This window comes from Corvus cornix, chromosome 1 (genome assembly GCF_000738735.6).
Source record: "Corvus cornix cornix isolate S_Up_H32 chromosome 1, ASM73873v5, whole genome shotgun sequence".
NCBI classification, from domain to species: domain Eukaryota; kingdom Metazoa; phylum Chordata; class Aves; order Passeriformes; family Corvidae; genus Corvus; species Corvus cornix.
The window spans coordinates 88,338,332-88,626,689 of NC_046332.1; the positions used below are offsets into that span (position 1 = coordinate 88,338,332).

The window sequence follows — 288,358 nt, forward strand, 5'->3', positions numbered from 1 at the left end:
GTTTTAATGTGGAAAGGATTGCTATTGTTACCAGCAAAATTATTTTCTGTATTCCTGAAGGAATATTACAGATTTTGAATTAAGTTATTTGTATTGTCTATGTTTTAATAATTAATTGTTATTGCATTTAGAAATTCAATCTGCCTAAAGACAAAGGGTTTCTTAGATTGAGAGAGGATCTTGTTCTGACTGATTGTGGGTCCCTAGAGGGCAGTCCTGGGCCACCTACTCTGAGGTAGCTGATGCCTGGGATACCCTTGGGCTAAATTATGGGGAAAGAAAGGCAATCAGTTAGCCTTCTTTGTACAGGCAGCAACAATTTAAACTTTATGATAGACTGGATGGTCTGTAGCAGCAACTTCAACATTTCTGAACAACGTGTGGCAACAGCAATTTTTGAACAGCCTGTGGATTAAGCTTTTCTGGACAACATGTGGCAACAAAGAATTAAACTTTTAAGAAGTGGAAGAAAGGAAGAAGGAAAGATAGTGAAATAGAGAAAAAAGATCTGGGTCACCACCCAGAGTTCCAGTGCTGTCTCTGGTCCGGTTCCTGCAGGTGGTGGGTGCAGGGATGATGGGTGTACACCCTGCCCCTCTCTGTTTTGCTGTTTATAAACCAGTCCTTGCCCATGTGCATTTTATTATTCTTGAAATTTCAGAAGGAGGTTTGGGGGAGTCTCATGGTTTCAAATCCCCTCCCCTGACAGATGCAAGAGCACTGCTGTCTCAAACTTGTTTTTAGAAATAGTTACCCAAGATAAGCAAGTTGATCCCAGAAAAGCACTATCCTGCCGCCACAAGACCCTCTTTTTTTAACTGCACCTGATCTAGTTGGCATGGAAACATTCCTTTTCTCTTCTGCCAAATGTTTGAAACATTAACTTTTTCAGGTTTTCAGTTTCTCACACTGATATGACTGAAAATGGAGTGGAAGGAATTTCTTAATGAAAATTACATATAGTTGCTTGGGAAAACGATATAACATTACATAAAAGTTATTAGTCAGTCTTCAGTCTTTGTGTAAAAAAGTGATACAATTCCATGGATTTTCTATAATTTCTTTATCTAAATCCAAATGTTTGATGTGATGATTCTCTGTATTCATGAGGAGATGAATTGAAACACCCAAGAAAATGGTTTTTTTCAATTATAGCAATCCTTTCTAAAATACCAAGTTTTAATAGAATTACTAACACTTTGTTAATAGTTTTGTGTGTTTAGAAGCACATTCACTTTCAAATTCAGAGCCCAGGAACCCAGATATTACCCAGCTGCTCTTTAGCTGATGCTTGTTGCAAACATGTAACTATGGGCCCGATCCCGAGTTCACAAATAGTCTATGAACTGTCGGTCCAGTCGCGTTCAGAAGAGACAGCTGGATTCATCAATAACACAATTTATTGACTGCAACATCTATGGTTCTTTTGGATTGCCAGTGATAAATGCATTGACTGCAGAATAGCTGTATATAGCACTAACAATATGATTGCAATCACAAGCTTAATGTCCCTGGTCAACACTCAGCATAGCTGAGGACACAAGACTTACCAAAAGATATCCCTTCTGGGGAGGGCAAGGAGGACAAACCTGTCAACCCATCCCTGCAATTTCATGTCAAATTCTCATCCCCCCACTTAGATATGAAATTGGGGTACATTTTATACCTTATTAACCAGTATTTTTCAAAGTGCTGTGAGCGGGGCTGCAGTCAAACCTTACATTCTCTGTTGTCGCATTGTACAGAATATTTCTCCACAGGAGGTGTACTTGGTTTGTACAAAATATCCCTGGGTATCAGGTAGAAGAATGAGGCCCTGTGACTTCTACTCACTCCACATGCCTCCCCAATGACATGGCAACACAAATCACAAGATCTCCATCTGGTTTCCATGATTACACTGTGGGTCCTCTGACATACTGAGCTTTGCATTATCCAACAGTACTCTTGCCACCAGTTACTCTTTCCTAGTCAAGTGATGGTGGTTAGGAGTGGAAAATGAAAATCTGAGGTGAAAATCACTATCCTGGAACTTATATCAACATTTAAAAGTTCTCGGATGGCAAGCGTGGTGAGTAGTAAGCAGGTTGCAGTACGTGGTGGTTCATAAGGCTATGAATGTGGGCAGTTTGGATGCCCTCCTAGTACTGCACATCACCTTCGTTGCCTCAGGGGTGGAAGGAAAGCAAATTCAGGCAGGTAAGTTTTGTGGGGATGAGCAGTAGTGTAAATAAAACTTCTGTGAGCTGTTTGTGACTCCAGTATTACAGGATGTGTGAATTCTTCAGTGCAGTTGAGTCTAGCAGCACAGCACAGCTGTATCCTGACCCACACTGGGATGTCAGGTGGATTCAAACCTCTTCTTTGGCTTTCCATGGAAGAAAACCCAGTCTGCAGCCAGGAGGGGGTCATGAGCATGCACTGTAGCAGAGCCCCAGCATGCAAATGGTCAGTGCTTTGAGAGGGTGAAATATTAAGAGAAGATCCAGTGCAAACCCTTGACTGACACTGAGTTAAAGTTGCCAGCCTTCATTTCCCATTCCACAAAGACCTGTTCTGTCAGAAGCTGCTACTTCGTTTCTCAGTCCATCTTTTCAACTCTTGCTTTATTCACCCAGGAGCCCTCGATGTTGTTCCTTCCCTGAGCAATCTCTGTTCTGCCTAGATTACCAGTGTAAATATAAATATTGTTACAGTTTCAGTGTTATGGATTTTTTCCAACAAACCTCTGCTATGACTACAAACTTTGAACAATTAATAACAGAAACCAGCTGTTTGTAAATGTCTTCCTTAATGTTACAGGAATGTTTTCAGTTGGATTATTTACATGCAACTGAAAAAGGCACCAGGAGTTACAGAAGCCTTGAAGCCGTATCAGTACCATGTTGCTCCTAAGAACAGATAATTATTCAAACATTGAAGGGTGATGGTATTGGTGCTTGCTTGTTTCTGGCTTAAAAAGGAAATAATGGAAAGTTAGTAGCTGGATTGAGATGGTAAACTAATCAGCAGATGAGGTACTAACCGGTCAAAAGGCTACTTGTCTTTTTTACCTTTTTCAGTAATGGAATAATTTGAACGTTCGTCTACTACACAGGTAAGGTATTTCACAAGAAAACTTTATCTTAATATCAAATAATACTGTTCAGGTGTTTCTAGTCACAACAATGCTTCCTCCTTTTCTGCCCTTGTCCATAATAATTTTGTTAGATCTCTTAGGGATTTTTTTTGTTCAATGCTATATTCAAACTTAACAGCCAAAACAAATAGGATGATATTTTTTAAATAGTTATACCAGGCACAAATAACAACAAATCATCTGCAGACCTGCCTTTTTTTCTTTTTTTCTGTTCATTAGCAAAACAGAATGTCACTCTATTATCTGCTGCTGAAATTTCTAGCCTAGTGCTGTCTCCCACTTATTTTGGTAGATATTTTTAGGCTAGTGGTTTTTTCTCAGATAACATTTTGTATTTGCATCTTCAGGAGGCAAATGATCTTATTTTTCCAAGAAATCATATTATTGAAATTAAACTTCGTAACTACAGTGGACCGTAAGGGGGAAATGCCAGAGAGGAGACATGTCTGATGGGGAGAATGCAAAAAGATTTCTGTTAGAGGAAATTTAGTAGATGCTGGCATCTGGTAGAAACTTGTTTTAATGACCTACAAGTCCTTACGAAGATGGTCGAGTAATTTCTTGACTGGTTTTAAATAATAAAAAAACCCACTACAAGTGGAGATTTGACTGTCTCCGAATTGCCCAAAGAAGTCCTTTCAGGAAGTTAGAGACCTACATTTCTCCATTCTGCATTTGCTTGAAAGTTGCAGTGATTGGTGCAATACTTTCACTATGTCTTGCTTTTCCTTTTCTCGTTTAGCTCAAAGTTCCTGTGGTTAGTTGGTTGTAGGACTCCTTGCATTTTTAACTGTTGCAAGATGGCATTGGACCCTATCATCTGCCTGCAGAAAGGGGCTATGCTTGTGTAACTGCACAGATAAAGTGCAGTATGCAATCCTAGGACTGCTAAGAACATTTTAACACAGTAATTGTGAAGACTTGCAGGAGACAACATCACGGAGGATTTTGTTAGGTAATTTCCATGTAATCTTTTTACCATCTAAACTGTAAGGCAACACACTGCCTTCCAGTTTTTAGAGGACTTCATCTCAAACCTGATAGGCACAATTTTCTGACAGTGAGTGTCACATGTATTTGATTATGAATGCATTTTTTTTCCTTGTCTGTGACCAAAACTTGGCTGTAGATACCTGTGCAATGTGTATATGTAGCACCTAGAAGGCCCGAGCTTGGAAAACACAGGACAACAATGGGCTTCCTCTGCCCTTTGGCTAGTTCATTCCTATCTCAGGTATCCAGTTATATTGATCTCTCTGTGAGTTGCTGTGCTTCATCCTAACAAAGGAGTGTATACTGGATGTATTGTTTACAGGCAGAAGTTGTAGTCTGTCTTCAATTTAACCTAGACAAGCCAAATTAACTTAAAACTTTCCTGAAATGTAAGCATCTCATTTTCCCTACTATGCCCATAGTTCAGTGAAGTCTCTTGGGATTTGTGAATATATTAACAGGACAGTGCACAATATTTCAGCTGAAGGTGGGCCAGTACCTTGAAGATTGTTGTCAAGGTCCTAAACAGAAGATGTGTGGGCATGCAGAAGTTACTGATCCATGGGAGAGCTGATGCAAGTGGGTGCAGGCCTGAGCTGTGCTGGATGTACCACGTGCTGCAGGCACAGCTGGAGCCAGCTCACCTGTGTGGAGAAGCTTTAGGCAGCTCCCACTTGACACCTGGCAACAGTTCCACCCGCATGTCTCAGCTTGACTCGAAGAGAAACAGCCTGTTTTCATACACCATCTTTTTGTGTGGCAGTAAAGATGATGAACAGAATTTTCTACTTCTGAGGACACCTTGTAAAAACCCTAAAGCCCTCAGTGCTGGCAAATGTCCCCACAGATGGGATTTGCATGGTGTGGCAAGCCCTGATTAGAGGTCTGTCTGAGACAGCACAGCTCTGGGTTCCCAGCATCAGAAGAGACATAAGGTTATCTGTGCTATCTCCTTTTACCTTCTCAGGTTATCTCAAATAACCCAGATTTAAATCAATATCCCATGGAGTCTGAGTACCTTTCTCACTGGAATCTATAGTGAAGACTTGCATCAGTGCACTGCAGGTGCCTTTGTTACTTCTCAGTTCACCTGATTTAAGGCAGCATTTGCTCTTCCCTTTTTTTTTTATTTAAAAGATATACTTGTGAGTCATAGGAATCTTGACCCACAATTCTCCTTAGTCTGTGATTCTGGATGGCAAATAATTATTTTTGTGTTTACAATTAAAGAAAATAAAATGGTATAATTTCTGAGTGCAGGACAAGTAAATGGGTAAAAATCACTATGAGCCAAGCTGCAGGGTCACATATTTCAAACTATTGTGCCATTGGTAAATTACATAGGAAAACTTCAATTTTTTTTGTACAAGGGCTAATGAAAACATCAATATGAAGGCCATGGCTAATCCCCTGGCAAGTTCTCTCCATGGCAGTAACTACTGCCACACCTTGGCTTCTTCCTTTCCAAGCATCTGCTGTCATCTTTTGCTAGATGGCTTCCCAGTTAGCCCTGCAGCTCTGGCTTTGCAGTGTAGCTCAACTTTCTCTGCTCACCATGACAACTGGTTACCACAATGAAGGCAGTAAGGATATTGAAACAAAACAACAGACTAACATGATGCAACCAAACACTGCAACGTTACTTTCATATTTTCAATTTCCAGTTTTCCTCCCCTACCTTAACCTTTCTAAATCAAAATTTTTGATTACAGTGTTTTTGAATACTTCTTCCTCAATAGAAGATTCTTCTGTTCTCAAATCATGTAATACATACATGTTTTATGTGGCTTTAACTGTATTTAAATAATTACCTGCTATTACATTTCTTAATATTTTTTATTCTTGTAGCTTTAAAAGATTTGTACATACAATGATAATCTTAATGTCTTCATCAAAGTTACCCTGTGCAACGAAACTTAAAGTAGAAATGGTATAAAAACATACATAAAGTGCTTTAAAACTCTGTTTAATTTGCCCTGCTCAGTTTCAGATGAGAAAGCTATATGATGAATACCTACTGCTGCCAAACCCAAAAAATATGATTGTGGCTAAAAACCACAGTTTTGCCCTAAATATACTTCTGTCTGTCTTAGAGACGTGGTATGACTATAGTCTCTTCTCATGGAGAAGGGATGATTTACCAGGCACAGGTAAAACATGAGATTACTGAATTATATAATTGCCTTAAAAACCCCTAACAACTCTGTTTGCTTGCCATTGGCACTTTTCCAAAAAAAATCAGGGCAAGTATTGTTCTGATTTTTGCAGTTCAAGTCAGTTGGTGTGGAAGACCTGGTGACCACACAAGGCAAGTTTGAAAAGACATAATTTCAGACTAACTGCTGTCAGTCACTGCTGATAGGTTGCCCAGCTAGCTGGAGTTTATGTTCAAGTTTTGCCTCATCTGAAAGGAACTCATTTGATGGGCTCCAGGGTTATTTTGTGACACAAGTGCTCTCTTGATCCAAACAAATAAACTAATGCAGCCACATGCCCCAAGGAGATGATATACGTGAAAAAGGAAAGTTGTCAATTCTGTAAATCGAGAAAGACAAGTGATCTTGAAAGCTGGTTCAAAACTACTGGATGATGTAGGAAAATAAGAGGTTTGTGGTAATGAAAGACAATGTTCTAAATTCATCCCAGGCAACTTCCATCCCATCCCTCCCTAAGAGAAGGCTCTCTGATTTTCTTCTAAGCATAACTCAAAAGGATTGAATTATTTATTGCAGACACTGTGCTCCCTTCATTGGCTATATAACGTTTATCAAATAAAGAAGGCAGGTGCCACCACCTGATGGAAAAAGGACTTCTCAGTGATACCTTATTTAGCATACACACTTTGTAGAAATGCTATACACCAAATGCTATCCTCAAGTCCAGTCTCTTAATTTGCACAGAAATCGCCTTATCTGAACTTTTCCTCAGCTGCAGAAAGATAAGGTACACCATGATCATCGCTCTGCTGCAATCAATTTTAAAAGATGGCACTGATGAACTTTATTAGAGCTCTCCTTGCATGAATTATGACTGCTTATTCTGTTTTAGAGATTTATGAGGCAAAATACTGCTGAATGTTCTCATAGATTAAAAAAAAAGTAAATTTCACTGCATAGATGCATAGATCTGATAAGGAGGATGTTTGGATAATGTTTTGCTTAGCATCATCTTCGGTGAATTTGCTAATTCTTGGTCTGCTTTGAACTGTCTCTGGTGACCATACCAAATGTTCATGCAGACTAGTATTAATGTCCACTTTCCTCAGACAGCCCACTTCGCAGACTAGTATTAATGTCCACTTTCCTCAGACAACCCACTTCTTTGTTTTCTTCTGCAATTTTTGTCTTGTGGGTTCCATGGTCTATGAATTTTTGCTGTTTCATGAAATGCAGCCGTTTCATTTCAGCTTTACTACACTTTTTTTTTTTCTGAATTCTGGTTCACATTCAATGAATAGTTGAATGATTGAATAGCTCTAATTTTATCTGCTTATTTTTATAATATTTTAACAAAGTGTTTTATACCAGAAACATTTTTACTAGAGATATTTTTTCCCTATTAGTAGTATTACAATAAATATAGGAGAAAAAACCCATCACAACTGCATACAGCAGAACCTCTACCACGTGTAACTCAAAAAGAATTCTTAAAAAATCTTTATTTTTTAAAAATCAGCGCTTCTAGAGCAATGAAGTAGACACCTCTCTTGCCTTTATGATAATCAGATTCAGCTCACAGATTTTTTTGGCGATGCAAAATACAGAAACTAAAAATCTTGTAAAATCTTGCATAATCTTGCATTGTTTGACCTAATACTAGGAGTTAATGAGAAACATTTCCAAAATTAAATACGGATATAAGTGGTGACCAAAGAGAGACAAGCTGACTACATAAATCCTGCTGTGTTTGCCAAATCAGGAATGAATTAATTTTCTGTGTACCTCCCAACAGTTTTGTGCCTGGAAGTGTTGCAATGTGCCTCCAGATAGCACTACATACCTTGTTTTGATGGAAGACAGTATATGCAGGCATAGCAGGGCGTAATCTTTCATCTTTACTTATCTGCAGCTACCAAGCAGTGGGCAGCATGTTTGAACGTGTTTCCATTTGGTAAATATAATAGTACCAGAACATGCAATGAAAGAAGTACCAGAAGCAGAATGAAAAAACAGACAGGGACAGGACATGCCTGGATTATTCTCCACAGTTTTTGCAGAATACTTGCAATTTGCTTAGAAAATGTTATGATTTTTTATTTCATATTTTATATTTTTATATTTATAATTTGTATTTTTAACCATAATGAGAACATCTACCTTGATAGTTCTAAAGGGCATGATTGCTACCTGCTTTGTGAGGAACGTTAGAGCTTTCCTCTGCCTTAATATCTAGTTTAGTAGTTAGTCAACAAGTAAGTGGCAGTACAGCATTAAAACTGCCCATATTTGATTATGTGTTTAACAAAATAGTTTGAGGAACTTCTGCTTTGAGAAACTCTGGCTCCAGCTGTGGTGTGAGAGTGAAGCAGAGAACTAAGAATCACTAGAATCTAGAGAACATACTGTTCCCAGAACAGCCACGAATTAAGTAATCTCTATAAAATGTCAGGACTGCTTAGCAAGATTTGTAGATAAAAGCTTAGTGACTAAATGAGACTAAACCTGTACGTTCAAGCTTCCAAATATCTCAGTGACAGTCTGGTTAACTCAAACCAAGCAGACAAAGCAGCCTACTGAAGAAGCAAATAAATCGGCTGATGTCCCCGAGATGGTGCTGCCAACAGCGTCCGCAGAGTCTTGAAGGGCTCCTTCTCTTCCAGTGGCACAGTCTCTTCAACTAGGGTGGTTTGCAGCTGTTCGTACTTAAAAACAAGCAAGCAAGCAAACAAACAAACCTCAGTCACCTCCGATCTCGCAGTCTTTACTTGGAGGGTGAGCCCAGCCCGCAGCAGCGAGGGGCTGGGATGGCTGGCTGAGCTCAGTCTTTTTTCGACAGTGACTTTTGCTCAAACGCTTTGTTTTTCGGAACCTGCGTTTAATCAGCACCTCTTACCTGCGCCGGGGCGGGGCGGGGACGGGGGATGGCCCTGCCCTGCCCCGGGGCCACCTCACCGTCCTGGGACACCCAGGTTTGCAGGCGGCAGGCGAGGGAAGGAGAGGCGTCGCTGGGAGGAGCCGTCCGTGCCGGGGCAGCGGCGCCGCCGTCCCGCGGCTGCCGGGGCTGTCGGGGAGGCGGCAGCGGGGCTCCCCCGCCCCCGCGGAGCAGGTAGGCAGCACCGGGCATTCCCCGGGCCCTGGCCCGGCCCCGGCACTCGGCGTGCAGCGGCGGGGGCAGCCGAGAGCCGGGGTGTCCGGGGCGGCAGCGGGTACGGGCGGCGGGGGCCGGGCAGGTGCGGAGCGCTGCTCTCCCTGGGCCCGGTGACAGGCGGACGGCGTCAGCCAGGCGGCACAATCCGGGAGGAGATCCGTAGGGCTGCGCCGATGGTCGCGCTTGCTCCGACGCCCCTCTTCTGGGGCTGGGAGGTGGCTCGGACCGAGGTAGTGTCTGCTGGGGAAACTCGGGCCTGGAGACAGTTAAGGAGTAGGAGTGAAACCTCTTATAAAAGGTCAGCCCTGTCCGTGGCTCGGTTCCTGACAGAAAGCCAGCGAGCCCCTGTTCTTCGCAGCTGCCCCTCGGCACTGAGCCTGGCGGGTCACCCTGCCCGGGCCGGCGGTCCCTGCACCGCCCAGGAGCCACAGCCCCTTCCAAGGGAATCATTCCAGGAATACGTCGCAATTTAAATGAAGAGTGTTGGAAAATGATTTCTGCCGTGCCCGCTGAGGGATGCCAGCGTTTCACAGAAACACGGCTATCGTGAGAGTCGCAGTACTGTCACTACAACCCGACGGGGCTAACCCGGCTCTTCCACACTGACTAGGTATGTCCAGCGAAGGAATATATGTATTTGTTGTCATCATTTTTTTCTAGATCAAAAGTGAGGCACTTGATTAATCTCTCTAGAAGAGGCATGGCATACCTTGCAGTTAATAGAAGCATTTATGGGAATATGAATATATGTATATATTTATGCATTTTTTATGATTTGAAATGTTCCTAGGCTTATGTACCAGAAATAGTGTGATCCTCTGATTTCCTGTTGGTTCTCTCAGTTCTCAGGACTGTTGCATGTTTGAATAAGTTTGTGCTTTTGAATAAGAGATTCAAAGAAACCTGCCACAAGTTTGCCAAAATCAGTGAAACCTGTGATCCTTTGAAGTGCCGAGGAGGCTTTTTTTTTTTGTTGAGTAGATCAGCTTTGAAAGGACTAAAAAGCAGATGAAAAGGTGTTTATGCCGATTTAATGAGAAATTTTCATGAAAATTATGCCTACATGCCATCACGGATGCTGTAATTGTAATTTAGATGCGTGTATCATTGAAGACCTCTTTCAGACAGTTGATGGGTTTTTTTAGGGGAGTTGTTTGTAATAATTTTTTTTTAACTGCAATTGATAAAAATATTTCCTTTCAGGGTGAAACTTTATGGACATGGCTTCGCATACCTGGAATTTTTTTTCCCCTCTGGAAAATCTGGGCAAAGATCACTAGAGCTGGTCTGTCCTGAATGATAAAGCTCCACAGGTCGATTGAGTGCTCAAGATGTGGACAGAATGGCTGGGAAAAGGGAGAAATTTAGCTGTTTATCATGGCAGAATGTGGTAGGAAAAACATTTGCAATTGATTCTGCAGTCATATGTATGTTATGTTAATCATTATTTATGTGAATGCATGCACAGAGAAGAGCCTAATTTTGCTATCGTGTCTACCTTCCATAGAAATGTAAATTTTTCATTGTGAGAAGTGAGAGACGAGGAAGTGTCCTCAAAGTAGTCTGTGTGTATGGTTTTACACAAGGCTGTATATATGTTTGCAAGTCTTCTATGTTGACAAAAGAGCAAATTATAAATTTAAATAGAAAGCAAAAACATTGAAATTCTAGCAGGATCCTGGAAGACTTTCTTTTAGGATGTGTTAAAATACTACTTCTGCATCTGCTGAATCTATTGGTGGGACAAAAAACTTCTTGAGAGAGCTTGTGTGAGACAGAACACTAGAGCAAGGTAGTGTTTTAATGTGAAAAAACAGTGATTCAGAGAAGTCATAAAGAAAATACCTGCTCATAAGTGGAGTCTATTCAATCCTGTTTTATCTTTAAATTATTTCCATTACAATATTTCCATCGTTTTTAAAATTAAAAATTATATATTTTTAGGATTTACCATGCATCACAACTAACGGAAAAATATTACTGTATCCCACAGCCGTAGGGAGGAGGAGAGAGATCCAACAGGCAGGAATTGTGCAGCAAGATTGATTTATTTAATTATTTTACAAACTCTTTTATAGACTTTTTTCTTCATAGTCTAATTGGGCAAAGGATCAGCCACCCCCTGGGTGGATTGGCTAAAAATCCTAAACATCCATTGTCAAAATATTTTTCTACTGTACCATAAACATAGTTCTACAAGGTCGCAGGTGTTCATAGTTTATAGAACTTCTGCTAATCTCCTCGTGAGAGAGAAAAGTATCCCACGGGCTTAGAAAGAAGCAAGAAAATTCTTGCTAGCAGCAATATTGTATCCACAGAAAAAGTTGTAGCTTTTGTACAAACACGCATAACCTACCTCCAGAGATTTTAATGTTTTGTGTATTTCTATGCTCAAGATTCTTTCATGGACTCATCCCATCTTAGAGCTAGGCAAGAAAATACCTGCCTGGTAATTTAAATAGAAATTTGCAAGGAGGAAAGAGAAAGGGAAGAAGGGAAGCAGGCTGTGCAAGAAGCAGTGTGGATGACTCAATGCATGGCACGCTTCTGAGTCAGTCTGGTGGAGCAAGACACGACAGCTGGAAGTGTCATCTTTGACTCTAGTAGAAAATGGTGATCAGCTAAATGTATGTCACAACAGGGTGGGAGTTCTCCTGCTCATCCTTCAGCTGGAATGGTTGCACTTGTCCTCTCACTGTGCTGTAAAACACTGTGGTAGGCTGAATAGAAAAGAAAAACCAGTAAGGCAGGTCAGATTAAGGATCAACTTGTCCGAGACATGCCACTAATAGATCCTTCTCCAAACACATTAGGGATCAGAGGACTACTAAAGAGTCCTGACAGTCATTCTCAAGTATATAAGTAAGCATGTAAAGGATAAATGCCTAGATTTTAGGTGAAGAAACATCACTGCTAGAGTCCCAAACAACTCTTCTGCTCAGCGTGTATTTTGATGATAGAGACAGAGGGAATCTGTTTCAGTGGCAGAATTTGCCAATGATACAAAGCTATTCAGGCTAGAATATGGAGGTGTAAATTGCAAAGAATGGCAGAAAGATGTTATGATAGTAAATGACTGGGTAATAATGGCAGAAGAAGATTGTTGTGGAGAAATGTAAAGAAAATTTAAAATGAAAACATATGGCCAAAATCTTAACAACATGTGCTCAACAGCTGACTGAGTTTGCCTCATTCTTGGCACTCAATGATGAGATCTTGAAACTTTACTAGGCTCATGGGAATATCAGGTCAATACTCAGTAGTACTCAAAGAACAAAGATATGGTTAGAAATCACTAGGGGAAAATTCCATAAAAACCCAGTAACTGTCTTAGTTTATAAATCCATAGTGCCTTATGTTTTTAAGACTGTATGCTACAGCCTGTCCTCCCCATCTCAGACAGGCTGTAGCATAACTGGATGCAGTACAGAAGTGGGTAGCAAAAAATGTCAGAATTATGAAATCAGATTCCATCCAAGGGAGGGTTAGACAATCTAAGACTGTAGCTTGGGAAAGGAAGGGGCAGGAAGGAGTGTGCTAGAGATGTAAAAAAATCAAGTGCTTGACAAGCTGAAGTAGGAAATGTTCACTCATTTTTTTTCTTCTGGTGTAATAATTAGGAGCTGTCAGGTAAAACAAGCAGGTAACAGGCTCAAAACAAGTCAAAGGCAATTCCTATATTTCATGGGTCCTCTATTAACTATGTAATTCCTGTATTAATTGTGTAATATGTTAATTGTGTAATGCAAATGTTTACTTTAAATTGTGGAAATTCATATTGGGAATCACTATTTGAAAGTTCTCTTTCCATTTCTGCAGGGAAACACGACAGCAAAAACACTGTTTTCATGTAACATTGCAACAGCATTTCTGTCTTTAATTATTGCAAGTAAGTTTATTGGTGGCTATGGAAAATTTTGTTCTGGAACTGGTTTTTTTTTTCCACACAAGTAGTACTAACTTTCTGTGAATATGGCAGTAATAGTAAAATGTACATGCATGCCAATGAGTTTTTTTACATAGTCCCAAGAGCAGGAACCTCTCTTATAAAACATAATACGTGGTATTTTATGTACTAATGTATCACAGAATCACTTAGGTTGGAAAGGAACTCTTGGCATTATCTAGTCTAAGCTCATAGGGTGAGGCTTTTGAATATCTCTGCAGATGGAGACTGCACAACTTCTTTGGGCATCTTGTTCCAGTGTTTGATCGTCCTTACAGTAAAAAATAGTCTTTTCTTGTGTTCAGATAGAATGTTTTATGCTTTGGTTTGTGCTCATTGCCTCTTGTCCTGTCAGTGGGTAAAGCTGGCAAAGTCTGTCTATTTGTTCTTCGTTCCCTCCCATCAGGTATTTACACACATTGATAAGATCCACCCACACACTCCTCAGACTTTCTCTTTTCTAGGCTGAGCAGTTCCTGCTCTTTCATCCTCTAATGAAGTGAGAGGTGCTTTACTCCTTTAATCATTTTTGTGGCCATGTGCTGGACTCTCTCCAGTAAATTCAAATCTGGCAGGTCCTAATGCATCCCAGGACCCTGTTAGCCTTTTTTTGCCATGAGGGAGCATTGGTGGCTCATTATGCTACCCTTTAACCCCATAGTGAATATGTGCCAGTTGAACTCTGCAGTTCTGGTGTCTCCATCTCAGAAATATGGTATCAGAAGAGGTGGAGTGACAGTGTTGTCTGATACAGGATGGCTTCCATATGGGAAGTCTCTAAATGAAGGAGGACTCTGAGTTAGAGACAGAAGCAAGATGGGATGACAGTCTATAAAAATGTAAATACTGCAGAAGAGGCAGATGAGAGGAATTTTACCATTCCTTAAAACAAGAAATGCATGATACTCAGAGAATTTATAAAATCCAGCGAATGTTTTTTCATGCAGAAGGTAAGAGGAAAGAAAGGGGCCGAAATCAAAGTAGTATAGTATTTGTTGTGACCTCTCTTCTGCACATTTGGCACTGGTTGCTATCAGAGACAGGATATTGGGCTAAACAGACACTTGCATGACTGCCTGTGGCAGTTCTTATATAATAACAAAGCAAGGAAGTTTAGATAAATATATTACTGACTTGGGAATGTGACCATGGTATCCAGAGTTGGTGCCTTTTTAGTCATACTACAGGGAAAAAAAAAAAAAGCCCAAACGGAACTCTTGGTGTTGCTCTTTCCTGCATGAGTCTGTGTCAGGAGTAAAGAAAATGAGCTCATTGGTGATTGTAATGACTCCTCTCTAAATGTTCATAAAATAAAGGGTGAGTTGAAATTCCCACAGCAAACTTAATATTTGTACAACACAATCTTTAACTTCAGTGTTCTCTTAGGATGTTTAGGTATCAAAAGCATAGTGTGTCTTAAAGGATTACTCTGACCACAGTTAAGTGAAGTTAAAAAATAAAGACATTAAATGTGAAATTTGTGTGCATGTGTGTGTTTGTGTACATGCCCATGAAACAGAAACACAAGTACTTTAGTAGTTTGCATCTGAAAAAAAACATGCAAGTGACAAGTCTGCTGCAAACAAAGACAATCTACTGAGTGTAAAGATTGCATTCAAAAAACAGCATTTCATTTTAGTGGCATAACTATATCTGTGTGCCACTGAGTAGTACTCTCTCAGCTGTAAAGATAAGGGATTAAAATTGTATTTTTAGTAGCTGACTTGAGAATGGAGGTGAAAACTCCAATGAATTTTATAAATATAATCAGGAAATGAGTTTAGTATATTCGTGTGGGGTGTTTGAGTTTTTCTTTAATGTTTATCTCTTTCCTTTAGAGAAATGTGAAGCCTATGATGTGATGTTGAGGCAAAGTCTTGTGCTTGATGGGCAGCCTCTTGCTATTAAATGTTCACTGGAAAAGAGCTTGAAAAGTGGAGACTACAACTTAACATGGTATAAAGTTGGAAACCAGACAGCTGTGCCTAGAGACAAACTGTCTAGAATTCATCAGGAGAAGAATTTAATTTGGTTTCTTCCTGCAATGTTAGAAGATTCTGGAGATTATGAATGTGTCATAAGGTGAAAATTAAAAAAAAAATTATTTTTACAGAAATGAGTTGCAAAGTGAGTAACTTTTAGAAAGCAAATAAAATTTTGAGGGTAAGAGAAATACTAATGAAGAAGAGGGAGTGCATCTACAAAAACTAACTTAGTTTGGGGAAATTAAGACTAGTTTTGGGGTTTTTTTCCTTGTAGGCAAAAGTAAATCTGTTAAAGAAACTGTAAACCCTTTTTCTTCTCTTCTCCAAAAAGAATGCCATACATTTTTGACCTGCAAAATATGCGAAATAGGTTAATTTAATTATGTTCTATGAATTGCAGAAATTTGACAAGCTGCAAGAAAATGTGTACAAAAGTAACAGTTTTCAAGAGGATTGATGGTTTATGCTTAAATGAAAAATTTGCTGTAGAGGAGGTGATATTCACATCATCATCTGCAAAGGTTGTGTGTCCGCACTTGGATTATTTCAGGAATGAGAAGATTATTCAGCCTGTTCGTTGGTATAAGGTGAGAACATGGTGTTTTGTACTGTCTTATAGCTGGCCATTATTTAAAATAAAAATCACTGATCTTTGAGAAGTGGACCAGAAGAACTAAAGATTTTCTGTAAATTGGAGAAAAATGCTTTTAAAACAAATTAGAAGAGGATTAGGACTTTCTCTCTTTTAAAGGTTTTTTTGATTATCAGGGCAGAAATTCAGCTGAGATGTAGGAGTGATGATGAACCACGTACCTCCCAGGTGACATCTGTTTACCTGCCAGGGAAAACCTACCTTGTGTGGAAACAGATTTACTATGGCACATCTATTAGGTGCTCAATACCGTTCTACTAAATTATTCTGTTTAGTGTTCACTCTCTCTTAAAGGCTCTTTCTGTCACAAGAATGTAGTGCCTTCTGCCAAATTCCTGCATCAGGCCCATGCAGTCCGTATCGTACCAGTAGTACTGAGGTTCCTTAAAAAATGAAGTCTAATTATTGGGTGATTCTTCATTGATGAATACTTTTGCAAATACTGACAACCCACATTTTACTTTCTTTTTTCTCTAATATTGAAAGTTGTTTTCCAAAGGGAATGAAGCTGGATATCTTTAAATTAAAATCTCAGCTGAAGTGAAGAGTGCATTTCTTTATATTCCACTGCCCTCACTCTTCGTCAGCCTCTGCAGGCCATCCATCCTTATGCTGTGGTCCATTGAAACTTCAGATTGTATTAAAGAGAGAAAAACCATGGAAATATACAGTGATATGAATTAACATAGTTCTCTACGTGCTTTTAGGACTGCCAGCTGCTGGAAGGAAAAAGGTTTGCCCTCTCAAACCGTGACCTTATAATTTTTAATGTGACTGTACATGATCGAGGAAACTATACGTGTGAAACAGCATATACCTACAATGGGAAACAATATAACATTTCACGAGACATCAGTCTGATTGTAGAAGGTGAGTAAATAATTTCACTGTGTGCTCTTAACAACTCCAAACTTTTGTCGCTAATTTCTAAAGACTAAAGTGGAAAGACCTAATCTGTGGATTGGAATGCCTAGGGCTACTGTTTTTCACCTAAATGTAAAGGAAATAAATGCTGACTGAGGGTATTTATATTCTGTCTGTTGTTGAAGATCTGTTCCCTTTTTCAAAGTTGCAGTATTGTCAAAGATCTGCTATCCAGACCAGTTGCCTAAGTCCCTGAACAGATGCCCTGTAAGGCTTGGTGGCACAATACTTTCTACTGTGCCCTCTATCCTGCCCATTTTATTTTCTCTTTCACATCATCCTCCTAATGCAAGAGCCTTGCCTGTTTTTTCTGTGTGCATATATATGCATACATATGTATGTATATAGGTGTGTGTGTATGAATATATATGAGCATGTATCATTCATATATATAATGTCATATGTATATGATATGGATAAACAAAATTGAGGAACATAAGGTTGGATCAAATGAAATGATCATTCTGGTCTCAAAATTTGTCCCTAGAACTTCTCTGTTAATGAAATTTCAGCTTCTACCTCTCAGTAGAGACAAAATCATACCACTCCTTTGCTGCAAGTGACTGGAGGTAGCTCAGTGGTTTTTGAAGACTCCAGCTGAACAAGTTTATACTAATTCAAGGTCCAAATAATAATGCGGACCCATTTTTCAGAAGGAAAAGGGAAGAATACATTCAGGATAATCCTGTATACTTTGCTAGGGGGCTCAAATGAGATGCTTTATGATTTATATGTTTGCTTGGAGGGTGTCGTATATGTACTCTTAATTGTAAACATCTAAAAGTAGTCACTGGTATTATAGTTCCTTATAGATAGCACTGTGGGAAGAACTTCAAGGTACTTTAACTAGAGTATAGAAATGAAATTTCCCCTTATGAATAGCAGAAGTCTAAAACAGATGAACTGTACTCTAAAAGTACTTGGCTGCAGTTTGTATCTGTGGGACGCTTGGTGACAGGCTATCCAGACTGTAGACAGTTAATACTCTAGATACTCATACCCTTCTCAGCAGCTGTGTATGCAATATTACAGAGTTTTTATGCCATGGAACAGCCAGACCACCACAAGTGTGTGGAGATTTGTGGCATTACATTTTGGAAGAGATGGAGTGAAGGATAGTTTAGCTTCAAGTCAGAAATAATAACTACCTGAGATGTGATACTTTCAGTATTGAGTGATATTTTGTTATAAAATGGCTGACAACCTTGTCTTTAGTAAGGGGGTGTTTTTAGGTTGTACTTGGGTTATAGAACATAGAACAGACTTAACTGCCCCCGGTTTTCTGAAAAGCACTTTCTTTCTTTTGTTTAGTGACCCCACCAAAAAAGCCTCCAGAAATATTTTACCCAAGAAACAACTCCATTGAAGTGGAACTCGGTAAGTAGTTTTATCTGTCAGAAAATATGAATTTGTATCCTAGTGAAAATGTATACTCAAGGAGTGTCCTATTCTGTGCTTTCTTGGCTTTATTTTCAGAAAAAACTAGTTCAGTGACCAGCTCAGTTTCCCTATGTTGTTCTCCCAAAGGAGGAATGAGGGGTGAGAGGGAAAGAAATGATGCATGTTGCTTACAAAGGCCTAAAGAAATTTCTCAGATGCAAGGAAAGCTGTAGGGAACCCAAGTGATTATTTGTCACATCTGTTGCTTTTCATCACTGTGAAAGAGATTCTAAGAACAGGTCCATCTCAAATCTGCAGGCAAAGTGATGCCCCAGGGGAAGCATCTTCTTCCTGGATTCAGCTTCTTCCATCCTACCATTCTCTTTCTGGAGCTGCAGATCACTGAGAATATAGACCCTGTGTTAGAGTAACTTTTCTGAAGGGGTTTAGTACCATCCTTAGCTGGTGTGTGTGTGAATCTGTGGACAGAACTGTATAGACTTTAACTAGGTTATGGAAATTAACTCTTTACTTTGTAACACAATTTTATAGGCTCACAGGTTACTGTGGATTGCAATACAACAGGTGCTGATGGGTATGAGGTGTACTGGACAGGCAACGGTGTGTATATTGATGTATTTTATATGAGCAGAATTTTTGCAAGTCCCTATGAGTAAGTATATTTTCAGATAAGAAAATACTGTGTTGGCAACCAAAGTCGAACTTCCTCCCTCTGACATTAAGACATTTAGCAGCATTCCTCCCTTGATTTAAATAGCATTCTGCTTAAAAACTCCTAATGATTGCCTTCTCCGACTTGCTTCCTGCTTTGAAATAGAAACTTGAAGCATAGTAGGCACATGGGCTTCACATGGGATTGTGCTTTTCTTGCTCATTGTAAAAAATCTGTCTTAATTTCCAGTGTTGGGAAAAGGTGTTTTGTTACAGTCCCATAATTGTAATACAGTCTCTTTTGAGCAGGCTCTGGCCTGGCAGAGACCTCTTTTGGTCGGATCAGGCGTGTTCAGGTGCATGATCTTCAGACTGTCTCTTTCTTCTGTGTTCCACATCCGCCTCTCTGAAAGGTTGCAAGAGGACAAATCTGTGCTATACAGGAAAAATTGAGATTTCTAGGTTTAAGAGCATTAATTTAGAGAAATTTAACTGAGATCAGCTGAAGAGCTAATGGAAGACTTAATTGAGGGCATTTGTACTGAAGCTTAGGGGTCAGAAGAGAAAAGGGAGACAGATTTCTGGTGACGAGCTGGGTTTTGGGGGACTTGGACTGAGTAAAGTATATGAAGGGCAAGTGAGAAACAAGGCCATGGTGAAAAGCAGGTTAAATGGAATTAGAAGAAGAGAAATTATACCTGACTGGAAAAACAAACCCAAATTGGAGCAAGAGGGAATCTGAAATTTTCTTAGACATTACAGGCTTTGATCTAAAAATTTCAGGTTTTATTGCCAGCCCTTATGGTGGCGCTGTGAATAAAAAAAAGTGATAATTTTTGTAAATTCTGGAGCACTATCTGTTACCAAAAAATCAATTAAGGAAAGAGAATAATGTCCTCCAAGTAAGAATACAGTTGCAAGAAATAAGTTTTCATCATAAAAAAAGGGAGAAATAAAATGTTGAATTATTTGGGTGCTCACCAAGAGAAAACACTATACGAAAGTATTATATTATACATCATAAAGAATTGTAATGCCATAAACTATTGGGCCGTAATGCAGAGATACATGGTCACTGAATTGATATTGTAAAAGCAATGTTACTTTTTGTACTTCCTAGCACTTACAGGGTCATCTTTGCAACCATTAGTCATTTGCACTGGTGATGTTGGTTCATTCATTCCCTGTTACAGTGTTCAAATTACTGCAACTCTTTGCTTAGAAAGTGATTCATGTGGGCCTATGTATGCCCTTTGTGATATGTTTCAAGCTTTTATTTTGTGTTTTAAGTGGTAACTAGACTATGCTTTCAGGAAAGAATAGTGCTTGACAAAGTAGACTAGTTAGTTATTTTTGCATTTGAGGTCTGCTGTTAACAAGGTAATGGTGTCCCTTATTTTGCTGGTGGTTAAAAAGTTTAGTTCTCACACTAGTCACATGTCATGGTACACAGCTAACTGAATGTGCTGTATGAGCTTTTTTTCATCCTTGAACAATGCGTGGGGGATAATCTGTGTCTCTTAATGGTGCAGCCTGAGACAACCAGCTGTTATGAGTCTGTTCTGACCCATGGGGGTGAAGCACGCTCTAAACTCCACTCCCTGTGGCTGGAATCACGTTGTGAATTGGTGTTGTCTGCCACATGTCACCAGTTTTGATGTCCTCCCTGTCCCAGAGCTGCTGAACACAAGATGATGCCTTGTCCAGGGCCTCTTTCAGTGTTGTATTCTGTTGTGAAGTATCTCTTTCCATCTACTCTCACAGAGATTGGGAAGTCCATAACAAGAGTTTATTTAGGTTTGTAAGGCATATTTTTGAACTTCAAAATATAGAAACACAGGGGAAACACAGCTGCAGATAAGATAACATCTTGATATCTTGATGCTTTCTAAAGCATATGCTAAATGTCAGTACGAGGAGAGGTCTGACTGTTTGTGTTTCTTTCATATTATGTAATTTTTCATCTGTTGTGAAGTGCTGTTGACATTTGCAGAAGGAAATAACCATTGTTGTGCTGCAGATGTCAGAGATGAAGCCATTCCAGAAAGGGCTGTGGTTTTATGGTTTTATTTGTCACCTTTTGGACAGGGGAGAAACTTCTTACGATGGGCGCCCCATGCATTCTGTGAAGCTAATAATTTCAGAAGTGAGCAGTGAAGATTATGAGCAGCCATTTGTCTGTCAAGCTTCAAATGCCTTTGGGCAAGTTGCATCCTATATTATAATAAAACACAAAGGTAAGAAATACTGTTATTTTTGAGGCCTGTGACTATCTTTACTTCCCCAGAAGGTGTTTTGATACCAAATTGTGGTGTATCAAGTTAAAAGAGAACAGAGGTGTTACAATTTGCAGTACGCATGTACCTGTGCGTAGGGAAGGAATCACTATAATATTGTATTTATCACTATTTTAAAAAAAGGTAAATAGAATGAAAAGTGTAATATTCAAATTTGTATTGAATTTATGTGAAAGATCAGATTTGGACAAATTCAACATTTAAAAAAAAAATTTCTTCTATTTTTGTGCAGTTCCCGATATACAAAGATGGCTGACTGGAGGGCTTGTGTCTTTGTTAATTTTAACATTTATTACTTTAATAATCTACAAGATGTTCAAGATTGATTTGATGCTTTGGTACCGTAATTCTGTCTGTGCCCTTACAAGTAAGGAAGGTATGTGAGTGTGACCAAGTAAGTAAGTGTAATTAGCTTATTGATTTTTTTCACCTGCTATTACTTCTGAGAAATAATTATTTAGTACAATGTACATGGAACTTCCATAAGGAATTTTCAGATATGCACAAAGAAATTTTGTGCAGGATTTTTTTTCAGTCATATAGGTAAAATAGATAATTATGCTTGAGGTAATAAAAACTGTGTAATATTGAAGACAATCATAGTGAGATAGGTGAAAAACAACTATAGGTTATTCCAAAATGAGCATGTTGCTTTTTGCGTTTCTGTAGTTTCTTTACATGCAGATTTATGGTCACTCTGATGATGAACAATAGGTGTCAGCAGAGCTACATCCTGTAAACTGGATGTTTAAAGATGTGTATTAAGTATTTATTTTGAAAATCAGACTCATTTGTCAGAGATTAATTTTGTTGGTTTTTTTTCATTTTGCAGTTTCTCTCTGTTACCTTCACTTTCCTTCTAAATCCTGTCAGTTATGATGTTGACATATCAAAGAGAAAATATACTGCTAATTCCATGTTCTGGGATTCTTCTAATGTGTTGTAGTTCAATGTACTGTAGACAAATATATTGGGCAGGTGTGAAAAATTTGAAATAAGTGCAACATCATAGATATATTTCATACCAGTTCTCAGAACTAGACTGTCTGAAGTTCCCCATGTCTTGAAAGTGAATGGATTACATACATTAAGATAGTTAATGTTTACTCATGGCTGTCCTAAAAGTTTTCATGGAAAAGTAGTTTCAACTCCTGGTCAAAAGTTCAGTTGTACTATATTACCGTATTAGAGTTCTAATTATAAGGAAAAAAAAAAATCAAAGTTTTTAACTTGTTGAGTTAAATCTGACTTTGGCTTGGTTCTTTCAGTCCTGCTTGCTATGCAGCCTTAACTCTCAAAACCTCAGAAGCCTTCTGGCCTTTTCCTCCACCCGAGAAAAGCCCCTACAGGACTATTACGAGAAAGAATTGCCTTTTTTCCACCTTCTCTTGTGGTTAGTCAGAAGTGGAGATAACTACTGTTGAGTTTCTTTCAGGAGAACTGGTGAAGACAGTCCTGTAAGAGGGTATTTCTTAAATGTCCTGGCACCTCTGGGGTTGGGAGCTCCTTCCTGCAGGTCCCAGGTCCTGCATCCAGTTCACATGGGGACTCCTCCATCCCCATGATGGGACCTTTCCCATCAGATTCTGTCAGATTCTGTGGCTGATCATCTTTATTTTGATTCGTAGAGCATTTTACTTCTGTGAAGTTTTTCTGTCAGATGGGTGAAATCATCCCACATTGCTATTTCTAAACAGTCCAAAATGAAACTTTGCAATGAAGGCATTTTTCTGAGTTTTAGTTTTTTAATAGAAATGTTTATGTTTGTTTTAGATGGTAAAATCTATGATGCATATGTCCTGTACACAAAAAGCAGCGAAGGCAGAAGTGTCTGTTGTCTGGAAACCTTTGTTCGTAGAATACTCCCAGATGTTTTAGAAAAACAGTGTGGATATAACCTTTTCATATTAGGAAGGGATGATTTACCAGGAGAAGGTATGCTTTAATTTGCAGAGTAAACAGGTTGCCTTTTGACACATTGTTCTCAGGTTATAAGTTTATCTATGCAATTTAAAACCACATTTTTGGAAAAGAAAGCTGTATTTGTTTAGTTTTAATGGATAATTTACTCAATGCAAATTTTTTTCTTTTTCTTTTTTTTTCTTACTGAAAATTCTGTTCTGGTGTTGTGATGGTCTGTGCTTTCTTCTTAGTGATGAATGAATGAAGACTTAATAGCATTAATAATGTTGTTGAGTTTTTTTGAATGATATCTTCTGCTGAGGGCAGGAGGAACCAATTTTTTAGTAAGTTTTATGTCATGTAATCGATCACGAATCATGTATCATGAATGGCAGTGTGAAGATCTTGAAGCAGCCACTGCTCTGATCTAGCCACAGCTTCACGTGTGCAATTTTAAAATTAAGAACTATTTTCCACAATTGTAAAGTTTCTTTGCAAACTTTGATTGTTCCTTCATCACTTACAGCTGTGGTCAGTGTTGCTGATGAAACCCTTAAGCAAAGCAGAAGACTGATGATTATTTTGGGATCAGAAACATCTAGCTGCTGCCTGTTAGAAGACACCTCTGAGCAACAACTAGCTATGTATAATGCTCTCATCCGTGATGGGATTCAAGTGATTCTTATAGAAATGGGTGAAATACAGGACTACACAATCATGCCAGAATCAATCAGATACATTAAGCAAAAGCATGGAGCTATCCAATGGAAAGGGGACTTCTCAGAGAAATCTTGTTCAGCAAATACAAGATTCTGGAAAAATGTGCGCTATCAAATGCCATCCAGGAAAAAGGTACCTTATTCTGAAGTGTATTTGTTGCCCCTAACTTCAAACAGTTCTGCAGCAAAAGGAAATTAAGAAGCACTTATTTAAATAATAATGAGAAAGTAGTTCTGAATTGGGATGTTTCTTTCACAGTCTTTATATTACAAAGTAAATGTTTTCTTTGAGGAGTAAAAACTTCTCATCCCTTCCATAAATTACACCCTAATAAAAACATCTGTGCAACTTTATTTCTGTTATGGATTTTGGATAGTGACACAATTTGTTGTGTTAGTCTCCATCAGATATTAGAAGTAAACATGGCGATGTTTTAGGCTATTAACTAGTTGTGGTCCACATAAATGTTGTATGAAGAAACAGCTATGAAGTCCCTTCTTTAAAAATTAAAAATGCAGTTGATAAATTAAAAGTCTATTTCTGTCATCAGCATTTTCCTAGTTATTCTGTTCCATTTCTTGTTGCCTTTCCATAATTGTCTGACTTCCTTATTGCTGCAAGAATCTGCACTGTGCAAGTTTTTCTCCCAACCTTACCCTTGCTTCTTGAAGGGGTTGGGGAAAATACATGACATAGCAGGTGTATTTAAAACTCACAACACCGAATGTGTTTCTGCTGAACAGTTGGTACCAAATGTGTTCAGCAAATGGAAGGGAATGAAATCCGTGGATTTTTAGACATTTGTTGAACAATTCTGTGATATCTGGTATATGTTTTCTTTTTAAACTTAGTCTCTTGTAATGCTTAGGAAACGAAAATAGTTCAGATTTCTTGAGAATGGGAAGCTTTCTAGACTGTGCTGCTACTCTGGAAACCAGATGTTCTCATGCTGTGTCTCAACTTTGCTAACTGCATGCACAGAAACTCACTGAGAGTCTATCAAAGGACTGTGCTTGGGCTGGGTATACTGGAGAGTGGAAAGTGGCCAGTTCTGAAACATGACCAGATGCTAATGGCAAGAAATTATATCATGTCTACATGTGAAAAAAGAAGTTAGAGGCATGTGGCTATATCAAACTGCTTGGGAGTATCTTGGTATTTCTGGACCCCAATCTACTTTCTGTGTGCATCACTGTGAGAAAATGACATGCTGCTTCCTTTTCAAGGTGGTCTGATGCAGCAGGAGTTTTCATGCTCCAGCTTTGAAGAACATTATCTGAATGCAGATAAGAATTTTGTTTGCTTTTTAAAAATTGTTTTCTGAAGTCAAGTAGGTTCTTACATCATGTTTATTGCCAGGATAGCATCTGTCACTGAATTCCTTTCAGCTGAGTCCCAGAGGTATGTATATCTAGAATATTCTTCATTGGGCTGTATTGATGGGAGAGAAAGCAAAATCTAGGAGTGGGAATATATAATCAAAGGGAAAGATTTCCAATAGCATTTCATGGTACTTTTTTCTTTGTAAAGGGGTAGTAAATACTCCTTACTTCTCATTCTCCTGGCTGTGGGGTTCACAACTGTGTAGTTTTCCAGAGCCTTCACTGACTAGAGGCTTGTTCTGAGGTGTCACCAGGAAAACTGGGAACAGGATAGATCCATCAGATGAAACACTATTGTCCTAGTAAGGGTTGAATCAGTCTTCTTTGGAAATGTGTAATATTTAGGCTGGAACTTTTAAAAATAAATTTAGGGACTTAGAGAATTCAGATAATCATAATTTTCAAGTGTTTAGACTTAGCAGGCTCAAAAAAAGTATTTAAAATTAGTTTCCTTCTTTTTTTAGATTTGTGTTTAAAAACAGGACCCTCTTATTTTCAAGGTAGAAGGAGAAAAATAATAAGGAAAAGATGTTGAAACTGTGGTAGTTCTTTTCAGCTTACTTATTTCATATGCTTTGAAATAAAAAAACTAAACAAACTAATGACTAGGATTTGCAGTACTACATAAAAGTAAATTGATTTGCAATTTGTGCTGGTATTTTTCTTTTTTTCTTTCTGTGAATGTGCTGTTATGATTTCTGGCTGCTTTTTTTCATAGTTCTTTTCAGAGGTTGGCCACAGTATTTAAGATAAGAATTTTCCCATTTCTCCACTAAATGAGACTCCTAAAGACTCTTAAGAGAAGACAGATGATTGTGAGTCACCATTGATTTACCTGATACTTTCTTTCAAACAACCACATTTAGTATGGTTATGTAGACATTTTGAGTCCTTGTGTGAAAGTGAGTGTGAGAGAAAGGTTTTGGTTATCATGGTTGATTGTTAGCTAGCTACTTCAATGTAGCACGACATGAGATGGCTTATCCTTTTATCAGGGGGCTTAATTTTGAAGCTGAATTTTGTCTCTATTTTCTCTCCTTGGAAACTGTTTTTTTTGCAAGTCACATAGGAAAACACACTATTTTTTTTTGGTGGTACAATAAAAGAAATCCCATAGACAGATGTGCTGGTTGCTCTTTATTAAAAAAAACCCAATAAATCCCAACAACTCCACAAATGATTAGTTGGCTAGAGGTTTGCTCCTGAAAACTTGGCAGCTTCAGAAGGAAAAGGCAAATGCAGTGTAATCAATGGAAGAGTATTTGTTCACCACTTTGTAGTAGATATATTTCAGTTTGTTTATGCCGACAGAGAGCAAAGTCTAAATGGTATGTGGCATAAGATACACTGAAAGCATTCTCTGCACCGTTTTTAGTTTTACAGCCATAACTACATATTCATTCTGTTGGCTTGCTCCTGTCAATTTATTTGGTACTCCAGATTGCACTGTCCTTTCTTTGCCTTGTGATTAACTTGTTTCATATTTGCTAATTCCACTGCATCTTTCCATCCATACTGTGAGGCTGGTGCTTTCTGGGATACTTTTCCTCTGTCATGATTTTTTCATGATCATGTCCTGCTTTCTTACCTCTGTGGTAACTCGTGCTGAGATGTGGCCTGTTTCACGTTCTAATGTACACATCTGTTGTGGTTTAACCCGAGCCAGCAGCCAAGCCCCACACAGCCACACGCTTACTCCCCCACCAGTGGGATCGGGGAGAGAATCAGAAGGGTAAAAGCTAAAAAACTTGTGGGTTGAAATAAAGACAGTTTAATAGGTAAAGAAAAAGCCACACACACAAGCAGAGAAAAACAAAGAATTAATTAATTAATTGTTTCCCATGGGCAGGCAGGTGTTCAGCCATCTCCCAGGAGAGCAGGGCCCCATCATATGCAGTGGTTACTTGGGAAGACAAACACCATCACTCCAAACATCCCCTTCTTCCTTCTTCCCCCCCACTTTATACACTGACCATGATGTCATATGACCTGGAATATCCCTTTGGTTGGCTTGGGTCACCTGTCCCAGCTGTGTCTCCTCCCAGCTCCCCATGCACATCATCTATGACCGTATTAATTAATGGATAGCGGTTTATGTGATCGGGAGGAAGATGTGCTCTGAGCTCAGAACAAGTTGTTAGGACATAGTAGAGTTGATGCAATAGCCCCAAAGAGGACAGCCCTGACTAGCTTTGCTTTTTTGTTTTTTTCTTTTATCTCTATATTGCATCTTAGGAAGTAGAACAGTGCATGAACAATTTTACATTTTCCCTGTATCTTGGTGGCTTGAACTTCTGCTTGAGGGGTAAGCCCATTCTGCCTCTTGTTCAGACACTACGGTAGCTCAGTGACTCTACTTCCTTTCATAGCTGCAGTTAGCTTGAAGCAGGCAGCATACAGTTAATATTTATGGCATCTCAGCTAAGGAGAGACCTTTTTTCCTAGAAGTACCAAGGATGTATTATGTTGTAGAGCTTCAGAATACATGTAAGTAAAAACAGTGGCTAGCAGCTTTCCTTCAGGGTATTTCCAGGTCTCAGGTTTACTCAGAGATGCTACAACTCATGAACACAGGAGCAATAGCATTTCCTCCTCTCATCTTTACAGTCATTATTCTCAAGAGTAAGGGCAAAGCATGCCACTTGATGTGCATGTTTATTCTCTTTTAATTTAGGATAATATTAACCAGTGCTTGATGCATTTGTTGAGACAAACTGAACATTAGTCTTTAAAAGTGAGCTAGAAAGTAGTAGTAGTAGAAACATTTGCTTCCTCAGCCCACTCTGAGATTGCTTCCCATGTTGAAATCAATTGAAAACAAGGAGTCTGATTTCCGCTGTGCATCAGGGGGCACAGTTAAAATGTACAGCTTATGTGGCCCCTCTGACAGACCACCTGGGTCCCTGTGGCATTACAGCTGAAGCTAGAGCTCTGCTTGGCCCTGACAGTGTTTATCAGAGGTTCCTATTTCACCCTGAAGAAAGATAAAAAGGTCACCAGGTCGTTAAGGTGATTTTTTTTCTCCAAAAAGGTTGATTTTGAATTACTGCTCCAAATCAGGTGACTTAGATGTGTAAATATTTCTGGTTCATTTCTGTTGCCAGATCATTTGATCTTGCCCTAGTTTTTTTTTTGTTTTTTTTTGTTTGTTTTTTTTTTTTTTTTTCCTGGAGCACAGCAGTGGCTGTAGTAGGAGGGGAATTTTGAACACTGTCTCATAATTATTTTTCTTTCTTTTTGATTAAATACTTTCCCTGATGGGCTTTAATTCTGCTAGCAATTATTAAAATCCATGCTCTTTCTTTCCCTTATCTCACTGGCTACATGCATCAGGGGAGTGCTTCCTTTTCCTGCATTGCCTATGGTAACACACCCCAGTGCTGCTTCATCTTGCCTTGAGATTTGCTCTTTTGCACATTCTTTCTCTGTTTAACTAATGTCCCCTGGAAGATGTGAAGAGAACAAGTCCTTAAGAAGGCATTTTCTTTCTTTCTTTGAACACATTGTTTCTAATATCCACATGGTTTGTTTGTTTGTTTGTTTGTTTTCTGGTGTTTTTTCTTTCCTAATATGCATAGCATAACTATTTCTTCTGTGCCATGGAATTGGGGGACTTGGACAAGCATTGAATTTGGAAAGAAATTCAAGCTATCTACTCTTATCCAACCTCTCACTCCTATGGAAGCACACTAAGACTGTACCAGCTGGATCTGTACTTTCTAGGTAAGGTGTGAAACAACTACATAATTTCAAGTGGAGCATAGCAGAAATGGCAGGACAAATGCATCTTTAGGACCCTGAGGTCAGCTCAGTTGGTCAGAGCATGGCACTAATAAAGCCAAGGTTGCATGTTTTATCCCCATATGGGCCATTCACTTTAGAGCTGGACTTGATGATCCTTGTGGGTCTCTTTCAACTCTGAATATTCCATGATTCTGTTTAAAAACACTACTGAGAGGTAAGGGAGTTTATAAATTCTTTTTCTTCTGAAATGGCAACTAAGCAGAGTATTTGGGAGTTACAAAAAATAACATTCATCTGTCTCTTTAAAACAGAAAAAACACTTGGCAGTTAACTCCCCCACATATTGCCTACAGGAGCAAACAGGGAAAAAGCTAAAGAGCTGTCTGGACAGGGACACTCACAGTGGGAAAGAACTAATGTGCCATATGTCCCCCTTCCATCTGTGTATGCTCTCTTCTGGGTCGTGACATCTGGTTCTGCTTGATATCTGGCTCTGATTCCTGTATTTTTAAAGTAAACGGGACTTAATTCTCCTCAGAGACTGAAGAGAATAGACCACATGCTGACTTTTAAAAGAAAAGCCAAGTTTTTCATAAAAATATGTCTCCTCATCCTAGATCTGAATGGCTTGGTACACGTATGCATTTAAATGAGCCAAGGATGTGCCAGCACCGTCTGCTGTCACTTTTACAAAACTGCTAGCTTTGGCATATTTGACATTTTCAGAGGGTTGAGCCATAAAGTTAGTTGGGTACCTAAATTAGATGATGAATTGGCTTATTATTAAGGAAAGGATCACATCCAAGAGAGCAGACAGCTGAGGATGGGAAAAGAGTGGGTGTTCCAGGGTGAGGGGTGGTGAGGGATTAATAACATCTGCCATAGAAGCTGGCTGTGGGGAGCCTGAAACCCCTGGAGCTGTGAGCCACACCGGCTTGTGCCGTGCAATGCCTCCACCTAGTGATGCCTGAGACTGAAGCTCTCCCCTTCTGGAAAAAGCCCCACTGTTTATATAAAATCATAAGGAGATTCTGCTGCTAATAATGCCAAGCCACAGCATTAAAGAAAAATAAGCACACCAAGAGGGAGTAAAAAAAAAAGAAGATACTTTGACAACTGCCGTTCTGAATTATACTGTAATTATTATTTTTAGTGCTTTTCCTGTCCTTTTTAAGGAATTTAGTGGAAAATGAGATTTGTGGCCTTTGAGTCTGGCCTTAGAGCTGATTGGACAATGGGGAGTAGTAGAGCTCTGTAGAGCTGTGTTTCTTTTACAGCCTCCAGCGTATGTCAATTAGATCTAATTGAGCAACACTTACTGTTAGTTATTCCAAGAAGAAGACTATGATTGGAGACCATCTGGGGTCTGCATTCCAGCAGATCTGCTGTGCATAATGGCTGGAGGATCATTGCCTGCCATATGCTACCCAGGCAGCTGAGAGTTCTACAATTTACTTGACGTAGTGATGTATGAGGATTTAGTAATTTAATTTAGTGATCTAGTCCCCTGAGCTGGGGACAAGTGGATCCAATGGTCACATGATGAGAAAATCTTGGAGTCTTGGATGCTGAATTGTTTATAGGAACCCAAATGGACAGTAGGCCCCTGGAATCCTTGAAGAAGAATTGCCTCAAGGCTGCCATCAGAGAGGAGCAGTCAGTGCGTAATGAAGATCATCTGAAATGGAACATCACAGCATTCTCTGGAGCAGAAAGCACTGGCTGCCTGAAGTGACCAATCCCCAGTTTCTTTGCCTTGGACTGTGTACTCAGATTCCAAGGGACCTTGCAAACTCTTTTTTCCCTAATGATGTTTAGGGATTTTTTTTTAACCCCCTAGTTAATAATCTACAGCCACAGGGTTTGTAAGTTGAAGAGAATTTGCAAAATGGAAGTGATTGGGAGGTTTCAAAGTCTATCTAGGACCTTTGTCTGTTAAAGTATTATTATTGTTGTTGTTGTTAATTTTGACATTAGTAATAAGTGCAGCCAAATCAAAAATCCTGCCATGGTTATGGCTCAGGCAAAATGATTCTGAGTACCAGAACTAATGGTGAAGATGAGACTGCAGAAAGTGATAAAGCAATTAGCACAAGAAGGCTGGGGCAGTGTGATTCATAATTCAATAGCTCTCAATAGTACTTGATTTTGTAGTGAGCACTCAGATGGTAATTCTTAAAGCTTTGTAGTAGCATACGCCTTAAGGTACATGAAGGTCCCCTGATGACTGAAGGGTCCCAGAGCCACCCATATGCTCCATGTGTAGACCCTCAAAAATGCAGTACTGCCAAGACTGACGTTTTCTGCCCCAGCTGTGGGAGTCACTGGTATCCTGGGGTAGGCTAAGAGTTATGGAAGAGAAGGCCTTAGTGGGTTTGGTGAGGCTTCAGGAATCTGTGAGTCAGGCCATGCATTTGTTTCTCTTCTTCATTCTATCTCTCTTCCTTGAAACCTACCAGAAAACATGGCCTCTAGCTGGCCTCATACTCAGCATCACACAGCTGTGTCTCAAAAAACAACCACCTTACTCATATGTATGCACTTGTAAATTACAACAGCCCCTAGCTGGAATTGGACTAGAGCACTTGGTGGCTATTTCCACTTCTAGAGTAGGTGGGTAGTATGAGATGGTCTTCCATAGGAAAGGAAATGAGAATTGTTGGCCACATCATAATGGGAGTTAAATCAAAGTATGCACTTTGCTAAAGAAAACATGTCATTTTGGAAAATAGCCATATGACTTCTTTCGAAGCTAAATACCATGTCAACTAAGTAAGATGCTAATTGGAAAAAAAAAATAAAATTCTTGTCATGCTTTGAAAAATTTGACCTGGACCTGGAAGCATTATGAAGTCTTTGTGGCCTGGCCTGGTGAAGAAGGGAGGAGATGAGGAGGAATCAAGACAGCAGCACTATACATAATTACTGATTAAGATCATATGTTGAACTTTGAGCTACTTGTGGGACACGTGAAGCAGGAAAGTGCCATTTTATCTTTGTACCTACCCCTCTCTAACCACAAATGTACTTAATATGGATGTATTCATTACTCTTGGCTTTTTTCTTTGACGATAACTCAAATCAGCCTGATGATCTTTAGATTTCCTGAGTGGGGCCACCTCCTGGATCACCATGTTCCTTTTACAAGCCCCAGTGTCGTGGAAATTCCCTTGCCTTACATGCAGAGTGGAATTTTTTTCTTCGGCTAAAAGCTCCTGGTTTGGTGTCAGCAAAGTATATTCAAGCAGTGAGTACAGAGCCCTTTTGAGGTGAGCCGTGGCAGAAGTTATTTATGACCTACACTGAAGAGCTGCACCTGTATTTCATAAAGGAGTGCAGGATATACCCACCTGCAGGTGATCATAAAAGCCTCAGCAAGGAAACCAAGGCTCAGCTGCTGCGAGTCCCCGCGTTCCTCCAGCTGGGGGTTTGTAAGGGCTGGAGGGAGATGTGACAGCTGCAATAGCTCCAGCTGACCTATTCCCTGGGCCAAGAGCTGTCTCATGGCCAAAGGATGAAGCTTGCTTGCAAGGGCTGATGGGGAAGACAGAGGAACAACAAACACTGGAGAGAAGTATGAGAAACGCTCTGCAGAGTCAGGCCAGCAGCTAACCCAGTGTCTCGATTTTGAAAGACAGGTGTCTGCTAAGGAAGGCAAAAGCCTCCCTTGAAGTGGCAGATGTAACCCCTTTCCCTCCAAGTTATTATAATTTTGAAATCAAGGGCCTTTAGGCAAAGATGTGGGAAAATAGGAATAACAGTTCTTTACTATTATATATATAACCAGTCAAACAAACAACAGTAACTATGGCAGTAACAGGAAACAATCACAAACCCAGTCCCAGCCTTCTCGGCTGTCAGGCCCTTTCCCCTCGGGTGCAGTTCCGCTCGCAGCCGGCAGGGGCGCTGGCGGCTCCCGGTGAGCAGGGCAGGTGCGATGGTTCCCCCGCGGCTGCAGGGGGCGCTCCGGAGCGAGCTCGGGGAGCACGCGGCACCGGTGCCCTGGGATCCCGGGAAGGGATGGAACAAAGGCTTCACAAACCGCTGGGCAGCTGGCCCTGGTGTCTGGCTGGACTCTTGGGAACAGCAGGCTGGAGCAGCAGGCTGGAGTGGCAGGGACGAGCGCAAATCCTGGAGGCCAGACGAGATGTATCCAGATGGGAGAACCCCCCGGAGGTGGGGCAGGCAGGGCAAGCACGGCTACAACGTAGCGAAGGCTCAAAGCAGCAGCGGGGCAGGGCAGCCACAGCCCAGCCTCCAGCAGGGCAGGGAAAGCGGCTTTGGGATCCCGGCGTTGTTCCCAGCAGAAAGAAAAACGGCCGAAAAAAAAGAACCAGCAGCTCCTTTCTCTGCAGCTTCTCTCTCCGAACACTGAGAGCGAACTGACCCACACCCAGGTGAAACAAAGGAGTAGCCAGGCCCACCCCACCCCCAATGGGCAGCTCTTTTGTCTTTCTTAAGTACAGCCATTTGTCCCCTAGCAACATGCATATGGGAAAAAATTCCTTTAACAGGAAAAAAAAACTAGGACTAAACTAAAACCCCAACACTCAGCCAGGCATTCTGTCTCCCAACAGTGGTGAAAGCAGTTGCTGAAAATCAGACTGTTATCTCAACAGCTGCCCCAAGCTGCTGGGCTGGCTCTCATATCTTGAACTCCACTGAAACCCAGGGATCAGGATAGCATTCTGGTATCTGAACCCTGAAGTTTCTTTACAATTTTGCTTATTCTTCCCCTCTGTAGCACTAACAGAACACCACGTGAAATCTGCAGGGTTTTGTGTAGCTTTTTTGGCCTGTGTTGCTCCAGTCTTTCATGGCCTTTCGCTACTGCCTGTAGCAATAGGTATTGAATGAAATTGCATATTTATATGAGATGCTTTTATCATGCTTACCCAGCAAATATTTAGACTTGGGCATGCTGTTGACTTTCTTTCTGGAGAGTGAAAAAGAGGTTTTTGTGCTTCCTGCAATGTCTATTGCTATTGGTGGGAAAGAAGGTCCCTGGGGTGAAGTATCAGAACCTAAACACTGTTCTGTTAGCCTTGAAAACCACACAGAGCAGAGTTTGTTTCCATTCAGACATAATAATGAATTGGTTTCTTGTTATTGCATAACACAATTAACCACATCCCCAGAAAAACAGTAGAGCTGTCTTTCCTTATTAAGGTTACTTGCAACCTTGGGGGTTATTAAAACAGTCAGCTTTCCCTTGAAAACATAATTCTTCGTTGTTTCTTGGTTGGCAAACACTCATGCAACAGGAGTTACAAGACCATGCAGGCATCATGCTGGTGTGGTCATCCAGTGCAGCCAGACATCAGGAAATTGTAACACTATTTTGCTATTGTTCTGGTATGGTTTGACAGGTGCTTATTCCCCACCCTCACTAGTTTGGACTGTCCTTCTGCCTCTGTCTGCCACACCCACTCAAGACTGTCCTGTTGGGGTCCCTTCCCCCCTGCTATGTGGTCCTAGGAGAGGGGCCCTGGGCGGGGAGACACGGGGATTCCCAGCCCCTGGTCAGCCTCGTTCCCCATTGGTTGTTTTGTGTTCCCCTGTGCAGGCGACAACCCTCGGGTCCCACAATTGCCACAGTTTCCTCGGCATCCTCAGCCATGCGGCTGGAGAAATAAACATCTCTGAAAATATCTACCAAGAATCGGTCCATATATATTCTTTTCCATGGGCCTCGTTGTCTGATACACATGTTGCAACAATCCCCATTGCAACATTTGGTCAGAGAATGCGAGCAGAATGATCCCTTGGAGGACAGTGACTGTGATTTGTGAGTAAACTCCGGATTTCTCTTCTTGTTTTTGTTTTGCTATTCCATCTCTATGGAGGAACTGTGGAAAAACGCGTGGCTCTCCAAGCTGCATATGGACATTTATCTTAAACTTGAAAAGATTCTTGAACAACAATTTGTAAATTTTAGCTTAATTTAGGCTCAAAAGGAACTGAAACACTTCCTGGCATGGTTGTTTAAAAACTTCTTCTATGTTTCTTGGGACTTGATTCTTACCAAAGACTTTTGGAAGACTGTTTGGACCCAGTTAATTTCTGAGTCAAAATATATGCTGATGGAAGAATATTTTTGTGAATATTATTTGATTACCGAGACTATTGAACAATATCAGCTGTGTCCTGGCGAAGGGAAGCGTGCCTCAGGGACTGTGCTACCCAGGCCACATGGACCGAGCTCTCTGTGAGCAGCAGCGAGGCAGTTCCCGCGGGTGGAGCGATGTGAGCCGCAGTGTCGGCAGCGTAGCGAGGCGCGGTGGGAGTGGCACGACCTGGTGGTGCCCTCCTGGCCCCGCGCAGCGCGTGGTGGAGCGAGCCCTGTGAACGCCCAACTGAGAGGGGCGGCGCGCGGGCGGCGGCTAGTGGCGGTGGCGGTGGAGCGGAGTCGCGCCCAGCCGAAACGCGTGCTGGAGCAGGGCGTGGGGAGGCTGTCACTCGGGGGCCTGGCTGAGATGGGGGTGCAGCACCAGGCAGCGGCAGCGCAGCTGAGAGCAGAGGCAACAGAGGCGGCGGCGTGCGGGGAGCTGAGCGGCACGGCCTGGCCTGGCCCGCGTGGCCCCGAATACGACCCTGGGAAGCCGAAACCCCGCGGCAAGAGCACGCAGGCACAAGCAGCTCTGGTGGCCCTGGCAGCCCTGGCAGCCCCGGCAGTTTCAACACGGGAGTGAGCGAAAGCAAAAACACAGCAAGACAGAAAACAGCAGCTACTCGGAAAAAGGAAAAGATCATTGTAGCTAAGGTTTTAGGAATAGTAAAATGGTATAATGTTAAACAAAATTATGGTTTAATAACAAGATGTGACAACCAGGAAGACATATTCATTCATAGAACTGCTATTAAAAAGAATAACCCTGAAAAATATATCCTATGCTTAGGAAATGGAGAAATAGTAGAGTTTAAAATAATCCAAGGAAAGGTTTACAAGCAGCAGATGTCACTGGGCCTGGTGGTGCTTCTGTGAAAGGCAGTATATATGCTGCAAATCATAGTCATGTCAACCAATATCCCCATTATAAGCCCTCCTTACAGTCTCCCTTTCCTAATCCCACCTTTCCCTTTTACCCTATGTCCTATTACCCCCAGTGTATACCCAATCCGTTTTTCCACCCATGGTTTCCCTCACAAAACCATGCCTTTACCAATTGTTTCCCCAAAAATCCCTTTCCAGTGCCGAGTGGGGGATGACAAGGGAGAGAGAAAGAAATTAACTATTTTTGTTTAGTGTTCCAACAGGTACATATGGAAAAAACCCTCTCCTGCCTCAGTTTCCCCGCAAAGCATGCTCAGAGAGTCCTGTCTCCCTTCTGTCAGCCTTAAGATGTTCCAGAGAAAAATTCCATTTGGACATTTAAAGACTCAGGAGGGTGGCTTGTTTTGTTTTGAAACTCTTCTTGTTATCTCATGTTTATCCAGTTGTTTTCAATGTTAAGTTTTAAATCTCTTTTGTTAAAAATAAACAGGTGAAATGATGGGGTCCCTTCCCCCCTGCCATGTGGTCCTGGGAGAGGGGCCCTGGGGGGGAGACACGGGGTTTCCCAGCCCCTGGTCAGCCTCATTCCCCGTTGGTTGTTTTGTGTTCTCCTGTGCAGGCGACGACCCTCGGGTCCCACAATTGCCACAGTTTCCTCGGCATCCTTAGCCATGCGGCTGGAGAAATAAACATCTCTGAAAATATCTACCAAGAATCTGCCTATATATTCTTTTCCATGGGCCTCGTTGTCTGATACACATGTTGCAACAATCCCCATTGCAACGCTGTCCCTTCTATTGTGCCAGCACAGCTGCGTGTCCAAGAAACCTGCCCAAGAACCAAAACAGCTGAAAAATTACTGTGCTTTTGTTGCTCCTCTTGGCCAGTTAGTTCTCAGGCAGATCTGCTTTCTGAACTCTCTGCCATCTAAAAGCACACAGTATTTTTTTTTCCGGCACAGGAAAGTCGGGGAAGGCAAGGATGGGTGTTTAGGATGGCATGGGATGCACTGTTCCTAAACCACAGGCTTGGCCGGGCTGAGCAGCTGTTTGATGGTCTGTGTTCTTGTAGCTACACATTCCCAGCACTCAAGTGTGATCCTTTGGAGACCCTTCTGTAGATTGCAATACCACGCCAGGAACATGCTGAGATAACATCTCTCTTCTCTGGCCACACGTTTGGGTTTTAAGGATTTTTCTCTGTGCATTGCATCTGATAGAGTTTCAGTTGCTCTGGTCAAGGGGTTGTACAAAAAAAAGGTTGTATCCCACAGAAAGCAGCATAGTCTGACACAGCAGCTTCTCAGGGAGGGTATTTTATGCAACCAACACAACTTTTTTTATGATTATTTTCTCATTCCTTTCTAATGCTTCAGCACTCAGTTCTGGCTATCCAGGACATTAGCAGAAAAATATGATGGATCTTTAGGAAAGAGATGACAACACTGTGTAACTCCTTGACAGAGGACACTGCACAAGTAGGAAGTCCACATGGTTCCTGCAGGGACCAGCCTTTGAATGGGAAAAAACACACAAAACCTAACAGGACATTCCTGGTGCTGAGAGCATTTGAAGGCTAGAACAGTACTGAGGTGGGGTTATAGTGTATTTTGGATATGATTTTACTCTTTGTTTTTTGTAAGAGTCCTTACCTCAGAAGAAGTACTGAGTTAGATGGTCTGAAGCAGCACAGCTGTTTTCATATTCCTATGGGTTTGAACTATAAAAACAATACAAGGATGGAGCTATTCCATCGAAGTTTGCTGCCACCATTCTTTCTCTTTCTCTTTTTTTTTTTTTTTTTTTTTTGTGTCATTTATTGATAGCTTAATTTATAAGTGGCAAGTCTTGGAAGGAATAATCTTGTCTGAATTGTAGACTCATCAAAATTCAGCATTGTCTACTTTTGTCTATCACTGCCTGTTTCTTTGTGTCAACAACATTTGTTGTCATTGTCCATTATGTTGCCCCAATAAACTCCACAGTTGCTTTTTATCCTCCTGTAAATTTGACATTTTGCCATGATTTCAGTAATTCCAACTAGATATTTGTTGTTTCAAGATCTAGTATTTCCGTTGTTTATTGCAGTAAATTTATTTGTCTTTTCAAGATTTAATGGACCATCTGAAGAGACTCAGTGAAAATCACCTGAAACATTTTTGCAAGCACAAGTTCTATTTTTGTCATCACTATTCTATTGTCTTAGTCTTTGGAACATAAATATTTATTTTGTCTTCATGCAGGTGATACTTTTACTGCTTCCCATTGGGCATTACATCTAGACTTAAACTTCTGGGTTCTTCATCCATCTCATTAATTTACCCAGAATTTCAGTCAGTAGAAGTTAACTCCTTCTTTCCAGACATTGTTTGACTCAAATGATCAAACCAGAAGAAATAGGAGGTAGAATATTTTTAATAAGAAGATTAACTCAAAGACTTCAGTATCTCCCACCTTTTTTTTTTAAGATTATATAATGTAGCAATTGCTTTCTAGATATGTTTTCTTCATTGGTTTGTGAGCCAGAGGGTTGCTGTTCTACTTAGGACTACATTTAAACTGTGTCTTTCCAGTCTAGCATACGAATTCATAGAAAAAGGATGCTTTTGCTAGTGATGTAGAGAGAGATTAAATCAATTTTCTGTTTTTATTTTTATGATAGACTGCCATTTCTGCTGAGCTCTTAAAACTCAAACTGTGGCTATCCAAAGGTCAGATCTGACACCTGAGGTTTTGCTGGGGCAGAGAACCAGCTTGACAGAAACTTTAAGCTGATTTACCAGTATTGATAATCTTTGTGATAACACAGCAGGAAGAGAGTCTGTGGAAAGATTGTCCACACATGCACTCTCCTTCAGAAAATTTCTGGTTGTCTGAAAAAACTAGTATAAATTAATTTGCATGAACATAGTATTGCTTCTGTGATATCCTGCAGTTAGAAGAGTCAGTGCCTATGGACAATGTCTTTGCATGAATTTAGGCACACTCACAACCCCCAAAGGGAAAGGGATGGTCCAGTCAGCTTAATGGCAGAAGGTGAGGACCTTTAAGACATTCAGAAAGAGTTCTACTTTCTAGTTTGGCTAATCTTGATTAATCCTTACTGTTGAATTTAGAGGTAACTAATGGGAAATGCTTAATTCCACCCCCAGTCATGATGTAAGCTGGCCATCTGTCTTCTGAGAATAGGGGTTAACAGAGCAGAAACAGCTCTGATAATACAAAAACATGAATGCATGCTGCGCCCCCACTCAGTTCTTCATTCTCATCCTGGCCTTGTGGTTAGAGCAGTCATTATGAAACTGGTGACCTCTCTTGCCCTGAAGAAGAATGTGCTCCCTCAGCTTCTCCTAGGACACTTTCTGCTTCTTCTGAGGTACCTGGGCCAACTCGTACCAGTTTTGCTTGTTGAAAGTAAATGTGTGAGAGCCCAACACACTTAAAAGGAGTCAGAGCCTCAGAATATAAATTTCTTGTTAATGTCCATCCCCTAAATGGCTAGAGCCAAATTCACTCTTGGCCATTCTCTGTTTTCCTCATGACTTATAATCTCCAACAAGTAGCATCCCAGTTTGAGGATACAGGATGGAGTGTTCTTCCTGAGTTGTAGAAGCCCTTACAGACCTTAGAAGTTGGGTCCTCTGGTTAACTATTATGACTGAAAGCCTTGTCTGGGCATTGTGGATTCTCAGTCTGAGCTGTAAATCACTTTACTTTTATGAATCTTGTTACTGTCTGGCTGTGCAGTGTCTGACCCAATCAACTCCCTGTCACTCATCTATCCTGTCACATCCACAGCAGTGTGGGATTGTCTGCACTGAGGCTGCTGAGGCAGTATGGACCACCCTCAGCTTGGCCTAGCCTATGATGAATGTGTTACCTAGTGTGCAACTCCGTAATGTCACCTGAAGATGTCAGAAAATTTATTTAAGATACAAGAACCTCAAGATCCTCACTGAGCTAATCAGTGCTCTGGACATAGGGTGTGGCCCTCACCTGAGCAATTATCTGAATGAAACATTCAGGTTTGGCGGCACTTGCTTGGGAGTCCAGTACACAGTGCACACACTCTGTGGAATCAAGAGTATGTGAGGGCCTACATGCTGTGATTTGTCTGTCTTTGCAGGATGAATATTCACTGAAATCATATGCATTTTTTATATTTCTTTCATAATTTCTATTACTTACTTCTGCATTAGGGATGTTTATATAACCCTGAGAGATACCAACATGTCCACATTAGGTAAAAAAAGAAAGTTTACTTGAATTTTCCTTCTTTTAGACTTACTTGTTTCAGCTGCTCTTTTGTAAAGATGAAGGAGGTGAAAAACGGTTTATCTTTCACCCTGAGGTATAGTTTCCACAGCAGCAGAGGGACCCAGAAGTGCCCAAATCCACTCCTTTTGCATTCATGTTTGTTCCCCAAATTCTCCACTTTAATGCAAACAGAGTCTGCAGTTGAGATGTCAACTCTGTGTAATGTGTCTGCAGTCTAGACCTTGCCTCTGTGAAACAATGCTCCCTTCATATGTCACTGGCAATTTGAGCACAAAGCAGGTTTCATTTCCTTTTGCACTTGCATGGTGCTGAGTGACCAGTCAGCAAAACCCAGAAGGGGAAATGACGATCAGTGGCGCAATGCCTGTGATGGAAGACCTGTGATGGAATGCCTGTGATGGAATGCCTAGAGATGATGGCTCATCTGATTTCTGATGGCTCTAGAGAAGTGCTGCTGAGCAGGACCTAATGTCCCACAGGTGAGTGAACTGAGGTTTCAACAGAGCTTGTGTGGTGCTGTGGTACTTAAGTGGCTAGTAAGAAACACCAAGGAAGAGACTGCCAGAAAATCTCTTCCCCAAAAAGCCTTTGACACAGCACTAAAGCTGGAATTTTGAATGGGAAACCATCTGTTGGTACAAAATATTAGGTTTCTTTTCTTAGAAATGCAAAATCTTTCCACTTTACATTTATTCTCAGTGCTCAAAATCCATCAGTTTAATTGTCCCCTCTCTGGAGAAGCATTTTTCCTTATATCTTCATTACTACATGTTTCTGAGCCACAAAGAATGGAAATTTGTGGTTGTGAGCTTTTTTTCCCCCTAGAAGGTTTTTCTGCTCCAAAGTAAGAACAAAGGGGAGGAAAGGAGCAAACCCTTTCCAAAAGCACAACTTGAGACCTTACAGGAACAGATCTCCAGACTCTGCGGGAACTCCTGGTTTCATGGAAAAAAAATTATCTTTTGGCTCTTAGGAGAATTATTAAACACAGTACTTGTGAGATGAAATGAAATAACTGACAAAACAAACAAAAAAAGTAAGTTCAAGTGAGAGTTACCTAGACTTTTGCATTTCTTCTGTTTCTCCATTAATGTAAGAAAATAAAAACTATCAGACTAGCTTGCACATGCCATCCACAGATCTTTATCCTACTGATAACCAAAAGCACAAGCCATCAATAATGGGTGAAGGAGAGGATGGTAAACTGCCAGTTTCAACCACGGGGGTGGACATCCTCAGTTTAAAGCAGCTTTTCCAACAGCATCTTAAATGGTGATCAGTGTGCCTCTCCTTATTGAGTCATGCCTCTTGAAACCAATTGTGCATTTACTTTACTAACAACTTCACATGGCAATTAGTTTTGGGTTTTACTTAGGTGAAAGAGTAGTGTTTTCTTCTTTAACCATATGTCTGATCATTTCCCTGTTTCTTTTTTTGTGAGAGGTACTGAAAAATAGTTTCCAGTGTAATTTTTCCTAGTGCAGAAAGTCCTCTCCTTTCTCAGCTGCAGAGTGACAGACAATGGTTTTGGTTTATTCTTGCAGCAAAAGCCCTCTTTACCTCTGGTATCCTCACTGCTCTTTTCAGTAACTTCTTTTCATACTACAGTATCCTTTTTGTCAGTGGAGTTGAGAATCACACCCAGTGCTCAAGATAAACATGTATTGCATCAGTATAATAACACTTCCTGTTTTGTTCTCTGTTCTTTTGCTAGTAACTCTTCACAAACTCTTTGCCCTCCCGGCAGCTTCTGAACATCAGGCTTTTTTCAGAGAAAATTCAAAATTACCTCAAGGTGTCCTTTCCATGTAGTGAAAGATGATCACTTTGTATGTGTTGGTAGGATTATTTCTCTGAGAATAGGGCTTTGTGTAGCTCAGTGGCTAAAGAAACAAAATAAAGCTAGAGGACACCTGATCTCATGGCATTTCCCATGAAAATTTATCTACTGTCCCAAAGCAATCATTCTGGTACAGAACTGACTGGCATTTGAGTTTCACAGGATCTAGGAAACTTCCAGTGTTTGGGCCCCATCCTGGAGCCTCAGTCCTGGACTAGTGTGTCTGGAAGTCACAGGTAGATAATACGGCTGTCAGGTTCTGGCTGTGAGGTTGAGATGTGGTGGAGGAGGACCGAAAGAGGCACTTGCTCGTGTCTCACAGTGCAGAGCACACTCTTCACTGCTGATGCGGGAGGTCTCAGACAAGCTTGTTTCTGCAGGCTGTCAGCTGCAGAGGATAAGTTCAGGAAGTTTGGCCTGTGGTCATGGGTTCTGAGAGCAATCAGGCAGGAGTGCTTGAAACCTTCAGCTCTTTGAAAACACTGAGGTCCTCAGAAGCTGCTAGCAGCCTGCAAGCCCTGATGCTGGCTATGGAGACAAGGTGGAACAGAGAAGCTTCCAACTGACATTTTTGGATATAAAACAGACAAGAACTGACCTCCATGTCTGGCTGAATGCACACTGGGGACTTGTATTTCTAGGGTAAACATCGATTAGCTGTGGGCTAACCTCTTTATAGAGGAGGCAGGAGCTTGGGCTCCATTACCTCAGAGGGCTCATTACCTCAGAGCCTCACAGAAGTCATGGACCCAAAATATGAAGAATAAATGACTTTAAAAAATGTTTGTCTTATGTTGAGTGACTCCATCATTCAGCATTGTTTATCCTGTATGACTGTGGATTGCCTATATTATAATGCTTACATCCTATGAGGAAGCAAATGGGGTAGAGTTTCTACTGTGTCTTTCCTGCAATGTCTGCTTCTTAGTGACACCTTGCAGGCCAAATTTTTGTATACAAGGACTCACAGATCTGCGAATTAGCCCTGGTGAAGACCTGCCTGTGTTTGCAACAGGCCATAGTTACATACAGGTTCTTTTCCATTGTCGTGGTTTGACACCAGCCCAGTGCCAGGCACCCATGACAGCTGCTCGCTCACCCTCCCCTGCCACAGCTGGGCAGAGGAGGGAAAAGGAAAAAAAATTAACAAATGCTTTATGAGTGAGATAAGGACCGAGAGAAACGCTTCAAGGGCAAAACAGGCTCAACTTAAGTTGTGAATTTATTACTAACAGACTCAGAGGAGGATAATGAAGTAAAATAAGCCCTTAGAACACTTTCCACCCCCTAACCCTTCCTTCCTTCCCACCGACAGCGCAGGGAGACAGGGCATGGGGGGTTGGTCAGTCCATCACCAAGATTTCCTTCCGCTGCTCCGGGAGAGGAGTCCTTCCCCTGTGAGGCTGTGGGGTCCTTCCCATGGGAGACAGATGTCCATGAACTTCCCCAGCATGGGCCCACCCTCACAAGCAGCAGCCACACTGCCCCTGCTGCAACATGAGCCCCTCCCACGGGCCCACAGCCCTCCCCAACTGCTGCGCCGGGGCTCTCCCTTTCCACGGGGTGCAGCCCTCCAAGGACAGGCTGCTCCAGCCTGGAAGCAGGGGACCCTCTCTCTCCACCGGGTCCCTCACTGGATCACAGCCTCCTCCAGGCATCCACCTGCTCTGGCGTGGGCACCTCCCCCATGGGCTGCAGGTGGATCTCTGCATCCCCCATGGATTCCCATGGGCTGCAGGGTGACAACCTGCTTCACCATGGTCTGCACCATGGCCTGCAGAGGAATCTTGGCTCTGGCGCCTGGAGCACCTCCTCCCCCTCCTTCTTCACTGACCTTGGTGTTGCCATGTTGTTTTCCCTCAGGTGTCCTCACCTCCTCCTCTTCTCTGACTAGAATCCAAAATCTCGTGACTTTGTTTTGATTTTCTTCTTAACTATGTCATCACAGAGACACCACCAACCTCTCTCATTGGCCCAGTTTTGGCCAGCAGCATGTCCATCTTCAGAGCCATCAGCCATTGGCCCTTCTGGACATGGTGGGAAGCTTCCAGCTGCTTCCTCACAGGAGCCATCTCTGTGCCTAAGACCAGGCCATGCCAAACCAATACATCTATGTAGAATCCCACAGAAATTAGGATTTTGGCCTCGGGGACAATGGAAAAGTGAGCAGTTGATACACGAAGACCAAGTTATGCAGTGGTAGTAGGCATGGGGACTATGGATAAAAATAAATAGCTAATTTTATATTGATGGGAAAAGAAGATTGGCTCCTGGAACAGCTGATCTCCCAAGAAGACTTGCAAGAAATCATGTGGAAAGCTGAAGGAAGGCTTTTGATAAAGAAAGGATTCTTGGTTAGTGAGGGAAGGAAAACAGATTTTGTTGAGTTTCTATTTTCATGGTGGGGAAACAAGCCTGAAATCTGAGGTAACAGGTGCTAAAAGGCACTCTGCATGCCATTTGGTATCTCTACAGTCTACAGAGGTAGGCAATGGTCTGTATTCCCAGAGTTTCTTGAAGCTGGCCAAACTGGGAACATCCAGTACAATAAACAGCCCGTTTTCTGACACAGTCTATCCTAACTTCCATGTGACTAGCTGCTGAGAGCCAGGCCCAGAGAAAGTTTTCAAGTTCATAGCCCTCCCTGTTTTGACAGGTGCTCTAAGGCCTAAGAATTAAGTGCTCTAAGGATTTCTGAACTCTAGCAGAGGAGTCCTTGGGGTTTGGATGCCTGGCTGCTTCAATTCTAAAAAAACTAACAAATACATTGATTTTTTTTTATTATATAAAAAAATAATGGGTGATGTTTCATTTTCATGAGAAGTCTTGTTTTTCTTTCCAAAATACTTTAAACTTTCAGGGAATGCAAGCTCCAAGTTGCAACCAGATCTGATAATAAAGACAATTAGATAATTATGAAGAAAAAAAGCTCTTCTAAAACCCCACTGCATAACCTAGAGAAAAAAAATACATTTTCCTAAATAGTGGTATCATAAAAAAATTATAACTAAGGCTCTGCTTTTGCATGCCGTCAGTATGCCATGACCCTCTTCTATCGGTAAGATATTAAATTCCAGTAATTCATATACATTAAGGAACAGACAAGACTACTTAGTAAGAAGTCATTATAAACAATATCATTTGTCAACAAATTATCTTCAGTAACTTTCCAGAGAATCCAAATTAATTTTAGTTGTGTAAATTAATAAGAATCGTGTCTTATGCATCTGAGTTATGATTTCCAGAATGCCATGTATGACTTCGTAAGAAATTGTGTAGAAAAAAACCTCCTTGTTCTCAGGGAAGAGGTCAGATAGGAACAACAATGATGTGCTAAATAATTGTTTCCACAGTAATGAAAAATGGAGTCGGTGCTGTGTGGGAGGAGGCCAGCTTCCCAAGCACTCCGAGTGGAGTGTTGGCCATAAGGACCTGAGACTTCTGGAATTAGCCTATGATGCTGCACCAAGAAATGGCCTCTTTAACTTAAAATTTGGAAGATTTGACTTGTGCACATCTTGTTTCTGCCCTGAAGTTATTTGGACACAAGAGTGATGGTTAGTTCAGTGTTTCTTTTGTGTGCAAACTTAGGATAGGTTTCTTGCCCAAAGATAACTGCCTGTTCAGACTCATCCTCACCTCTGTAAGGCATTCTGGCATCTAAGGACAGGACCATCTATGGGAATGGAAGATTCTGGAGACTCAGCAAAGTGTTTTAATTTCTGTAAGAGCAACAGATGCACTGCACAGATCCTCTCTCTGGTGGGCTTTGTGGTCTCCCCATGGGGATCCTGCTGGTGGCCTGGTGACATTCAGACATTCAGAACAACTGCTGTTATTTTCATTCTGGATGGCTGTATCCAGAACCTGCAAGATGGCAGTGCAGCTGCTTTCCTTTTGGGGTAAGGCATGGAGCAGTGAAATGTAGAACTTCTTTAGAAAGGGAAACTGTTTTTAAGACACAAAGGCTTTGTTAGTGATGTTATGATTTTTGTTTGAATATTGTCCTTGGCCTGACAAGCATAATTATCAGAGTTTCATATTTTATAAACTGCTGGTGGTCAAATAACATACCAAGTATCAATGTGCAACCCAAAGGAAATACTTGCCATTGACATAAAAAAGTGCAGATGTGATTCTGGCTACTTTAGCCAATTGCTTCCTTCAAGATAGTGACCTCTTATTTAACATCCTCTGGATTTTAATACGCTATCTGGCAACTACCGTGGATTTGAAAACCTTATAAGACATTTAATATTTCTGACTTGGTGGGATGAAGGACAGAGATGAATATGGTAAAAATATTGATGGCTTTGTAAAACTTAAATTCTTATTAATCCTTTGTTGTCCACATGCTTGTCCTCACTTACTGTTGTGTGGGAGCCTGCCATGCCGGTTCACCTTGCCTGGCCACCAGGGCCCCACCAAGCTGCTCTATTACCCCTCTCAATAGGACAGGGGGAGGAAATACTACAAAAAGTTCATGGGTTGAGAAAAGGACAGGCAGATGACTTACCAATTACCTTCAAAGGCAAATCAGACCTAATTTGGGGAAATTATTTTAATTTATTGCCAATTATTAACAGAGTAGGATAGTAAGAAAAAACCCCAAACTAATCCTGCTACCTCCCAACCCCTCCCTTCTTCCCAGGCTCAACTTCATTCCCAAGTCTCTTACCTCCTCGTCCCAAGTGACACAGGGGGATGGAGAACAGGGATTGCAGTCAGTTACTAAAATTTTGTTTCTGTAGCTTCTTCCTTCTCACACTACTGCAAAGGGGGTGTCCCTCTTTCAGGAGACACTTCTTCACAAAATTCTCTGATGTGGATCTCCCCATGGGCTAGATTTCTTCACAAACAGCTCCAGTGTGGGTCTTTTCATGGGCTGCAGCCCTTAGGAACAGACTGCTCCAGTGTGTGTCACCTTCCAGAAAGCCTGCTCCTACAGGGGCTCCCCTGTGGTCGCACTTCCTGCCAGGAACCTGGTCCAGCATGAACTCTCCACGGGCTACATCTTCCTTCAAGGCACATCCACCTGTTCCAGTGTGGCATCCTCCATGGGCTGCAGGAGGACAAACTGTGTCACCATGATTTTCTCCATGATCTGCAAGGGAATCTTTGCTCCAGCACCAGGAGCACCTCCTCCCCCTCCTTGGTCACTACAGGGTTGTCTCAGCCCTCTCACAGTTGCTGTGGAGCAGTTTTTACCCTTTCTTAAATATGTTCCCACAGAGTACTTGAGAATGTTGCTGATGAGCTCAGCTGTGGTCGGCATGGGTCTCTTGGAGCTGGCTGGGGCTGGCTCTGCTCAACATGGGGGCAGCTCCTGGTGTCTTCTCACAGAAGTCACCTCTGTACCCTCCCAAGCTTTGCCAAACCAAATAAACTCTGGTTAGGAATGTATCCACCAGCAGCCTCTTGTTGGGGTAACAATCTCAAACTTCTCAATGAAAGGAACCATCAGAACTATCTGGGGACCAGCCCTTTCGTCACCCAGAATGTGGGTAGTACTAGGACTGCATGATCAATGGTAGAGGCCAGGGGAAACTTTTACCCTGGGAGAAGTCCGTCTCTATTAGAATATTATAAACCTTGAAAAATCTTTCTAATTTCCATTTTACACAAAGCATGAGGAGCCTTTGCTAGCCATGAGAAGGGCACCATGACATTGGGGAACAGGAAGAACACTACAACCGCAGTAGGGTGGATACCCATCAGCTAAAAAACATTAGACCTGACACAGGTGAGGGCACATCCAACAGCAGCTTCTCCTGCCATCCCACCATTTGCCAATTCCACCAGAGTTCCCTGGGTTGGCCTCAATAAATGTAGATGGTGAAACCTTTCCTGTCAGGGTCACTTGTGTCCGAATATTTCTGTACTGCGTCCATTGACAGTCTGTAAGGAGGATGCAAAAATTGTACCCAGCAAATATTTCCTGGCTAACAAAATTAGGTAGTAGGCAAGCAGGGCTAATGTGCTACTAGGCTAAGCACTGCTTATTGGAGTAAAGTGAACTCTGATGGTGCTGAATTTCTGTTTCCCTATCTCTGCTTTTTATCTTTGGACTTTATCTTTTTTCATGTCATCATTTTTTCTCTTGCATGCTTGAACTCTTAAGATGTCAGTAACTTCATGCAATCTGGGTTTTCACTTTTTGTATCTTGTGTGGCTTTAGCTTGCATATTTTTCACAGCCTAGGAGTAATTTTGCCAACACAATTGAGTTAAGTTCATACACTCATGCTGTGCCAAAACTAGTCTTTGAATCACCAATGGCTGAATCTCTGGATCATTGACTTCTAGCGCTAGTAAGGACCTGTGGAGCCATCAACATTCATTCATGATACCAGTACTAAATTTTTTCTTAAACACTGAGTGGCAGCTGCACTAAGTTACCAGCAAATTTCCAGTGCTTCACTACCTTACCTTTTAAAAGGTTTTTCTGCAGTCTTGCTTATCTATCCCCTGCTTCAGTTCAAACCCATTACCTCTTGATCTCTTTGCTTTGAGAACAGAAGACTCCCTTGCTTGCTGTAGTGCTATGCATACAGGCTGCCAAGGGAGAAATTAACTCCTCAAAAAAATCTCTTGACGTATTTCTGTAAGCTCATTTTTCTCTGTACTTATCAGTAGGACTCTGTTTTGGAAGATGGGCCCAAAGTTACAAGGCATTCAGCACTGATTTTAGTTTCTTATGAAAGCTGCAGAATAGCTTTTGCTCATCTGGCACTATCTTCTTTAGCCAGGAGCTCAGTTTTCCACCTGCACCATGATCTGGGAACAACCTGGGCATGGGAAACAGACTCCAGGATTAAGGGCTCTTCTGAGGTATGAGCACCTCTGATCTAAGTTTCAGTGGAGTTTATGATAGAATAACCTTTTATGTGTCCAGGCAATTGAAGTTAGCTTTACCTCAATATATTTAACCTTTCCCTAGATGAACCTGACATATTGCGGTTAGAGGATATTGAACACACCACTGAATGCAGATGGTTACTCCAGAATTTTCACCGCAGTCTCTCACATCAGGAAACGAGGAAGACCTTGATTCTGATGAAACCTCACAATCTTGAGCAGGGAGTAATTTGTGAGCTTTTGAAGGGGTCTGAACTGTTTGACCAAAACATTGTGGGATTTCATTGTTGCAGGTTGTTTGGCTTAGTTTTTTTAGTTCTTTTGCATTTTCTTTGTCATATGGGAAGTGCAACCCCCAGACCACTTCGAAGGAAGTGCTGCACCAAGAACTGGGGAGACCATGGGTGTGACATAGGTAAGATTTTGCATACTGGCATATAATTGCTACATCTTTTTGAATTGGAGTTGTTGCATGCTGACAGTAGAGTCCCAGGAATACTGGAAGGGACAAATGGTATTCACAACTCTGCCAGGGAAGGAAAATAAAAGTTTGAATGACCATAGAATAAATCTTTCCCTCAGAGACTTAATTTAGCTGTTGGTGCAGATAACTGTTTTTTCAGCACCTTCTTTGATCAGCTTAGCTTCAGTGAAGCACTTTCCTTCACTGAAAACTGTTCCTGATTCTCCAGAGACTTTTCAAGCTGTTCTCAGGGAGCTGCTGCTTGATTAGGCCAGGCAAAGCTGTTACTTGTTTTCAAGCAAAATCTGTTTCAAAGTGCCTTCTGCCATCTGAGTATCTCTGTCCGCCCCAGCCAGAATATTTATTGCACCATAATTGTGCTAAAAAGGAACAATTTGCAATGAAAGGAAAACCTATACAAGTGGTAAAAGATTGTTTTGGAACTATGAGATGAATTGGAACTATGAGATACTATCTCTGATAGGTACTTAAAGTAAATTGCTACAGTAATTTGCGTGTTCTGCTCTATTCAGTGGGAGGTGCCTCAGAATGAAGCTGTGTATCTTACTGCTACAGATATGAACTGTCCAAGCCAGATAAAAAGAGCTCACAGTAATATCTGGTACAAACCAAGCAGAGAAATCGCTGCAAAAGACCCATCCACAGAGAACGAGCCACTCCTCTGCTTTTTGAATTTTCCGGATGGTAGGTCAAATTTTTATATTGTCATTTAACCAGAAATAATTGAAGTATTTGATAAGAAAGTTTATTTCAGTTCACTTATGTGCTTCTTTATCTCAAGAAATAATATTAGATTGAAAGAGTGGTTATGCTTCTATGATACACAAACAGTGTTGGGACTAACACAAAAATTTACCTTCTAGTGAAGTGTATTTAGAAATGGATTTTGCCATCAGTTTCCTGGCATATGGTTTTACTAATTAGTCAAAGACACAGAAAACCTTTACTGTGCAATTTATTTTTCAGAGTTTAGCATATTTATGTATTTTTTTGCTTCAAAATATTTTTTAAGAATAATGTGTATATCACTTCTAGAATTTCAATGATTTAATACTGAACTTCCTAAATTTTACACCTACATCTGTAACTAGTGTAATTGTTAACTCTTGTGAATGTTAGTTCACAAGGGATAAGTTCAGTTTTACTGTTGCAATTTTAATAGGATGTTTTCAGTCAGAATGGATTTTTTTGTTTGCTAGAAGAATGAAAATCACTTTCAAAATGTGTATAGGTTGTATATATTAGTAAAGAAATCTCACAAAACTGCTCTTTCATGGTATGTTTACATTGTAAAGTCTTAAGATTTTAGGTAGAAAAATCTTAAGATTTTTCTTTAGGTATTTCCAAGTTTTGTTAGCATGCAAGATAATGTTTGTCACTTATATAAACAATGTTATAAACATTTTGTTGGCAAATACATTTTTTGGAAAGAAAATCAGAAATATGTTACTAACACAGTTGCCTTTGGAGAAGCAATGAGTTAACCCCCACAGACTGCTGCTTCTGAAACATACATAGTGGGTTCCCCCTTCCCTCACCTTCCTTTGACACTGGACAATTAGGAACTGCATTTTGACATACTAGGGTAGTTATCCCAAATTTTGGATCTAGTGTTTTTTCAGCACCACACTAAAGTTTTCATTTACAGAGCTTAGGTTTACACTCGTACCATGTAGTCATTCTAAGCTATAGGAAGAAGCTGTAAGGCACTATAGAACCAGCCCTTCTCTTGCTATTTTCTGTCTAGAACTGCAACTTCTGCTTCAGTTCATATTGAGGTAATTCAGTGTTTGCTGCTGACTTCAGAAAATGAAAACAGAATCACTTTGCTTTTTAAATTGCATGAGCTCTTTTGATTTTCAGGGAATATTCTGCTTTAATTAGAGCCCTGCATATTGTACATATTCACACACACAGCCTCCAAACTCTACTTGAACTGCAGCCAGTACACAGCAACTTAAAAATGGAGAGAAAATCAACAGAGCGATCATCAAACTTGTTGGGGAGCATCTCAGCTCAAATATTTTACATTCTTTTGGTGCGGGCTGGCAGCCCAGTATGTGTAAGGTCTCTCAAAGACATATTTTTTCAGTAAACAGAAGGCTAGCTGCAACAACTGGCAAGTATGGGGATAGGAAATGATGAGTTTCTTACTCCTGAATCCTTCTGGTGCTTGTTAGAAAAGTTGGTGAAACCAAGTAACTGGCTGTCTCCCTTCCTGGACAAAGTTCTATCTCAAAAATAGTGAAAGCACGTCTTCTTGCAACTTTCTGGTAAACACAGCCTTCCATTTCTAGGGCTGCAATAGCACTGGCAATAAGGGATTTGCCAGTGTCTCCAACAGTGGTATTACTTGTGGCTATTAATAATAAACACACACAAATAAAATATCAAATGAGGAAATAACTAATTTCAGAAAGACTCCAAACTTAGTCTATGAAATGATTTTTCTTTAAAAATCAATCAGTTTATTTTTTGTCATCTTGCTGAGGTATCACTCACTTAAACAAAATAGCTCTAAAAATAGAAGGGCAGTTAATATAACTGCTGGCATACCTTGTTGGAGGCAAATAAGTTCCTGGAACAAACCCAAACAGTTGGTGGGAAAAGGATTCTAGTAGAGAAGGAATACTCTGGATATTTTTGCTCCCTGATAGTGTTAGAAATAAATTCTAGGAATAAGCCTCATACTCGAAATGGTGAACAAAGATGAATGCTTTTCTGTGCTGATGCTGTGAATTTCATTGTGTGCTGTTTTGTGACTATCTTCCTCTCCTAAAAGGTCTGTCCAGTCCCAGGTCACTCACTAACCTTTTCTGGGCCACCTTGTTCATTCCTTCCAGGGCAAAACTCCTGATGTTAGTGTTGAAAAGTACCCTTTCAAAATCTGTTCACCTGGCCTAAGGTTTCTGTAAAATTAAAGAATAGATTTGTGCTTGTATGTGGTGCTTTTCTCCAGCAATAATGAAAGCAAGTAGCTCCTCACACATAATATTTCTTGGAGCTCCTGACTGGTCACTCGCTTCCTGCAAAAGGCATGGCATCGGTTTTACTGTGACATTAATGCTGAGATGCTGCTTTTTTTGGTCTAAACCTCATCTTTCTTGTGATTCATGAATATCCTTGCACAATACCTACAATTAAATTCTCACGCTTTTGTCTTCCAACACTAAGTTTTGTTATTGTTTTTTCAGAGTTTAAGTATAATCCCCTGAATATTATTAAACCTTCTAAAAGAAGAAACTTCCTATATTAGTATAAAGCCGATGATATTTCTGAAAGCTCAAAACTGAGTTTGCTCTGCATTTCAGACTTGGCAAAAACATAGGACTTGATAAGGCTTTTCAACGTTTATTTAGTCTGAAAGCTTTTGGCACTGAAATAAAAATTCCTTGCAGTAAGTGTGATGACAGTATTTACACTGCTTGCCTGTTTTTCACTACTCCCCTTGTGCTCACTATCTGCAAGATAAAATGTAGTTCCCTTCTACTGCCTGTAGTACCCTGTGACTGCTGCTTACTCAGACACGACAATAGAACCCACTGCTCTGTGATCTGCAGTGAAGAACTGCATTCAAGGCTTTTTGTTGGTAAGTAGAATGCTTACAGCTATGTAGTATAGCTGGATTGCACGCCTGCTGTCTCCTGAGATATGCCTGGGTTAGGTCAACTTAATGCCCACGATCAAATGGTCAGCTTTTTTAATAAAGGGGTTTGCTGGAGAGGTCTTGGGCCACACCATGAGGTGTAAATTACAGCTGGTGCATATCAGTTACACACAAATGGAAACATCAGTGAGATGCAGGATCTGCCCTACTGCTGTTATATGAGTACAAGATATGCTCCTTTACCTACCTTTCCAGTCCATCTCTTCAGCTCCCCTTCAGTTTAGCATTGTTTACAACACTCATCTGGTTTTGCTCTTACTGCTAAATTCTTACCTAGAGAAGCTGTCACTAAAGATAACTCCCTGTTCACAAAAAGACAAAAAAGTATAATGCACCTAAGCAATTGATAGAATGTAACCTTAATTCAAAAACATTATAATATTTTCATGTATTTTATATGTATTTTTATATTTTTAATATTCAAAAATATTTTTAAACCCAGGATCTGTTCTTTTCTAAGTTGTGGTATAGTTTTTCTGTGCTTGACTGTGAAGAGAATACCAAAAAAAAGCAAGCAAGCTAAAAGAGTCTTCTGCCTGAGGAGCACCACAGCAGAGTAATTCCCCGACTCTCACTAAACTGTCATAACTGTAGTTTCAGTGATGATAGAACAAATAACATCACCTCAAACTGTAAAACCACTGCTATGTACACACACACACACACTGTACAGAGCAGCTCACATGATGCACTTTATCACTGTATGATATAATTTTCTGTTCAATTTTCTGATGTACATTGATACAGCATTACTGATGCAGTCAGAGTATATTCTATGACATCAATGTTTTTCTTCTTAGTTTAGAAATATGATGGGCCATATAGATTTGATCATCCTATCTACCTTCCTCTCGGTTTCCATGACATCTGAAACATGTAAGTCACGTTTTAAAAATATTTTCTGGTAAGGTTTGTTCTGTAGAAATGCGTAGGCTGTTTCCAAATTGGTGGTTTTATTTTTAAGCCTAAAATTAGTGAGTTCATCTCAAGCCAGAAATCAGACCTTAAAAACTAGCTTTTGATGTGTTTTCTCTGCATATTAAAATGCACCAAGCACTATCCATTTCTATGACAGCAGGTCTAGGTTCTACTTCTGCCACTTGGTACCTCTGCAAGCAGAAAGAAAAGGGTCTTCTTGAAAGAATTTGAGAGTAGGTGGTGCTCCAGGTCCCAGCTGGGCACAAATTCCACGAGCATGCTTCAATTACACTGAACAGTGCACATGCATATGTACCCTGCTGAATCAGGGGTGTAAATGGCTGCTGTGCTCCATAGAAATGCTCTTTAATGTCCCAAATTTGGGGGTGAAAAATGCAGTGCAAAAATAATGTTTCCCCTGCACACAGGGTATGTTCAGAACAGTAAACTCTTTCTGGTGGGACAGCTCTACTGTCTCAGCTATATAATGCTGACCAGTGACACAGTGTTTCACAGCACTCATGTACTTCTCTAGCTGAGATGCTGTTTTGTCTAAAAAATTCTGTAAGATACGATCTCTAAATATTTCTCCATATTGTCAATTTTACCATATGAATGCTTGAATGCTAAGATTCAAGCAAATTAGATTTATTAAGATGCCATATTCTGCTGAAGAATTTGAAGATGATTTTCACTGATATCATTGAGTTTAGATGAGGCCTTTCTTTTTCTATGTCTTCCCTCTCCACACTATTTTTCCCCAAAGAAAGCTGTATTTCCAGTGTGTTCCACCTTTGGTGGGGCAATGCTGCCTTTTCTGACTCCCCTGATATGTCCCACTGTCTTTGCAAGGCTTGTGGGTGGGAAAACTGTTAAAATGATGGGGTTGGGGTTACTCAAACCTCATGTGGCTAATTTAGGTGCCCAAATTAGTAAGTGAGATGATGCTTAATATCAATGGAGATGGATCACTTTAGAAAGAACCAGAGCAGAAATGTTCATGTAGAGAGACTCACCTGATTTGTGCACCTACATGTCTAAAGCCAGCTGGTGGCAACTCTACCATAGATCGTCATTTTTGATAGATACTGTCTATTTTGGTTCACTGTTTGGTTATCTAATCTCATTTTGATGCTCCTTTATCTACTGCAGTTCCTCTGCCAATCTCCATCTTTGTCCCGTCACCATCCTTGCTCATACTCTCATCTTTCTTTTCTCAGAATGCAATTTAACTTTCAGATTAGTGTTCATTTTCTGAAGCCAGTACAATATTCAGGTACCTGAGCACTTAAATATTTGTTAAAATTGCTTGATTCTAGTTTCTCTGGACCAATTTCAGTATTCAAAAGTAGAAGTATACTCAGTTAAAAAAAAATTAAAAAATTTATTGTCTCACTCCCAAATTTTCTTGTCTGTGAGAATATGTAGTTTATTTTTCTAAGCTTCTTATTTGTCTCTTAATTATTTCTGGCATCTTTTCACCTTCCCATCTTCTTATCAGATTCTTCCTTTCAGGTTGTTACATTGTTTTCATTTTTTCCCACCCCATTTCCATGAACTTCAGAGAGAAGATGTTCCTTTGTGGTTTTATTTTATTCTTTTTTTTTCCCCCCTCAGGATCTAATCTACAGACTTCCTCCTATGTTTTTTTTTTCCCAAGAAAAGAAAAATCAATTTTCTTTTTCTGCATTAAAAAGGCAGAACAAAAGCACTTATCTATTGTATAAATAAGTATTCATTATACAGAAGTAAGGAAAGATAACTACATTAAAGCCAGTATTTTTCTTTGTGTTTTAATTCGTGTTTTGAATAAAAACATCATTTTAGACAAATATTTACATAATAAGCTCATTGTAAGAAATCATTATTTTTTCAATTAAATTCTCTTGCTTTTTAGTGTTTGTCTGCTTAGAATCTAGGGATTTGTTTGCTTGTCTGATTGTTTGTGCCCCCCACATTGATTACTGTTTTTGGAAAAAAAATGGCTCCATAACTCAAGGTAAACAAAATTTTTATTGAAAAACAATCTAGTGAAAATAAGCTTGCTATGTATCATCTCTGAAAGCCCAAGGAAGGTGGAGGCACATGACTGGCTTACTGATCCAGGAGTGCCAAGTTCTCTGTCTCAGTGGACAGATTTATCTGAGATGTTAATCTTTTGTTCATTTGCAGTTGATTCTATGGAAGGTGAGGCTTTAGTTATAAAATGTCCCAAATGGAGTTCGTCTATGAAAGTCACCTGGTATCACCTGGATACTAACAAAATAATTCCTGCAGAAGAGGAGGGATCACGAGTGTTTTCCATAGAACGATTTCTTTGGTTTCTGCCAACTTCGAGAGAGGATTCTGGAAACTACACTTGTGTAACACATTTGTAAGTGCTGCATGGAAAGTGGAAGGTGTAAGACTGGCAAGAATATATATTTTAATAATATATTTTAAATATTATTTGTGGAAAAGATGCCTTTTTTCATAAGTTTTCACCCTGCGACTGCTATTTCTTATGGCACATCATTAAAATTAATCTGTAACTGAATACTATAATCATTCATATGTTTATAAAATGACTCGCATTTATTATAAATATTAATATATTCCATATAAAAATGCAATCACTGACATACCTTATCCCATTTTTAAAGTTCAAGTAATCGTACAAAATCATACAACATGAGTGTGCAAGTGCATTCATACAAGCCAGGAGAATGTTTCCCAAGTCAGATTCGTTACCCAAATGACACTGGAAGAGGAAAAATTGTTTGTCCTACCATTGATAACTATAAGAATGCTACTATCATCCAGTGGTACAAGGTAAATAAAACCCTGATAGTACCAGTGTAGGCCAGAATACTGTGAAAATCTCTTTGCAACCAAATAAATTTTTCTTTTCCAGGACTGCAAACCTCTTCAAGAACAGAGATACTTCGAGAAAGAAAAATATATTTATATTGAGAACCCAAGAAAGGAGGATGATGGTTACTATACTTGTCAATTTATTTATACCCATAAAGGAAATGTATTTAATGTATCAGCAACAAGAATTTTCATAAGTGAGGGTAAGACAGTAATTCTGCATCTTGCTAAGATAAAAAGACTAATGTCAACTCAGAGCAGAGGAAACTCCTTTTGTACATTAAGGAAAAAAGGAGTTTTGTTTGGTTTGTTTTATCATCTTACTTAAGGTTTAGATCAGCTTTATTAGATGAATTTTGTGGATGGCCATCCAAATAGAGCAAGATGGGGTAAAGTCAGACCTGGTCACATTCAGTTTTTTGTTTAAAAGATCCTAATGACTCTTGTTCTGGTTCTGTGGTTGGCAGAGTTCTTTGGTAGCACATTTCTGAAGTGAAGGATCTCCTCAGAGAGATGCTACAATGCTCTGCTTTCTGTTTTGTTGAGGGCAGCACAACTTGTAGCTAGGGAGGATTATCTGGTGGTCACTAGGTAAGTCATGTGTTGATGGCCTACAACTTAATGCCTCTTGGTCCATCTCAACTATCTAACATTTATTTGATAGTAGGACTGAAAACACTTTTAGATTTGTCTTGAATGAGACAAAATGAACAAGATATATATAGCCCAGTGATTACTATGTCTCTGTAATTTTGAGCATGGCCAATATGACTAAGGTGTGTGGACTTTGGGCTGCCTCTGGGATGCAGTCTCCTCAGGGAGGCTTTGTATTTGGATGGTGGTCTGGGGAAGGGCACCCAGTGATTGGCAGTATCAGATTGCATCAACTTGCAAAACTTCAAAATGCATCTTCAGTTCTGCAATCAGATCAGTAAAAAAAAATCAGAAAGACCTTTTCTTGGGCGGTGGTGGAGGGCTTGAGTTTGGCTTGCGTGGTTGTTTTGTTGTTGTTCAGTTAGTTAGTTAGTTAGTTAGTTTGGTTTTAAGAAGTAATGTTAGTTTACAGACTGAATATCAGGCTTTTTTGCTCTGGGGAGGCACACAACCTATGGGCAGAATGCAGATTTGGAGTGTTGACTGCTGTTTTTGCTGCTGTGTCCAGATGTCAGTAGCAGAGTTTGCTCTGATTATTCTGAGCTGGACAGAAGAGAGATTTGAGCAGAGGCCTAGTTCAGTAGCTGGGAAATGTGTCTTTCCTCCTTTTCTACCTATTGCTCTACATGATCATGCTCCATGTGATACTGTTCTGGCTAACAATTTTTGTTTAAATGTACTTCCATCAAAGCTTCTCTGACTGGTCTGGAATATTGTTCATCCTGGGTTGCAACAAAAATTTCTGGTTATTATTTGGCCCAAAGACATTCAAGTTTACAAAAGCCTTTGTTACATCCTGGCAGATCTTGAGCTTGAAGTTTATCTAACTTTCTTTGGAAGTCCTTGCAGAAAGAAGAGATTGCAACATAACATGTGAAATCTGGTCTGGGTCTGGCATGTCTGCTCCAGGTTTTGCTAAATTCAAAGTACTTAATGACAACTTTGAGTTTTTATCAGACCTTAAAATTAGTATACTGATGAGTGGAGCTGTTATGTTTTGTTAATACTAGAGAACTATGATATACATTCCTGTTGCCTTGCAGATCCACACTGATTCAGAGGACTTTCTGCCTCTGAATGCTGGCAGCTAAGAACTTGGCATAGTCAGATAGCCAGGAGGTTACTGGCTCTCTCCTGACTTCTATTTTTATCATATCCAGTCAGTCTGGGAAGCAGGAACTGAAATGGGTTCCTGCAGATTTTTTAGGGAAATATGGGTTTCACAGAGATGCCTTGAGATGGAGAAGCTTAATGAGGAAAAGGTTAGTAAGCAATGTGTTTGGAGTTAGGACACTGCATAAAAGTACATATTAGCTATTTCATATAATGGATGTGAGTAATTTCTCAAATGTCTCTTAAAAAAACCGCCAAAACAGCTGAGAAAACACACAAGCCTATAGAAGCATTTGCTCCCCCCCCGCCTCAGCAGCTAAAACAGTACTTCAAAGACTGTTTTTTTTCCTTACTTTCTATGTACACAGGTAAAAATTAAATAAATGGGGAGAAAATACTGAAAATATTAACATGTACATACTCCCCAGAAATATTTGGTTGTAGGAATAAAGCCAGATGATCCCTATAGGTATGTGAAACACTGTTAGTTTGCAATTCTGTCTTGTGTACAGATTACAAACCTCATCTTACAAAACGCATTTTCACAACTTTCTAATATGTGCTTTTTTCCTCTTAAATTTCTAAAGCAAAATACTCACCTCTACCACCTCAAATCATATTTCCAAAGAATGAAGATGTAATAGAAGCAGAGCTTGGTGAGTACAAATTTTAATTTGTTTTTAAATTAACATTTTGTAATGGTTTAGCCAACATGGGTATCTTCAAGAAGATGTAATGATGGAACTTTCCACACAGGTTTGCCTCATAATATTTACCAGATTTAACTCACTCCAGGCCCAGGGATGTGAATTTAGATATAACTGATGGGTTGTTTAGGTATTAAGTGAAGTTTAAGGAGATTTAAATAACCTGTTCTACTCTCACTGGGATAGACTAGGATTATTCACAGAGTGAATCATTACATCTCAGCTGAAAGGTGACAGCTTCCATCCACTTCAAAGAAGGCTGTAGCTAAATCCCTCGAAAATACTTGATGGTACTCCTAAGAGGGAAGGATGGATGGTTCTTGTGACTAGAGCTACTCCTTGTTACTTTCAGTCCCCATGTGGAGCAGTGGCTGTGTCTCTTGAGGAATGAAGGAGAGCAAGGAACTGGTTGCTGGCCTTGAGGCTGAGGAGCACTGCCTGTCCCATATCCGTGCTGGCTAGCAGCAATCAGACCAGACTGCTTGGAAGATACTGGGAGGGCTGGACAGGACCAAGCAGTGAACTTAGGTGTAGACAGTTGGACAGCCCATGATGTAGAGCTTGCTCCTGGCTCCCTTCTGTTTAGGGCTGTAGATGTTCTCAGAGATTCAGATTCATTCTGGGTGACTTGCACCATCAGGACAAGGTGTTTCCGGTAGGAGTGAGAGTTGTCTGGGGTTTTTCTGTAGTCAGTGGAGAAAGGTGGAACTCTCCAGCAAGAGACTGAACCCATGTGAAATCTAAATAGATAATCCAGGATGCCTGTCTCCCAGGGCAAGTGGGATGAAGCTGGGCCAGTGACATAAAGGATTTTAACTACCACTCCACTGTTTCTGTCCTACACCAAGACTGCTCTGGTAGCAGATACTACAGGGGTCCACAGCCCTCTCTGTGCCATGTGCTGGGGCTCAGAGGCTTGCCGTGTTGACTGACATTCCCATTCATTTTTTCCTCTTTCCCCCAGTTGTTCTGTCACTCAGAAATGAGATCGTCTCTGCTCCAGGACAAGCTTTCTCTAGTAAGATGGTCAGTGCCTAGTGCTCTGTGAGCTCTGCCTGTCACTCTGGCACTGCTTACATGGAGAAAATTCACTTTATTTAAAACCCACTTGCTGTACTGGTTCTATTGTCTCCTGTTTGCAAAACTGAAGGGATTTCTCCATGGTCCCTAATACCAATTCATGATCTAACCATAAGATTTGATATTATCTAAGACTTGCTTAGATGCAGACTTACGTGGAAACAATTTAACATGTTTTAATTTTACCTTCTTTCAGTGCGATGGTGACCCTTACTTTGGAATAAATATTTCCTAATGGGAAATATTTGATAAGTAATTTCCTGCTTTAGTTTTGCTTGGACTGGTTTACTTTACTTTTGTCCAGCTTGAATAAAATCCAAGATAAGGCAGCACTAAAAGTCTTATGCAAGATAATAGATATTGAAATTTAATTAGGTTATTTCTCTGTACATTTGTCAACCAGCATATTTTTTCTATGTTCCTCAATAGCTGATTACATGTGTCAAGCATCACAAGTAGAGGGTACGTTGCCTTCATAATAATAAATATAAATAATTACTTTTGTAATCCTTGGTGTGTTATTAGATCTGTTGTTGAAAAATTCATTTTACTATTTCTTTTTGTCTCTTCTATGTACCATTCTGTCAGCAGTAGTTCAGAAAAAATATGTCAAAATTGTATGACAAAACTCACAGGTTGTATGAAGATTTGTAGAAAAAGATGTTATGAGGAAAATAAAATCATGTTTTTCATCAAGGAATGTTTATATCTCTGTATCTTGATTAGGTGCTGTTTTGTCTCTGAAATGTCAGGCCCGCCTGGGGATTAAGAAACAGCCACTGGCTGCTGTCAGATGGGATGTGAATAACATCCCAGTGAAAAGCCTTGTTTTTTATAGATTTCATGAAGAAACTCATTTGTAAGTGCATATAACACAGATTAATTTTTCTTCTAAGCAAACTGTGCCTAGCCATTAAAACCAATGGTACCAGCTCTTTCTCTTTCTGTTAGTTTTGAAGGACGTGAGCAAGAATACTATGAAGAGACTACTTTGAATATAACTGAAGTAAAAAAAGAGGATCTGCAGTCAAATTTCACATGTATAGCATTGAACACAATGTACAACACAAGAGTCACGGTGACATTACGACTCAAAGTGCAATCTGCGGGTAGGACTTTTTCATTTTGATCCTTTACACTTTGCACTCAGTTTGAAATATGTTGGTGAGTTTATTTTATTATTTGTTTCAGACAGTAAAAAAGTTTCAGTTCATAAGAAGCAAAACCAGCCTGCTTCTTCCCTACATGTTCAAGCCAGTTGCAAAATTCTTGTGGCTGAGTCCTTGGGGTAAATTCTGTTGGGGAGAAAGGGGGACGTTATTCAAAGAGTATCAGTGAAAGATTAAATACCCATGACTGTATCAGCCCTGTGATAAGACTATCTTGTTTCTAGGATATTTGTCCACTGCGACAAATCAAATATTTTTTCTGGTGTAAAACCATGACAGAAAATAGGCAAACTTTAAAAACAAGTGTTTCAGCTGCTGGTTTGCCAGTTTGTTTGCCTTTCTTACTATACTGCATCCACTGTTGTGCCTTTTTTTTGACTGAATGTTGTGTGACTTACCTCTTCAAAATCTCTCTTTATCTGCTATGAGTGCTGCTGTGTTCACTTGGTGCCACGCAGATATGCGAGTAGCACTTCAAAGGCATTTCCTTGGTTTTGTTTTAAATTCCTGGTTCTAATAGTACTTGAAAGAGAAGGAAAATCCAGGGCAGTAAATGATAGGGACAGGGATAATCTTTGCTCATATGGGAATTTTCTTTTCTAATAGGGATAGCCAGATCCCTAAGCATTATTGCCAACACTCCTGAATCGGAAAATGCTATTTTGCCTGTGAAGGCAAAAGAAGAAGCTGTGATCAATGGTTTCCTTTTTCATCCCTTCAGATATGCTGAACCACCAGGAATCGTGGAATCATAGAATGGTTTGGGTTGGAAGGGACCTTAAAGATCATTTAGTCACAAACCCCTTGCCAAGGGCAGGGGCACCTTTCACTACACCAGGTTGCTCAGAGCTCCATCCAACCTAGCCTCAAACACTGCCAGGGATGGGGCATCCACAGCTTCTGGACAATCTGTTCCATTGCCTCACCATCCTCACAGTAAAGAATCTCTTCCTAATATCTAATCTAAAACTACTCTCTTTTCTAGAGGACTTTGAAAAGAAATGTCAAGGCCTTTAATAGGGATTGGTTTTCTATAAGAGAGTGGTGGGAAGAGTAAAATGAAGTGTACTGTGATCACAGGATGTGCACACATCCATGTCCTGCCATATTCTCGACTGCTCATGATGTTCTACAGGATCACGACTTCAAAGCCTAGACATATTTCCTTCCTGTAGCCTGGACTGGAAGGGACATAGGTGAATTGTAACAGCAGAATAGCACCCAGCAGGAAGGTGGCAGGAAGTGTTTTGGTTGGATAGGCAAGTTTGAGTGCAGCTTCACTCAGGAAGCTGGAAGCACACCACCTCTGCACTGAAGTACCTGAGTGTGGGAGTGTACTTGCAACGAGAGGGAAGGAAACTGAGTAACAGTGTCTGCTCACTAGTTCAACAATACAAGTCCCTGACTGGCCCTGTATTACAGACTAGATGAAGGAGACCATATAGCATATTCTGTATTCATCCTATGAATCATTGAATCTGATTTCTGTTATAGTCAAATCTTATTTTGTTTTTTATTCATAGGTCTTCAGTAAATGTTCATGAAAGCTCTTGACTGTGACCCTGCTTTCATTGCTGCCCTTTTTGTATGGATATCTGTGCCCTTGTCCTTGTTGCTGCTGTTGACAAGATGTCTGCGTCTGCTCCTCAGCACTGTTGGTGTCAGCAATGCTATGTCCAGAAGTGGCTGTGCTCTACTTTAGTTTTCTTCACTCACTCCTCACACAGCTGAGCAATATTTATACTAAAGCAATGCCACTTGTCTCTGAGAATAATAAAAATGCTATAGGATTTTCTTGTGCCTCTCATCTTGTAAATGTGTAATGAAGATGTGCACACTCCTTCTTTTTTGTGTTTTGTGTGTTTGTTTTTAATAGGAAAAATTATTTTTTCCATATTTTTTTTCCAAATATGGATTGCTCCTTAGTGTTTCCCTCAGTACAACTTGTGTCTGCTAGTTACTATCTCATTAATGTTTTTTTTACAGTCATTCAAAGCAGAGATAAAGTTCAGCCCAAAGCATCAGCTCTATTCTTTGTCAAAGATGTTTAATGCTAAAGCTAAGCTTTTGGCTCATATTTGGTAGACTGATGTGGACAGGAACCCTAGACCCAGATCTCTGCCTTCAATCTCTGGAAGTGCATCCAGCTTAGAAGCCAGAGAATACAGAAAAAACTGCTGCTCTTCTGGAATTTGTCAGGAAGTTGCTTTCTGACATGTTTTCTCCGGCCTTTCCAATATTATTCTTTGTGAGCTGTTAGTTCTGTATTCCCATTGCTCTTGAATATAAATAGAAGATGGCTTACTCATGAACTCAGCTGCTAAATGATGCAGTAAAGTCAGATGAAACAACAGGATCTATTCAACCTTGTTCAGGGGCTTGTGGCACTTGCCCCCATTGTGCCGAATGCTCACGAGCGAATTAAATTAGCGAATGTTAGGCTAATTTATTCCAGAGAAATGAGAGGTTAAGCCAGCATTACTGGGAATCAAACCTGCTCGTCCAGGAAGCACCTCTGTGGGGCTCTTGTCTGACATGTTACAAACTGCATAGGCATGTCACTTCTTTTCCAGCCTTGGTCTAATCAGTGTAACCCCAAATAGAAACAGTGTTTTTTAAGTTCGTAATTGCAGAAGTTGGTGTTGGAACAGGTTTCCTCTCTAGATGTTTATAGACACTTCATGCAATACACCAGTAATTGTAATGTTACGATGAGCACACTGTCGACAAATGCATCAGTAAGAAACAACCTCAAACTCTGATGCTTGAGTCATACCCACTGGGTAGTGGAAGGGGTTTCCTTATTTTGTGTGCGTGTGTGTGTATTGACCAGGAAAACGGATCAAATAATAAAATTTGAAGGGGTCCACAAGGATGAAGTTCCTTTGTAGGCATCATGTGACAGTGGTAAAAATATGGCCAAACTTTGCTTCAGAAGGAACTGGTTGTTTTCTTGCCCAACCTTATTGGAAGGTGTTTCCCCCGGTCTAGTTCTGGTGAGGTAAGCTTCATCACAAAGTTTTTTTATTTCTTTCTCCCTTTAAATGCCAAAGAAATAAATGTAAAGAATGTGAAAATCATGTTAAATTTACCTTTCATCCTACCAGAGGAAAGGGAAAATGTACTTGTAAACTCCTCATTTATATACCTTTTCTGCAGAATTTCTCAGGCACACTTTCCACTAGACCAAATTTCTCAGCACCCCATCCAAGCTATTCTGGAACATTTACAGGAATGGGGCATCCACAGTTTCTCTGGGCAATCTGTTCCAGTGTTTTACCACTCTCAGTGTAAAAAATGTCATCCATATATCTAGACTTAATCTATCCTTGATAAGTCTTCATCTCTGAGGTAAAGGTGGTCAGATTCTAAAGCTCTTCCATGAGCTGGAACTAAGCTCTTAAAACTAGTGGAACTAATTCCATGAAACTGGAACTAAGGTGGGTGGCTCCTTTCTTTCCCAATTTTTCTTACTCATCATTGCTATTATATGCTCCTTGACCCTCTTGAAAGGAAAAAGCATGAGAGAACATCATCTGACTTCAGCATAGTTTATTTTATTTTTGTGACCAGGACATGTTCTGTTTTCTTGCTTGTCTAGTGTCATCTTAGATCTTATCTTTCAGATTTCATTACTTGCACATGCTTTTTGTACCCTGTTTGTGCAATCATGCCAGAAGCCTCCACTTGTCCTTTTGTAGACACATGATTTCCATGCGTAGGCTTAGATGTCTTACAAAATGGTTGTGTTATTACCAGTTTTAAAAAGTTACAAAATACTTAAACATCATTGTCAGCTGTAGTTGTTAGTGTAAGTAGGTCTGGATTCAATGAAGTGAATACTAATTATATACTGTATAATATGCTTCTAGTTTAGAGGTCTATGTGTTGGCTGTGCCAGCTGCGGAAGGGAAAAGCTTTGTCATCTCTGTTTTGAGCTCCCGAAAGCTGTAATAGAAATAAAAATACGAGGCTAAAGCTTCAGCACACAGGTTAACTTCTCTGTTGCTAACAACATATTCCTCTACTTTGCAGAGGTTCTTCCTACTGTCCTCCTGATTGTAGGATCTCTAGTTCTGCTAGGTGCAATAGCAATCTCAGTTATACTTTACCAGTCTCTCCGAGCTGATATTGTCCTGTTGTATCGGGAGATATTCCAGCCCGACTCAGTCAAGGATGGTAAGTAATATTTGAGAAAGAAAGTTTAAAAAAAGTAAAATGACAAATTATAGAGAAAGTAATTTATTTGATAGCTGCTTACTAACTCAGGGCTCCTGAGCCTGATTCCTCTCTTTCTTATGCCTTTAGTAAGGAGAAGTCATACATAGCTCTGCAGTTGCTTTACATTCCCTTGCTTCCTGGTTTCTGTAGTGCTGAATTGCATAAAAGAGGGATTCAGTCCTAGTTTTGTAGTTTTTTAAATGAAAAGATTTGCCATAAAATATTGAGCATTGAAAATCTGATTTACCGTGCTATTAACTGTACTTGCTATGTGCTTTCTAAAGCAAAGGAACAAACCTGCTGGCTGACATGTTAAAGGCACATGTTAGAGCAATACAGTTTTTATAGGCCAAAAAGAAAAATACCAATAGTGTGGAAGATATTTCTGGAGGAATACATCCCTCCTAACTTTATTGATGGAATTCAGACATCTAAATTTAATTGCGATCAAGGTGCACACATGCAATTTTTCTTCATAGGCATGAAACCTGGAGATCTGTGGCTGGGTTGAGCTGTCTAACTGTAAGCAGTTGGTGCTGCCTTATGGCTTAAGTGAGACCTGAACCCCTCTTCAGGGGGCAGCTGAAGGGCAGGCAGTGCCTAATGACATGATGAGGTACATATTTTTAAGGGACCAAATCCAGCTAAATGGACAATATTTAAATCTGAAGCTGGCTCTTACCACACATGTCTGCCTGGTAGATATCTGCAGCTGATCTAGTTACTTCTCTTTAAAGAGGAAAGAAGTATGCTTTTTAGGGCAGTTTCCATTTAAGTATATTTTAGGATGAAATGAATCAGACTCTGGAAATGGACATTTCATTATTATTGCAGAATCACAAAATCACAGATTCACAGAATCAGTGAGGACCTCTGAGATAATCGAGTCCAACCTATGACCAAACATCATCATGTCAGCTAGACCATGGCACTCAGTGCCACAACCATCCTTTCCTTAAACACCTCCAGGGATGGTGACTCCAACACCACCCTGGGCAGCCCCTTCCAATGCCTAATCATCTGTTCTATGAAGAAATTCTTTCTAATGTCCGACCTAAACCTCCCCTGGTACAGTTTGGCATTATGTCCTTTTGTCCTGTCGCTGGTTGTGACCAACAGGCAGAGTTTTACCTATCGGTCACAGCTGGTTGCCTGGGAGAAGAGGCGGACCCCCACCTGGCTACAGCCGCCTTTCAGGTGGTTATGGAGAGCAATAAGGTCAGCCCTGAGCCTCCTCCAGACTAGATAACCCCAGCTCCCTCAGCTGCTCCTCACAGGATCTTTTGTTAGGATGGTTTGAGCAACAACCTCAGCCCCAAAAGAAAGGATATGGCTATCTCCCCTGGAAAGAAAGAAACATTTGGGATTAGAATAAAAATGCTGTAATGGAAAACTTAATTGAGAGACCTGAAGCAAAGAATGAAATAAATATTTAACTTTGTGCTTTGTTCTGACTCTAAGATTTTTTCCTAAGTAATGGGGTTTTCACTCAGGAGTATGATATGTTGTGGGAATGATGAATCATTTCTTCATGACGGAAGAATTTAAATGGAATATCTTGTCCTGAGAGACAAAGCCTGTTAATAGCATATTGTATCAGTGAAATAACAAATGCTGAGCTTCATCGCTGTATCATGCTAATACACATAAATCAACTGAAATCTTACTCCATATTCTTTGGGATACAGCCTTCACAATACAAAGGTCAGGTTCTCCAAAGCTACAAACACACAGGACAAAACAATTGAGCATGGAAAACACCAAATATACACAGTCTTTAGTTTTCAAACATGTACTGGATGATATACATTATTCAGATTGGCCAGAACTTCTTCTTAGATCTCTATCAGTAATTAATATTTTTATTTCTCTCCTACTTTTTGCAATAGACAGCTCTAATTCATATTAGCACAACACTCCTTCTTCTTGTTTTGCTTTACAGATGGGAAGATATATGATGCGTATGTTATCTACCCCAAAAACCACACCAGTGAAGCTAATTTTGTGGAATATTTTGTTTACCAAATCATGCCAGATATTCTAGAAGATAAATGTGGATATAAACTGTGTATTTATGGGAGAGATATATGTCCTGGAGAAGGTACGTTTCAGATCTGATAATACACTGAATTACTTGCCAAGCTTGACCAAATTGTGATTCTAATCCCTTTTAGGTATATAAGAGGTCACTTTACATCCCTGACCTTGATGCTCATCTCCTCAGCAGCCATCTGTCTGCTCTTTCAGGCTAGGTGATACAAGGCAAAGCAAACTACAAGGAAGGGGCACAGACTTCTTATCATCTTGGCATGTGCAGGAAATATGACCCTGAGTGTGACTCTTCTAAATATACAGTTACTCTTTGGAAAGTCTAACTCTGCACAGCCATTATTTGGGCAAAGCCACAACCAAACTGTGCATGAGTTGGCTTAGCTGTCTACAAGACAAGGAAGAGGAGAAACCCACAAACTGCATTGAGGAAATATGTTTGCTGCTATCACCTGGGAGTTCTCAACCTTTTGTGAGGGCATTAGAGTCGCAGGAAGTTCAGCTTCTTTTCACTGACATGTTCTATTTTCCCTTCACACAATTCCCAGCATTAGATCAGGAGAGAATTGGTATGCTTTATACCTGCTTTCTTGTCTTTCAGGATGAAATCATGTTATTTAATCTGGGCTAATTTCCATATAGACACCCTTCACATTATTGCATATGATTGCTGTAATCTAGGTGCTATCTGCTTTCCTCCAGAGCTGATTTGTCTGTTTATCTTGTGCTCTTGTTCTTCTGTAGACCACATCTTTTCTCTCTGTCAGTGAGCAGGCATGAAGTCTAAGCTGGTGCATTTTCTGTTTACCATTTCTTGAAATCATCTGCATTGGGCCAGGTGTCATTCATCTGACCTGAGCTGAGATCTTTGATGCCCTTCTGTTCTGGAAAGTTGTGAAAGGGCTGCCTGGCCTTGGGAAAAATTAAGGTAAAGAAAAGTTGCAAAAATTGTTGAGCCAGAGCATTCCCAGATCCAGCACAAGGAACTAACTGTAGCTCACAAAACTGTCAATGGCAAAAACTTACACCACTTGTAGTGGTCTGGCATGCCCCAGCAAAGGAGAAGAGGGTACATATGGAGCTGGCTGATGCATGTGCAAATCAGTTGGTTTGTTAAATAATTGTTGCATAGAATTTCCTCAGCTGGGCCACCACTTCTTTTCTTTTGGCCCAGCATCACATGTTCCCACCAAAACAACTCCAGCTTTCAGCATACAGACCATCAGAACCTCTTATAACTGGGATGAGTGTTTCACTGGACAGGCATTCATTTACAGTCTACCTCCCATAGACATCCCAGCAGGTCACTGAGAAAAGCAGCTCCCAGAGGCTTGATGTGGAGATTTCCAAGCTGGCCCAGAAGTTTCTTCCATAGCACACTGGCTCTTGAGCTTCCGACGTTCAGCACCTCCAATATCACAGTGACAGTGGCATTTATCAGCTGTCCCTAATATGGGAGTGGGTAATTCAAACACCTTCAGCTGTGCTGACACACAGATGCCCTGCAGTTCTTGATCTACCCCTGCAGGGTGAAGACCAACATAATGCACAGATTAGCATATAAATTAGCACACGATAACTCAGGACAATTAACTGTAATTAACTCTAACCCCACCTGTAAATAAGCCTCTTAGAAGCAAGTCACCCAAAAGTCTCCTAATGACTAGTTTTCGTAAGTATTGTAAGGTCATCTCTAAGGCATTAAACTTGGCACAACATGATTCCTTACATGGAGGCTGTTGATCAAACACAAATTTGATACAGTCAGATCTACTGAACTTGACCTAGGTCACTGGACTAGAAATTCCTAACAATACTTAAAAGCAGTGAAAATAATAATTTTTCAGCCAAAGAAAACATTTGAAATGAAAGCTGTATGTTTTGGGCTTTTTGCTTTTTTCTCCCGCTGCCCCATCTCCTTTGGTTGGTTGGTGTTTTTTTGTCTTTTGGAGCGGTTTAGGGGATAAAGTCTTTTTCTAATAAATAAACTGTACCAGACTGAAGTGAGATAGAAGTTATTTCTGGTTACAAAGCAATGAAAATGGAGTTTCCAATCACAAAGGAATTTAAAAAGAAATAACACATTGTACGTTGCTAGATGCAGCCAGTGCAATTGAGAAGAGGATGCAGAAGAGCAGACGGCTGATCATCCTGCTAACACACCAGCTGATTCATTCAAAAGAAGATGCTTATGATCAACACATTGCTTTATACAATGCCCTCATTCAAAATGACACAAAGGTGATCCTTCTGGAAATGGAGACAATTGGGACTTATGGGAATCTTCAGGAATCTCTTAGGTTTATTATTAAGCAGCAAGGTACCATCAAATGGAAAGAGGAGCACACAGTGCACCCCCAGTCCCCCAGTTCTAAGTTCTGGAAACAGGTGAGGTACCATATGCCACTGACACGCAGGTCCTCACACTCGGCTAACACCAGGTGAACAGTCTTGGAAAACAGTGCTGAACTATTAGGATGGACTACAAGCCCACAACTGTTTTTCCTTTCAGAAGGTATGTGATTCTACGGTCTGGAAGTCTGGCTGTGTTTATTGAACTTCTTTTTCAGTCCTTCAATTGAGTAATGGTAAGGCAAATTGATGGAAGAGGTCTAGGAAACTGAGGGAAAATTTTATAGTATGGTGTGAGAGTTCTGTAAAGAAAAAATTCTAGATTTTGGGGAGAACATGTCACAGGAAACCAAATGTACCTATACTATTTCTATATATAGTTATATATAACAGAAAGTTATGATTGTGAATAACTGAATGCCTTGCAGGTTTACTTCACCTTTATAATGCAGTTGATAAAATATAAATGCCTTCTGTATTATTTGACTAGAAAGTATAATGTGTATTTTGCAACTAGAAAGTATAATGCTATGCTTTTGTTAACTTTTTTCCCTGACACTTATTCCTTTTTGATTCAATAGTGATACTCACAAGATGAAATTTTATTTTTTCTTAGTATGGATGTCTCACTAAAGGCTCTTTTGAGACTGATATGAATACAGCATTAAAATATGCAGTTTTAAGGGAAATAAATGCACTGATAGATGTAGGTATTTTATATGCATTTTAAAATATTTTATATATCTATTAAATTGAGTCTCTCACAAAGGGGAGATTTTAAATCTTTCAGGTACAATAACCATGCTGTTACTCTAATTATTATCTCCAGATAGAAATAACATATTAAAATTTAGGATTTTGGTACACTGATAGCACTCCTTTAAGCTACTGAAAAAATTGTAGTGCTTTTTTATAACAAGAAATATCCACCTTTTTTCCATGCTTTGGCCTCATGTGTAGTTATACTTTCTTCTGATAGGAAATAACCTTAGATGTAAAGGTCAGAGCCAAATCTCCTTCTGGTTCAGGGTAGTATGAACAAGATGTATTCTAGTACAGGTATCCCTGCAAACTTTAATCTTTTTAGCTTTTCAAACCCAGGAAATTCTTACTGTCAGAGAAGGCTTAGTTTTCAGCTTTAGACTTGCTACAGAACGGACTTAAAAAGTGAAAATTAGATGCAGAACACTTATTGTTACCCAGTCCAGGATTACAGAACAGGCAAGTTCTTTTCTTTTGCTGTAAGTTCTTATTGAATATTGATCTTCAGACTTATGGAGAGCTATTTGGAATAGAAAAAATGTGCATAAAATATATGTATAGATATTTTTCAGCATTCAATTAAAAGATCTATGGCAACCTAGACAGTTTTTCACTAATGAGTTGTATTTTCAAGTGTTCATTCACTCATCACTCACTTCACCACAACTATAAAGCATTTAATGTTGCATTTTGTTATTGCCTCATTAGATTTTGTGCAGTGTTGGGTCCTGTTCCTAAACATACCTCTGGATAAACCTTACTGTCTCTGGGGAGGCTCCACAAAATGGATTCATGCCAGTGTGAGACTTGGTTTATTCCTACAGTACCATTTCTTCTCACAGAGAGAATACTAACACTAAGGCATAGTAAAAACAGGAAAGCCTGTTGCTATAAACTATGAAGATTTTTCACATAAGCTTCTGAGCAAGACAGAATATTCACCTCCAAGATTATCACAGGATAAGTTTTTAATATGGTTTGAGTCCTGGGCATGTAATGAACAAGAAAGGATGACAAGTGAGAATCTGGGAAACGAGAAGCCTGGGATGAATTTTAAGCTGGAAAGGGATGAGGAGAAGGTACAGTGAGGAAGTGCATGGGATCAGCAATGAGCCAAATCACTCTGAAACATACTGATGTGTCATTAACTTCTGTAGTCAGTGTAGTCATTGTGGTGAAAAACAAACTCACTCCATGGCTCTTGTGGTGATGCTACTTTTTTTCAAGTTTTGTGGTCAGCCCAGAAAAAAAAAGAGGAAAATTGTAGGAACCCAGAGTGCAGAGAATATTTCTCTGCCTGTTTTGAAGGGTTTTTACCCCCCTGAACAATACTGTTTTGACCTTCGTCCATGGAAAAAATTGCCAACTATCAGGCAAGAACTAGAAAATACAATGGTGTGAATTAGTACTATGTAAGATTGTCGCAAGGTGAAAAATTTAGATGTTTTGGGCTTCTCTTTGTAGTAAATAGATAAGAGCAAAAAACATCAAAATGGAGGATTGTTGTTGTTCTCCAAACCTGCTTCTTCTTCTTCTACTACTCCATATTCTGCAGTAAAACTAATTTGGGATGATTGGACAAAGAATTCCACAGTTCCTGGCTGTGTTACTGAACAATTGGTAGGAAAGTGAAAATAATGTACGTTTTTAGTAACCATTGGTTAAATTATCTTTAAAAGGCTGTGTAAATCTTGATAATTAGGCTTTCTGCTGCATTCTCTGCTCTGTGCTGTGTCTGGGTCATGCTAGTGACTCTGTGTCTCTGATAAGACTTAATAAACAACTATCTAGCAGCAGTGAAGGCTGAAAGTCTCCATTTGTTTCTCGAACTAACTCCTGGCAAGGACTTTAAAAACTCTCCCCCATCAGGAGAGATTTCATTTATGCCACAGGCTGTGGCAGAAAATAATTCTTATTGTGGTTGCCAGCAGTGAACAAAATGGCCTTGACAGAAAGAAAAGGAGCAAATTCTGAGAGTGACAAAGAATATTTACAGGACCAGGGGGTGAGTATGTGACCATAACAATGACTAAAAAATGTTGCAGTTGTCACAGTTTCTTTTGTTATTCCTTGGTGTTTAGTAAAGAAATATGAGATATACATTAAAATGGATGTCTTTCTACAGATGTTATCATATTTGTAATGTTAGAGAGAAAGCACAAAAAGTACTGTGGAATACTTTTACAGCATCTTTACAGTGTCAGCACCACTGAGGCCACATCAGGAGTCCTGTGTTCAGTTCTGAGCTCCTCAACAGGACATGGACATTCTGCAGTGAGTACAACAAAGGGCCTTGAGTTTGGTGAAGGAATTGGAACATCTTTTCTATGAAGAGAAGCAGAGAGAGCTGGGACTCTTTAGCCTGGTGAAGTCCCTCATCTGAAGGGAGGATACAAAGAAGGGGGAGTCAGGCTCTTTTCAGTGATGGCCATTGACAGGACAAGAGGCAATGGGTGAAAACTTAAAAAAGGGAGGTTCCCTCTGAACATCAGAAAGGGTTTTTTTTATGGTGAGGGTGGCCCAGTACTGGCACAGATTGCCCAGGGAAGTTGTGGAGTCTCCAGCCTTGGAGATACTAAAAAATCTCCAGGGTTAGATTCTGGCCAATCTTGGGCAGGGGGGTTGACGAGATAACTTCCAGAGGTGCCTTCAACTCTCAATCATTCTATGATATGCAACTTACACAGAACTTAGATTTTCAAAAACACTTTTTTGATTAAAATTGGCTATTTTTACACTAAGAAGTCTGCCTTCACAGAATAACAGAATGACAGTCTGCTCTGTGCAAAACAAAACAAAAACAAAACAAACAAACAAAAAAGTCTTCTTCCAACATAGAAATAAATAAACATAGAAATAATAACATAGGAATAAATATAGAAATCTTATAGAAGATTCAGTTTGGATGCTTTAAGCTTAAACTAAACAGCACCAAGGCAATTTTGTTGCTTAATTATATTGTCCACAAAGAGTTTTAATGTTCTTCAGTTTCTGCCCTGTGCTTCTCTGGTTTTGGCACCCCAAGGTGGAGAGCAGATTTGCTTTAACTTCTTTAATAGAGCAGAGTCATCCTGCCCTCTCCTGGGTGAATAGGGACCCAGAGATTCTGACCAGCTAGAAATCCTATAGGTTTGAGATTTTATGCTCCTACAGCTCACATGGTTGTGAAGCCCAAGAGACTGACCACTTAAAGGAAGTTTTTAGAAATTTTTGGAAGTTTTCGTAGCAAGCTATTACTTGTAGTATATGCAACATTAATTTCTTACTTTTCATTGGACAAAGCCTGTTTGAAAGATGATGTGTAAAATTGATAGTATATTCAATTGAATGTACAACTGTATGTTCCTGATTCTTTCAAGGGTTGGAAAACTACAGCTGTTGTTTTAGATACATATCATGCATGTCCAGCTGTGTTTTGGACGGTGGGAGGACACTGGATGCTGCATATCTTATATTGAGCAAGGTCTTTGACACAGTCTCTGTTAGATAGACAAATCCACAAAAGTGAGCAGAAAAACAGTGGGACTAAAGTCCCTGTGGGACCAACGCGTTGTGACCAGCGTACAAACCTCAGCTCACAGCAAATCACTAGAGACATCCCTCAGGGAGTGATACCAGTACCAGGACTGTTTAACATCCTTATTGATGACCTTGACAATGGGACAGACTGCACAACCAGTGGATTTTTAGACAGAAAATCAAACTGTGGGGGGATACTTGACCCACTGAAGCACAGGGCTGCTGTTTTGGACAGCAACAGGCTGAAGAAATGGACTGATGAGAAACTCACGAAGTTCAGTCCAAGGCATGTGCAAAGTGCTGCATCTGAGATGGAATAAACCCATTCAGCAACGCAGCCTGGAGGTCAACCTAACACAAAATAACTTTGTGGAAATAGACTGGATGTCCTGGTTGACACTAAAGTGGACATGATTCAGCAGTGTGTCCCTGTGACTAAGGCGACCAACTGCGCCCTGCACCTTACTAATGAGAATGTAGCTGTGGAAAGTGGTTATTCCCTAGAATGCAGCATTTGTGAAGTCATCTCTGGGGCACTATGTAAAGTTTTGGGCTCCCCAGTACAAGTGAGGTACTGACATATTGAAGTCCAGGGGAAGACCACCAAGAGCAAAGATCATACAGGGAGAGGACAAGAGGCCCTGTTTCCATCTACAAGAATCTAATGAAAAGACAGAGAGAATGGATGGAGCCAGACTCTTCTCAAAGGAGCACAGAGATAGGACAAAAAAGTAACTGGCAGTAATTAGAACATGAGAAATTTGTATTATGTATTAGGAAAAACAATTTCACCATCTGCATGGTCCAAAGCTGGAACATGTACCCAGAGAAGGTGTGGAATCCCCACCCTTGTAAGTGTTCGTGTCTCAGTTGTATGCACCCTGAAGAGGGGCTGGACCTGAGGACTCCCAGAGGTCCCTTCAAACCTGAATTACCCTGTGATGCTGTGATATGGAGGAAAGTTTGAAAGTGTCCAACTTTAGTATTTTAATATTTATGAGAAACATATGAGGCTCTAACAGACACATTTTCAGTTTGTAACCTGCTTTTTTGATATCAGGGGAAGATAATGCTGAAAAACTATTGAATATAATTTAACCTCTGCTAAGAATTAATATAACTTGTATATAGAGATAATAGGAGTAGTTTAAGAAGGACTACTGCCAGCTAACAGCAAACAGGTTTAAACCATGGTTACAGGAGTTGGATGTGTTGCAATTTCTGACGGAAATAGTTTCAGTTTTTCATTTAGCACCTTGGTATAGTTTATGTTGGATGGAAAGGAAGTGAAAAACTGTGAAGTAACAGGTCTTCCCTGATTGATCAGGTTGTCAGAGCTTCCTTCAACAATCTGTTTTCCAATATTAGTGCAAACTTTCATGTTCATCATGGCATTTTCAAAATTAAAATCTAAGCTGTAGCTATTTTTAGTCAAGTTACGTATCTATTACCAGACTAAAGTTTCTCTATTAAAATTGTATTAGTCAGAGAACTAAAAAGTGTGAAGTTTATTCTCCTTTCACATATATTCATGTATCACAGAGCTAGCTATGACAGTTGAAAGGACCAATTGAACACAGCTCTTTCTGCAATGCAGATTAAAGTTCAAAAAACTTGTGAGTGTTTCAAAAGAGTATGAAAGCACATGAGAGAAAATGAGAGAAAAGCTCATGGAAAATATTGCTGTAAAAGACTAAGTCAAAAAAAAGAAGTTTCAAAACTGTCACTATGAAGACTTACTCTGTGAAAGTAAAAAGCTGATGACATGTTACTTTATGATTTTGTTTGCTGCTAAATAGTTTCCAGACTGTCTTATAAAATCATTATCATCTTTATGTTATCTACTTTCTTTTTGGTTTTAAAATCAGGTACTAAGTCATAGAACCAAAAGCACTGTAAAATACCTTCTACACATTTTTAAAGTAGTTATAGTTAGTTGTATCCTTAGCTTACTTTCCTGAAATTGTGCTGATTTATGTTATCCAAAGGTCTGATGGTTGTTATATACATGTTGTTTCAATCTGTGATGAGGAAAAAAATTAGATGAGACAGTAAAACACTCCAGGGTTTCTTTGCTTCACCTCTGCAATGAAAATATGCAAGACAGCCAGCTCTGTGTAATCCCTCCCTCCTTTTTAGTGTAACCTGTTTATGTCTAACGTGATCCCTCTTGTTGCAATTGAAACCTTTTGCATTAGGAGTTGTCCTGGGTAAAAAACCCAAAAGATAGCTGTCACCAAGCAAATTTCTGAAGATGAAAAGGGTGATATGAAAATAAAAGAATTCCTGAGGGAATGACTTTTTCCCACTGTTACCAAACTAACTTTGTTTAGAAGTATAGTGAATTATTGAACAGTACTTAGCAGATAAACTGTCCATGTAATTAACAAAGGCAAGCATTCATTTACGCAGGAACAGGACTCAAACAGGAAATATGCCTGTCAGAAGCCCCTGGTGGAACCACAGTTCCAATGTATCAACGTTTGGCTAACAAGCCAACTCAACTAACGGCATGATGGCTTATTTAGAAGTGAATACATACACTCACTTTGCGGTAATGGAACTACAAAATGTTTCATGTCTTGAAAGTTTTCCTTATTCTCCCTATGAAGGGGATGGTAGCACAGAAAAAAATAGCACTCAAATGGGGACATTTCTCATAAAACCAATATAGAATCATGTCTTTTGCCTTGTCTATTTTCCTCCACACCATATTTTGTAATTTTTTTTTGTGGGATGTAATTTTTTTTCTTTTTTTCTGTGTGTGTGTCTTTTGAGGTCTTTGCAGAATATCAACCTTTCAGTTTTAGCTCTTTGCACGTCCTCATTCTCAAACCAGGCAGCGAACTGGGGAGGAAGCCGTAGCAGAGATCAAAGTTGGTATACTCAGCCCAATATACTCGTTCGTAGCACTCCGTCCTACCTCCACCACACTCCTTGGAAAAGTCCTACAATGGGCGCTCAGCAGAAAGGCGGAGGAGGAGGAGGCGTTTCAGCTAAAGACAACGGAAGACAATCACCTCCTTACGGCTTTTCTTCCCCTGGAAGGTTGTGAGAAGGAAGGCACACGCACACACCCACACCCCCCTCTCCGTCTCCTAGAAGTTGATCATCACTCGCTCTGCTGGCGGGGCGCGCCTCTGGGTTTCCGAGGGCTGGGTGGCAGCACAGCCCCCTCGCCAAGCCGGGCGAGCTGCCTTGCTGCCGCAGCCAGGTAGGGCAGGGGCGGCGCAGGGCAGGGGCGGGCAGCGCGCTGGGGGAGGCAAGGGCCGGGCGCGGGCAGCTCCTTCTCCCCTCCCTCGCAACCGAGCGCCTGCCCCGGTCAGGGCATCCCTGCGGGTGTGCCCCGCGCCGCCCTCGCTGGCCGGGGATCTCTCCGGGGCACCCTGCCCGTCCCCAGCCCTGCCCGTCCCCTGCCCGGTCTCTCTCCCACCCAGCCGCGCTTCCCTGTCCGCGGCACTGCCCGGCACTTCCCGGAACCACCTGGCTCGGACACCTCTCTCCGGGGTCCGTTATATAATTTTTCCTCATTATAGAGCTGCCATAAACAGGTTAGCCCTGAAAATGACTTATTTCAACACACAGTCCCTGTCGCCGTGTCTGGGCTGTCTGCAGCCCTTTCCCTCACACCTGGGTGGCTTTGGAGGAGGATGGGCTCCTTCAGCGCTGTTGTAGGTGGTAGGAGCAAAAGATTATGCCTGAAACATTTGTGTATCAGCTCTCAAATGTCTCATTTAGAAAAATTATTAATATTAAGGACTTGCCTTTACCTTTCCATTAATACCAGCAGAAATGATTTTCTCACATCTCCCTCTTCTGTTTTCCTTCCTGCAATCAGCAGTTCTCTTTTCCTTTTTTCAGAAGGTTTTTCAAACTGAAATATCTATGCATTCACCTGCTGAGAGAGACAACTCTCTGTTTCAGTGATGACTAAAACTCAGAAGAGTTGTAAGTTCAAGTTGCAGCTCTCTGGAGTTTGGAAGACTCCCTCTCCTTCCACTTTCCACCTGGCAAGACTTGCATAGTAAGTAAACAGCTTTGCTTGTCTTCTTTGAAATTAAGACAGATTTTCATTTTTACCAAGAAATTGCAATCCTGGCAGAATGGTGCTTGGATCTAATATGTCTAAGACAACTGTTTGTTAAACATTTTTGTTTTCTTCATGAATGCTGAGAAAATTATGGCTCTGTGTAGTAATATTTAGAAAATACTTAAATTCCACAGGAATTCCTTAAAGAGGAAAGATTAGTGCTTTCCTCCCTTGACCCGAAGATGATTGTTAGAGCAGTCTCATGTTCAGAAGAATCTGTTGTGTTTTTTTAAAAAAGGAAGTCACAACCCTTCAGGACCAAATTGAGTTTTCCAAAAGTGTTGATCAAAATGAGTTACTTATCCAAAACAGAGGATCAGTCACTTCTGTGTATCAGCCCCACTTCATTTCAAAATCTTCTGGTGATTCTAGAAAAGTGGGGAATAATTTTAAGGCTGCTTAAATATATACAATTTTCTAATTAATGAGATATTGGTAATGCACTTTACAGAATTTAAACTTTCAGTTTGTTTAAAGTTTTTGTTGGTTTCACAGTGGCACAAGCATTTTTAAGAACCATATTTTATTATTAAAATTCCATCAGTGGTTTTAAACAGGTATAAAATTTATAAAGCGTGCTTAAAGCTATTGTCACTTTGATCCTTATAGACAATTGGTAATTTAACCAATTTTCATTGAAACTGTCATTTCCCTCTATTGCCTCAGCATTCTGTCCTTTAATATTTCTGTACTCCTTTATTAGGCAGAGAATTTTTCCTTTTACTTTAAAATAACTCTCAATTTTTTCCGAAAATTAAAATTCTTATTCTGTTTCTCAAAGATTATCTTTGTATTAGCTGACTTTCACTAAAAGCATTTTTCTTTCTTTTCATCTTCCCCCCCCCCAGCTTTTCATTGAGGAGTACTCAAACTGTGTGGCTCAAATGTAAACACTTTTAGCCTACAGTGAACAATTTCAGACAAATTGATCAGGTTCAACAGCAATGAGAGAGTAAGATTAAGGTCCTGTGTCTTGCTTTTCATTAGCTGTGAATCTTAAACCTGGTCATTACTAAATAGCTTCCATTATACTGTGTGCATTCAAACGAACTTCCACTGTGTGCTGACGTGATATACCAAAAAAGAACTGGATTTAGAGTTAAAAATCTGGTGATAAATGGTTTTATCTTTATGTAGTGGATCATAGTCTTGTAGTCTCTAGCAGCTGTATTTCTTCTGAATGTGATAGGATAAAAAAGGAAAAAAAGATTAGAGAAATTAAAGAGAGAGGCCCCTCTTTCCTTATGAAGTATAGGAGTTTGAATCTCCATGCGTAACAAGGAACTGAAATTGTTTGTTCCAGTACTCAGCATCCAGTCTCTTTTAGCTTTCTAAATCTGGATTTGCCTACCAGGCTGTCTGAAAAAAGGGATGTGAAACACTTCCTCCATCTCCTTACAGTGCTTTATGGGATGATGACACACTTGTAAAGAACTGAGAAGAAAGATAGGAGAGGGAGAGCAGCTACTCAGTTTGGTGTCATTCTGGAATACTGTGGGAAATGCAGTACCCTCTTGCCTCCAGACTCTTCAGGTCACAGGAACTTTCTGACTGTAAATCTCAGGGCAGTCTCTTACAACATTAAGTTTGTGCTTTCTCAAATTGCAACAGATTTGCTTAATAAAAAAGACATGGATTGCTAATGACATTTCTTTTGGCAGATCTCTTAGATCTCTGAAGTACATCTTGTGTGCATGTGTCTCATTTGTCCATCCATGCTTGGGTAACACTGAGCAAGGTTGTCTGTTTTAGGTTCAGAGGCTGAACTGAGTTGTGTATCTAACCTGTCTGTTTTGTAAGCAAAACTGAGGCAGAGTCTCAGGAGTAGCTCTGTCTTTGGTTGTCAGTTAACCTGCTGTTCTGAGGAACCTCAGAAAGTGCTCCAAGCTGATCTTATTTAGTGGTGTTTTTCACTTGCCTTTGAAATCAGTTGACTACACATGAAGCAACTGAATATAGGCTGCTTCATGTCCTTCCCCCCAGTGGAAATGTTAGCACTCTTAGCTGGTGCTTATTGCCTCCACGCACCAAATTGTGAGAGAAATTACATGTCTCATTGTTTTCCAGCAGGCTCAAAGTTACCCATCAACATATCCAATCTGCAACATTGTGCTGTTCTCACTGAAGACAAGGGAAGTTTCCACTGGCTGTTTCCACAAGGTCCAGTCTTGCAAAGTCGTTCTCTTTGTGGAGAAAAAAAAGCACTGTCCTATCCTGTGGTAGGTATCTACTGGCTTGGGATTTGAGCGCTTTTGTAATACTGCAAAATGCATGCATTAAATAAGAAAATGGAAGAAGGAAATCCTGCAGTGCTTTCTGAATTTGAAGTGAAATTGCAAAGAAAAATCTAGATACATTACCTGATGTATGAAAATAGCTGTTATGATAAAAATATGTAACTTCCCATTTGGAAATCCCTCTTCAGCACCAGGCAATAGTTACAATGCTCACATGCTCCAAGGAATGTTTTACTGCACTTGTGATGAACTGTGAATCTGTTTTTTTTTTTCTTAGGTTTTCAGAACAAACAAGAGAAATTCAGTTTCTTTTCTTTTTTTTCAGAAGTGAGAAGTAACTCAAGAAAATGACTCTGATGATTTTTTTGGTAATGTTTGTCATGGAATCTGCCACTGGTAAGTAAAAGTCTTCAATTCAAAAACAGAACCTTCAAAATATGTGCCAGCATCTTGACAGTTGCTTGGAGTAGGACAAGTTTTGTGTTTTGCAGCCAAGAACAAAAACTTAAAGGTTTGGCAATTTCAGCCCAGCTCCAGGCTGGGGAAATTTGGTCCCAAACACCAAAATTATGAAATGAAAAAGCAAGGACGCTACCTGGAGAAACCTGATGATGTTGTATGTGACCATGACTGTGTGAAGAGACATAGCAAGCAAGAGAAAGAGTCTGCTTCTTTTTGTGCCATTCAGAAGTGTGGTCACAATAGGTGCTAAACAACAATAATCTCTGAGAACCTTAGGAGAAAGAGAGACTGAAGGCTGATTTTATTTTTGACTCTTAATGCTAGATCATGGTTCCTTTTCTGTACTTTTCATGACTTCTGTATGCAAAAGCAAATTTGAGAAATTTGTGCGGAAAGGCAGACTTAAAAACTAAATTTTACACACATAATCTCGTTCCAAGGCAACTTTCCAAAGATATCTGAAGTTTTTCAGAAATATATCTACATAATGATTCTGTTTTAATTAAGAAGATAAGGAAATACAAATGTTAATTTATAGGTTCTGTGCTTTTATCTCAGACATATTTGTCAAGTCAAACCATATGTGAAGAACTTCTCCTTTCTCTTTCCATTTGTGGGAGCTGCTTTATTGTAGAGTGAGGCCAGATTCTGCCCTTTCAGAATTTTATTCTGACTCTGTGGAACTCATGTGAAAGAATCATAGAGATAGGGAAATGTCTTTTTATTTTCAGCTGCCTTTTTCTTCTGGTATTGCTTTGGTAAGATAGAATAAAGGTGTGGAAAACTGAGGTTTTCAGAAAATATTGTAGGAATAAATAAATAAATGCTGCCAGACCACTTTGCTGAAAGAATTCTCTTTATAAGATACCAGCAGCACAGCAAATTACTTTAAAGTCAGGTTAATGTAATTTTCTGAAACAAGTACTTGGCTTCCTAACGTATCTTTTTTCCCCTTTCTCTGAAGAAAAGCTGTGCCCCCTTCGTGCCTCCATTGATGTTCTAGAAGGGGAATATTTTTTCCTTTGTTACCTTGAGTCAAGGCAAGAACATTTTCAGGAAGAAGCATACACAATAAACTGGTACAAAGAAAGTGCTGGAAAGCGGCAACTGGTAAAGGAAACACACAGAATTGTTTCACAAATGAATTTTCTGGAGTTTTGGCCAGCTGAACTCAGTGACTCTGGGAATTACTCTGTCATTCACAGGTGGGTACACATCAGAATGTATAAATGTCTTGCCTGTGTACATGTCTATGATGAAGATAATTTCTTTGTCTTGTTTTGTATAGATAGTGGCATCTATCTAAAAGGGGCTCAGGGAATTGCATTAACTGCAGTGTCATTTCACACTTCATTTCACAATAACTGTCAAGGTGAACTTTTAATATTTACAAATATCTATAAGGAGTTTCAGCCTTTTAAATGTTCTGTAAACCTTTTGATAAGGCAGGTAGCATTTTTTCTGGCTTGTGATTAATTACCTAAGCAAAATGAGTGTCAGGCAGCCCTTCTGTCCCCTGACAAGGAAAAGGAAACATTTGCTTGTCTTCTTCCCCAGACTTGTTCTTGCTTGCTGTGTTGAGCAGATCTCATGCTATGAGGCTTGCCAAATCATCTAACTGTATCGTAAAGATTAAACATAGCATAGCTAAACTCTGCTTTCTGTTCAAACCTTTCCCTGCATGAAGCCATTCAAAGAACAAATTAAATAATTGCATTTGATTTCTTACTGCTGTAGAACATTATGGGTTAAAAGGAGAAATAAGGATGGGCCTCCATTATTTGGTGCCAGTCTTCACTGGAACACCTTAAAAGACTAAGGGACTAAATCAAAAGTTTGTTGCACGGAGTTCTTATGACTAACTTGCACTAAACCCATAATTCAGCATTTACAGTTGAAGCAACAATTCATTTGAAGCAGATTACCTTGCATGTAATGATTTGTGCTGTTCTCCAAGTAATAATTTTAAGGTTCTAGCCAGGTTTGTAAAGGTTACGGGACGCGGATACTGAAAAATGCTCCCCACGTTTTTCCAGAAATATCGCAGGCTCAAGTTCGATACTTTACTGTTCGAAGCTAGACTTCAGTTGTTAACTTCCAAGTTAACTTGGAAGCTGCAATCTCCTTGTTTTATTTTTCCATGCATCATTACTATTATCTCCTTATTGATATTATTTTAAAAAGTAGTGAGTCATGGTATATGAAATGCAAAGTATTTTTAATTGAAGGGTAAATACTGAGAAAAATGTATTCATCTATTTCAAATTCAAGAGAATTTTCATTAAGGATGATGAATATGGTAGTTTGTCTAGTTTGTTGTGCAGTTTTGTTGTGTTGATCAGTTGTCTACATTGTCTCTTCACAAAAAGAGCTATTAAATATAAAACTCACTCTAATACCACCTAATCAGTGGCACAAAATGCAGACTGACTAATTTTGTCACGGGGAAAGATAGGTGGAGATCGTACCTGAATTGCCAGGCTACCAAAGGAGACTGCCACAAGGAGTCTAAAATACAGGACAGAAGAGAAGAGAGCTATGATAACCCCAGGCTTAATTCATGATCATTGTGGTTTTCTGATTATTTTACGGACTTGGAGTAATGACAGTAAATCCACAGTAAATCATAAGAATACTATCAAGTTATTATGAAAAAGTGTAAACCTCAAAACTGAAGGAAACAGCCTTACATATAGAAGAAGGAAGTGACAGGAAAAGAACTGAAGTAAAACTATTAAAATGAGGTTTGTTAAAATAAGTAATTGCTGGAAAACATGAAAATATCAGAATCCTTTATGAAATGTCTTGATTTAGTAATTTGCTTAAGAGAGAAACTGAGCAAAAAAGTCTTGATTACATCAGAGCATTTGTTTGAAATTGAGAGTTTTGATTTTCTGCTTTTTTGTCTTGTGTTCTAGGACTATGTTAGCTGCTACATTTTAAAAATCAGTTTTGAAAGAAAGTATTTTTGCTTTGAGGAAAAAATTTCTTACTCTGAAACTCCTTGCCTTGCCTCACCTCGCCCTTCCCCTTGCCCTTCCTCTTGCCCTTCCCTTCTTCTTTTCTTTTCATTAGGCCCATATGAATTCTCATTTTTCTGTTAGGATCAGAATGATGCCAGAAGCTTGCAATCCTCCTGTGAGAACTCTTCACAGGTCTCACTGCTGGAACAACAGGCATAATGGATTTTAATGGGATCTTTGGCTTACTTCATATGATGGATTTCACTATTGGCAGGCAAATTAAATGAGTTATATTTCAGCAAATACAGAAGATTATTGAAAATTTTTTTTTCTGCAGAGACAGAGGATTTTAGCAGTCTCTGTAGGGAAAGATTGTGGGCTATTGTGGACTACTGAACTGGTTTAATATTTAATAAGAATGACTGAGTGGAATTAGTTTAATTTCAGAGTATTTATAGGAGGTTAAAGGGGTTACTTTTGAAAGAAGGTATGCTAAATATATTTTTATTTATCTTCTAAATTTTCAACTATTAATTTGGGGATAGGTATTTGTAAGCTATATTGGAAATAATTTTTAGATTACTTATAACTGTTTAGGCAGTTTCAGGGAACAATGTGACAGCTACATATACTGCAGATTTTCAAGAAAAGAAGACAACATGACAGATTTTGCAAACTAATTAAACATAGGAATTTTTTTTCTGCTGTGTTACAACTGACAATATACAAGAAGTAAGAGGCGAAGGTGATCTAACAATGTTTTTATGGTGTTTTAACCACTTATTTTTTACTTACAGAGGAATCAGAAGGTTTACAGTTAACCTAGAAGTGTCCTGCTGAGACATATGTAGATAGCTGAAGTGTGCATATATGTGTGTTGATATGTTCACGTGTGTTAGTGCACTAGACTTAGGATGTTAATTCAGGAATCAATGGACATCACCTCTAAGCATGAATGCGCCCATCTTCAGCAACGTTCTTGCTGAAAAATTTCACATGTACTTGTAGTGAGTGTGGTAAGCAGAAAAAAACTGTGTCACAGGTCTTTGGAAAGATTTTTAATTTGTATGGGTGTTTTTTATAGCCTATATCCTGTGGTTGTCAAAGAGAAAAACAGAATACAAAAAAGCAGGTCATCAGGTCGCTCTGTTTTGGTGACCTTGAAACTGAGGGAACTTACACGTTCCTGAAAAAAACCCAAAACTACAGAGAACCATGATAAATACACGATAAATTTTAAAATCCTAATATTGTTCAATTTTTCAATATGATTAGAACAGTTGAAAGCTGTAGGAACATGCATTTGGAGTTAATACTGCAATTTGGAAAGCAGAGTGACAGTTTCTGCAGTAGATTGAAATATTGCGATAACACTGGCTTGCTGCAGTGAAATAGCTAAGGGATGACTTAGAATTGGTTATGTATCCAGTAAACTTGGTTTATATTCTCTAAGGGCTTTCACTTCCCTGTATCATCTTCTGAGCCAAGCTAGATTTTGTTGTTCCTTCTTGGTGGGTTTGTTGGGGGAAGATTGAAAGTCTGTTAAACCAGAAATGGTTTGTTCCTGACAAAATATCACTAAAGACTCTCAACAAGTAAAAACCAGGATAAAAATATAACAATTCAGACACTAGCAGTTTAAAAAATACACCTAAATGCCTTTTTTTTTATATATATTGAAAACCGTTCTATATGGCAGGCAACTAGAAATGATGCAAGACAAATTAATGTTTGTTTGCATAGGTATGGTTTTAATACCTTCCAGGGACATTCTCCTTGCCAGATTTTGGCTCATCAGGTAGAATATCTTGATCCACTTCGAGTGATTTCCCCAAACAGGATCACAGAAGAAACCCTCTGTGGAGTGACAGTGCTGAGGGGAACATGTGGCTTTACAGATCCTTTTCTTTCATCTGCTGAATTTAGAGAGTAAAATCATATGCATTTCGTGGCTAGATCTGTAAATTGCTTCTCTGACAGTATTCAGATTGGTAGAGTGATGCCTAAAGAAACACGCAGACTCAGTGGAATTAATTTGATATAATGTTTATGTCTACACCTAAACTTATCTTAGGTACCTTTACTGTCAGGGAGAGAGAGGCCTTTCTGGGCCACAGATTATCTTGTCCTAAACCAAACATAAAAAATAGGTCATATAAACTGCACTGTAACAGGCTGACTACTGACTGTGGTCCCACTGCTGACTGTGATTAGTAGCTCTGATTTAAATGTGTAAATATGATATTGAAGAATAGGTGAGAAGGACTCCACCCACTGTGAATACCCATGCAAGCTTATCTCTGATGGAAAAGTTTTGGTAAGGCTTTTCCTGTTTGTAACAGCATAGGTAGCTGATTTAGAAACCAAACCACGATGTTTTCGTTTAAAGAGTCAATTACGAGTAATAAACATCTCAAGTGAGTAAGGAGAACCTGTGTAGGTTGAAAAAGGGCTACAGTGCAAAGAGGGTGAGCAGAATACATAAATACATTTGTTTAGGGGGCTTAAAAAGCAGAAAAGAAACAACCCAAGACTTGGTCTAAATTCATCATAAAAATGATGTCCTAATAGCTCTTCTGAGTCCTGTACACTCAAAAGGCATGTCAAGAATGGTATTTAAGATGATGTACTCACCAGGGATGCTTCTCCATTCCAACTTCTTTGTCCTCTTGGCCTTTCTCATTGAAACAATTCTTGACCAGTTGCACTTCTGGAAGCAATTTTTTTTTCTTTTCTTGGAGGCAGAAAGATTCAAACATATTTATGAAGATATGACTGACATTGGAGGGAAGTGCTCTGTGATTGCTGCTTTTTCTTTGTCAGGCCCTGCTTGTTCAGAAAACAAATGAGAGCTTTATGCACTAATTGCAAAATCTCACCCATTAACTGTCAGAATCTCACCCACTAACTGACAGCAACATATGGCTTTCTCTTAAGCTCTAACTTTGCCAAATTTAAGTCAAAAGTCCTCCAGCTTCCTTTCCCTTGGTAGTCATGTATCTGGATATATCAGTGAAATAACAGCTATAATCTGATTCTCTCAAGGAATATATGGATAGAACTTAGTAGATATCTAAATGACAATCATCAGCTCCCAGATATTCAAAAGAGGTATTTTTTGAGCATATTTGTGTGATCTTTTCTAGACACTGCATGGGATGTGATGCCTCTGCTGCAGAAGTGGTAGTTCCTGACTCTTCCAGTCAGCCTGGGGTGCTCAGCTACTGTAGATCTCTGAGCAGTTCAGACTCAAAAGACAAAGAGATGCACCCTTTCCAAAATGCCTTGTTTTACAGACATGCTTGAATCCATAAATGATGCTGTGATTCATGAGACTTGTGGAGTTTAGAAATATTTCCAAAATATCAGTGACTATCTGCAGAGTATCAAACAATGATTAATGTTGCTTTATGAACCATATCAGAGTTGCCAGTCTTATCACTTATTTTACAAATATATTTTTCAGTTATGGCTTTTAACCTTAGCAACACTTAAGAAATTAAGCCTGCAGGATCTTTAGCTGATTCAAGGTCCAAGATTCTTTGATGCTCTCATGTAACTGTTCATGATGTCACAGACAGTTGCATCCTTGTTCAGGTCAATGTAGCATATATTGTCATGTTCAATAGATATAATTGTATTGTCAAATGTTTTGCGGTAGTGCATTTAGTTTAGGTAACCTGTTTGGTTAAAGGAAATAACACTTATTTGGGAGTGGGAAAGTATAAAGGGGAATAAAAATAATTAGGTCACTGTAGATGTACTTTTTACCTACCAGATGTATTTGAGAATTTATTTGTGTTTTGTAACTCACTAAGCTGCATAATTTTTAAAAGCTCCTAAAACTGATTTTGCTTTATCTTTTTTTTTCTTAGCAATGGAAAACAAAATTTAACAATTCAAAAATGGACCTTGAATGTACTTGAAAGAAATAAAAGTAGCTGTTTCAACAAAAATCATTTGACTACAGAAATTAAAAGTGCTGGAACTGGTCATTCACTGAAATGCAGTGATTTGTCCATCTATGAAAATGAGAGCATAACATGGTACAAGGTAATTACTGAAACAGTGTCACTCAAATCATTGCCTATAGAAACAAAACATCTAATTACAGGAAATATTAATTGCAAACAAATTTTTAGAAGCATCTACAAACGTTGTAAAGCTTTAATTTCTCATGGGATTAGGGCAAAAAACTTTAGACAGGTACGCAAAACAAAGTTTTTGTCTGCCCTCAGATTTGTTAAAAAAATACATCTGTTTCAGAAGTTGTTAAACTCGTAGTTTGGAATGTGCATGTCTGTTTGCTGATTTAGGCAGCAGCTGGTTTAGCCAGCTGCCACTTTGCTGATACAGATATTGTACTGATGCTAAATGAGGTGCCAAGATTTTTATTTTACAGTTGGCATGTACTTGTAAAGTAATTACAAACTTTTCAATTTTTCTGTTTCTGAACACTTTTTACATGTGTAACAGATCCAGTTCTGTTCATTATTTGGCAAGTCATCACTTTGAGAAGTGCTCCTTATTCCTCTCAGGTCTCCTGGTTGGAGTAACAGACCCTGTTCACTCCAAGATCTATCAGTTTCTGGAAGAGATTTTGACTGATTTAGTAAAGGCATCTGGAGTAACCTGGCAAGAATGAACTACAGCCCTGTTTTCTTGTGTTTCAGGGCCTGGGATGATGGGACCATTGATGGATAGGGCCATAGGTAGTTATATTTTCCTCAGTTGCAATGTTCTCAACTTCTAATGGGTTAAATGTTCAGATGTGGCATTTAAGTGACCATGAGTGAAAATTGGGTGCACACCTCTTTTGGGTCAGACACTTGTCATTGAGACAGTGAAAAGATGATGGTGATACTTGTGTCAAAAAAACCTCATCATTTCTTCAATGTTTTGAATGCATGTTTGCTACAGAATAGTATTTTCTGGTTTTATTTTATTGCAGGACTGCAAGAACTATGAACATGAAACAGAGAGGGAACTAAATTTTAGAACCCTAACAGTACAGCACTCTGGGATATATACCTGTAAAATTTTAATCAGTCATGAAGGAAGGATATACCACAGCACAAATACAATTAAACTTGTAGTAGAAGAAGGTAAGAAAGCTTTCTAAAATTTTGAAGCATACTTTTTGGTTCATTTTACTATGGAGATTTTTCATTGCACTTCTCATTTGATAAATATATACCAAGGGGAACAAGTCTGGTAATCTGAACTACTTCAGAATAATTTGAGAAGTAAAAAAGCAGAAGTTAAGATGAAATATAACCAATTTTGGAAGATATATTTAGTATGTTTTCCCTGCAGTTTTATTTTTTTTTTCAAAATAGCTGCTCTAAGTAAGTTATTTAAACTTACTGAGAATTTTGCACAAGAGCCTTTCCAACCATTGCAAATTGTACTCTGTATTTATATGTATGTGAAAAAATTTAACAAGGCATACTGGGTTTTAAACTACTCAGTAATGCCAGAATCCAGATATTCTGTGAATTAAATTGAATGTTTGTGATTAATTTTAGATATAGAGCACGTATGTAACTTCTACTATGGAAGAATGTAAGTAAGGTATTACTTCAATAGCCGTACTTCTGTTTTAGATGCAGCAGAGGCTGTAACTTTGGAGATAGTTGGACATCATGAAGAAATTGAAACAGAAATAGGTATGAAATAACACAAAAATGTTTGTGTAGCTACTCTACCTACAGGCTTTTGTTCTGATTTCTTTATGGTTGATGGTCTGGGTAAGTATAACCAAACTAAGAATTGTCTGTGCATCATCCTGTATCTGATCTAACCTCACATCTGGTAATGTTTTGCCTAGTGTATTACATGATTGATATACAAGTACCCTAAATGTACTCTTTCAGAGAGGCAGAAGCTGAGGTTACTGCTACAACCTGCAGGAGAAAGTGGTGGTGGTGGTAAAACATCTCTCCATGGCTTTCTTTTGTAGATAGCAAAACCCATGAAGCAATGTATAAAAGATGTATGGTTCACTCAGTGAACAGCAGTAATGAGTAATCACCTGATACCTGATGCGGTCGAAAATGTTATTCTCAGGGAAGTGAGAAGTGTGAGGTATGACGGTCCTGGCAATGTGTGCATGAAGATCTGTATTGTCAAGAGACCTTATCTGTGCTTCTAGCTGGAAGTAGGTTAGATAAAATGATCTGCAGGCTTCACACAGTCTTGGGCAGGATCCAGGAGTTTGCGATTGAGGCTATAAATAATTTTTAAAAACAGAAATTTACCTGTCTTTTTCCTCTCCTGTTCCTGAGGCTTCTCTCTTCTGGGTAGCTAATCCTTCCTTTCCAAAGCTTGTCTCCTCTGTGGCTCATACCCATATCTCATTTGCTCATCTAGGACCTCAGATATTAATTTTGCTGCCTTCCTGCCAATACTGCTTGCTAAGTCCTTTTCCCAATGGTAGTATCCCAATCCTATGGTTCCTCATGCCTTCCAAACTCCCAGTACACCCTTCCTGCACATTTCTGTCTCGTTACTGTGCTTGTCCCAACCCTTAGAAGTTAGAAGGGTCTGGCATCATATACATATGAACTACCTGTCTTCCATCCCTTTTCTGCCTTGATAAGATCATTTGATAAGGTCATTGAACTCCCTGCTGAGTGATGAGACAGATGGCATGGTAGAGAGGGAAGGGAATTTAGGATGAGCCAGGTCCGTGACCTTTAACATCTCTCATTGTTTAAAATGGCGTTCTATAATATTTGCCTCCAAATAGGTCTTGTATATGCTGAAAATGCTAGAGTTGCAAGGTCAATGATACTGGAAGGTTAGGTCTGTGCAACTGTAATTTGGATTTCTAAGGCCTGAATCTGTGATGGCCAGATTTTCAGCTGGATCTTGCTTTGAAGGTTCTAGAAGTCTCTGACAAATCTTGAGAAGTCAGTTTTATGTGCTCTTAGAGAATTGCTGTGCAGACCTTGCTTACTGGAAAGTATTTGTGCATGATGCCCTGAACAAAGACTAACATGCACTTTTCCTGGCTTAATAAAGGGCATTCTGGGTGTATTCCCTGGAAATGATGCTGGAATAGCCTAGATGGTTGCAGCTAAATCCAGGTCAGGCTTCCCATGGCAGAGTTTAAAAAATCTCACACTCCAGAGCTGCAGTCTTCTGCCCTTATTTTTTCCAAGTGTCCAGTTGTCCTTTTAGTTTTGCAATTTCTTAAAACTATCAAAACCTTATGGGGTTGTTCCTGTCAGTTACAGTTAGTGCTTTGAAATGGGACAAGTAGCTGACTGAGTAAGTGACTTGTTCATGTATTCAGGAATTTTCAGTTGTGATACTGAGACGATAATTTTCTCTGTGCATGTTCAGCCTGGGCTTTGGTTTTATTCGGTAATCATATATAGTTTACCTGTTACAATGAATTAATTGTTGTAATTCCCCTTACCAGTTACTTACTTTTACCTGGCCCTGGAGCACTGGTGACAGGTTGTCCTCTTATCTTCTCAGCCTGCGGAGCACTGTCTAGTTTATAGAATCATAGAATATCTGAAGTAGAAGGAACCCATAAGCATCATCAAGTCAAATTCCCTTTAGTTCTCTAAAGCCTGAAATTCTCAGGCCTATTTAAACTCACCTGGCTGTGATGATTTGTCTGAAAGAAAGCAATGCATGACTGTCACTTTGCAACAGTGCATGATTGCTGAAGACACCACCAGTGCAGGTGTAACACCTGTAAAACATTGAGAAGGGGCTATGAAATCCTGAAAGGTGCACAGCTCATAGGATATGTTGCCTGGAAAGCTGACATTTTCTTGCACTGTGTACATGAATACTGCTTCTCACTAGATCTTCTCATGTTACGCTTTTTTTGTAGGTAAAGAAGAGATACTCAATTGCACAGGTTTCCTGGGTTATTATATGCAAGAAGATGCCAGCCTCTACTGGTTAATTAACCAAACGTTTCCAGAACAATGCACAGGTATCCCTGAGAATGAACCTTCAGTATGTGAAGAAGAGTTCAAAAAATTACAGTAGGTTTCCTGAAAATCCTGCATTTAGTATGTGATAATGTCCTACACTTTGTGGAACTGCAAATTCAGTAAAACCACAGTCTGAGGGTTTTCTTTAGAACCTTTCCCCTCAAAATCTGCCTCTCAGGTGGTTGTAGGTTTCTGTACAGATAGGGTTGCTAACACCATTCCTTATGTTGCAGGTTGGGAAACAAGTTCTATGTCACGAGGCTACTACGGATTAAAAAAGTAAGAGATGAGGACATGCATCAAAATTTCACCTGCATGTTGCAAGCTGATGAAAGCACACAGATAAAAATAGTAAAATTGAAGAAAGGTATGGCCTAATCTAGAAAGAATTTATTAATTTTTATTAAGTAATTTTATTAATTATTAATCATGCCAGCCTTCTCAATCCTGAGGGCAGGGTACTCATTTCAAAACACCACTCCTAATATGTCTGTCCGCTTATGAAGGCCCTCATCCATCTGGTGCTGGACATAACAACCCCTGGGTGATTCCTCCTGCTCTCAGACAGGGGCAGAAGTAATCCAAAGCAAAAGAAATGCTGACTACAATGAGCATGTCTTGACAGTGCCTTCATAAAAAAATTCACAAAGATTGAAGTGTTAAAAATCTGCATTTGGAACTAAAAACCCAAAGATAAAATAATAATAATAATAATAATAATAGTAAAGAAAAAGAAAAGCCTGAAAGAGACTGGAGAAAAAAAATACAAAAATATCTCAGCCAAACAGATTAAAGGGAACATTAAGGACTTATGGATGGGACTGAGAGAGGGGTGAAAGGTAGATAATAACAGGAAATAATAAAGAACCTTAAGGAAACTCATCACAAAAGTGAGTGACCATCAGTTTGGGATGCTGCACATCTATGAGGATCTGTAGTGTCAGTCTTGATCTCACATAGCCTGCACACACATAAATGAACTGTATGTGATTGTGTGCAGGATTGTTTCTCCAGTTTTTAGAGTAATCCATGTTGTGTAGTTCCTCTTCATCTCAGGACTAGTGGCATGTGTATGTGCTTGAAGCATTAGCAGGAAAGGATTCCCATCAACATTGTGTTTTTTTTGAGATGATTTTTAGGTGTCATCAGTATTGGATACAGTAATCTTGTCATATAATACTCTTTGTTAAGGCTATAATTTGCTGCTTTTCTGTTTTACAGGGAAGACCCAAGACCTACCTGTGCACATATTTACCACTGGAATGGTCCTTGCGCTGCTATTTCCGTTTGTTGTTGTAGCTGTGGTGTTTGTGTTTGTGATGTTTAGGGTCGACTTTGTTCTATTTTACAGAGATACATGCAGAAGAGATGATACTGCTGGAGGTATGATTTTGCTAATGCTGACATTGAAATAAGTGTATTGATTAAAAAATAATTTCTGGTAGGTTCTATGAAAAAACCATCTTTGACGAAGATAATTTTTTTATCTTAAATTCAGGAGCAGTGTGAGAAGAAACAAAGAATATATAAAAGAGAACTTGATGGTCAGGTGCTAAAGTGTGTTGTTATATACATGTGGCAATGACAGCAGATAAACAGAGTGAAGAAGCTTCCTATGGAACACGCAGTGGAGAGGATGTCAGCTGTTCAGATGAGCTCTGTTCTGACATGTTCTTCATCACAAAAGTTGATAGGGGTGGAGAAATTTGCAGTTGTCTATTTGTGATGAGGATGAACACTCTGGAGCTGTCAGATGGATAGACTGACACAATTTTTTTTCACCTCACTGATGCCCTTCAGTAAGGTGAAGGTTAAAATGTTCCCTTGACTGTAGAGGCCATTGCATGTTTATAGGTTTGTCACTACATGCACTTAAGGAGAGCTGGAGTGCACACTACCAGTATCTCAACAGGCACCAGCTCTGTGACCTTCACAGCAAGCAAGCCTGACAATTACTCAATTTTAGGAATTATTTTTCTGAAAATTGCAGTGACAAAACTTGCTGTATATATGGGTCTGATTTTCTTGGCCTTTCTTTGTCTCTAAATCAGCTTGAATATAACTTGAATAAACAGCAGTGGTTGGAGATTTTTCAGTAATGGTTGGATGTCATTTATGCCTGCCAGTGTTATTTGTCTAGTTGTTGATGTCAGCTATCACAGTGTACACTGAGTTACAGGGACAATCTCTGAGATCCTGGACTAGGCCACCCTGGAGGAGCTGCCTGTTGAATACTAGGCAATGGATTGCCTATTCCTAGAGCTCTTGAAGGTGTAGGGTTTCATGGACTTGACTTTGTGTTCTCTCTTATGTGGTAAAGTATTCAGAAAGGGAAACAAAGGAGTGCAGTTTAAGAAGAAAAGCCACGTGTGCTGGTGTATCAATCCTGATAGTGGCTCTGGGGCAGTGCGGTGGACCCGGCCTCTGGATTGGTCTTTGATTTCCCAAACCATGACCAGACAAGGCATACTCTCGTAACAAAAAAAATTAACTGTTTTTCTCTCTTTTGCCAGTACCCATTCTACTTGATACTCTTAGACAAAGTGTAAAATAAATGTGGAAATCTGCGATACCACATAAATAGCAATTTTATCAGGTTACAGACACATTTTTTGCTTCCCTTCATATCTTGAGCTTCACAGGTGTGACATTAATTGGTTAAATTAATCTGATTTTATTTAAAAAGCACTTTAATGTAGAAAGGTAATGTTCTCAAGTATTTGCCAAATGCAATCAGAATCTTTATATCAAAATTAAATTTCTTCAGGACATTTTTTGAATCCGATGAAGAGTGTTTGAAGACTTTTCAGAGTCTTCAGAAGAAAGAGCAGGAGTTTCTAGATGCTTTGCTACTGAGACACTAAGTTTGAAAACCAGAATAATGAATCAGATACTGGATTTCTAATGGTTGATAACAAGACAACAGTTGGTGATTTCTTTTCAGATGGAAAAGAATATGATGCATTTGTGTCTTACCTGAAAGACTGTGCTTCTCCCATTGAAGAAGAGAGAGAATTTGCTTTGAAGATATTGCCCATGATATTAGAAGAAAACTTTGGGTACAAGTTATGTATATTTGAGAGGGATGTATTCCCTGGAGGAGGTGAGTGTATTGAATATTCTTGTCATTGAATAGGCTCATCAAGTTCACAAAAAGGTAAAGTCTATAATTAGAAGGAATTCTGCCATGTGCTGTGCATTGAAAGGATACAGTTTTCATTTAATCTGGACTATGTGCATGCAAAGTTTGCTTGCAAACATTTTACATGTTTTATAGTTACATTTATTAATTAATATACACTTACACACATATGCACACATATATCACTAATTACAAAGACCCAAGATGAAAGGATGAAAGAGCAAACATCGAGAAGGTTAAGGTGAGGACACAGAAGGTGTCAGATATTTCACAGTAATAGTGCTTTTGCTCTGCTTTTGCCGAGGGCCAGTTAATGTACTCACATTTATAGCACAGAGCAGCTGGTGTTTCTGGTACTAATTATTCTTAGGTAACTTGTATGTTTGCTGTATCTTCAGTGTGGTGGTTGAAACCATATTCTGAATGAAATGGGTGCCATAACAAAATAGAAATAAGAAATGGAATTTTGTTTGGCCTATGGATGTATCTGACATCTGCTTTTTGCAAGTGTTTGGATAAAAGGTATTACAAGTTTCCACTTAGTCCAAAGATCTAGTTGAGGAATAGAATTTCATTGTTCAAACCACAGAACAATAAGATCAGTCACCATCCTTCATTAAACAGGATCTTGTCTCCTTATATCCATTCCTGACAAATTTTTCTAACCTGAGAGGTGCCACAGCTCTTGCAAGCCTTTTTTTTTTTAACCTATTCTCTTTCTTTAAGTATTAAAAAAGTGTTTACTGACATCTTTCAATAGTTTTAGCTTATTTCCTTTTCTCTGGCCTGATCCATTGTGAACATGGAAAATAGAATATTTCCTTCTTTTTACACGATCCTTTGGTGTTGTAATACCCTTGTCAGCCTCTTTTTACCCTCAGTTTTCTCTTCATTAGGTTAGTTCTGCAGTTTGCTTTGCCTTTCTCTACAAGTCATGTTGTCCAGATCTCTGATTTATGCAGACTTTGTCCCATGGTGCTAAAACAAGCACTGGAAGCTGTGCATGAAAATTCAATTTGATGTTTAAAGGGTATCACCATTCACTTTCATTCACCACTTTTCATGCCAAAAGTCATCAATGTGAAACACAGTTGGAACTCCTTCTGCCATCACATGCTGGTCTTCTTCACCTTGGATTACTGGAAATAGATTTGGATGTTTGATGTCATAAAGGAAGGTGCAACCTGAGGGTTACAGAATACTTGGTGAGAGGTTGCTGTTTGTGCCTTTCTGTGGAATCACTCCAATGGTATCTATTAGGAAAGAGCAAAGAGATGTCTGGTTGGGGGGGAAGTTAGATTTTGCTGTCACCTTCTATCCATGTGACTACTGCCAGACAGCTGTCTAGGGTAGATGAGATTATTAAGTAGGTTTATATCTGCTCTAGAGAATAAGCTTTGACCAATACTGAGTTAATTTTCAGAGACCCTTAATCTTTTATACACATTAATCTCTTCATAAGGGCAAGATGCTTAAATGTCACTTCATAAGAGGGACATTTCTGGTACATATGTGAATTTAAAAGATAAGTCGATTCACTGCCTATCTTTTCAATTGAATTTAACAATAAATTTATCTTTAATTTGCAGCGTTTGTTGATGATATCAATTCATTCATTGATAAAAGCAGAAGATTAATCATTATACTGAGCCAGAACTATGTTTCTGACAGAGCCATATATGAACTTGAGAGTGGACTGCATAAAGCCCTAGTTGAAAGAAAAACTAAGATCATATTAATTGAATATATGCCTGTAAGTGACTACAATTTCTTGCCAGAATCACTGTCACTTTTACCATCAAAGAGGGTGGTGAAGTGGAAAAAAGATAAATCTCTTCCTGTGAATTCCAGATTTTGGAAAAACCTTCGGTACCTCATGCCGGCAAAGCCTATCAAGATAAAGACCAAAGGGCACTGTAATAATCTTGGCTTAGGCTCAGAAGCTGCTCAACCACAGACTGAGGGCTGTGACTTTAACACAGTTGTATAACAATTCTGGAGACAGAAGATGTAGCAGAAAACTGTATGTTTTGCTAACTAATAGAACCAAATAAACTAATGTTTTGGGAAATAGTGTTGATTAAGAGGCCAGCTCTGAGATCTGAGAAGAACACAGAAGTTGCTGCAGTGGCCAGGATGATGTTAACCCCAATCATTAAATCTTATTCCAGAGAAGGTTTCCTCAGCAATCTACATAAGGAGCAGAAGTTTCATTCTGCTTAGGACTTACCATGTGGCATGAAGCACAATGAAAAATATTTTTATTTCACAGTTTTCAGTAATGTAGAATGCTACTTGTTTTACTTGCATATACTTTTTGAGGTTCTTCAACAAATAAACCAGTACTTACAATCTCCTATTGTTAGTTAGATGCTCTTTGTTTTGTATTTTGATGTTTTCTAAGGATTCTAAATGTAAGTAGGCCCAAATAGCTCCCATGTTAAAGAGCTTGGCATGCAGGCTTTGGACAATATCAAGCAGAAAAAAACCCGAACGAACAGAGAAAAGGGAGGTTAGAAAGAGTAGGGCAGTTTTGGATGGTTTAATGCCCTCTATGAGAATCAGCCACTTTAAATTGAAATTGAATTTGCCGTGGATGCCCCCTCACCTCAGCTTGGAGAGACAATGTGACTGCCTATACGTGCTACGCCTCATGAAGCTGTACCCTAAAGCCTGTGACACCATACAGAATTTGGCTGCCCTGAGATTTTACAGAATAACAGAGGATTATACCTAAGGAAGGTTGAAAGCTAAATGGTATTAACTCCAAAGTTCTTTGAATGCCAGCAAAGCAGACACACTTTGAATGATTCAACATCTGTAAAAGGAGAAGTATTTTTGCACAGAAGGGTATCATGACACCATCACTTAATCTCTGTAGGTGATCCTCGCTGCCTGTGATGCAGTGGAAGAGGGAGACAAGGGAAATTAAGGATATGCATACTCATACTAATGCCAGATGTTGTTCTTATTGCTCTTATACCCTGAATTACTGACATTTATCAGGGCTTGGAAATGCCTGCTTTCTCCTTGCCAGTCCGTAGAGAAAAGGAACTGCTAATATTACTTTTTTAGACTGTAGTTGTGATGATTTGCCTGATCATGTGTATGTCAATGTATAAGTGAAGTCACATGATAGTTTGTTTGAGGTAATGGGTCATTTCAATGATTTTTATTGTGGGTTTTGTTCACTTTTGCACTTAATAAAACTTTTAATTTCCCCTTCTCCACATCTGTGGCTTCCATTTTTGCTGCAGTTAGACAGAAGTAATATTGTGAATGTGTGTTTTAAGGTCACTTATAGAATCACGGACATATGTCTTGGCAAAAGCTGATTTAGTATAAAAGTGAAAGGCTGAAAAAGTTCATTGGCAAGGTCCACTCTACTACTTACTAGATGGCTAAAGCAAACAGACAAAAATCAGACTAAAACCTAAAATCAATCAATCTAACCCCAAAGTCAACCCAAAAATTATCTGTGGGAGTGGGGGGAACAAAAGAGTTAGGGTAGGAAAAGGTAAAAAGGAATAAGGAAGACTTTCCCATTTAGGCACAAGGTTCAAAGCCACAGCTAAACTGAGCCACAGTCTTGACCAATAGTTTAGGCCTAAAGATTTAGCAGCACTCAATCGATAACTTAAGTTAAACAATTTAACAAAAGATAAATATAGAATTGACTACAGCATGACAGTAGCTCATTTACAGGCCTAGCTTACAAATTTAAATACCTTAGGAGAGCACCATTCATAGTACATTTGCTACAGAATATTCACACTCTCATGCCCACAGACCTAGAGAAATATATATAAGGTATACCTGTGAAAAATGCCCCTCGAATTCAGTGATGTGCTCACATCAGATGCCTTTGCATCTTCTCAATGGACAAAGAGTTGAGCCTTGAGCAGTGGGGGTGTCAGCCCAGGATCTGCTGTCGTCTGGTGATCCTCCAAATATAGCAGGCTTGAGAGTTCACTGGCTCTGAGAAGGAGGTTGCTGGTTGCAGCTCACTGTGGTCCAGGAGAGCTCAAAGGGTCCTACTTAGGACTGCTCTTTATAGCATTGAAGAGAGTAGGCTTTAGTCATAGTAATTTTCCCTCCTGGCCACAATTTGGGTTGGAAACTTTCTTCAAGAGAGCTCAGTCCAGGTGCTGTTCAAGGCTGAGGCCTATTTCTCAGCTCATAGTGTGACCTGAGGGGTGGGGGGGAGAGATGCACCACCACAAGTAAGTGTCAAAAACCAAGCTTAGGGTATGAAGAAAAAATGGAAGAAAAGCAAGCGTGGTCAGACCACAAACAACGAATGTCTCATTTGTAGTTTAGGAAGATTAAAACAAAGCCAAATCCAAAAAAAGCTATTGAAACATGTAATTTCCCTGAGGAGGACACAGATAGGATCAGCAAGGAGACAGCTGTTGCAAGCCACCAGTCTTGAAATTTCTTGTCTCTCTTGCTATGTACTACAACATAGTAACTGACTGTGAGAACATGGTCTGTGTCTGCATTATTTTAGTGTTACTGGTTTACTGAATTCTACCAGACACAACACAGGCTAGAAGGAAAACAGTATCAAAGAAATCTTGTCTGTTGATAATTGTAACATAAATGTAGGAAGAATAAGGACTATTGTATATAGTATCATTACTATAGGGTAGTGAATAAGGGCCTATAACTGCATAAGGTTTGTCAATTAGAGGGTTTTTTCCTACTATAAGTAATTCTGTTCCTTCATGACCATCTGCATTCTTTACAGAGATTAGAGAGGTAGAACTTGTAAAACAGGAGTAAATTCCCCCTCCGAACCAGCTGTGTCACTCCAAATCCAAGCATAAGGACAAATCCTATCAATTCCACCACTTTCCAGATTGTAATGAATGCAGGAGATTTGCAGAAGGGCTGGAGGATGGAGGGAACCTTAAGATTGCTGGTTATGTTGCAGAGCAACTGAAGATGCCTGCAGAAGCAAGTTGTCATCAATGTGTTTACTGAACTGGAAGTTAAACATAGCTGTTGCAGTCAGCATGAAAAAGGAGAGCTCCATTAAGGATGGTCCAACAAGTTCTGGGCACAGAACTACTGTGTGTGAAGGACAAGGTTAGTATTCACTGGACATCTCAGACCTTAAGGGACTACATAGTTGATTTATGCAGAATGGTCCAGAATTTTTTGTGTCACAACCAGAATTCGGTAGATTGATTCCTCGGGTCATTAAAAATTGCTAGAAAGTAGAGATTAACAGTTATAAAGGTAGATGTGTGAATGTGGCCTGGAAGGTTACTCTAGAGCTGACGTTATATATTGAAGTTGTCCTTTTTTATCTTGGTTTCTCAGAGGAAGTAAAAAAAAAGTTGCTTTCTTTTTGGAGATGACTACAGTCTGGCTTACAGACTTTAAGAATGTTTGAAATGTTTCCTTTCCTAATGAGATGCTTGTGATGTATTTAAAAAGCATTCAGTGTTTTGAAAAAGAAAATGTGATTGCATTTTTGGGAAATAATTTTCCAAACTAGAAGTAGATTGGCTGTCTGGGTGAAGCAGCAGCTTCCAAGCTTTCTGCAGTATCCACAACTTGCAGCTTCCTGTAGTTCAGCAATTCAAATTTTCTGAATTTCTGCGAAAGCAGCTGCAGATAAGGCACAATACTATCTTTTTTTTTTGTTTTCTTTTGTCAGCTATATATATAAACAAGTCATCACAGGGTTTTGTCTTCTATTGCATTGTTTGATCTCCCATCTGGCCTCCATGGGTAAGTAATAGTGTGTACATCAGCAAGATGTACCACAGTCCAATGTAATATATTTGTTGCTTGTAACCTATCAAATACAAAAATAATAAAGTTCAGTACATTGATGCCTTAAGGTATTTCTGAAAGATAATCAAATAGGTTTATGGGTTATTGCTCTGTTGCTTTTGACCACTACCATAACTAAGCCAATTTCAGTTGCGTGCTGGAGATATCATTCCACTATATGGCTACAAAACTGTTTGCTATTCACTGAAGGGAAATTGTAGCTGTTTTAGGGGTTTTGACTATGGTGAAGGAATGCTGTTCCTTAAGAGGTTCCAAAACTACTTGTAATGCTGTAGAAATTTGACTTTTTAGAAACAGTTGGGAAAATTCTGAAGTGACCATGTCTAGTCTTGAAGAGCTGGCAGTATATACTAGGAATTATCTGAATATCACTAGGAAAGGGATTTCTTGAGGACATCATCACAAGACCTCATTTATGGATTCAGGCTTTTCTGGAGACTTGAAAGTAAATATTTATCTCTCAGCTGTGATAGCAATGTCTCTATTTGTGCATAGTGGCTTAATAAGCAGTACATTAAGCATATTTATTTATGTAATACATAAGGAAGATACTGTCTTTAAGGACTAGCAACAAAAATTCATCTACAAGGAAGGAACTCATAAACTGGAAATGAAAACTTGTGACACTCAGGAGTGTCTCCAGCTTCCAGCATGATGAAGGAAAGACAAATACTAATGAATTGCTTCCAGTGAAGCAAGACCTTGAGACCTGTGAGGCAGAGCCATGAGGATCACCAGGGGAACCATGAAAAGGGATCCTAGAAGAGTTTAAATTGCCTAGGTTGGTAAAATGAACAGGGAGAGGAATAGGAGCATTATTACCAAATGCATACAGGTAAAGAAAAGCACTAGAAAGAAGAGTTCTTCAAGTTAAGGAATGATATCCATACAAGGATGTATCCTAGAATAAATGTTCGATGGGCATTAAAGCCATTATAACGGTAAGGTCTCCTGTGAGAGTAATGCAGAAACTACTCTGACCTACTTTTAAGCTGAAGTAAAGTAAGTTTCTGAAAGAAAGCTGAAAATTCATCTGTGGCCATCCCTGTCAGGTTTATGTTTCTTGGCTTGCAGTAAGCAGGCTGGACTACCAAGGAAGGCAAGAAAGAATAGTTATGGAATTTGAGGTGCTAGACAATCTTTTCTAATTAACTGCAAATGATTGTGAGAGTGAAAAGTTTTTAAAGGCTTGCATGGTGAGAATTTGCTTTGCTCTTTCTCTCTTGGCATGTGGCTATTCAGTTACTAGTACATTCAAAGTACCTCTGTGGCTCTAGACATGTTAGTCCGTGATGCCCAAGGCAGAAGGCACCGTAGTACAGCAAATTTGTGCTAAGTAACACCACCTTCCTTTATTTCACAGAGAATCACCTACAAGCTCCACAAGCCACCTGTGACTGTATGTAATTTCACTGAGTGCTTAAACTAGTACAAAATGGACAGAGGTTCATGTTTAGATATTGTTCAGACACCTCCTGTAACAGCAGAACCAACACCACTGACACGGTGTAGAAGATAATCAGGGTGCAAAATTTCTTACCTGCTAGGTGTTAACCATAGCTGGGCAGAGGAGGAGGTGATGTGTAAATGTGTCAAGCCAGAGTAGTGCCAGAATAGTACGAGAATAGAAAAAAAAGTTATCCTCCCAGTACTATAAGACTACACTGCACACATCTTGAGATGATACATTTTTCTCACTTGAGCAGAAGTGAAATGGACAAGGTAAGATAAAGCCCCCAAACTTGACTTTCCACAGGGGTGGGGAGGTACAATTTTCTGGAGCTATAGCATAAAATTTGGTAAATTTTAGCAGAGTGGGAGGGTTAGAGAGTAAGGGAGAGGAGAGGGTGGGGAGAGAGAGGAAGCAGGGAGGATATTTTGGAGTGGTCCTTTACCCTCTTCTTTATACACTTTGTCTAGAAGCCAAGGATAAATATGAACCTTGGAAGTGCAAGTGTGTGAGGCTGCTTTTTTAGCATCTATATTACTTTTACAGAAGACAAAGGGGTGAACTGGAGCAGAGGCTTAGCCAAATATTTGGTACTATGTACAAGATTTTCATCCCGTGTGGTTACCAGTATGACATACCACTCAGACTTCTGGTAGCATGGCTTTCAGAACTCTATGTGACTGGTGCTCCTGTTGTATTTCTAAGATGTATTTCTCATGTAATAGTTGGACTGTTATGCTTAATTTTTTGATTGTGGTAAACCTTATTACTTGGACACTACAACAATTTGTGCTGAAATGAATGAAGTATATTTTTTTGTCTTTAAGATGCATCTCTGTGAAAGAACCATTTGTTTCCGATAATCTGAGCTTTAAGCAGAAGGGCCTTGACTTCAGCTGTGTTGCACTCTTTAATTCCTTTAAGTGAAGAGGGAATAATAGTGCTTTTTTTTTCTAGTCAGGACGCCTTCAAAAGCCTAATTCTTTATACTGACATCTCCAGAGATACATTGGAGCCTTTTGTAACTTATAAACCAAATGTGTATTTTGTATTGGGGCAAAACATTGAATATATTTTAGGAAACAATCACCAAACTTGATCATCAATGGGCTTTGGTCTGCAATAAGCAGAGAGATAAAAACATGGTGAAAGCCGAGAATACAAATCCTCTATCTCCAAGTGCTCAGCTCAGACCCCAACAGGATCAAGCATTAATACTGGTCATTGCATAAAGGAATATGTACATAAACAGAGGCAACATTGAAATCCCCTGTTACGCAACAAACAGCCTTTTTTACCTTCTTGTGGAAATAGAGTGATTGACCCAATATGCAGTAAAGATAGAGCACTTTACACAAGAAAAGAAAAACAAGTTCTACTGTTCTTGAAATAAGTCTGGTGCAAACTGATGGACATATATTTACATAGCCTCTACTGGAATAGGGATCATTTGGATCTGAATTGATGGCAAAGTGCTCTGAGATGCTTTTATGTAGTTTGGGTCACTGTGCAGTCTATCTTTTACGAGTTTTGCACCCAAGCAGGAAGCCAGAAAGAGGGGCTGGACTGAGTGGGACTGTATGCTGAAGTGCTCTGCCTTCAGGTCCAAGGGGCAGGCCACAGGCGGCTCAGATTCATCAAGGCTTCTCTTCCCTTTCTGCCAAGGCTGTGTTTGGGTAACTAATGAGGCTGAACTTGGAGGACACAGGAGGTAACACTGCCCCCTTACAGCAGCCACTTGCAGTGGGTGTGGAAGGCAGCTGAGGACATTAATGGTAAGGAGAACTCACCTCTTACAGTTAATATTATTCTGTATTGAAATAATCTTGTAGATTTCAGATATTAGAGATTTTTGTAAACTGTCTAAGACCAGCATATGGGAAAAAAAAAAGGGAAACATTACCCTTCTTAAATGAAGCAAACTAAAAAATCCAACACGTTTTTGCACACAATGCAAATAGAAGACTTTAGAACCCAAGAGGCTTTGATCTTTTACTAGGAGGTGTTTCCCATGTTCTTTTTACAAGAAAGTGACCCGGAAATTTTCAACTTAATGCAACTGAACTGAGAAAGGAAGGGATGATGACAGTGAGGTAGAGGAAATTCCTGTAAAGGAAACAGACTCAACGCAGTGCACAGCTAGAACTAACCACAATTCTTATCATGTTGTGTAGGATGTGCAAGTAAGATTTTGAGATAATTTTTTTTAACTATATGTTTTATCTTCAGATTTTAGCTCTCCCTACCCCATCTGCTTGAAGGTGAGTTAATTCTATTGCCTTTGAATGTGCATTTTAAAGTAAATTGGCTTTAACTGCTTGGTCAGGCAAACAGTAGTGTCTTAGTAAGTAGCTTCATTAGATATTCTTTTCTATTTCATAGACGTGGTAAAATTTTTTCATCTCCTATGTGGCTATTCTAAGATTCTAAGATTACTAATTCTAAGATTACTAATCTTAGTCCTAGAATCAGATTATGCTTGCCTTTTCATTGATAAGTTGAATACAAGACACAGAAATTGATATCTTTCATAGTGAAGTGATTTCCATCAGAATCAGAACTGTTCGATGGAATGATTGTGGCATGCCACTCTTTACTAGATTTCAGAGATATCATGAAATTTGGCACAGCTCTCAAGAAACTGATTTTGATTTCTTTTGCTTATATTTTATGTAAATAACTGGAGAAGAAGAGGCTGAAGGGAGACCTCATCACAGTGTACAGCTTCCTCGTGAGGGGAAGAGAAGGGCCAGGCACTGATCTCTTCACTGTGGTGACCAGTGATAGGACCTGAGGTAATGGCCTGAAATTGTGTCAGGGGAGGTTCAGGCTGGATATCAAAAAAAGCTTCTTTGCCCAGGGGGTGGTTGGGCACTGGAACAGGCTCCCCAGGAACATGGTCACAGCACCAAGCCTGACAGAGTTCAAAAAGGGCTGGGATTTGGACTCGATGATCCTTATGGGTCCCTTCCAACTCACCTTATTCTGTGATACTGTGAAAACTCTATGAAATAGAAATTTACTGTTTTCTTCTAAGAGTCCTTTAGGAGTTGAAACATAGGCAATATAATACAATTCCTATTTTTCTATCTCAATTTTTTAGCACAGGGAATTATGTGAAGACCACATTAATTTCCTTTGCATGTATGATACTTTCCAACTAAGTGGCATCCTAAGTCCCTAGACTAAGGATATGATAATATGGCTGTGTACATAGCAGGAGAATGTAGAAAGACATTTGATAATAAGTTGCCGAGAGTAGAATACTTTCTTCTCTGGTAGATACTGACAAAGAAAAAATGAGTCCTTGAGTAAACCGAGTCACCAAATCACCTAAGTCCATCTGCAGTGCAAATACACCTGAATGGTGATTGCTGTCTGCTTCTGCTGTGAATTTCCCTGTTCCTGTCAAGCACACTTGTAAGATGATTCTTAATTTCACATCCTACCATACTTTTTAAACACTATAAAAATGCAAAGATTACAAGATTCTCTAATGAAAGCATTATCCGATAGCAAAAAAAAAGAAAAGGCAGTGGTGTATTTTCCCATGCCTAGCTAAAGACAACAGAAAAATTATAAAGATTGCTAACCAGTGCTGTAACATTCACTAGTCAACTCTTTCCCTTTGGCACTTCTTTCCCATTTGTGGTGACCTTTTTCAGCTTAGAGGGTATTGTTTATATGGCAGTAAATTGGAGAACAAAGGGATTATACATCACTGGCACTATTAAATGCTTTGTGAATGGTCACTTGTTGTAGTTTCACTACATGTGGCCTGTATGTCCCCAGTGACACACAAATGGGAAGCCAGGAAGTAAACGCTTCCACTGCTTATCTTGTGCCAGGTTAGGCACTCTTCAAATAGCTTCTGATGGCTTAACAGCTTAATGAGTCACCAGAAAGTACCAGGGCTGTCACAGGAGAGAGGCTGGACCATTTGCCTGTGGTCAAGGGAGAGTGGAGTGTGGAGGACAGATCAATAGTTCATAAAATCATAGAAAAAGCTGAGTTAGAAGGGACCCATCAGAATCACTGAGTCCAACTCCTGGCCCTGCACAGGACACCCCAAGAATCACACCACATGCCTGAGTGTTGTCCAGTGTTGAGCTCTGTCAGGCTTGGTGCTGTGACCACTTCCCTGGGGAGCCTGTTCTAGTGCCCAACCATCCTCTGGGTGAAGAACAATTGATATCCAATTGAACTTCCCCTGACACAGCTTCATGCTGTCTCCTTGAGTTGTGTCACTGGTCACCAGAGTGAAGAGATCAGTTCTTGCCCCTCTGCTTTAGTCAACAGCAACCTATTCCATCATCTCACCTGCTCAAGGGACTATGGCAATGAACCTCACAAAAGGGCCTTGGGTCCTGATTGCTACGGGCACCAGCATGCCTTTGCCATGTGGGCTGTCGGATGACATAACTCAAAACATCATTCTTGGTTTTATACAGAATTAGCATGCCTAGAGATGCAGCCTTAATGAATGCCTTGAGCAAGGTCTTCACAGGTGTCATAAATCCAGATTTGAGAGTCAGGATCCATTGATCTTTTTGCAGTGGATAAAAAAGTTGGATAAACTTATGGAGGGCTTTTCCCAGTGCTGGTAGCAAACTCACTTTATTCAGACATACATACAGGCTTGGAGTCTCAGGATGATTTTAAAAGATGTGTGGGGTGATGACAGCTGGCAGCCAACCTGTAACAAAGCACCAGGATGGGGTCAGACAAATGAGTTAACTTACTTCCTGTGAGCTCTGAGCATAAAAATAGATCATTCCATTCACTTGCAAGGAATAGAGACATTCTGAAGAGAATGGTGACTAAGAGTTCTCCCTGCTACACAAAACTGCTGCCTGGAAAAGTGCAGCGTGGGAGTTCTCATCACCTCTCTCTAGCTCAGTGTGCGCTGGATGCTCTGTTGATGCTAACCAGTATCAGTAGTGTCTGATTTGCATGAGGTGCCAACAGACAAGGGACTAGCCTTTGCCCAACCTTTTCTGCTTTTCCCTTGGGCTGACTCAATGCCTCTCTGACAGCATTGTAAATGCAGAGTCACTCTGTGGCCAAAGGAAAGAAAAAACCCCCTTGAGGGCTCAGTTGCACAATGCACAGCTGCGCAAACTGAACATCAGCAAAGTAGATGCCCTTTGCTCCTGAACCAGGCGCTCCAGGCATCAGTCATAGGCATTGGATATGTCCTTACTAAATACCCGAATTAAGCCATGGCTGTTGAGTATGCCCACTGCACAGCCTGCAGCTGAGAAGGCTGTGGCATGCAGATCAGACTTCTTAGTAGAAGAGGGAAGATATAACAATATGGTTTGGGGTTTCACCTTGTTCAGGGTACTGTCATATAGGGCTCTGGATGCAGCTGAGTGCTTTGAGGACCTGCCCCAAATCCCCTGGGTGCTCTCTGTCTCAGTTTACAGAGGGACCACCACAGAGCTGGTCCCTTACGGTCCTCTGGGTGTTACCCTGCTAAGCAGGGCTCTGCCAGGGTTGTTCAAGCAGTGCAGAGCAGCACCGTGGTGCAAAAGTGAGGCCTGATTCTGCACACCCCGGTAAGCCATGGGGGAGGAGAAGGGGTTTTTAGGTTGCTCTGCTGGCCCTGGTAGACATCCTAATGTATGTCCATTTTGGCTGGTAGCAAAGCCTGGTAGGAGCACATATCTTGGGTGAAAGCGAGAACCAAAAACCTGTGCCCACACAAGACATGCTTTGAGGGTTTTACTCCTTCATAGTCCTCCGGTCTCATGGGCTCAATGCTGTTTGCAGCTGCAGCACATCTTCAGATTTAGTTTAATACCAAAGGAATCCAATCAGCTCACTCTGGGCCAGTTGACCTTCAAGCTACAGTGGTGTTCTATGGAGTTTTGGTGCCATTTATGCCTGTCTCAGCCTTTTGCTGATAATCATCATTAGCTGAAGGCTGATATTATTTGGTATCTTACCTCTCATCTTAGAGAACATGCTCCTATCAAAGGAGGAAGGATCTACATTTCCACTCCAGAGGTGGAGTTCTGCATTGCTGTAGGTATGACTTGGAAATCCATCTGTAAGAAATTCTATGAAAGGTGCATTTAGAGAGATTGTTGCATAGTCTTGAGTATTATCCATTCTGTGAAATCATTCCATTTCTGTGAAATAGTGTGAGCAGGAAAAGTGCTGCAAACCCCATTTTTAAAAAACACAATATGCAGGAAATAGTGTTTGCAAAGTTTTATAGAGGTACATAATGAAATATGCAATGATCTATTTTATTTACAAAATGATCTATCTTATTTACAAAAAACCCCCCCCGTTTTTCTCTTTTACAGAAAGCTGGATGATTATTAAAGAAAATGTCTTAGAGCATCAACCCAAATTGATAAAGGAAATCATGCTCACTTTGTGCTGGATACTAACATTGTTTGTCAGTGGGGTAGAAGTTAGAGAGATTAACTTGCCAGGTAAGAGGCTGCTCCAGTGAGGTTTGGTGTTTGTGGTGCTTTCTGAAAACTTAAAAAAGGAGATCTTAATTTTTCTTGCTTTTGTGAGTTTTTCCTGTACATATCCATGCTTGTGTCAGACAAATAGCCTTTCTGCAAGCTTTTGAAGTATTGGTTATACAGTCTACCATAAATTTGACTCAAAAATCAGTTCCCCAATGAAAAGGACAAATGTAAAGAAGAATTTCTGAGAACTAGATGGGACAAATGAATTGCTTCTGTGACTTAGGTCTCCAGCATCAGGTCCAGGGAGGCAGGGACTGGGGAGAAGGAAGACAAAAGCAGAATGAGACTGATCTTTCAAAGTCTTTCACACACACAATATATCTGGAGGAGCTTGATGCAATTTAGTTTGCAGAGAGAAAATGAAACTGTAAAGAGTTTCCCAGGTGAGCAGGTGAGGAGCAGATGTCATGCCCTCCCTTCTGCTGGAGTGAAATCCTGCCATACTTTCAAGGGTCACAACCATCTGAGTGGCAGGAGGGGCATTAGGATGGCTGATCACATCTTTCAAAATTAAAAAATGTGTTTAACTTTAGGGAAAGTTACTGAAACCTGGGAGGATGAATATTTAAAAGCAGTGGGACAATATGTTTCTCAATCTTACCATAAACAGGGCATGTGGTGGGCAGGATCTGCTTCTTCAGGCTTATGTCAGTCCCTTGTCCGTTAATATGAGATCGAGAAGAGCTGTGTCTGCTTTTCTACAGAGTTGAGGTTTAACAGGTTAGCACCACGCAGAAGTTTACACATCACAAAAACCCTTCACATTAATCTTTTGAGAAAAGGTCTAGCAAACCCTTGGAAACCTTTGAATAAATTTTCAAGAACATTGACAAATTGCATATTTAAGAAAACCTGTTTTCTGTTAGTCCATCTTCTGATCACATAAAGGGATATTTAACTAAAGAAAGGTAAAGTTCTATTTTGGTTGTGTTCCTAATTTTTATTTTTAATTTTTTCACCATGACTCTGCATTCTTTCAGATGGCACTGATATCTTACTCTCCTGCTTTTCAGGATGTTCCCATGTTGAACCTCAAATATGGTATCGTGCAATTAATGGTGAGGAGTTCGTTCTACGGTGTGCTTTACCAGAGAGAGATGCTACCAGCATTTATAACAACTCACTTTTAAATCAACATAAGGTGGAATGGTTCTGGCATCAGAAGGATAAAGAGACACTGAAGGCTGTCAAGGAAAGCTCAAATCTGGCTTTCCAAGGGGATGCACTTTGGTTTAAACCAATAAGGGACAGTGCTTCTGGAGTGTACATCTGTAGGATGTGGTAAGTAATGGAGCAAAAGGGTAAGTAATGGATTAATGGAGCAAAAGGTTTCTACTTCTATAGGAGAATTATTGGTTTGGTTTGTGTATTAAATGTTTAACTTCTTTTTCTTTCTTTTTTTTTTTTTTTTTTTACATCACTCAGGGGAAAAATCCCATGTCTCGAAATTGTTTTGGATGTTCAAACAAAGAAGGCAGCAAAATGTTCAGGTTATGACACAAACATGCTATATCTGCTTGCTGGCATTGGGAATTCAATAACCTGTCCTGGGACAAAATGTTACAGCCACATTAAAAAGCCAGATGTAAAATGGTACAAGGTAAGAGTCAGTCTATCGAGTGTTGAAAACAGCTGAGTGGAGGTGGAGCTTCAGGTCTAGTTAATGTGCATGTGCCATAGTACTTGAACTCTTCTTTGGCAGGCAATGCAGCCTAAGAAATTCAACCCAAGAGCAGAATCTTGAATTAATACATATCAAGTATTTAAGGAAGAGTTTTGAAGAAATTTACCACATCCAAAATATTCTGTGAAACAGAATCCAAGAAATGGTTTCTCTTCAGCTAAGAAATTGAAGTAATTGAGAATTAAAATAATTCTTTGCAAAACAGACATGATTGAAAAGTAACATTTTAAGTTTTGTTTTGACATTTCAAATTTTGAAACTATCAAATATACCAAAGAAAAACTGGCTTTGTTAGGTGAAAAATTATTTTAAGATGAATGTTTCAAACCATTCTATCCAAGACTCCTGTTTTTAATGAAACACTATTCCACTGAACCACTACTGACTTAGTGTTTTTAAGGAGGGCAATATAACATCTAAACCTGTATAGATGAGCAAAGGAAGATGACTAAAATTTGCAGTTGTGCATTTTCCTACCTGGTATTATTTACATTATTTATTCTTTCAAGCAGAATTATGATCTAGCTGAAGTTACTTTGCATTTGCTTTCAAATTTTAAATGAGGTATATCTTTACCTACATCTTGATCTGAAGCCCGCTGAAGTTAAGGAGCTTCTTCCTGTTTGCATTAGTGGATTTTTTCAGGAACTTCATTTAAGGAAAATTCTTCTGGTCTCAGTGGAATATGAATATATTAAGCTGAAAAATAGGGGTGCTTTTCAAAAACAGACAATTTTCATGCTTCTAAAAGTAGTGACAGTGTTCTCAATCTCAGACAATACAAACTCATGATTTACTTCTCATAATATAACTTGAAAATGCTTTCAAAACAATTTCTTTACAAAATAAAAAATACCCAGTCCATCAAAAAAGTGATCCTTTTTGTTGCTCTTTAGTAATAGGAGTTTAATTTAGATTATCTTCATGATTTCACAGTTTCATATCAACTGTAAATTTTAAATAATTTTTAAAAAGTCAAGGGTATTCGCATCTTTTTTAGCATAACTGAAAAATGTTCTCAGACTCCTAATACGTCCCTTTTTGGGCTTCAGTGGAAAGACTTTGGTTTAGCCCTACTGACATGAAAATGTTGTCCAAATACATTAAAATATAATTTAATAACAGCAAGATGAAAAAAGACTTTAATCCTTTCCTTTTCCTTTTTTTCTTTTTCTTTTCCTTTCATTAGGATGGTCACCAGGTAAAACACAGGAAAAGCAGACCAAGCCTAAAGCTTAAGCAGAATGAAATCTACTTGAATCCAACCTATGACAAAGATGCTGGAATATATGTGTGTGATTACACTCTGCCTGACAACACTACCAACTGGACAGTGAGAACAGCAGTAACAGTAGAAGTCATTGGTGAGTTATATAATAACTCAAAATAAAATACCTGAAGTAAAGTATATTTTCTTTATTATGTTTATTTATGTGGTTTTTTTCAGGCTCTTGTTCTGAAAACCCATAAACTGAATTAGCTACAGGATCATTAAAATCCTCTTCCAAGTATTCTGAAGACATCTAGGGACACTAACTAGAACATGCAATAGTAATAGCAGTAATAGCATGCAGCATACAACACTGTAATTTTCAAAATCTAATTGTGCCTTGGATTTATTGTAGTTCTTAACATTGGGGATCAAATACACAAAAGATTTAGAACTCTTGATCTGGGAGTAGAATTCATGAAACTCCAACTGGTGCCAATGTTCTCCATGTACAGTGTGAGGAGTATTAGGAACATATTTGCATACTAGGAAGAAGGATTGCAAATCCTGCACTGGAAATGTGGGCAAAAGCAGCGTATCTCAATCCTACCCATCTCCCTGAAGTAGAGGATTATGTGAAATTATGAGTTAGGTAAAATATTGTTCCTTGTGGCATGGGTGAAACCTTCACTTTCTCCATTTGACAGTGACAGGGAAGATGATATTGGTGGGATCTCTACCTCTCTTGCATGTAATTTTTTAGCAGCAGAGTAAATAGGAGAGCTGTGAGCAATCTAACAAGCAAGCCATTTGTTGTTGCGCATGCTCTTTGGGGGAGAACATCACTGCCTGCATGAGCTGTTCTCTCAGGCTTTGCATGCATTACTAAAGAAAACTGGCTAGAACTCTATGGCACAGTGATATGACATGGTCTTATATTCTCCTACAAACCACGGTGACTTTTCCTCTAGTATTTACTGTCTCTGGTTGTCCTTCAGGCAAAATCCAGATACTGCCTTGGCAGAGTGTTTTGGGGCATCAATGCAGTGCAAGGGAGCATGCTAGCAACTCAGGATCAGTACTGGGGGAGACTGCTTGATCTGCTAAAGGAGTGATGTGGCAGTGCTTTTCTCCAGATATCTACAGTTGAGTGCTGTTAAGACTTTGTAGTCACCCCAGTCAATCACAGGTCCCATAGGAAGAGTATATATCTACTCTATATCCTGAACTGCATAGATGCAATCCAGCTGTTTCTGTATGAAAACAGCACAGGACTAGTCCTCAGCATCCTGGTGGAAAGTGGGCCACTCTGTGAAAGGGAGGACAAGATTTAGGGGACCAAAGAAAGGTGTCAAATGAGGCAACCTGATTCTGCGGTCTAGTGAAGAAACACACCTTTGAAATTCCATGGTCTCATGAGGATAGAATTTCTCTGAAATAGATGATCCTTTTTTTTTTTCCCCCCCAGGTATTTTAAGCATTTGATTCTAATAATTCAAGGGAAAATGTATCCATCCCGTCAGGACAGGAAAGCATGTCTCACCAACCTGTGAGAGCTCTTTGGTGGCTTAAAATATCTGATGCTCTTTGACTCTTCCTTCTAATATTCTTCTGTGGAATATTCCCACAATATTCTCCAGGCAGGCTTGGACTAGCTCTGCTTTTATTCTGATCTGACTGAACTTGAGCTGATACACTATCCTTCTCAGTTCTTTTCCCCCACTTCACAGTGCAGTGAGAAAAACATGTAAAAGGTGCCATATGCATATATACTACCCCAGAGCCATGCAGACTGAGGGGAGACCTCCTTGCAGTTACAACTTCCTCACCAGGGCAAGAGGACGGGCAGGCACTGATCTCATCACTGTGGTGACCAGTGACAGGACCTGAGGAAATGGCCTGAAGTTGTGTCCGGGGAGGTTTATGTTGGATAATAAAAAGAGGTTCTTCACCCAGAGGGTGGTCAGGCACTGGAAGAGGCTTGCGTCACAGCACCAAGCCTGACAGAGTTCAAGAAGTGTTTGAACAACACTCTCAGGCACATGGTGTGACTCTTGGGTATGGTTCTGTGCAGGTCCAGGAGTTGGACATTGATGATCTTGTGGGTCCCTTCCAACTCAGCTTATTCTGTGATACATTCCTCTGCTGTGGCTTGGTAAAAAAAAAAAAAAAAAAAAAAAAAAAGTGTTATATGGCACCATTTCCTGCAGTATGGGACTTTCCTAGAACCTCAGAGCTGTGGGTTTTATGGTATAACCCGTGGGTGTCATTATCTGTGCCCTTTGGCAGCCTGAGTTTTGAGAACAGCATGGCTATTTTGGTGCAAGTATCTGTGCTTGTGAATGAGGTGTGTGTGTGTTGTTTGTGCTTACTGGGCATGGAAAGAGGCTTGGCAGGGAGCTGGTATGAGGATTGTACCCTTCAGGGGGTCTTGCAAGGGGGGTTCCTAATTTTTGAATCCTAAATAATCTTACATGCAGGCTAGATGCTGAGCTTCTCAGCTCATGAAAGAGGACAATGCCTCAGAGTAAATGAGATAGCAGGTGTTTAAGTAGCTGCACAAGTTTTGTTGTTGAAACTCCCTTATCTGTGCACACTCAGATACCTCAAGAACTGTAAATCATCCTCTTGGATTAGGTGTTAAAGTCCACCTAAAACCTGAAAAATCAAATTGTAAGCTGTTTTCTTTGGTCCTCTGCACTGATAATAACTTTATACTTAATGCTATTCTTGTTGGTTGCAGCAAAAAACACTATTCATCCGCCAAACCTTTTGTATCCCAATGGTGTTGTGATCCTCGAAGCAGAGCTTGGTAAGTTTCAATTCCTCACCTAAAAGCAAATGAAAATATTTAAATGAGGTATTGATAAATAATGATAGATCTTGATAAAGCAAACCAGCTTTGCTTTCTAAGCTATTTAAGTGAATAATATTCTGGTGACCTGCAGGCATGGTTTTTCTGTGTTAATTTGTTCCAGGCAAGCCACTTGAATTGGAATGCCGTGTACAGTTTGGGTTTGAAACAGTTTCTCCAATGAGGGTAACATGGAAACGAAGTGACGAGGAGAATATAAATGAGAAACTGAATCAGGAAACAAGGTGAGAAAACCTACCCCTCGCCCCCTTCCTGCCCCAGTAACCTAGTTACTACCACCACAAACAACTGTAAAAGTCCATCTATAACAACTTTACTGAGTGCATTTAATTGAAAGAAACTTAGAAGGCTCTTTTCTTTCACCTAGTAATGTGTATGTCCACAAGCATGTGACAGGCATGTGACCTTCGCATACAGAAGCACATATTGATGGCCATAAAATCAAGAACTCAAACTCTCCACAATCTTAGCTCTTCTTCTTAAAGCTTTAGCTCAGAGACAGCTTCAACATGAAGGGTTCCTGGTTGCCTGTCCCTGCATCCATTGTTTCCAAGTGTTCTTGTTTTCAAGTGTTCTTGAAAGCACGATCTCTGTTGTGCCTTGCTAGCAATTCACACAATCTCTCTTTGGGAGCTGTCTCTGAGTGGGGAATAAATCAGATCAGCAAAACAATACTGTGGACATTGAAAGGAGCTTGTGTACCTCAGACATTGGGGTGTATTTACAGACTAGATCTGAGGACTTGCAGCACTGAGTTTCAGGGCACTGAATTTTGGGACTTTTCCTCTGGTAAGAATTAACCAGGCCCTGCAGAGAAGAAACATGTAGGGGAAAGGTTTCCTGTGACCTGGGGACAACCCCTATAGTCACTACACTTCCCTTTCCTTCCTGTTCTCATTCACTTACGCAGTGTTCAACTTGGGCAAGCAACAGAGTGGAGGCAACACAGGCAAGTACATCTTTTACTACACAGCCCTGACTCAACTGTATGGCTAAATTTTCTGTCTACTGGGGGAAGCAAAAGCTCTGCTGTCACTGCTAAAATGAAGTTCATAATAGGAGTCATATGGGAAAAAAAAAGATGATATCACACACACACATGCACACACTCATGAGGTAGACAGGAAATTGGATTTTCCTAACTTTAGAATGTTTAGATTTGGAATATTCTTCTTAACAAGGTTTTAGCTTTTTTCATGGCTGTTCCGGTTTCGCCAAATTTAGAAATATATACTCTGAGAGAAAGCACAACCACCCCTCCCCCCACCAGGTTCGGGAAAAAATAAATTTTCATCGAAGGAAAGTGAAAGAGATAAAAGCTATTTATTTAACAAACACATGGGAAAAGGATAATAATGCTAAATAATAAAATCTCTCGCTGTGGAGAAAAAAACCTGGGAAAGTGTTCGAGTCCTCCCTTTGGTCTCCTCGGAGCTGGGGCTTGGCCCAGGGCCAGGCCCTCTGTGCCCGGTGGAAAGTCCTCCCGATGTGCTCTGATATTGAAACAGTCCAGTAGAAAAGGGAGAAAATCTGAAATTCCAGGGAAGGAAACATTCAACTCTCAGTCTCTCTCCAGAGCAAAAGCAGCTGAACCCCTGGCCAAAAAACTGACCGGAGAACAGCAAGCTGGGTGCTTCCTCCCTCCCCTGCAACAGCTGGGAAAACCAATTGCTATCTGTGTGTGTCCTTGAACAAGCTGCAAGAAGCTGCTTTGAAGAAGTTTTGCTCAGTTTTTCCTTCCCCCTCTCAGGTTCAGTTTAGAGGCATAGAAAGGCACAGAAATTAATTTCTGGGCATAGGCAGTGATATGGGATACACATCATAAGGTCACCCCAAGACATTGGCTAGAGTTTCTGTTTATTTTTTAAAAATACAAATAAATGAAACATCCCCAACAGATTTTGGTTGAATCCTTGCCCTTGCTTACTCCTCCACATCTTGAGGTAATGAGGAAGGGCTGTGGGATACTGTCATTTTGCAGTGGCCTGATGTGAGATGCCTTCTAGGATGACCCAGAGATGCTTGTACTTGTGGCTTTCGAAGAGGAACACTGAAACTCAGAAACTCTGGGTATTCTGGAGTGATTGCAGACACAGATCTGTTACCCATATCCTCCACTCAACCCTGAAGAGATTCCTCCGTTTCCTCTTCATTTCTTATACTTCTGTCCCTTATATATATCTTTTTCTGTTTGCCTATCCTGTCCTTGGGCTTTCTACCCCTGTGCAAGAGGCTGTGCTGCTCAGTCTTTTTGCCCAGCTAGTTCTCTCTTGGGGCTCCTTTTTGAAGTTTCATTTCTCTGCATTTCTGCTGGGTGAATATTTTACATCTTAGAAAACCATAAGTAATCTTACAGAAGTAAAGGGGACTATATATTGAAAACTAGGAAAGTGGTAAATATTTTTCTGAATAGATGAACTAGGAATAAACCTTTCAGTCTTCAGGCCTATCAAAGTATTTTCTTACAGTGTTAGTATTTTCTTGCCATGTATAAACCAAATGGAGGTTCCAAACCAGAATATTGCATCACTATTAAAAGTTCAAGATCAATGTTAAGAAGTTGCAAGCTCCTCTATTTTTGTGTGTAAGACATTGGGAGATTGTGGGAATGAACAGCAAAGGTATCATGCAAATACACATTTTTTTCTCTCTAGTGTCTATCCAAAAGGTTTGAAGGGGAGCACACTTCTTCATGTTGCAACTTTGAAAGAAGTTACTGAAAAGGACCTCAGAAGCAACTTCACATGCTTTGCTGAGAATTCAGTGGGAAATGCTACCGCTGTGATCCAGCTGAAAAGAAAGCAGAGAGGTAAAGCTATCATTTGGTGACTATTTGCCCCTGAAGACACATTTTGATTTACTCTTCTGCTACTAATTAATTCCCCATTCACACTGGCTTTTAGCCAGTTGCTGAAGTTTATTGAACCTGGGTGGGAAAAGTTTGCTTTGTGAGATATCTTGACAGCCTCAGTATTTTGAGGATTACTCAGAAGGACAGGACTATCTGGGGACTTACTGCAGGTGGGTGAGCCAAGTGGAAGATGGAGAGAAACTGGAAGGAAGAAGAGGAGAGTAGCATCTCTGAACATTAACAGGCAGTCTACTAAACTGAAGCAGAGAGGCTGCTGAAAGCAGCAGTATTCCCTGATTTTCACAGGACATTTCTGTCTGTTTTCCCAGTCCTTAGCATGCATGTATGTGGTATCCCGCAGTGGTAGGGAGGAGAAGAGAGATCCAGCAGGCAGGAATTGTGCAGCAAGATTGATTGATTGAATTATTTTACAACTCTTTTACAGACTTTTTTCTTCATAGTCTAATTGGACAAAGGATCAGCCACCCCCTGGGTGGATTGGCTAGAAATCCTAAACATCCATTGTCAAAATATTTTTCTACTGTACCATAAACAAAGCTTTGCGAGGTTGCAGGTGTTCATAGTTTATAGAACTCTACAAGTATCTTCCGTGAGAGAGAAAAGTATCTCACGGGACTGGAAAGAAGCAAGAAAAATTCTTGCTACCGGCATATTTGTATCCACATGCATGTTTCTAAGAAGTTACCATAACTGATATGAATGTGGCTGCCTTTCAAGCCTTTCAAGGCCCAAACCAGAATCAGTGTGGAAATTAAAATGTTGAACCATAGTTCACAGTGAAGATTCATCACTGTAGTTGCACAGGAAGCTGCCAGCAGGGCACTGTGTGCAGCTATGTCTGTTCTGATGTAGCTTTTCCATCTCAGGCAATTACTATTTTCAGCATTGCTGAGTGTACCAGAGACTGTTTCCTCTGTGCCTTCTGTCACAGATTGGCTTTTCATACCAGCAAAGAGATACCATGCAAAAAAGGTCATTGATGGTAGACTGAAATTCTGTGTTTAGGTTTGTGGCTACATGAAATCTTGACTTCCCTAAATTTTGCCAGTGGGATAAGGAAAAAGACTGTGAGATGGTTTGTCCCCATTTCTGGACCGAGTTTTTTATCTAAATGTCAATATTGTTTTGGAAACCTGAGTTATGATAGGCTCTTTTCTTTCTGCAGTGTTGTTCCTATATGTACTATGCAGTGCCATTTCTACTCTATTTGCATTTGTTTTGTGCACTGCCTTTATTTACCAGCACTGGATTGAAATAGTGCTGATGTATCGAAGTTATCTGGTCCACAACAAAAATACAGAAGGTAAGAAACCTTGTGTAATATTAATTTTCTCCAGTTTTTCTGCTGCTTTTTGCCATGTGGGATAATCAGGTATGAATTACTCATTTAATTAAGTTCTCTTAATGACCCTGCTCTCTTTGAGCCAATACAAGGACTGTTAAACCTTACAAGATGCTCAGTGAATGCAGATGGAAAAAAAGAAAGATAGTGTGAAAGAAATATCTAACACCAACTGAAATGTCAGTTAGACTTTTACCCTAATTTACCCATAGAAGATTAGGGTACCCATTAGAGCAGGAAGTTGAATTTTGACAGTCCATTTGCAGGAAATAATTTAGCATCTCCAACGTTTCAAAATCGTTCTCTGAAAAAGTTCAACAAAACCTTTGGACAAGAATGAAACAACCTTGTATAACAAAGTGAAGGACTCCAGAGTTTATTGTATTTTTCACTTGAAGTCAAAAAGTTTCTCAAAAGAATAAAAAAAAAGAGAGAAACAAGACGATAAAGGGCACCAACTGAGAAGTGAATATTTGGGAAACTTTGGAAACAACTTGACATTTGCACCTGAGTGATTAACTTTTGATTTTTCAAGTCTCCGTAGTAGCATCGCCCATCATCTCAGCTAAAAGAGGCCTCCAAAACAGCGCAGTGTAAAAATGTATCAGGAATCACTATGACTACTTCAAAGAACTTAATGTACAATTTTCTTACATGGGTTGAAAGAATTCTGATAGTTCGTGCCTGAGAAAATTTTTCTAAAAATTCTTGCATCTTGATGCAGTTTGAGATAGAGGTGTCTGAGTCGGTTTTTGTGTTTGCATATGTACCTTACACCTGAGTGTGAAACAGCTACATCTAGATACCTGTAAGTACATACACAATTAGAAAATTAACTGCCCTTTTGGAAAACATTTTTGTGAGCCCTAAAGCATTTGGCAAAATCAATTTGGGACATCACTCAAAATTTCCCCTCTATTTGGTAAAAAAGTGATTTAAGGACCTGTGGGAAGTCCCCTTAGAGCACACCCTGCATGTCAGTAGGACAGACCTGCCAAGGCTTGTGCGTTGAGGACACTGTTGGGCTCCACTGTGGCAGTCCCTGTCCCCTGCCTGTACACTCTCGTATACCTCATGCACAAAGCACCATTTGCAACGTGCAGACCAGATAGCTTTCTGTCCAAGGAAAATGTGTTCTCACCTGCAGGATCACGTCCTTCTCACGTCATGTGGATGTATATCAAGTCACCTGAGGTCTGAGAGCAGCAAAGCAGCAGTTATGACTTGATTTTGCTGTTTCTTAATTTCTATCATTTCTTCTCTCATGTCCCTCTCAGCACAAAATCAGAAAACTGAAGAATCCTACAAGATTAGAAGGTACCCCTGGGTACCTGCTCAAAGCAGAGCCAACCTAGACCATGTTGTGCAGGACCTTGTGAACAGAGAAACCAGAACCCCTCTGGGGTTAATTGGCCTCCTTAGCCAATTAAGATACATATCTTAAAATTCCTGCCTTCTCCCATAAGGAGAAAAAAAATAATGCAGGAGATTTGATACTAACATTTATAGACCACATATGCCATCAATTTGCTTAAGTCAGGTATTCTTCATTTCCTACACTTTCAGTATCTTAAACACAGTACCAAATGTTCCTCAGCTTGTAATTGTCCTGTACAGTTATGTGAAAAAAGGCTTAATGGTGCTTATTTTGTATTTGATTTTTAACTTGCTACTGTAATAGTAATGTTACAAAGGTGTGTGTTAGTGGTTGTTGTCTAATAAGATTGCAGTGACCTCTGTGGGTGAAATAAGGAATACCTGGCTTGTAGTGCAATTTATAGTCACTTAAAATCCATTCTCAAAGGAGCTTCAATTTAGGGTATAGATGAATTGAAGTTCAGCTAAACCAATCTAGTGAATCTCTGCTCCACCTTTAATTCCCACATTAGTCCTGTGTGCCTGCTGCTGGTGATTCACTCTTGTGGGCCTAAATGGGCTCAACCTGGCAGAAAAACAACTCAGTAAAAGACAATGGGTAGCCAGCAAAGTGAATCATCTTCCTCTATTATCACAAGACCTGCAGCACCAGTAGAAGGATGTGATTGAAAGGGTGTATCCAGGAGTAGAGGGGAGGAGCAGAGATGCAATGTGTTGTCTGATCATTTTCTTGGCCTCCAAACCCAATCTGCACACCTCTGTTTTGTTTTGATGACATACTTTCTGCTACGTGCTGGTTCTGAATTTGAGCGTTCAGCCCCAGCTCATCCATGTTAGTTTTCTGAATTTGCTTTACCTACAGGCTCTTCTAGATCCTGTGGGAACTTGGTGACTCTAGCTCATGTCTGTGATCCTAATCTTACATCTAGGGATAGAAATCAGGAGGTTAACACCAAGGCACGTGAGTCATGATACTCAACACAGGTGTCTGCTGGAGGTAGGCATCTCAGTTCCCAAGCAGTGAAGGTGCAGTCCATGTGGTGAAATCTAGAGAGCCTCTCAGCTCACCCTGCAGCAGCACCCTGCAGTGGGACTCTGCTCTACACAGGGGAATTTCTTTCTGGTTTCTATTGCTGTGATACAATTCAGCTAATTGAACACAGGTGTCTGATGTAATTTGGGCTGCCTGAGGATGTCCTGCCATTCCAAAAGGCTTGTCTCCAATACTTCCCCTGTCAAATCTGGCAGTCTTAGGACACCTTAAATGGCCTAAAGTAACTGGGAAACTGGACTGAGTCCACTATGCCTTTTGCTTTTACCAGAAATTCTTTTCTTTTCTGTTCCTTCTCCCTCAAGTGTAGTTCAAATTTTATTCAACAAATAGATACAATTTGCTTTTGCCTTGTAGTTAAGAATGGGCCTAACCCAGGACATGGGTACCAGGGTGATCAAAGCCAAGAAAAATTCTTTACCTGTGTTTCATTTGCACACAAACATTCTTTCAACGAGACTTAAAGTTCAATAACTGATCAGTGCTTGGTGTCTGAGCTGATATTTTGATCAGACTTAGCCATTGCTCTTTACACAAGTCTCTCTGTTTACAAACATAACAATGTATGAGAACAGCATATCTTTTGCAAGGAGCTAATATTTAAGAACATTTTTCCTTTAAGATTCATTATATTTTAAAAGAAGATTGACCATTGGCAAGACTTTTTTTTGAATCAGCATTTGGGCAAATGAGAGAAAAGATTGGGAATCATTCCCTACCACATGGCTTTTGCCTGGAAGGGACCAGATCTTTAAACTGCCTTGCACTAAAGATGAGTACCTTCCTTGTTTGCTTTGGTAGCATATGTCTACCAAATCTGCAAGACAGCGAGGAGCAAGGTTGTCTTTGGTGATTGGATAGCTGTAATCCAATAACAGGTCATAATTTTAGGTTTGTAATGTGCCTACTTAGATATAAATGGAAGAGGAGCATTAAGAAAGAAGCTGAATGCTTCAGCCAGACTTGTTAATGTATAGAATTTATTTATTTATTTATTTATTTATTTTAGATGGCAAGGAATTTGATGCGTTTGTGTCCTATGCAAAAATAAACTCTTCTGAAAGTGACTCTGCTTTAATTAGTGAAGAAAAATTTGCCCTGGAGCTTCTTCCAGATATGCTAGAAAATAAATATGGATACAAGTTATGTATTCTTGAAAGAGATATTCTTCCAGGAGGAGGTAAGGTAACTGGGGATGGTAGAAAATCTTCAGTTTTTATAAAATTGCGTTTCAATTTCCAAAAAAACCTTATGCACCAGAAGAACAAATTGTATAATTTGGTAGTGGAATTTATGTTCAAATCTTATAACGTTTTGATCTTTGTACCTGGTCCCTGTGGCTGAGGCATACATACTTTGGAGTGAGATCACTGGGAGCTACTAGGCTGAGATGAAATTCCTTGTACAAGAATTTCTTTGCAAGCAAACTCTGTTCTCTGGAAAGAAAGCCTCGAATACTTCGGTAGTTACTTTCTAAGTGACTTTGATCAGTGCCACCTGCAGTAGTTAGAAAGCTCTGTGTATCTGTTCCTGGGAGAGATAAAGACAAGTCCAAGTGTCCCTTGAGACTCTGTTTAAGTGTGTTGAGGTCTCAGCTGTGCCCTTCATGTCCTGAGCAGAAAGTTGTGTTCTTCAGTTGTATAAGAACAGCCATGGTACCCTCTGATAGCAAACACATTTCTAGAGGTTATATGATTGCTCAACATTCTTAATCTTGGCTTTCCTTATTTCTGGGTTTTAACTGTTGATAAAGGAACTGATAAGATAAAAAATCCATTGTAGAATGCAGTAACTTTCACCATTTTCTCTCCAGCATACACAGATGAAGTTGTAACAGCTATTAAACAAAGCAGACGGGTAATCATTGTTTTGAGCCCAGCCTATGTCAGCGGACCAAGCATCTTTGAACTGCAGGCAGCAGTGAACTGTGCATTGGAAGATAAAAGAATCAAACTAGTATTAATAAAGTTCCAGGATTTCCAAGAGCCAGAGAATCTGCCTCCAGTAGTGAAGAAAGCACTTCGGATTTTACCAATCGTTACCTGGAAGTCTTCCATTTCTGCTGCTCCACACAAGAAGTTCTGGAAATACATGCATTACCACATGCCAATGAAAACTACGAAGGGGCTGGGAAGTTTCAGCCTGAAGAGCTTATCCCAAAGGTTATTCAGGCTGGTATATTGATAGGAGAAATTTCACAGGGGGATGACATCAGGATCAGAAATGGTAACATGATTGTCAAAGACCTTTTCTATATTGTCCGACCACTGTCAACTGTCACTACAGCCAGCAATAGCTCCCTCCAAAACAGTCAGGAGGACTGAAGTGTCACAGTGCACAGCAAAACTGTGCCACTTCACACAACTGTAAATGTGAGCTATCTCTCATAAATTAATATTTAATTACAATTTTTATTATATTTATCATACCATTTTGTTGTGATTTTGAGACATACAATGTTCTTTGCACTGTATTTCTTTCTGGAATATTTTTACACTTGTTTTCTAGAAAAAGATTAAAAAAAGGGAAATCAAGAGGAAGCTTGCAGTTTAATTTCTGATGCAGTCCAGTGGGACAAAGCCAAAGTTTTCAAATGAGTTACCTCCTCCAGTGCGAACACCAAGAAAATACAGTGGGAGACTACTACAACTGGGTATGCCAAAGGGATTCAGAAAAGAGGGACCACTGCATAGGCTTATGCCAGGCATCTCCATCCTTTCTTCAGTGAGAGGAAGAATTCTACCACTTTTGAAACAATTCACACTCAGGGACACCTGCACCTGATCATTGCTGATCCTGTCTGGTGCTGGTCACTCAATGCCCACTGAACCTGTTGGCATTATAGGTGTGTTGCAGGTGTAAATCAAAGCCCTGGTTGTCGCAGCTATTAGACTTCCAGGGTCTCCAAAGTCTTTCCCTTGTAGTCCTCTGGCTGCCAACTCTCCAGAGTTCTTATCACTTGCTGTCAAACCATCTTGCAGCCTGTGTGCGTATGTCTGCATCTGAGTGAAATGCAATGGTCCGTATTAAGCAATCTGAGTAGTATAGCCACTGCTCTGCTGTTCTGCTCACTTCATTCCTCCTTTGAGTTAACAACTTCCTGTTTTATAATGCTAATTGAATATCTCATTTGCCAGATTCCTTGTTGGAAAGGGGTTTCAAGAAACACTGCTGTTAACAGGATCAGTATACTGAAAAAAGAACTCTTTTGCAAGCAGGCTGAGCATTATCTACCTAATGCTATATTGGGTTCAAAGCTTTCATGGGAGGACTGATGGTGCTGTGAGGCTGATGGAAGATGGTTCTTCATGTAGAAGCAGAACATCAAAGGCCATCACTGAGTGTACCACAGAAAATGTTGACATTGCAGCTGCACCTGTATTGGAGATTCAGTTCAGATCATCACAATTTTGATGCAAATTTCCCAGCTGTCACCACATATTGCCTTTTGTTTTTCATTATAGAGCATCACAGTTGCACACACTGGATCCCTTCCGCAGAAAGTCAAGTGGAAGACCTTCTCCATCCATGAAGGGACTTTCAGTCTGTGAGATCAGTTGGTCTGAAGGAATCCCCTCCCGAGTACACACAGGGTGGTTGCAGGGTTCTCAGAACTAGTTGTTTCAGGGTATCACAACTATTCTCCCCATCTGCACTATCTGCACTGTCTTCTAACACAATCAAATCATTACTGAATTTGAGTATTTTGAATAATTTGTCAGTAAATCAAACACACTCAGTTCTAATGCAAGTAACACAGGCTTTAGAAGCTTCTAATAAACAGCACTATGTTTGTACACCCTGTTATCCTCAATATCCTGACCTTTTAAAAAAATGATCCTGAAGAGCAGCTGGATGAGTATAATGTGTCTGCCCAGTAAATGCCTTACTGGTATGAGCAAAATAAATTCCAAATACAGGAAAACTCAAGATCCAGTTTTAGCTAGGTGGTGTGACTCAGACCTTCCTCTTCACGTTGTTATTACCTGCTAAATTACATACACGTTTAAGAGAGGGAGGCCCTCTCCAAACGAGGCTGTAATTTGCGCAGTTCCCCACCAGATGTCCCTACCGCGAGCCCCGCACAGTCTATTTACACACCGACTGGTTTTGTTACCAGGTGCTACAGGACCAGGGAGTAGAGCCAAGTGTGGCGTCCGAGGTGCCGCTGAGCAGGGGAGGCAGCCAGGGAGCGAGGGCAAGAGAGGCAGGCACGAAGCAGGTTTTCCTATCTGCCCAGGCTGCCACCACCTCTCCCAGCTAATGCTGTTCCCTCGTGCTGTGCTTGCTGCCTGAACGGTGAGCATCAAAAGTTTTTTGTTTTGTTTTGTTTGGGTTTTTGGTCTTGTTGGTTTGTTTTGGTTTTTTTTTTTTTTTTTTTTTTTTTTGGACAGTGGAGAAATCAGAGAGGCTGGATAAATAATGCAGTGGGAAAGTATTTTTTATTCCTCAACAGGGTGATGCTGTGGCCAAGGATTTTCTGGGTCAGAGAAACCTGCACAACCGGTATCTTCATGCAGCTCTAGGTCCGTTTGTAACACAAGGAACGGGACAGGCACATTAGGACTATAAAATGACCTCTAAAAGGCAGATAAAAGAGCCCTGAGAAAGAAGCGGCTGTGGCTGTGGGCAGCGTGAATCAGCAGAAGGGACAGTAGCACACCTTCATGCACCCACTATATGCTAAATCTGTAATAAAGTCGTCACAGCCCAATATGGGCTCTACCACGCTTGCACATGCAAAGCTTTCCAACCTGCTTCTGTTGCTGTTGAGTGTGGCATCCTGCTCTGCTTCTGCTAATGTGGATGAGCCCAGCTTGGGCAAGAGGTCCTTGCCTCACTATGAACCTGATTCCAGTGGTGCTTTTGGTTCCTCACAAGACACAAGGCTACATGTTCTCACACTGGACTATGACTATGTGCAAATTCCCTATGAAGTTACCCTTTGGATCCTCCTTGCCTCTTTTGCAAAAATAGGTAAGTAGAAAATGGGGTCTCGGGTCCTCCTATCTTGGAAAGAAGTTAAAAAAGTACAATGTAACCAAGTAACTTTCATTCATTTTGTAGCTGGGATTGATTTTACAGTGTCTGTTCTCAAAAGAACAACTGTGTTCATTACCATGGCAATGCCAAAATTCCACCTTAAAATGATTCCATCCTACTTCAGTTAACGTATGACCTCTAACCTTCATGTCTCTTGGATTCTGAGTAGTAAGTAGCAACAGATCTCCCTGACACAGTGCTGTCCACTCATTTTTCTAGTCCTTATACATCACAAGATGCTGGAATTTGCAACCTGACACAGCTGCAGAAATCAGTTACACCAGACTGAGAGTTCAAGTGTATTGAATTTTGAGGAGAAAGTGTAAAGAATTCTTCCTTTGTGTGAATAAGAGGAAACATTTCCCTCTGAGTCTTTGTTTTACATATTTGCTCTTTCAAGTTTGTGTGAAAAGTAATACCAGAGGAGAGAGACTGAGAGTCTCTGAGGGTGTGGATCATCAGAGATGCAGGCTAAGTACCTTTTGAATACACACCAATGCATCTAGCTTCTATTAGAGCTCCATGTGGGTATCTGAATGGGAAAAGACAATTCATGGAGCAGTAATTACAGTAGGGACTGCAATTAACATGGCAAAAAAGCTCATCATACCTTACACATTTTCATAACTGGACTTAAATTATTTTGACCATTCAAAAGTAATGCAGCAATATCAAATAAATGAAGAAGATAGTAATAATGCGAAGAGTTGCACACATAAAATCTCCCTTTTCTTTTGATCTTTCTGTAGGATTTTCAAACATTTCTTTAGAACAGACTCATAGGTGAGACTGATGTTTTTCTGGAGGTGGCCTGAAGATAAACATTTTTCATGTCATAGTCACCCAGCTGACAAAAATCATTACCACTAACCATAATTTGCCAGTTTCATTATAGCTGATGCCCTCAATCCAATTCCAAAAAATGTCTTCACTGATAACATAACAATCAAAATTTTCACAAATAAAATTTGTTATGGCATCAGCAGAGTGTGTTAACAGTAAACATATTGACCAAATTCTTTATTTGTCATCCATAAAATCATAGGACTTAACATATGGCACATCTACACAATATTCTTGTTTTGAACAAGAAATAGATACTTTAGAAGAACTGTGTGGTGCCTCCCAGATGGACCTGTTACTTTTACTGTGAGTTTTCAAATAATATTATTTCTGATGAAAAGTGTGGAGCTGTTAATTTCAAATATAATTAGATGAAAGAGTTAGTCAGAATAATCCGGTTACCCAGGGAAGAAGATTTCCAAACTGTTAAAGTTTTCAGTGTTTTATTCAGGTATGATCTTCTTTCTGGATTTCAAGATTTAAGGGTGGAAAAAAGTTCCAAGATCTTAAAAGGCAGAACAATCCCCTTATTCTGGCAGAAGACTTGAAAATGATTTTTTAAATTAAAAGGCGAATGAGTGGATTTATAATATTAACATACTTCTTGATTTTAAAAAAAAAAAAAAGTGTCCTAAAAACCCATTGAAAATTTCATAAAAATATTTTTATATTCCTTTGTGTTTGAAGTCTGATAATTCAAGGATCACAGAAATACAGTCATGGCAGAGCCTTCTAGAGCTGCAAGATGAAATCTGAGCTAGCTTCAAGCATGGGGTCACTGACATTGGATTTAAAGGTTTCTTAGTCTTCCTCATTCTCATTCTTTCAAATTTAAAAAAAATCCTGACATTTGTTGTACAGGCACCTCTCACTCACGATATGATCACACAGTTCCTTGTATAGTGACTAGATGAGCCAGTAGCAGGTGGGAAGTCAGGATTCTTGGAGAATATGTTCCTTCCAAATTGTGGAGGATCTTTTCAAAGAGGTTTCTGCCTTTCCAAAAGTGAAGCTTAAGCTCAGACATGCTCGCTCAGAAATCAGGAGCTGGGCAGCAGGAAAAAAAGAAATTCAGGGTCAAACTCTTGCCCTGCTTTAGTGATAGAAGTGTGGGAATGTTTAGTTTTGAAAGGAAGAGTACTGTCTGTTTTTACCTTCATAATCCTTAGAGCAAAACCTGCCTGGCTGAAGACAAAGTGTTCAAATGGAGGCAAGACAATTGTGTGACATCAGGTAATTTAAACTTGAATAATCTCCAAATGTTTTATTCAAGGTTTCCATATCTATCACCGATTACCAAGACTTATGCCTGAAAGCTGCATCCTGATTGCCATTGGAGCACTAGTAGGAGCAATCATCTTTGCCTCCCATCACAAATCTCCACCAGTGATGAACACTAGTATTTACTTCCTGTATCTCCTTCCCCCTATTGTCCTGGAGGAGGGTTATTTCATGCCAACTCGACCATTTTTTGAAAACTTTGGATCCATTCTTTGGTGGTCTGTTCTGGGAGCTCTGCTAAACTCATTTGGTATTGGCCTCTCCCTCTATGGAGTCTGCCAGATCGAAGCCTTTGGCCTGACTGACCTGAACCTGCTGCAGAACCTGCTCTTTGGCAGCATGATTTCAGCAGTGGATCCCGTGGCAGCTCTGGTAGTTTTTGAAGAAGCCTCCGTTAATGAGCAGCTTTACATGATGATCTTTGGAGAGTCATTGCTAAATGATGGCATAACTGTGGTGAGTTTCTTTCCACTCCTTGTTTTCCCCTCTTTGTACTCATGTGGCTTGCAGGGTTACTGGGCACAGGGCAAGAACAGCTCAAAGGAGATCCTAATACATTATTTATTTTATGAATACTCCACTCAATTGCACACAAGGGATTTTAATATATGCAAAAATTACATCTTATATTACCACTTTCAAAAGCATGTATTTTAGAGCTGCCAGAAGAGGGAAATATGCGTATGAGATGTGCACTTGCATTCACTGAAGTGAATGGATAAGCTACAGCTGATTTTCCTCGTAGGATAGGTGTAGGACCTTGGAATGTTCTTGACATTGTACAAGCAAATGAATAGAAAATTGTACTGCTTAAAGACTGAAGGCGGCAAGGGTAGAAATACAGGAGACTCTGCTTTCTCACATACCTGAGAGAGTCCTCTGGAAAAAAATAAAAGGCAAGCCAGATGTGGACAACCTCTAGAGGCTACACTCTGTCCTCCAGCCCTTTCTAGAAATTTCACCAGAGACCTTAGTCAGGAATTCAAAATGCCACTAATATCTTCACACAACTGTTTCTATCAGTAAAAAAATTGACATCTGACAAATGTTTGCCTTTTTTAGCTGTCTTGTCATAAATATCCAGAAACAACGTTTCCTGAATAAGAGAGATTTTGTTTGGTTGATTGGGTTTTTGTTGTTGTTGTTTTTTTCTTTTTAAAAGGTAAAGAGTTTTACAGAGCTCCTTTCGCTAATATTTTTCCCTCTATCTCATTAGTTCTGCTAAAATTGGAGCAACCTGAAATTCTAGCTGTAAGCATAGGTGACAAGAACATTTAAAACATATGTTTTTCAAGGAAGAAATTTCAAGCAGGACGTTTATTGCTCAGAAACCAACAGGACTGCTCATGTGGTACAAGTTAATGGCAGGTTCAGGAGTTTCACTAGATAAGATCTTTACAGAATTTAAATCACAGGAATCTAAACCACATAAAAACTATTCAGATACTGCTATACATGAGGTACAGCCCAACTCGGACTTGTAAAATCTGTACAGAGTTCACTGCTGAAAGGCTTCATGGGAGAGGTGCAGTTTATGAGTATCGAGAAAAGAAAAAGGAACAAAGTAACTTCTTGCAGCCACAGCCTATTGATCATAAATCCTTCTTCTTGGTGATCAGAGATACAGGGCTGATGTAGAACTAAGGGACAAGTGTAATTTAATTTTCATGCAAACTACATGGGCGCTACAGGTGTAACAGAAAAATCCCCACTGCATCTATTACTTACACTTTTTGGTTTCCTCAAAAACAGACCTCAAAAATGTAATACCTCTTTTTCATACTGGAAGAGCTTGTTTCATGCTTTTTTTTGATGGGCTCGCTACCTTCCCTTTCCTTTTCTCCCAGATGTTTATGGTGCAGGTCCAACTCCTGATGGTATTTACCTGAGCTTCCAGTCAGGATCCTGTTAGAGTACAAATGTGCAGTGACAGAAAGCCTTTTAAAACAGCAGACTTAGGCACTCCTCAGCAGCACTGGGTGTGTTAGTAAATGAGATGAAAGGGATATGTTGGGTCCACCACTGAGAGTTCCCATTGCCCCACACACTCTCATCTTTGGGGCTCATCTCAGAGCAGCTGTGTTGCCATCAGTTTGTCAGCTCCTGCTATTGCATCTCTGTATCAACCACCACTCATCCCCTTTCTGGGCATTTGAGTTTTCAAAATCTCTACCTGGCTTCACGGTTAAGAACACTGAAGTATTTGTCACCTGAATGGAGCCCAGTAGGTGACTTTCCCCTCTCTGATATCCCACTTACTTTTTTCAAGACTTTAAAACTATTTATCTCAGGTGTCTTCTCTTACCATTTCCTTCTCTTTCTCTCTTAACAGTTTCATTTGCTCTAACTGTTTAAAAAAGATAGTATCACCAAGATACATTAAGCATACATATCTTTTTATTGTTTTAATACAAATATCCCCTGGTTCTCTCCAGCCAGCTTATCAGCTTGAACATTTTTTCCCCAGCAGGAAAAACTGGTATGAGTTTTGTTGAACTTGTGTGTTACATTTGAGGAAACAATAGCTCTGTCTTCTATATTTAGTTCAATATCCTGGTATATATAAAAAAAATGGCAAAATAACAGACTGTAGAATTAGAATTATAATCTAGAAGTTAGGACTTTGCCTTAAGGGGCTGGGAGAAAAATGGGTAATTTACCCTGTCTACACATTGGTACCTTTTCCTATTCCCCTCAGTAGGGCCATATCCGTGGATGGAACAAGAAGGGTCCAAATCCTGTTAATTGCTTCTTTCCCCACTTACTTCTGAGTGGTCTGCTAGTATCAGAATAGTTCAGACAGCAACGGGTCTGGACCTAGGATTCATCATACATTAGTGGAGTTTCAAAGCCCTGTTCAAAAAAGTGTAGTAAATCCAGTGCAGATCTTATTCAAATCTGAACTCGGGTAGAATACCCTGATTTTGCTGTGAATTTGTGCTTCAGGTATCTGAAGCTCTGCTCCCACATATACACAGATAATTTTGTTTCTAAAGAGGAGCTGAGAACCTGTATGCACCAGGAAATGGAATATTCTCTTACTGCTTAGTCTCTGAGGCTTGATTTTAGAAATACTGAGAACACCTATATATCATGCTGTATTCAAAATGAGTGACAGAGACTATATTCTCTAATGGAACACTCTCTTCTTTGTATGCAGCAGAACAGTTAAGTCTAATACATGTTGAAGACCTAAGTAAAATTATTCTTTTATTTGAGGAGACTTGAAACTTCCTCTTTGATGTCACTGAGAAAGACTTTGACCACTGTTTTGGGTGCCAGGAAGGATGATGGAGATATTCTCTGCTCCCACTGTAAAAGTTGTTCCACTGTGCTTACAGTAAAACTAACTACAGTGGTCAGAAATAATTATCAGGGTAGTAAGAAAGAATTATCAAGAAAGTCTGTGTTGCTGGTTAAGGCAGTCAGTTGCGAATCTTTTCTTCCAGTGCTTCTGATGTGGGTGGTATGTGCAGTAATTGTACAGAGACACCTGGAGCATGGAGCAGTCCCTGCGGAGTCCCCTGTGGCAACAGTGTCATGCTCTCTCTTCCTCTCCCTGGCTCTAAGAGCTGCCCAGTGGTACAAAATCCTCTCCAAACAACCCAAAGAATGATGTTCTCAGTCTTGCTACATGACACCATTATCAATCCATCCTTTCTTTTTGTGTGAGCAAAAGCCTCCTAATCTGATTCAGGCTTTCCTAATATGAAAAGAAGTCTAGTATTCCATTTACTGGCATAAACACTGCAATGTAACTTAGCTGATCCTTACTTATATGACACAGTGCATGTTGTGGTACAGAACAATTTACTCCCACAAAGCATGTTACAAAAGAAAAAAGGAAATTATGTCATATTTCCATAGCTTCCATTTTGATGCCAAGTCAGTTAAATCATATAGACACTTTAGGAACTAAAAAAGAGAAAAAAATTTCTTGTTAAGTCATTTGCTGAGAATAACTTTCTTTCTTCATAAGTCAGCAATAGATGCGTTTATAAAGAATGACAAGTCTTAGGAAGAGGTCAAAGTCTACAAGAAAGGGAAACAGAGAGAAAACAGGCTCTGAAATTAAAAGCTATAAGGTAGGTAGGGTGAGGTTTGCTTACTGTGGAGCCATGAACCCTCTTTTCCTTATCTGCCGCTGAAGAGCCAAATTTCATACACTGGCATTAGGAAAAAGTAGTTCTGGGTATTTTCTTAAATGAAATATTTTGTTTGGCTTTGTCTGTCTCCCCGAACTATTAGCAGTGAGCCTCCTGAAGAACAGACTGTGTGACAGCTCAAGGTTATATGTCCCCAGCAGCAATTTAAGATTAGATAGTAGCTGAGCAGTAATTATTATCCTAATGAGCTTGACTCTTCTACCTGCAAATACCTGCTTTAGTCTTCTTAATAACCTTCTGGAATTAACTAGATGAAGAAGAAGGACCAAAGAAAACCATAAAATGCAAATTACTTTGGTCTATTTATTGTTTTTGAACTAATGCTTTAATGCAACATCTTTGGAGAGCTGGTGTCTTTAGTTGTTTATCAAATTCTCTTTGAAACTGAAAGGTCACTTTCATGTGTTACACATGCACTGTAAACAGATCTGACAGGACTTAATATTAACTGATTGTCAACAACCTCTAAGGCCTTTTTATTACTACACCACTCATTACTCTGGAAATTTTCTATTAATTTCTAAAAGATGAATGAAAGTGAAATATGCTTAAAATTTTTCATTAACAGTTTCTGCAGAATAGAAATTATTGATAATAGAAGTATGGTAAAGTTTTCTGCTCTAAAGACATTTTCTTTACAGACCAAATTATAAAATACATTATATAAAATTTTAATTTGAATTCAATTCAATCTTTCTTCTAATCTGATATTTTCTTTTAATTTTTGTAATTTCAAGATTTCTAGTCAAAATGTGTATAAGTACAGGGTCCTTAGAACATTTAGAGTGTCACAGTATTTGGTTCTTACTTTGAGATTGTTCTCTGGGGAGGTGATTAAGTGGCATCAAACTCCAAATATATGATGATAGAGAAGCTTTATTTATCTATCTAGAGACAATATGAAACTGAGGCTACCCCCTTCCCTTCCCTTCCCTTCCCTTCCCTTCCCTTCCCTTCCCTTCCCTTCCCTTCCCTTCCCTTCCCTTCCCTTCCCTTCCCTTCCCTTCCTTCCCTTCCCTTCCCTTCCCCTTCCCTTCCCTTCCCTTCCCTTCCCTTCCCTTCCCTTCCCTTCCCTTCCCTTCCTTCCCTTCCCTTCCCTTCCCTTCCCTTCCCTTCCCTTCCCTTCCCTTCCCTTCCCTTCCCTTCCCTTCCCTTCCCTTCCCTTCCCTTCCCTTCCCTTCCCTTTGTCAAGTGCCATTGCAAAACATGTAACATTCGTGAGTCCATCCAATGAAGTTTGTCCAGTCTACTGATCCTATAGACAACCTAAATGGGATTTAAATCAAATGGGTGATTCTTAGTCCCTGCCCTGCCCCATCCTGAGTCAGAAGGAGAATGCGGAGGGTAGAGCCTGGGGCTGTCAAGGTACATGGCTGGGCTTTTAAATTCTGATACAAAGACCAAAACTTAAATTTACCTTCAGAAAACAAACAAACAAAAGACTATTTTTTTATTATTCAGTGGCATGTGGTCCCACAGTAATTTACTTCTATTCCACAGCCATTTACCCTTCTTTTTTTTCTCTTTTTCAGGACACTTAACAGACTCTTACTTCTGGGACTTGTTAAGAACAATCTGAGATTTCAATTGTTACTTTGCTGATATGTCTAATGCAATTTCAGGCATACAAAGACACAGACACACACAATGTTTCACCTACGAAATGAGTAAACCTGCCAGGTTCAGAAGCATGCCTGACTGCTTTCTTCTTCTTTTCACATGTAGGTTTTATATAACATCTTCATCGCCTTCACCCAGATGCACAGGTATGAAGAAATTGAATCCATCGATATCTTTGCTGGCTTTGCTCGCTTCTTCGTGGTGGGGCTGGGTGGAGTCTTGTTTGGCATTGTATTTGGATTTGTCTCAGCATTCATGACTCGTTTCACCCACAACGTCTCTTCAATCGAACCACTGCTGGTCTTCATGTTCAGCTACCTGTCATACTTGTCTGCTGAAACCCTTTACATCTCTGGCATTTTGGCGTGAGTATTCCTTTCGCCTTTTTGGATGATGTCTTGGAGGAAGTGGCATTGCTTTTTGGTGGTTTGCTCAAGGCTGGTACAACGCAGCCTCAGAGAGGGAGTGGACAGCTTCTTAGATATCTGTAAAATGCAGTGGTAACTAGGAAAATCAAACCCACAGTCAGTGCAGGCACAGGTATGCTACCAAGGAACATTGGTGAAAGTACTGCCAGTTGTGGGTAAAGTGGCCAGTGCTGCCACCATCTGTCTGTGATCTCTGATAAGATCAACAGCAGGAGAGAATGATTTGTTAATACAGCAGTTTATCTGCATTTATTTCTAAGCAGTTTCACAATCAGATTATAAGAGAGACATAAGAGTATGAAAAACCTAAGAAAGAACACCTGAGTTCTTTGTGAACTTCAGCTCTAACACAATTTAATGGAACTACATTACATTTGAACAGCATCACTGGGATTGAAACTGGGCAAAACCAGGCGAAAGAGAACATCACCTACCCTTGCATGCTTACAGCCATGTATATGAATATTGACAATCATATTTTTTTGTGGTCAGGATAGCTTGATACTGCTGTAATGCTGGGGACATGTTCCTCAAAGTATGTGATGGTGTGGGTGTCTGATGCAGAAAGAAAGCTGGCAGGTTCTTGACTGGAGTAAATTCAGAGAGGATGAGAATTGTGGGAAGGAAAGAGGATGGCAGCAGGAAAGGAGCTGGAAGAGAAAGGAAGGAATAGGGATGGAAGTGAGAGACTTAAGGAGAAAACTGCTGTCAAGTGAGTTTCAAGGATACCACACCAAACAGCCCATCTGCAGGGTAAAGCATAAAGAGATGGGAAACTATGTTGCTAAATGCCCCAGCTGGTGCTGCTGGCTGCCGTAGGCTCAGCGCACAGCTGGTGGGTAGCAGCAGCTTTGCATGGCCTGTACTGGCTCTGAGCTTTCATGATGGGTCTTGGAGGACCTCATGTTCCAGAAAGTGTTTCCCTTTATAGAGGAAAAACCAGTTTAAACTTAACAAGTACAAGCATATGGCTGCTGATGACCAGACAGCTGCATGTACTCACCTCAACTTGTGAAGCTGATTTCACAGAATCACAGAATGGTTTGGATTGGAATGGACACTTAAAGGCCATCTAGTCCAATGCCCTGGCAATGTGCAGGGACATCTTCAGCTAGATCAGGTTGTTCAGAGCCCTGTCCAAACTGGCCTTGAACGTTTTCATAGGTGGGACATCCGCCTCCATTCTGGGCAACATGTACCAGTGCTTCACCACTCTCATTGTAAAAAAGTTTTTCCTTATATCTAGTCTAAATCTACCAAAATCTTTTAGTTTAAACCCATTATCCCCTGTCATTTTGCAATAGGTGTGACTAAAAAGTTTGTCCCCATCTTTCTTATAGGCTTCTTTTAAATGTCAAAAGATTGAGATAAGGTGTTCCTGAAACCTTCTCTAGGCTGAAGAATCCCAGGTTGTTCAGGTTCAGAGCAGAATTGCCTTTGTAAAAACAAAGCAGGATGGCCCTGGGAAGCAGTATTTGAATATTTAAACATTAAATAAGTAGTTAGTCAGGATATAGATTATCTTGAACAATTAGACAAAGCAGATGAGCCTTGTGCTATGTTTTGTATATCCAACACGTATACTCAGATTGAGGTGACTGGCAACTTTCTTTGAGCAGGATTAGATCTACTATGCAGTGAGCACTAATACCATGTAGACCCTTTCCTACCTGCACTGCCCAAAATACTGCTTCCCTGCCTGCTCCTTGCACTAGACTACATAGCTCTTTATTTCTTTCACTTCTTATTTTCATTAGAGTTCTGAAATTATTAGTAATATAAGAATGTTAATATAATTGGGATTTATTATTCTTACTGCTTCATTAAGGAAATTATTGCTTGTTTTAGAGATGGGAACTTATTGTCACCTTTCTGAATTATTGAGGATTCATTCATTTTTCACTTGGATCATGAAAGTCTATTATGTATGTGTATCTGAAAGTCAACAGTATTAATCATTAATGCCTAATGGCCTTGTCTTGGAGTGTCCTTGGACATGCTAAATGACTCAGCTCCACCAGGATACCCTTGAGATTTCTTCAGCGGAAATTAAATGAGCAGAAACTAGAGAAAGGTTATTTAATAAAGAGTCATCATTCTCTGAATTCACAAGTTTGGAAAAATGTCATTACAAGAAACCCCAAAAGACTAAAATCATATCAGTAGAAACTAGATAGGTGATGGAATATGTTACTAGCATAGCACTCAATCTGTACTACCTATGGAAATGCAAAGGGGAAAAGGGAATCCCCTTCAGTAGGGCTGATCAAAGACTGCTCCTCCATGTGATTGTCACCAGCATCTGTGCTGGGTGGCTGCTGATTCCTCTGAAACAGGCTCTAGTCTTCATTAACAGTGAAGAAGTGGAAAACATCCCTTTGCTTCTATAGGCACATTCCCCATGCCCTAGGTAACTAAAGGGAGAAGGACACCTTTGTAGGTTAATTGAACTTTCTCCTGCTGTGGTTGGAGAGTCCTGAAGCTTGCCCTGGCACTGCTGATATGGCAGCCAGCTGCTGGGGAGCCATGGGAGCTTTGGCCCTGGCATGGGACTACCATGGTCTGCCGCTACCACCTCACGGGAGACTATCACTAAGAGGCAGGTTCTGTCTGTCTAACTGATCACCTGTAGGCTGGTACAAAACACAACCTGCCTGCTGTTTGAGACAAATATTTGGTGCTTGGTGGCTCCATGTTAGGCATTCAGGATAAAATGGACTTTGAACTGGAATGTGATACCCTCACTTCCTTGTCAGGAAGGTTGATTAGTTTTCTTCCTTTATCCTGCATGTAAAACAGATTTGTAAACCTGAATGAAGATGCTTTTCTATCCTATGAAATAGCTGAAGTTACTGAAAAAAAAAAATGCTCCTTGTTATGATGAAGGTCAGAATCTGGTGATGGAGAGTGCTGGTAATGATGGCTGATGTTGTCCTTAACTGAAAAGAAGAAGGGGTTGTGGCTGATCTCTGATGTTTTGCTTGATACAGGATGACAGCATGTGCAGTGACAATGAAAAAATATGTGGAGGAGAATGTTTCCCAGAATTCTTATACCACAATAAAATATTTCATGAAGATGCTAAGCAGCATCAGTGAGACCCTGATTTTTGTGTTCATGGGAGTGTCTACAGTGGGGAAAAACCATGAATGGAACTGGGCCTTCATTTGCTTCACTCTGCTCTTCTGCCTCATTTGGCGGACACTGAGTAAGTCAGCTTTTGCAGACAACCTTCTCTGCACCTCTGAGATAAACTCTTTTTACAAAGTTGTGTTAAAAAAGCCTGTGGGGCAGGCACAACTTTTTTAACAACAAATTTACTAGGTTTATATTAGTGACAAGAAAAATTCACAAATCTACACACAGAGAAAAGGGGAAAAAAGCCCCACACAAACCTGAATGCCAGTCTCTAAGCACAGACTTTACGTTCAGGTGAAAATTGAATTTTTTAAGCAAAATTAAAATATTATCATGGTTATGCATGTTTAGGTGAAAATGGAATTTGTTAAGCAAAATTAAAATATTATCATGGTTATACTTATAGAGATGTTTATATCTTAATTTACTATATGCCCTTGGGTAAGTGAGCCTCATAATGATTTCATCACACACTATCATTAACTTACTAATTAGATAATGTATATCATCAAAATTCTAGTACTGTAACACTACAGGTCCTGGGCTGGGAATGCTAGAGATATACAAAAAGAGGGAAGGTGAAAATTAGCACTGATAGATAACTAAAGAGGGACTTACACCACATGTAAGCCAACCACACTATGCTACTGCTCCTCACAAGTCAAGTCGGAAGTTTTAAACTGCCCATGTGAAATGACTCAATTTTGCACATGCTATGTCCCATTCCTGCAAAGGTCTCCTACTCCGGACCTTTGAGACTGGGATTCCTCTAGCATGGGCAAGGCGGTTTATAGATAATGTCAGATGAGTTGTGGGACACAGTTTCTCATCTTCTCCTAATGTCCAGGATGGGTTGAAAGTAATGTTGAAAAGGGAGAAGCAATAAGGAGGCTGGTGGTTGGTGTTCTGGAGGTGGCAGCAGTCCTTGTACACTTCTCTTAAAAGCTGCCCTTGTGGCTTTTAACCAGTTCACTGCAACAGTGGAAGCAGAGAGGCAACACATTGCCAGCTTCTCCCTCATCTACTGGTACTGTCCTGCTAAACTTTCTAGACAACACAAGAAAAGAAGGAATGGTCTGCTGGGTCAGACTAACCCTCTAGTGCTGTCTTCAAGAGACCATGCAGGAGATGCTAATTTTTGTAAGGGTAATTTATAATTTTAAAGAAAATTAAGAAAATCCAATTATTCTATCTGGTGGCCTTGGAGGAGATATTCCGAACACTGAAATTTAAGCTAACAACATTGGCTAAGTTAGCACTTTAGTTCCTCCATGATTCATTTTTAGTCAAAGGACTATAATGTGGGGAAGAATTCTATATTGGGCACCTGTCACCACCTCCTTCAGCCACCAGCCCCTGTCTATAATCCCTTTAGAGCCAGAGCTGGTGGCTAATGGCACCCTATGGGGCTCGGTACAGAGACCAACATATTTTTAGTCTTCCTTAATGAGCTGGAGGAAGGAATGAAGTGCACACCAAGCGACTTTGTGGCTGACAGAAAACTGCAGGGAGTAGTTAATATTCTGGATGGCTTCCATTCAAAACGACCTGTACAGGCTGAGAAATGGACTGACAGAAGGCTCATGAAGTTCAAGAAGAGCACATGCAAGGACTTGTGTGTTGGAGTAACTTCATACACCCGTATAGGCTTGGAGTCTTGTAAACAGCTCTGCAGAAAAGTCCTGGTCTGATAGACAGCAAGTTGAACACAAGCCAGAATTATGTCCTTATGACAAAGAAGTCGGCCACGTCCTGGGCTACATTAGCAAGTGTGTAGCCAGAAGGTCCAGCAAAATGTTTCTTACTCACTCTTCAGCACTGGTGGAAATGCGTGCTGCCTTCAGCATGCTCTCTCCAGTTCTGGGCTCCCCAGCATATGAAGAACAGGATTGTTCTGGACCAAGTGCAATAGAGGCCACCAACCTGGTCAGAGGCTGGGGAACTGGATGTATGAGGAATTTTTGGGAGTGCTGAGTCTGCAGCCCGGGGAAGATCAGGCACAAGATCTGATTAGCTCTGCTTTGAGTAGGGACTAGAATAGATGAGTAGATGAACTCCAAAGTTATTTTCCAGCCTACAGTACAGATTCAAACATTTGGGACCAGACAAGTGTTGGCATCAAACATCTGAGATTAAAGTCCTATTTCTTAAATCTCTTAGACTGCTTATCCCTCAGTCAAAAAGAATACCAAAGCAGGAAGAAGGTGATGGTTTGACCCACAAAGCCAATATACCTTTCAAGACCTTTGGCTTTTAAGTCTGGGAACCCTGGAGGAAGACATTGAACAGAAGAAAATGAGAAAAGGGGAAATCTGTGAAGCTTTGAGTATGTGCATCTGAACAACTTTATTATACAGGGAAGGCACAAGCAGCAAGCAGTACAGGTGATATGATCCCTGTGGGTTGACAGCAAAAAGAAAGTAATTACATATTTTCTTGCTATATCTGGACCAAGTGTGGCCTGTAAATTTTTAAAGGCTTGCTTTCCATTTTGAAATATCCTTCCAATCAAGGGAAAATCAGTGCTCTCCTGATATAAAAGCTGTTTTCCAGCCACATGTCCATCCTTCTCTCAGACACCAAGGGGAGTGCTAGAGCTTTCCAGAGGATGGCCAAAATATTTTCTGCTAAATTTGTGTTTTAAAATGATTACATCATTTTCTCTGAAGCTTGAATAAAGTAAAGAGAATTGGCCTGAGGGTGATACCTCACATATGCCGTTTCAGTCTGAGTACCTGATGTCTAGCATAGTTATAAGTTGCCAAAAAAGCTCTTGCGTAAAGTGGTATTCAGCAACCTACATAACAGGATACTGCTACTGGCTTTACCTCTAATAATCTGAATATATCAGAGACAGCTGTGTAAAATAACACCAGTAATTATCAGCATTTGTCAGCTTTTAAGTCAGTAATTTAATGGTTTCCACATAAATCATAGGATACATATTTCTTATGGAAGATGAAGAAGATTGAGTAAATCAAAGGAACAGCTAAAAGTGCCCTAGAAAGAAAAGTTGCAGTCCTTAGACAGCTTCAGACTCTCTATTAATTTTAAAATTTTATTAAAACTAAAATGAAATTTGAGAAATAAACAAAGAATTAGAGACACAATAAGCCCGAGGATTAAAAATTAAAATGCTGTTACTCTTTGTCTTTCAGTGAACCTGTCCACAGGAGTTGTTGGTAAAGCACTGTTCAAACACTTTAGGCAGATTCTGTGCAGAAGGCAGGAAACATCGCAAGGGAAGGCACAGGAAAAACTCTCAACCAGTCATTTTTCTTGTCTCCAGAACATTTTGGAGAAAACTATGGAACATAAATATAGGAAGTAAATATTTTCCCCTAATCTCTCTTCTAAACTGCATTAATGAATTTAAATCCTGAAGCCGTTAGGAACCACAGTATTTTATAGGAGATATTTCACACAAGCCAACTTCAGCAGTTGGTCAAAGAGGAGCTGCAAGAAACCAAAACTGAAAAAAACATGGGCTGTCAACAGCTCCCCAAGCCAAGACATTGTTTTGCTTTTAATATTTAATATTTTCTTTTTCTTCTTGATCAATAATAGCTGCGGATTTTTCCCTTCCTAGGTGTCTTTGCTCTCTTCTACATCAGTAACAAGTTCCGGACATATCCCTTCACCTTCAAAGACCAGCTCATTATTTCTTACAGCGGCCTCCGAGGAGCCAGCAGCTTCTCTCTTGCATTCTTGCTTCCAGTGAATCTCTTCCCCAGAAAAAATCTATTCATCACTGCAACTCTTGTGGTTATATATTTCACTGTGTTCATCCAAGTACGTATATTCCTTAATGGATAACCTTCATGTAATCAAGGTGACTGAAAGCTTCCTAGTTAAATTGTGTTGAATTTACTCTTAGGCTAGGACAAGTTATTGCATTTTAGGGCCAGATTTAGCACTGCACTGTGTAATTAGCCTTCTTAGGGCTTTTAGATATTACAAAAATTCTCTATTGAAAACATGTATCTTCTAAAATATTCAGGGGAGAGGGCACTTGGTGTCCAAAATTGCTTATGTTCATTCCCTATGCATTTCCCGGTGCTTCCAATTTAATAAGTATTTTAACTTTACATTTCAGGGCTGATTCATCCTTTATTAGTGATGTATCTCAAACTGATCAGAAAACAGTATGCCTGTTCTATGATGGATTTTGAATTTTATACTTTTATCTTTGTCTGTGTTGGAGACCAAACACAAATATTTTGAAATCCTTTGTAAAAGCATATTAAAAAAACCCCAAGTTAATAAGTCACATTTTTAAGTAGAGGTGTCTACTTTAGATATTTGGGTTATTCCACCTTGCTTACTGCTGTAGCTGGAAGAACTGAAACTTCTAGAGAATGTGCATCCCATATATTGTATTTTCCAATACCAAGGTCTCAGATCATCTAGGGTGCCAATGGGGCACTATGCACTTATGATAAGAAAGGCACTTAGGTTCCACCAGAATGTTTCAGAAAAAACCAATTTGTTTCTATTTTGCCTTTTAAAATGGTTTTCTGTAGCAGTGCAGTAAAGAAAGAAGAAAATCTGAAAGCTGTTTCTAAGTGAAAAACCCCTGGAATATTTAATACTGAAAATGTTGAAGTAAATGGATTCATTTACCAAAATGAAAAAAGAAAAAGATTGCAAGACCTCACAAAGATAGTATTTTCTTTTAAGTGAGTCCGCTTTTGAAGATGATTGTTAATGAGTCAGTTACTTTACATAATTAGAATATGCCAATAAATATAATCTCACTGAAAAAACCCTTTTTAAACAAAGTTTTTGATTTTTAATTCTCTTCTCTAGCTCTCCATACAAGTAATAGTTCATTTCTGTGCTAAGACACAGCTTTCCTAATTGATTAAAATTATCCTCTTTCACTTTCTTTCTATTTTTGCCTAAAAGATGATTAACAATTCAATTCATTATTCCAAATGCAGGGAATTACAATTGGACCATTGGTCAGATATCTGGATGTTAAAAAGACAAACAAAAAGGAATCTATCAATGAAGAAATTCATGTGAGAGTAAGTTTTTTATATCAGTAGCTGGTATCCCAAAAAGAAGAGAACAGGTATTCCAAAAGAGCTGGGCAGAGCGAGGCACTTGGAAGCCTGGCATTCAGTGGATTTGGACACTCATTACTTTTAAGAATATATGGAGGTAACCCTAGGGGTAATTTTCTAAAATATTGCATCTTATTTATATTCGTATTTACTATCATATTATACTATCACTTCACAAGTGTTGCAGCACAGTAAGTCTCTTATTTACTGGTACTTTGACCATGGGAGGATAGAGACAGAAATGAAATGTTTACAAAATGCACTCACCATCCTTCCCAGCTGGATCAGTCAGAAACATTTTTTGCCAACTTTTGACCATTTCTAGACATACTGAAACCTTAAAAGTCTTTAATCAAGATTTATTGAACTGAGTTGAACCATTGGACTGCGAACTTAGTTTCAAGTTATTCTGAGCAGTGATTTTTTCTCCTCTCAAACATTTACTTCAGTTCTCAAATTACTATTATATAAAATAACAGAAAGTTGCTCTATCTGATTTAACATTATAGAAAAGGTATGTACATTCTTTCATTTCACAACAGGGGATATGTTTGAAATTAACAGAAACGCCGTGCCTTCAAATGAAACACACACAGAGACATTGGCAAAATTAGAGTATCTCAAGTGATTTTGAATTTAAAGTGAATTAAATTCTTACTATTTGAACATTTACACTTAACCTTGCATTTAAAAGCATTCCTTATGACAATATGTCTGTAAAAATTGGCCTTTTTCTGTCTCTATAATGCTAGAAATGCACAAAAAAATTACTGAAAGTAATCATGGTTAGCAATGACCAGTCTCACATCATTCTGCAAATTCCTCAGACACCTTACCAGTCAAAGTGAAAGTGTTGGTACCTGGCCCTGTGCCTCTCCCAGGAAGGTCACACATGCAGAGGGGAAACCTGGTTGACAGAACCAAGAATTTATTTTTTGGGTTCAGCAGACAAAAAGGACCAGGCAATTTTTTGCCTCCATCAAAAAAAAGCCAAGCTGCCACAGTGGGATCTTTGCCTTGATTTTTAGAGAAATGTAGGTTCTTTCAGAATTAACTTACATGCTCCAATAACAAAATAAATCTCAAAATCATGTCAGCAAGTGCGTATATGTGGTAACATTCTTTTTTCACAATGGCCACTTAAAATTTTCCAATTTTTTTTTCTACAGTTGATGGATCATTTGAAGGCTGGTATTGAAGACATATGTGGACATTGGAGTCATTATCAGCTGAGAGATAAGTAAGTATCCCTTACTGCAGTCTAATATAATAAAATATCTATCATGTAAAATATTGTAGGTAAATAGAATAGAAAATTAAAATGCTGGGGTCATGTGCCATATCTCTTTTTTAAAAAGTGAACTCCTGAGTAACCATTAACTCTTGAGAGTCCAGTGCTCATACATTGCCTGCTAAATTCAATCTGCACAAGCAGAAAATAAGCCTTCAGAAAGAAAAACATGGCATGGGAACTCATGCTGCAGACAGCAGCCTGTGTACGTAGCTTTGGTATAAATCTAGGATCCTGGGCAATGCTTCTTTAACTCTGGATTTAGAACATAAGCTACATATGGTGTCAATGCCACACTGACTTTTGCTGTGAGCCTCCATAGCAAATAGGATCCCTTGCTGGTGAGTAGATATTCAGTAATAATCAGTCACCTGTCCTTACAGGTCTTTGCATTCAGTAATATCTAAAATAAGAGTGCTGAAGGGATTGTTTGAATTTAACCATCCAGTAACATAAGCAGATACTCTCGAGCTAGTGCTCACTCAGAAATGCAGGGCCCACCTTGTCTCTTCCATAAGCAGGATGAGGTGGTTTTGTGAAGCTTTGTGGCTCTTCCAAGCACTGTCCAGAAGAGATGAATGTGCTGTTCCCTCTACCTTTTCCCTAAGGGAGCCCTGTGGACATGTGTGGTGTGGCCACCACCAGAGCATGTGAAGGGAAGTAGGGGAAAGACTGATTTTTCTTTCCCCCAAACATCTTATTAGGATCCTGTGGGCTAAAAGTTATCCCTCGTTATCCTAGCTATGCCCAGACTTCCGTGCTGGAATCCTGTCTGACCTTTCAGTACTGGACTCCAGTAATCCAGCCAAGGGTGTCTGCTGGGACACGTGGCAAGTCCTTTCATGACTGGATTTCTCCCTATGGAAACCAGGAATTAACAGTGGGAAGAGGATGACTAGTTTGCACCCAATTCTTGTCCCAGTGGGGAGTAACAATATAATGTACTAGGGCAAACCCCGAAAATAAAAATACCTTTTTGGCTCTGACAGTCCAGAGATAGCTTTAGGACATCCATCTGCTGGGACCACATCACTGTCTGTGCAGTCAATAAACGGAACAAATCTCTGTTGGAGCAGTAAATCCATTGAAATAGCTGCATTTACACATACCTGTGAGTAAATGCTATCTCTTTGTCTCACATCTACCTGATAGCTCTGAAAAGAGAATTTTGCCCAAACTAGCCATAAATGTAGTATTTTGGTTCACAGACAGATTCAAAAAACACACTGTGTCTGAAGACATTTAATGTAAGAAGATTATATGAAAAATAATCCCTAAACCTATCTATGCAACTTTAAAGTTGTGTATCAGAATTAATTACCTAAGTGATGACAATCCAGGAGGCTTTCTGTTACACAGAAAAACATTAAGAGCTCTAATCCCCGTGCAAACATTTGTGTCCCTACCTCTGCTACTAATGAATAAAAAATGGCCTTTGCTAAGGAAAAAAATATACAAATGCTGTAGTACTTTTCCCAGCATTGTGGAGCACCTTACCTTGCTGTGGTAAACTGTTCCTTTGAAAGAAACAGAACTGTTGCTCTGCTGAAAATCTACTGTTGTTCTGCTAAATGTCTGCCTGAAAGCACGTACCTGTTCCAAGACACACACACACATTCGCATTCAAATTATGCCACACATTAGCGATATTTTACAATCTGCAGCATGCAAGCACATGGTATTTTGGGGTCCTTTCAATTTCTCTGTTATTCAGAGTACAAAGAAATGTATTTTCTCCGCTCTAATTGTCAGGATTCAAAATTATCAGCAATGTAATGGTCCCTAACTACTGTAACTGCTGGGCCACTTAGAGCCTCATTGGTGACTGGCTGAATAGGCCAGGATTACAGTAAGAGCAGCTGCTGCTGTTATGCCCTACTATAATACAACATTTGTACAAAAGCCTGGAGACTGCCCATATTCTTTTCTGACAAATGTGGCAGTGTAATATGCAAACATACATGCAGCCCTCTTTTTTGCTCTGATTGCAGCTTGTTTCTTTCTTTTGTCTAGCGGGCTCTGCAATCTCTGCGGACCAGTAGACTATGCCAAATATCCCCCTAAAAGTCTCTGCTCACCAGGCCTTCAGGAGTCCACAGGTGCCTCTAATTTGTATTCAGCTTCCACCACTGAATTGTAGATGTGTGCATTTGAATGAAGATCAGCTTGTACTACAGAAATGAAAACATATTTCCTTTTTTACCCTTTGATTTTGTTATCTCTTTTGCAGATTTAAGAAGTTTGACAATAAGTATTTGAAGAAAATTTTAATTCGGGAACACCAGCCCAAATCCAGCCTTGTGTCATTGTACAAAAAGATGGAGATAAAACTGGCCATTGAGATGGCTGAGAGTGGCATGAAAATTTCAAAATCATCCTCTACTTCTTTACAGTGAGTACCAACCTCCCAACCCTTTGCAGAGTAGGGGCTGGAAAGAACGGGACAAAAATGAGGAAGTACCCAAGGTACTCCATGACTTCAATTGAAATATAAGCAAAAAGAAGACAGTTATGAGAAGAGCAGGTGCAATTTGGTGTTTGTCATATTTGCACTTCGTTCAGAGAGTGAAAATTAAATCCATGGACATTTTCTCTGTTTCTTTTCGATGATGGGCACTCCTGAACCATGAGTCAGGTACAGAAGCCACTCCAGTTGCTTTAAATCACAGTAGTGACCCAAGACAGATGTACTTATCGCTTACCTGGCCAGTGGGTTTCGTTAATCCCTGCCAGGTGCTGAGAGACCTGCATACTGCTCCTGACTCCATTATCCCAACCATGAATTTTTTTCTGAGAGCAGATTTCTTTGTAGCATTTGCAATTTTTGCAACTCCAGTTTGCAAACCTGTAACCATCTTGCCATATTTTGGTATTTCCCAAACAAACAATTTTGTCCAATTAAACACTGAGAGCAGCCTGCCAAGAAGGACTTGAAAATGCTTCTGGTGGAAATGCTGGACATGAACTATCAACGTGGACTTGCAGCCCAGAAAGACAAACCATATCCTGCATCAAAAGTAGCATGGCCAGCAGGTTGAGGGAGGGGATTCTCTCCTGCTGCTCTGTCCTTGTGAGACTCTACAGTACTATGTCCAGCTTTGGGATCCTCAGTACAGGAAAGACATGGACCTGTTGGAGCAGGTCCAGAGGAGTGCCACAAAGCAGGCTGAAGAGCCTCTCTTACGAGACAATGCTGAGACAGTTTGGGCTGTTTAACCTGGAGAAGAGAAGGCCCTGGGAAAACTTGATTGTAACTTTTCAGTACTTAAAGAGGGCTTACAAGAAAGATGGGGACAGGCCTTTTAGGAGGCTTTGTAGCAACAGGACTAGGAGAAGGTAGATTCAGACTAGGTACAAGAACTTTCTTAGGATGAGGGTGGTGAAAATCTGGAACAGGTTGCTCTGGGAGGTGGTAGATGCCTCATCCTGGGAAACATTCAAGGTTGGATGTGATGGGGTTTTGAACAACCTGACAAGAGTTGAGGATGTCCCTGCTCATTGTGGTGGGTTTGGAACCAGATGCAAGCCATTCTATGATTCTATCAAACAGTAATGCAACTTGGTATCAGACTGACCAGGGGACAAAACTGGTGGGATCTCCAGAGGGAACGGAGGGAACTACCCTCTAGGAGAAGAGTCTGCACAAATCTTCCCTCCTGCACACCATAACTGACATGCATGTATTTATCCTCACCTTGCATCACACTGTCCAGAGTACAGGTACTGCTGAAGGCACTTGCCTCCACAAATTCTTTCCCAGGCTCTTGCTGCCCACTGTTGCTGTTGCCTGCTCTTCCCTGTTGCATCCTTAAACCGCTCTCCATTTTGCAGCAGCCTCTGGGAGGGTCCAGCATATTATTTTTTTTGAATGATGATCTCTGCCAATAAGAGAAAATCCAAATACCAACTGGATATTAAATTAAAATCTCTCTTGAAACTTTGGCTTAATCATGTCAAGATCAATCTGCTTTCTTGTACTGATGTCAGCACGCAGTGTAAGACCTAGCCCTTTTCTCTCTAAATTATTCTTTGGTGAATGGATGATATTAAAAAAACCTGCATGTATGTCAGGCTCCTTTCTGTCTGCTGTAATCCCTTAACCATTCTGAGCCAAGAGAAAATGTGCAAGGTTGTTAGACAATCCATGGCAGTCAAACCACATCCCTCTTCTTTTCCCAAGGGAGAGAGAAAAGAAGAAAAATTGCTCCATCAGAGTTCAGAAATTCTCTCCTGAGCTGAGAATTTAGATTGAAAAATACTCTTTAATAAACAGCTGATATAATGGACTAATTTTTGCTGTCTCTACTCTGGCTATAATTGAATTTTACTATGCTTCATCCTCTGATGAGAAAGCCTTTATAAAAATGAAGTGTCAACTTCAAAAAAGCAGCCTGTGGCTCAAAACCATTCTGATCTTGCAGGCTGTGAGAGTTCTAGGAAAATACACGTTTTCCCACCTCTGTTCATTGATAAGTGTCTGCTGTTGAGCACTGCAGGAGACAAGATATTGAGCTAGCTGGACCTTTGGTCTGAGCCAACACAGCAGTTCCTGTTGCCATTCCTCACAGCAATTAAATGAACCTGTGTAAAAGGTTTCTAAGTGTATTTATAAATTGTCTGATTGATATAATTGAGACAGTGTGTACCCAAAGTCCCTGTCTTCAGGGAGGATACAAAACTCTGGCCATGAACAAGAGGAGATTTGAAATAAAATTCCAATGTATGGCAAGTAAAGCATTATTAGCAGTGTCAGAGTAGTGAGAAAACTGTCACTCACACTTCTGATCAGTTTTGCAGCCTTTATGCACACAAAGAGATTTACTTTATAAGAATCAAAGCAGATCTCCAAGACTGTGGATTAGCAGAATTGCATTCATGCTGGTGTGATTCCTGCAGGTGGAGTGGGTGTCCAATTCACAGTATTTCCAGTGCAGAGTGAAAAAATTTGCCCATGGATTGTGCAACAAAAAATCCACATTTGAATGAAAGCAGAGCATTTGGTTATGATGTTTTGGAGAATATAAGCCTTATAAATAAGGATGGAAATGGCAAAAGCAGAGTCTAGGAGATATTCTCAAAACTGTGGGTTTATGGCTGTTTTTTGTAGGAAATTGTAGGAAATATGACCATTAGAGAAAAAGATGGTTTGATACTGAGTTTACTTAATGTTGGCTTCATATTGGTGCAATGTTGGCTTTGGTAAATCTTAAAACATATCAATACAGTACAGATCAGAACCAAGTGTGTTGTCATTTGTGGTAGTACAGTTATGAGAGAGCTGTGCCCAATAATGTTATTCCTTCACAGGACTAGTGAAGATTAATGGAGAGTTTACAAAGTCCAAAATTTTAGATATAATATGAAAAATAGTATTACACAGATTGTGCAAGCATCAATGTATCAAGTATCAACTATCTGCATATCTAAGGAAGGAAGATATACTGTCATGGCTATCATTACAGAGAGACAGTTTTCATGGTGTATTATAATTTTTTTCATCACATATATATATCCTGTGCTATTCTTTGTTGTAACATGTTGGAAGATTCAATAAGAACAAAGAAATTGTTTCAATAAGGATTACTTCACATGTTCGGTAACATACCGAACATATTTGGGGTTTTTTGAAAGTCCTTTCTTAAGGTATTGCAAAATGTAAAAGCAATCTATTCCTTATTACCATATATATGCATTGTTATCAGTTGGGTAGGTTAATATCCAATCCCATGAAAGGAATGACTGTTTTTTATTTGTGCTCCAGAACAATATAGATTATCTTCATGCTATTTGTTCTCTTGTTACCCCAGCTGAACTGAAACTCAAGGAGTTTTATTTATTCTATTTAATTCACTTCAAGAGTGAAATAATAAGCTTTTAAACGACTTAGAACTGGCTACTTCTGTGCTGGCATGTGGAGAAAGTCAGGTATGCAGCTGGAAAAGTAAAGAGAGAATCTGGTGTCTCCACAGCGGAGTCAAGCTTTTCCCTGTTTAGATCCTTTCCCATATTTATGCCCAACCGTAAGGGATAAAGACCCTGTGGACACATTCAGTGAAGCACAAAGCAGGGAGGCAGTTGTTCCCTGTGATGTCAAAGCCACCTGCAGCAACTATTCCAGTTCCATTTGCATTACACAAATGAGCCAAGCCTGTATTTTAGAGACCAATACTTGTTGACAGTCCCCAGGGTTTGTGTTTGTGTGTACTTTCCCAGGTATACCTAGGGTCTCCCTGTTGTCCAAAGGGACATCAGATGGGGGCTGCTGATGGCAGGGAGTCTGGATTCCTTGCTGTGGAAGGCAGGATACATGGGCTGAACCCCAGTCTGAGACACACCACACCCAGCTGGAGTAAAGGTGCAGTACACCCAAGCCTTATGTAGCATCCCTGGATCCTCTCAGTGTTATCTCTGGGAAATGAAAGCGAATGAAAAGGGAACCAACCAACCCATGCACCCACCCACCCAGCCAGCCTGGAATTGGGCAGCGCTGAAGGTCTTTTTTTCCTAATGGTAACTAAATAACTTTGTTGTTGCTACAATTGTTGAGACTTGATGAATATCAATTAAATATTTGTTGGGAAGTATTTGTCAGGGACAAGATAAGATTCCTTGTCAAATCCAGAAAGGCAGTCCTTTTCTGTCACACTGACTTGCCAGCAGCTCAGTGGCAGACTCATGGGTCTCTCATGCTTCAGTGAGGTCCTTAACCTCTTGCTTATCCCAGTCCTAGTTCTGATACTATACCTTAGTCTGTTGTTAATTTCTCTCTGGTTTTACTTCACAAAAAAAAAATGTCAGATCTCAGTTTTAGTCTGATGGCAGAATGAAAACACATCCCGAAACCTTGAAACATATTAGGAATTAACTCTTATATTCCAGAGGCTTTGGACAGGGCCAGGGCACCAGGGATCACTGTCTACTTGATGGTGAGAGGCAGTAAAATATAGAATTGAGGCAGTTCAGGTCGGTCCTAAAAGTTTTCAAGATGTTCATGTTAGATTATAGAACAAAACAGTGGTAATATTGTTAAACTAGATGTAATTGCAAATTCCAGCCTTTTTCCTATGTTTACATCATAATCTCAGTTTAGCTTGAGATCCATCTTCCTTTGCCATTAAAAGTTTTAAATTTATTTTAGAGGAAGTATGAGATAGACACACACAAATCTTTGGCAATACTGTACATTGATCATCATCAATTTTTTAATTGCACAATTTACAGACATCACTTTAGGACAACAGCTGAAAACAAACACTTGCAATCACTTTTTTTTTTTTTTTAAGAGGCAAGAAAAGAACATGGAGAAAGGAAAAAAATCAGAAACAACTAGATGAACCCAGACTGATTCATCCTGGATGATCACTATCTATTTCCCTTTCTTTTCCTGGGAGTTCATCTGAACACTACCTCTCACAGTGATTGACTGATGCAGTGAAACCCGATAACATTTCACCGCAGCCCTCCTCCACTGTTTTGCTAGTGAAAAAACCAGGCAGCTACAAGTGACTGTGGGCTTGTCAAAGTTTTTTAAAAACACAGTCTTTTAGCTACTTCTTTCATTTCAAATGGAGAAACACTTTCAGTAGCAAGGAAACTCTATATGTGCTCCTCACCACAGGGCAGGTCTCTCAGGCTTCACAATTGGCATACTCTTTCATTCTTAAGGATTTTCTTCACTTTCTCAAAGGAGTAAAAATCAGTAAGATGACAAGGCCCAGACTGCTAGACCATGCTGAGGTCTTTATTCAGACAGAGGAGGGAACTTTCAGTGCTTTCTTGAGCTGGCTATGACCTAATCTAATCCTTAAATAGGAACTTCTTTATGGAGAAAGAAGTTCTTATTTAAGAAAGAAGAGTTTCTTCTGCCAGCTGTATGACGACTTAGGGCCCAATTTGACTACCCACTGTATGGATAAAACCCATGAAAGAGCAAAATTTGACCTTTTTTTTGTTCATCTTTGGATGATTTCCAGGTATTGCTGGTCACTGAAAAGCTCTTCATATCCTTCTGTTCTAGCACTAAAAATAGACTGTGCATTATTTAATGGTATTAGTATTTAATCAGCTCATTAATATCGTATTTAATTTTCCCTTTTATTTACAGGAGCAGCAGGAACCAGCGTGCGCACAGGCTGTCCCCCGCAGAGGTGGAGTCCATGAGAGATGTCCTGGCACACAACCTGTACCAAGTGCGACAAAGGGTGTGTGAGCCACCGGCTGTCGCGCTCTGTTTGCAGACCCGCAGCTCTTGTTTGCCCTCCCCGTGCCGGGGCACCTGCTGGGAGCTGGGAGCCCGCAGCCGCTCCCAGCCGACCGGGGAGGGCAAGCAGGGAAGAACCCCGGGCTTGGGCACTGATCTGGGTGGAATAAATGAAAGCTGGGGCTTTTTTTTTTCCCATCGGCTTCACCCTGACGGCAGCGAGAAAAGTCAGGAAAATCTATGAATGAGCTGTAGAGGTCAGGCTTCCCACGCTGCACAGCTGTCTGGATGGGAAGCCGCCTTCTCTTGGCTCCCCGGGCTCCCGGGAGGGCAGCCTGGCTGTGGGAGGCAGGGCTGGCAGGGCTCTGGCAGCAGCGAAACTCCGCTGCGGGGGCGGGCGGACCAGCGCCGGCAAACACTGCGCAGCCCTGCGTGGGAGCGGCATTTACCCGCGCCACAGGAGGAAAAAAACGAAGGAAAAAAATTTCCACGTCCTCCGGAGCTTCATTTTACACATTTAAGTGTTTTGTTTTTTTTTTCTCTGTAAAAATGGTGTGATAATACCTCAGCAGGGATTTGTTTTGCAGAAATTTGCACTGACCCTGACGCAGCCCAGGGTATGGTATCTACTTAATCCAGTCTTGGGCACTGAATAGACAACTGAGTGCTCGCCCACAGCAATGAGTGGTAGAGGATGTATTAGAGTAACCTTGAAATTATGCTGATAAACAGGGCTAACTCATGTAACACACGTGTACTAGAAAATGGTAGGGCCTGCTCATTTAAATGTGGCATTATTAGAATGTTATTCATTCCTAACGTTGTTTGATTTGCCATGGCTAATTATCCTTATGATATTAATTTCTTATCTTATGAGCGACAATTTGCATATATAGTTAGCTTACTGAAATGAACTCTCCCTCTTCAAAATCAATTACATTAATGGCTATTTTTGCCAGTCATTTCCTGTGTAGTATTGACAATGCTGTGCTTTTGGAAATGAAAGATCGGAAGAAAAATAAGGCCACTTCTACTACTTTTTTTCAGCTCTGAAAAGCTCTGGCTTAGCAGACCAGCTTTACAAGCAGCCTTGCACATGAAACTAAGATCAGATTCTACTTCTTAAGAGCATTTATAAATTTCGAAGAATTTTTCTCTTTAAGGCAGATAATTATTTCCTTCATTTCACTAGATATATGCAATAAACTAAAAAGCTTGTCTTAAATGATGCTCAGTTTTAGGGTAATATTAATTTGTAGTTTGTCCAAGTATGGAAAGGTAACTCAGCTGTACATCTCATTCTGGAGATACATTCTTTGTTCCTGAGTGCATCTGAAGCTTGCTCCATGCTCAGTAGCATTAGTACCAAAGCTCAGAGCTGAGTTCACCAGTTATCTCTTTCTTGGGACCTGCATCATATCTGTAGCTCCCAAATGTGTGATGAGAAGAGAGATGACAAAGAGATGACAAGCCCAGATGAAAATAACCTTCTTAGGCAGGTGTATTTTATATACCTGCACTATGAGCAGGAAAGAGGCTATCAAAAATGGCATCAAAATGCAGCCCTTGAGGTCTGAGACTTAGAGCTGTGTTCGTGCTTCCTCGCATCTTGCTCTGGCAGTGAGGTTTGTGCATGGCTGCATTTTGCCATGAGATACCAGAGAGCTCTGTGGTGAGCTGGTGACTGAGCTGAGGCAGATGTCCCCTTGGCCCTGTGATTGACCAGACTGATTAACATTGCAAATGCAACAGAAATGAGCTGGGTGCATTTTCTGTTTCAGGCACCAGCATACAACCGGCACAATCTACCTACTAACACAAGTGAGAAACAAGCGCAAGAAATCCTCATCCGTCGGGAACACAGCCTGAGGCAAAGTTGCAGGAAGGGAAACAGCTTGCCTTGGGGTAGACCGGTACCTGTTATCTATCTGCTATTTATGTAAAATTGCCTCTGCTTCTCTGCAAGTATGGAAAGACACCCATTTTTATGTGCTCTTTGCTATAATTAAAATGGATATTTCCCCCGGTATGCTCATGCAGCACCTAAGAAGAAAGAGCTTCACTTAGCATGTGAACAGCAAAGTTTTCATGTCTGATCTCTATACATTGGTCAGAAATCATCTACTCTGGCTGCTTGTGGTAAAATAATGTAACTTGCATTGATTTTGCATGTGCAAAGTATAGTGTAATCAAAAAAGGCCTGATGCAAAGTGTCTGGCACATTGAAGATTTGGGCTCTCAATCAGTGAGAGATTTGTCTGACCAAAGGTAGGCATTGAACAGCACAGACATTTACAGCTGAGATAATCATGGCTAAGGAAGAGAAATAAGTTCTTTTTGGATACATGATTTGTATTTAAATTTTTCATCTGAAATAAGAAAGGTTTATCTTAGAAGAACATGTTTTTCTCCACTGATGGTAAAAAAACCCTATGACTATTATATCAGACAGACATTCTCACTGGAGCTGACGTTGAGTTCAACCATCCAAATTAACCATTGATCATACCTCTCAAAATCTGGCTGTAAAGGTACAGCATATTACCATCCCTCTTTACTGTTTCACCAAGTAAGTGCCAAGTGGAGGCAACCACGGGCACTGAACACACTTCTGTCTCCTACACAGGTTAACACCAGGGAAGTACGCTACCTCTCCTTGCCTCAGGGTCCACGCCAGTCCACTAGAAGGAAAGCCAGGCATGTTACTTTTACAGGTAATGGAAACACTTTACTCTGTATCCTACTCCAGCAGCAAAAGAAACTTGGCCAGTTGTTTGGTGGATTTAACAGTACTACGTGAATACTCCCATGGAAGTCCATGGCCTCTTTAAATGAGCTACACCCTTCTCTCCTTTCTGTTTTATCTGTGTTGTTTATATGATCATTACTGCAGCAGTTTCTGTTTTGTTCCAGCACCTCCTACTTTTCTCTTTTTCCTTCCTGAACAAACATTCCTGTGATCCCTGCAATTCCACCTGGCCAAGACCAAGAACACAAATTATGTGTTCCCCGCAGCCCCACAGACAAAACTGTATGCAAAATTATTGTGAGTTGCTGAACCTGTAGCCCAGTCCAGGTGAGACTGATGGAGCTCCATGCCCCCAGGTCCTGCAGGTACCAAGACTGAGCAGGTATTCCCAATGCACAGCCCCACACCAAAATTCAGTGCACGTGTACACACAGCTAGACACAGAGAGCAGCACAGACATGGCACAGTGCTCACACAAATGCAAACAGCACTGATGGCATCATCCTTGTCCCCTCTCTGGCTGATGAGGCTGACAGACTGTTAGTGAAAAATTATAAATACATACATGCTATCTGAATCCCCAGCAACTGGCCTGACATACATGCTTCTCTCAGTAGCTGGCCCTGGACCTTCCATCTGCACATTTGGTGGCACTTGGGCATGTAATCCCCTGGGGACACAGCCCCATAACAGCTGCTGGTACGCAGCCCTACACATACGCACACACATGCACACAGAGACATGGTCTTCACTCCATATATTGTAGGACCCTCCAGTAGCTGGCCTTGGACAGCCAGTCTTCCCTGGAGCAGCTTCCTGGATCCCCTGGTCTCCTCTCCTCACACACAGGGACACACACATGCAAACCTCTCTTTGGTACCCAGTCCAGATTATGGCCTTACTAGTAGCCAACCACAGATCCCATGGTCTCTTCAGTCACTGCTCTGGACCTTGTGTTTCTTCCAGTAGTCAGCTTACAGACCTTCTGCCCTCCTCAGTCTTTGTTCCAAACTCGTGGTTGCTCCAATAGGCAGTTCCCAAGCCTCTTATCCTACTTAATGGCTACTCTGGCTTGATGATTGCCAGCAATTTTGCACTGACAGATGCATCCCAGTCCCTCCAGTTGCTGGCACTCAGCCCTCCACACACACAAGCACACAGTATAGGGAGCTGCTAATAGAGGAACACAGTCAGAAGTACAGTCAAATGAAAAAAACAGGATAAACTGTGTGGATCAAGTGCAGGGCATTACTGGACACATGTACTGACTGGCCCTTTTTATCCTCCTTTTCCTTTATTTTCCTGCACTAGTTTCTCCCTGGACTTCCCAAGATTCTTCCTTTCACTGTCATTGGTTCTTGCCTTAAACACTCCATCCTAAGTCCTGTATGGGCACCCACACATGACGACAGCAAAATGGAAACCAATAGGATCTACTCAGAGGGGAAAATAAATGTTACTCAAGGGGATTTTTGTTGTCCTTTTTGTCAGGGCATCATCACAGGAGATATGTGTCTTTCTAAAAGATTTAAAGTGTTCCACACAGCAGTCTCAGACCTAAAATCACTGCAGACACTTTCAAGGGACCAAATGCTGCTATAGGAGGTAGGCATATTATTTTAGTGGGGAGAGAGCTAAATCCTGAAGCAATGAATGGAGGTACTTTTTTACTATTAGATAGGCCTGAATTTGAGCCCTGCCTTGTGATCTATGCAAATAAATAGACTTTTTGGTCCAGCTTCTGGTCCCATCTTAGGGCCATTGTGTAGCATTAACACCATTTTAGGTGTCTTCAGCAGGAAAAAGCCACCCTAAAGTCCTCTCATAAACTCTTGGGATGAGATGAATTGCACTTGGAAAATAAAAAGAGAAGTACTCAGTATGAAGGGAATTAGAGTGACAACCTCATATATGCACATATGCATTTGCAGAGAGAAATGTCATCTCTTCTGTCTATGCCTGGGAGACCTTCTGGAAAAAGCATCCTCCAGCAAGCTTGGTTTAGCTCTTATATATAGCGTGTGCAGAAAGTTTAGTAACTAAGAGGCCAGAAATGACCACAATTAGATCCTTAAGTCACCTATCAGCTCTTTTTGCCACTCATAAATGAATTGTCCAGAGAGGTTGTTGTTGCCCAGCCAAGTTATGGACTCCCCATCCCTGGAGGTGCTCATTAGTAAGCTGAATGGGACTGAGAACCTGGTCTAGTGGAAGGTTTCCTGTTCATGGAAGGGGGCCTGGAAGTAAGGGATCTTAAGGGTCCCTTCCAACCCTAACCAGTCTATGATTCTATGAATTGTTTCTTTGGCAATATATATCATTCATACTTTGAAGAAGTAATGCTCCCAAAGGGCTAGGTAGAAGCCCTTGAAATCTGAGAAATCCTATCCTGCTTAGGGTGTAGTATGTCCACGTGGCATATGAGCAGCAGTGCTTTACTGTGCCAACTGTGAAATAAATATTAGCTTACAATAATGTAATAATTATGGATCTGCAATAATTTGTTAAATTTTGACTCAGTGACCATATGCAATACATGTGCACTTTAACTGTAGCAGGATTTGGACTAATTTTATTGTTCATAGACTTTTGTGCTTACATCCCAGAACCTCCTACTTAGATTGTTAGCTGTTTCTTACATTAACTACTTTGCTACTGTGTAGTTAGACTAAAAGTGGCTTTAAGAAAAGTGAAAAGGTATATTCTATAAACTCAACAGGATGAGAATGCCAGTTATTGGCTTATTGCAGGCAAATTTTCACAATGTACTTACGGCAAAGCAAGCTGGTAGGAGCAGATCTGAGACATCTAAAGAAATCAAAGCACCCCTGGTTTCAGATGAAACCCTTCTCTTCCCTCTTCTTAGTCACAGGACACTGGTAAACTTGATTTTTAATGGACTAGAGTTTTCTTCTTTGTCACTGTGGGTTTCAAAATGCTTTATACCTTGGCACGAGGTATACTTGTGAAATTTGAGGAAAATTCAAATTACATAAAGGAACATTCTTGCATTTCACTCTTGCCCTTCACCCTTGCAGTGAAGGCACAGGGCAGGTCTGTGAGACACCAAAAGGTAGCTGAATGTGCTTATCCTCTGGGGTTTCAGAGCTGAGATAAGATAAATAAAATATTTTAAACATCAGCTTTGAGATGAAAATTAAAAATTAGGGCTATTTTTAGTTCTTGACTTCTCCCTTATTCTATAGTAATTATTTAAAATGCTTCAGTTCCAGGGTATTATATTGTATTGAATACCCTTTATCTCTCCTTGCCAATACCATGGCATTTCTCTTTTCTCTAAAAAATGTGTTATTTGTCTATTTTTCTTTAGATCAGCATAGAAGTGGCTCTGATGCTGCGTTCCCATTAGTGTCGAGATCCCAGCCCCGACTACGGCCACTGGAGTCCAAGCACCGCCAAGAACTGATTCCAATGGCACACTTGGGTAGAGGAGCAGCTCCATCCAATCTGCCAGGTCAAAGAGGAAATTCAAGTGGCCGTCATCGCTTCACCAGAGCAGACAATCTAGCTCCAATGCCAAAGGCTCGGTTTGCTGTCAGAGAAGTAGAAGAGTATGAGTCAGAAGAAGAGACAGAAATGATGGCACCAGCAAGGCCATTAGTTATATGAGGAGCAGAGAAGATCAGCGTTTGCATCTCTAGGGCCCCTCATACACTGCTTCAAAAGAAATAACAAAGCTCTTATACGGCCCAAAGTATGATTTTCCTCTGGGGACCAGCGTACTTGTTCTCATATCACTTTCAAGAGCTGTATTAAGGTACTTAGTGGCTCAGAGAAGACTCAAATTCTTCTGTGCCTATATCAAGCTTTCTTTCCAATGAAACACTGCTGGAAAGAGGAGAACATGACATTTGTAGGGGTTTGGACGTGGATTTAAACAGCAGTAGTTGGGTGCATGCAATGCTATGGGTGGAAGCTGACACTGCCTTTGTTTCATACTATGGTCTGCATCCAGAGGAAAGACATATATAAAGGCATCCTTGACATGTGAATGCACAGATTGATTACTTCAACTTGCTTTTGACCTCAGAGTAGCTGCAATTCCAGGAAATAGCTAAAAACAGAACGGCATTTTTCAGGGCATGTAAATGTCACTGAAGGTGCCTAAGCAAGACCTTAAGTCAAAAGGATTTTTGGTAGACATCTTCAGCACTTGGGAACCTCTTGGTAGCTTAGATTTTGGCTGTGCAAAACTGCCTAAAGTCAGCTGCTGTGATGATCCATGACTCCTGCTACTTAAATCAACTTCAACATGCAGGCTCCTATCTCTCACCTATGGTTGTTTTGGATGGATAAAGGAGGTATCCTTGTATGTACAAATCCAGAGGAGTTTTCAGGCAGGAGTGCTGTCAGGGTTTTATTTGTAAGCATGGGCTGGCAAGAACATACACAATATTCCTGTGATTCAGCAAGTGGGAAACTTCCTTTTAAAGTATGTAACTTCTCCATTCCCCACTCCCACCTTGTATGCTCAAATGCATACACCATTCTTCATGCTACAACCGGAAGTTGCAGATAGGAAGCAAGAAACTGGGATTAAAGGTAAAGGGACCCTAATCCTGTAGCCTGCTAGCTAGCAGGAAAGAGAGGCCCTATATTTTTCTCCCAGCTTTTTGTGGTGTGTCTGCCTATATGTTGTACAGAGAAACTTTTCCTTTAAAAAAGCGGAAATAACCAGAGGGATGTGCACTACAGCCCTTGACCTCCCAACCTTTCTACAAAGCTCCCTTCCAAGTGGCTCTCTGTGCCCATGCTCCACTCTCAATGGTGGGTCTCCCTAGCAGCAGGAGAAGCAAGAAGTATGGTCTTGAGTAATTTTAGCTAAGTCTTAGACACTTAGTTCCTCTTATGAAGTTATTTTCTGCAGAATGGAAGCAGCATCGCCACTGTCTTCTGTGTCGTGGCACTGTAGTTGAGCTGGAGTCCATAAGTCCATAAACCCGCCATTACAGCTGCACTGAAGTCAAAGCTATGGTTAAGAAATGCACCAAGTTCAGTCGTGTTTTTGTCAAGTTTCCTTCTGTCTCCTCCACTCAGACCTTAGCTGCCCAACTCAAGTATCTGTAAGTGATACTCTAAGAGTCAGAGAGGCAAGAGTTAGAGTTAGCAGTGCTACCTGCATGTTTCTCTTTTTTATATTGCTGGTAAGCACTTGTCTGTCCTGGTACATAAAAGAACTTATTTCTGTAAGTTATCATTTCCCATTTCTTACAAAGGGTTTCTGATTCAAGACAGGTAGAATATAAACTAACAAATTCGAAAAGCATCACCAGAGGAAAAACACCCTACAAGCTCTTTTCCCCATTTTCTCATGTCTGTAGGTTTTATGCTAAGTAAGTTATAATGAATCATCTGTACTGAAACTGTACAAAGCTTTATGAAACTTGAGTTCTGTTTGTATTTCCTTATTGTGCCAGAGAAATTATACTACTTCCTTTTATTAAAACAGTGGTATGTTATTAAAACGGTAGGATTTTGCTTCTGTACCGATACTGAATTAACAATGAAATACAGTTCTGTACCTGAAAATCAGCAAATAAACCCAGCTCCACCAAAGGAGGAAGTGCTCCACAGCTTTTTAAACAAAAGCCCTGTGCCAGATCTCAGTCCTATAGCAAGTTATATTGACATATCATAAATCTAAATTAAAACATGATATTAAGGGAAAGAGTTATCATACAAAATCAGGTCTTAAATTGCACTGTAAGCCACACAGTTGCCACATGATATTTAATCGAGGGCAAAATTAGTACCCTTATGTTGTGGTCTTAGGCCACAAAGGTGCATGCAGTGGGGTGTCAGAGGTGTGAAACCTGCTTCTTCATTGCAGAGTTGTGGGGGAGTAGGATCTCCAAAACTGGCTGGTGGGTGATATGAACTGCTGGCAATCCTTGGAGACAGAGAGAATGTGGAAATTTTAAAGGAAGGTGAAGAAGGGATAGTGTCTCATCTTCCAAAGGAGGCTCACAAGAGACAGCTTTAATGGAGGAATTACTGTGAGCTGCAAATTCAGCATTTCATCTTTAAGAAGATTTAATCAATGAATTGTCTGGGGCAACTGGACAAACTCTGTGAGACGAGGATTAATGGGATGTCTGGAGTGGCATGGGAAGGGACTAGACATACATCATGAAAAAGAGGAGTCTGTGCAGTTTGGTCAGTGTATGTTTGACAGACATGCTCAAAATTGACTCCTAATACCCACCAGAAGTAGGGAGCAAAACATTCAGTTTCTAATTATGGTTTTATATCAGGACTAGAGAAAAATAATAAAATATTAAGAGAATTAGTGCACAGATGGAGTCAAATCTCCCTCCTTTGCTTCATTCCTAATCTTCTCATTGATGAAATCAGCGACCCAGAACTTCAGAGAGTGTAAAACTGTGGAGCAGCTAGAACTTAACAGAGTGGTCTCAGATTTTGCAGTCTGGCACCTAAACTTGTAAAGTCTATTTTTAGTTTTCTTTCCTAGCCATTAGTAAATAGTACTGGAAGGAAATTTCCTTCTGTGCCATTAGTTACTGTTAATGGCTTTGCTGGCCATCAGCCAAGAAGCAATGCTGCAGATGCCTATATAAAATATGTTCCAAAATATAAAGTTGCACATTTTATTTTTTTTCATAGTTATTTCTTACTTGTGGACAAAAAAGTTCTCCTGAAAGAAGAACATTATTCATGTTTTAAATAGTAATAACTACAGCAATATCTTATTACAAGTAATTTAATCAATGTCTATAGGCTTTCAGGCCTCACCATAAAGAAAACTGAAATGGTTTAGGGCATGAATTTAAATCCACTGTGTGTGGATATTCTTAAACTCTTTAACCTCAGTCACATCCAGGAATATTGTGCTGATAATTTACAAAGGTAAGTTAATTCAAGACCTCTTTTTTTTTAGGCTGGTACAGTGTTATTTACTCAGGAATTTAAATTCCACACTTATTTAAGGTGAACTGGCACAGGAAACTCAAACCCAGTAGGTGAAGAATATTATTCAAAATCCAGAGAGGAAATAGGAGCTCAGAAAATTAAGACTATTTCCTTGGGCAGGAGGATAGAGCAGGACAGGCGAGTTTCAGGAAGGAACAATAATGAATAGCCTTTACCTTTCACAGTCGAGAAAATAGGAGATACACTATGTTGTGGTTTAACCCCAGCTTCCAACCCAGCCCCATGCAGTCACTCATTCACTCCCCTGCAGTGGGATGGGGGAGAGAACTGGAAGAAAACCCTGTGGGTTGGGATAAAACCAGTTTGATAAGTAAAGCAAAAGTCATGCACACATGCAAAACAAAACAAGAAATTAATTCACCACTTCCTATGGACCGGCAGGGGTTCAGACATCTCCAGGAAAACCAGGCTCCCATACCCATAACAGGGACTTGTGAAGGCAAACACCATCACTCTGAGTGTGCCCCGGCTTCCTTCCTATTTCCCCAACTTTTACTGCTGAGCATGACACCATATAGTGTGGGATATCTCTTTGGTCAGTTGGTCAGCTGTCCTGTCTTGTGCACCCCCAGCCTGTTCACTGGTGGGGTGGGGTGGGGTGAGGGGCAGAACAGGTCTTGACTCTGTGTAAGCACTGCTCAGCAATAACAAAAACATCCTGTTATAAACACTGTTTCCTGCACAAATCCAAAATATAGCCCCATATGAGCTGCTATGAAGAAAATTAACTCTATCCCAGCCTAAACCAGCTCATACCTGAACTTGCTAATCAATGAGAAAAATTAGACAATAGTAAGAACAGTCATAATGAGAAAATATTTTAGTAGTAAAAGAAATAATGGTGAAACAGAATATTTCAGAAAAAGGGAGGGATTTATCGAGGTCAGTAATATGCTGTGAGCAGCTGGCAATACTTTCATATTTATTGCACGATGTAATTAACTCTTAGATCTCATTCCTCTTGCTGTAGCTATTGCTTTTCAACTAATATCCCTAGTGAGTAAGAATGTGTAGCAAAAGGACAACCTCTTCCTGAGAGAGCTCAGCAAGAAGGATGCAGCAGCAAGGGGAGTGCCAGCAATCAGGACATGATAGCAGCTTGTGCAGGGAGCATCTGTGCTGTGACCTCCAGAAATACCAGTTAACAGGGTGCACTGGAAGAAAGCATTACTATGGTCCCTCTTCAAGGGGCAATGGTGGGTGCCCACCCGTGTGCAGTCAGGGCTGCTGCCAGCTGTAAAGCACCCATGGGAAAAGCATGCTGGATACAGGATAATGCCAGCAAGCAGGATAGGGAAGGACACTGTGAAAGGCCCAAAAGCAGTTTCTGAGTCTCACTAGGGGAAGACATTGGTGAAGGATGCAGAACCAGGGGCTGGGGGAGGTAACTCCCCTTGTAGAATGGCTCAAAACTCCAGTGAATGGAGCAGGCATGTGTCTATCAAAGCCAGAGGGAAGAAGCTGCAACAGATGGAAAAGAGCAAATGTCCCGGCAGGGGTTCCAAGTGGACTATTTAGTGCTCTGTGTGTGTGCCAAGGAAATACACCGGCTTAAACTGCAAAAGTTCAGGTGTGTTCAGAGCAGCAAAGGAAGGCTGTATGAGATTCAGAAAAGTAGGTCAGCATTTCAGGCTGGAAAGGCTGATAGAGATCATTTTTAATGTGAGAAGGATAAAATTCATATTTACGAGAGAGGTAGTCAGAGAAAGAGGACCAATGATATCTGCACGGGAAATCACCAAATTGCTATGGATGAAAAACACAATATATAAGTAACAAAAGATAAAAAAAATTGTGAAATTTTCCTTATTTTCTTGCTGTTGTGTTAGTTTTGAGAACTGACACTTTCAAGCTTTTTTCCCTGCAGCCATTAGATCCTGAAAACTCACATTTAATTGTCATATATGAGTGGAAACTACTATTTAAAAGCCTGTGGGAGACTGGAAAATAGCAACAAATATTTTCAAGCTTCCTTTTTTCATACATACTCTTTTAAAATTTTTCTATTTACATATATGGATAAAATACAAACACTGAGAGTGGAAAGGGAGATTACTTTATCTTTATATTTTGTTTGCTTTTTAGGTAGGACAATTACACTTATTGTTTTGCCAAACTCACTATACTTGAGAACCTTAAAATTAGAGGTGTTAGGTTATATGAGTAATATCCTGAACCAGTGAAAAGGCCTGGAAGTCTATTGAGCTAAGTTGCTTAGTTAATTTCATTTTGAGAACCTGTTTCAGTGTTAATCATAAGTGAACCTCTTTTTTCCTTTCCTTCTTTGGTTTCACAGGTATTAAATTTCAAGAATTAATATTAATTCTTGTTTATTTCTAGTCCACCCATCCTCATGGAAAATTTTGAGTACCTTTCAATCATAAGAAAAGAGACATAGACTGAAGAAAAGAATGCCAAATTCTGATTTTCAGAATTTTCTTTGGCAGGGCAGATTGAAGCCACACCAACAGCGAACAGCTGGTCAGGAGTAGACATCCAAACTGAACATCATACCTTACTTATTTTTCTACTGTCCTTGTGGGAGAAAGTTAGAAAAAAAACAAGTATCTGTCAAGAATAGCCACAGTGAGCTGTGGGCACAGGTATTAATCATCTGCAACTTCCCTTTTACATGTGCAAACACTAGTCAGATCATTAGATATCTCCTCAGCTTTCTCACCAGTAAACTATTCTGCTAAATACAAAATTATCATAAAAGGTGCTTGAAGTTAAACTGCTGTCACCTGTGCCAGGTGTTAATTTAGACTCATTATTTGGTACTAAGCCTAGCTCCTTTTGCTCCTTGCTCTAACGTATCATCAGCAGTGTTAAGGGGTGAAAATAATGAGTTATGCACAAATGTCAAAATAAAAGGGATCTTACTTTTTTAGGATATCTTGGAATAAACCCTATAACCCTTTAGATAGCTATAATCATGACTTTACCTATGGGTAAATTTCCCATCACAGAAGGTTGCACAGGGTGAGAAAACAACATAAAAATCAAAGTCAACTACCCAAATATATTCAGCTTCAATACTACATGATGATGAATATTGATAATATTTGCTGTGGTGCACAGTGTCTTCCAGGTGCTGTGTGAAGGCAAAGCACAGACAATTCAGTGTCAGGGCATCCTGAGATTTATGCCAGTGCTAAAATCCTGTGTGTAAAATGGAGAAACTTGCACAAAAAAAATGAGCAGTGTGTACACATAACACAGGAACAGTGCCAGGAAAAAGAGACACTGCTTCCTTGACCCCAAGTTTACCTTTACTTCCCTTTGGCTTTCAGGTGACTGAAAACTATGGAAAGGAACAAAAGAACAGGCTGAAACCTTTCATTCATCTTGCACCACAAAAAAGGAAACAATTCACACAGAAATTGTTTGTACGCTTCTTCAAACCAGGCATCAGGACTTGCTGCTTACAAACACCCAATGTCCTAAGATATGACATAAAATTTTACCATACTTAAGATACATGTAAAAAATATATGTAATGTGAAAAAAATACTTTTTTTTCACTCATTTTTCCCTTGTACATTCACTGTTGTTTACATATGTTCTGCATGTTTTGCTTAGTTCCAAAAACTGGTGATATTGTAGGAAGTGAATATACTATGGCAAACACATTTTTCTCTTGGAAAATGGAACAGAAACTCTTGGAAGCTGCTCCTCTTCCATTTAGGTCTGATGGGGATGGGAAGCTGCAGATGTGTAGCACAGGTGTTAGAACTAGGAGAAGTCTCTTAGGGCTGAAGACACTCAAGGCTAAGTCATACACAGATGCGACAAGCCATCTGAGTTGATAGGTTGGCAGAGGAACCACAGGAGCTCTTTGCTCCCTGGATCAGCAGCCAGAGGTTAAAGAGGCCCTTTGGGCCACCTTTAGGGCAGCTGGACAGAACCCCTGAGGCTGAAATTGGTGGGGATCTGCTCGAGGCAGCCAATGGCACTAAGGGCATAAATCGATTGAACATGTGGATGGCTACCTTGCAGTGACCTGATAAAGAGTTCAGCCTCTGCTGACCCCAGGGGCTGCTCAGACACCTTCCCCATGTGTAGACACCTTAGTGGTGAACATATGCAGCTTACTGTGCCTGGAGTAGTATTCCACTGACCTCATCCTTTTGGCACTTATGAAAGAAAAGCTAGCTTTTGTTATGACTGCTTTATCTTTGAGACAAATCTTCTTTTCCTCCTCTGTAAGCTAAGCTATTTCTACATGTACACATTAAGCACATACACACATATATAAACATCTATCTATCTATCTATCTATCTATCTGTCTTTAACAGTGTCTCACTGTGTACAACTCCCATATTCTCCTCATTTCTAAAAGACTCTCTGTCTTTAAGTGTATTTGGCTCTGTCAGCTGTAATGGCTTTAGCAATACAAAATTACAAGGCTCACATTACTGCTGCCTCAGATGGACCCTTTGGCTTGAATTCCACTTAATGATAAATATTCCAAAATTGTTCCTCATCATTTTCATAAATATGCAAACATAGATTCAAATGAAAGTGATGACTGCTGTCAAAAGTCTCAACAATTTGAAGGAGCCTTTTCAGGAGCTTTTTCCTTGTTTTTCCATTGTGTAAAAATGCCTGATACTGATTTACCAAGAACTGCAGAGCAGATAGAACAGCTGGTGCCAAGATCAGATTTACATGTCTTGTTCCTAGGTAATGTAAAGAAAGGCAGATGTAGTGATCAAGCTCAAAACTTCATATAAACAAGTTTGCATGAATTAGGTTAAGTTCCCAAGCTCAAATGAGCTCACTTTATTATTATTGTTGTTATTTTTGTTATTGGTGGGGTTTTGTTTCAGCTTGTCTTGGTTTGTTGGGTTTTTTTACCCAGCCTTCCATTATGTGCAAATTTTCCTGTACTATTTTTTCTGTTTCTAATGGATAAACTTCTGCTATATGACAGCATTAATTCTGCTTTATCTGCTGGAAGAGGAATGCTTTCACCGAAGAGGAAAGGAGCTACAGTGACCTCTGTTGATGGAATTAAGCAGTGTATTTAAAGAGCCAATAAGGAAAGGCGACGCATTCAAATCCTCTGCTGTAAACCAATAGAACCAAAAGTAAGCTGTGCTAAGAAGAAATAAGTTTCGGGCTGAATATGAAAAAGAATGACACCCACACTTAACACCCACTGAAGTCAGAACCCTTATCAGAGTAGTTGCCTTTTAAAAACTATCTTTAGGAAATTTTTTCTTTTTTTTTTTTTTTTGGTGTAGGATTAAAAAACATTAGCATAAAGAAGACAGAGGACATAACACAGAAGGGAGATGTGGGTTTTTTGAAGTTCTATACTCCATTCCAAAAGTTTATATCACCGAAAGAAAACATCATGCCTCTATGTATTACATGATCTGAATTTAGTGACCAGTTCCCTGTGCCAGACTGACACACGATATTCTTGAAGTTTTGAGGCAAGAAGCTTTCCAGTTGGCAGGCTGCCTGTGGAAAAAGAAGTATCTAGGAACTGTCATGCCTTTATGACCAAGAATTTGGAACGTGTCTTTATGGGCTAGCTCTGATACAGGAAAATAATTAAACACGTAAATACCCACAAGGATCTGGACCTTAATGCTTAACTTGAAGGTTGGAAGCAGTCTCATTAAAGGCAAGCATTTAAAGGTTGATCCCATATGAATAAAGTTATTGAAATCAATAAGAAATCTTCCATTAAGAGCTAAATAACTTGTGGAAATGACAGTAGTATGTCTTTATTTTTTTTCAGACTTGGGCCTTTGCTAAGGACTAGTTGGTATTAAACAAAGGCATAAATGAAGGACAGGGCTTTGTGCTCTTAAAGTTATTTTATGTTTCCAAACTGCCCAGTAAACAATTGGTGTCCCCACTGTTTGTCTTTTCCAGGAACCACAGTGATACAAATTGGTATTGTTTTCCTTTAGTGTCAGGTGTTATGGTAGGTCTGACCATGATAACCATGATAGAATTTTCAGGTATTTCAGCTTGAAAATGCCTCCACCAAAGCCTGAGAAGATTTATTTTTAGTATACTTTACAGAGCCACTGCTGTCCCTAAAACATCCTTCTCACAAGAGACAAACGGGTATTGCTAATGACATTTTATTAGTATCTACTATGGTATTCTCATTCAGGGTTTGTACAGAATGATTTCTGCAAGTGTAAGGAGGGAAAAATACCAAGTTCATTCTGGTTTTAATAAAAAATACTAAAAAATGTACATAAAGAGATATTTTGATAGAGATAAATGTAAACCCCAAAATAATAGATCAGTGCACTATGATATCATTAACTAGATATTAATAGTGTACTTGTTCTGTCAGTCTAAGAACATCAAGATACACAAAGAGTAAAGAATTAAAACCAGTCTGAGTCTGCATATGTTATAGATGCCATAGATATTATGGTGTCTTTATACAAATTTCACAGTAAAGCCAGATACTTATAGCTGCCTCTTTGAGAACTAAATGCTGCCAGGCAGGAAGGAAGTATTGATGTATCGTCTGTATATAATTAATTATCCTGGTGAAGATCTTCATTGACTGCTGGGAAATTATGTCTGGATAGTCTCTCTGCATGAGTCTGACAAATTTTTGTGCACAGTGGTCAGGATATGAGGTACAGCTGGGTGGTAGCTTAGATCAAAGATTTCTTTTCCTCAATACATTATCATCCTACACAGACCTCTACATGTTAAAGGACATCAAATACCCACTCACCATGCTAAATATAAACCAAAAGAAGACTGTTCCCAGAAGAGTTTACATATTAAGTAAATTAACTATATGTTAGAATAGCACATAGAACCATTCTATATAAAGAATAATTTTTTTCTGCTAATTGTTATCCTACCTTGTGGTAAGAAATTTTTTTTAAGTTGCTTGACATAATTATAAAAGGAACCTTTGTAATTTTGTACATAGCTACAACTTTTGCAATGAGGCTGAAATCACCTATGCTCTGACATCTGAGCTAAAAACAAGCTCCAATTCCACATGTATTATCTCTGTGACCTCAGGTATCATTTTAGGAAGCAGGTTGTGACTTGAAAGGAATCAAAATATCTTATTGCTGCTTTCTACTCTGCATTCTTATTACCCAGCATTCATGATTTATAATTTAGTTCTTTTCCAGTTTAATCTTATAGTGCATTTATGAACAAGTTCCTGAGTTGTTATTTATGTACCAGTCTTTAGAGGTCATCTCTTTTGGCTTATCTTATAGAAGAGAAAGGAAAAAGTCAGCAGTCATCTTTTTTTATGTCTGCAAAAGTATCTTTTTCATACAATTATAACTGTTTGACAGGAATTTGCTCAAAGTTAATGAATATCTTTGGATAGAGATTAAAAACAGAAAATTACATCTTCAGAGATGTACTTTTCTTTAAATTACTAGTATGTGAAAACTGTTTTGGAACTTTAATTGCTGCTACAGGCTTACTACAAAATAAACTTTGCAATAAACCCTGGCTGATCCTTATCTATAACCAAAAGATCTCCACACTGGCAATAGTATAATGTAGGGTGAAATCATATTTGGATTTGGAATTTTTTTGCAACTGAGTTCAACAAAGCAGGATTTTCTCTTCAAATAGACCCAAACTTCTCCTCTCTGTATGTGGAGATTATCTGGATCCTGCAGTAATTGCTGGTTTGGTCAACTGCTTGATTTTCTACACTGAGGAGACTTACATACTTTCTGGTTTTGGCCTTACACAGAAGCATTTGGGTATCATTTCTCAGGGTAAACTGCACAGTTCAAACCCAGAATTTGAGTGACCTCCTGAGTTGGAAGCCAACTTCTCAGCTCAGTGCCAGCTCTGAATCATAACAATTATGCCTGTTTCTGAAAACTGCATCTGAACCTGCCGTTCTTTTGACCTATGTGATTTTGGAAATTTGTATCTATCTATTCATCCTATTTTAGCATGATACAGGTGAGAGAATCCTGACCCTCAATCCCAGGAGAGAAGGCTTCATCAAATGCTCCCAGGGAGGCAACCACTAGAAAGTTGGTAGGTAAAATCTCTGCTCATCACAGAATCACAGAATGGTTCAGAAAGGACCTCTGGAGGTCATCTACTCCAAACCCTCATCCATGGCTCCTGTCCAGTGAGTAATCAATTAAAAAATACCTGGAGAATGCACACACCTACAAGTTTCTCAGCAAGGGTCAGAATTCATATTCCATCCCAGCACTGTAAGAACAAAATTCAGGAAAAGAGATAAAAGCAGTGAGCCATGGAGGAGGAGGAGGCACCTGTCCTAGGCTGGCCTGTGATATTTTAATAGTAGCTGTGGGAAAATGTAGGATTTGAATCCACCACATTTGGCTTCAGACGTGTGCCCAGCTTATTAAGGCAGGGCGTCTTTTGTGCTCAGCTCTAAGAGGCAGAATCTACAGGCAGTGATTGATGGACCTTTTCAAAGTGCCTGCTGCTTTCCAGGAGCCCTAAATAGATCCCAGCGTGCCACTGCTACAGGACAGATGAGGCACCCTAAAAATAAAATTATGACTACATTTTACTGGGGAGTTGAAGGAGGTTTGAGAGATTTTGGTCTTTTTTAGAGCAGCATCTGAACACATTTTATGTGATGCTAGGGCTGATCTTGTGAGCAGTTGTTAAAAATCATGCTGATACTTTTTACAGTCGTTCTGTACCAAGATACTTGCATGAACCCTAAAAAAGCAATTTCCAGAATCAGAATAGCTGTACCATCACCTGTATCATGAACCCCATGCCCATGTTCATTTAAGAAGCTCATCTGTTTTGCCTTACAAATGCATCTTCTCACATGTGTGGGGTACTGAGCTAGTCTGGGAATCCTAGGACTGCTAGGACTGGACTGCATGTAGGATCAAAAATTTGTTGGCTCTTCACTACTGGACTTCTTACAGCTTCGAGTTTCAAGGTATTTGACTTCTGCAATAGAAAACACAGGTCAGACAGATTCCTCTTTCCTCTCTAAGGTTTTTTTTTGTTAAACAACTGCTCTGGTTTATTTCAAACATGGAGGGATGGTGTTTGCTACAATTACAGGACTGGCACCAACATGCTGGTCAAGCTGAGATGAGAACCAAACTGCTTATGTGACAAATTTACTTCACCACAAGACAAGCAGAGGTTAATTGCACAGGACAGACATACAGCCTCTGCTCCTCTCCTCATAAGTGGCGTTTTCCAAGGCACCTGCAAATGGAGAAGGGGATTTACTTATTTTATACACCAAGAGGTGACAATTTCTAACAAATTATGTTAGAAATTTTGCTAATTCTTTATTTTGGTAGTGTGTTCCTTCCTCATAAAGTATAGACGGAGATGCCATATAGATGCCATGCAGGAGGAGTTAAAAAAAATGCTGGTAGTTAATGACTGTGAATATAACTGCTCCACCTTTTTTTTCCATGATGCAATGTTCCAAGAGAGACTGTTGCATAAGAAAGCAATCAGAGGCAGGTTAAATTACAAGGAAATGGATACAATCTTCTCAATAAAGTAATGCTATCCTAACATGGCTTCTACGAGTAGGTTTGTTTGTTGTAGGCATTGGAACACACTTTGCCATTCATCTGCACTTTTCAGCTTTGGTACTTAGGATGGTTTTCTTCAGGGTGTAGTTTTTCATTTGTTGGGTTTGTTGTTTGTTTTCCCTAGGGCTTTTTTGTTTGTTTGTTTGTTGGTTTTTTGCCCTGTGCAGCCTTTTCCCTGATTAAAATTATGCTTACATTTTGATGCCCATATGTAATTGCGGGATCAAATCCTACTGCTTTTTCTTGACTTTTAAATGCTTGCAATTAAGTTGAGAAGTCTAACATTTAAGTATCTATGCCCAGCTGAAATGGTTTATAAATGAGCAGATTGTATATGCATACATGAAGAAAGGGAAAAGTAATTTAGAATGTAGGACTGTTTATTAGAGCTAATTAAATGGAAGATATAAAAAAATAAATAAAATTATACTCATATATATATGTGCATATATGTGTGCATGTGTGTTTGTGTGTAAATTAATTGATATAGATATTAAATATATATATAAAAGGAAAAGAGGCTGTCTGCTAGTCACTGAAGAAGCAATAAATTTGCTCTCTACTAAACTATTAGCATTTCAGTATAATCAAAACCAGATAGATGAAGAGGGTATAGGAGCCAAAGTGATACTGTGATTACCAAAGCATTGTCAGTACTAAAAAAGTTCATCAGATCTTTTCAGTGGTATGTTACATATATCTTGCATTTAAAAAGTTTATCAAACACTGAGAAAATTAACTGAAGTAATTTCACTGAGGCAGAGAAAATCTGACATCTTCCTCATTATGCCAGTGTGTCCAGTTTGTTTCTATAGCAGTGAGCAACCATTAGCTTGTTAACAAAAGCTTCCACTCTTTTCAAAGCTTTCCAAGGAAGTGTCCACATTTTCCATTCCTGAAAGCTCCTGTATGCTCCTATCTTCCCAGTTTAAAATGTCATATAAATTCTTTGAGAAGTTTTATAATATCAGCAATTTTTGCTATTACTGTTCATTTTTTTCTTTTGAAAAACTGTGATAATGAGAGTGTTGTACCTTTTTCTTGATACTCTTTTGGAATGTTAAATGAGGCATAGGGTTCAATAGTATCTTTTTTGAAATCATGAGAAAGCTCTTCCTAGGGAAAAAAAAAAGGATTTTGATGCCTGGCTTCTGCCTGCTCTAAGGACTGCAGCTTTGCTCTCTTAACCCCATACACTGATGCAATTCCACTTCGGAAGTGCTAAAATCCAGGCTGTAGGCTGGGGAGGTTTCCTTGTGCAGCTGAATGTCGTACTCTTTATCTCTGGAGCGCAGAGGCAGAATTTAACAGCTGTAGTCCTTTTAAATCTAAATTTATGGTGTCTTCAAATCAGAGGCTTTCTTCCAACTCTCACAGCCTCGCTGACTGTATTCTACCAAATACACTTCCTCTTTAAGAAGCAAAGGGAAGGGTGGACTTTCCCATTATATGTCTTCTTGAATGAATGAATGATCTTCTTTAAGTTCTTACCTGATTGTTTTGTGTTAACTTTCCCAAAGACAGGATTATGCGAAGAGGTGAAGAAGATTTATTTTTACACATGAATCATAGGAACAATGACCTGGACTATTTATTGAAAACAAGCCACACATAACATTCTGTGTAAAATTTAAAGCCAAACTCCACCAAGTCAAGTGGAAAACCTATTTTCACACCAGCTATCTATTGGTTGTAGAGCCAAACAGCTGAGGTAAGCACTTAAAGACTCTGCAAGGGTTTTTTAACATTCTGCAGTGAAAATATAGTCACATAAGCGATGCTAATTGACTTCAGTGGTTAGGCTGGATAAAGAGAAATACATAATGGAAAACTGAGTAGAGATAAACAAAACACAAGCCAGTGGAAAGAATTATTAATCAACTCTTGAAACACATCTTTCTGAATCCTAACAGAAAATTATACATAGTCTATAAAAATTACCACCTATTCTGGTTTAATTATTTTTCTAGATAACATACGCTCACAATTTAAGTCTGACATACACAGTATTAGTGTACAGACACTTAATTCTCTGTCTGACCACTGCGGCAATTCACAAACTACCTTTCAGTGCAATTCAAATTGCAAAACACCTTCTTTGTATTGGGGCTACTTCTGCTTCAGCTGCCAGGAACACTTCCCTGCCTTCAGTGGGATACATATAGCATGTATCCCACTCTCTCAAGAGAGAGTCAGCTTCGAGGATTGTAGAGAATCTAAGGTAGTGTTTACGCATTTGCTAAAGGATGGTTCCTCGGAGCTAGTGATGACCTGAGGAAGCACTGGGTGCATTTATTTGTATTTTGCAGGTGGGTTTTTGGGATAAAGAGGAGAAACAAGAGGGTGTCAGAAACAAGGTACAGATGAGAAAGGGGCCATGGGATGAACAGCTCCCTATACCATGTATAAATGCTGTTCCAGCTACTGTTATAAACTGACCTTCACCGCTGCTACGTGATGGCATTCTGTAAGGCAACCCAGTAGACATTTCTAGACTCTTGCTTAAGATCTGAGTCCTCTTAGAAAAGCTCTTATCAAGGGCCGAATTGTGACCTGCTATACCTGTTCAAACCAGGTCATGTCGGTGAAAGGGGAAGCAGAGTTTAGGCTGTGCTTGACTGAGAATAGGGTGGTAGTTGATTTCAAGACAGAGCACAGTAGTCTGGGCACATTTTTTGCTTGCTTCAGAACTGCTTGAGAAACATTGTAACATTTATTTTTAAATGAAACTTCTTCAGGGAAAAAATCCACAACCCCCCAGCATTTTTGAAAGCAACGCTTCTTCCACACACTTGTGCCACTAATCTAGTGGCAAAGAGTGAGTCGGAAATGTAGCTTAGCAAGATTGGGTCAGTCTTTACCTTGCCCTTTGCAAACAGAGGTTACATCTCTATGCTCCAAAGGTTGTCAGAGTTGTAAATATGGGCTACAGCACTAAAGGAATCACTTCAGTCTCCAATTTCAACACTTGAACTCATGGGAAAGTGTTAAGAAATATGTTCATCATTTCTACCATAATCTATCAAACTCTGCTTTCAAAGGAAAATTCTCATTTTTGTTGATGGTATTGCAAGGCTAAAACTGGAGGCATTCTTTTAGTCATTAACTTTTTTTGCCCCCAAAGTTAAACATTTAAATTAGTATTTCTGTATTCATGGCAGTGACAGGTGCTAAGCTTGAGAACAGTGGCTACTTTTGACAGCCAGAATGGGGACACAGCCTCAGAAATCATTCAATGACTAAGTGTCCTGGTGCAGAGTGAGCTAAAGAGGGGATTTACTGTTTAAACATTAAACATGTTGCTTAGCTATTAAACAATTAGATTGTTCTAAGCCTTAAGCAAAGGAGACCAGTCTGTCATCTCGAATTCTAGGTTTCCAGTAAATGTGCCCAACAATGTAATTTTTCAGTGATACCAAGATCACCTGAAACACAAGTAATAAAAGGAAAAACAGTACAACCACTCTGTGGGCACCTCCTCTTGATTTTGCATGTCTTATAAACAGAAGGGCACTTTACTTTGAAGTAAAAGCAGAAATTAACTTCATGGGTTATTAGTCTTCCTGGGTTATATATGTTCCCCTGGCTCCAGAAACATCACTTAGTCCACATAAACAGTAATTTATGGCAGGTCCCTTTTTCTGTTCTTGGGAATGATATTTAATTCTGATGCCCTGTGGTGCTGCTAAAACCTCTCTGTTATTTGCTGTGAGGCACAAAATGCTCTCTCAGAGCTTCCTGTCTGAATCTGCTAGAGATGCTTACTCATGGTGAGCAGAGTGCAGTGTACACACCTGCTGGCTGGGGAAAGCCTTAGGAAAAGTCTTTCGGAGAGTGTTCACATGGGTGCAATTAATCTGATACCCAGATTAGCCCTGGCTTTCAGGAGATGGTTGCCTGTAATCCACAGAGGCAGCAACACATTGCTCCCCCAGGGCTTCACGCTGGAATAACTGTGACTGGTGCTGTGACTGATGCTGAGTATGGCCCAAGGAAACCCCAGAAAAGCAGAGTTCATCACTCTCAATTCAGCACTTCATTTACAGGGCTGCTTTTGAAGATTTAAAAAACTGGTATGCTCCTTCCCTCATGTTCTGTGTCTATAGCCAGGCAACCTGCTGCTTCTACCACTCCTGGAATCCTGGAATATTAAAAGACTGCCGGTACCTATCCTCTTTCTCAACTCTTTCCAATTTAAAAAAAACAAGTTGTGCAGACACAACAGCTAACATAGTAAGGGCCTTAAAATGGCTAACCAAAGTTCAGACCTGCACAGCTAAATTGCTGCCATTAAAGTGCCCATATGAGCAAGGTATCATGCTTCTGGTGGACCTGGTTTATGGGGACGGTTGCTAAGCAGTCCTGGAAAAGGCTGTAGAAAAACACATCCTCAATGGACTATTGATTTCAGATAATAAATCACTTGATAGCTGAGATATTCATTCACTAATTAATGGATTTAGAGACAGAGTTATTCAGCCAAGGCCCTGATGACACAGTACTTATAAAAAGAGTCTAACCCCTAATGGAATAGACTTTGAAAAATGATTGTTAACATAATATGGGTGAGTGACCAGCCCCCCTCCCAGAAGACCACTCTCAGTCAAGCATGTTTGTATTTTATAATTCTTAAATCTTCATTGAGGCTACTTCTAAATAAGTAAAAAACCTCTATGTCCCCTCTTTGGTGTCTGTTTTCACTTAACTCTTGGAACATCATGGTTGCATGTACTACAAGGCACAATAACCTTGTGTTATTGTGATTCCCATACAGCTGCAGATGTCAAGATGAACCATCTCTTTGCCTGATATAGCCCAGAAACTCCCTTCCTTTTTCTAATGGAAAACTAGATTTTTAAACAAATTTATTCTAGTAACGCACTAATATATTTCAGCAAAGTGGTCTGCCTTTAAGTCTCCTGTGCTTTAGGGGAAAACACTTTTGGGGAAAACTGGAAAAGTCTTCGGTTGTTTTGGAGAACTTATTAGGAACAATGGTGAAACTTATGCTTTTCTACTGAACCAGGAACACAGATTTTACAATATTTCTATATGGGCTGTGTCAGGGAACATTTAAGATGTATGAGACAGTAAGCTTCTCTGCACAGGGCTAATTTCCATTAAAATAAAACATCAGCAATAGAATATAACTTTTTTTTTTGCTTAAAATGTCTGTCAAACTAGAACAGCAATGAAAATGATGGACAAATATTTATTAATATATTTATGGTTTTCCCCCCAACCATTTTGGTTTTTGATTATATTTTCTAGAGAACACCTATAAAATTTCTTGTAGGAGATGCAGTTACTGAAATAGTCACAGTGACATTTTCCAGAAATGCTTTCTTGACGACAAAGACAGGTCAGAAAATCAAGTATGAAATTACAACTCGATGATTTTTAGGGAATCCCTAAAATATGGAGCTAAATTTATGATACAGTGAAAATTCTCATCTTTTTCAAATTACCTTTTTTTTCCTTTTCACTGTGAAAGCAAAGTTTTGTTAATAGCCATAGATTTATCTTTCCTACTATAAAGATAAAGCTGGATTAATAATCACAGACAGTGTACACCCGTGTAACTCAAAGCCATGCTTACGATAAGAAAGTCCCAGTGCCTACTCCAACAAAAGTAAAACTAAACTGTCCAAACACCTGTATGAGCCACTCAAGCTACTGCAAACTTGTGTGGTGTGTCTGCAAATGCCTCCCTTTCCCAAACAGCACTCTGTGGGTACCCTGGGCAGTCCCTTGCTCTGGTAGTAATTTCCAGTAGTAATCAATAAATGGATTAAAAGGTAAACAAACTGAGTCATGTGAATTAGCATCTTGATGTATGAAATAACATGCACTTTGTCACGTGAAGTGCTGTTAGCACTGTATCTGGTAAAACAGACAATGCCTGGGAGCAGAATTAAAGAGATGAAAGTACACCGGGCGCAGATGGCACGGCGCTGCGTGGGCAGTGAGGCAGCGGTGGGGGCACTGCGGGAAGGTCCTCTATGGATCAGCTGGAATCAGGCAAGTGCGGCGTACGTGCTTTCTGTTTGTGCTATCACTGAAATGGTGCGGAGCGACCCGACAGAAAATTGTTCTGAAGTGGAAGCAGATGCATTGAGCTGTCAGGCGCAGAGCCATGACGAGACACCACGGCGCCAGGAACACACCTTCACGTCTCCTCTATAGCTCTCCCTGACACCCTGCCTTCCCCTCTTGGGCAGCATTGAAGCTCAGGGATATTTTTCTCTGTATGGTGAGGTCCCCAGTCATGGTTTCAAGAGAAGCTGCTTCTTGCACAGATACCCACAGGGCTGGACACAGTGTGAGGGGTACTGGAGGGGGGTGAAGCTGCTGCTGCTGTCTCATACAACCTATCTGGGTGAAGCTGAGATAACAGGAATATCATACCCCATTCTGCTGTCTCAGGCAAAGCTCTGCCTGGATGCAAAGTCCTTCCAGCCTGGTGAAACTCTCAGCATCTGTGGGACCATGGCTGGTGGCAATGAAAAGCGGCATGTGTCAAAATAGTGACAGAATCTTCACAATCACTTCAGTACCTTATACCATGCTGAGCTTCACTGCATCTATTTCAGCTAGGTCCAAAGACAAATAGGACCCACTCCCCTGCTGCATCATTCTATCCAGTAAAGGCAATTCCTATTCAAATGGTGGATATTCTTAACCTATACAATCCATCCATAAAATACATTATTTTGGTGTAGTAATAGACTATCAACTCTAATAATTAATTTCAACTCCCATTTTCTCTTTTATTCCAGTGTTTTGGGATCTGTGTCAACGTGCTATTTCCCTTTTTATTACTGGCATGTAAGTCTCCAGCCTCAGGATTAATGACATCTTTCCCTCATTTTTTTTATTCCCATTTACCAGCTTCTTATTTGCTTAATACAAAAAGAAAGTTAGCCTATTAACCGGACCCACAGCAGTGTCAGAGCTAGAAGGATTTCTGTTGTGTGTGCCCTTTTATTTTTGGAGTGGAGGAAAATAAGAGGTCAAATATTGGCAAATATCTGGATGGTGCCCCAAGGAAGGGTTTGTTTTCCCGTGTGTGGGCGAAACTTTGTGACTAAAAGCACATGACCTGGGTACTGAAGCATCTCTCTGTCTCTGCCAGGACGCAGCAGCCGTGTTCTGTCATCCCTCACTGCCTGTAATGAACAGGGCAGCAATGAGGAACATTTTCCATGAGAATGGATCTTCTTCCACTTTTGTATGACTCAGTCTTTTCCCATTTAAAGTCCTCCTTCCCCTCTTATGGCAAAGGGAAATTCCTCAGCCAGTTCACAAATTTCTAAATATTGGTCTGGCAGCTGGTGGACCTGCAGGGCTATTGCACAGTGGCTCATTTCCCTGCTCTACAGTGCATTTTGGCTGTGTTATTGAATGGGGGTATGAATTCCAGCATATACCAGAATTATGAGGTGATATTAGAGAAGAGGGTCGATGGGACAGCTTGCTCTTGCCAATGCTTCTCACTGACACTACTGAAGATGAGTCTCAGTTCAGTGCAGCATCCTGCAGGTAGATAACTAGAAGGGATCCTAGAGAGCATGTATTGACGTTTTCATAACTGCATTTTTCAGAAAGGTTTTCTTCATCTGCAGAAAAGGTCATAAAATGAGACATGCAAGTACCATTACAGATCTTATAATTTTAGACTGAATTAAATTTATTATTTATAATAAATAAAGGTATCTCCTTCACCTGAGGGTTAGACTTTTCTTATGGATGGTCTGACTGGGACAAGGAGATTCAAAAATTAAAGACCATTTTCTTTTCGTATTCCTTTTCCATATAAAGGAAATGTCCTCAGAATCGGCAATATTTATGTGTTTCCCCTATTTCAGAGAATGTAATAAAACAAATAAGATATGACGATACTGCATTGTGCTAGAGAGTTGGATGGTGAATATACTGGTTTGATATTAAAACATGTTTTCCTGACTGAATTGTAGATAAATAATGAACATTTCTTTATAAATACTATGTCTTAAAATTTGTCATTGAAACCACAGGCTTAGTGCCCTTTTTTCAGATTCTGAAGGTAAATGACAACTACAGATATTCAGCTAATTGATTCTGAACTTTAACACCCTACAGAAACAGCAGCCACTGATAAATTTGTGAAAAAAATAACTCCTACTTCCTGCTTTAGTTTTATTGGAAGTCAAGAAAGACATGCTTTGCTATAGAGGCATGCACAATGGTGTGCTCTAAAGATTTTATGAGTTTGAGCTTTGGAATACTGTCTTACTCATATGTGGTGAAGTCATGAGTAAATCATGGGTGAGATTCCATTCTTTTAGGAAATCCAGAAATGTGGTGCTCAGCAGTATCTGACGGAATCAGCTCCCAGTGCCTTCAGAAACAAGATTTTGCAAATCACATGGTCAGTATTTGCAACACACACTCGCATGTACATAAATATACTATCAGTCATATATGAGAATACATGAATGAGCAATCATATATGCTTATACAGTGTGCACTTTTAACTGCCTGAAATAATAGAATGTATATCTCTTAATTAACAGAAATGGGATTGTTCCTATCACCTGCTTGAGAGGTGGAAACATATAGACAATATACTATATATTATATTATGTATTAAATATATAATATACTGTATAACTACATATAGAATATAAAATGTCTATATTCTAGAACATGGATATACATATATATGAATCTACATACATATATGTATACAGTGCGTGGTCTTTTAACTCTCCAAATTAAGAGAGTTTTAATTAGTGTGAACAGAATGCTGTCTTTCATATATGTGGTAGAAACACCTTTTGTATATTTGGTAATGGCAAAATACATATGTTCATACACACATATTCATATGTAAAAAATACTTTATTACTATATACATATACATATAAGCATTCATATGCATATATATATTTTTTTACATGTATGTGTATAGATGTACATACATACATATAAAGTCCATAAATTGCTTTTAGATATACGTATGTAGAGACTGTATATGTATCTACAGGCGTATCCATATAGAGTGTGTTGACACTTTAGTTTATATAAATATATATGTATGTATTTGTATGACTGCATACGTATCTCGCTTAAAGTAACCTGCAGTTAAAGGAACACTCCCCGGCGCTGCCTACACCTGTGCAGCCCCGTTCATCCTCGCAGGTGCTGAGGGGCAGGAGCTGGTCCCGGGGTGCCCGAGCTCCCGCTCACACCGCAGCACCTGGCGGCGGCCGGGACCTGGACATAGGACCAGGGTCCCTTCCGGGCGCTGCCGCGGAGGCTGCCGGCGGCCGGCCGGAGCCGGGGGCGGCGGGGGCGGCGGGGCGGCGGCCGGGAGGCTGCGGCGGGGCTACCCCGCGGCTTGGCTACCCCGCGGCTTGGCCCCGCGGGGCGGCCCCGGGGGCGGCCCGGGGGGAGCGGAGCGCTGCGGGCGGCCGGCGGCGCCGGGCCGGGACTCGCCCAGTCCACCGGGGAGGAGGCGGGGCCGGCGGGGCCGCGGCGGCGGCAGGTGCCCGCGGCGGCGGGGATGGTGGCGGCGGCCGGCGCGGGGCTGTAGGGCAGCGGAGCGGGGACGCCATGGGGCAGCCGCCGCGGTCCCCCGCGCCCCGCCGCGCCTCTGCTGCCGGTGCCCGCGCTGCTGCCGGTGCTGGCGGCGCTGGCGGCCGGCGCGGCGGAGGCGCGGGCCACCTCGGAAGGGCAGCTGCCCGGCGCCGCGGCGATGGGCACCGGCACCCCTCCGAGCCCCAGCGGCACCGCTTTCGAGGAGACGCGGCTTCACGTCTTCACCCTGGACTACCCCCACGTGCAAATCCCGTTCGAGATCACCCTCTGGATCCTGCTGGCCTCCCTCGCCAAGATCGGTGAGCGGGGCCGTGGGGCGACCCTCCCTCCCTGCCCGTACCTGGCCGGCCGCCGCTCCCGGGGCCGCCGCGCACAGCCGGGCTGGGGCGGTCCGCGGCCGCCGCGGGGGGCGCGGGGCGGGCGGGCGGGGGCTGATGCTCCTCCGCGGAGCGGGATGTCCGGGCGGGATTTGGCTGGCAGGAGTCGGGGTTCTCTCAGTTAGGAAAGCTGCGGAGAAGAAAATAGACGGGTCAGCCCCGGACTACGAGCACCGTAAAACCCGGAGTTCACCCGGTGCATGACTGACTTTTTCTTGATCTCTCTGCTGTCATTTGAGCACGGTCTTCTTTTTCTTAAAATAACGCCGGATATAATGACAGTCTCAAACCAGAACAACGGATCGATGAAAAGAAAATATTTATGAGGGTAGAGTATGCCTCCTTCTTACTCTGATTTTCCACCATTCACTTATGTCCCGAGAAAGATATAAAAGACAGCACTCTTACGAGTAAGGAAGGGCACCTCTTCCCTCATGTGGAAAACATTTGCATTGCATAGTTTCAATGAGTTTCGTGCAGCTTATACATCATGTTTTTAGTTAACTTCTACGTCCCAAACAGAGAAAGGTGTACATCATAATAGTCTAAAAAATGTCAGGTAATGGTGTGCTAGACAGCTATTTAAATTCCAGTAAATCTCTATGAGTTATGAACTTTATGTCTTCTTACCTAGAGGACAATGGAAGGAATAAAGCTCTGGGACCAAATAAGTAAGTTTACTCACACTACAGTTGTTCCATTCAGAACTCTGACTTTGCAGCACAGATTACCTTAAAAAATACCATCATGCTCGTTCTGACAAAATATTTTTATCAAAGTTAAAAATTTTAACCTCTGCTTGTGAAATTTAAATAGACTGTGTCACAATTTCGTCAGTGATCAGGTAATTAGGATTCTGAAGACCCAAAAATTTGTACTCACCTCCTGCCATGGCTAATATTGTGGTTGGAGGCCTGATCCTTGACCCAAGTAACTTGTTCTGCCATCATTATTTCCTGCAGAAATACTGTGTGTTGCAGCCATTAAGCAGGCATGTATCCTGATGCATATATCTTAATGCATTAAAGGTGCATGCTTAGTCTTAAGTATGCACTTAGGTGTTTGCAGAATCAGAACAGAGTTCAAATATGATACACTCAAATATAATATGAACTGTAATAACCAGAAAACAGGGAGTCTGGTAGAGAACTTAGCCCGGTGAGTACCGAAAATTGCTCTGGCTTCTGAGTTTAGATAAAGCAAAAATTCTTGAATAAGCTAAAACTATTGAAAAAGTTTCTGTTTTATTAAAGGTTTTCATTAAAAGGTAAGCCATTTGAAACATGTAAATACACATACAGACACAATAATACATAATTTCTGGAAGACTATACATTCTATCATGATATTTTGCCAGTGCATAGGCATCTAAAGAGTTAAAACAAAAAAAAACGTTGCCTGACTACTTTAATTTTCCAGTGTGACTCTAGTAAGTAAGCAAGCAAACAGCACAGCTGAAGAAAAATGCATATAATTTTAAAAACCTTTCAGTTACACCAAATGAAAGCAAGTGTGGCTAATCTAGGACATGCTGTTGTCAGTGCGTGTGCTCGGAGCAATGAGGGCCAGATCCAGGAGTGGCCCTAGGTGTGGCAGTTCTCAGCTTCACCACACCTATCTGCAGGCGCCCTGACTCCGGGACTGGAATTAGGAACATCCAGTTCTTGCTCCTGGAGCTCTGTCTGTGCTTCCTTATCCAGTGAGTGCATCAGGTAAACCTTCCCAGGTCAGGCTCCCATTGCTCCGAAGTCACATTCCATGTCAAATTTTCACTGGTTTGTGCCGTCTTTTCTGTTGAGGATAGCCCAGATAGGCAGTTTTGAACTGCCTAGATACCTAAATGCTGCTCTGCCATGTCCTACTGGTTACTACATGTGTCTCGATTCAAAAGGATGAATATGGGTTTCCCAGCCCATGTCACTGCCTGTAGCCCCAAGAGCGGCCCTCTGAGAGAGGAGCCTCTCTGATGCATTCCTCTCCTCATCATTTCCTGCTGGGCAGCACAGGCATCTTGCCCCTGACATGCCAGGCAGCGTGAAATCCACCTCGAGACTCCTGCACTGCCCGGGAAACTTCGGTGCTTAATCTGGCATCACAAATTCCTTTCTGGGGCTAGGCACTGAATGCTTATGCTTGGCACTGCCGAGTATCAAACCTTCATGAACAGATCCCTAAGGTCTTTTCAGCTGTGAGGAGCTCAGAAGATAGGGTCCTGTGTAATAACAGCTCTCTCAGTGTGTGAAAGATCCCAGAGAAAACTCAACTGCAGCACCCAGTTATGAATCTTTTAGCAAATATCTTTTCACAGAAGTGCAGTTTCACCAGAGCTGAAATGTTCCAGTATTTGCTAATTTTTATAGGGAATTTACCTGAAAGGTTTGTCTGATCCTGCCTGTGATCATGTCACTGTAGGCTTGGTTTAGAGGGAGCAAGAAAGCATAAAAAAGGAAAACCTGAGGCTGCCAAGCAGAACTTGAACATTCTGACAAGATACATTTTCACGAAGACATTAAGAACGTGGTGCTTTTTATTCCAGTATAGGACATGAGCACAATTTAAAATCTAATAAACTGCCTTGAATGGAATTATTTTAAAACTATCTCTACTTATTTCTTCTTTTGTGTGTTGATACCAGAGGTGCGTTACTCACGTGCTGATGGACTCCATGAGTATATTAGATGGGACCATTGCACCTGAATATGCTGGAATCTCTAAGTAGTAAGACTAGTATACTTAATGCCCAGTTTTACTTATTTTTTATGCTACTAAACCTACAGAATGTTGTGTAACTGATCCAGATTCCCATTACTTTTATGTTTAATCACAAATGCATGAGAGGTGTTTCTTCTGACAATTGAGCTGATACCCTTCCAACCCTGCTCTCCTGAAAGAAGGTTTAAGCTGTTCAGAGGTACTCATTTAGTGGCATTTCCAGCATCAGAAAGCACTGGAATTCACCCCCCAAAAAAAGGAAACTGGGATTCTAAGGACTTTTAACTTGAAACATACCAAACTTGCACTTTAGGCAAGTGTCCTACTGCCATTTTTGCCATGATATATGGAGGATGTTTACTCAATAAGCATCTTCCATGCTGTTGAAGCTGAGTCACTGCATAATCTGAAGCCCAAGAATAGGGTCAGAGGAGAAGAAAGCAGCTGTAGTCCTGCATTCAGCGTGAAAGTCTGAGTATTGCTGTACTGCAGGGGATCTGCTCCCGCGGCGCTCCTGACCCTGTGGCTGTGAATCCAGCAGAGAAGGGAAGATGTCCCTCATCCTGCAGGGCATCTGCTACGACTTGATGTGCACTGGATTCTAAATCCTAGCTCTCTGTCTTCAAATCAGGAACCATAGCCTGTCCCTAATCACCCTTGGATACTTTTCACGTAGGCAGGAAGTCTTCCAAGAATTTTGATGCTGTTTACATGAATCAAAAGCATGTTTAGCTTAGTGGGAGTCTTTCCATTACCTTTAAGAATGAGGTGGAATCCCAAATCTCTGACAGGCTATGAACTTTCCAGAGTGATTTGTAAAGAGAAAAGAAAAGATTTTAATTTTTTTACTCACAGTAGACATTTCATTGCCATTGCATTACAAGCGGTTGGGACTATTTTTGTTTTCATCAAAAGCTGCATTTACAAAATTTTCCTTCTCTTGAATTTTTATTGAGGAAATGATTTCAAATTTACTTTTGAAGGGTTTAAAAAAACTTTTGGCAAAACCTACTTACTCAGGGGAAACTTCCTGACCATTGAATAGGAATTCTATTTCTGTCACTGCAGAAACTAAGATAAATCATAAAATGTCTATATGGAAGAGGCTGAAAGGTGAAGAGTCAAGTCTCCAACTGCAAATTCTTGATTTTTCCAGGATCGTTACCTGTTCTGCCAAAATAGGACATTGGTGATTCTGGTTTTGAAGAATGGCAATGGATTTGGCAGTCCTTCTAATGAGTCACATAGGCTGTGTTTCTAATTATTGAAAGCAGTCTGTGTTCATTCAAAAAGGAAAAAAAAATGCAACTTGAGGTGCTTGATTTTAAAAATAGTTTTAATAGTTACAGAATATATAAGTAAAAAGTCTGTAGATTAAAACAGCTTTCCTCTTGCTCCTTAACAATTTGTTTTTCCTAATTATAAGTTCAGGCTTTCTTTTAACTGGAAAAAAAATCTGTGGTGAAAGGAGAATTAACAAAATAGGTGTTACAAGATACATAACCCCAAAACTGGGAAACTGGATGTAAACTATATGAAGACTGCAGTAGTTTAACTGTTTCGACTACAGGTGGGATTTTTACTGAAATAGTTTTACTGAAATAGACGCCCGTTATTACCACACCCAGTGTTTCCGTGCAGCTCTCATTTAAAATAATTTAAATGCTTTTTAGTCAGGCAGGGATTGTGGGATCTCGTGGGTGTGGATCAATTTCTATATAATTATGTGGGCCAAATATAGATAAGGAGGAGTCTGGAAAAGATTGGCATCGCTGGGACCTGGAATGTGACCTTGGTGCATAAGGTTGATCATTCCATTAGATTGGCCAGAGTAAGCTCCTTCAAAACTTTTCCCATTCATTACCAGAATTATCCTTACAACAGCCAACTTCTATAAGTAACTAGAATCTTTAAATCAAAACTGCATGGCTTTGAGAGTTTTAGAAGGCTAAGTAACATTCAACCTCTAAGTCCGCATTTGTAACCTTTTAAAATTCATTTCTTCAGTACTTTGCACAGATTTTTATGAGAGAATCCTGACTCTACCACAATTCATATGATACAGAAGAATGAATATAATAATACAGGCTACAACTTACTGTCACTTTATGGAAAACATGTTGATTCTTGTGAAATTAATTTGGCAGCTTCACTAAAAATAATAATTGTATCTGTAAATGCTTCCTCCTTGTTGTAGGGGAAGTGATCATGGGTGACTAGGTGCAGGTCACATGTGCTAGTTCCCCTCACTAGCTTTGAGACTCTGAAAGTAAAAATGAAATTAATGTACTCTTTAAACTCCTTTGTGAAGCTGTCCAGAGAGGAAGAAGTGGTTAGTATGATTTTTTTTCTCTATCTAAATGTAATTTGCCCTAGAGAAGCATTTGGATTGTGTTTCTGGAGGATTCCACATTTAAAAAATTACCCCACAGTTTCACAGAGAACCCTTGCACACAGTTGCTCCATCCAGCCTAGCTCTTAAGTGGAATGTCAACCTATTAATTTGTCTCTCCACCAAATCAACTGAATTAACTGTGCTAGCCAACATATTTGCCTTGACCCATTATGGATGTCCAGTTCAGTCTTTGCAATGAAAATGAAATTGCTCTGCAATCGCTGTTTGTTTAGTATAGAAATGAAGACAACAGAATCCAGAATAATCTTATGGATTCGGTACAAGTAATCATTTCCCTTTCTTGTGTTTGAATTTCCTTTGAAGGCTTTCATCTCTATCACAAGTTGCCCTCAATAGTACCTGAAAGCTGTCTCCTTATTCTGGTTGGATTGCTTCTTGGTGGGATTATTTTTGGAGCAGAGGAGAAGTCCCCACCTGTAATGAACAGTGACGTATTTTTCTTGTATCTGTTACCACCCATTGTACTCGACGCTGGATATTTTATGCCAACTCGTCTGTTCTTTGAGAACTTTGGTACCATATTCTGGTATGCTGTGGTGGGTACACTCTGGAATGCCATCGGCATTGGAATTTCCCTTTATGGAATTTGCCAGATCAGTGCATTTGGTTTGACTGATATCACTTTGCTGCAGAATTTGCTCTTTGGCAGCCTCATTTCAGCTGTGGATCCCGTGGCGGTGTTAGCCGTCTTTGAAAATATCCATGTCAATGAGCAGCTTTATATCCTGGTGTTTGGAGAGTCTTTGCTGAATGATGCTATAACTGTGGTAAGTTACTTGATAAATGATTAATTGATAAAAATGATGAATGATTGTTTACATGCCACTCCACTGTATCTCTTTGTATCTGCTTATTACAGTTTGCTAATAGATGGAAGTCAAGGAGTGCTAATGTGACTATCTAATTCTTTAAACTTTAGATTTAGAAACCACAGTGGTCTTACTACGTGAGAGTAATGGTAGCATATTTACTGTAGGGATTTTACTACCTGATCACTCTAGTTTCTGTATCTTTGTAATTCTGTTACTTCTGTAATTTGAAACTCTCTGTTTTCCTCACCTGCAGAAATGTTGGGCAGGAAAGGGAGCAGGCCAGTGTGGGTGTCACAGTGTGTTAATGGGGAGGATGGCAAATCATGGAGATAGCACAGGACCTGGCTGAGGTTAACGTTTTGCGTATGCCCATGCACTTGGAGCTGCCCTGAAACCACCAATACATATATCCCAGGCTACAGATAAGACAGCCACCTGGAGGCAGTAATTTCTAATCATTAACTAGCTGAACTAGGGTTGTGGTGCTGACCTGAGGACAGCAATCTGCGAATTCCATTATCCCCTGCAGTGTCCCTCATTTGTACCTGATGACACTGTGTCTAGGGCATTACTCCCATTTATCCATGCCTTGAAATCCTGACCATGCCAACCATGTCCTAGCATGCTTTCTGTTTTGTGAGGCATAGAGGCCCTGTTTTTCATATGCTGGAAGGATCAGAAAGATTCGTGAATTGGGTCTGCACTTTCCTGTCTCTGTCCCTGGCTTCTTCTTCCTGTCCCATTCTATGCACAATTGTCCTTCTGTTTTCCCCTTTTCTTGGACTTTGCCTCACCAGTTTTTCCCTTTTCTTGGACTTTTCTTCACCTCCTTAACACATGTATATGTCATCATTTATTCTGAGCCTTGGTATTGATAAAATCTTGTGTGTCTGTGGGAATACTATATTATTTTTTCACTTACACTGCACGCTTTACCTGAATCTGTTGCTATCCAGTCAGCTGAATTGCATCTCCTCTTATGGGCTTGCCTTAAAGCCTAGCTTTTCTCATTAGCTTATAGTTGGAACTGCCTGCCAATGCTAAAATAATACTTAAGCCAGTCCTGTAAATAAATAGGTGTACATACTGAGTTTCAAAAGGCTTAGCAGTTCAGCCGTAGCAGGGTCTGTCTCTAGTCACTCTTAATGGCCACTTGTGCGATGTCTCTTCATACAAGATTTTTTTCTAGGGGGAAAGGCTCTAGTTATTTAAAACTTGTTGTTTGGTGGATTTTTCCAAACAAAATCACTTTTTTCAATCACAAAGTCAGCCACTGGAGCAGCAATTAGTACTGCATGATTTGCTAGGAAAACCCTTCATCCTGATCACTGGCATATTCATATGTGCTATTTCCCAAAGGCAACTTTCTCTAAACCACCATTTTTATAGGGGCTGGCATGGCAATTTAATGTGTAGCTTTCCTGTAGGCATCATTATTGCCTTCTCTGGAGGTTTCCTTATGGCCTACCTCCCCAGATGCCCTAACAGAGGGAAGATAACCTGAGGAGTCTTTAGGGACAGTCCAGTAATGCACTGGCCTTACATATATTTATGAAGGAGAGAAAGGAATGTAAAGTACCTTTGGTCTTACTTCCTATCGCTTGAAGGTAGCACTTGGACAGAGATCAAGTTGTTTCCACATGCACAGAATTGGTCTGCTAATAGTTCCTTGTTATGTTTTTGCACACCTGCAATCATGTGATTATACCTAAAATGTGACCCAGGCCGTCACACAGATTCCTGGGGCTGCCCTTAGAGGACCTTGCCTTCCCTTCCCATAGCAGGTGCTGCTGGAGCAGCCGTTGCTGGGCTCTCAGCCATGTGCTCTGAGGAGGTGATGTTATGTACTCTCCCTTCCTCTGCCCCTGTTTCACAGGGGGAGCTGATAAAACCCATGACCAGCAGAGCTCAGAACCTTTCAGCTTTCATCTGCTGGAGCCCTTGAGTCCTACCTGCCCTGGCAGGACCTGAAGTGGGATGTGGGGATGAAGTAGGATGGGAGTTGAATGTAGGTTGGCCTTCCATGGAAGCCGCCTAACTCCTATGGCCGCTGCAGTATCAAAAACCTGGGGTTACGCAGATAGGCAGTGCAAAACAGGGTGGCTTTACTAAAGGTGCTTTTATTAGAATAGCAGTGTCACCTATGCTTTCCTTTTCAGGGAAGGTGCTACTACACCTTCATCTTGTATAGAAAGAAAGGTGTGTTTTCTCAAGAATATCAGTTCTGCTGCATTTTTCAGATGGTCTTTCATACCTAATAGTTTTTGCAATATGTCTGTGCATTTGAATGTTCCATTTCCCCCACTGGTGGAATTTTGGAGCTTGAATTTGGCAGAGGACAATGTTTGACAATTGGATTCTTGATCAGAGTTGGTACTTTACCAAAAAACTGTCAGACATAACTAGCAAGGTGATATTAAATGGTAAGATCACAGCTGAGTGTTAGCAGTTCAAACTCCAATTCTGGGCTTAAAATCAGAAAGAAGGAGCCAGCATCATTATAATAATATTATTCCCATGTTAGAAAACATTACAGAAATACTCTGTATTCTGCCTCTGCTGACAACATTATTTTAGAGTGCTTTAAAGTAATTTTAGAATTAAAAACTGAATAACTGAGAACTGAGGAAAATAAGCAATTAGTATTTCAGAGATACTCTGAGACAAGATTAAAAAGTGATCAGTGACTAATATTGCTTGGTGTGACCTTCAGTGAGTTCAGCTGAAGGCTATTGAGTTAATGGAAATCTTGAACGTCAAAAAATTCCCCTGTTCTCATACCAAATGCATTAAAAATGTCACCGGAGTTGGTGTTTAATGCACTTGGAAGTTTAGAGAAAGCTCAGTAAAACTGAACTGCTGTAGAGTGAATGGGAAACGAACCTGATTTTGATCTCATGTGCAACAGTGTAAATAAACAACAATGGGAATGAGGTTAAAATCATGTTCATTACATTCCATAGTCATAGCTGCTGCTTTTACCATGGCTGAGGTACAAAGGAGAAAATTGCTTTTCTTCTTTCAAATAACTTATGGCATTAGACTTGTTATTTATGAAGATGTCTCCATGTGGAGCAACAGGCTCCATTCTATTTGCCGGGGGTATACTTTGCTGTGAAGATGAGGTGACGCTATGGAAAGCCTTGGATAGATAAAATTCTCTGCTTCTTTACAAGAACCTTGCAGTTCTCTTACTTTAGAGGCTAGCCTTGTATATATTTATATAGTTATTTTTTAAAATGTAAAAAATGCTATTTAAAACTCAAAGAAAATAGTCAGCTTCTGTAATATGTACCAAGAGAGTATTCTGCCAGGTCAAATTCTGCAGGTGTCTTAGAGAGAAACACAACTCTGGGATCGTCCCAAGTTTCAACAGGTGACTCAGGGAAACTCCTTGCACACAACTCAAGTCAACAGTATTCTTCAGTCTGTGATTCAAGGAGTCCTGGGAGTCTGTGGAACAAGAGTACCTTGTAAAGTGACCAGCAAAGGCACTCCTACTGTCAGTAGGTTTAATTCTGGTATACTTCTCTCCATGCAAATCCATAAGGTCCGCAAATCAAAACAGGTGGAAAAACTGTGGAGCCTATGACATTGTTTTCTTGTCCTGCACAGTACACAGTAACATGGAATGGGTCAAAAAGGCTGGGAGTCTGCCTCAGAGCAGCAGGGGGTTTGTCCAGATGAAAAAGGAGACTTCTCCCAAGTGGACTCATCCTGAGAGATCACTGTTATCAAATAAATAGAATCATAATCCTGCTGTTATTGTATTTGCTGCTTTGTAATGAAAATTACTGGTAACTATTCTAGGTTTCATTTAACCTTCTATTTTCATGCTTGCTCTGGAATATATTTTTTCTTTTCTGTTTCAGTTCTTTCACTTAGCCCAAATGACCCATAATAAGCCATGTCTTTGCATTAAACTCTTAGTTCTGTAAGACTTACCCAGTTTTGACTAAGAAGTGCTGAACAGCTTATGTTCTGTCCTGTGAGAGAGAACTAGACTGCAAACATGAGAAATCCTTCCACAGCCACTACTCAAACACCTACTTTGTTAGCACAATGCAAGTGCTGATAAAACATTGTTCTCTCAAATAGCATTCCTGATAGAGAAACCTGTTTGGTTTACTGAGAAGTCCAGAAAGAAAGCAGAGGTTTAACTCCTGCAAGCTGTCTAAGATGACTGGTCTTCACTGGCTTAGCCTGTGAACCCACTGTGGTGGGAATAGGTGCCTGTGACCAAAGTTAGCTCTGTACAAGGGGACAGTGTAGCCATCCTGGTACTGCAGGGCTGGGAGCATACATGCAGCACCAGGGAAGGGTTGAATCTCCCAGGTGAGTCTGCAGATGGGGCAACCCTTTAAGGTTTCTTTATGAGTAACTGATTCCACTGTTTTCTGTTTTGGAGAAACTAAAATACGGGATATTAGAGAAATGTGGACTTTAGGTTGTACTGTTTCCTGTATAAAACAAAAAGGGTCTCTGGCTAAGAAAACGTGATAATCCCATTGACCTAGTTTGTTTTGGAGGATGGTTATAAACACTTTGAAAATTAAACTGGGCAAACACCTGGAAACAGTTTTTTTAATGGCAATGAAATCCAAATCTCTAGAAATATTGGATTCCTAGTGGTCGATAATTTTGAGCAAGAGAGATGGCTTCATGAATACCATGTTTCTTTTACTCCTTGAGGTGCTCACTGTCTGTTCCCAGCTCCCCCTACACCCTCTCCTATCCCACCAGTTTAGATGAATCTGTGGTCTAGTTCAGTGCTCTACCTCTCAGTGTCATGTAGATCAAACAGATTTGAAAATAACCTGATTTTTCACTGGTTGTGAAACTGGTGGGTTTTTTTTCTCCTTCTGTTTTATTTCTTTTAATCTGGGGAAAATCTGAAATGGACATTTGTGGAGAAATTAGAAGCTCTGTAAATAAATGAAGAATTAAAGAAGAATTAGATAGATTTATCCTCCTGGCCCCCAGAGTGGCACAGGTTAAGAAATCTGTCCCATTTGCAAAAATGGGAGTAGTTATATTTATCTGTCTTTGTCTATCTCCCCAGTATATATGGATGACAAATACTATGCCAGAGATAAATAACAGCATATCTAAAAAGTGAATTCAAGGTAGATAGAGAAATTCAAGTTCAACTTTTAAGCAGAGGAACATAATGGCATGAAGGGAAATTGAGAATAGTTCAAAAAGATAATGTGCTTTCTTTTTCCTCATAGGTCCTGTACAATTTGTTCAAGTCTTTCTGCCAGATGCGCACAATTAAGGTTATTGACATATTCGCTGGGATTGCTAACTTCTTTATAGTGGGGATCGGTGGAGTATTGATTGGAATCCTTTTGGGATTTGTAGCAGCCTTTACCACCCGTTTCACCCATAAAATCCGAGTGATTGAGCCACTCTTTGTCTTCCTGTACAGTTACTTGTCATACATAACAGCTGAAATGTTTCATCTCTCGGGCATCATGGCGTAAGTACCCCAAACTTCAGTAATCATAGCATCCAAGTAAGAATGCCAAAGGAAATTGGAGAGAGGATCAGATTTTGCAAACCTTGCCATGTGGCATTGTTCCACAGTGCATGGCAGAGTTACTGGCTTGAGGATTTCCGGCCTCTTCCCTCCCGCTTCCACCCCATTCTCTCAGCTTGCCACCACACCAGCTGTGTCACTAAAACTGCTCATGGCATCACATCATAAGCCATATCCTTGAAATGTTCCAAGTTAAAAATATTCACTTGTATTTTCAGTGGGCTTATTTTTAACCCAGGTCACTTTGGTGACCTGTGTCCTCATGTGACCTTTCAACTGGTCATAATGGCATGGGTGAGGAGTGTCCCATGGTGCTGTAGGGGCAGTGGTGGCAGGGAGGGTGTGGGAGTGGTAGCAGGGAACTTCATGAGCTGGCTTCACTTTTGATGCCAATATATTGTGAACCTATCTTTAAAAGTTAGTCATGTGAGCAGCCAGTAAGTACCATTCAATGAAGACAATGTATATATCATTAAGGCAAACTCCTGCTGGATTACAGGCACAATAAAGATTGGGTGAATGTAAAATTTTCAGTCCTATGGTGATATAATCCTATAGTTTAGTATCTTGATACATGTGCCTGTGTGTTACAATGTTCTCTGTATGCATCATTATGTATAAAATAATATTTTTCTTCCCACTTCCAACAGATAGAAATATTTTCACTTCTGGTTTTCCACTCTTGGTCTTCAGTAAAAAAAGAGCACAGCCTCTCTCTTCATTCTGTTTATACTGTAACAACTTCAACATTAGAAAGAGCCTTTATGACATTTGATATGCTTAAATGTTTTGCTCTGGTTCCAAGTAATATTTTTAAAGCCAACTTTCTTTAATGAATTTGTATTGTTCTAGTGGCAAATATGAGTCATTCAGGCATTAGGAGCAGAGCTTTTTCTGCAAGCTCAGATGTTACTGCTGAGTATCACTAATACTTGATAATACCTCACCTGATTATTATCTTCTAGGCAAGTGAAGATAGGTTTAATATCATAGTCATGCCAGTATAAGGTTTTCAGGGGCTGGGAGGCGATTTACAAGGAAACTTACAGGTGATGATTATACTTATACTGATTTCAGTAGTATAAAAATAGGAATATGCCATGAAACAACAGGGGTTGGAACTTTAATGTCAGTAAAGAGCTAAAGATTGCCTGGGTTTCTTCCTCTGATATGAGCCTAAATAAAGCACCATATGCATCCACTTTGACCGAGTTCATAAATGTGCCATCTCTTTTCATAGCTTCTATTCATAGCATTTGTGTGGTTTCCAGTTTCCTCCACCTCTTAAGCCAAATGTCCTTGACATCCTATGATCAAATACTTAAAGGGTTTCTGAACCAAAAACGTGTGGCTAAACTGTACATGGAAAAAGTTGTGGCAGTGTTTATGAAAATACTGATTTGGACCTGCTGCATCCAGGACACAAAGGAAAGGGCATGGTGGGTCTGCTGGAGGGTCAGTGGACCCACCACATGCCAGTGCCTGCCACCAGCAGACCAGTGCTTCCCACAGCACTAACAGCCTATTCATTTTCATTTGTGCAGTGGCCCCTGAGTGGGTGCAGAACAGAAGAGGAAACACAAAGTATTTTTGCCCTCAAACAGCACGATAGAAAATGAGTTATCTTTAAAATGTTCTGTCCATTTTTGACTCTAAGCATACTTTGTAATTGCTGACAGAATTGTGTACAGCAGTAACATCCCAGCTGAGCCAGAAGGGCTCTCTGCTGCCATGTAGGGTCTCAGCTGCTGTAAGCCATAAAGCCTGTCCCATCCCAGCAGTGCTGCTGAGAACCTTGGAGCTCCTGCAATCTCTGCATCCCCTTGGAGTAAATCTACCCTCTTCTTTTCACATTTCATTGGCCTTTGAACTACAGAGAGTAATTTGCTCTGTGTCACAGTGCAAAAACACATACCAGTGTTGAGTTCCCTGTCGTTTTCTGCAGCGACTGACTCATGTAAGGATTGCTTGGGTCTGACTTAAAAGTCAGCCCTCCTTTGAGAAGGTAGTTGGAGCAAATGACCTTGGAATGTCCTTTACAAATGAGATTGTTTATTTATTACTTGCTTCTCTGGCCCTTTACAGTTCAGCCTATGAGGAATAATTGCCTGGTCTCCCCTTTTTCACCCATATCCATGAGTCTGTTAAATTACTGATTCCCAGGTTTATAAAGATACTCAGTGAGACCTTGTAGTTACATGCTGTACCATACTTTAGGGGAAGGACATGAACAGGAACGTACAGTGTTACCAAATAAATAAGATACTTACATGGATTGCCTCATTCCTGGGCAAGTAGGAATTCACTAGCAGAGGAATAGAAGGGAATGAAAAGCACTTGTCCCTCTTCTGATAAGTCTGTGTACTCATTCTAAGGACAAACGATTCTTGAAATGTCCGTATATAACCCTTGCACTAGGTTACTTGGCTGAAATACTGAAGGGACTGAACCATGTCCCTGCAAGCAGCAGTGAGAAAATCTTCAGAAGGAGAGGAAAGAGTTTCTACTGTAACTAGAGCTGGGTGTGAATGAGGATCTCAGGTGTAAAACATACAGATGTGAATCTGAGCTTTATTCGCTTGCTTCCATTTCTAATTATAGTGCTGCATTTTCTGCTTACTAATTTCTCATAAAGGCTGTGAAGCAGCAGAACTTTTAATATAGGTTTGGTTTTTTTTTTTTTTTGCAACAATAAATTAGCAGGCAGAAAGGAGCAAACATTGAAACTACTGTAAGTTTAGTAGGTCAAGGAAACTTGAGGATTGAATCCAGTGGCCTAGTTTATTGCAGTCCTGACAGAAACTGTACTGTTTATACAGTGAGACTTTTATTCTTCAGAAGTACAGAATGTTGCAGGTTAATTGCAATGAAGTGCTTTTCCCTTCCCCTTCTTGACCAAGGCAACTACTCAGGTCACAGAACTGGAAGCCAGAATTAATGTATGTGGATGAGAAATGTAAAATAAAACACATCTAAGCTTTGGCTTTGATTATTGTGACAGTAAAAATTTGGTTTTTGAAGAACTTATTATAATAATGTACATAAAATCTTGCATAAAGACATTGGTTTTATATTAAATTCTAACACTATGTCCCCACACAATTTTCAAATGAAAGAGACTTCAACTTCTTTTTCTAATGTAAAAAAATACTCTAAAGAAATATCTGATTCAAAGTGAGCAGTGATTAGCTGTGGAATATTACTTACCTGAAGAGTAACAATTAATGTACTGCTATATTTGTTATAGCATTGAACAACTCCTCAGTTGCTTGACACTAATTGAATGAATGCAAAATGTGCCTGAAAATAAGAGTGTTGTCCCTTTAAGTTCTAGTGGTTAAGCAAGATAGGTGTTTTAAGTTACAGCTTGCAGGGATTCTGATTAATATGGTGACAGATTCTTATCAGACATCTATTTACAGTGTCTCCATTACCTCAGGTTCCAAAAACAAACCATGTCCAGAGAATGCTTCCCCGCTCCCCATGCTGCAGGGCTTTCCTACATTACTATAATCATGAAAACGTTTTATTTTAGGAAGGTAATAAATAGTACGGCATGTTTTGTTGTGCCTTTGATGCAGACCTGACAGTCCTAATGCTTCAGGGCACTAAGCTGCTGCTTTGGGACTCTGAAATGACTGTGGCCCTAGAAATGGCTGTTTTGCAGCCCACCCACTGCCTTCTTGCTCTTTTGCATTTTCTGCCCCTGCAGTTGGCAGCTCCACTGAGTGTGCCATCGGCTGGAGCAGCCAGACTGCATCAGACTTGTTACACTTGTGCAGATAAGCAGTGTACCCACAGGGGAGCTGTCATGACCCATGGCATAGCCTGAGTTGTTTGTAGGTGTGTCAGTGCAGCCTATGGCTTGTGAAGAACTGGTTTGCCACTGAGTATGAGACTTTTGGAGGGTCAAAGTGTTAAGTAGATTTGAGAAGATTTGCATATGTGCTTATGTGGTTGATCATTAGAACTATGTGCAAACTGAGGAACCTGGGAGTGTTGACAGCTTCTGGGCTTGAGTGCATGTCCTGCTTCTTGTCAGGACAAAATCCGTGCATGGCCCAGGTCCTCTCCCGCTTTCTTCCTCAGGCACATAAGTTTGTGGGATTTGTTGTAAGTCCCCAGTCTGGGCAACTGAAGATTCCAACAAAGAGGACAGCTGGGAAAAGCATCAGTTTGTCAGTATTGGCAAAATTTCAGGACTTCTGTTGTCCCAACCACATGCTCAAACTGGAAAAGTTACCTTAACTACTTAGAGTATCAGGGAGAAAGCTTGCGTGCTTATGAAATCGACATTGTATCTTCCGCAGTGGAGCCTGTGTAACCAGGATGAGCTCTGCTTCCCCGGCAGTGTGCTACCTGTGGACCACAGTGGATCTTTCTGTTTAGGACCTTGGTGAAATCAGCTGGCAATGAGGAGAGGGCTGACAATTTTATCAGTCCTAAATATAGATGGGGGTCTGGGACAGTCTCAGTGAGGCTTTCTTCCTTCTTAGACTTGAGTTTTCTTAGTGTTGGAGCTAGTCTTTGCATGGCAATGGACATTTTATTTTGTGCTGACTAGATCTGCTTCTCTATCACCAAGTATAGGTGGACAAAAATGCAGAGTGAAGGCCAGGTCAGGTGCATTATTCTGCCTGTATTTGTAAGCCACTATCTGCCCCATCAGACTGCATCTGTCCCCATATCACATCCTCTTCCTTGGGTTTTATTCACTCTGATGTACATTCAGGGCCTCTTCTGCTTGGGAGAGGTCAGCAGAGTACACTGTGTTTGCTCCCAGTGTCCACATGTCCTCCCAGGCTTGTCCCTCAGAAGTATTGTTGCTCAGGCACTTTGGGGATGTAGATGTGGCTCCATGTAAGAGAAGGAAACTTCTGGACAAAACTAACTTTAATTAATCAGGAGAAATGTGTTCAGAGTCTGGCAGTGACTATAACCTGAGCTGCTGCTATGGGCTCCCTCTTGCAAAATGCTAAGGAAGTTCACTATATGAAGGTCCTTTTGAAGTTACTGCTGCTTCTGGGATTTCTGCTGTTCTGCCATTTAAAAAAAAAAAAAAAATCCTTATTTTGAAGAAAGAGCCCAGGCAAGTGTGTTCATAATGTCAATGAGGTTTTTCTGAGCTCTGCCCCAGTCTGCCTGCCCACTTCCATTCACATTCAGGGGTGTTTGATTCAGAGTGCTTCAGAGATGGGGCTCTTGGCTTAGAAGCAGGACATGCTCAGCAGAAGAATTTCTGCAGTGAGGTCTTCACAGAACTTGGGAGATTTCAAGAGAAATTTTCAGGGATGCTAGCCAACCTGCCCTCCTCCCCCATGAGAGAGAGAAGTGTAGAGATTTCAGCATGAAGAAATATCCCCTATGTTAGCAAATAATTATAAACTGAAAACCTGGTGTAACTGGAATACATAAGCGTGGACAAGTTGGCTGTATTCAGAGAGACAATGTAAATACATCTCTGTTTCTCTGTTTAGATTTAGTGTGCATAGTTTGACTGAGAACCCATACATAGATATGTATAATGTTCTTAAGTGGGAATCAAAGCAGATGTTGTTGCCCTAGACAGTAGAACGACAGCTGTTTCACAATGTACCTTGCCTTAGTTGTCCACCCTGATAATTACTAGTCAACTCAGACTGTGCTTCCCTATACTGAGACACCACCTTGAGCTTATCCTCCAGCCAGCTCTGCTAATTACCCTAGAACTGGTAAATGTGTAGCTGAGTGGTCCTCAGCCATCCCTGTACCGTGGGCAGCCGTATTCAGCAAATGATGTACAACCAGTAATGTCATTCTTTGCTTTTCCTGAGGATTAACAAACTCTGTTTGCTAACACAGAAAATGGACTTGTAGATGTATTTACAGTAAGCCCTTTCTTTCCTCTCATGTATCAGCTGAGATGCCCATTTCATTCATTTGTAGATGCTTTAAATGTGCAGCAGCACCTGTGTGATTTCTGGTGGTGTTTTTCTCTTATTCAGCCCTATGTGCAGGCAGAGCAGGCCTAAACTGGTGAAGGATGACAAATTGTCTGTAGCCTTGCTGCTTACTTTGCTTGGAAGAGGAGCTGACTACTGTCACTGCCATTGAGGTGGGACAGCTGCTGGTATGGAAGGAGGGAAGTCCTGGCCTGCCCCAGGATGTGCAGTTTCCACCCTGTCTAATGTGCCTCAGCAGCAAAAGATGCAGCAAATCCTGTTTGCCAAGGCTGTCCCTATCTCTCCTCATTTCTGCCTCTTTCAAAACAGAGTTGAAATGACCCCTGCACAGATCATGTGCATTTAGTATGTGAAAAAACCCTCCATACACTGATGTCTTCTCAGAAAACTTCCCATTGCAGAAAAAAAATCGTGCCCAAAATTGTAGGTTCACCAAGCCTGTAAATTTGAGATTGGTTATTGAATAAGTTACACTTTGCATTTTAAAGAGAGCTATGGAAAATGAATAATATTATGTAGATATGAGAGAGGTTAAAAAAAACATAAAGCCAATGAAATATGGGATAATGTTTGCTTTTTAGGATTACAGCTTGTGCCATGACCATGAATAAATACGTGGAGGAAAATGTTTCTCAGAAATCCTACACAACAATAAAATATTTCATGAAGATGCTGAGCAGTGTCAGTGAGACTTTGATCTTCATCTTCATGGGTGTGTCTACAGTTGGGAAGAACCATGAGTGGAACTGGGCCTTTGTTAGCTTCACCCTCCTCTTCTGTTTAATCTGGAGGGCACTGGGTAAGCAAGTCTCAGACTATGGGTCGGTATTCTTTGCAAGTGAAATGTTTTACCTCTTGTCAAGTAGAAAATGCCAAAACTTAGACAGAGACCCATCAGTTTGTAGAGTGGTTTTTGTATTAGTAACATGCAAGGTGAACTTCCACCTTTCCCCAAAATGGAACCTAAAAATCAGTTTTGTCCTGATCCTGCCCATCTAAAGGGAGAGGCAGTCTGCTTGTTAATCACAATACATGTATTTAAGTAAACATTTATTTACAAATAAGCAAATTTTGGTGGAAAGAACTAGCAGTCATACAACAATTAAAAAGTTTGTGGGGTTTTTTGTGGTGCTTTTTTTGTGGGGTTTTGTGGTTTTGTTTTTGTTTGATTTTTTTCTTTGTTTTTGGTTTGGTTTTGTTTTGAATTTATGTTTACTAGCTTTGGGATTTTCCCAGTCATTGACATAAATAGTATCAAACCAGGAAATGCTGTAATTGAAGTGTTCAGGTATATATTGCAAAGACAAACCTCCTGTAAGAAACTGTTCAATCCCTCCTGAATTTGCAGAACTAGCTCTTTTTCTTTTACCTAGAGAACTAAGTGTAGGGCAGGCTGGTAGGTCTTAAACCTGCTCCTTTGCCCAGCTTCATCTGAAATTATTCAGTCCCTCAATGTACAAAGGTGGGTCATGCTCAAATCTGCAATCCTACATTCAGCTCCCAGTTCTCTTTACAGAGCAGAAATTTGGACTATATTTCTACTGCACCTGCAACCCCAGAATTAATATTTTATGCTGAAAAGCAGCCAAACAGCCTGGTTACCACCCAGCTCTTGCCCCCCCCTGTGCTTGCTCCCTTCACCTGCCTGCACTGGTGTCTTCTCCCCCATCCCCAGTCCTGCATCCTTCCTGTCTGTGTTAGTAAAATTGAGTGAATAGGAGTTTGCAGGATTCTAAGCACAGATTGATGGAAGGGACAAGCCAATTTTTAAAATCACCTCAAATCCTATTAAAAAGCAATTAGGAGTCTTGGTCTATACTGACAGAGAATTATTGCTGTTCTAGAGGTGCAGTCTAGTAGATAGCTGTCTTGTGGAGATCTATTAGCTGCCTCAGGTCCTAAATCCAGCTGACCTGAGGTGTTTAGCTCACTAAATATGTTTAAGATTATGTCCCTAAGGCTGTTTAATTTAGTATTATGGTATTTTCAGGCTGCTAAGTAATGTTTCATTTCTTCAATAATATATATTGAAGAAGCAAATAAAAGTTAAGGAGCAAATAGAAGTGTTTCTAAACAAGTATTAGCATCATGGGCTACTTCTGTGTAATTTAAGTTCCCTTTTTTTCCCCTCCTCTTTATATTTCTGTTTTTTTCCCTCAGGTGTTTTTGTTCTGACTCAGATCATTAATGTATTCCGGACAATACCTCTCACTTTTAAGGACCAATTTATTATCGCCTACGGAGGTCTTCGAGGAGCAATTTGTTTTTCGCTTGTATTTCTGCTTCCTCCTGCTGTGTTTCCCAGGAAGAAATTGTTCATCACTGCTGTTATCGTGGTGATATTCTTTACTGTTTTCATTCAGGTAGTACCTTTCTTCTCCTGGACTTCTTCTTTCTCAGACAGGTTGTAAATAAGCCATGGGTAGAAAAAAAAAAGTGCTAACACTGTAAGGAACATACTTGAAGGTATTCACCATAGTCATAGTAGAAAAAATGCTATGCATACCACAGGCAGGTAGCAAAAGTATGCCAGATATTAAGTACTTATGCTAACATATAAGTAGTATTAAGTATTTAAGACTAGTGAGGTTGGAGTAGAGATAAAAGATAATCTGGGTACAGCTCCAGCACTAATTCTTTTTTTAGAATGTTTAAATGTGTGTGGATACTCAGGAGTTCAGTGTTGGAGACAATGCACAGTGAGTAGGGAAAGACACTAAGGGCCCAGACAGGTGAATTGGAGTCTGGGTGTTAGGAAGTGATGCTGCAAACCAGCTGGACATCCCTAAAAAAGCACCAAGTGTGTGAAAGGACATGAAGAACTTGTCTTTGGTGACCACCTGGCCATGGAGGTCTGGTCAAGGGCGACCAAGAGACTGAAACCTGCAAAATGTAGAGGAGGCCAAGCCTGTCAAATAAACATATCAGACTAATCATTATCCAGAGCAGTGAGAGACATGTGAGTGGCTACTAATGAAATTTCAGATCTGTGGGAAAAAATGTAGAATTTTGTTACTCTGCATTTTACATGGAAAAAGGTGCTGTGGGAAGAAAGTATCTGTGCTCCTGCTTGGGAAAAGGGGCAAGGTGGAGGTCAGTGAGTTGATTTATGAAAACTGATTCTGAAGGACAGAATAATTTAAAATATGGAGATAAATGGAATGTGCTATGAGATGCAGCATGATTTATCAAAGAAAAACCTGGTATCATTCTTTCATAAGGCAGTTTATTTTCTAGAGTAAACTCATTTAACTGGACTATTGTAAAATCTTTGGGGAGGGGGCTACAGAGGAGATTGTTGATGTAACTACTCATTAAACTGAGGTTTAGATTTACATTAGGATGACTGTAAAATGAATGAGGAAGGAGCTGACAGTTTCTCCTTTAAATGGAAATAGAAGCAGATTGTCCTTTGGGTCAGAAAGGATCTCTGGGGGTCTCTAGTCCAACCCTGGGCTCAAAGCAAGGCCACCTTTAAGTTAGATGATGTTAATCAGGGCTATTTCAAGCTGAGTTCAGAGTATCTGATGGATGGAGATACCCCAGCCTCTCTGGGCACCTTCTTGAGTGTTCAGCCACCCTGGCCTGATAATAGCCTAACGAGATATTATTAAAGGAATTCCTCAAGGATAAGTTAATACTCTTGTTAATTGACGATGGCACATAAAGGTAGGAGGTTTTGTTGCTGATGTTTCTTGATGACAGATTTTGAAAAGTGTTCTCAGTGTAACAGTGAGATAGAGTATCCTGTAGAAAGAACTGAGGGCCAATATGAAAGGAGCAGAATGATATTGAACAGTAATATGTGCAAATGTGTTCTTGCTAGGACTTTCTTACTAGGAATTTCTCTTGTGAAATGGGAACCTTGCATTTGGAAAAAAATAGAAAGGGAAAAAGATACAGGTGTACTAGTTGGTAATGGGGTAGATTTTAAGTCAACAATGCAGTGGGGACAGAAGAAAGGCAAATCTGATCTTAGGGCATACTGAGACAGGTATTTCCATTAGGGCATAGTGGCACGTTCTGGAGTGATCACGGGACTGGTGAGCCTGTCATGTGAAAGGAGACCAGGATGCCTTGGCCTTAGCAAGATGAAGGAGAAGAGGGACTATAATTACTGTTTATATGAGGGAGTGAACACTGTTTAAACTAAAAGGACAAATGTTGGCACAAGAACAAAGTGGTACACAGTGACCATGATGCAATTAAGAAGCAGCTTTCTAATTGTCAGAACAATAAGGTTCAAGATGAGTGTTCCATTATGAGCAATGGGGCAAAGAAACCTAACTACTTTTAAGATAAAGCTTGATTCATTTACGAAAAGAAATGTGACCACGTTGTCTGGGATAGTAGGGACTGATCTCAACACCACAGGAGGTTCATTCCTCTCCCCTATGCCAGTGTGTCTATACAAGTAAACAAATTATCTTAATTCTTCCACAAATAATTGTTCAAAACCATTATATCATTCAGGGATAGCCAAAATGTTTTGTTCTTTCTCCGAGAATGGTCAGGCAAGGACACATATTTACAAAAAACTTTAGTGTCATGATCTTAAATATCAATAATAGTACTGTTTACATATCTTTGAATACCTATTTTGGAAGTAATCACTTAAAAAGAGGACTTTACATGTTCACTTTGAAATTATAGGGAGTCAGTTTATTAGTTCATGTTTTTCTAGCACATAACAAAACTGAAAAAAAAAAGTTTATAATTACTATGGATGGGATAGGTGATGTATTCCTGATAGGTTCAGTTAGGTTGACCATCTTGGATTCCTCAGTTCTAGGGTGCCCCTTTCTTCCTTCCGTTGCATTAGTGGAGTCTGAGCTGACAAGGGCTTCATAGCTAAGTGCAAAACCTGCTAATCAAAAGAGTGAATTAATTTTTATAATTAGTGTGTTCTTTTTGTCTTCACAGGGAATAACGATTCGCCCACTAGTGGAGTTTCTTGATGTCAAAAGGTCAAATAAAAAGCAGCCTGCTGTCAGTGAAGAAATTTATAACAGGGTATGTTGCAGCCTCAGTATCGTAGGTGAAACTCTTGCAGAGATGAAATTCCTAGTCATGTTCGGAAAGACAACTATTTGTCATACAGTATTATGGAGGGGTTGTACTAGATTTCTTTTTGATAGCTGTTGTAAGCACAATAATTGTAAAGCTTATATTTAACTTTCGGCAATTACCAAAATTATTGTTACATATCATTATTTTGGAATCTCTCACTTTCTTAATTGTTCAGATCTTGAAGTAAATTAACTTTCTGTAGTCTATTTCACACATGAGATACATATTATTTTATAATTTGGCTACATCAGGAAAACTTTGGCTTTATTTAATTACATTACACTGCATTTGAGTTAATCTAATTAAACAAATGCAAACTTCCCTTTAACACACTGTTAAACTTACCTAAGTCTTACATCATCAACCTTTTTATGGATGTATGTTTGGTACATGTGTGTCTCCAATTGCTGCGGATTATTAGCCATGCATCTTCTTGAATGTATTTCTCCTTCCAGCATACCTGAGGCAAGTGGCTTGAAATTTCAAAAGTGAGGAATAGTAAGGCCCACATTCAGGACAGAAGCCAATCTAGGCATCTAAAAGTCTGTCCTTTCAGAGCTTATCCTTTGGACATATCTACTAGGGATTTTCCATGAGACTGAGAGACCCCTACTGTGGTTCCTGAATTAGAAGCAAAAGTGTTGCCTCTGTGATCAAGTGAGACCTTAGCTGAACCTATTCAGTTTTTCATAATTCATAACAGAATCATAATAATTCATAATAGGAATAGTGTGTTTCTAATATTAGGTGAACAGGGTGCTTTAAAATGAGGCTAGACCACAAATTCCTAAAATAGGAGCTCAGGACCTAATGCTGGCTCTCAGTTCTGTCTCTGCATCCTGAGGGCTAGTGCTGATGGGGGGAGCTTCTGTCCACTGAGATTCTCTTCTCCACAAAGTCATACTTGCCTCACTGTCAGGCCTGGGGAAGTTCCAGGCATATCACTGAGTGGTTAGGGAATTTCAAATAAGTGAAATTATGGGAAAAAACCTTACTTTCAGGCAAGAGCTGAGCAAGATTGACATTGAGGAAATTAGCAACTAACTTCTGTCCTTTTGGGGCTGTGAGCTAAGGAAGATCCAGGGGGAAAGAAACAGATTCTGTTTTTGAGCTTGGTTTGGACTGCATTTTGTAAGACTGGAGCATTGTTCTGAGCTGTGACTAAATGTTTCTGTTTTAAAGTAAGTTGGAAACTAAAAACGTCTAAAGACAAGCCAAGTGATGTCTATAAGTTTATGTAATGAACCAATGTTTTCCTTTAGTTCTTTGACCACGTGAAGACTGGAATTGAAGATGTGTGTGGACACTGGGGTCACAACTTTTGGAGAGATAAGTAAGAGTGGCATTTGAAACTCTTTGTTATACAGGAGAAGTTGAAATGGCTCAGCAGCAACAAACAAAGGCTGTTGGGCATCATATTTCATTTTCAGCATTTATTCTTGAAAGTGGATGGTTGTTTTAAAACATGTGGGTTTCAAAGGGAAAGTAGCAAAACAATGTCTTTTACTAAACCACAAGCAAGTAGAACAGAATAGCCAGCTGGGAAGAAATCAGGCAGCCTTCTGATCCCAGGGTGAAGTATGGTACCTTCTGAGGGTGCACGTTTCTGACTGTTGCAGAGCGTTTCCTGTATGTCTGCTGAGCCTTTCATCCTTCCCAGCTGTCTTCCTGCAAACTGTATTTCTTAGGGGAGTTAAGTGACAGGTTAGTTTCCTATTTGATGGCAAACATACAAAAGCTTTTGGATTTCCTCTAGAAAGATCAATGCAGCAGCTTGCATGAGATACATGCGACATCCTAATGGCAGGCAGCTCCACAGTTCTTGATGCTTTTACTTAAGACTTAGTATCAGTTAAGAAGATTACCTGAATAATTCATATTTTTACTTTATCTGCTGAATCGTCATCTTCATTAGGTTGGATCTAATTCCTTTTACACCCAAGTTCTTTAGACCCAAAGCATGGGCACTGCTCATCACCCTCTAGTTGCTGCTCCAAGAAGAATTTAAGTGTTTTATATAAAGAGAGAATAGCACCAGCAGGAATGGCTGAGGAGAGCTCTCTCCAAATGACTTTGGGGCAACACAGTGAAGATACTTTCCCGACATGGGTACAACTTTTGTGACATGGGTACAACTTTTCTTTAGTCAGCCTGGTTCTCCTCCAGTCTGTGTGAGATCTTTAAAGAAAAGGTTACAGAGGAAAGGAGAGTCCCAACTGTTCATGAACTTTACACCCAAATTCAAGAATAATTTCAGAATGTCTGTAGGGCAAAATATTTTCTGACAAACAAAATCAACACCAGCTGTAATCAATATTTTTTCAATAAACATCCAAGAGGGTGCAGTTGCTTTAGAGAAAGGAAGAACTTCTAAAGTTTTAAAAAAGCAGGCTAGAATTTCAAAGAAGAAGCAGTTGATACAAATTTTGGCCTTTTATTTGTTATTACAGTAAATATTTAATGTTCTCTTTGTCTTGATGAAAACAGAGAATTAAAAATAATATTTTTTAATAACACAGAATACCTGAAAGTTTAAAGTTGCTTCTAGGGAGACTGTCCATTAACATATGAACCAAAACACAGGTTAAGACTATCTATCTGAAGTAAAGTTGACATTGACCCTTTCTTAGGTTACTCAGCATTAGGTTGTTAACATGAACAGACACATTCCCAGAGAGTAAAGTCCTTTAAAATTTCATTAACTACAATATATTGGCTTTCCTTAACTATGCACAGTAAAAATTAACTGGTTGGGCTGGTTTGCCTCATGTACAGGTTTAAAAAGTTCGACAATAAATACCTGCGAAGACTTCTAATCCGTGAGAACCAGCCCAAATCCAGCATTGTTTCTTTATACAAGAAGCTAGAAATCAAGCATGCCATTGAGATGGCAGAGAGTGGAATGATAAGCAAGGTCCCATCATCAGTGTCTCTCAGGTAAGCAAGCGATGCCAGCATGGCCAAGCATCTCAGCTGGGTCTCGTAATTTATTTCACAGCCCGGGCTGTAGGCAGGATAATCACTTTGACTTAGGATACTTTGTGTCCTAATGTCACCAGAACAGTAAGAGGATGTGAAACAAGAGCCTTTCGCCTGTAGCTTCACATGAAATGCTGTGTTCTTCCCGGGTATGTAGTTTTACTGGGACAGCTGCTCACTGGAACACTGATCTGCTGTGTAGAGTGGAGGTGGACTTGAACATGTGCCTGCCTGTCTGCTGAGAATAGCTACAAGGGAAGCCTGAGGGGCATTTTGAAAAGTACCTAAATAAAACTTACAAATTATTGTAATTTATGTCACATTTTGGAGATTTAGTTTTGTGTCTTATCACTGAATCAAATGAAATCAAGATTTCATTTCTACATGTTACATTTTCATATATTAGTTGATTGTTTTGAAATGTTGTTTCCAGCTCTAACAAAGGAAATAATTCCAATGTCATTCCTGACCATAAAAATAAAAACATTCTTGTCTCTCTCCATCCCTCTCTCTTTCTTCCCTATTTTCCTTTTTTTTTTTCATTCTGTCACAGTGACTATCATGAAGGAAAGATAAAGCCACTTTCTCCCACTGAAATGGAAAACATGCGAGAAATATTGACAAAGAATCTCTACCAAATACGACATCGAGTAAGGATGAACTTTTGCCTACTTAAATATCCTACTGCTCTTTGAATATACTGATTATCTTCCTAACACATCTTTGAGCTAGTACATCTGCTCTATCATATAATAAAAATAATGATCTTATTTACTTCTGTTGCCTTGAATCCATATTCTGTCATATATACAGTAGCATATTCACAATCCTTTGTATAAATACTTACTTGATCTTATACTATTGATAAGGCTAAATGTTTTTGTCTTATTACCTCCAATACACCTACAGTATTAGAGCAGGATCATAGGTGCCAATTCAAGCCAACATTGTCTCCTTGTATCAGTGTATTGGTCACTTCATGATATGGGGTTAGATTTCCTATTTGCCTCCAGTTGTAAAATTGTTTGTATTAAGAGTAGAGATGGTGAGCTGGAAAAATAGTGAAATAAAAGCAAAAGGACATTTCACATTTATCCTCCTGTGGCTAAGTAGTTTGAATGCCCAAGCCCTTGGAAAACATTCAAAAACTGAGCAAGCTTCAGCTTGCTGGAGGTAAAAATGACTTCCCTCTAGGGGACTCATCGCTTTCAAATATGCGTCCTCTACTGACATACTGACCAAGCTACTACAGTGGGGGGGTAAACACGGTATTAAGCCAGCTTCTTCATTTTTCTCTTTCATTATAAATATCAGCAGGTTAAAAAAAAATGAAACAAAACCAACAAAAGAAACAAGTGCTTGTGAAGGACGTGAATAAAAACATTCTCAGTATAATTATTCTGCTTGTTCTTAATCATCTGCAATACAGTCTTGTTCACAAGGATTTATGATGCTTATTAAAGCAAAAAGCCTGTTTTTCCCTGTTCATATAGTCTGACACATTTGACATCATGCTTTCCAGGCTGTGATCACTGCTTTTATATTTCAGACAATGTCCTACAACCGACATAGCCTGGCTGCAGATGCAAACGAAAAGCAGGCCAAAGAAATTCTGATCCGTCGCCGGCACAGCCTTAGGGAAAGCCTGAGAAAAACAAACAGCCTGTCAAGGGAAAGACCGGTACTTGCATTTTGTGGTGTTTTTTGGTTTCTTTTTTTTGTCTGTTTGTTTTTTTAATTTTAATTTTTATTGAAAGCAGCTCTTTGTAGCTAATTTTCAGGCAGAAAAAACCAATCTTCTGACATGTGGGAAAAAATCCTGAATTTGGAAGACTACTGCACATATAATACCACACACCTTGAGTTGCACACATGAGCCCCTTAATTTGTGTTGACACCTTCAGCAAAGCTTCAGTCTTGTAGAATGTGATATGGGAGTGGGATCTGCTGCCATAATTTTACCTCAGAGAAGCTGGACAGGCTCTGTACACAATGTGGGGATGATCGGTATTCTCTATCAGTATTTTGATGAAGGTTGATGTTTTGATGATGGTTGAGATTAATAATGACTTTGAGATAGAAAAGCTACTTACAATATGGGAGAGGAGTTTCGACCACATCAGTTAGAGCAGCTCTTCACCTGAAAAATGTTGTGTGCTCTTTAGTACTCATAAAATGTAGTCAGGCCTTCAGATTTTGACACTGGTTGGGAAAACTTCCGTTTACAAGGATTGCTGTGGCATGATAATATTTGGGTCTCTGAGGCAATCCTACAATTGTAAACTTCCAACCATATTGGAATGGAACACACTAATTAAGCAGGGAAACTGATCCTCTGAATCCTATCAGGTATCAAGGAAATTAGCCATCCTATAAATATCTACTTTCATGTTGCGAATACTTAGTGACTGTTGTCTTCATTGATACAGTTGTCCTTCAGCAGCTGAGGCTGGAATAATATCTCTGAAAGGGCGGTATCTTATAGGTGATCATTACCAGAGCTACTGTGGTGTTAATTATCACAATAAGACTGTTCCTGAATGATTTTTTCTCCTCTCAAACACAGTTACATATGTTGTCTTTTTCATACAATTGAATTATTTACTGTGTAGGATAGTGAGGAGACTCAGCAGGACTTTTGGGACAGGGAGAAAAAGGATGTCTAATAACTTTTTAAAACACACAGACTATAGTTTTAAGAATAATTATCCTTGGATAAATCCTCCACAGAGGGAAGAGGAGAAAGAGGAAAAGAATAAAACTCCAAAGAGAGAAAATCTCTAAGGGAAAAAAAATTTCCTTTCAGGTTCCTTTTTGGTCTGCCACAAGGAATGGTATGAGCAGAGGAGAGCTGGTAGACTGTAAAAATTTTAAAAATCTTTGTAGCAAATGTAAGAAAGGATGTCCTTGAGAAACTTTTGAGTTTAAAAAAAGCAACTTGTCCTGGAAAGTACCTCTCATGTTCCAGGAAGTATGAAGTGTGGTCTGCACCCAGAGCCTTTAAAGCTAAGTCTGGGGAAAACAAGGATCTTATGCCCTGAACTGGTAAATGATCATGCTGGTGCCTAACTTCCTCATCAATTTCAGTGTGACTAGTCAACTGCATAAAGTCATTTATATGTATAAAGCACTTGCAGGATCAGAATACAGATTAGTTCTTGAGCCTAAGATTCAGTCTTAACCAAACTTTTGCAGCTGGCTGATAAAAAGTTTCAAACCAATTTTAAACATGGAGCTACATGAAGTGCCATGCTTGCAGCATTTGCCTTCCTTGGGGAAACCTGTGCAGGCAAGGTTGAGGTTCGAGACCATACATTTATTAACTCTGATCTCAGAGGGCATATCACTAAGCTTTCATTTGATTAAACTGCTTGAGATTATTCAGTCTTTATCTTAGTTAGCACAGACTTCAGCCAGCAATCAGCACTGAGTATCTAGTAAAACATCACATATTAGCTAATCCCAAACTACTCTCCAGCCCTTTGGCTGCATAAACCTGTTCAAGCCTCAGTTGTATATCTGAACATACATTATGCAGGTACTCTACTCTGCAGTGACTTAAAATGTTCTGTTTCCTTTGCATGCAGGCTGCAGCAAATACAAAAAGATTCCTTTCACTTCCTAAGAACACTAAACTCCCAGAGAAACTACGAGTGCGAAATAAAACATCTTCCAGAGGTAATGAAATTTTTCTGCTTTTCTATTACTGTGCTGCAATCATTTTGCTTACATAGAAGGAAAGTTTTTCCAGGGATGATGTAGAGAAATCAGCATGTTAGAGCATTTAAAGCATTGGGTCCTAAAGCAGAAATTTGAGTGTAGAGATATGCCCTGGACAGCAGGGTTTTGTGGGGCTTTCTCACTTCCTATTCCACACTGGCATAGTCCTCCCAGCACATCTTCTCATCTCCTCCTGCAAGCAGCAGCCTGCAACTCTTTTGCACCAGGAACACTGCCATGGTTCATTCTCCTCGTCTTTATTCCATAATGTCCAGATATTCCTCTTGGATTATGAGCCTATTTGGTTTTTTTTCTCTGGAATCAGGGTAGAGGACACTGCTCTGAGAACCTAAGCAGAGAGGGCAATGAGGACATTTGGTCTAGTTTATTGTTGTCATGAAGAACTCAAAAATGCTGTGGTTTACAACCAAATTGTTATTTTTTTCCCCTGCCTAAACTCACAAATGTTTTGTATTGGAGTTCTGGAATTCTAACCAAAAGAAAATTTTAAAAATCTGTAGGAGCACAACTATTTGATGTGAAAACTTTGCCCAATTCTATATATTACTTTTGATTGTTACTGGTTTCATTACCATGCTTATACCATACTCGGGAGCATTTTCTTTCATGACAAGCTGTCATCAAGATCTCTTACTGGGAAGAAGGTATATCTGCAAAGTTGTTAAAATTTCCTGATCTCCATCCCAGTTAGTTTTCCACTATTCCAAATTAATTTAACAATAGACTGTGTTTTTGTCTGTTACTAATTATATCTTTGCTCTCCTGAGTGCAGGATGCCTTTTATTCTGTAGTTAGGCTGCAGAGGTCACCTACTGTCACCTAGAATTAAAGAGAAAATGTGCCTCCAGATTATTCAATTGTCAAAAAATATATTATTTGACATATTTAGAAGGGAAAAAGCCTGAAAACACAGTCTGATGAAGACCTTCCTTGAAATATAATTATCTGGGTGAATGGACAATTACATGGTGATATATTTTGTTGACCCCTTCCTCACCTTTTTAAAAGAAATAACACGAAGGCTACTAATCTAAGTTGTTCTTATGACAGTTGCACAATACACAGTTGTTTACTTTGATATATTTAAAACATCATATCTGATTAAAGTCTAAGAACAAATCTGAGGCATTCATAAACTCCTGTTGAAATTATTACCAAATGACTCAAGCGTGCAAGTTTTGATGAAGTTGTTAGTTCATTTTAAAGAAGTCAGCTGGGGAAAAATATATGGGACATGTGCATGTCCAGGCAATCACCATCTTGGTTTACCTGGCAGTGATCATTTAGGAGCATTCCCTAAACAATGATGCCAGCTTTCCCTAGAGCATATTCTATCTACTGTGCTGTGAGTGGGAGGAAGAGTCTGCAGCACTTGCCACCTATAAGATTTGCTCTGTTGATTCTGTTTCAGTGTCTTACATTCAGGCTTATTAAAGATGGGATATTTCCACCCATCTGTACACTGACCTTGAGAGATCCTTTGCCTGGTAGAGTATTGATGCTCCTTTTCCAAAGTCAGGTTTCTAGAGCCCCTGTACATGTTGGGCTCTGGAAATGCCTCTCAGTTTAGATTTCATGAGATGTGAGGGCAGGAAATCTAATTTTGGTATCCTGCTTGGATATAAGCAGGGACTAGACCCCAAGCTCAAAGAGAGACAGATTTTTCTGTCCAGAGAACGGGAAATTTCAGAGAACTGGGGAAATGTCACCTCAATCAAGGGGGCACTTGGCAATCAAGGAGCAGCTGAGTGAGGCCTTCATAAAAATCATACTTTTGAGGGGAGGGATATTTTAAAGTCAAATCTATCCTCTGTTTTGGCAGAGTTAGGGGGCTGTTACTGGGTCTAATCAGAAAGTAGTGAATATAGAAAACATGGGGAAACTTTACGGTGTGGCTGCAAGGGCTCGGTGTGCTGTTACTCAAATATTCCTGAAACAGTTATATTCTGCACCTAAAATTATAATTTTGTTTTCAATTAACAGTGGGTGACAGCAGTGACTCAGAGTTGGATGCTGCTACCACAGTGCTCAATCTAAGACCTAGAGCAGGGAAAATCTTGAGAGACCAGAGACTGAGACAACAGAGGCCACTCCCTGAGTTTAGGGTGGAGTGGAAGAATGAAGTTGACGGGAGCCAGGACGGACGAGGAGAGCAGCAGGACCCAAGCACCTTGCCTCAGCCATCCATTGGGTTCAGGCAGCCACTGCTGACAAGACCAAGATTTGGCACTCTGAGCAGGGAAGATCTGACTGCAGACCATGGGTCAGCAAGACCTATGCCACCACCACGGTTAGTTAGGCAGGCATCACAAGGGGAAAGGCAGAGAAATAAGCCTGATAACCAGCCATACTGAACATAGCCAAAGAAGAACTATTGATAATAAACCATGGACATACTGAATTAGGATTCTAAACTATCTGATCAGACTATGGGATCCATTAAAATAACAAAATAAGCCTCACTCTGGGTCTAACCACTTCCATTTGAGTTAAGTCAACTCCATTAACTAAGTGAAAAGAATACTGGATCAATTGCAAAGTTAAAGACAAAATATATATATATATATATATCTCTTTTATAAATAACTTATTTCAATACTTTAATTTAATTACATTATTTTCACTGTTAAGATAGTATGGAAATGTGCCTTACCAAACATCGTCTCTTGAGGAACCAAGTCATGAAGGTTCAATACACAGTTTTCCATTGAAATCATTGTTGAAAGTCCAGTGATGAATGGATTCTTAAAAAATGCCCCCAAACTTGTGTGTCATTTCAGATTTTATTTATAATCAATAATACCTATTTTAACCAGAGCTTTAATATGAATTACACTGAAAATTGCACAATGCACCTATCATATAGACTTCTAAAGAAGAATAAATATATTCCTGAAGCCTAGCTTGCTCAAAGACCTCTGACACAGAAAAAGAGGAAGAAGAGAAGAAACAAGCTGTAGGGGCAGAATTGCAAATACAGCTTATAAAAAGGACTTGCAACAGACACAAGACCTGAATAGCTTGAATTTTTACTTTCTGAATTTTTGGCAATATGTTACCTTTGAAAGGTACTAAGGATCACCAAAGAAAAACTGAATTGCTTTGGCTTTCACTTATGTCAGCAAGAACGGAGAGCACTTAGCAGGACACCAGAAGGCCTAAGAAGAGAAAACTTCAAGTGGATAAATAATGTTCTGAATCAAAATTGCTTTTTTGCACCTTAGTTACTTGCAAACACGGCAGTAGAATAGTTGCAGAGCACTGCGCGTAGACAAAGCGAGCAGTCTCCCGTTTGAGTCAGGGACCACTGAGACTCAAGAAAGCTCATTCACTCAAGCTTGTGACCCTGGTTAATTTGTTTTACTTTTTGTTTCCTCATCTGTAAAAGGGGAAAGATAATCTTTTCTTTGTCTGAGCTATGCACTCCAAGGAACAAAAATGTTCCATCTAATTTGTTTTTACAGAAAAGTAGCACAGTGGGGCCCTGGAATCAGTTGAAGTCACTGTGCACCTTAGTAACATGGACTTCTTGATGCTAGCGTCAATGGCTGCCATTTGAGGGCATATGGGAAGGGAGGGTGCATTGAAATAAATGATACTTAACTGTAGCTCTCAGGAATTTGCACTTTCTGTCCCACTTAATCTAAGTACTGAGCTTGCTTTAGCACAAATACACATTTCAGTACAATGCAGAAATAATTTTCATTCTACTTGTTACAAGATTGATAACTTTCATTGAAGAATGTACACTGTGAAATCATAACTTTTCTCTTTCATTAGCACATTTCTAAATCTGTGGGCAATAAGATTTTTTTTTTTTTTTTTAATTTAAGCTTGTTTTGAAAGAACTATTAAAAATCAGAGTTTCCTTTTCAGATCACAAGGTAGATTTCTTTCAAATGTTCATGGGTGGGGGTTGATAAATGGGAATGTAAGACTTTCCTTCTTCCAACAGCATCTCCAAAACATTTATTTCATGTATGTATTTGAGATATCAAACCTTCCTAAACTCTTTCCTTAGCACAGGTCCTTTGATCTTTTTCCTCTGTTCCAGCTATGGAAGTTTCTGCTGTGTGGCAAATGCAAAGTCTAAGCTGCAGAGGAATGGCTTTGTGAACCCTATAAACCTCAGTCAAATGTTCATGGTTATTCTCAAAAAATGATTTTTGTGGAAATCAACACTTAGCTGTCCTTTAATGATCATCTCCTGTTTGGAAATAAAATTGGGCTCAAACAAATCCAGGAAGTTTTAAAAACAAATTTAAATTTGTCTTTCAACAGGAAAGTATTTTCATCTGTAAGATTGTCAGGGAATGCTCTGTCACTGCATTATTTTTGACTAAGAAAAAAGCCTCGAGTTTTGATTTCAGTTTTGAGGCAACATCCTTCTTACAGATCAGACTGCTTAGATGAGCTGTTTTATATTACGCCCACCTGAAATCTGACCAAATAAATAAATGTGAAATGTTGCACATCAACATTTAGTTTACTCTCTGTGGAATTTTCTTGTTCATGTGCTGGTAATGACCAAGCACTTGGCTTCTATCTGGGGAGAGCTGCCTTTCATTTTTTTCAAACAGTTGTTATTTTTTATGGTACAATTTTAAATAATGAATGCAGGTTTCAGGAACCTTACTGCTATGCTGGTTGCCCATTAATGCAGGGCATGCTCACATTATTTGTGCTTAAAGTGGTGCCCCATAGTACAAGCACATCAAATTGAAGGTCGTTTTTATGAAATATGGTCTTAAGCTCTTGGTGCTCCAAAACATGATAGCATGTTGTTACCTTTCCAAAGAACTTTGAAATCCACAGAATACAAGCATCAAGGCACATCTCCAGCATGGTCACACTGTGAAGCAGAATCACAAATCTGGGACTCTGTGTCCTTGAGAGTCCTCTCTGCCTTCCTCACTTCTGCTCTTCCCACCCTTTTCAGGCTCTTTTCCACTACTGCTGAATCAGCCGCTTGTCATGTCTGGGAACTGATTTCCTGGATACTCTCCTTTTCAGTAGCAATGACAGCAGCAGGTGAAATGGGCACCGTCCTAGGTAGCCCTTCCCATTCAACTCTTACTCTGGTTTGGGTCAGAGTTTTGCCTTTTTCTTCTTTTTTTTTTTTTTTTCTTTCCTGCAAAGTAAAACAAGTTAGCAGTTTTTTGAGCCTTCAGAGGAGATACATCCTTCATGTTTTATCAGTTTGTCTGCTGGAGAATGAAAGCCCAGTAAATCTGTCCTCGAGCACCACCTGATGGGGAAAGTCATGTATTGACTGAAGACAATGTTTCTCGCTTTTTCGAGGAAACCAGATCTTCAGCAGTGACTGGGAAACTTGCCAAAGCCACATACAAATATTTTGTTTCCAGATAGACTCCCCAGCACACTCTGTAGTATAGATATTTTAATGAATTTTTGATGAAGAAAGTCCAGTTTTAGGGATAGCAGGAAAATTCAGTTCCACTCTGAATTAGGGTTTTCTGAGGATTTCCCCTTCACCTCCTGAGAGGCCTATAAATTGAAAGTAAATAGGATAAGAAAGTAAGTATTGCAAGGCCTAGAGGAGATAGACACCCAGTTACCTTTTTTAGGCAGATACTTGAAAAAAAACCCAAGAATAATTTGCCAAAAGAGGCAAAATTTTAAGGGCTGTCCTACTTGGTACTAAAGTAGAATGCAAATTCCACTAAAACCAGTTCAACAAAAGAAAACCATGCTGCATAACAATTAAAAACTTTAGAATATCCTTCTGCACTAAAGCCACATAGAAATCACACGGAAAAACAAATTTAATTTTTTTGCCAAAATAACATGCCTGCTGTTATGAAGAGTATCTTGGGCTCTCTGGGAGAAAACACATGGCACCCTGCACCAACTTTTTCAAGAGCTGCCAAGTCCACCAATTCCAGACATCAGCTGACACGCCAAGAAATGCTTTAGCTGGTCACCATTTCCAAAATTGTCCTAGTTCTGGCAACATCCCCCATCCCCTGAAGGAAAGATGAAGGATTTTGAAATTGGATGTTGGGATGCTTTTTGTACCACAAGAGCTCTGATCCTATAAAAATATCCTTGTAAGTGTGCATAAACATAGCACCCTAGTTGTCACAGTTTTTGTTTCAAAAAGTAGTTTTTTGCCACAAAAAGGAAAAGAAATTTTAAATACTTCAGCTCACTTCATTTTTCCTCTCTGAGACCTCCTATTTATTAGATATTTGGCAGAATGGAAGACTGGTTCCTATTGTGTAGCACATCTCAAAAAAGAGTTCCTTGGTGCTGAGATTTAAAATAATTAAAAATTTGAATTAATTTCTCTTTGTAAATTAACACAGAAGTTTGTCAGGACTTCCCTTTAAAATAAACTGTATACTCTTTCATTTCTAAAAGCAGTCTGACCTCCACTCACTATCATTTGAGTCTCAAAGTTCAGACTCCAATACACACTTACAAGATTCATGATCAGCTCTTTGTGAATGAGTCTTCAATATTATAGCAATAACAGCACAGGCAAGTTTTGGGTTTTCAGATGCCAAAGTGCCAAGCTATAAAGGATCATTTACCCAGTGTCCTGTAATACCCATAACCAAATGGGGACTGGCAGCACCCACAGAGGTTCCCGGCAGCAGGAATGAAATGGCACTACAGAGAGGCTGAAGCAACAAGCAAGCCAGATCATAAACAGCACTTGTCCTGTTTTGTTGCTGCATTATCTGCTCAATAGTCAACTTGTTCTCAGAAGATGAGAATGGTACTGACCTCTGTGATGATTTACGCAGTGAGTAAATTCAGAACAAAGAAAAATGGACAAGAAATGGAAGTCTGCAGAACTGGTGTATTGGGTTTGGATGGCAAGGTTTTGGTAACGGGGGATATAGAGGTGGCTTCTCTGAGAAGCTGCCAGAAGCTTTCCCTTTGCCTGACAGAGCCAATGCCAGCTGGCTCCAAGATGGACCCACTGCTGTCCAAGGGCAAGATAATCAGTGGCTAATAATATATAAAAGAAGGAAAAAAGAAGTTATGGCATAGAAGCAGTTGTGGCCAGAGAAGAGAGGAGTGAGAGAAACAACCCTGCAGACACCAAGGTCAGTGCAGAAGGAGGGGAGGAGGTGTTCCAGGCCTTGGAACAGATTCCCCTGTAGCCTGTGCTGAAGACAATGGTGAAGCAGCTTTCCCCTGTAGAACATGGAAGACCACAGGGGTACAGAGATCCACCTGCAGCCTCTGAAGGACCCCATGTCACAGCAGGTGGATGCCTGAAGGATGCTGTGACCCCATGGGAAGCACACATGAGAGCAGGCTCCTGGCAGGACCATGGAGAGAGGAGCCCACGGTGGAGCAGGTTTGCTGGCAGGACCTGTGACCCCGCAGGGGACCCACACTGGAGCAGTCTGTTCCTGAAGGACTGCACCCTGTGGAAAAGGGACCCACGCTGGGGTGGTTAGTGAAGAACCATAGCCTGCGCGAAGGACTCACATTGCAGAAATCCATGGAGGACTGTCTCCTGTGGGAGGGACTCCACACTGCAGCAAGGGAAGGACTTCTCTCTGAGCAGCAGCAGCAGAAACAACGTGTGATGAACTGACAATGTCACTCCCCGTCTCCCAGTGCTGCAGCAGGGGAGGAGGTCGAGGCCGGGAAGGAGGGAGGGGTGGCAGGAAGGTGTTTTTAAGATTTATTTTATTTCTCATTATCCTGCTCTGATTTTAATTGGTAATAAATTCAATTATCTCCCCAAGTTGAGTCTGTTTTTCTCGTGACAGTAGTCAGCAAGTGATCTCTCCCTGTCCTTATCTCAACTCATGAGCCTTTTGTTATATTTTCTCACTGCTGTCCAGTTCCAGAGGGGAATGGCTTTGGTGGGTACCTGGTGTCTAGCCATGGTCAACTCCCCACAGTTGGTATGTTTATAAAGGATCTCTTCAAAACTACACAGCCTACCCCAACAGGAAAAAAGATCTTACATTTGTTCATCATTTTAAAAGCAACAAAATCAGTACATATCATATGATACCAGCTCTTCTGCAGAAATAAATTACTATTTTGTGTACACAGCCTCTTCAACAAGAGCTGATCAAAATGGTCAAAAAAGTCACTATTACCAAAGGGAAAATTTTGAAGGGCAAAGAGCAAAAAAACCCAACAAACCAAACCAAAACCCAACCCTTCCTATAGGCCCAAGAAACCAACCCAAAATAAAGTAACAGCAAGCAAGAGAAAAATCTTAATTTGTGGTGGTTTGCTGGCAGAGACTGTTTTCCTTTAGTCCATAATCAGATCTGGTTTGTTACAGTCTTCTACAGATACTACAACTGGATTCAAGAAAGTGCTGAGTAATTCAGTAGTTTGCCCACTAGACTGTAGCCAAAATTAGCTGCAACTGCTCCTCCCTCAAATTAAAAAGGGGAATGACATCTCTGTATCTGCAGGAATATCATTGAATCTTCCCTCTCTGAACTTGAATGGTTATGGCAACTAAGAGGCAACACAAGAGGTGCAAATGCGGCCTCCAGGAACTAGGGATAGTAGCTTTAAGGAATTCATCTCAAAATTTCTGAGTCCTCCATTTTATTTTTTCCTTTTTCATTCACTGCCAAGACACTTCTTGGTTGAATCCTTGGTTCCTGTGCCCTTTGTAGAGAGATTCAAATGATTTTAACCATAGCTTGAGGGGAAAAAAAAAAAGTATCTGCACTTCATATTGACTTGAACACTTCTACTTTGTGCTGTAGCTTCAGCAGAGGAAGATGGGAAAAAAAACCACAGTGACAAAATGATACATGTGGAATGTCACTTCATTTTATTTCTAGTCCTTAAAAAAAAAAAAGTGCAATTTTTCTGTACCTGTACAGAAAAGAAATGTTTCTGTGGCACTTCAGAAATCATTTTGGTCTACAAGTAAAAAACTTCTGTAAAATGTGTTGCAACATGTCCCCAAGACCACATGCTTCCACAGATTTCTCAACTGGGAGGTTTCTACAACCAATAGGATATGTACTAGGATAGATGCTTACAGAAGTCAGATTAAATCAGTGCAGCAATTTAGAAGGGTAAATGCTATGTAACGTCACATAATCAATGAGTATTGGAAAAAATACTAAATCATTTATATATATTAATTTGCTTTCAACCTTTTTCCTTAACCCCTTGCTAGAGATGCAAAACAAAAGCCCCTTACTAACAGAAGGGTGGTTTTAGGTAAAAAAAAAAAGATGGAAAGAAAGAAAATAGGAAATTTAGAGCAATAATGTTTTGGGCATCTACCAAGAAAGGCAAGATGAGATAAGAGACTTGAAAATGCCTCAAGCTCCTAGGGAGAAGTGAAACACAGATTATTGTAATAAAGAATTCTGAGGATATGTACTGAAATCACAGTAGTAATAATACACTGATTATGCCAATAAATAAATTCAGAATTCTATATATGAATTCCTATGGTGCTGCCACTGGAATCACTAAGGTTTCAACAAATATTTGAATGCTAGTAGGCAGTGGAAAAGGTAAAGAAGAAAATGAAAATGAAAAATGCAGAACACCATCCATGACTCACCTGAAGCAGGAAGAGTGTTTGCACTGATGTGTTCAAGGAGATAACTAAGTTGCACAAACCACCCCCAACCAAACACTTATACATCGTTGACTTTGTACTTTCATCAAGTAATATAACGAAGCTGATATGGAACATTATCAGCGCAAAATACATTTTTTCCATGTTTCATATGAAATACAAACAGTGGTGACTGGCAAGTAATGAGCTTGAACAGTAAATAGCACAGGAGTGCCACAACTCTCTGTACAGCTCTGAGAGTAACCTCTCTACAGGTAAGCCGTGCACACAAATGAACACTAAAATATCAACAGCACCATTTTTCTCTTGTCACTGAAATGTCACTTATGCCTGAGATGAGACAGGATGCATTAATCCAGATCCATGAACTACGGCTAGTTGCTCCAGCACACCTTTACAGTCATTTGAGAGAATTAAAAAGGAAATCTATTCTTAAAATGAAGGTAGAAAAATGGCACAGGAAATATAAACAAATAATTTATGACACAGTTGCTCAGTAGAAGTTATTACTAAACAGAAGCCACCAGTTCAAATTTCAATAAAACTTAAATTCAGCCTCAGTTTCAGTATGAATGGCCTTGTATTACTCTAAAATTAGGTCTTCTAGTACATGAAGTTAGCATATACCCAATTCTGTTACTTGGGAAAGACCAGGAATCAGCAGAGGTTGCCTGATTACCCCAAAGTGCCTAATCTTGGTCTGCAGAAAGCTTTGTGGACAAAATAGGCTACACAAAAATCACATAAGCAAACACCCTGTTATATAGGCTACTGTCACAACAGACAAAGGGAAACAAACATATTGCAAAATCGCCTGATTAAATAACAAAAATTCACCTTTGATTCAGCTTTTTTAAACAATCTTTCAATCTAAACACTGTTTCAAAAATTAGTCACAAGCAGGATTTGTGCGTTTACTGACATTCTTTTTTTCCCTTCCAAAACGGTTAAAAATCCATTTAAAAAAATCACAACCACTACAATATAGCAACATCTGCCCCTCTTAGAAATGTCCCAGTGGTACCAGTTAGAATAATGTCTGTCTAGAGTTAACATCCCTGCAGCAGAAATATGTGTATATACTTGCTTCCATGTGAACACAATGTGTTCCCTTTAAAAATCATGCAATTACTGTACAAGCCTGGCAGGTGAAGATACATCTGTGCAATCCAGTATTGGGACTACTGATTTTTTAACTTCACACTTCCATGACTACAGTATTTTTGTTTGTTTGCATTCATTATCACAATAGCAACTAATGCTAGTCCCACGGCTAGACTCGGAGGGCCACAAGGACTGAACTCCTGAGCAATTCCAGAAAGAAGTGGGGCAATAATTCGTCCCACCGATGTCACAGACTGTCCAACACCTAGGAGTGTACCACTGGCCTCATTCCCACCAACAGTCAGTTCCAGATCAATGATACAGGTACGGCCTATAGTAGTGGAGAAGGCCAAGAACGTGGAGGACAAAATGACCATCCATATGCTCAGTGCTGATGCATACAGGAGAATCAGCACACAGGTGAAAGTGCTGGAGTGCAACAGAAGTCTGTAAGTGTTGTGCCCATAGAGTTTTGTTATTGGTCCGAGCAGACAACCAGCCAGGACTCCAAGCACACTGCTATAGCTCATCAGGTATCCAGCAAACAAGGGTTTCACCCCAAATCTCTCCTCCAAGGCCAGAGTAAAATTACTATAGTACAGCAGAATAGCAACAGACATCAGGAACCGCACTAAAAATATATCCCACAAATTAGAGCACGCAATTCCTTTGATCTTCTTCAGCACTGTTGCAACTTGGATCCATGGAGACCGGAAAAAACTACTGTTTGTCACAGCTCTACTAGTTGCTGATTTCAAGTGCACGTCATGATTTAATTTTGCTGAGAAACTGTTTGTTCCTTTGTCTTGGTAATGCTCCCTATTGCCAGTGTTTTCTTCACTCCAGGGTAACATCCAGACAAGACCTACACAGATCAAGAAATTAGTTGATTTCATTCAATTGCATCAACTTTACATGGAAGATCTCAGTTTGACTGTAACAATATAAAAAAAAATTCAACAATACTTGTCCTTAAAAAATTTGCAAATATTAAGTCTAGTGTTATTCACAGTATCAGTTCAATTTTAAATGCAGTGAAAGCAAGAAAGGAAAGCACCGAGATGCCATTCACACCATATAAACAAATCTAATCATTAAAGCCAAAATTCTGATTTCTAGTCTTCATCTTTGGGCACATCAGAAATTCCCATTTGTGTCTGAATGTAAACGGGATATAGGCAAAACAAAGGAGAAGCACCTGGAGGATAACTGTTTTGAAATTCCCACCCTTCCATACAAGTTCAAATTCAAAGAGTAGTATTGGCACACAAAATATTTATGCCATAGATGATAAACACACTATGAAAGCAAGGTATTACAGATGGCATAAAGACACAAAAGTGAGGAATGAAGGGACCCAAGATGCAAAATGTGGCATACAACTTACCACCATTCAGAAGGAAGATAGAGGCACAGATGAAGGACGTTTGGTAAAAGCCACCTTCGAACTCTGCAAGGTAGCCACCAACAACAGGTCCCAGAATGAAGCCCACGCTGGAGGCTGCATTGAAGCGCCCCATTACTAAAGGGCGATCTCTCTCCAACACCAGGTCGGACAGCAGGGCTTTAGAGATGGAAAGTGTGTGTTTGAAAATACCTGCAACAAAATATAAATCAATTCATAAACATGTATTTCTCAGTACAAAAAAAAAAAAAAAAAAAAAAAAAAAAAAAAGACAGAAGGTATCTCAAAAAACAATGGTCCAAGTCTGTATGATTCATATTTTTAAAATTCCATTAATCACAAATTCTTCAGTGCTAGAGTAAGCAGCTTTGTGAGGTTTAGCTGTCTGGTGGGTAAAGCTTCAACATTTCAAATTATATGCAGGAAAAAATAATGAGAATTCCTGATTTGTAGAGACTTTTCCAATACTAAGGTTCAGTTGGTGCTGTTGGGTGATTATGCTTATACAGCCATCCACCTACAATGATTTCTCCCGCAGTAATTCTCAAGCTGAGACTACAGGGAATTTAAACTGCAAAATGCCAAGTGTTTACTCACCTACAGGGACTCTAGAAATGGCGAACAGGAACACTGTGGTGGATGCTCCAAGAAGGAAGTAACCCAGTGCACTGAGAAGAATACAAGCAAGCAGGGAATACCGTTTTCCTACGATATCACTCCAGCAGCCCTTTCACAAAGTAGGAAAGAAAGATTAGCTTTTTGTAACACTAAGCTATGTGCAGTGATCAATCAGTACTTCTAAATTAAATTGAGAAAAGAGATCAAAGGACTGTCAATGAAAGTCTAATAAGCTTATTACACAGCATTCCTAAGTGCTCAAAATCTGGAAGTCACAAGCAGAGTTCTGGCCTGCTGGCAGGGTACCTGCCAAAACTATGATTCCATTTAGTGTTACCATATAGAGCTTTTATTTTTTAAAAAAATCTCCCTTTTAAAAAGACAGTCCTGCAGTAAGTATCACAAAATATTACCAGTAAGAGCCTTCTGAAAATCTTACCATAACCAACCACAAATATTTGTTTGCATCACTGGCTGCTACGTATTAGACACTTGTTGGAACATCCTAACAGCAATGATCTTGGCTATGAGGAGTTTGTCATCTGAGCGTAGACACGTAAGAAGTAGCTATGCAGAGGGCAAACAGAAAACTTGCATTTATCATGCTTATAAATCAGCTTGATTCCTAAGAGGAAATAGTTTTTAAGAAAGTAGACAATGGTCTTGCAATTCAAAGAAAATGCCACAAAATTATAGCAGGAAATTATCCCAGGTGGCCTGCATAACAAAGCCTGAAACAGTTTTTTTATGAGATGTTCTCATAATCTGTTCTCTTCAAAACTAGAAAACTAGTACCAGGGTAATATTAGGATATAAAAAAATGAATAACTAATAGAAAAAACCCCAAAGAAATAGCAAAGATGCATGATTAATTTTAGACCATACAGTGAATTACAAGTCACTGCTCATTAAGCAGGGAAAGCAAACTAGATCACAGGCTATGAAGAGCTGACTCATGAGACTGCTTTTTGGACAGGCTACTGCATAGAAGGAAACTGCTTTACTAGCACCAACACGAGACACGATAACCCTGTGTAACTGCAACCTGCTCAGTATTGTGTCTGAGCCAAGATCTGTATTCTAGTTTTTGTCTAGAAACTCTGTTCTGTTTGGGTCTGGAAAACCTGGCAATTCCTTATAAACAAAACCGACATTTTTCATGCAAACTGATAATTGGTCCCTCCAACCAAAATGTTTATATGAACAGTTTATGCATTTTCAAAATGTTAAGAAATGCTATTATTAACCCCACCCTTTTTCCCCTACAATCCATAGAAATACCAATATGGTCTGGAATGCAGTGTTAGAACTCACCACAAATGTGCTGGAAAATAGCTGCATTACACCATAGAGAGATCCTAAAACAAACAAAATACCAATGTTAAAAATTAAGCTTTTTTTCAAAAATGAAAATTGCACAAAATTTTAAATGATGAAAAATTGTGGAATTCTGGGAATAGTTTACTGGAAGAATGGGAAGATGGAGCAGGGCAAACCAAGGGTGGACTTTAGCATTTAATCAAGGAAATAATTTCAGGGAATGACAAAATAAAAAAGAAAAAAGTGCTGAAAAGTCAAAAAACAATGTAAGTTAAAATGATGTTGCTTTGTATGGTGTATTAAACAAAACAGATCTTGGCATTTGTAATTGCTTTCTCAGAATCAGGAGAGAATTTCACTACTGAAAGGGACTTCCCACTTGGTGCTTCAGTCTACTGCAAGGCACCACAGAAGCCCTGAAGAAAACACGGACCCTACTTTCTCATTTTGGAGGCTAGGACTTTAGCAGCACTTAGTGACAGAAGAGAAGGAACAAAGAGAAGCAGAGAGAAACATCTGCCAGACTCTTTCATTTATAAGAATACACCTCAAACCCTAGTTTTTTCTGAAGTTAAAAATCAAAGCAGACTGTTGAAACGAAAACATATTTCTGATTAATTGCTGCTTAAAATAATACTGTCAACTCAGTGTAGAGGCAGAATTATTTCATACAATGTGTTAAATAAAAAAGCAAAATAATAAAACTGAATAACAGCTCCCATAAAGTCAACCACATAAAGAATATACTGTATCACTTGACACCATAAACAATGCCATAAAAGGCACTTTAAAGCCACAGAATTTACCTTATCACTAAATACTTTAAGAAAAAATTTCAAATGTTCAGAATTTATTTGTAAACACTCCTGAAAGTGAATAAATATTTTGCCAAGACGGCTGTAAGGATTTTAATCAAACTGGGAGCAATCACGGGCATTGGAAAGCTTTGGAGAACCAGCTGCAGAAGTACCATTTGCAAAGTGTAAATAGCAGTAAAACTACAAGCAACACCTCTGGCTCCCTAAATTGCTAAGTTGTGAATTCTTGGATGCTGGAAAAGGAGCCGTACAAATGCTACTGCAAGACTTCCTTGTTCTTTCCAAGTGTGCTCTTTCCAATGCACATGCCTTTGGCTACTGTCAGTGCATGAGTTTGGACAGGTCTCTGGGTCTAACAGAGTACAGCTGCCCTTACAGTTTTACTTGGAAATTGTCTTCACTTTTTATTATGCTATTAGCAAGGAAGCATTATGTTACAATGTCCAATTTGCACTAAGGCATAATCCAGGCCATTTTGTAAATCAAGTACTGCAACTTACCTATGATTCCAGCAACTGTATGACTTGCTCCTAGAGATTTGATATGAAGATTCATTAAAGGAACAACCATGCTCACCCCAAATAAGTCCTGAAAAGAAGTCAAGAAAAGTTTTAGTAACCTTCACAAAGATAATGGCAACCTGGCTTAATAACAGCCAACATTAAAAAACAAAAAAAAAGTAAATTATCTCCGTATCAACACTAGGTCAAAAGAAAATTTTTCATATTACAAAACATATAAACTGAAATATAAAGGACTGCCTCACAGAGGAGTTACACCTATGAAAACATCAAATATTCCTTTAATACACATTAAACTTTACCTGTTTAACAAGAAAAGTACTTCATAACCAGAGTTTTAAATTCAAAGTGGTCTAATTTCGATCACCTAAAAATACTTGCTATTTGTGCAAAGAATGTGTATTTTGAAAAGCAGTATTTTAACCCTACTACAATGGGGAATAAGCTACAGTAGATTTAAACCTACTTACATACTGCCTTTGTGTATAGCTTAAGAAATGTAGTGAAAAGACATTTCATAAAAAAGAAAAAAAGAAAAAAAGAAAAAAAGGCAAAGCATAATTGAAAAACATTTTGTAAGAGGAGGGTAAAGGACACTGCCCATCCTGAGCAGTACAAGGATCTCCTACTCATTCCTTTTGCTTTATTACCTTTTGTTAAGCTCACCACATTGACCCAGTAGTTCTTTCAGTACTACTACAACCTGGCACAGCATTCAGAGCCCCTTGGAGAAGATCTATTGGAGCAAGATCACCTTTCATCACTGACTGCTTGAACTGAACTAGACTACCTCAAAGCCTGAGTAACTGTTAACAGTGTGTATCACTAAGTGAATTCTCACAGTCTGTCATCAATTATTTTTTGAGGGTTGAAATTGAGGCTTACAAGGTTAGAATCATTAAATACATTAGCATGAACAAACAGAGCACACCACTTACAAACATCTTCCATAACAATCTCAGGTGTCATCTGCGAACCTGAAGAGAGGTTCAGCGACCTTGTCCAGGTTGTCAACAGAGACATTAAAAAGTACAAGACTCAGACTATACCCTGGCAGTACTGGACTGTCACAGGCATGCAGGTAGAGCAAGACCCGTTAACCACTATCCTCTGAGGGGTAGTTACTTCTCATTTCACATCTAACTCCTCATGTGGAATGATAGATACGCTGTATTTATTTGTCTGGCTACAGGAAGTTTGCATCACCACACCCTCTAAAAGGACACTCGGTTGGTTTTCTTGTGTGCCCCAGCTCAGTATCAACAAGCTGTTACAGGGCTGGAGAACCACAGCATTTAAAAGCCAGTTAAAAGAAGCAAAGCTTGTTCTAATGCACCTTTCACAGGACACAAACCAACTGGGTTGTTTCTATTGCTCAATCTAAAAGTAGGTAAGACAGTATCTTGACATTTCACAGTGCAAACTTCTACTCATTTTGTATTCATTTTCCAAGCCATCGCTTTTAATTTCAAATTAATTAAATGACACTTTCCTGAGGCTCGGGAATTGCTACAGAATATGAACCTTCTTTAAAGTCTGTGTTCTTTCAATAACGGACTTTTTTTTTTTTCCTTCTAGAAATAACATATTTTTAGGTTTTTTTGTCCTTTTTTTTTTTTTGGTAGGTTTACAGGAACAACGGGCATTTCAAGGAAACAGGGAACAGCTCTCTTATAAGCACAAGGCAAGACTCAGCTTTTAGGGTGCTGCGCTATTCCATGACATTCACAGGATAAAAATCCGGCCTGTGTGTCAAACTGCGGGGCTGTTTGCACGGGTAAAACAGCACAGCCGCTACCCACCACCAGCACTACGAACACTGGCATCCCCAGGAGCAGCTGCAGCGATGCACCCCGGAACCCAGCAGCCTTGGACTGGAAAGGAGAAGATTGCCGCTCCCGGGCGCGGCCGCCCGCCGCAGGCCCCGCGGGGCGGGCCCCATGGCCGCCGCCGCCCGCTTACCAGGAATCCCACCGCGTAGAGGCACCGCACGAAGCGGGCGGACGCGGCCGGGCTCCCCGCGGCCCTCCGGCCTCCGCTATCCTCATCCTCCTCCTCCTCCATGCGAGCGGCGGCGCCGGGCCTGCGCAGTGCCCGTGGCGCGGCGGAAACGTGGAGGCGGCGGGGCCGGCGGCGGGGCAGAGCCGCGGGGGCTGTTTCGTTCGGCACGGTATCCCTCGTGTGTCCTCTTTTTCGGGCGAAGACGAGGAAGAGTAAGGGTCCTGGCAGCCTCGGGACCCCTGCCTCCACCCTCCCACAGACACCTCTGTAGGACTTTGCCCTTCGGCCCCTTGCGTGTTTGTACGGGGAGAATTTTGCAACCCCTCCCCTCGGGGCCTGAGGTTGGGTGGAAGGCAGGAAGAGCCAGGTGGAGCCGAGAGGCTTTGGAAACAAATATGCCATAGGAGCATGGGAATGGATGCCCTGCACCGCTCTCTCGGTTGCTGTAGAAAGATGGGTTTTGGGCCCGTGCACCTCCGATCCTGCCTATCCATGTGGAAAGCGGCCGTGTCCCAGCGCTGCCGTTCCTCGGCCATCTCTCGGGCTCAGCCCGGTGCCTGCACCAAGTGTTTCTGGCAGCAGTGTTTTCTTATTCACTGCTGTGCTGTGTTTTTCTTAAAAGTCAGGGATAGCTGGAATTGTTGATGACTACAATGTTGAAATGCTTTTGCATCCAAAGCAAAGAGAGATTGATAAATCTCTCAGATGCACTGGTGGAAACGACTGTGATATGCAAAATGTGACCATCTAACTTTATGTTGGAGTCAGAGGTGCTCTTTTATATAGTTGCTTGTCCAGGTATCAGTGAAAGTGCTGCAGTTTTAAATACTTCTAAAAATGCACAAATAAACAGGAGATGCTTTAACTTGTTTTTAATTATCAGTAAGAAGAAACTTTTGAAAATGTTGATGACACATGCTTTAAAAGCTAGCACGAGTTACAAAGTTTGAGAATGATCATTCAATAACTGACAATAGCATAACTTCAGTTCTATTTGCATGTTTTCAGAAGAAATAAATATCACACGGTTGAGGATCTTTTACAGATTTAGGTCACAAAAAAAAAAAAAAAAGGAGAGGGGAATGTGGTTTTCCTTACGGTTATTAAAATCTAAATTTAAAAAAACCCAAACCACCAAAACAAGACATATTTCTAGATATGCAGCTTATTTATAAGATACCAAGGCAAAACTTAACTTCGTATATGCATAGGGACAAAGATGTTATCAGAGTCCAGACAAGAATAACTCAGTTGTTTAATATCCCACTGGCTGTTATGTTTTAGTGTTGGGTTAACCAATATATCCTATTAATTTATCTCTTTGAGGCCACTTTGAATAACAAATTCTCTCAGTGAGGTTTTTAAAATTCTGGATACAACACTAATGGAGATCAGTTGCACACAATTCCTCTGAAATCGACAAAATGGTGACAAGATACTGAAATATTAGAGCATCCTGGGAATTGCTGCTACATTGTCTTCTCAATATTACACTAATTTTACCCTTGGTCATTTTAACTGATAGAAGAAATGGAAAATGCCTGAAAATTTATCAGAAGAAACTTAAAGAAGTGGATGATTAAAAGATGTTGCGAGGGTTTAGGTATTTTTCCTGGGTCTAAGGGACATTGACTTCTGTGGAAACACTGAGCCCAACTGAAATTTTTAAGGTTTTATGTGTTAGTCTCTGCCATAAGTCTCTGAAACCAGTTAGCTATTTTGCATTCTTCTTAGGTTCTGAGGATGAGAATGATCAAATGTGATGGGGACAAAATATTGCAGGCAGGAATATTGAATTCCCTGCCAATAGTTTTGTATGTTATTTCAAGCTGCCTCTATGCAGAATGACTTGTAAAGCAGAGAATAACCAAACTTTATGACATTAGTGCAAACTGTTCACAGAAAAAAACAAGCGTTTAGAGAACATATAGGTGTCTCTTCCTTTAACTGATCTCTTACTGCTTTTGTCCTGGTGAACTTGATCATATTGCTAAAGAATTGTGCACATTACATGCTTACATAATTTACATAATATATAAGAAAAAGGTATTAATATATAGTAATTGTGACAAATATCTCTGTTGCCTTTGAACTGAGGGCAGATGATTTCAGCTGCCTCAAGGTTCCCATTCATGTTGTGTCATTGTAATTACAAAATTTAAGATAAAGGCTCCCAAATAAAGAAATCTTAAGATAAATGTTCTCAAATAAAGTGATTTTATGGCTGATAAGGGAATTGACTAGCAATTAAAGGAATGAAATACAATGAAGGCCATTTATCAGAGTCTTATGGGAAATAGAGCTAGTCTAATATCTTTGGGGGCAGAATTGCATAGTTGGTTGATTAAAATTATATTATCCATATAGTACACGTACATTACTTTAAGGTGTTTGACTTGTTACAGGATGATTCTTAAAAATGGGAATGCAATAGATACTCAGAAAGGCAAGCTGCAGCATGTGTATCCAGACTTATCTGGATGATCCTGTTATTTCTATCTTTTTTATCCATGACCTGGTAGTAGCAATTGAATGAACATTATTGATTTTATGGATAAGACTAGAACCAGGAAGAATATGCAGACTACTGTCACTACACAATCAGAATACTCTGTTTCCATTATATGTAAGTAATGCAAGTGTGAAGTGTATCATGCTAGAAACAAAGCAAGAGGAGGAGCACCTCTCTGTTGTGACAGTGATTATGAGATGAACTTGGTAGGCATAGTACTCAGCCAGCAACCGTAAGTTTTTATTGCTATTTTGTGGCCCCCTGGAAAAGCACCCATCTTTTGATAAGAAATAGAGGACCCAGAAGTAAAAAAGCAGGAAGACTTTATTACATCTGTATCAGTTTTTCAGTTTGTATACTAATGCAACATTGTGTCTAGGTCTGCTGTCCTAACTGAAGATCAATTTTGAATAAACAGGGTTTAAAAAAAAAAAAAAAAAAGAGAGACATTTTAATGGCAGAAGGAACATTTCATACAGTGTTGGGCTGCTGGAGATCAGATTATCCACAGCCTTGATGGGGTATTCTTGCCTTAGATTATGAATGGGAGGAGAACTAGTCTGTGCGAGAATGTCTGAGATTCAGTTTGGTAGTGAGGGGAAGGGATGAGGAATCTTCAGCCTTTTAGTGAAAACATCTACTGTAAATGTTTGGTGTCACCTGCTAAGTGAGGGCTTGATGCAGTCTGCAGCTGCCCTTCCTCAGCCAGCTCTGAGACTGTGTGTGCTCCAAGCCCTGACATAGTGAAAGTATTGATGGAAGTCATCTGAAATCCAATAAAATTCTTTTAAAAAAAGATCCTTACATTTCTTCAGTAGGGGAGAAAATTTTAAACCTCATAAATTCTTAAATAAAATTTTTAAATTACTTCTGTGAAAAAGATCTAAGACAACTACACTGATTTATTCCAGTAAATGTAATATATTATTGAATTCCTGCATTACAAATAGGTAAGGTCAAGACCCCCAAATGTGCAATTTGTTTTCCAATTTAGTGAATCTAACAATGACTTATTTCATTCTGGTTTACTGCTTCAGATCATTAGGGTAACTTCAACAGTCGTTTCAACTTTTCATATACAAATTGAGCCAAGTAGAAAAAGTTACAATCCAGTGGTCCAGAACTTTTTAAGAGGTACTTGTAAATGAATTTGAGTTTGGAATCTGCTGTTAATCTTAAAGACATTTAAAGTGTAATCTGTCTGAAAAGATCTGCAAATTTAAGGAATGTGGAAAGAAACCTTTTAATTGATTCCACCCTCAAGGCTGTAAATGAATCAGGTGGGTATGTCAGAGAGACTTAGAAAGCATTTATAAAACAGCTTGTTAAAGGAAGGAATTATTTCAGGCATTGGGCCTACTTCTTCCCTTCTGGAGTTTTTCATGGCAGCGTAACTAAGGCCACATATCTTTCTGTGTTTCTCTCAATTAATGTTTAACAGATAAAATAAATACATGGGGAATGGTTTAGATATTATTGGAGCAGAAGGTAGCTGGGGTGACTCCTGTTAACTTCAGTCTCTTTTCTATCATGTTACAGTACCCTTACATCACACACATCTCCCCCTTACACATCCCTCACCCAGTCTATGATTTTATTTATTTAATTATTCATTTCAAGATCAGTGGCTCTGTAGAAGCTGGAGAGGTACAGAAAGAACTAAAGGCTAGTTCCTCAAGCTTCCTGAATAAATCCAAAAATATTTATCTTAAAAAGTGTCTATGCAGTAAATGGAAGGTGTTACAGCCTCAGAGCGAGATTCATAATAGCATCCTGCTGTGGAAGGACCCATGTAGGGCAGCAATAAAAATGGTGAAGAAGAAGCCAGCTTTTAATTTCTGACTATGTATGCATAACTGCTTTCATAGGAAACTGTCTGGAATACCTCCTAGAATTAGGCAACTCATTCATTTCTGATTACACGTGTGATATGTCATGACTTTGAAGTATTGTAGGAAAAATTAATGGCATTGGGCTGGCTTTCCTATAATAGTATAAAAAATTTAGAGCACTCACAATGGTGATGTGATAAGGGAACTCACATACTTTCTTGTATGTACTTTCTTGTACCTCTGATGATTCTAGTTATCTTGCCCAACATGCAAGGACATGGATTCATCACACCTTGAATCAGTGTTATGACACAATTAAAAAAGAAATTGTGCTTTGCCATATTTTTTACCTATTTTATCTAAAGTAGATTTAATGCAAGATATAATATAGAATGGGATATATGAAACAGAGTGATCCACTCAGTCATACTGAAGTTTTGTCTTCCTTTCTGTGGCTGAATAAATTTGTGATGCTTTTTAGAGTGTCAAAGTCCTGAGCACAGAGAGGGTGTAAGGCAGTGTCCAAACGGGTTGTACACCCTACAGCTTTGTTTGTCAGGGTGACTGCAAGTCTATTGTGTGTTCCTGCGGGTGTCTAACAGTGGGTCCTGGGTACATGGAGATGTGTAGAAGTAATGCCTCATAAAGAAGATTTTTCTTGTTGGTTTATTAGAATTCCTGTTGAAGCTTTTGATGACATAAAAGCTGCTTATGTCCCTTTTGTTCTTACCATCATTATCTGTGTGATCTCAGTATAGCTTATGCAGAATGAATGACTCAGTGATAGCTGTGTTCAGAATGGCTTTATTTCCTCCATTTGTAGAGGACTTCAGCACATTTCTACAACCTCCAGTCAGGTTTTACCTGACCCAGCCATGTACCCTCACTGCAAGGAAGGTGGATGGTATCCTGGTCTGCATTAGGCAAAGCATTGCCAGCAAGTTGAGGGAGGTGTTCCTTCCTCTCTACTGAGCACTGGTAAGGCCATACTTGGAGTGCTGTGTCAGTTCTGGGCTTCGCACTACAAGAGACATGTGAACACTCTGGAGAGAGTCAAATGATGGACAAATAAGGTGATGGAGGGACTGGAGCATGTCTCCTATGAGGAAAAGCTGAGAAAACTGGGACTGCTCTGCCTGGAGAAGAGAAGGCTCAGGGAGGGTTTTATATTAATATCTGAAAGGAAAGTAGAAAGAGGATGGAACCAGGCTCTTTTCTGTTATGCCCATTGACAGGACCAGAAACGGTGGGCACAAACTGAAACACAGGAGGGTCTCTTTGAACATCAGGAAACACTTTTTACTGTGAAGTGTGTCAAACACTGGCACGTGTCGCACAAGGAGGTTCTGGAGTACCCAGCCTCGGAGATATTCGAAAGCAACCTGGACATGGTCCTGGGCAATTAGTCCCGGGTGGTCCTGCCTGAGCAGGGAAGCTGGACAAGATGACCTCTAGATGTTCCTTCCAAGCTCAATCATTCTGTGATTGTGTGACTTGTGGTCTGATTTACTGTATTATTAAGAAAAAAGTGGTCATATCTCAAACTAGTTATTCCAGACTCTCTCTTAGTCAGTGAAAAAACCAAACCATACAAACAACCAACCAACCAACCAACCAACCAAAGTAATTGTACTTTTAGGGCACAGTTCTTTGCACATTGAGGTGGTCATCCAAAAATGGGTCAGATGGACTATGCCATAAAAGTGATGTATGACTGTAGAGGAAACCTGAAGTGACCAGCTTAGTTGCAGAGCTCCAGACAGACATTTAATGGACAAGATGTGTGCAGGTATGCTGTGTAAAGTGTGTGGCTGTATGTCTGCCTAGTACTCTTCTGACAAGTGATCATGTAGGCGCAATAGGTACCATCCTGCCCAGCTGGGGAAGATGGACAGGATGAGGATTGGAATCAGTGGGTGAGATACTCCCATTACTGTTCAGAACAGTAAATGAGCACTGAGGTCTCAGAAGGACTCAGCTCTGTGGCAGTTGCTGAAATTGTTTCTTGGTATACAGTGAGACTTGCAGCCAGTTCTAAAAGTCTGTTTTTAGATCATGAACATATCTGCCAGCACAGATAAGGAGCTGCCTGCCAATTCCAAACATACGCACCCGACACTTACTCGGGTAATCACACACAAACATAAACAAGCAAATAAACAACCTCCCCTTCCCATAAATATCATTTTTCCCCTTCAGATGGAAAAGGAAAGAAGAAACAGCCTGCTATTGGTTTTTAATTTTTTTTTCTATTTTTATATACAAGGAGGGGCTCAGATACTATATTGAAACTGGAGCTATTATATACATAAATAAAATATGCAGATTCAGGACTTAGTTTAGCCCTATCTATCTGGTGAAAGAGCAGAAATAAAACCACAAAACTTTTGCCAGCTTTGTTAAATGAGATTGGAATCCATCCATTATGTGGGGCCTTCAACCTTCACACTACAAGTCAACAAAATCAATGAATGTTGGGCTTAATTGGCCAAATTGATTGAATATTAAAACTGATTTAATTACTTCATTGTCATTATAGTAGGGATAAATTTGGCAAAGTCATTTTGGTTTAAATTGACAGTATTTCTGCAGAAATTAGGAGTTTTGAAAGGAGTTGAGGAATGACTTTGTTTAAGATTCAGAATAATGATTGTTTTGGCTTAAAAAGCCTGGCCCTGTTTTCTCTGCCTTGAAACTTTCTTCTATTGAGGAACCTTCAGAATTTAATTTAATTAAAGAAAAAGTGCCCTGAGACTTTCTTTGAGTATTCAAGTGGTGGATAACATGAATTTTTAAGCTGACATAGCAAGTCCTTACATGGCTTCTGATTCATTCTTGACATAGACGGGCATAATGCTGGCAATGTTAGAGTATTTGGAAGATAACACTGCCAAAGAATGTGCCATAAATATAAAAGAGAATAATTAAATTAGATCCTCTCAGGATGAACACGCTAAACTGAGACCCGAGTGCATGTACAGTATATTAAAAATAAATACTTGCACTGCACAGGCATTAATTCAGCTGTCATTTGAATTCAGTGAAACTTTTCATGCAAAGTGATTTCAGTGAAGCTACTCACAACAGTAAGTTGCTCTCATGCAGAAATGGGCTCACAGAGTCACTGACATATTTCTGTCTTGAAGCCAGGTAGGTGCAATGTGACTGGAGCTAGCCATTTGGTATTTTCTGGTTGGTTGTTTTATTAATTGTAGTTCAGTGGCTAAGACAGGGGTCTGGAGTTCTCTTTTTTCTTCTGATTTAATGTTGGAAAAGTTCACTGTTGTGAAGTTATGACCTCTCATTATTTAGGATGAGCTAAGTGATAAACAGTGCATCAGAATTAATTTTTTAATGGATATTGTGAAAAACTTCATATCATGGGTTTTGTTTATGTTGTGACTATCTGTATCTTTGATTTTCTCTGAATAAAATTCTTGAACTTTGAGCTGATGCTTTCTAAGGCCACCCATACACCAGCAAAATGGTTGGGAAGTCCAATTCACTGTGTGGGATTCAGTTGCAAATTAAGACTTTTGCTTTCAGACATCTCCATGTGAAACATGGGTCTTTCCTGCCCAGAGGTGATTGAGGTCTGGCTAAAACACTCAGCGGTGCGTCCAGGATGGCCTGACGAGGTAATGGAGCCTGGATTCAGCCATCTTAACAGAGGTAGCGTGGATCACTTTCAGGTGGTGTGGACCTGGCCTGTAGCTGTCACTCAAGAAAGGTGTTGGCCTCCTCTAAATCCCTTGTTATACCTGCCTGCCAAATGTAGATGTCTTAGACATCCTGGAGCACCTGATTGCAGGAGATGACAGTAAGGCAACCGTACACCTCTTTTCAGACATGTTTCAGTCACCATCATGCAGGGTCCTAGTGTCATCCAAGGTGAGAGGGGGTATGTAAGACCCCGCGTGGGGCTAGCAGATATTTTAAAACAGAGAGGGAAATAATGCCCTTCTGGAGCGGCAGCTGACAGCCAGCAGGATACTCTGGCTACAGCTAGGTGTCTGCCCGAGTGACTGAGCTGAGCCCTCTGAGACTAATCTAGGTTGTGATGAACTGCTCTCTGGCTCCACTGAGCCAGATCACTATTGATTGTGATGGAAAGACATATAGCTTATATGAAATTGTCTAAATTTGGGTATGTTAGTGCTGAACTGAATCCTACTTTTTTTTTTTTTTTTTTAAAGACACATTAGAATAGAATTGAACAGAACAGAATAGAATATTTCAGTTGGAGGGGACCTACAACAATTATCTAATCCACCTACCTGACTACTTCAGGGCTGACCAAAAGTTAAAGAATTATTCCAAACCTGAAGTAATAATTTTTACAGCACATTCTATGTGTTCTTCTTTTTCCTGTTTTTTTTGCTTGTTTTGTTTTGTTTTTGTGGGTTTTTTTTGTTTTCTTTAATAATGAACAATAAAACATCACTTTCCAAAATTAGGTTTTCTAAAACCTCTTTCTGCTGTATCAAAATGAACTGCATCAGTGGTGTCAGGAAAAGCAAATATGACAAAAAGTCTGTTTGAATATTCATTTGCTGCTCTGCATACACTGAAACTCTGAAGTGCAAAAAGGCCACAAAATATTAGATGTGCTTGTGTATGAAATTAGTATAGTATCAGGTTTGAAAAAAATACGATTCGTAACAAATGTGAATATGATTTTGGGCAGATAGTGTAGTGTTATAAAACCACTGAGGACACATCACCAGTTCATCTGTGTAGAAATGGAGGTGGTAGAAACAGTGTTTTCTTTGCTCTCCTCAAGCATGCTGATGCACTGTCCGAACCAATACTGGAAGTAGGAGTCCCTCTGGAGTCTTAAGTCTATTGCAATAAAATGTTGTGACAAGTGTTTTCTGGAGTAAACTGGCTTCATTCGTTTGAGCCCAGCACTTCCCAGTACACGTTATCAATGAAAATTTTCTACTCTGGTGATAAATAATTCCGATGAAATTTTATTGGGTAAGGACTGTAGGATCTGTTGCACATTATAAACTCTATAAATTTCTATAGAAGCATGCCCTGTAAGCCATGAGAGATGACTGGGAAGGCCTGCTTGGCATGAAATGAAGTTATTGAAAAAGCCTTTTTCTTGTACAGCGAGGACTTGTAAGTTAAATGTTTTACCTCATAACTTTCCAAAATGGCCAAAGCATGTGTTTGGGAAAGCGTCTTCTTGTTTTAAAAAGATGGAAGTTTTTTTATCAGTTGCTTGAAAGAATTTTTAACTGCATAAATTTTTGATATATGCAAAAAAGATGCATCTGAATAAATAAAGCATTTAAATGTTTTTGTGTTTAGTGTTTGTACAGTTATTACCTTAAATGTAGGATGTAAATTTTTAATGATAACTATTTTTTTTAATATGGGATTTTTCAGAGGCATCTCTTCAGTTTGGCTACCATATTATAAAATTCTATAAAAAATCCTCAGCCTTCATTTTATAACGTGACTTATAGTAACTTCCAAAGTGTTGCAGATGTTTCCTTTCCTGCTAGCATCTAAGGAAACGTTGACCACCAGGCCTGAACTTTGGAAGTCATTGCTACTACTGTGTGCTCTGTAACACCACTCATGTCGATGGACAGAGCCATTGCAACTCCATCTCCGTCTCCAGTGATGTTGATGCACCAGCTGCAGTAATATTTCAAGTCAATCCCTGATTAGTTAGGGGAAGGTCAGCTATTTCTGACTGGCCTTGCCCAGACAGCGAAACAGAGCAAAGCTCTGCCATCAGTGTCCTAAAATAGAAGGCCCTTTTCATCTGTCAGACTTGAGTCAGCCACATGGAACACACACAAATTTGGAGACACAAATCAACTCACAGGGCATTGGGAAGAAGGGCACAGGCAGAAAGTCAAGTGAAGAGAAACTTCTTCAGATATGAGCTGTAGTCTCCAAACAGTTTTTTAGTTATTTGTACAATATTTTTCTTTTATTTTACTGCTAACCTTTTAATTAATTAAGGTTTTGATTTTTTTAAAATAACTTCAATAATGAAACTTAGTGTGGGGATATTTTTTGGAGGCTTCTTTGCAGCTCTGGGGGTTTTGCTTTTTTTGGTGGCATTTGGAACTGATTATTGGCTTCTTGCTACAGAAATAGGAACTTGTTCAGAAGCACCTGAAGATGCTGGGGTTAGTATGGACTTTTTATTTATAATGAGAATTATATATGTAGAATTCTTGGATGTGTTTATTTTCTAAGAATTTACTTCTGTATAAACTTTTGAATATACTCATTTTGACCTTCTGGAGGCTTACAAGCCTGCCTCCAAACCTCTTATAATAATTTGTAATCAGCTCTAAAATGAATTTTTATTTTGTGATACTGCTTTTGCAATATTATATTCTTTCAAAAGAAGAATGACTGTTTATATAGGCTATAGCTGACCTAAATTCAGACAGGTTGTGTGTCATGATGGTGGTGTTTTTTACGTCAACATCTAATTGAACTTAATCCTTTCAGCTGTCCAAAAATTGAATAATAGTGACTTTCTTTTTTTATTTTTTCTCCCTCTGTAGGGAGAGAAGGCCACTTTCCATCATGAAGGTTTCTTCTGGAGGTGCTGGTTTAGTGGAAGTGTAGGAGATAATAATGCAAGCATGTGGAAGTTTTGGTATAGTAAGTAAATTTTTCCTTTTAAATTATCTGCAGTCATTTTTTCGCAAAACTGTTGCGGTTTGGTGTGTTTTTTATTTTTACTCATATCTTACAAATAATTAGATTTCATATAGCTTCTTTGGGGATCAGGTTCTTCAGCTACCCTAAAATAAATTCTTGACGTACACTTTTGTAATCTGTACTATAGGAAACACCAGGACAAAATGATACAAGTTTAGCTATCAGATTACACTACAATTGTTATGGATGCCCTGTTAACCTGAGTACATTCTTAGTTACACGGTCTTTTGCCACTTGCTGTTAAACAGATGGCTTATTTCTGTTAAGTAGGGAAAAAAGAGCTTGGTGGTTAGCCTGGTCCATGAATTTTTCTTGGATAGTTTCTCCATCTACTTCTTAACCCACTACAAGTGGGTTAAGATGGGAATGGGCAGCTCCACTGTGAAAATGGTGTAGGATACATCATCTCCGGAAGAGTTCCTCTATTACATTCACAGATGACCTGTTGCTTTTTTTCACTACGTCCAGGGTTTTAAGACAGATAGAATTCCAAGATCAGATAGTGTTTTACAACCAAAATCTCCCATTAAGAAGTCAAACAAAACTTCTTCTCCAGTCTTTGACACTCCCTCTGAGGTCGGGAGCTCCCTCACCTTTTTGCAAGATTTCCATAATCCTTGCGAAAAGCAGGTGCCATCATACAAATTTGACTTCAATAGCCCATATTTTGCTAAATATATTGCTTAGTCTTAGGTGAAAAATGTAATATTCACTGTAGTTAATTTCCACTTGTTATTTATCTGGAAAATTCTGTGGTCAGGAATCTGAAATTTAAATGGGGTTTAAGTTATAGTCAGCTTTTATCTTTCACCAGCAAGAAGTTGATATTTTTAGAAGTATTTAATATAAAGGGTGAAATTACCCTTTTCTTGAGGATATTAATTCGATAGACTAAGCTCATATTTATGGACATTACAAACTTTCTGAAGATGCTTGATATTTTTGTTCTTTCACAAAAGAAAAAGTAATTGCCTGGATTTTGTTTGTTTGATTGCTTTTTTTAGACATGAAATAATGAGAAGAACATAATTAACCCTCAAATGAGAAAGGTACATATGCATCCTAAAGCATACATATGCATCACATATAAATTGCAGTGTGCCTTCAGCATGGCTCATTTACTGTCCCAGAGTACAAATCTGTATTGCTTTTTAAGAAACATTCTTGTTTGGATAACAAGACTCGTATCTCTTACTAAACCAAATTCACTGTAAGCTGTTGCCTAGGAAAGAACCTGAAATCTTGACCTATGAAGCTCAGTTTGCCCATTTGAAGAACAGACACGCAGTATTGTAAAGGTGGTAAAATATTAATCTTTTGCTTTCTTTCATTCTTAGCCAACCAATCACCTTCTAAGAATTGTACACATGCTTACCTGTCCCCATTTCCTCTTCTCCGAGATGAACACAACTCAACTTCCTATGACTCTGCAATCAGTAAGTATTGTTTGGTGCAAATGAGTACAATGCCTTTAGTTTCAAGAAAACAATTTGGATGCTTCAAAATAAAACAGCCTTATCGCTCCACACAGTTTAATTAACAGAGTTTTGGTATTTCTCATAATTTTACAACATGCATATTTAAGCCACTGTTTAACAAAGCACTTAAATGAATGCTTAACTTTAAGCATGATGGCAGAATGGAGGTAATTTCTGATAAAAAAAAAAAAAAAAAAAAAAAAAAGACGTTTCCTTTTTAGTGCTTTTTTTCCCCAATATAGTAAGTATCTTCCTTGGGCTGAATGCATTAAACAAGTACTTCTTGTCATGTATTTAAATAAATCTGTTTTTGATTTTGGTTGGGGTTTTTTTTGTTTGTTTGTTTTGGTTTTTGGGTGTTTTTTTTGGTTAAATAAATAACCACATATGGAAATGTATTAAATTTTTACTTTATGAGGAAGGAGGAGCAGAGCCTTGATGCTGTCTAAGTTTGTTTAACTGACTCAGATATATTTCACTGAGAAATCTTGTACTGTAACAGAGAGACATAAAAGTATATATTTATATATATGTGAAAGATATACATTAATAAAAACCTTTGTGTTTGAATAATGCCTAGAAAACTCTGTTTTTGCAACATTTAGAAACTACTTAAAAATATCAGGTACACTTAATCAGATTGAGATCTTTACGCAAACATATTTGAAGTAAATAACTTCTGATACCTATTTCATATGACTTTTTAAACAACCTGTGATGTGTGGATGCTACATGTCTCTGAGCTTGCTAAGGTACTTAAGTGATCCTTTCCTGTCCTGAAGCTGTAATTTTGCTTTTGCTAACCTTGAAGTGTCTTTAGAATCCAATTTTTATGCAGCAGACATGAAAAAGAAAATAAACTAGAATTATAATGGTTCTGTTAATCTTTAGAAATTATGAACTGTTTGTCCAGGAGGAATTCAGACCTCACCATTCAGAGATCTAATCTGTAACTTCATAGCACATCTAGAACAGTTTATCTTTCCATTTGAAAGTGACAGTCATCAGCTCCTAATAGCCTAGACAGAAATTGTATTCCACCGTTCACTCATACATTCACAAAGGTTCTTCAAATTATATTGCATGATTACACAGAAGTGGACAAACAAAGAAAAAGTAAAGGAGAAGGAATATCATCAAAAGTTTAATTAATTTTAGTTAATATTTGCCAAAAGAACCACTGCTCAAATATATTTTTCCTATCTATATTTCATATTAGGAGATTAAAAGTAGGCAGAACTGTACTATAGATGCTGGTCCAGGTAGAGTATATTCAGAGCCATTCCTGCTATATAAATAGATACAGTTGGATTGCTTTCAAGCTCATTAAAACTGAAGAGGGTTTGAGGGTTTTTTTGCCTACATTTCATTTGCAACATCCAAGCTGAGTTATTTACTAGAACAGGTATGATTGTTCAAGAGTCTTTCACAACTTTTTATGAAGAAGGTTATGTCATCAGCTCTTCTGTGAGTTCAAAACTTGTTTCTCCTTTAGTCTAGTTTGACAATCCTGCCCATGATATTTGGCAAACAAGTTTTTAAAACCTTGCTGCAACTGCAGTCACTAAGTTAAGAAATACTAGAAGGTTATCCTCTTCTTCTTGACTCCCAGTGCAGGAAATGGTTTTCTATAAAGCCAGTGGCAAAAGGCTTCAGTTTGGTTTCATGAATAACATGATTTCATCTATGATTTGTATATCTGGTTGTCTGCATCTAATACTTTGCATCAGCTAAACACAGAATAAAAGGGCACTACCAAAAAATGGAGGTGATTGTCCCATTTTTTGGTTCTGCTATTGTTTCTTGATAAAATATTAACATTTTCATGGCTCATAACTTTCTTGACATACTCTCTTCTGGGGATGATAAAAAGCCCAAATCTTCTCCCCAGGTTTATAATTTTTAGTGAGTCAATCTATTTTAAGTTCTATTTTAAGTAGGGGTATATAACAAGAAATTTTCTCTTTCATAGAAAAATAAACAGCTGAATAAAGAGCTTTAAACTTCATTAGAAAAATCAAACATGTATGCAACACATTTTCTAAAAATTTCTACCTTTCCATTCAGAGGGCTATTAGCTTCTGAGCAAGTAAAGGCATGTGCCTTTTTTACAGACTATTTGGCTTAAGAGACTTTTGGACCTTATCAGAGGAATTTTAATTCAGCTGCAGCCCCTTGTGCAGTCCCTTGTGTGGAGACACAAGTGTGGTTTGGTTTTGGAGTGTGGTGTCACCATCCAGCTAGAAGAGCTCAGGCAAAGATAAGTTGCCTGAGGAACATGAAATCTCCGATGCTTTTTGAGTGCAGTGTCTGGACCAAGTTCTCTGTTGACATAACTGCTTTGGCTTTAGGAGGAATTTGGCTCAGCGCTTTTCTGGGCCAGATTTCAAAACAGGCTCACCTATCCTTTCTTAGTTTATTTACATCTTTTTGTATGTTGAGTTTGTGTTAAAGCACTGAGGACAGGGAAGTCTAGTGTTAGAATATGCCTTACAAAGATTTAGAGCAAAAGCTCAGTTCATTCTGAGGTACAAACCTAAGCTATGAGCTCTTGGTGTCAAGGACTATAGCCTTAGATGGAAATGTAAAGACACAAAAGCCTGCAGGGGTGCTTATACTGGAGATTTCAATGTATACTTTAATGTGTCAGATATCTTTTAAACATTACTGTTAGATGCATGATCAGCTTCAAAGAGTTAGATAGCACTGCTTTGAAATTGCAGTTTGCTATACCTTTTAATCATGGTTATAATGTTTTTGTGCATTTATTGGTTTTGTTAAATATCTTGGCAGAGTGGGGAGGACTTCCCCTAGCTGTACTGTAAGGTATGGTTTCAAAAGCTGTATGAACCATCCTTCACAGTTAATGTGCTGAAGTTCATAGGCCATGTCATTTATCTTAGCCTGAAACAGGCTCTAAATGAACTCAGGGGAAGCCTGAGTCTAGTGACTTTCTGTGATGGTACAGAGGTTTAGAGTGACAACTATTATAATGTACAGCTCTTAAGTTGACTTAGCACCTCATTGTGTTGCTAGCAGATACATTTTTATGATGATTCACATACATAAGTGCAACAAACTACAACCTAGGAATAAAAAATAAATTAGACCATGCAATAGAAGTACCACAGCAGCAACCTACATATTCTAAAATACATTTGCATAATCATAACCAGATTAGTGGACCCATCAGGCTATTCTGAAAACTTAATATTATAGTTCTTTAATATTAATTAATTGCTAGCTAGATTAATGCACAGTATTATGTCACTAGACTACTTAACACTGATGTTCAAGGGCTATCACACTGTTCTACAGTTCTTTTACTATAGGACAATATTAGGCCTCTTTTTGGAAAATGTGCAAAGTTCTTACTCATGGAAATGGTCCCATTGGCCATAGTGAGATTATTCCTAAGAAAAAGAAGTGAAAAATATAACACTTAGTCACTAATTCATTATTTTTACTTTTGAGGGGATTTTTTTCAACTTAATTTGGAAATAAACAAAAATTCCCTAAGTGTTCCCAAGAGCTTTTGAAGCTGAAGTGGAAGCATTTTAATGGGGCAGCACAGGCACATTAGTTTAATACTCTGATTTGTAGCTGCTAGTGTTGTTTTTCCTGAATCTTAGTATCTTATTTTGTCCAGTGCTGGGCACATTGCCAGCATTTGAAATAACGCCTAATGGATTATAAACAATGTTTATAGGACTGAAGCAAAAGTATGATTCAGCAACTGTTAAATCCAAAATGGTGAGATGAAATTTATTGGCAGGTTTGTTAATGGGTTGAAATTAACCTAAAGTAATCTGGAAAATATCAGCAATGAAATCTGAAAATAGAATTTGTACAAGTGAAATGTTAGCAGCAGTCTATTTCTAGGGGAAAAAAATGCTCTTATGTAATACAGTCATATAATTGCCCATGAGAGATTTTAATACAGTACATTTATAAGGGAGAACTCTGTAGCCCCCAAGCAGCAACAAAGTAAGAAACATCTTAAACAGCAGTGTATCCATCCTGTGAATAATGTATTTGTTTTACTGTTAAAGTTATTAAAAAAAAATATTACTAAGGGATAGTAAAGGGTGCTGAATGAAGCTGAGAAAAGTCTTGCAAGGTTTACTGTGTTGCCAGGTATATCTCCTGTGCTGCTGCTGAGATAGGTGATTTCATTTACAGTTGTTTATCTGCGGAGAAGATACTCCTGGTTGAGAGCAGATCAGGCACTTCACCTTTCACTGTATTGGCACTGTGTGTGGCAATACTCTTCTTGAAAGGATTTCAATATCTCTTACATTAAATAGAGAGGTAAAAAAAGACATACTCTAAAATACAATCTGCAGTCAGATGACAGGAAATGTTCCCTTTTGGATGTGAGCTTGTCCGTGATAGTTCAAGGCAACTTTTCCAAGTCATTTTGCCTTGGAAATGTTTATGTGGCATTGTACTCACACATTTCAAAAGGTTTTTCATCCTTATAGTGCTTAATAATTCATATTGATATTAAATTCAAGATTAAGTGGCTGGGGTTTTTATGGTAGACCACAGTACTTGTACGGACTGATGGCTGTGTTTTGAAAACACTTTAACTCAGCAAGGGCAATAAAATACTTGGTATGCTTTCATGAGGCTGATGTTAACATCTTCAACAGTGGAAGGGTGTTGCTTTGAGTCATTAACCTGGCTGTCCCTGACTAACTATTATGGAGCTTCAGAGGCGTGCATGACTGCTGCACAAGCGTGTGTTGTAGGTGACACAGCTCTGTAACTTTTCAAACATGTTATTGCTTGTCTTTTATATCATGCATCAGTAAAATCTTAAAATATGAATCTTTAACTTCAGTTTGTAATCAATGATGTGATCTACTAGATAATAGGCTTTTCTGATACTAGAAAACAAGGCTTTTGGTAATTTTCACACATTTCTCCAAAATTTGGTCCTTTGCACAAACCCAGATACTTCTTCTAGTTTTCAAATAATGCAAAAGTCCCTGGAGGGACCTAAATTAGGATCTTTAGAGAGAAAAGCAAGTAACAAGGGAAAACTACAGGTCATGCAATTTTGGAGGAATATAATGTTCTTATACAGGCTCAATGGTGCAGTTGTGTACTCCTGTTTTCTGCTCAGTCCTTTTTTATTTTTAGGTCTGCCTGTCATTTCCAAGGCAAATGCTGTACTCAACAGAGGGGCAACTTACCAAGACAACTTACAAAACCTTCTGTTTAGCACACTTGCAACACAGAGCAGTGGTTTCTAAGATTTTAAACACTGCAGATATGTTTACTTTGCACTCTGCAATTATGACAGAGGGGTGAGGGGTCAGTAGCTCTGACCGAGGAAGCTGTGACTGGTCCAGAGAGATGGTCCCGAAAGAGATCATCTTCCTGAGGTCCAGTGTCTTCCCTTGGCTGCTGGCTAGGAGGGCCCGTGCAGAAGCTGTCAGCTCCTTAGTGATTGTCAGCTCGTGATTTCAGCTCAGCTCTGCAGGGCAGCCTCCAGGCCAGACCAGGGAGAGAGACGAGAGGCCCGTGTAGCTGTTCCGCACGAGGTAGCTTTATTGGTCCGTACTCTGGCGAAGGGGAGCCAGGGACAAGCATCTCTCTGCCCTCGCAGGGGCAGGGGGTTAGCTTTATAGGGATACAGGGGGTGGGTGCCAGAGGGTAAAGGCCAATGGGTTACAAAAGAACTGCATAGGGTCTCCCAGAGGATTCTGGGTCTGTCTTCTTCTCACCTTAACTGAAGAGTAGCTGCCTTCCCAGGGGTCCTGCTGGGAGATGGCTCAATCGCCTTATCTCAGCAGATGTCCCTCCAGGGCAGTGGCTGGGCATACCCTACATAGTGGTTGTACTTTATTTCTTCTGTTGTAGGAAATACTTGGAATGATGCCTGTATTTGAGGTGGGTAACTCTAACATATCTGTGAAGTACTTGGAAGAGACAAGGGTACTCCTTGTCATCTGGGCCCGAACTTGGGATATCCTATGAACTACCTCAGTGAGACTTGAAATTGTGCAAACATCTATTAACACTCTTTGTAGATACACTTTGTATGGGTACACCAAACCATTATTTCTTGAAACAGACTTTGGATCACAGTCTCAGCCCTTTTCATCGGATATAAGAAGAGTAATTTAAAGCAGCATCTTCTGTTGCATTTTACCTATCATTGTTCATCTCAACATCGGAGCAGCAAGGTCTTTGACTTCAAGAGTCAGGAGACTTAATTTCAACCAGCTCTTTTGTGTCCATCTGTAGGTGACAGCTAAGCTAAATGACAGCAGTAGGCCTGAGTTGTAATTTTGAATGATTAGCCCTGTAGGAATTGATCTTGCCCATCTAGGCAGAGAAGATGGGAAATGTGGTCTAAGCAAAAACCGTCAGAGTATAAAATAAGTGAAAACTTCTTTGCAGGAAAATGATGGCTTTTTAATTCCCTTACAAAAGTAAAAGTCTAAGTGCTCACTGGGTGTTTCCTCACACCTGGGCCACAAATGAGCTGAATGACTTTCTGCCTTGCAGATTAGAGGGGGTAGTATTTTGCTTGCAAAGTCAAAGATTTGTGAGCAGACTTTGTACCTGTCAATTATGCTCTATTTTTTAATTGATGTTTAATGACAGAATTAGCTTAATAAACAAGTATTAGGATAATCAGACTTTATCCATGATTCTCTAGAGTAAATAACTATTTCTAGAGAAATAGAATGGAATGTTCTTTCAGGTGATAGCTAGGTGAAATCAGTATTTCATATATAATACATAAAATAGTTACAGGGTTGGAGCAGAGGAACAGCTTTTCTCTTGTATAGTTGCAGAGAGGTTTAAACAAATTTTCATCAGTTGTATTTGTATTCCTTTTGTGCTCTGTTTCTAAGAATATTTGAGCATCAATTCAAAATTTTCTCATGAAATTTCACTAAAAGCAGACTTCAAAGCTTCCTGTATGAAGAGCAGATAATGAAAATGGATGTTGGTTTTGTAATGCTGGAGAATCTTGTGTCCTCATCCATTCAGAAAATAGAAACACTGCTGCATTACTTAGGTGACTGACCATAATAATAAAAAGAAAGCTTTTTCAAGGTCCATTTTGGCCAATGTGTCCTATTATGTAGTATGACTTTGAAGTACCTTGGGCCACCCACGTAAAAGAGTTGGGTGGTTATAGATTGATTTAGTGGTATTAGGCTTTAAATGAGGAAGTAATGTCCCATGGACTTGGAGACTGCAATGAAGCTTATCAAAGTAGCCCCATGAGTAAAATAATACGAAATTGCTTCAGAAACCCAAGACTGAAGGACTTGAGAGATTTACCTTTCTAGGTCTCCATTCACTGTCCATTTGCATTAAGTGAATCATTTAACTATGTGTTTAACTTTAAACAGGTGCCTAAAATCCCATAAGAGGTATACTATTTAAAGCAAAACACACATTTAACTGCTTTGCTGAGCCATAGCCTTATTTCTTACCTACTATTCCAATAATTTTTTGTTTATGTGGAGTGGAGACTTGGATATGAACCAAACCCCAATTTTAACCCTTCTGCCGGGTACTTTCAGACACATTCATCCTTTTAATGCCCAAATCTGCTGATCAGTGTGGTGGAAAATCATGTCTCTGAATGTTTTCCTGGATTAAAAAGGATGTTATTTAAAAAGAGTGGTGATTGTAATGTGATGAGTGTGATCTAGCTAATACATTTACAATGCTAGTGATGTATACTTTAACTTGAGTTAAGCTGGTCAAGTTAAAAACCATAGACTTTTGGAATACATCAGTGGGAAACACAAGCTGCTAATGCCCTAGTGCGCCTTCAGATTTCAGATGAGAGCAAACCTGAATCATTGTGAATAGCTGTCTCTAACAAGCTGTATGAATTTGAATCTTTCAGGATATGAACTAGTATAATAGTTGCTTGGTTGTGTTTTTCCGTAACAGTAAGTAGGTGCTGTCAGATGATAAGTGGCAGTTTCTTTTGTGATACACTTTTCCTGACTTGCCAGCTGGCTTATATGCTTTCCCTCAGTTGGGTGGAAATGTTTTTCACTGACTGAATTGTCAGTGCTTCAAGATTTTCAGATCTGACGATGGAGATCTTTACAACTCATAATTTTACTAATGGGTTGTGTTAATGTACCAATTTTTGAATTCATGGGAGAAATTTATGTCACTCTTGTAGCATTTGTAAAATGATGACTTTGTTAAATGGATGTGCAATTAACCAGCTAAAAACTAATTGTTAGAAAGACTCTTTTGGCCAGAGTATGTCACAAAACTCTCAGCTCATTTATCACCAGCTGCATCCATTAATTCAGCACTGCTTGGCACTGTCTAACAGGGGCTTCTGAAACATCACATTTTAAATTTAATAAAATACAAAGAGCTTTAGAGCAGAAATAGGCTGGTTTAAAACTTAGCTGTTTTTCAGAAATATGGTTTACATTTTTTTAGTTTCTCCCTGCTCCTAGCTTAAGTTTCTTTCTGCTGAATATGGGTGTATATAAGGAATATTATCCTGCTGTAAATTGTAAAGAACTTACAAATTGTTATTGGTGATATAGTCTGGGCACTAAGAATTCAAGATACTGCAGCTCTCTGCTTCTCCTACACAATTTTGGTAAAATAATTGCATCCTATCAGTCCAATCATTTATGCCAAAGAATCACTGCTATAGCTTTGCCATACCATTTTCTAAGGAGTGTCAATTTGGTCAAGATGCTATCTTACAAGGTACTGCTAAATATTCAGCAGATGCATTTCATTCACAAGAACTTAGACCCTGTTTTCCATGATCATCAGGTAAGGACTGGTAATCAAACCCAATTTTATCCACATGATATATAAAGTATATGCAAAATAGAATTAACGTTTCATTTGTTAATAAGGCAAGGGATAAAAGAAGGGGAAAGGAAAAATCTTTGTTAACCAACTTGGATAAGTTCTCAAAAACATTGTATATTTTTCCTTTTTCTTCCTTCTTCCTTTTCTCCAGTTTATCGAGGTTTCTGGACGGTTCTGATGCTCCTGGGAGTGCTCACTGTTGTGGCAGCTAGTTTCCTCATCATCTGTGCAGCTCCTTTTGCCAGTCACATTCTATACAAAGCAGGAGGAGGCTTTTTCATCACTGCTGGTGGGTATACTGTTTGCTCAGTCAATTAAAGAGTAGAAAAGATGTGTTATTTCTTGCATTCTCCTTAACCAAAAATTGTATCAATCATGGCTAAAAGAAATAGAAAGCATATGGTTCTATCCTTTGGCTTGTGGAGTGCCTGCACTTGGAGACAATTCTTTCCACAATTATTTAGTCATGAAGCTATTATAAAAGCTATTTTGGGGTTAAGGTTAAAAAAACCCCACGTCCAGGACAAATCATGGAATTACACTGCAATTTCAATCTACTTTTTTTTTAACAGGAAGAAGAATGCATATTTAAGGATCTTGCCTTATAGGATTCTCAAGGGCTTTAGCTAAGGAGAGGGTTTTGTCCATTATCAGTGATGCAAAAGATGATTACAGTGGACTCTGAAGAAGTTGGGAGACAGAACACATTTGCATGACCAATACAGGAAAATGCTTTGGATGTGATAGGACTAAACAGAATAGTTGTCATATATGAGTAAGTAGGAGCTCTAAACCTCTGTGAATGAAAGATAACAAGTAACTGAATTCCCTCCTTCCTCATAACCCACACATACCAAGGAGGATGCACCCCCCCCCCCAGGATTCAGCTGATATGGACAGCTCACTGGCACGATGTTTGCTTAACCTTGAAAAGTCTGTGAAGACGTTACACTGGTGTGTAAGATATAGTTATATAGGATGTAAATGATAGTATGTGCTCCATCACTGTTCTCCTTAGTTTAAAGCCTGGTGAGAGACAGCCCTGTGAGAGCATATTGTGTTACAGGGTAGAGCTACCCGTGTCAGGACCAAAAGGCCTGGGACCTCTTTTTGCTTCTCATACTGACCCCCTGACCTTGCTTACCTACTGCACCTCTCAGCTCTTCATACACAGCTAGTGATCATTATTCCCTTCCAAAGGACTCAGTGAGGTATAGGAAGTATTTTATAATATTTTAGCTGAAGGAAATCCTGCATACTTACATTTTATCCCTTGAGAATTACTCCTTCACACATAAAAGACGTTCAAAAAATATTCATAGTCTGATGGAGTCTTAGATATTTCAATGCTCTTTGTCACTAATTTGCAGGGCAAGAGCCCATGCGAGTTTTGCTCTTTTTCTGCATTTGTAATGCATGAAAAACCTCAGCTGTCACTAGAAAGTAGCAGAAGATGTTTGAGAGGAAAAGGGCACTTGAAAGATGCCAGGACCTGATGGGCAGAGGTGCAAAACAACGCTTGTGTTCTGCACTCTGGGTCAGTTCGTCTGCCCTCATTTAGGTATGGGAAAGTTAGATCCCAAAGTCTGTACTAGCCTCCCCTGGCTTCCCTAGGAGGCCTTCAAGAGGCTATAACATTCACTGGCAGCAAAAAAAGTAGGTATGTAAGAAGTTCCCCCAGCTGGGGATTCACTTCACACTGAAAGAGGGGCCTAATTGGATCAGATGTGTGTGCTATGGAGGAACCCTACACCTCTCTTTCCTTTACTGAGAGAATCTAAAAAGATTATTTCTTTAGGTATGTGAAGTTAAGTGAGCTTTATTATCCCAGTGTGTGACCTCTGGTCTGTGTCTTTGCCCCTTTTACCCTTTGTCCCTATAGAGCAGATGTTCTTCAAGGGAAATCCTGATTTTTTACTCCCTCTGTATGTAGTATCTTTCAACTTCAGGACTGTTCTCAATCAGGGCTTCAGAGAAGAGCTATGTTATTTTTACTATTACCATTAGTGTTGTTGAAAAGCAAAGATCTTTAGCAAAATACTGCTATAATTTGTCAAAAAGTAGTGGTGCCAGAAGAAAATAGGAGCCATTCAACCTGCTAAAGACAGAGCAAGATAAGATAGACTTGATGCAGAAGAGATGATCTACTGTGTCCCTGCTGCCCTGACCCCTTACTCTGCCCATCTCCATCAGGACTAGAGATCCTGTTCATTAACTACCTGCCAAATCAAAACAGGACATGGAAGGGGAGAGTGATGAGAAGTGGTGCATATTTACCACTTCTCAAACATGTGATCAGGATGCAGCCAGGGTGTACATCTACTTAAACACGGACCTAATGGGAAAATTAAAAGATGTAATGTGGCTTAGGTTAATGTGACTTAGATCTGGTGGAGTTCTTCTAAGACAGAAACTGGCAGCTTGTTTTGAAGAAAAAAAAGAATTATATACATTATTTTAAAAGAGCCTGGATGCTGTCTTACCGCAAAATTAAAGTATGTGTTATACTGTAGAGAATAGTCTTCTGAGAAGAAAGTTAGACAAGATGGTTCTGTGGAAGTTAGGAAGAAGATAAGGAAATCAGTTGTTTTCCTACTTACATGTCTTAAAGTTAGATGAAATAACTTTAATATCTGTTACTGGACAGAAATATCTTTATACTTCTGCAACCTTAACTGAAAAATTAGCAGCGGAGAAAAGTTCTGCCTCAATTGAAGAGTACGGCTTGTAGCATGGTCTGCTGTGACATCTTAGGGTTCAGGAAGTAGCTGAAGATATTTTTGGTAATGAGATTCATGCCAGCTGTTCAGCCATCTGAAAGATGTCTTGTATGAACCAACTGCTTAAATTTCTATTGTCAACAGTAAGAACACTCAGATGGACACCTCACCTTCTGTGTGATAAGGTAGATAGGCTTGCATTTTGGAAAGACCCATTCAAGAAGCCTAAATGGAGATCCCGAGTGACACAAAAAAATTTAGGTTGTAAAGGACCCCTTGTGGCAATCAAGTCTGACGTCCCATTTAGAGCAGGGTTGCCTTCAAAAGTAGATCAGGCAGCTCAGAGCCTTATCCAATCAAGTTTTTAAAATCTCCAATAATTGATGTTCCACAGCATCTTTGGTTGCTTGTCTCAGTTTGACCAACTTCATTGTGAGAAATGTTTTCTTTTTTCCTTGTTTTCACCTGAAATTGCCCTTGATGCAGTTTGTGACAATTACATCTCATCCTTGCAAGTCTGTAGGTCACTGAAAAGTCTATCCCCATCTTTTCTATAACTCCATTTAGAAAAATGAAGACTGGATTCTTTTCCAGACTAAAATTGCCCAGCTCACTCAGCCTCTACTTGTTCTCTGTTCTCCTAACCATTTTGGTGGTCATCATCTCAGTTTATCAGTATCTCTATTTCACCAGGGGACCCCAAACTGACATAGCTTACCACATATGATAACACAAGTGTTGAACAAAGGGCGATAATAGTATTTTCAAATCTGATGGTGGTGTTCTTGATAATGCAGCTCTGTATGATATTAATTTTTGTTTCTGCCAGGTCTGCTTGAATTCTTGTACACTTAAAGGGGCCATTCTTGTCCTTTAAGAAAATTGCCTATGAGGAACACCAAGTTCTTCTAGGCTTCTTCGTCCTTTAAGGCAGCCTTTGCTCTTCAACGCAGGCTCTCTTAGGATCTTGCCTACCAGTTCTCTGCACAGTTTGGAATGTGTTCTCCTAAGTTCTGGGTCTTACTCACTTTCTGTATTCCTCCTAGGATATTAACCTTTGCCATTCCATGGCCATTATAACTACAAGTAACGCCGCCTATCATTTTCCTGACCCATTTTTCCTTAATTTGGAGTAGAAAAACTTTGTAACCTTATTAACCACCTGAGGCCACAGGTGAAACTAAAGCTGCAATACCTGTGGGGAAAAGTGAGTATCAGTTCAATGATACCACAGTAAGTGACTTAAGTGCTGCCTTTGCAGCCTCACCTCCCTGTCTGCTACCTGAGAGGATGGTCCAAGAGCAGCTGCAGTACTGCAAACTGTAAGACACCTTATAGTGTCTTCAAAGGTCACAGGAATAGAAGGGAAAGCTACCATAAAATGATCTCTTAGATTAGCCTTCAATAAAGTCCATAATTACCTTGTGCCTCTTTCTGCTTTGGTGGTGGTGAAAACTGTCCTCTTGTACTGATGCCAATAAGCAATATTCCAGGATGTGCACAGAACATTACGGAATCACACCCTGGTGAAGAAGCAAGATTAGAAGGATGACTCCTGCTTCCTGCCAGAAGAGTGAAAAAACTTTAATTTGAGATCCTAGATGAGGACAAAAATCTCTTTTCAGACATGTACCTACTTCCATAATTCTTACATGGGAAACTCTGCATGTACTTCAGCAGACAATGTCAACTGTTATTTTTAAATAAAGGTCGCAAGAGGCCAAGGTAGGTGGTAGAATCTGAAATAAGCACAAGAACAGAAAAATGCATTTAATAAAAAAATATACACATAAAAGTTTTCCACAAGTGAGATAAAGAGTTCTAAACTTCCAGGCAAAAGTAAAAAGCTCACATCATTCTTTCCAGCACCTGTTGTCTTCGTGTCTGCATAGTAAAAGATTCATGCCATAAACAGCCATTCACCATTGACAAGTGAAAGGCATTTCTACGTGGGAAGAATCAGTACTAAAGGCCAGCAAACTGCTTCTTGAATTCACAGACATTTCTAAAGGTTCTGTATTCTTTCTCCTCTACAATATGCACAAGTATTTGTTTGAAAGAAATTCAAAAGAATGAATGTGAAAGACAGAAAAGAGTGACCTCAGAGAAGTCCATGTCTTATCACACTGCACAGAACTGTGTTTCAAGCATGTGTGTTTATAAGAAAAAAAAGCAAAATGAAAAAAAAAAAAGAAAGAAAAGGAATAGAAGGGAAGTATTTATTTGTCTTAATCTCTCTCAGACATATTTCATGTTCTAGGAATAATTTCCCCCATCATTCCTGATTCATGCAACTGCTGTTCTATTTTTTGTTCATTAAAAGGCAAAGGCAAAAGGATGCTTGCACTCTATGAAAAAGGTCTAAATGCCAAAAACGTAGAAATGAGCATAGCACACACTGTTCCTAAAAATATTTGCTTCAAGAAATTGCCGAGATTTTTTCAATCTCAGTAATTTTCTCGTGGAGTTTGGCTTTGAGGGTTCATGACATTCACAATAGATAGTGCAAGACTTCAGGAGCAGATTTCTCAGGATAAATATATATTCAGTAAACTCCTGTCTAAGCGCATAACGCCTGTGAAATCATAACTCTGTGAAAACTAGACAAAAAGAGTGCTAATGAATGAAATACTGATGGAGGCAACAGGACATAGTCAGTTTTTACTTAGCCTGATTCTATAGTTCAAGATATTTATTGAACATGCTAATACTCCTTTTAATTAGTCTCCATTAGCAGGTGATGAGAACCCTTAAATACTCCTTTAGTGCCTTAATTAACTAAGACGGTTTACATACTCTTCCTTTGTTTTTCTTCCCTTTTAAGGAAGAACATTTATCTCTGCTTGACATACATTTCTTCCACAAATTTCCATGCCCAACAATTTGCCACTCACAGGTGTAACAGCTTGCTGTGAAATCACACCCGATGGATGATAGATTCCCTGAAGCTGTTTTACCACTGGCTGCACTGGCTTGCTATTTTGCACCTACATGGTGTTGATTCTAGTTTAACGACCTAGGTGTTGCTTCAGAGTGCCCGAAAAGCAGGGGGTGCCCATTTCTCAATTAAGACACCTTTGATGCTGTTTTGTTTTAATGACAGATGTTTCTAACTGCCCTACATAAATTTGCTTCTACCCAGGATGCCAGAGGGCATTCCAGATGTGCAAGGCCTGGTTAAACTTACCTGCTGCTATAATAATGGAATATGCATTACTACTTTTTGTAATTATTATTGTTTTGGGCCAAGTTTTCCCCAAAGCAGAGAATGAGTAGAAGACTAGTTTCAAAATGCATAGGCACAGCCAGCTGAAGAGGTAAATTCCAATTCCTTATGGATTTTGCCAGATTATTAATGTATCTTTCCAAATCTTATGGCTATAATTTGTTTGTTGTTCAAGTTTTGAAACCTTGAACAAAATCCATGTATCTAATGATTCATTTTTTGAATTTGTCCCTGAATCTTTCTACTTTTAAAATCAAAATTACTAGCTCTGTTTGGTTCTAATTTTCCTGTGTTGCCTACATTATCTGTTATCATTAGATGTTTTGTTCTAGGAATCTTCTGCTTAATTTGAATTATATTTGAAGAGTCTTCAATTTAATTTCTCATTCTTCATGTCTGGCCCTAAGGCAATCCTTTCCTCTGATTGTTTCAGTGGTTTTATGTTTAATACAGGCACAGTACTAAATTCCATCAAAATTGAGTTTTACTTAGGTAAAATACTTTCAAAATTGAATTTATGCCTCTTAGAGTTGTGTTGGGTTTTTTCAAACTTTGTTAGGAATTTGAACCCTAGCAAAAAATGTAATCCTGGAAGTGTATTTCAAAGACACAAAATGTGTCTGCCTCCTTCTTTATTCAGTTTTTCTACTTTTATTTCAGCCTCCTAGAAACTGCAGATCCTTTGGGAATTTCAGTTATGTTTTGATCATGCCGCAGGTTAACTACTTCAGCCCTTTCTTTGTTGGTCTTCAAAATATAGTGTTTATAAGGATTGAACCATGAGTTCTCACCTATCAGATGTTCAGGATGTATGTAAAGATATTATATTTTGTCCATAAAGCAATAACAGGAAGATCATCCAATCACCAGGTTAAGATGTTGTATCAAACCTGCCTGGTTTTGTCTGCCTCAGGTGAGGGGGTGAGGACAACAGCTGCTGGGGAAAGGAGGTTGTGAGGCAGCATCTCTGGTTGGGGATGGGGAAAGGTAACCATCAAAGGTTACCAGGACATGTGGATATGGAAGCAAATGGCTGGCCACGGGTGCTTACGAAGTGCATTTGCGGGTTTTGCCACAAATGTCACATTTGTTCAAGGTTGCATTGCAAGTATTTAGCAGGATGGAGAAGAGACCACAAATACCTTTAACTTACAGTGTGCAGCCTCAAGTTTGGCAGTGAAGTGTTCCCAGGACTATGCACTGACTTATGTTTTAATGAGGCACCTAAACATCCTGGGATGAAAACACGATGGGGTGGTGTCCCTCAAATATTTTAATGTTAGAATAGATGGTCCTGCTGCTGCAATGCTGCTGTGACAGCTGGAGCTCAGGGAGCAAATGGGTACAGGCTGGAGCATGCAAAAAATTTAGACTCATGCCCTCGGTTCTCCAGCAAATCTTCTTCTGGAGCATCTGTGCTGCAGGCTTGCATTTCTCAAGTGTCCACATTCCTCTAAAGTGAAATGAAATATTAGGAATGCAACTGATACTTTGGAAAGCACTTTCTTCTTATATGTCCTTCTGGTGTATAGTAACAAGGAGATTAACAAAGTTTGTAAGGACATGTGCTCCTGTTACTATAATGTATAAACAATTCAAAGGCCTTTCAGAGGAGAGGTTGGGAAAAGGCTGTGAATTATGTGGTGGATTAATTTCAGGAAACTGTTGTATGCAATTTGAGATTATTACTAATAGCCTGTTTCATAGTTATTATTTAATTATTGTTGGGCTTTGTTCCTATACCAAGAGCTTCTTTTCTAAATGTGGATGATTTTGATTTAAACATATTTGAATTTTGCTGCAAAATATTTGGGTAGAATATTCTAAAGTTGTCTGTTCTAAACAGCCCTTTTCATAAGAATAGAGAAGCAAATGCAGAGAGGTGAAGAGGATAGAAACATTTCCTACTCCTTTCTATATCTCATCCAAAAGACTGATAAAAACAATGCCAGAATTTGGGAAGTAAAAGTAGATTTTTTTTCCCCCAGATTGTCCCAGTCCATCCCACCACCTTCCCCCACCTTGACCCCTGAATTCAAACCAGTAAATATCTGCATGAATTTTGTCCTTAAAGTCTGCCTACCAAAACCAGATATCTCCTTTGTCATGGAAGTATGCCTTTCAGGGCAAATCAGGAGCAAGATGGACATAGTTCTAGTTAGTGGAAGCCAAAGCCAAAAATTATCCAGTGGTGGCTGACTGTGCCATGCAGACAGGACCTCAAGCATTGATGGATTTTTAGGTAATACAGTAAATGCACCCAGCATCTGTCTCTCACTCTGTTGTTAAAACCTGGTGTTTCTTTTCCAGGTGTCTTGTTTTCGCTGGTAGTCGTGATGTATGTCATCTGGGTCCAGGCCATGGCTGATCTGGAAGACTACACAAACACGAAAAAAATGGATTGTCCAGACTTTGCTGTTTATGTACGTTATGGCTGGTCTTTTATGTTGGCTCCTATAGGAGTGTTTTTTTCTTTATTAGCAGGAATGCTGTTCTTGTTGGTAGGGCGTGCCATTTATTTACACTCAGACTAGTCAGGCACCGCTGAAGGGAATACAGCAATACTTGTGAAACTTCGTGACAAGTGTAAACTGGAGCACAATTTTGTACATTATTACCATTATGGCAATCCTAAGTGTGCAGGCAGACTTCTGGAAGTTCTCCTATTACTTGTTTAAGGGTAAAGGACACAAAACTCAATAGAGGACGAAACCACCTTTAGTCCCAACTAGTTGTTTTTAGTTCTTTAGAGAGTACACTTGTGGTTCTTCACACTGTACTATTAGCAGCATTTTTGTAGGTTAACAAACAGAAGAAAACAAAAATTTTCTGCAAGTAAAAGGCCCACATGAAGTGGCTCAAATCAACATTTTATACATTTATTTTTTAGCATTTACACTGTATTTCTGTTTGTAGAGAATGGCACAAGGTAGATGAGAAGGCAAACATTCAGACACAGTAATTTAATCTACCTCCTCTCCTGCTTTCCACTACTTGCCTTAGCTTTAATGGCAGCAAGCATGTCTGCACTTTATAAAAATAGAGTGCAGTTGTTCATGCAGCATCCATAGGAAGAGGATGAGAGAGAAGATAATTTCCATGAATGTGTAAAAGCTTAACTGTTCTATTACCCATTTCTCTTTTCTGTATGCATTTGAAAGCTGTGTACTTCTGTATTCTGAAACCCATGTGTGTTGCATGATTCTGTAAGCCAAAATGCCGTAGTACAATCACTATCTGAAGTTATGCCAAAATTGTATTTTGAATTATAGCATTATTATTTTAATTAAGTTTTAACCCTTTTATTTTTCAGTGGAACAATTGGCTCCTCTAACAAATATTTTCATGGTTGTGTAAAATTAATTTTTTATTAAAAAAGGTTTATTATCAAGACAATATCTAGGACATAAAAATGTGTGTCTTATGCAGCCTTCATTTTCCCACATATTAAAAGTCTGCATTATAAACCAAATCCAACTTGCCTACTAGGCTTGCTAGGGAAAGCAATGAGCCTAGCTAAGACAGCAGGGGAGATGGATTTGGTTCTGCGTTGTAGGAGTGGTTGGTTCTGTGTGTGTGTGCGTGCACATCTGTGTGGAAGATGGGGTAAGGATGAGACTGTAGGCATGGTATGGAAAAGGTGGGGTTGAGTTTTAACAGTGGGGAAACTTTCTGGCATTGGGCCCAAATAGAAATTAAATCAATCTGAGAGTGTGCTGGTTTTCACTTTGTAACTCAATGCAGAATAGTTTGGGGCTGATGGGGAAAAGTAAAGGCTGCATGTCGGTTTGTTCTTGTTCATAATGCTTAATTCCACAGCTGTTATGAATACTGAAAGCATTGCTAAAAGGCAGGAAAGGAATGCCCACATAGAAGATGTGGTGGGCCAGATTGGATGTTACTTCCATTTTGGGAGCTTTCTTGATTGGAAGCTTTCCAACCTTTCCTGCTACTTATTTATTTTTCCCTCATCAAGATTAGTGTTATACATTATAGAACAGGAAGACAACAAGAGTGGGAGGTAGGGAAGCTGGGACTCTGAGGTTTAGAATAATTACCAATTCACAAAAATATTTTTATTGGCAAATAACACAGTTTTTTTAATTACTGTGTCAGAGAGTATGGTGGGTGAATTTTAACCAAATATTCATAAGCGTATATATGAACGCCACATAAATGATTGCCATCCGGAGAACATTAGGGTTACACCATAATGCCTTTGGTTAGTCAGGAAATGCTGAAATTAACCCTGCTCGTTGTGCATATGGTATTATATTCCTGCCCTTAATTACACAATCACATACTGTTTCTCAAATAATACACCCTGTTGGTATTTGCCCTCTTTACAGTCTAGGACACTCACTGGTAATTGTGAAGGTAAACTCAATAATCAAGAGTTATTGACTAAGTACCCCTCCCAAACCCTGTCTGCTTCTCTGCAGGGGAGAGTCCTTCTCCATGAGAGCTTAGAGGGGGCAATATGCTTGAGCCACTTTCTTGCAGCTTTTGGAAGCTGGAGGAATTGAGAGGTGCCTCAGAGCTGGACCTCTTCCAGCAAACCCAACCATGTGTGCAGCAGCAACTAATAAACTCTGCAAGGAATGAGCCAAAAGCTCCTGTGGTGCCCTTAATTCAGCCCATGTGCATCTTCAGAAGGCTCTCCATTATGCAGCTAAATTAGTTACACTTTTGTGTGCAAGACGTCCTCTCTTGGAGGCAGCCCTTTGGGTCAGACTGTGGATGTAATGGCTGTTGAAGATCCAAGGTGTTTCTGAGGATTCCCTTAGCAATGTCTGGAAGCCTTTCCAACACCAGTAGAAATTGCTTGCGTCCTCATTAGTTCTTCACTCAAACTCATACTTTGGCAGCAGTCTGTAGCTCTAGCAATTTGCTTTTAGTGGATTCCATCTTAATGGAAGAACTGAAAATCATGTTCCTTCTAAAATGGTGGGGTTTGTTTGCTCTCTCCAAAAAATGTATGTAGGTAAGCACGTGATACATAATAAGTAGTTGCTGCAGACCAAGGAATGGTATTGAGGGTGGTGGGGAGGCGTTTCTGGATGGTTATTGCCTAAAAGCACAGTTTAACTCTTGTTCTTCTGATTTCATTAAAGAGCTATGTGCAGGAGAATGGGTTTGTAAGAACTTGGGGAAGACAGGCCAGCTAAGGTGACTTGCTCTGTGGCATTCTTCCAGATATGCTTTTGTCTAGAAAATCCTTGGCAGGGATGCAGGGATTTTCATGAGAGCTGAGTAAAATATTGTAAAGGGGATTAAAAACTCTAATCAAAATATTCTGTGAAATTGGTCAAAGAGCTGTGTTCCCCACAAATCCGTAGGAGTTTGGGAGTTTGGTTGTTTTTTTTTTTTTTCCTTAATAATTTCCTTGCTGGCTTAATAGCCTGTGATCATATGGGAAGAAAAGAGATTTATTTTTTTAAGACATGGGTTTGGAAGAGTGATGGCAAAAGGAAGAAGAGTAAATAAGAAGCATTTTCTGATTACTTTCAACCTGTAACTCATCCATTTGTCCAGTGCAAACATGGCAAGGACTGTGACTGCCTACAAAGGGGGCAGTGTGAAAATGAGGAGAAGGAGGTGAGAAAGGAGGGAGAAAAAGATGGGTGAGTGTCCCTCTGTGATGCTGTCTGCCAGCCCTCTGTGCAGCTGTTTTTGATCCCTGGGGGTGCACCGATGCAATGTGGCAAAGGCAGCTGCGGACAAGACCAGTCAGAAAAGGATTTGCCCCAGTTCATCCTTTTTACTCATTTGGGTGGCTGCTGTGAGTTTTGCTGGAGCTGACTTTCTTTAAAGTTGTGGATGTTTATTGGCATTTACATTAATGAGGTAAAGCAGTGTTCTCCTTTGAGGAAATGCAAAAAAAAGTCTGCTTTATTTCTCCGCAGGGTGCCTACCTGCTGCAGCCGAGACTGTACTCTGTAGTGAGCTAGTAAACTGCTAGTAGGACAATTGTAAGTAGTATCTATTGCTGTCTCCATTCTTGCAAAATCCTGGCTGTGGAGTATGTTGTGCTTATTATCTTTTACGGAGTCATGTTGAACATCTTAAATGAGCTATTTACCTTCTGATGCAGCAGCTGGCTCTCCCCTGGCTCTCCTATTTGTCCTTTTGGCAGTGTGATTCCCAGGCAATGAGGACTAGATAAAGTATGTTCACATGAAATTCTGCTGTGTTAACTTACAGAAAGTCTGAACTGATGCAGCTGAAGTCGGTGGAGACACTAAAATTAAAAACAGAAGTCAGTCATCTATAATCAAAAGTGACAGAAGGGATGAAGAATCACAAGTATTTACAGCACCACTTTTCCCTGTGTGTCTCTCATTCACAGTTTAAGACCAATACTGGTCTGTCTTTCCAGTCCTTATGTGCCTTATCTACCCAGGAGACGTGATAACAGTAGTGGTCAGAAGAGCCATTTGACTCGAAGGTAAGAAGGAATGGAGGGCTGGCAGCAACTCCTGTATTGGACATCTCTACACTGCACCTGATTTTCCCCTATGTCCCAAAGAGCCCAGAAAGGCCTCATGGAGTGCTGCAAAGCTCCACATTTTGCTGTGAGGAGAAGGAGAGGGCTTGGAGTACGAATCACCCTATCTTACTTGCTGTAGATCTGTTCCTTATCTGTTCCTAAAATCTGGCAAGGATACATTTGGTACAAACTAGGCAAGTGGGGGGATGGTAGCAGGGTGGGGGGGTAGGAGGTGGAGAGCAGCTCTGCACAGGGAAGGTGCCTTTCCCACTGAGAGGCAGCCACCCTACTAGGTTGAAACAAGGGAACAGTCTCGGTGGTGTCACTTCACATTTGTCACACTGTTACTCCCCACCTTGTACCCGGGTACCTTAGGAGATGTTATCCTAAATGACCTGGACATGGTTCAGGTTTTAAACCAGTTAAGAGAAAGAGCTTAAATTAATGCATCTTTGAGTTGGAAACGCATTTAAACCAGAGAGAAACCCAGAAGGATAATGAAAAACGTTCCCCCCTCCTCTTCTATACCACATCAGATTGACTAATCCTCTGTTATGTGGCTTTACTTTGAAACAGATCATTCTCGTTGCAACACGTTTAATGCTGCCAGCCACCACATGGTTATTTGGCAGCTATTTAAAGCTCAGATCATATTACTCTGTCGCAGTGCTAGGCACCCATGTTCCAACTGGTATACAACTGATCTAAAGAGAAATCAGCTTCAGGTTTTGTTCTCTGAAATTAAATGTGACGGCATGATCTCTATGATCCTTTTTTCCCCCCCCTTTTCTCTCTCTCTTTTTTTTTTTTTTTTTTAATGCATTATTACTTTTTGGAACAGCGTTTTGCTAGCACCACAGGGGAAATTCAGTTAGGTTGTCAGCCTGATATAGTGTATTATCAGACACGTTAGCTTTTCCTCCCTCTTACATTTGCTTAAGAGCTTATAAACCACAGAGAATAAAAAGTGCTAAATAGAATGAAATGACCTGTCAAGGGTAGATATAGTATTTGTGAATGACTTAAAAAAATTCCAGCAGCTTCAAGCACTCCAGTCTCACTGACTGTCTGCATTATCTTGAAATTTGGCCTCTTTCTTTTTTCTCCCAAGTAAAACTCTTCTATGTCCGTTGATCTTTGATGATTCTGTCTTGAAAAGGACTAATTTTGTCTTCCTATTTTCAGTCCAGGGTGAGATTTTGTAGCAGGAGAGGATATCTTTATGAGATTTGAAATAGATTTGAAACCTGCTCTTAATATCATAAGACTAATCTTGAATTTTACAAAACATTGAACAAAGTCAAGAACAGCTAGTCCCAAGAAGAATTAACCAATAAATACAATGTATTTAGCAGGGAATTCAGTTATTCTATTAATGGAGAATAGGAGAATTTTCCATGGAAAATAAAGGAAATTCCCATGCCCAGGTCATTGTTAACTCTGATAGATGTTTTAAATTCAGGAGCTGGAGTGATCAGCTTGCATTTAACCTCTCCCAGGAACTATGGGATAGTGCTTTCAAAGAAGCTCCAGTAATTAGGAAACTGAAGTTTTTTATGTAATCTTTCTTTTACTCCTATTTTTTTGTCCTGCCCATTTGTATGTCATCATCCTCCCCCCTTCCCTCCCCCCGCCGCAATTATGAAAAAAAACTTTTCAGGGTTTAAATCTTTGCCCTGAACTTTAAATAACAAGTTGTTAGTCAAAGCAATATGTACAGCATATTCCTGTACATTCTGGGACTAGTGCTAAGTAGCTTGGTTCTTTGGCATGTACATCACATAATCCAGTACAAGAGCACCCTTTCAGCCTTCCCTGAGAAGCAGGCTTTAGGGAGGCAAGTGTTAAGCTTCCCTTGAAGCACCACATGTTTTGAGGCACTGGTGTGCTTCACTATGCACACAACAGTCCTGCATGTGCCTGTTGCTGAGATGAGCCTGAACAGCTTTGTGAGCTGCTCCAGAACCCACACCGGGTCCAGGCGTGGGACAGCTCGGCATGCAGTCTCCAAGACATGTCTATGTAGCAGTGCATGTGGACAACTAGCTTGAAAAAGTTAGCTTAAGTACTGTGCTCTGCCAGCTAATGGTGGCTATGCCTGTGGGGTGCAAGACAAAGAGTGGGCCAAAGAGAGAGGAGGAACAATGACCTGGATTATGCTCTCTGCCTTCCCCACAGAAACAAGGCCTAGTGTACCAGTGCTGTGGTCCTATCACTGTAGCTCCAAATGCCTTTTACGTGTTTGAAGTTGCACCATACACCACTAATTTGTGGGTTTCCCCAGTGTTAGTTGTACCTGAGGAAATGAGACTGGTGGGATTCAGAACAGAACGTGGTATGTGTAGGTTTTAGCTCTTTAGCTGGATTGATACAGTACTATAGAAAAGCTGTGCAGAGCTTCATATTTCCTTGGAAGATTTTTCTGGGTACTCTCTGTATCTACAGAGAATGCAATCCATGGGAGGCACTTGCTTCTAGTATCTATCAGAAAATAAAAGTTCCAGCCTGATAAAAAAAAAGCTAACTCCTATCAGCTTAGTTTTTCTGGCTGTAATGAAAAGCTAGGGGTACTTCATTGTACAAATGAAGTAGAAATGAAGTAGAAATCTGTCACAAGGCAGTGACATACACACTCAAAGACAGGAGGGTGACAGTTGGTTCTATTACGTAAGACCCTCTTATAAGTCTAACCTGTGATTCAGCCAGTGAATATTTGGATAACCTTTCTGCAGTAAGAAGCATTACTTGTAATTCAGATGTATGGGAATATTAAGTAATTATATTCCAATTATGAATTGCTGTAAAAAATCACGTCTGACATTTTTTTCTCTGCAGAAAAGAACCCAAAGAAATTCTATGCATATTTCAATGGCAGTGAAATACTCTTCAGATTGCTCTTGGTAATCTGTGTCCATATCTCCACTGCTCTAGTGAAATGAACACATCCATTGAAGAATCTGCATGAATCATCTATGGGCTCTTTAATTTAATCGAGAGGTTCTGCACTCAGAGTGGGAAGAAATTAATGAACTAGAGAGTCCAAACCAGAAGCCCCAGTGAGAAGCTAAGGCCCTACATCTTGGTATCTGAAACTCCTTGATCAGCCATTTACTTGGGATATTTGGTCAGATCCTTATTCCAGCACAAACAAACTGCCCATTTAGTTGTTGCCTGTATACCTACATGCACTAGATGCAAGAATTGTCTAAAAACTGCTCAATAACAGGAAAAGATAGGGCTTTGAGAGAGTGATTTAACAAAAAGCATTTGGCCCACACGAGGTTTTCAGTGCACCTGGATCCTTCCAGTGAAGAATGCCAAAGGTGTGGCTTTTAAGTTTGGAAAGAACATTTGTACCGTATCAGTGCCTGAACTACTCCAGCGTCAAGATAAATGGTTGGCAAAGCCAAACTCTCCTCTCATGAGACTGGGGCTCTTGCCAATTTCTTCCTCTGTGAAAGGGAGAATCTGCATCGTGTTTGTTGAGATTTGTTTTTTATCTGAGAGCGAGCATGGGTGACATTCACGTCCCACCCTGTGCAACTTGCTGCAGACAGGACGGAAATCCCCTGGGCTGAGAGGCGCTTGCTCTCACTTGGCCACAGATAACGGCGGGCTGGGGAAAGACGGCGGCCGGATTTTTGGCGAGGGGATGTGTGGGCCAGGGGCGCGCTGCTGCGTGCGCCACGGGGCCGGCCGGGCCGGGGCCAACCCGCGGGGCTCCCGGCAGAGCCGCGGACAGCGGGGCCGGGGCGCGGGGTGCGGGAGCGGTGCGGGAGCGGTGCGGGAGCGGTGCGGGAGCGGTGCGGGAGCGGTGCGGGAGCGGGGGCTGCAAGGCGTCCGGCGGCCACCGGGGGGGCTTCATTTCCCCTCGAAAGGAGCTCTGCCGGGAGCCGCTTCCCGGGAAAGCAGCTTGTTAGCGCTAATGAGAGCCCGGCTGTTCTGCTCCCGCGGCTCAGCTTTTACTGTTAGCTCGGGGTTTAGCCATTTAAAGGTATCTCGGCCTCCCTGTTTATTTTGAGGGTCGCACGTCTGTCAGCCTTCACCGAGTAGAGTCTAATACACTTAAGCGCGTTTTACCCTTCGTGGGAGCCTTAATAACAACCAAGGCCATTAGTGGGGCAGGACAGCCCCAAATGTTGGGCTAAATGCTCTTTCCAGCCTCCCAGGCTCCTGTGACTGCAGTGCTGCTCTACTTTTTGCGGTAAATGGGTGCTTCAATAATTTCTTGCTTAAATAATTATACATGAGGGTAATACATATTAATAACTATAATACATTGGGGTTTTTTTAAACACTTATATTCATTCATAAGATCTCAAAGTGCTTTATAAATGAGGTCAGTGCAATTAACCCTATTGAACCACTGCTGCAAAGAAATTCCAGATGTGCCCATAACTGATGCTGTCACTGTTCATCAGCTGGACAAATGGCCCTGTTTCTAGCACCTTTAATCCAATCTGGAATCAAAACCAAAACAGCGGAAAGCCTCCATATTAGATAAGGTTTTTGGTCACAGAAGCTGCCATTGCCTTGAAGGGAGGAAGGAAATAGCCTGGAAGAATTTGGAAACTGCCCCGCTGTGCTTAAAGTGGTTGGGGATCACTGAAGAACTGAAATGAGGAGAAGCAGCAGTTGGCAGAAACTGGAAGAGGTAGCAGTGAGGAGAGTGAAGTTTCTTAAGTAACATGTAGCTTAGAGAACTGTCACAGTTTTTGAGAGAGACTCCTGCCCTTCCTTGGAGAAAAACGTTCCCAGTGATCTGAAAGAGTGAGGGGGCTAAAGCCCTAAAAGGAGGCCTCCAAATTTAGAAAAGTCTCTCCTCACCATAATCCCTCCACTTCTATAACATTTTCTACGTATGACATTATACGAACTGCGTAACTGACAAATCCTTCATTTGCATTAGATTTAAGTGGCTTCCCTCCCATCACTCCTCATGGTTAAAAATACATTACAGAAATTACTATCCTGCCTAGGAAAATGTGTGATGACTCTGGTGTATGTCGTTTATTTCTAAAACATTTTGGCACTTCTCCTCCTGAGTTGTCTTTTCCCTTCAGCTTTGAGAGGGAGAAAGGAAAGTGCAGGGTTAGGGCAAGATTTTTCCATTTCCCTGGTTATTGCATGCATGCATTGCAGCCCACACGCCAGGCATGATGGAATCTAAATGCTGGGCAGGAACAGTGAAATCCTCAGGAGGAAAGGAGAATAGAAAGCACAGAGAAGCCACAGTTTGGACTGCCATCACAATGATCATATCAAATCAGACCAAAGGTACTGGCCCAGGACCTTTTCTTCCTACACTGCCCAATATTTACAGAAAAACTGTCAGCAAACAGCGAGTGAAGCATGACCTTTCCTTTCATATGACCTTTCAGCTCCTGAAAGGGGGAAAAATTCAAACCTGCTTTCACCTCCTTGCTACATGGGCTAAATTTGGCTCTCTGCATGTAAACAGCCCTCTGATGTTCTTCACTCCTTTCTCCTGCAGGCCTACAGCTGATGCTCCAGTGTCTTGTCTCAGGGGCTGCTCGTATGGGGTGTTTCTGAGCATTAATCATGCTGCAGACATCCGTTTTTGCTCTGATAAGAGCCTGGCTCAATCTGTAAGGAAAGGAGGGGAATCAATCTGCCTGATTGCCATAGACCCTTCATTTTGCACTGCTCAGCCCCTTGCCAAGCAGAGCAGCAGGGGAGTCTCCGCTCAGTTGCTCCCAGCAGGTGTCACTATGGAATGGGAAAATGCAATTCCAGGGCTGGGAAAGAAGTGTGGCTGCAGGCAGAGCATCCTCTGACACTGCCGCCGAGGTAGCACGCCTCTGTGTCCCGGAAACTTTCATAATTAGCTCTGAAGCAGACGCGCTGCCACCCTCTGCTTTCCCTCCTTTTTCCCCCTGCATCGCAGCAACCATAATAGTGGGTCGGAGGAGGTTTTGATTTTTTTAAAGCATTGCTTAGCAGTACATGCAGAGACACCCATCTTCATGGATCACTACCCTGTGTAGTAACACAGCACAATAACGTGTAAAGTTTCCAGAACTGTTGGTAATTACTGATAAGCCCAGTTCAGCTCTCAGTTACATACAAAGCTGGGTAAACAATGGGAGGAAAAAATTAATTAGAGCCCATGTTTGCTAAAGCTAGCTAGTGATTCCATCTGATCGCGTTCCTGCTCCTTTTATTCCCTTTGCACAAACATTTGGGTGGTCAGGTTTTCCTGGCACCTAGGTGTGCAGGGGGAGCTTTTGTCTGTGCAAATAAAATGTCTCTCTCAGGGCATGGACCCTTCTGGCAAGTGCTTGCCCATGCTCTGCCCTTGTGTTTGCAGCTGGGAAGGTGTTTGGAGGCCTGGGAAGGTAGAATTCAAATGGTCACCTCTCCCAAGCAATACTGGGAGTCTATACACCAGCAAAAGCAATGGGGGAAGAGAGATAAGAGGAAAAGAATGAATGGGAGACAGTGGGAGAAGGACACTGATATGGAGATATTTCACACGTGTCTTGACTCCAGAGTACCTTTGTACAGTATATCTTCTGTGACAGCAAATACAGACTATGTGAAGAGGCAGAGGGCAATTTGCCATCTCCCAGAAAGCTCCTCTTAGGCATGCTCTGAATGCACTGGTGACATGAACATTGGGCCTGGCTTGGATTGCCTCACTTGCTGAGAAAACTGAGGTGGACTCAGTTCTTAAGAGTTTTATCCTGGTAGGAAGGCTCAATAAGTGCTATGCAGCAGCTTGAACACTGCATGGGCCCTTTGTCCCTCCCCGGCTCCTCATCAGGGACTCAGAGAACTTCTGTGTGTTCAGGGGCACTGAGGGTGTCAGAAGATGTTGCCAGAGCTCTAAAAACCATGTTGTCCTTTATGACTGGTCCTTTATGAACCCCCTTGCTGCGGTAGGTCTGAGTTACTAACATCAAAGCAAGACCAGTTTTGAAAAGGTAATCAGAGCAGATGACCTCCAAATGTCCCTTCCAGCAGAAATAACTCCATGATTCTATTAATGTGGGGTCATATTTACTTATCCATGTCCTTGAACAGTGCCCTTATTTTTCCTGCATGCCATTTACCAGTTTTATGCAGTAGCAATGCCTATTCTTCTGCTCTGCCATTCTCTGGGATCAGGAATGTGATCAGGATGAATGTGGCATCTCCTTGACTGATTATAAATATTGTATACGTCTTTCCCTCTTCTGCATCCTCAGAGAAACTCAGGTAACTCTGCAGGTGAGGACCATGTTTGGTCAAGGGTAAACAGAGGAAGGACTTGAGTGTCCTCAGCATCACCTCCTTACATTTCCATTCCCTGAAGTGCTCCCTCAGAGTCAGTGCATCAGTGATTTCTTCAGATTCACCTCCAAAGCGTAGCAACCAGGTCAGGCAATTATGTGTATGGCATGATGTTTTGCTGTCAATGTACAGTTTGGTGAGACCTGGCATCTGCTTAGACTCATAATGTGTTTCTCCTCTTGTGAAGAAATGCTTGGCAGATGGATCCATAAAATCCTACACTTAGGTTCACCCCTTTTATTGCTGTTGTTCATGCGTTGGTATGCAAAGCTGTGTTTTATGGGGTGTTGGGAAAGGCTCAGATCAAAGCTAATGTGATTTGCCCATGATACCTTCAGCAAGAAGAGGCATTCAAAAGATAGGAGATCAACTATGAAGAAATCAGACTTCGCATATCTTTTCCTGTACTTTAAGTAGACTTGGGACACCACAAAAAAAAGGTTTCTGGGCAGAGGCCTAACATCAGTCCCTCCTTTTCCCACTAGCTCATTGGACAAGAAACCCATCTAACTTAGCCTGCAGGGTCTCTCCTTGGCCTCCAACCACAAGTATCTGCCCTGGCAGTGTGCTTCTAAAACAAACTCAGAGTGTGTGAATGTAAATAAATTCTTCCCTCTCCCTATTTGAGCTACTTTCAGGAAAAAAAAATCCCTATGTTCTAATTTTTGTTTATTCTGAATACAGTTGCTGGATGTAAGCCATTCTAATTAAACTGCAAACTTCTTTTGTAGAGAGATCAGATGTTGAAGAAATCTATGTCAAGCATTACATAAGTCTGTATCATTTGTACTCATCTTTTTAAATTCCACTGGCATAGAAGAGTAGCAAAAACCACCACCAAACTCCAAAACAAGGCCCCCAGATCTGCTTTCTGTTGCACTTTGGTTGCCCCCAGGGTCTTTGTGGATTTTTTGAAACTGGGAGCAGAGCCTGGCACAGGGTGTCAGCTGGCAAATGTGGGTGGTACTTGGGTGTCAGATAAAGATTCATTTAGAAATTCAGCCGAGGAGAAGGAAGCCTCCTTCTGTACCCAGCACAGCCCCTGTAAATCAGGTGTCAAATTTGATATCATGTAGCGGGCAAGTGCTTGGCAAGTTGTTGCTCATGCATAGGTTACAGAGGTGGTGCTACTTTAACACGCACAGTTGTACTGGGTGTCCAGCAGAAGACCCTGAGACACTCTGCTTGCTGTGGGCACAGCCTGGGCCACCAGCCAGCCGAGCTGCGTGCGCTTGCTCATACTCAATTAGCAGGTTCAGGCTGTGTATGCAATCCACACTGACTGCAGTGCCAAGGCACCAGTCGCCCTCAGCAACTAATAATATAGAACTGCAAAGTACAGTTAATTAACTAGGGACAATTTATTCCATAGAATGTTCCCTACATATGAAATGGTGTGTGGCTTTCTGCTAGCGATGTAGATTGTTCCTCCCAGAGTTGTCCCTTGTGGTCCTGGTGTCAGGTGCTGATTCCTTCTCTCTGCTCTGTGCAAGACTGTGGCCTGCACCCAGGGTTCAGGAGGCCATGACTAACACCAAAAATGTAAAGTCTTCTTTTGAACTGAACTCTTGGTTAGTCTTGGAATCTGGATTTTGGCTGGTTTTTCTTTGGCCATCTTTGACATCTTTTGCCTTCCAAGCTAGGATCCCAAAGATCTAAACAGTAGTTCTCTGCTGCTGGAAAACAGGCTAGTGTCAGGATTTCTGTGAAAGCTTCCTACTGATCGCTTACTCTAATCCCTACTAGTGTATTTTCAGTGCACTGAAACACACAGCAGCCTAATGCAGAGATTCTTGGTTGGTTTCAGTCATTCACAGAGGTAGAGAGCTATGACTTATATGTCCAGAAGATATATGGGAAACACTTTAAAAATAGAAAGCATCTTGTTTTATAAGCTTCCAGTGAGTCCCCTTTCAGAGAGAAACATGTTTTCCAGACTGTGCATCAGGTTTGAAGGAAGATTTGTTACAACTGCATTGTTAGTTTGGGGTGAAGAGAGATGCACTGGTGCTTTATAAGGACACTAAAAATCATTAAAGAAAAACAAAATCAAAACAACACAGGACTAATTTATGAATGATTGATAGTCATCTGGGGGCTAGTATATGAACAAACCTTGCTTTCTCCTCTGTCTCTGCTTGCTACAGTAAGTGTTTGGCAGCATCTGCCATTTGTCTGAGTCAAGGTGAAATATCCATTTGGTTTTGAGGAGGAATCAAGCATTTTTACACTGCATCTCATCTTAGTTAAAATGTTATTCTTAGGTTGCAAAGAAACCTTTACTGCCACACTGTAAATGAGGTTTAAGTCCACTGAAATAAACTCAGACTGGTTTAAGCAGAGACCAGAAAACTCTACCACATTTTTCTTTTAAAAAGAAGGAAAATAAAAAATCAACTAGCAAACCAAACAACAAAAAATCTGGGAAAGGTATTGAAAAATAATGATATATGTGATTGATCTGGTAGTTATATCTACACCAAGAACCACTCATTCATTAATCTATTCTTGCTTTGCCAGCATTGGTGAGCAGGTAGAAATGAAACTCTTCCAGATTTCTCAGTCATTGGCTGCTTCTCACCTGCTTTCCAGTTTGAAAACCAAACACTTAGCTCTTCCTCTGCTATGGACATTTGAAAAGTTTCTGTTGTGTTGCCTTCCTTGAGTTGGCTTCCAGTTCAAATGGCAGTGGACAGGCCACATAGGAAAGGTTAAATGGTTAATTTGTAAAACTGAATTATTAATTTCAGGAGAAAATAGAAGACCATGAATCCTGTGTACTGGGCATGTCCCTTGCAGTGACAAGGAAGGCATACAGATGCTAGCAAGAACTGATGGACATGTGAAGGACACAGCTCTATACTGCTTATGTACCACTGGTATAGGAATAATTGCCCTACACACATATCTCAGATGTCAGGAAGGCAAAATGTCTGACTGCAATAGCCTATGGTTTGACTTAGAACAAAACACAACAAAGCTAGGCGGGAAAAGAGCAAGAATTAGGAGAGCGGTAATAAGATCACACAGTAAGTAACTGCCTACATGCACAATTAGACGGTTCCAAGCCATTTTAAAGAGGAGTTGTGTGAATAATTGATTTTTCAGTTCACTGGTCAAACTGAAGAAAAAAACCATTCATTTTGGATTGACTTGAAGCATAAAATTTTATTGGCTTTCTTGGAAAAATTAAAAAAAAAAGTTAGGGAAAATGATTTGGGGTTGAAGTCAGAGTTAATGATTCACTTATTTGGAGGAATTGAAATGCTTGTTAAATGCATTTTAAATTTAGAGACGTTTAGAAATAACTTTTGAATACAAAAATTATTTTTTCAAAATATGTGAAAAATATTGTGAAAATATGAAAATAATTTCTCTTTTTGTGAAATAATGGTCCTTTTCAGTCAAAACTTTCACCCAAATCAAGCCAAATTCAGAAACAATTTTGACCTGACCTGTTTGCCTAGTACCTAACAACACTGCTTCCCTCTGTCCTTCCACCTTTCTTTCACAGGACAATGCATTTGTTGGAAGATAGGTTGCAAACAAATTCTGAGGGAAATGATGGCTTGATTTTCAAATGAGGATTTTTAACTCTTGTTGGACATGAACAACATAATTCTAAACCTATTCTTCTCTTACGAAGCTAAGATTACAGAGGAAATACTGAAGTGAAGAAAAAATTTAGTTTTTTATTTTTAAGTAGTACATAAATAATATAAATAAGGCTTAATAAATGAAGAAAGTTTTACTTAGCCAGTCTATAACATCCATTACTGGCAAAATTACCCATCACCAGTCCTGAGGAAAAAAAAGAATAAAATAGCCTGTGGGGTCAGAGTATTCAGATAAGTATCATGGGTTTTCCCTGTAGTTCCAAAGTCATTATTCCTGAAGCAAGCTGGTGGTTACCCGAGGTGCAGAGGGAGGTTTGGGGGTCCTGTGTGGAGCTGAGGGTGGGCAAGATCATTGTCTGGTCACACTGACTGCCCAGGTGTCAGCTCCCAAGGCTGGATCTCTCTTTTTCACTCTCTAACGAAAAGCTGGCATGCCTACTGTGGGCTGTGCTTTCAAGCTTGCTCTTCTTGCTGAAACAGTTCAAAGATCAAAGAAGGAGCAGAGGCTGTTTCCCAGGAACCAAAAGACACCCATCACACAGACCCTGTGGGAGATGCCTGGCAAAGGATCGGTATTTAGTGATCATTTTGTTTGGAAGCCAGTTTCTCCCAGTCCCTTAATATTCATTATATTGAAAATATTTTCTCTCTTATAAACACCATTGACTCTTTATTGGTTCCCTCTCAAGTGTGCTTTATTTTTGCACATTATACTTTATATATACACTTACAAGTTCCTGAATGGATCACTTCTTCTTACATTACCTGAGTAACTTTGAGCAAGAAAAGTAAGGAAGTTGTCTAACATGACCACCCTTCTCACATCCACCTCTCAGAATCACCGATCTGCTGTATTTGGTGCCCAGGTCCTCTGTCTGGGTCAGGGGGGGTGAGATCTTTGCTCACGGGGGACTGTATTGACCTCTCCTCATGTGGGCTCAGCAGAAGAGCACAGGCAGTTATTTATGGCTCTGAAGCCTAAGCAGCTCTTCGAAATGAAGACACCTTGATCTAGTTAGGTTACGGAAAATAATGGGCACTATACATGTGCTTTGATACATTTGCTTTCCTTTTGATTTGTCTGAAAGCCTCTCATTCTCTGTCTTTCTTCTCCCTACTGTCATTTTCCTTTTTTCTCTTCCCATTCCTATTCTGACTTAAAGAGTTTATGAAGGAGAACCAGGCCCCAGCACAGCCATTGATCTTAAGGGGATCAGGTTTCTGCCCATATCACTCTGTCCTTTGGGTGTTGCTGAAGCAATCAGACAAGCAATTTATTTTATATTAAAAGTTTTTTAGGGACAACCAGTCTTGTTTTTTGTTATGTGTTTCTATATTTTTTTCTCCAGAAAAAAATGGAAAGAAGCAGTCACACCAAGATGCATTTATAAAACAATTAATAATGATAAAAATAACATCCTCACTATTATTAATGACCACACTGATATTCCTTTTAAGGCAATAGATCACCTTATCATGACTTCTGTGGCTCTCTGTGCAAAAGGAAAAAACCAACCAGCTTCTCATGGTGTATAAAGAAATTGAAACCTGTTTATTTACGACTGGATAAGAATGAGCTGCCTCATTAATGTGGTATAAAATGGGTATAATTCAGCATTCTGTACAATCCTCCATGACGTGTTGACAGGTGCTGTCATGCACTATCACTTTTAGGTTATTGCACTTTAATAGACTACAATTATAGCTCATTTAATATGATATGACAGTGGGGAAGCACGTGCAAGGTTACAAGCAGTTACACTTACCAAACAAGCTGGTGGCAATGTATACAGCTACAGGTAAATATCGCAGGGGGCAAATCCCCTTTCTACTGTCACAGAGCCCAAATGTCTGCGGCTGCAGGTCTTATGCATATAGTTCTTGCAACGAAACATTTGGGCCTCACATTTTCTCTTATTTTCCCCACAAATGCCAATATTACTGCTTTCAGTTGTGCCTCCTAATGTTGCTCCAACAGTCGAAACCACAGCAGGGGGTGGAGTAGACTTGAAGAAAAGCCGAAGCTGTAAGTAGCACAAGATTTATAACAGTTGGCAACCCAACATCTCCTCTCATACAAACAACTCGGTTTCCTTTTGGCGGCCTGCTGTGCCACTAACAAGGCAGGCTACAAAATTCACCCACTGGGTGATGGGGAAAAGGCAGCATGAAGCACACACCAGCATAATTTTCTGATGGTAGGAGAGCAGCAAAAAAGTTGGGCCCCACGCATTGATTTCATTCATTAGAGGGGAAAACTGCAGAACTGGATAGAAATTCCAGATAGAAATACTTTAAACTGGTTAAAAACAAAAGTCCCCTCAGGGGACTTAAAATTTCTCAACAACATTTGCAACCCAAGCATTGCAGGGTTTTGCCAGGGCAAGTTTTGTGCTGTAGCCATGTAGGTGGTGTTATAAGCCAAAAAGATGCCAGCCAGACTGTGTTTTTGTCTAAGCCATGTACTGAAGTGAGTGATTTTGCTACGTTCTTGCCTAAAATGTATTTCAGATATTGTTTTAAAAGCTGAGGTCGTAGCTATTCTTGTACACTGAGCAACTGTATGATATATTCCTTCTGGGAGTGGCCACACACTTACACTGAAGGGTTTAAATATAAAAACTTAGACGCTGCCTCTGTGCAATATTTTCAGAAAACCAGCTTCCTGGCCCGTGCAGCCGCGGTGCCTCGACAGCTGGGTCATGCCATATGGGTCAGGATGCTGCCTCTCCGTTTCACGCGCCCGCGGAGCCGGAGTAACACTCCTCAACCGGTTTGTAATGAAACATCTCCTTTGCATTACAAAGAATGTGCTTGTTCGCTGAGACTCTTTCCCCATCAGCAGCAATCATATGCTTGGCATACCTCCTGGAAGAGCACACACGCAGCCTCCTCTGCTCCTCTTCTGCAGCACGGAAGGCTCAGCCTGGTTGCCTTCCTCCCTTCCTTCCTGAACAGACCCACGTCTCCTTCAGAATTCATTTTTCCCTGCCATTCCTTACATATTTTCAAATCTCTAGCTCCCACCATGTTCCCTTTGTATCTGCTTTGGCTCCTGCCATGGGCTCAGTGAAAGAGAAGGGAGGTAACTCTCAGGTCAGGTCCGTGATGGGACTACTGCTTCTCTGGCAGTGAGAAATGATTCTCAGCCAGCCCTTTGTGCCTGAGAAAGTGGGCTTTTCTGACCATAGCTACTTTTCAGGGGAGATGTCTATGCACACTTCAGCTTGATCATCCCAACTGGTTGCTATGTCTCGTGGGCTTGCCCAAAGGATGCATACTGGAGCCATTGTCTCGTACAAACCCTGTTAAACTAACCGTGCCCTTTGGCTCTCCAGGAGATTGCAGTCCTAAAGAAAACATCGCAAATAAGTACCCCTACTAAAAATGGTGGCATGTTATTTTGCATCTTTTCATGCTATTTTCTGCCTCCAACCCAAGGGAAATATTGAATTAATTCAGTATACTCGGGTGCTGGAGAGAAAATACGAGAAGTGCTGATATAATCATGCTACACTTGCCATTTAATATTATCGCTAATTTGATGCAGATCTCTGAAAAACTGCTGTTACTCTTTGGAGAAGAACCTCTTCTGCAGATCAGTGACATAAATTCTATGGTTCTCTCTGACAATTTCCCATTTAATGTCACTGTTGTTTTCAAATTTTCCTACAACAAAACGTAAATTGTGAATTTTAAGATAATATTAAGATACACCAGACTATATAAACTACTTTTTTTTAGTATCTCTTTGACATTTGGAATTGAATTAAACCAAATAATATCTAAATATTTAGACTATATTCATTAGTAATGGGCACTTTTAAAAGAAAGTTGATCTCATGTGACAGCCATCAGCCCTTTTGTTTGTGACCAATCTCAAATCTGATAGCTGTTTTTCAGTTATGAAAGTACTAAAATATCAAAGCTTGCTTTAGTATACCAGAAATGTCACATGGCTAAGGTCTACTAAGAAAGTGTGAGTGCTAACAGCGTCCTGACAAAGAAAACTCTGCAGGATAAAAGATACAAAGTAGCATCTACATGCACCAAACAAAATTGCTACAAAAAGGAAAAAAAAAATCCCCAGACCAGAAGGAAAACAGACTGGGGCTGAAGGGGCACAAAGCAGAAACCTTCACTCCCAAATTTTCTATTTTTGTCTTGTTTGGCAAGAGAAGTTGTCTCTGTAAATTGAGGCACAGTTGGAGCCAAAGCTTCTGCCTCTGATCAGTGTTTGGTTGGCAGGAACCATGTTATTGCTTTTGGCTGGGTTTTTTTTGTCCATACCTGAATAAAGATTTTTTCGCTGAGTGGGAGAGTTAGGAAGAGGACTAAGGGTTAATGCCGCTTGAAATAAAAATCCAAGTGAATTTCTACAATTATCTTCTGAAGTCTCCTGAGGGTTGCCACAGATGGCATGTGATCCTCCTGCCTTGGATGGCGCCCAGCACCTGTGGATGGGGCTGAGGGGTGAAAGGAGCAGTGCCAGGAAGAGCATTAGACATGGAGATTTTCTGCAAGCTGGTTGTCTAACAGCACCAGCAGCAGAGTCCCTGTTACAAACTTTGGTGATTATATAACTTCTTTTAATGCTTCATTCTTGTAATAAGCACCCTTCCTCCCCCTTCTTATTGTTACTTTCCTAGTCCTGGGAAAGCAATATATTTAGTGCCCTTTGCTATGCACAGAATGTTCAATTGTGGTTGTGTGATTTTAGTCAAGTTTTCAGGAGTGAAACAATGTGTTTCACCCTGCTACTCTAGAATGATTTCTAACACATTTCATACTTTTCATTATGAAATAAAATGTCAAGCAGAGAATTCAAAGTCCTTTTTTTATCATCTGTCTTCATGAACTGCTCACAGTGGATAATGCTATATCCTCTACCGGTATAATGAAGCATTATCAAAGGCAGGCATTCGCAAATCAACAGGGAGGTAGAGACCTGAAAGGCTTTTTGTTTTGTTTTTAGTTTTAATGAAGGATGATCAGCTTTTTTGCAAGCACCTCTAGGTTTTAGGCTTTGTACTTGACTTGATAAAACCATGATGAAGTGGTGAGCAATATCTTTTCCCTCTTTGTTCTTAAGAGCTATGACCTGCACTTTTTGTATGAATCAAATATCTGGACCTATGTATGTGTGACAAAAAGAAAGTCTGGTACATTAGTGGAGATCTTTTTGACTACATGCAGAATTCTTCTATTTTGTCCTTACATAAGGAAGACTTTGGTGGTAACAAAGTAATAATTAGAGGCATTGCATTTTTCAAATTATGAGTTTAAGATTATTGAACACTTTTGAAATCAGATTCCTTGTGAAATCAACATTTTATTCCTTGCCATATTCACTGAAATACTGCGGGTCTTATTAGAATTTGTCCAGTTAGACAAATTTCTTTTTCTGTCTCTGAATTTTTTCCATTTACCTTTATTTCTTTCCCCTCTCACTTTTCCTTCCTTCCTTCCTTCCTTCCTTCCTTCCTTCCTTCCTTCCTTCCTTCCTTCCTTCCTTCCTTCCTTCCTTCCTTCCTTCCTTCCTTCCTTCCTTTCTTCCTTCCTTCCTTCCGAATTCCTTCCGAATTCCTTCCGAATTCCTTCCTTCCTTCCGAATTCCTTCCGAATTCCTTCCTTCTGAATTCCTTCCTTCCGAATTCCTTCCTTCATTCTCTAATCCCTTTTCCCTTTCCCTTTTCCCTTCTTCTCCTTTCCCACCGCCTTCATCTCTCCTTCCTCTTCCCCTCTGTCTCTTTCTCTCCTCTCTGGCCCTCTCCCTTTCCTCTGTTTTCAAGATAAATCCCATCCTTGCAAATTCATAACTGACAGGACTGACAACTAGAATATTTACTGGAAAAACAAGAACACACAGCAAGACTTCATGATTCTATTTCTCATATATATTTTTTATAGGTTGCATTCTGCAGTATTTGGTGCATGTGTCAGTGGAGATGAAAAGATACTTTACAGGGAAACTGAAATCTATTTCCAATGTCATTTCTATAGCATAAAATGGAACACTATGAATGACAGTCACTCAGATTTCCATAAATGTGGTTCCTCTATAAGCAAAATTCTGAAGTGATTTTTATTTCTAATGTCACCCTTGGAAGCTGTGCAATGTCATTCTCATTTTTGTCAGAATAATTATATTTAATTCTGGGGTTTGGTCTATCAGAGGTCTACAAATTTATTTTGTAAGTTAACACTACTCATTTGTCAAAACCAGACAAGAAGAGATCATTTCCCTCTTTCTCTTCTATACTGTATGGACATTCTTTAGTGGTTAAAATATTATCAGGAGGGAGGAAGAGAGAAAATGTCTTTTATTAGTCTTTTCCAGTGAGCACGAGAGTCTTTGTTTGCCTAATGTGGAAGGCCAGTTGAACCCCGTGTTGCATGAAGACCTGAATACCTGCCAGTCAAAAAGGAAGAGGTTACTCAGTGAGGGCTCTATAGTCTTGGAAGTTTGAAGTGTGTGTGTGTGGGAAGCTAGATTTGGAGATTTTTCTTTAGCAGCACATTATGTAGAGTTTCAAAATGAGATCAGTGAAGTCAAATCAACGTTCCAAGTCCATTTCAGGCTTTCTTATTATTTTTTTTCCTCTTTGGACATAAAACACTTCAAATAAAAGTTCTATTAATAAATCTCTAACCACAGATTAAATATTTCTGCTGACATTATTTGACTGATAATATCAATTTCAAAGTTGAAATTTTAATAAGGTATTACAAAGCATAGGAAGAAACAAGCTAATCAAGCCAAGTTTCATATTTCCCCTCTTTGTATAAAATGATAAGTGAATTTAAAGCTATGCTTTGTCTCTTTAATATCTGCTAAATATGGATGAATTACTGAATATATATTTATTCTTAGCCTCATTTGAAGGCAAATATTTACAAGGCTTTTCTGTTGTAATCTGATTTTAATATCTCAACTGAAAATGATTCATAACATGTGGCTTCAAATACCCTGTAGTTAAAGAGGCCAAAAATTAATTAGCTGATTCTAGCAAGGGTTTCTTGGAACTGACCTTGAAAGAAAAAAAAAATGGTACTGTTTATCAGATCATTGTACATTGTTGTTGCTTGTGCACAGAATTTCAGGAGTAAATAACAGAGAGTGGCAATAACTTGTATCTGATCCTTGGTACTGATGTGCATGTACATTCTTTGATTTTCTGTGGCTCCTGTAGTAGGGCTTCAAGGGCCAAGTATGTTCTGTCCTTTTGGCATGGAAATTGTTCAGACAGGCATGGGCATGTGAAGTGTGTTAGTGACTGTTATGCAAGCAATGGAAGCACCTCCCTTTAATCCCTTGTCCAGATTAAAATGCAGTCAGTGCGGAAATATTTGCAGGTCCTTTTTTTCTGCATCTTATAAATATACTCAGGAAGCCATCTGGGAACAGAAATACTCCCTAAATACCGCTGACCTGAAATGCAAGTGTCTTTGTGAAGTCAGTTTCTCTCCTTCCTTTGAAAGACAATCTTGCTGATGCTGACTGCTAAAAATAAGGACGAAAAATCTTTTCCAGCATCTGGAGTTTTCTGTGCTTTAATCCGTTCATTTCCTTATGTATTGTTATATAGGTATTTCTGTGCACACTCTGATTTATGTACAAATATATATTTTACTCAGTAGGATTAGAGTCAAGTGGGCCTGATTCTCCACTTCCTTGCAACTTGCATCGTTAGCTGTAAGTGTAGGTACAACGCTTTTAAGAACTGTCATTTTGTAAGGGGCTTTAGGGAATTAGATTAACTCTTGCTTTGCCACTTTACAAATACTGTCCATCTATTGCGAGCTGAAAACAAATCTTTCCTCTGACTTATTTTTTTTGAACTGCTTTTCTAAAAACCTGAACAATGGACTATCTTCTGTTCCACTGAAGAATCTGTTTCCAAAGGGTATTGTGTGGTCCAGGACTTCCATGGGACCTGAGCATTCTTGTAATTGTGTAGAGGTATGTGTGGGGGTATTAGATAGGTATTTACAACATCTAATTGCTAACCATAAAGGTGCAAATAAGGTGTTTAACAGCCCTTGCACAAACCACCTCGGATATATCCAATTCCTGTCATGAGTGATTTGCAGTGCCTTTGGGGAGGTCTCCAATTTTACAGGGTATGTTGACTGTCTTTGTGTTTTGTGGTCGGTGTTTGTTCTGGACAATGGCTCATTCGGCTTTGCATTAAATCACAAATTTGATTTGCTTGTGTCCATTCTCCTCACCTCCTGTGAAACTGGGCATCATGGTATGTGCGCTGTCTTTGGTTGCTGCAGGAAGTTATCTCAAAGTTGTGTCAATGGCAAACACTGCAATAGTTAGCGCTCTCATATAATCCTGTATTAGAGCTTAAATATGTATAATCTGCATATTTCTGATACTCCCATTTGCATATTAGGTTGGCAGTAATCATCCTTAGAAGAGTCAAACAGTAAAAAATATTTGACATCTTTTCTCCAGCAGCAATGAGCCTTGGTTTGTCATGAGAAAGATCCTCATGATCATTCTGAGTATGGCAGGAAACTGGTACCGGAGTACTGATTCAGCTACAATTTCTAAAGTGTGAACCAGCTTAGGAAGACTTTCAGGATTTCAGTTTTTCACAGAAAGGAAACCAGGACAGGGTTTGTGTATTTAACCAAAAACAGGATGTAGCTTTAGCTCCAGGGTTTGGGTTTTCTCAGCAACTCAGCATCTGCTTTGGTCTTGATAACGTTAATTCATTTCAAAAAAGCTCATGGAATTTGCTCAGTTTCAAAGCATGAGAGTTATGTATGTAAATACACACTGTGGGATTTTATCTTTTCACGTGGGTGTGTACATGCACACACGTGTGTTGTGCATCTCTAAGAACCATGAAGCCCCATGTGCAGGCTGGCAAGAGGGAGTGCTGAGGGTGCAATGATTCTGATGAAGCTGAGGTGATGTGCACACTCCTGGTATCTGCCCCAGTGTGTCATTTGTCTTGGTTTGTTCATGAGTAGCCTTTCTTACAAAACATAAAAACTTAGGTGTACTTGCAGGACTTTGCCAGTTTGGTGTTGTCCAGTTTTGCACTATTATTCCCTGAATTAATGTATTTAATAGAAGTTCTTCTGGCAGTAATGGGAAAAAGTCAAAACCTTGCTGCTGCCCCTGATTTATTGGAGGGTTTGTACTTCAAGGAACGTGAGGGATTTAACCCCACACTTGCAGTTTGGATCAAGTTACATCTAACTGGAGTAATTGCATTTTTATCAATGAATGGGTTCACTTTAAATAGCTTTTCCTCTTTCCACAAGGCTAGTTTTTTCTTGGTATAGAGTTGGTAACTTTTCTTCTTCTCTGAAAACAGTTTCTGGAAATGCAGGATACATTTTTCCTGAGAGTGAAGTTGAGGCCCAGTTTTAGGCAAGCTCATATGCTCAGTTAAATGATGTTCATTTACTGTTTAAAAGCTTCTTCTCTATACAATGGCACATCTTGCATTTTATCAGTGTGATGTGGTCTAGCAGCCACAGGAAAGACAGAATACTATGAGCGACCAGCAACTGCTAAAAGGCAAAGTGATTTGGCAGAATCCTACTTGTAATTGCTGATCCTGAGCTGAGCCAAGGAAATATGGATTAAAAAAAATACAAAATTATTTGTGCTTTTTTTTTTTTTTTTTTGGTGAAAATGTCAGGCATTGCTACAGAAGTCTGGACTCCTGATTTTTCACTCTTGTTATTTGCTTTAACAAAATCAAAGAAGGAGTGTTTTGAGTGAAATTTTCTGTGTACACAGTATCTGTGGTTTAGATATGGCCTCCTCATTATAGGAGCCACATCCTTCCCTTCTCATAATAGCTCTTTTGCTCTCAACTATAACACTACTGTGTAATTTTTCCCTCTTCATTATCTTGTGTAGTGGACTTATAGAGATCCCTTCTTTACCATACAACTAGATGACTAGCCCTAGGCTGGGCTTGCAATAAAATGCACGTGCTCTGGGAATACCAGAGAGCTCATTGTGATCTCTGACCGATGATTTTCTGCTGAGTTTGCTGCTGCTGTATAATTCCTTTTTCCATAACACCCTCCTGGCTTCTACCATTACCACCATAATAAAAAACCCCAAACCAGCTGAAAAACAGAAGAAAGTGGTTCATTGCAATGATTTGAAAATCAAATTTAGAATCTAAGGTTGTAGCTACTGGATGGTTAAGATGTTTTGACAAAGATAGCTCCAGGAAGCTGGCAAAATACACTACTGAATTAGCAGATCAATCCAAAGACCTTGCACAAAGTCTGCTGGTTTATGGTTCCTTGAATGCTCTGAGTCGTCAGGTATTAGCCGGTTGTGCTACAAAGTTTACAGCATAGCATGTACACTTCATGGCCTGTTATAGCCACAATCCATGTTTTAATGCTTTATGTCAGGCATCCCTGCTGCCCTCTAACCATTCTTTAATAATAAGACAAAAGTGATATTTTAGGGTAACAGTTAATAAATAACGTGACTTATCCAATCACACCTTTCACTAAAATATTATTATCTTTTGACAGGTTCATTACTGTAGTGACATCAGGGACTGATGAAACATTGTCTAATTCTACCACTAGTACATTTTCTGTAGTTGTCTTTCTTTTAATTTAATTCTCCTACTCTGAAAGCATACTGTCCATTGCAATTATTGAATGAGCATTTAATCTAGCATAACTAAGGCATTTTAATATTTTCTTATGGAAAAACGATTAAATGGTCATAACATTGCTATGATGTGTACTCATCTACTCCTGACTTTGAGAATCAAAGTTTTCTCCTTTCTGATAACCAGACCTCAAGTAAGATTTTAGCTTTAGTGCAGCATGCTGGCTGCTTGAGCAAGAAGAGGACTGTTATTTTTTTCATAATACTTCAGAGTCGGAAAAACAACTTGTGGTTATCAGCCACTTTTGGTAGGATTGTTTCTGGGGAAATTCTGCATATGTTGGTGCCCTTTGATAAGTACTATTTTTTAAAAATTACTATTTTTTTAAATTGGAAGTAAATGAATAGTACAAATGCAAAAAAATAATAGACTGAACAAAGAAGAAAAAGAAGTATGCTAAAACCACTTCCTGCATACTCATGTGATCATGTGCCAAGAAAAAACATTACTTGCAGTCTAAGTGTCCTTTTTGTCTGACATTACATGTACAAATGTAATGGGAAGTGGATTTCAAGTATGCAAGCATACATACAGCAAATAGAATGCTTTTCTTCAATTTTTGTCTGTAAAATTTGTTTAGAAGCATAGTTCATCCCCATCAAAAAGGAGATTGAAAAAGAAACCAAAATTAACCATCCCAGAACAAAACAGCAGTTCTCAACCTCTTTTCTTGCTGAGATATGGCCATTGTCTGTCTAAGACAGGAGTTTTTGTTGACATCATGGAAAGGGGCAGTAAGTTCATTGCTCTTTCAGAACATGCTGCAATCTCTAAATTCCCCAGGAGAGACTGTATCAGATATCCACAGAGTTCTATTTTAAATCAATTCACAGACTTGAAAAGAGATTTTAATAATGGGTAAAATTGTGAAAAAGAAAGCTAAATTTAACAGAGTGATTTACTGCTCACTCTAGTCTCCCAAAGATTTGTTTTTTAGTGGCTTGTTATTTGGCACTTAAACAATTAAATCTGTGATATTAAGGAGGATATGTAGTACCTAACTTTCTACCCACATAATAAACAAAAATTTAGGAACTGAGTCACTGTCTTTGCGCAGAACCATAAGTAAAGTCATACTTCTAAATTCAAGAAGAAATTGCTGGTATGTTTGTAACAGGCTTTAGCACATACTAAAAGTATGACTTGACCAGACTGACACTCAGATTGTCATCATTCAACAGTTTTTCATCCCAAGCAAGAATGAAATGTCTTAGTCCACCCCTGCAGGAAAATACAGCTGTTTACAAAAACCATCCAATATTAATGTTTTGGTTTTTTCCATTTGCTATAAATTTTGGTTTGGAAGTGCAGTGAGCAAATGGTCAGTGTGAGTCAATTGATGTAGAAGGAGACCAGCTGTGCATTTAGTGATAGTCACCATTGCAGCTGACTCTGACACAAGAGCCTCACTAGAGATTATAATGCTCCAAAATCCAGCAGAAGTAGTAGCGGACAAATTGCATCAGCTCCTACCCTCCAGAAGTGTCTTTTAATTTCTTCCCTAAATTCTTAGATTATGGTTTTGGGGGACAAAAGTATTTTTTAAAAAAATGCCTCATGAGCATATTTACTGCCATGCTAGGCAGATAAAGGGGGTAAATTCCTGTTGCCATTGAAGGATTCATTTAATATTTCTCTTTCCTGACAGATCCTGACAAAAACTATGCTTTCTCTAAGAGCAGCATCATCATGAAACTGGGTAAAATTTAGCTTTTTGGAGGTAAATTTTCATAGGCAACTTCTTTCATGCTGACAATGTAAAGTCTGAAAGAATCCTCTATTCCTACTAGCAATGAATGGAAAAGACTACTTCTGTTCAGTTTTGAACCTGATCAGTCATTAGGAGTTTGCAAGTTCAATTCAGACTTAAAGATTAGAGTGCCTGCATGCAACTGGGAAAAGATCAAAGCAAGGAAAGGAGCAAACACCTAAGCCATGTCACAGAGGAGGGACACTTTGTAGGCTTGAACATTTACTATGGTATTAATTCACGCTTTTGATCTTTGAAAGAAAAGGGTGGGTGACCTTTAAAAACATCAGGGAAAACATGCATTAGCTTTGCATTAATTGATTTCTTAAAACCTAAAATGATTATGAAATAAGCAATAATTGCCCATATATTTGCTCCCACTAATACAGGGAATGCATCTGCTTTTAGATCCATGTTGCATTTTTAAGCAGAATAAGATCTCTCTTTATGAGTTGTCTAAGGGCTTATCAGGATGGGAAGACATGTTAAAAAACAGAGCAGGCCCTCTCTGCCCGTTTAGCTCTGGCAAGGTGAGCATCCCAGGTGTCTTCTTTCTTAACATGGAATAACCATGCCTGGGAATAGAAAACCAGGAAGATTGTTCACAGTGTTGGGTCATGTAGCTGGAGAACACGCTTACTAGCCATGGCCACTGGAGAGCAGGAGTTCTTGCTGCATTCTGCCCCAAACCGTGGCAGAGAACCAGTATCTCTGCCTTGCAATGTGGTGGGCATAATTTCTGCATTTTTTTCCCATCCTCTTCAGTTAATCAGTGGTCTTGATCTTTGTTTTGTGTCTATGATCAAGGGAAAGATGAAGGATCATTTATATTTTCTTATAGTAATGAGAGAGGGACATTGGTGGGAAAATGCTAAAAGAAGGCTGTCACTCATCCATCTAGCTCTCCACTGTTTCTCCCTCCATTTAGGAAGTAAAAAAGGGGAGATGCTCTGACTGCTTCTATCATTCTCTACAAAGCTAGTGAAGGATTTGGTGCATTAGAATTTTATTCCCAGATCATGAATCTGCTGTTGAAGCAAGTCTGTCCCTGGCTTTTCTTACCAGTTTGGTTCAAATCATGGCGTAGACTAAGGATCTGTGAAGCTGACACTTTTGGTTGAAGCTAAACCAAGAGACAAACAAGGTATTCAGTTAGTTGTATTATATTTGGCAATGGGTTTGAAATCACAGGCCCATTTTAATGCTCTCTTATGACCATATGGTTCATGACTCAAATCCAAAATAAGGGCAGCAATTTGCTTATGTCATACCTAGCTTAGTGACAAAGTATGGACTTCATATTTCTCTCTTAGCCACAGGTGAAGTCACAGTCCTTACCAAAGCTCATTTTCTTTTGTTTTATGCTTTGAAATTTATTTATTTACTCATTTTATTTGCTTCTTTCTTTGTCCTGTTCCATGCCTGATTTGAAACCTCTGATAGTATACAAAACATACCTCTGTATACCTTCCCTCTGCCACTTTCACATTTCCCTAAGTAATTTACTGCACTAAGAAAAAGCTTATTGGCTTCACTTCTAGTCATAAAGCATGCATTATATTTATTTGACTTGGCTCAAAAAGGTTTGCAACTGAAATGGCACTTATTTATTAAATATACTGATTCATTCAAACTTTTCAAAAACCTGGTAAATTATCAGTCTGTTCTGAACTTAGCTGTATTAAAAATATCACTGTTTCCAGAAGAAAATAACTGATTGCTTAGTGAGCTAGAGTAATTTACTGTAAACTTTTGTGAAAGTCTGAGACGTAAAGGAAATATTTTAACTGCTTTAATACAATTTTTTCCCTGATTCTCAATGTGGGAAAAATTTCAAAAAGCTGACATTTGTCCCAGCTTGAGGATGAAAAAAATAGAAATCTAGAAATATTTTGCTTAGCAGTAAAGCCATATGGTTAAGAGGAGCAAAACGCACATATGGCAACAAGATCATCTCCTGTAATTCAACCCATTAGTGCAAGAAATTTGTTCAGACAGGTATGGAGTTGGATTCTCATTTATGTTTCTGCCATCCCATTCTTGTCTGGCTGTAAAAAAAGGTCCTGAAACGCTAACGGCAAATATAGCATATGCTCCCAATAAAAGGTGTCAAAATCTCGCTTCCTTACACCAAATTAGTGTGTGTGTGTAATGTACATGTATTTAGGCAAAAGCTGAGTCTCTTTTCTCTTTTTTTCCTATTTTTTAAAAAATTTAATTTAATTTAATTTAATTTTGTTTTATTTTACTTTATTCTATTATTGTTTTCCTTGATCTGAAATTAAACACCTTTAGAAAAGCCACAGGATGATTGTAATATTTTTACGTTGAAACAGAATGAAAATCAGTGCATTCTCTATTTGTGCATACTCCCATTTTCCTACAGGGAAATCCCTGTTTTTACAATTCGTTCTTGTGCAAAGTGTTGATCCCACTGCCTGTGGATCAGACACTTCTTCATGATGAAGCATAAACACAGTCACAGATTAACATCTTTAACGTCAAAGGGGTTTTTGGTAAGGGTGTTCGTTGGTCAGTAAAATCAACAAAAATATGTATTTATTCTACATATATCTAAGTTCAGCTGCTGGCTTTGTGGACATTTCAGTATCTTCATAATTTCCACATGTTTATCCCAATTTCCCGTAATACTGCTGACAATTTACCTTGACAAAGCTGAAAGACTTGCTAGTGCAACTGTCAGGTTGCAAAATACTGTGCATAGGGAAGCTGTGTTACAGGAGGAATGGGAAAGAGTGTCCCTCTGGTCTGATAAGTGATT

General features: G+C 39.8%; 8 protein-coding genes across 20 annotated transcripts; 7 read left to right on the top strand and 1 right to left on the bottom strand.

Moving 5' to 3' along the window:
* Positions 1 to 8,739: 8,739 nt before the first annotated feature.
* On the top strand, positions 8,740 to 26,417 carry LOC104686064 (interleukin-1 receptor type 1-like). Of its 4 annotated transcripts, XM_039548965.1 has the most exons (13): positions 8,743 to 9,397; positions 9,798 to 10,049; positions 10,643 to 10,829; positions 13,259 to 13,328; positions 15,224 to 15,467; positions 15,771 to 15,957; positions 16,730 to 16,892; positions 18,258 to 18,323; positions 18,879 to 18,999; positions 21,087 to 21,235; positions 21,528 to 21,671; positions 23,069 to 23,230; positions 23,724 to 26,417. In XM_039548965.1, the coding sequence occupies exons 3-13, from the start codon at positions 10,782 to 10,784 to the stop codon at positions 24,113 to 24,115; spliced, it is 1,746 nt and encodes a 581-aa protein (XP_039404899.1). In that variant the 5' UTR covers positions 8,743 to 9,397; positions 9,798 to 10,049; positions 10,643 to 10,781; the 3' UTR covers positions 24,116 to 26,417. The 4 variants fall into 4 exon arrangements, with proteins under 4 accessions (XP_039404918.1, XP_039404910.1, XP_039404899.1 ...); XM_039548984.1 differs by lacking the exon at positions 23,069 to 23,230 and having other exon boundaries at positions 8,740 to 9,397; XM_039548976.1 differs by lacking the exon at positions 13,259 to 13,328 and having other exon boundaries at positions 8,741 to 9,397.
* A 23,444-nt stretch (positions 26,418 to 49,861) lies between these two features.
* On the top strand, positions 49,862 to 71,657 carry IL1RL1 (interleukin 1 receptor like 1). Of its 4 annotated transcripts, XM_010394258.4 has the most exons (12): positions 50,094 to 50,179; positions 52,995 to 53,084; positions 53,963 to 54,038; positions 56,253 to 56,454; positions 56,723 to 56,891; positions 56,974 to 57,136; positions 59,288 to 59,356; positions 61,214 to 61,346; positions 61,439 to 61,596; positions 65,692 to 65,835; positions 67,820 to 67,978; positions 70,025 to 71,657. In XM_010394258.4, the coding sequence occupies exons 3-12, from the start codon at positions 53,972 to 53,974 to the stop codon at positions 70,369 to 70,371; spliced, it is 1,611 nt and encodes a 536-aa protein (XP_010392560.3). In that variant the 5' UTR covers positions 50,094 to 50,179; positions 52,995 to 53,084; positions 53,963 to 53,971; the 3' UTR covers positions 70,372 to 71,657. The 4 variants fall into 4 exon arrangements, with proteins under 4 accessions (XP_019138646.3, XP_039404929.1, XP_010392560.3 ...); XM_010394257.4 differs by lacking the exon at positions 52,995 to 53,084 and having other exon boundaries at positions 50,097 to 50,179; XM_019283101.3 differs by lacking the exons at positions 52,995 to 53,084; positions 53,963 to 54,038 and having other exon boundaries at positions 49,862 to 50,179; positions 68,671 to 70,117.
* A 1,868-nt stretch (positions 71,658 to 73,525) lies between these two features.
* Positions 73,526 to 98,644, top strand: IL18R1 (interleukin 18 receptor 1). Of its 7 annotated transcripts, XM_019283054.3 has the most exons (14): positions 73,526 to 77,773; positions 78,421 to 78,583; positions 80,717 to 80,868; positions 81,212 to 81,282; positions 82,313 to 82,553; positions 88,187 to 88,364; positions 89,263 to 89,416; positions 89,918 to 89,980; positions 92,167 to 92,323; positions 92,506 to 92,639; positions 93,494 to 93,655; positions 95,217 to 95,375; positions 97,004 to 97,167; positions 97,266 to 98,644. In XM_019283054.3, exons 4-14 carry the CDS (start codon positions 81,234 to 81,236, stop codon positions 97,332 to 97,334), a joined length of 1,530 nt encoding a protein of 509 aa, XP_019138599.1. In that variant the 5' UTR covers positions 73,526 to 77,773; positions 78,421 to 78,583; positions 80,717 to 80,868; positions 81,212 to 81,233; the 3' UTR covers positions 97,335 to 98,644. The 7 variants fall into 7 exon arrangements, with proteins under 7 accessions (XP_019138599.1, XP_010392563.1, XP_019138593.1 ...); XM_010394261.4 differs by having other exon boundaries at positions 97,004 to 98,644; XM_019283048.3 differs by having other exon boundaries at positions 80,720 to 80,868; positions 97,004 to 97,404.
* Positions 98,645 to 100,397: 1,753 nt separating this feature from the next.
* On the top strand, positions 100,398 to 126,113 carry LOC104686314 (interleukin 18 receptor accessory protein). The gene is given in 15 exon segments (XM_019283043.3): positions 100,398 to 100,505; positions 101,083 to 101,156; positions 104,338 to 104,933; positions 108,990 to 109,121; positions 110,180 to 110,447; positions 110,592 to 110,766; positions 112,040 to 112,214; positions 114,804 to 114,872; positions 115,039 to 115,159; positions 117,590 to 117,744; positions 118,973 to 119,110; positions 122,587 to 122,757; positions 123,391 to 123,725; positions 123,727 to 125,876; positions 126,034 to 126,113. Coding segments are annotated over 11 exon segments (1,791 nt in total). The 5' UTR covers positions 100,398 to 100,505; positions 101,083 to 101,156; positions 104,338 to 104,933; positions 108,990 to 108,997; the 3' UTR covers positions 123,787 to 125,876; positions 126,034 to 126,113.
* A 107-nt stretch (positions 126,114 to 126,220) lies between these two features.
* Positions 126,221 to 160,916, top strand: SLC9A4 (solute carrier family 9 member A4). The gene is made up of 12 exons (XM_010394691.4): positions 126,221 to 126,554; positions 128,737 to 129,200; positions 134,636 to 134,895; positions 137,949 to 138,166; positions 141,686 to 141,888; positions 143,040 to 143,126; positions 144,335 to 144,405; positions 146,687 to 146,848; positions 152,561 to 152,657; positions 154,438 to 154,569; positions 155,283 to 155,370; positions 158,737 to 160,916. Exons 1-12 carry the CDS (start codon positions 126,245 to 126,247, stop codon positions 159,033 to 159,035), a joined length of 2,391 nt encoding a protein of 796 aa, XP_010392993.3. The 5' UTR covers positions 126,221 to 126,244; the 3' UTR covers positions 159,036 to 160,916.
* Positions 160,917 to 181,597: 20,681 nt separating this feature from the next.
* Positions 181,598 to 216,220, top strand: SLC9A2 (solute carrier family 9 member A2). The gene is made up of 12 exons (XM_039549065.1): positions 181,598 to 181,795; positions 187,305 to 187,768; positions 193,045 to 193,295; positions 199,879 to 200,096; positions 201,458 to 201,660; positions 204,221 to 204,310; positions 205,630 to 205,700; positions 207,143 to 207,304; positions 207,900 to 207,996; positions 208,896 to 209,027; positions 210,934 to 211,024; positions 213,071 to 216,220. The coding sequence occupies exons 1-12, from the start codon at positions 181,654 to 181,656 to the stop codon at positions 213,439 to 213,441; spliced, it is 2,292 nt and encodes a 763-aa protein (XP_039404999.1). The 5' UTR covers positions 181,598 to 181,653; the 3' UTR covers positions 213,442 to 216,220.
* A 4,548-nt stretch (positions 216,221 to 220,768) lies between these two features.
* Positions 220,769 to 228,711, bottom strand: MFSD9 (major facilitator superfamily domain containing 9). The gene is made up of 6 exons (XM_039549075.1): positions 228,398 to 228,711; positions 226,415 to 226,502; positions 225,091 to 225,134; positions 223,756 to 223,885; positions 223,141 to 223,350; positions 220,769 to 222,618 (listed from the first exon to the last, which is right to left on the bottom strand). The coding sequence occupies exons 1-6, from the start codon at positions 228,497 to 228,499 to the stop codon at positions 221,831 to 221,833; spliced, it is 1,362 nt and encodes a 453-aa protein (XP_039405009.1). The 5' UTR covers positions 228,500 to 228,711; the 3' UTR covers positions 220,769 to 221,830.
* A 9,894-nt stretch (positions 228,712 to 238,605) lies between these two features.
* Positions 238,606 to 259,157, top strand: TMEM182 (transmembrane protein 182). The gene is made up of 5 exons (XM_010394263.4): positions 238,606 to 238,935; positions 239,323 to 239,422; positions 240,820 to 240,918; positions 249,950 to 250,087; positions 258,055 to 259,157. Exons 1-5 carry the CDS (start codon positions 238,795 to 238,797, stop codon positions 258,276 to 258,278), a joined length of 702 nt encoding a protein of 233 aa, XP_010392565.3. The 5' UTR covers positions 238,606 to 238,794; the 3' UTR covers positions 258,279 to 259,157.
* Positions 259,158 to 288,358: the final 29,201 nt, after the last annotated feature.

Bases quoted from the DNA above. Each gene is read 5' to 3' on its own strand.
- LOC104686064 (XM_039548965.1), top strand. From the start codon at position 10,782: ATGGCTGGGAAAAGGGAGAAATTTAGCTGTTTATCATGGCAGAATGTG. The intron at 10,830-13,258 runs GTAGGAAAAACA...CCATTTCTGCAG, and splicing joins GTTTATCATGGCAGAATGTG to GGAAACACGACAGCAAAAAC. The intron at 15,958-16,729 runs GTGAGAACATGG...ACGTGCTTTTAG, and splicing joins AGCCTGTTCGTTGGTATAAG to GACTGCCAGCTGCTGGAAGG.
- IL1RL1 (XM_039548995.1), top strand. From the start codon at position 50,053: ATGAACTGTCCAAGCCAGATAAAAAGAGCTCACAGTAATATCTGGTAC. The intron at 56,892-56,973 runs GTAAATAAAACC...TTTCTTTTCCAG, and splicing joins CTATCATCCAGTGGTACAAG to GACTGCAAACCTCTTCAAGA. The intron at 61,597-65,691 runs GTAGGACTTTTT...TCTACTTTGCAG, and splicing joins ACTCAAAGTGCAATCTGCGG to AGGTTCTTCCTACTGTCCTC.
- IL18R1 (XM_010394261.4), top strand. From the start codon at position 81,234: ATGACTCTGATGATTTTTTTGGTAATGTTTGTCATGGAATCTGCCACT. The intron at 88,365-89,262 runs GTAATTACTGAA...ATTTTATTGCAG, and splicing joins AGAGCATAACATGGTACAAG to GACTGCAAGAACTATGAACA. The intron at 92,640-93,493 runs GTATGGCCTAAT...TCTGTTTTACAG, and splicing joins AATAGTAAAATTGAAGAAAG to GGAAGACCCAAGACCTACCT.
- SLC9A4 (XM_010394691.4), top strand. From the start codon at position 126,245: ATGCACCCACTATATGCTAAATCTGTAATAAAGTCGTCACAGCCCAAT. The intron at 138,167-141,685 runs GTAAGTCAGCTT...TTCCCTTCCTAG, and splicing joins CCTCATTTGGCGGACACTGA to GTGTCTTTGCTCTCTTCTAC. The intron at 154,570-155,282 runs GTACCTGTTATC...TCTCCTACACAG, and splicing joins GCTTGCCTTGGGGTAGACCG to GTTAACACCAGGGAAGTACG.
- SLC9A2 (XM_039549065.1), top strand. From the start codon at position 181,654: ATGGGCACCGGCACCCCTCCGAGCCCCAGCGGCACCGCTTTCGAGGAG. The intron at 181,796-187,304 runs GTGAGCGGGGCC...TTTCCTTTGAAG, and splicing joins GGCCTCCCTCGCCAAGATCG to GCTTTCATCTCTATCACAAG. The intron at 207,997-208,895 runs GTAAGGATGAAC...TTTATATTTCAG, and splicing joins TCTACCAAATACGACATCGA to ACAATGTCCTACAACCGACA.
- MFSD9 (XM_039549075.1), bottom strand. From the start codon at position 228,499: ATGGAGGAGGAGGAGGATGAGGATAGCGGAGGCCGGAGGGCCGCGGGG. The intron at 226,503-228,397 runs GTAAGCGGGCGG...ACTTCTTTTCAG, and splicing joins TCTACGCGGTGGGATTCCTG to GACTTATTTGGGGTGAGCAT. The intron at 225,135-226,414 runs GTAAGTTGCAGT...TGTTTGTTTTAG, and splicing joins TACAGTTGCTGGAATCATAG to GATCTCTCTATGGTGTAATG.
- TMEM182 (XM_010394263.4), top strand. From the start codon at position 238,795: ATGAAACTTAGTGTGGGGATATTTTTTGGAGGCTTCTTTGCAGCTCTG. The intron at 238,936-239,322 runs GTTAGTATGGAC...CTCCCTCTGTAG, and splicing joins AAGCACCTGAAGATGCTGGG to GGAGAGAAGGCCACTTTCCA. The intron at 240,919-249,949 runs GTAAGTATTGTT...CCTTTTCTCCAG, and splicing joins TTCCTATGACTCTGCAATCA to TTTATCGAGGTTTCTGGACG.